Source organism: Hylobates moloch, unplaced genomic scaffold, assembly GCF_009828535.3.
Source record: "Hylobates moloch isolate HMO894 unplaced genomic scaffold, HMol_V3 SCAFFOLD_16, whole genome shotgun sequence".
Taxonomy (NCBI): domain Eukaryota; kingdom Metazoa; phylum Chordata; class Mammalia; order Primates; family Hylobatidae; genus Hylobates; species Hylobates moloch.
The window spans coordinates 12,346,760-12,629,553 of NW_026652291.1; the positions used below are offsets into that span (position 1 = coordinate 12,346,760).

The following is a 282,794-nucleotide window of genomic DNA, read 5'->3' on the forward strand; positions in this document are numbered from 1 at the left end:
ACTGCAACCCCCACCTCCCGGGTTCAAGCGATTCTCCTGCCTCTGCCTCCCAAGTAGCTGGGACTACAGGCGCGTGCCACCACACCTGGCTAATTTTTTGTATTTTTAGTAAAGATGGGGTTTCACCGTATTAGCCAGGATGGTCTCAATCTCCTGACCTCGTGATCTGCCCGCTTCGGCCTCCCAAAGTGTTGGGATTATAGGTGTGAGCCACTGTGCCCGGCCAACATATCTTTTTTTATGGGGGTCAAGGGATGACTTCCCTCGTCACCTCCTTCCTATACTTGAGGATCTGCCCACTGTATTCATTTCCCATGGCTGCTGTCACAAAGCGCCCTGAACTGGGTGGCGTGAAGAAATAGAATTCGGCTCTCTCACAGTTCTGGAGGCTAAAAGTCTCAACTCCAGGTGTCAGCAGGGCCATGCGCTCACTGAAGGCTGTAGGAAGGATCTGTCCCGCGCTTCTCCCCGCTTCTGGTGGGTGCCAGCAATCCTCGGCATCCCTCGGCTGGGAGACATCACTCTAGTCTCTGCCTCTGTGATCACATGGCCTTCTCCCTGTGTATCTCTCTGTGTCTCTGTTTTCTCTTCTTATAAGGACATCAGTTATTGGATTAGGGCCTACCCTAATTCAGTATGACCTCATTTTAACTTAACTAATTACATCTGCAAAGGCCCTGCTTCCAAATAAGGTCACATTCTGAGGTTCTGGGCAGACATGAATTCCTGGAGGACACCATTCAGCCCCGTCCACCCACCCCCTGAGTCTCACTGGGCCAGGGAGGGATGCAGCCCACCCCCTTCTACAGAAAATGAAAACACCCAATACACACTTTCTCAGTCTCCCTGGCAGGTGCTGCACAGATGCATGACCTGGGCTTGGCCAATGGGGTACAGCCACATAGGATTTTGCATCTGGAGCCAGGGATGCAAAGCAGCAGGAGTAGGAGAGATTCTTTTTTCTTTTTTTTTCTTCAAGATGGAGTCTTGCTCTGTCACCTATGCTGGAGTGCAGTGGCGCGATCTCGGCTTACTGCAACCTCCACCTCCCAGGTTCAAGCGATTCTCCTGCCTTGGCCTCCCGTGTAGCTGGGATTACAGGCGTGCACCACCACACCTGGCTAATTTTTTTTTTTTTTTTAGACAGAGTCTGGCTCTGTCGCCCAGGCTGGAGTGCAGTGGCACAATCTTGGCTCACTGCAAGCTCCGCCTCCCAGGTTCACGCCATTCTCCTGCCTCAGCCTCTCCGAGTAGCTGGGACTACAGGCGCTCGCCACTAGGCCCGGCTAATTTTTTTGTATTTTTAGTAGAGACGGGGTTTCACCGTGGTCTCGATCTCCTGACCTGGTGATCCGCCCGCCTCGGCCTCCCAAAGTGCTGGGATTACAAGCGTGAGCCACCACGCCCGGCCATACCTGGCTAATTTTTGTATTTATTTTTTATTTTTTTTTGGAGACGGAGTCTCGCACTATCCCCTAGGCTGGAGTGCAGTGACGCGATCTCGGCTCGCTACAACCTCCATCTGGGTTCAAGTGATTCTCCTGCCTCAGTCTTCTGAGTAGTTGGGATTACAGGTGTGTGCCACCATGCCTGGCTAATTTTGGCATTTTTATAGAGATGGGGTTTCACCATGTTGGCCAGGCTGGTCTTGAACTCCTGGGCTCAAGTGATCCACCCGTCTTGGCCTCCCAAAGTGCTGGGATTACAGGCACGAGACACCAAACCTGGCCTGGAGAAATTCTTAAAGCTGGTCACATGTATTTTTTGTACTTTCTGTCAGCTTTTGTTGTGATAACAAACACCCCCAATCTCAGGGGCTTCCAACAACAAGCATGCGTTTCTCACCGTTCTGGGCATCAGTTGTGGGTGGTCGGCTGATTGGTGGCTTCTGCTGGAATCTGATGGGCAGGGCTCCAGACTGTAGATTGGGTTCAGGTGTGATCCACGTGTCTTATTGCAGACCCCAGGCTGAAGGAGCAGCCAGCTACCTGGGGTATGCCCTTCTCATCCAAGACGGCAGGAGTGCAAGAGCAGGGGCAGGAACCCAGGATGCCTCCCGAGCTCTCTGCTCAGAACAGGCACGAGGTCACTTTGCCCATCCCCCATCAGTATGTGCAAGTCACACAGCCAACCCAAAGTCAGTGGGGGCAGGGCAATATACTCTGCCCACAGGGAAACACAAAGTGGGGCGAGAGAAGGAATACTTTCTGGAAAATAATAATAGAATCTACCACAGCATGGCAGCAACAGCTAGATGGCAGTGGTGTCCTTACTGGTCTGGATCTGGGCTGTGGTTCCCGCCCAGTTTATCTTATTTTTGTAGAAATAGGCGGTGCTGGGGCGGTGGGCAGCGGGGGGTGGAGGGGTGGTTCTTGTTATGTTGCCCAGGCTGGCCTTGAACTCCTAGCCTCAAGCAATCCTCCCATCTTGGCCTCCCATAGTATTGGGATTACAGGCAAGAGCCAGTGTGCCCAGCCATCTAATTTCTGATCTGGTTTCTTTTTTTTTTTTTTTTTTTTTTTGATACCTAGTCTTGTTCTGTCTGTCTCCCAGGCTGCCAGGCTGGAGTGGAGTGGTGTGATCTCGGCTCACTGCAACCTCCACCTCCCAGGTTCAAGTGATTCTCCTGCCTCGGCCTCCCAAGTAGCTGGGACTACAGGCATGTGCCACCAGTCCAGGCTAATATTTTATTTAATTTTATCTATTTATTTATTTATTTATTTATTTTAGATAGAGTCTGGCTCTGTCGCCCAGGCTGGAGTGCAGTGGCATTATCTCAGCTCACTGCAATCTCCACCTCCTGGGTTCAAGCAGTTCTCCTGCCTCAGCATCCCAAGTAGCTGGGATTACAGGCACCTGCCACCACACCCAGCTAAATATATATATACACATATATATACACATATATATACATATATATAAATATATATACACATATATATATATACACATATATATACATATGTATACATATATTTTTGAGACAGAGTCTCACTCTGTTGCCCAGGCTGGAGTGCAGTGGCACGATCTTGGCTCACTGCAACGTCTACCCGCCGGGTTCAAGCAATTCTTCTGCCTCAGCCTCCTGAGTAGCTGGGATTACAGGCAACTGCCACCACACCCGGCTAATTTTTGTATTTTCAGTAGAGACAGCGTTTCACCATCTTGGCCAGGCTGGTCTTGAACTTCTGACCTCATGATCCACCCGCCTTGGCCTCCCAAAGTGCTGGGATTACAGGCATGAGCCACCACGCCTGGTCATTTTCTTTTTTTTGAGATGGAGTTTCGCTCTTGTTGCCCAGGCTGGAGTGCAATGGCTTGATCTCGGCTCACCGCAACCTCCGCCCCCTGGGTTCAAGCGATTCTTCTGCCTCAGCCTCCGAAGTAGCTGGGATTACAGGCAAGGGCCACCATGCCCAGCTAATTTTGTATTTTTAGTAGAGATGAGGTTTCTCTATGTTGGTCAGGCTGGTCTTGAACTTCCGACCTCAAATGATCTGCCTGTCTTGGCCTCCCAAAGTGCTGGGATTACAGGCGTGAACCACCGCGCCCAGCACCCAGTCAATTTTTTATGTTTTTGGTAGAGATGGGGTTTCACCATGTTGGCCAGGCTGGTCTCCAACTCCTGATTTCAAGTGATCTGCTGACCGTGGTCTCCCAAAGTGCTGGGAATGCAAGTATGAGCCACTACACCCAGGAATTTTTGTATTTTTAGTAGAGATGTGGTTTCACCATGTTGACCAGGCTGGTCTTGAGCTCCTGACCTCAGGTTATCCACCTGCCTCGGCCTCCCAAAGTGCTGGGATTACAGGCATGAGCCACTGCACCCAGCCTCTGATCTGGGTTCTTAAACTAGTTCTGTGAGATGCCCGGTAGCCTTTGGTACATTGCTTTTCAGCTTCAATCAGCCAGAACTGGAGTAGCCAGATGGTCACTGACCTAGTGTCTGTCATCCCCAAGTCCACCTGTCCACTTGCTCTGGGGCTGGGACTCTGAAAACCACATTCCAGACTACTTGGCCTGCTGGCTTTCTGGCGGGGTCAGCCCATCTAGAGAAAGAGACTGGCAGGAGGAAGACAGAAGGGGCAGCCTCCCTGAGGCTCACATCCCTGTCCTGGCTTTCTTAGCAACAGCAGACAGTCCCGGCCTCCAGATCCCTTAGCACCTCACACCCTGCTCCATCACACACTATTCGTGGTTTTCCTGACGGGGTCCTCCCCATTCACTGTCCCAGACTGGGGGCCTCCAGATTGAGCATATCATCCCAGCTTGCAGGAGTGCAAGGGGCCTCCTCCTGTCCCCACCACTGGGTAACCAGACATACCCTCGGGGCTCTCAGGGGTCCTGGAGTATTTCAAACAATCGTCCACACTTTGGAGCCAGATGGGACAGGACAGTCTTGTGGCGTCACGGGCTGTTACCCCAGCTAGGCAGTCCCTGGTGAGAACCTGACTCCATCCTGTGTGCAGACCAACAGGTGCTGCTCCCAGGGTCTCCGGAAGCTGATGTGGCTCTCAACAGTGCCTCTTCCCCTCTTCCTCGCTTCACACAAAGGCCTGACTCTCTTTTCTTTCCTGGGAGATCCTGATGGCCCAATAAAACTGACCGCTAAGTCATCGCCCATTGGAAACTGGTTTCCCTTCCCCTAGGGCTGGAGGGACTAATTCTTCACATGCTACGGGAAAGGGAAGGGAACTGTTTACACCAGTGTGTGATTGGGAGGGGAGGCAGCGAGGGCGTGGGGGATTCCCTTCCCGGATCAGGCTGAATCCTACACCAAGGTAGTGAAGAGAAGGAAGAAAAATAAAACTTCCGTATTTTAAAAGTTCATATTCTGGCAAGGTGCGATGACTCACGCCTGTAATCCCAGCACTTTGGAAGGCCAAAGTAGGTGGATCACTTGAGCCCAGGAGTTCGAGACCAACCTGGCCAACATGGTGAAACACCATCTCTACTAAAAATACAAAAAGTTAGCCAGACGTGGTAGTGCGCACATGTAGCCCCAGCTACTTGTAAGGCTGAGGCACCTGGGAGGCAGAGGTTGCAGTGAACTGAGATCACATCACTGCACTCCAGCCTGGGCAACAGAGTGAGACTCTGTCTCAAAAAAAAAAATAAAAAAAAAGTTCATATTATGCCTCAGCTTTTTAAACTAGAATAAACTTAAAAATACAAACAAAAACTCATGAACTAAAGTTAACAACATTAAATCAACCTGATGGGTGGATGATGTTTTACTGAAACAGAATCAAAATGAATCACTGATGTGTGGTTTAATGGAAGAAAGATGTATTTTCAACTTGATTTTTCTCAGTTTTTTTTTTTTTTTTTTTGGATAATGGATCATTATTTGAGTCACTGACATATCACTATTGATTTTTTTTCTGGATGTGAACACTAAACTCTTTTTCAACCACCTATCTGTTATTTTAATGAGCCAATCAATTTAGTCATATACTCCCAAAATATAATACAGAAAATATTAAATGAAATTTCTTTACTGTTTATTTACTAACACATTGACTGTTAATGCGATTGTAATTTGGATGGGAAGAAGGTGGAAGTTGCAAAATTCATCTCACAGGACCACACAACTCTCTTGCCATTTTTTTTGCATTTGAATTCTGGTGAAATGTTTGCCTTTAGTGATACTGCACACTGACTCATCTGCCACAAACAGGATCCTAACCCAAATGGAAAAGCAGGTTTTAAAATCCTGAGCACTCATGGGAAGGATACAATAAAATAAAATAAAAATAAAATAAAATAAAATCATGCAGGCTGAGTGCAGTGGCTCACGCCTGTAATCCTGGCACTTTGGGAGGCTGAGGCAAGTGGATCACTTGAAGTGTGGAGTTCGAGACCAGCCTGGCTAACATGGTGAAACCCCGTCTCTACTAAAAATACCAAAATTAGCAGGGAGTGGTGGTGCGTGCCTGTAATCTCAGCTACTTAGGAGGCTGAGGCAGAAGAATTGCTTGAACCCAGGAGGCAAAGGTGGCAGTGAGCCGAGATCATGCCACTGCAATGCAGCCTGGGCAACAAAGGAAGAATAGGTCTCAAAAAACAAAAAAAAAAACCCCAAAAAAAAACCCCAAAACCGTGCAAGGCACAAGAGTTCTGGGGTAGTAACCCGGATAACCCCAAAATGAAAACACAACATTCAAAACTTCTGGCAGAGCTTATAGATCCCCAGGAATATGGCTGCTGATCCCAGTTGGAAAAGCACCACCCTGAGTTACTTGGGGAGGGGAATTAGGATGAAAAGAGATTGCTCAGGGGCCATGTGCACGGGCCTTGGAAGTACCCACTGCTGAGCTGCAGAAGCAGCTTGGGAAGACCCTAGTTGATGAAAGAAATTGGGGGTGAGTTTCCAAGGACAAGTGTAGGCCCCTCATTTACATGTGAGGAAGTGGCCTCCTCTAGGAAGCCTGGGGCAAACCTGGCCAGAGTGGGGCTCCTTCTGAAAGCAAACCCCATAAGATGTACGATTGCCTTTCTTTTTTAAAAAAGTTTCTATTTATTTTTGAGATGGAGTCTCGCTCTGTTGCCTAGGCTGGAGTGCAGGGGCACAATCTTGGCTTACTGCAGCCTTGAACTCCTGGGCTCAAGTGTTCCTCCCATTTTAGTGTCCTGAGTAGCTGGAACTACAGGTGTGCACCACCATACCTGGCTCCTTTTATAAAAAAATTTTTTTAATTTATTTTTTATTTATTTCATTATTATTTTTGAGACGGAGTCTCACTCTGTGGCCCAGGCTAGAGTGCAGTGGCACAGTCTAAGCTCACTGCAACCTCCACCTCCTGGGTTCAAGTGATTCTCCTGCCTCAGCCTCCCAAGTAGCTGGGATTACAGGCATGTGCCACCACACCTGGCTAATTTTATGTATTTAGGAGAGACGGGGTTTCACCATGTTTGTCAGCCTGGTCTCGAACTCCCGACCTCAGGTGATCCACCTGCACCGGCCTCCCAAAGTGCTGGGACTACAGGTGTGTGCCACCACACCCGGCATTCCTTTTTTTTTTTTTTAAAGTAAAGATTGGGTCCTGGTATGTTGCTCAGGCTGGTCTGGAACTCACGGGCTCAAGCGATTCTCCCGCCTCAGCCTCTCAAAGTGTTGGGATTACAGGAGTGAGCCACCACACCCGGCCTGTATGATTGCCTTTCCACTGCTCCTCCTTGAAGCATGAGCTGCAAACTTCTTTAAAAAGGCTAAAATGAGGCCGGGCATGGTGGCTCACGCCTGTAATCCCAGCAAATTGTGCAGTAGCACAATCTCAACTCACTGCCACCTCCGCCTTCTGGGTTCAAGCGATTCTTCTGCCTCAGCCTCCCAAGTAGCTGGGACCAGAGGTGTGCGCCACCACGCCCAGCTAATTTTTGTATTTTTAGTAGAGATAGGGTTTCACCATGTTGGCCAGGATGGTCTTGACATTGTGGTCCACCTGCCTCGGCCTCCCAAAGTGCTGGGATTACAGGTGTGAGCCACTGCGCCCGGCCTTCACTTTTTTTTTCTAGAAAGCATAACTCAGTGGCACTCCACTTCTTTTTTGAGGTATAAATTTCCTTTCCTTGGCTAGGCACAGTGACTCAGGCCTGTAATCCCAGCACTTTGGGAGGCCTAGGTGGGCGGATCACTTGAGATCAGGAGTTTGAGACCAGCCTGGCCAACATGGTGAAATCTTGTCTCTACTAAAAATACAAATATTAGCCAGGCATGGTGGCGCGCACCTGTAGTCCCAGCTACTTGGGAGGCTGAGGCAGGAGAATCACTTGAACCTGCGAAGCAGAGGTCGCAGTGAGCCATGATGGCACCATTGCACTCCAGCCTCGGTGACAAAAGCGAGACTCCATCTCAAAAAAGAAGAAGAAGAAGAAGAAGAAGAAGAAGAAAAAAAAAAAAGAATCCCTTCATTTCAAAACTGGTGGAACTCTGAATTGTACACTGTTTATGGTGGTCCCACGGGGTGGCACCACTCTAGCAGGTAAACAGAAATATACATCCTATCCCAAGTCAGCCACTGGGAACAGCAGCGTCCAGGTGTGCTGGGACTCAGGCATGCTGGAGCTTCACTGAGTGGTCCTGGACATGCTCCAGCTAACAAGTGCATCATCAGTGTTGTAATCACTTCTGCAGAACGGTTAGCTGAGATAAAGTGCTGCGAGGAAGTGCTCTGATCCCTGTGAGAGCACTTGTTGTAATTTATGTGTGAGCATTTTGCAAAATACTAGCAGTGATGCAGAGAGCAAAGTCTCAACGAAAGCACAATACTGCAATGGCTGTAGAATTTGTGTTCTGAGGATCATGCCCCCAACTTTAGAGTTATTCTTATGAGAAATTATTCCTGAGTTTTTGAGTTGTAAATGATAAAGTCTTCAGAAACCTGCCATTCTCATGAAATGTAATTGACTCAATCAAATTCTGATCCCTAGGAGATGACCTCGGCTGGAAAGGAAGTACTGCCCTCCCAGCCTTTCCCATATAATCTGGGACTCCAGGATACAGGAGAAGAAACTAACAAATTTTTAATGCTTACTCACCTTCTCAATTTTTTTTTGAGACGGAGTCTTGCTCTGTTGCCCAGGCTGGAGTAGCGTGGCAAGATCTTGGCTCACTACAACCTTTGCCTCCCGGGTTTAAGCGATTCTCCTGCTTCAGCCTCCCGAGTAGCTGGGATCACCAGCGTGCACCACCATGCCCCGCTAAGTTTTGTATTTTTAGTAGAGGCGGGGTTTCGCCATGTTGGCCAGGCTGGTCTTGAACTCCTGAGCTCAGGTGATCCGCCTGCCTCAGCCTCCCAAAGTGCTGGGATTGCAGGCATGAGCCACCACGCCCGGCCTCGCCTTCTCCCATCTAACCCTTGGAGCACTACCTGATTCCATCGTCTTCTCCACCTACCACTCATCCTTTGTCAAGTGTTTTGTTGTTTTTTTTTTTTTTCCCTCAACAGATGAGGAAACTGAAGCTCTGGTGGGTTAAGTTTTCCAAGACCACACAGCTGGCCATCAGTACAACTAGGATTTGAACCTAGGTCATCTTGACACCAAAGCACACCCTGTGTTGTCATTTCCACCATCAAAAACTTGGCAGGAGGGCCAAGCACGGTGGCTCATGCCTGTAATTCCAGCACTTTGGGAGGCTGGGGTGGGAGGATCACTCAAAGCCAGGAGTTGGAGACCAGTCTGGGCAACATAGCAAGACCTCATCTCTACAAAAAAAAAAAGGAGCTGGGAGTGGTGGTGCATGCCTGTAGTCCCAGCTACTTGGGAGGCTGAGATGGGAGGATCACTTGGGTCCAGGAGGTTGAGGTTGCAGTGAGCTGTGATTATACTACTACACTACAGCCCATGTAACAGAACAAGACCCTCTCTAAATCTAAAAAAACAAAACAAAACAAAACCAACAGGAATAAACAGGTGTCTGCCTGTGATGAGGGTAGAGGGAAGGTATTTCTCAATAAGATATCATTATTCTTTCATAAATTATTTGAACATTATGAAGCACCCTTGAATGGGATGATTTTGAAGATTGTATAGGTGGAAACCGTCATATATTCTCTCCAGACATAATGTCCCCATCATGTGGTTAACGTGGCAATGGTATGTATGTCAATCAGCAAACTCAATCAGTGATTCACTTGCAAGATTTTATTTTAGTGTGTCAGCAGACTTTTCATTTCATGGAGTCAAGGAGAGGTTGATGCAGGCAGGGCAGGAAATTGCAACACGGGCCAGGTGCGGTGGCTCATGCCTGTAATCCCACCACTTTGAAAGGCTGAGGCAGGCAGATCACTTGAGGACAGGGGTTCGAGACCAGCCTGGCCAACATGGTGAAACCCCGTCTCTACTAAAAATACAAAAATTAGCCAGGCATGATGTTGCACGCCTGTAATCCCAGCTATTTGGGAGGCTGAGACATGGGAATCGCTTGAACCCAGGAGGCGGAGGTTGTAGTGAGCCAAGATTGCGCCACTGCACCCCAGCCTGGGCGACAGCGTGAGACTCTGTCTCAGGGAAAAAAAAAAACGAAAATTGCAACACAGGCTGCAAGGGCAAACTGTCAAATGCTTCCTGATTCTCTGGGAAACTGCAAGGTTATTTATCTATCCACTCACCAAACACAAATGACGAAATAAAAGCATGAGACCCTGGATAATTTACCCATTGCCAGATGACAGGCCAGCACTACCTTATAAAACAGCGTCATTCTGAAAGTGAAGTGGCTGTGTTCTCGATTAAATTGAAAGTAGAAATCAATTGAATTGCATAAGCATAATTCTAGGGGACTTACATAACATTTTTCTTTTCGAAATCCTTTTACATTTGTTATCTTAATTTATCTCTGCACAACCTCCCTGCTTTGGACAAACTTTTATTATAGCACTTATCACCCTGTAGTTAATGTTTAGTGTACATGTCTGTCTCTCCCATTGGTTTATAACCTTCTTCAAGGCAGAGACCCTGCCGTATTTATGCATCTATAAAGCCCTAGCACTTGGTAAGGTATGAGTTAGGACTTGTTTTGTTAGGAAACTGACAGAAACCCACTGGATGCAGTTTAAGCAACAAGCAAGCTTTGTTTCAAGCAGCTCCAGGGCAGGGATGCAGCCATGTCTAGGATGACCGGGTACCAGGCTCTCTCACATTTCCTCATCTCCCTGCCTGCCTCATTAACACCTCTGCAGAAGTGTCTTTCATCGCTTCCTCGTCCACTGAAAATCTGGCTGCCAACATCTCCTGAGTTAACGTGCAACTTGCCCAGCCCTGCATTGACAGCCTCAATCACCCTCTGGGCCCCAACCTCCCCAATCTCCTCAGGCCTAGGCTCTGATTGTCCCACCTCGGTGAGGTGTTCACCTCTAGTCCAATCAACGGCCAGAGGGCTGTTCCTATGGTAACCATGTGCCCGGGCAGGAAGGAAGAAGGCACAGTTCCCAGAAAAAAAGGGAGAAGGGGCAGGGCAGCTCAAACAATAGGTGACTACGTCCGTGTGTATATACTTGATGCTCTATAAATGCTCACTGTGATCTGCCTTGCTCTGAATGCTGCTGCAACGCCGGCCTTCTTTTAGTTCCGCAAACACGCCGTGCTCTTTCTGGCCTCAAGGGTCGCCATGTGTGGGTTTCACTTCCCGATGGCTCTTCCCTGTCTGCACCCCTTGGCCTGGCTGACGCCTACTCTTCCTTTGGGTCAGCATCTGGACTCGCCACCTCTTTAGAAGGTGTTTCCTGACCCGCGCCCAGAATACCCTGAACTCGCTTTCTTTCTCTCTCTCTCTCCTTCCTTCCTTCCTTCTTTCTTTTTTTTTTTTTTTCAGTCTCACTTTGGCTTACTGTGATCTGCCTTGCTGGAGTGCAGTGGCACCATCTCAGCTCACTGCAACCTCCGTCTCCCGGGTTCAAGCGATTTCTCCTGCCTCAGCCTCCCAAGTAGCTGGGACTACAGGCATGCACCACCACGCCCAGCTAATTTTTTATATTTTTTAGTAGAGATGGGGTTTCACCTTGTTGGCGCACTACCACGCGCGGTTAATTTTTGTATTTTTAATAGAGACAGGGTTTTACCTTGTTGGCCAGGGCAGGTCTCGAACTTCTGACCTTAAATGATCTGCCTCCTTTGGCCTCCCAAAGTGCTAGGATTACAGGCATGAGCCAGTGCTTCTGGCCACCCTGTGCTATTTCTTCAAAACCCTCACCACTTTGCAGTTACTTGTTTAATTCCTGCCTGTCAGTTCCAGGGCTGCCAGCAGTCCCTGCAAAGGAATTAGCCGGCAACCTGCCAGGGTGAGGGTGGCGGGGAGTTAACGACCCACGAAGCAAACTTTTGACAGATGGAAGATGGGGAAAGTGGATACATTCTGGCCCTTTTCACCCTCAATGGACTTTCTTTTTTTTTTTTTTTTTTTGAGACGGAGTCTCGCTCTGTCACCCAGGCTGGAGTGCAGTGGCGCGATCTTGGCTCACTGCAAGCTCCGCCTCCCGGGTTCACGCCATTCTCCTGCCTCAGTCTCTCCGAGTAGCTGGGACTACAGGCGCCCGCCACCACGCCCGGCTAATTTTTTGTATTTTTAGTAGAGACGGGGTTTCACCGTGGTCTCGATCTCCTGACCTCGTGATCCACCCGCCTCGGCCTCCCAAAGTGCTGGGATTACAAGCGTGAGCCACCGCGCCCTGCCCTCAATGGACTTTCAAAAGGAGGAGCCTCATAGCCACTGTGGTTCCTTCTCTCCTCTCTCCCATGGTCTCTCCTCGGTGCTCTCTGCGATGGCCCTCACTTATAGAGTAGGAGCAAACAGGCCTTTACCTCAAGCTTTCTGGGAACCCAAGCCAAGTTACCAACTCTGGCTGGCGTTAAGTAGAAACTTCCGTGTATGAAGCACAGTGCTGAAGCAATGCGTGAGGAGGCCCCTCTGCCCACCTCTAGGCTTTGCTTTCCTCCACATTACGCAGCCTCTCCCTCCACGGAGGCAGTTTGCCACCAGCAGCTCCGGCTTGTTCCTAAGTGCAAAGAATGTTCCTTTCGCATAGTTTCAGCCTAAGTCCTGGGCTCTGCCTCACAGACTCTGATTGGTCAATAGAGGGACATGTGTTCTCCTTGGGCCCAATCGCTGTGGGGGGTGGACACCGACCTTGACCTCCAGGTATGCATTTTTCAAGTGTCAGGAGCAGTGGTACCAGGAATAGGGAGCAGATGAGGCCCAGGAATTGCAAACAGGGTGTGGTATGGGAGAAAGGACCAATACAGAAGGCAAGGATCCCTGGGGCCATCTTGGAGGCTGCCTCCCACAGCTCCCCGTGGAGTCCTCTGGGGATCAGCCCTATCTACATACTAACTGCAAAACTTTTTCCACGTTGTATTATGGATGCTTTGCCTTATTTCCAGATTGCAAACTCTTTGAAGGCAGCGACTAAATCTTATTCATCTTTCCCTTCGTTTTTAGCCCCAAGAATTTCTTTCTTTTTCTTTTTTTTTCTTTTTTTTTTTTTTTTAGATGGAGTCTCACTCTGGCTGGAGTGCAATGGCGCGATCTCGGCTCACTGCAACCTCCTCCTCCTGGGTTCAAGCGATTCTCCTGCCTCAGCCACCCGAGTAGCTGGGATTACAGGCATGCGCCACCACGCCTGGCTGATTTTTTTATTTTTAGTAGAGACAGGATTTCTCCATGTTGGTCAGTCTGGTCTCGAACTCCTGACCTCAGGTGATCCACCCGCCTTGGTCCCCCAAAGTGCTGGAATTACAGGCGTAAGCTACCATGCCCGGGCCAGAATTTCTTGTTTTGTTTGTTTGTTTGTTTGTTTGTTTTTGAGACGGAGTTTCACTCTTGTTGCCCAGGCTGGAGTGCAATGGCATGATCTCGGCTCACCACAACCTCCACCTCCTAGGTTGAAGCGATTCTCCTGCCTCAGCCTCCCTAGTAGCTGGGATTATAGGCATGTGCCACCACGCCTGGCTAATTTTTTATTTTTAGTAGAGACGGTGTTTCTCCATGTTGGTCAGGCTGGTCTCGAACTCCCGACCTCAGGCGATCCGCCCGCCTCGGCCTCCCAAAGTGCTGGGATTACAGGTGTGAGCCACCGCGCCCGGCCAGAATTTCTAATATAGAATATATATTCAATAAGTGTCAAAATAGGCTGGGTGCAGTGGCTCACGCCTGTAATCCCAGCACTTTGGGAGGCCGAGGTGGGAGGATCGCTTGAGTTGAGGAGTTTGAGACCAGCCTGGGCAACAAAGTGAGACCTTATCACCACAAAAGATTAAAAAATTAGCAGAGCATAGTAGTGTGTGCCTATGGTCCCAGCTACACAGGAGGCTGAGGCAGGAAGATCGCTTGAGCCCAGGAGGTTGAGGATGAGGCTGCCCTGAGCTATGCTCATGCCACTGCACTCCAGCCTGAGTGACAAAGTGAGACCCTGTCTCAAAAAAAAAAAAAAGGTTTAAAAATAATGTCAAATTAAGGCTGAATGCATTCTTTAATGAATATAAATGAATGAATTAGTGACTACCTGGATGGATAGTTCAAAAGACTGGAGGAGATACTGTGAAATATTATATGATTAATTTCCCCCATTTTCTGCAGGCCAGATCCCTAATGAGTTGGTTACTCAGATCTTGCTTCTTTTTTCTCTGATTACTTCCCACTTCCCTACCCCCGCACCCTGTGTTTATAGAATCCAAGGTCTTGGTCCCCACGTTGGAATAACATCCAGCCCCCTAGTCACAACTGGTTGGACACTTACCCCAGGAGGCACCAGTGGGCTCCTTCTTAGGGAGTTTGAAGTTGGGACTAAAAGAGGCCAAGCTTTGGTCTGGCTTCTTTTTTCTCAGGAGGGACGTGAAAACCTGGATAGTGTTAGCAATAGCAAGTCTTTGTTCTATGCACGGGGGAGCAGAGAAAGTCAATCTGCCAGAACAGGAGACAGAATGACCACAGAGGAATGCGAATAAAGAGAGAGAGAAGGATGGCCTAGGGCTACTGAAACACACCAGTTCCTGCTTCCAGTCCAATCCTGAGATCCCAGCGGCATCTCCAGTCTTGGTCCCTGTGAGACCGAGATTCTTCGTTTTTGTTTTTTGTTTATTTATTTATTTTTTTTCGAGATAGGGTCTCACTCTGTCACTCAGGCTAGAGTACAGTGGCATGATCATACCTCACTGCAACCTCCACCTCCCAGGCTCAAGTGATCGTCCCACCTCAGCCTCCTGAGTAGCTGGGACTACGGGCACATGCCACCACACCTGGCTAATTTTTTAAAAAAATTTTGTAGAGACAGTGATTTCACTATGTTGCCCAGGCTAGTCTCGAACTCCTAGGCTCAGGCAATCCTTCCGCCTCGACCTCCCAAGGTTTTGGGATTACAGGTGCTAGCCACCATGCCGGGCTGAGACCAAGATTCTTACAGTCAGTGGGACTGAAGTGGTGGTGTGCTAGAGCCACTCACCATGCCCATGTGAGCCAATTGGGCATACTTCTTCAGTGACATCACATTGGTAGCTTGAAATTGGCCATGGCGGGGACTGGGCACGGTGGCTCACACCTGTAATCCCAGAACTTCGGGAGGTGGGTGGATCATCTGAGGTCAGGAGTTAAGAGACCAGCCTGGCCAACATGGTGAAACCCCGTCTCTACTAAAAATACAAAAATTAGCCGGGCATGGTGGTGTGCACCTGTAACCCCAGCTACTCGGGAGGCTGAGGCAGGAGAATCACTTGAACTCAGAAGGCAGAGGCTGCAGTGAGCTGAGATCTCACCACTGCACTTCAGCCTGGGTGACAGAGCAAGACTCTCTCTCAATAGGAAAAAAAAAAAAAAAGAAATTGGCCATGGGGGCAGTATTTACACCACAGAAATTGGTAATTACTACCAATCAGGTATCCCTCCCTAAGAGCTGGTTATTAAACATTTACAGGCATGCCACTGGATTTAAGGCCATTCTGGGGAATTTCTGTAACTTACAGCTTAGAGTCTTTCTGATTAAAACATTTGCCGGGCAAATTCCTCTTCATGCTTCGAGACCCAGTAGATTGCCTGTGAGAAGGCTCCCCTGATGTTTGTAGGAAGCTTGTTCTCGGCTAGTCATTGTGTCCCTTAGACATGATGAGACTTACCAGAACTCTGAGGGTTACATGACACAGGCCATGAGTAAAACCGAGACCCACCTAGGCAATAACTGACTATTGCCCTAAGAGTGACGTCCGTGCTCCTCCGAGTGGTGGCCCTTGTCCTTCTTGTACGTCCAGACTCTTTCATGCCACCCCGTCCCCGTGCCCTGGACCCTTAGCCTTCTCAATCTCCGGCCCAGACTCTCTGCTTAATGAGCTGTCGATTGTTTGGAGAATCTGATAAAGATCATGGACTTTCTCCCGCAAGAAACACACAGACACAAAAACACATGCAGTTGTTTCAAGATATTCGTGGACCAAATATCTTCTTTACTCAGAAGTCTTTCCTGCATCCTGTGTGTCCCACTCTACCCCAAGCATGCTTCTATCTCAGGATTTAGCATTTTCAAATTTATGTTGATTTTCAAGTCCTTTGCTACACTGGAGCTTCTCAGGGGAAGCACCTATTGTGTTATTTATGAGTACAAGGATGACTGAGGTGTGACTGAGGTGTGTCCCAACACCCGATTTCTCATCATGAGCTCACGCTGGCTGGGCGCAGTGGTTCATGCCTGTAATCCCAGCACTTTCGGAGGCCGAGGCGGGAGGATCACTTGAGGTCAGGAGTTCGAGACCAGCCTGGCCAACATGGTGAAACCTCGTCTCTACTAAAAATACAAACATTAGCCGGAAATGGTGGCAGGTGCCTGTAGTCCCAGCTACTCAGGAAGCTGAGGCAGGAGAATGGCTTGAACCCGGGAGGTGGAGGTTGCAGTGAGCCGAGATCGCGCCATTGCACTCCAGCCTGGGTGACAGAGTGAGACTCCATCTCAAAGAAAAAAAAAAGAAAAAGAGAGATCACAGTGTAGCTACAGCCACAGCCCAGCTGTCTAAGCACAAAGGTGTGCCACTGAGGATGGCATTAGCATTGATAAGGGATGAAGATTCCAACCAAAGATAGGCCTGGCACGCGCAGAAGTGGGGGAGCAGGAGTCTCCATGGCCAGATATTCCCAGCAGCCATGGGATGAGGGGGCTCACAGTGTGGGGAAGTGCCTTGGGCAAAGGAGGAGGAGTACCTCAAATGTGGTACCAGGGGAAGAACCTGTACTTTGGGGTCTCAGAGATCTAGGTTCCCATTCTTGCTCCATCCCTTATGGCTTATAACTGTGAGCAAATCACTTTGTCTTTCTCAGATTTAGTTTTCCCACCTGTCAAAACATACTTTATTGCCAGGCGTGGTGACACACGCCTGTAGTACCAGCTACTTGGGAGGCTGAGGTGGGAAGATCTCTTGAGCCCAGGAGTTTGAGGCTGCAGAGGAATTTGAGGACCATGTTTGCTCAGTCCCCTGTATGAACCCATCCTCTGCCCACACAGGTCTCTTCCTCCCGCCTGACCCCCCAGATAAGTTGGCCGAGTCCTCAGACATGACCAGGGGAAAGGGGAAGAGACCAGAGTTGCAAGTTAAAATAGTATCAATCTGGCCAGGCGCCATAGTTCACGCCTATAATCCCAGCACTGTGGAAGGCCTAGGCGGAAGGATCGCTTGAGCCCAGGAATTTGAGACCAGCCTGGGCAACAACAAAGTGAGACCCATCTCTACAAAAAATAAAAAAAAATAGCTAGGCCTGATAGCATGTACCTGTGGTCCCAGCTACTCAGGAGGCTGAGGTGGATCACTTGAGACTGGGAGGTCGAGGCTGCATGAGCCATAATCGCGCCACTGCACTCCAGTCTGGGTCACAGAGTGAGACACTGTCTCAAAAAATTTTTAAATGAAATAGTCTCAACCCCTCTGCTCTCCCTGCCCATCAAATAGCCTCCTCCTTACAATATGGCTTCCCATTTAGCCTGCTTACAGGTGCAACATGAACTGACCTCCTGGAGAAAACACTGGGCCTCGGGAAAGATGGAATATTGAATTTGTGTCCTGCCTGTAGAAAGAAGGTAATGGAAGGGGCTGAACTGCCGTACACCTTCGAAGAAGGCTGAAGGTACGAAACCTGAAGCTTCTCCAACACCCCCAGGGTGGGGGTCCAACCACTTCTAGGGTGCCTGATGCTGAGGTAGCTGCTCTTCAAGAGCATCCAACCAACCCCCATCTTTTTGTTTTGTTTTGTTTGAGACAGAGTCTTGCTCTTGTCACCCAGGCTGGAGTGCAATGGCATGATCTCAGCTCACTGCAACCTCTGCCTCCTGGGTTCAAGTGATTCTCCTGCCTCAGCCTCCAGAGTAGTTGGGACTACAGGTGCCCCCACCACGACCGACTAATTTTTGTATTTTTAGTAGAGATGGGGTTTCACCATGTTGGCCAGGCAGGTCTTGAACTCCTGACCTCAGGTGATCCACCCGCCTCGGCCTCCCAAAGTGTTGGGATTACAGGTTCGAGCCACTGTGCCTGGCAACCCCCTTCTTTTAACTCTATCCTCAAGTACCACTGCAATGACTAAAGCAACATCTACCACGTTGTGTTAGCATGACTCGATGTGCCAGGCATTGTGTGAGAGGTTTTGTGTATATGATCTCTCTCTTTTTTTTTTTTTGAGGCAGGTTCTTACTCTGTCACCCAGGCTGGAGTGCAGTGGCATGGTCATGGTTCATTGCGGCCTCAGCCACCCAGGCTCAAGTGATTCCCCCCACCCCAGCCTCCCAAGTGGCTGGGACCACAGGTGTGTGCCACCACACCTGGTTAATTTTTGTATTTTTTGTAGAGGCGGAGTTTCACCATGTTACTCAGGCTAGTCTTGAATTCCTGGGCTCAAGTGATCCTCCCCCTTTAGCCCCTCTAGTAGTTGAGACCACAGGTGTGCATCACCATGCCTGGCTAATTTTGTTTATTTAACATAGAGACAAGGTCTCACTATGTTGCTCAGGCTGGAGTGCGATGGTGTAATCCCACAGCCTTGAACTCCTGGGTTCAAGGGACACTCCTGCCTCAGCCTCCCCAGTAGCTGGGACTACAGGCACGTACCACCATGCCCAGTTAATTTTAATATTTTTAGAAGAGATAGGGTTTTGCCATGTTGTCCGGGCTGGTCTTGAACTCCTGGGCTCAGCCAATCCTCCTGCCTCTGCCTCCCAAATTGCTGGGATTCCAGATGTAAGCCACCGTGCCCGGCCTGTTACCTCTTCTGAGTCCTCATAGCACTAGTAGGAGGAGGCACTATTATTGTCCCTGTTTTCTAGATGAGGATACTGAATCTAGAGAAGTAGAGGAACCTGCCCGAGGTCACACGGCAAACATTAATTTGGGAATTCTCCAAGTCCAGCACCACCGCCCTGTTCCCCACTGTGGTGCTCCTTTGACTTCCACCTGCCTGTCTGAGGCTGCCCATGCTCTGGCTAGTTCTGGCTTTGTCCAGGAAATAAAGCCCCAGGTTCACAAATGATGTCAGTGCCAAGCTTTTTCAAAAGGTATTATTATGTAATATTTAACACATACAAGAGAAAATACGTCACATATATGTAATTCAAAAAACATAACAATAAAACAATTCCTCTGCCCTCAAACCTACCTGCCAACTTAAAAATATACTAATAAGTTTTCAAAAAACCTTTCATCTTTTGTATTTTTAGAGATCTGTTGTGTTTTCACAATGTGAAATCTTTCTCAATATAACCTTCTAACTGGAAACCTGAATATCCCCTGTGGGTTAGCCAGCTGTCTCCCTCTACCATCTTTTCCTGGAGGGGCAGGCGCTTGACTACAGTATTTTTTTTTTAACTTTAAAATTTAATTTTTTTTAAAGAGATGAGGGTCTTACTAAACTTAATTGTTTTTTAAAGAGATGGGGGTCTTACTAAATTTAATTATTTTTTTAAAGAGATGGGGTCTTATTAATTTAATTATTTTTTTAAAGAGATGGGAGTCTTACTAAATTTAATTATTTTTTTAAAGAGATGGGGGTCTTACTGTGTTGTCCAAGCTAGTCTCAAGGTCCTGGGCTCAGGCCATCCTCCTGCCTCAGTCTTTCAAGTAGCTGGGACTATAGGCATGTGCCACCATGCATTTTTTTTTTTAATCACACTTCTGTTCAGCAAATTCTGTGGGTATGACCTTCAAAATATTTCACAAATCCAACCATCCCTTCTGCCCTGATCTAAGTCACAATATGTGGCCGGACTCCTGCAGTAATCTCCCAGGCACTCTCCATCGGGCAGCTATGGTGAGGTTTTTTGTTTTTGTTTTCGTTTTTAAAAAGGAAATTGGGCCAGGCGCAGTGGCTCACATCTGTAATCCCAGGACTTTGGGAGGCTGAGGTGGGTGGATCACCAGGTCAGGAGTTCAAGACCAGCCTGGCCAACATAGTGAAACCCCGTCTCTACTAAAAATATAAAAATTAGCTGGGTATGCTGGTGCACGCCTGTAGTCCCAGCTACTCAGGAGGCTGAGGCAGGAGAATCACTTGAACCCGGGAGGCGGAGGTTGTGGTGAGCTGAGATTGCACCACTGCACTCCAGCCTGAGCAACACAGTGAGACTCTGTCACAAAAAAGAAAAAAAAAAAAAAAAAGAAATGGGCCGGGTGCAGTGGCTCACACTTGTAATCCCAGCACTTTGGGAGGCTGAGGTGGGTGGATCACCCAAAGTCAGGAGTTTGAGACCAGCCTGGCCAACATGGTGAAACCGTGTCTCTACTAAAAATACAAAAAGGTGTCCAGGCGTCATCCCAGCTCCTCCGGAGGCTGAGGCAGAAGAATCACGTGAACCCAGGAGGTGGAGGTTGCGGTGAACCCAGATGGCGCCATTGTACTCCAGCCTGGGCAAGAGCAAAACTCTGTCTCAAAAGATAAAAAAATAAAAAAGGAAATCAAGGGCCGGGTGTGGCGGCTCACACCTGTAATTCAAGCACTTTGGGACGCCAAGGTGGGAGGATCGCTTGAGCCCGGGAGTTTGAGACCTACCTGGGCAGCACAGCGAGACTTCATCTTTGCCAAAAAAGTAAAATTAGCCAGGCATGGTGACAACTGCCTGTGGTTCCAGCTACTCAGGAGGCTGAGGTGGGAGAATTGCTTGAACACAGGAGATCGAGGCTGCAGTGAGCTGTGATTGCGCCACGGCACTCCAGCCAGGGCGACAGAGCGAGAGTCTGTTTCAAAAAAAAGGAAATCAGATGATGTTTCTCCCTACTTGGTCCTGACCCTGGGACATGCCTGTCCTGCTAGTTCAATCCTGAATCCTCAGCACTGACCAAGGAGATGGGAAGAGAGTTCCTGGTCTTGCCACAGTTGACAAGGCCTTATGGTGCTTCCCTCTTTCCCTGCAGGACAATGAGCTGACACTCACTGTTCCCTTTTTCCAGAAGACTTTCCCAGACATGCTCATGGCTCATGCCTTCCTCCATTTGCCTCTGCTCATTGGCACATCTGCCCTGACCTCTGACCTGCTCGACCCCTTTCCACTCCCCTGGTTCTCAGCCCACCACCAGTGAGATCAAATACGCCTTTTTTATAACACATTGTAATGTTCCCTCCCCTTTACAAGCATGAAATAAATTCACAGGCAATAAAAACTACCTAAGCATACACTTTAAAAAATCAAAAGGATGTAGTGTAATTTATGGAAGAAAGAAAAGGAAATTAACTTTTAAAATTTTATTTATTTGAGACAGTCTTGCTTTGTTGCGCAGGCTGGAGTGCAGTGGCACGATCTCAGCTCACTGCAACTTCCGCCTCCCCGGTTCAAGCAATTCTCCTGTCTCAGCCTCCCGAATAGCTGGGACAACAGACACACGTCACCATGCCCAGCTAATTTTTGTATTTTTAGTAGAGACGGGGGTTTCACCATATTGGTCAGGCTGGTCTCGAACTCCTGACCTCAGGTGATCCACCTGCCTCGGCCTCCCAAAGTGCTGGGATTACAGGCATGAGCCACCGAGCCCAGTCAGGAAATTAACTTTTTTTTTTTTTTTTTTTTGAGATGGAATCTCACTCTGTTGTCCAGGCTGGAGTGCAGTGGCACGATCTCAGCTCACTGCAACCTGTGCCTCCCAGGTTCAAGAAATTCTGCCTCAGCCTCCTGAGTAGCTGGAATTACAGGCATGCGCCACCCCACCCGGCTAATTTTTGTATTTTTAGTAGAGACAGGGTTTCGCCATGTTGGCCAGGCTGTTCTCAAACTCCTGACCTCAGGCAGTCTGCCTGCCTTGGCCTCCCGAAGTGCTGGGATTACAGATGTGGGCCACTGCGCCTGGCGGAAATTAACTTTTAATAATCGAATACATAACTTCAGTAAATAAATGCCCTCGTGGCTATCTGCAAATATACGTAGACTGATAGAGGTTGTGAGATGTTGACTTGAAATCGGCAGAGACGTGATTTCCTAAAACAGTAAACAACTCTTGGTGGAGTCCCAAACAAAACGAAGTACAACCTTCCCTCCGTGTACAAAGTTCTTGAATTCCTGGAAATTCACTGAGTGATAAATCTGTGTACAAAATACTTTGTGCTTGATTATAAAACCAAGTGAAGGGCCGGGCGCGGTGGCTCACGCCTGTAATCCCAGCACTTTGGGAGGCTGAGGCTGGCGGATTATGAGGTCAGGAGATCGAGACCATCCTGGCTAGCACGGTGAAACCCCGTCTCTACTAAAAATACAAAAAAGTAGCCGGGCGTGGTGGCGGGCGCCTGTAGTCCCAGCTACTCGGGAGGCTGAGGCAGGAGAATGGCGTGAACCCGGGAGGCGGAGCTTGCAGTGAGCCGAGATCGCGCCACTGCACTCCAGTCTGGGCGACAGCGAGACTCTGTCTCAAAAAAAAAAAAAAAACAAAAAAACACCAAGTGAGGTTCTAGGCTCAAATACTTATAAACAGAATTTTCACATGCATGGATGTCTGCCGCGACATTCTAAAGTCGCGGAGGAGATCAGTTTTCATCCCCTCACCTTTCCAACTATCTTGTGCGTCGCAGCATGTCTGGCTTGTCTGACTCCAGCCAGCTGAGCGCCTGCTGTGCCCCCAGTCAATGGGACAACTAGAAAAAAACCTATAGAAATTTCAAAAATGTACACTAGGCGGCGCTGCCACCCTGGGCGAGAACCATATCTAGGCCCTCGTTTTATTCTGTTTCTCCTCACCCACCACTGACCACGTGAGATTGCAGTCTGCATTTTTTGTTTGTGTATGGCTTGTTTCCACGACTAGAGTGTGGGCTGCAGGAGGGCAAGGTTTGTTTCTTTCTGTTTAAAAATGATGTGTGTGTATGTGTGTGTGTTTATATGTGTGTGTGTATATATATATATGTGTGTGTGTGTATATATATATATATGTATATTTTTGGTAAGATGGAGTCTCGCTTGTCGCCCAGGCTTGAGTGCAGTGGTGCCATCTCGGCTCACTGCAACCTCTGACTCCTGGGTTCAAGCGATTCTTCTGCCTCAGCCTCTCGAGTAGCTGGGATTACAGGCATGTGTCACCACGCCCAGCTAATTTTTTTTTGTATTTTTAGTGGACACGGGGTTTCACCATATTGGCCAGGTTGGTTTCGAACTCCTGACCTTGTGATCCGCCTGCCTCGGCCTTCCAAAGTGCTCGGATTACAGGCTTGAGCCACGGTGCCCAGACTGTATTTTTGTATTTTAAAAGCCAGATATATTTGTAAAAGATTATGCTTACAATAAGTAAATTACGTAGTAAAGAAACGTCAAAATAAAGTAGATGAATAAAAGGCACACTCAAAAAATCTGAGAGCAGAAAAGACAGTTCTTTTTGTTTTATTTCTAATGTCGGAAGAAAGAAAAAGAGATATATTAAAATTATTTTTTTCAAGAGAATATTTCTGTCAGTTGAAGTAATTAGCATTGGCTTCTTTTCTCCTGTGTCTAAAGCAGGATTTTCCTGCACTGGCTTCTGAGGAGGTTCAGCCTTCCACCATGTACTCCTTGATAGGCAACGGCCACTGCTGACATGGCAGGGATCACCCAGTTGGTCCACCAACTGGAGCTAGAATTAACAGCAGTGATGAGTTTCCGAAGCTTGTTTAACTTTGGTCTGTCGTCTGGATGGGGCTCCTCAGTGATATATGTTTGGACAATTCCACGGCATCTCAAAGATGCCCGACATCCTCAAAGTTCTCAGTAGCGTCACCTCCAGCTTGTTCCCTTAAGACTTCTTCCCCACCAGGATGCTCTTCCAGAAATTTGATCAAATCGTACACTTGTGGTGCAGAATCAGCCAGGTGCTCTTGCTGTCGTTGTGCTTCTGAATCTCCTCTAGGGTGTAGTACTTCACGGCCTCGTCTAACTGCTCGGCCATCTCGGTTGGCCACAAGCCAGGCCCAGCACACACAGCCGTGTCGGGTGGAGTAGAGCTTGCGACTCCGCCAGCTCCACCCGGGACATTCCCCGCGCCAGGCACCGCACCAGGGGCTGGGCAGCCGGCTCAGGGGCTGGGCGCCGTAGAAGCACATATGTATATATATATTTTAGAAACAGGGTCTTACTATGTTCCCAGGTTGGTCTTGAACTCCCGGGCTCCAGTGACCCTCCTGCCTTGGCCTCCCAAAGTCCTGGGATTACAGGCGTGAGCCACTGTGCCTGGCCAAGGTTTTGTTTCTTCTGCTGGTGTACTCCCAATGCCAACAAGAGTGCCTGGCAATGACTGGGCTCGCCAAGGGGGAGTGGATAAATGAGTGGTATCCAAGCCCTCCCTAGTTTCCATCCCTAGAACTCTAAGTTAAAGAGTGTTCAGAATCATTTCTTTTTCTTTTTTCCTTTTTTTTTTTTTTTTTGAGATGGAGTCTTGCTCTGTTGCCCAGGCTGGAGTGCAATGGCGCTATCTCGGCTCACTTGCAACCTCTGCCTCCTGGGTTCAAGTGATTCTCCTGCCTCAGCCTCCTGAGTAGCTGAGATTACTCAAAGTGACCTACCTTCAGTCGCTTTTAAATCCAACTCCTGATTTTGGACAACATAGAGATTTTTGAATCCCTTTCTTTGCTCACATTGTGTTTTTGTTTTGTTTTGTTTTGTTTGAGATGGAGTCTCACTCTGTTGTCCCACCATGATCTCGGCTCACTGCAACCTCCACCTCCCAGGTTCAAGCAATTCTCCTTCCTCAGCCTCTCAAGTAGCTGGGATTACAGGTGTGCACCACCATGCCTGGCTAATTTTTGTTATTTTTAGTAGAGACAGGGTGTTCACCATGTTGGCGAGGTTGGTCTCGAACTCCTGACCTCAAGTGATCTGCCCGCCTCACCCTCCCAAAGTGCTGAGAGTACAGGTGTGAGCCACTGTGCCTGGGCTCACATTGGTTCAATTTTACACTGACAATGGTTCCTGCCAGCCAGGCACTGCGCCAGTACTGCGTAAGCATCCTCTCATTCGATCCTCCAGGAACTCCCTTCGGTTAGGCACTGTCATTATCCTCACTTGACAAATAAGGAAACTGAGGCTCAATAGAGAGGCTGGGCAACTTTATCAATGTCACACCCACTGAGTGCAAGGCCTGGGTTTTGAATACCAGGCCCTTGCTGTCCATGCGCAGAACCACCGGGCTATATACCCCTCTGGACGCACTTCGGGCAGATCAGTGTGTTACAGTTGAGAGAAGTCTAGTCTAGGAGCCAGAAGACCTGGGTTCAAGGTATTAAGTCGGCCACTGGCTGGCTGTGTGACTTTGGGTGGCCCCTTAACCTCAGCTTCCTAGCTTCCTCATCAACCAAGTGAGTAAGAAAGAACCAGCCAAGGCTGGGCGCGGTGGCTCACGCCTGTAATTCCAGCACTTTGGGAGGCCAAGGCGGGCGGATCACCTGAGGTCAGGAGTTTGAGGCCAGCCTGGCCAACATGGTGAAACCCCATCTCTACTAAAAATACAAAAGTTAACGGGGCGTGATGGTGCATGCCTGTAATCCCAGCTACTCGGGAGGCCGAGGTGGGAGGATCTCTTGAACCCAGGAGGTGAAGGTTGCAATGAGCTGAGATCATGCCACTGCACTCTAGCCTGGGCGACAGAGCAAGACTCCATCTCAAAAAAAAAAAAAAAAAAAGGAAGAACCAGCCAACAAGACAAACTGGACCCAAGGCTGCATGGACTGCTGTCTACCTCCTCAGGAGGGAATTCAGCTCTGCTCTGAGCCAGCCAGGGGCCAGGCGTGCCCAGGATGTCCTGGAGAAGGCCCCGAGGACAACCTCCACATGGAGGAGGGGCTTCCACTGGAGGGACAGGGGGCTGTTCTGGCCTGGAGAGAGAGGACCAGCGGGTGGGTGGGTGAGAAGGACCTTCCAAGGGGGGAGAGTTCGCCGGTTTTCCACGTGTCCTGACTTGACCCGGCACTCCTGAACAACAGCCAGAGACAAGGATGGAGGTCAATGCTCACACTCCTCAGGGTGGCCTCCGTCTTAGGTTAGAAGATAAAAAGATCTGATGCCACCCTGAGGGAATCGAAGGCTAGGCACAAAGGGAGGAAGAACTTTCTGTAAGCCAGGGGAATGGATACAGAATGGGGGGCCGTGGTGGAGGAGAGAGTGCTGGGGTGAGTAGAGGCATGTCGGGAAAGTTGTCCAGAAGCTTCAAGCCAGGCTTTCCAACATGAAGATGCTATTTGCATATAACCTATGCCCCTTCCACATACACACACACAAAAGACCAAGATGCTTTTCCCTCCTTTTCCCACTAGACGTTAAAAATTCTTCGGGGGCTTTCCTAGGCATGACATGGAGGAAGCTGCTGTGATCTATTCCACCAACCCTGCTGGGGCTAGGCCTGCCTGGATATTTCTGGCTCTCTCAAAAGAAAACAAAACCTTTACCCACTAATGTAAGCAGGCAAAATCTTTACCCAACAAAACAAACAAACCAACTCCTGGAGGCCATGCCCAGCTTTCCTAATATGGCATCGGGTTGGTACCCTTGGCACCCAATCAACATGAATAGTCCCGCTCCCAGAAGAGAAGGAGAAACAGACTGCAGATGGAGATAAAAGTCTCATTCACATTGAGGTGGCTTCAAAGTTGGACAGTGCTCTTCATGGGTAGGGTTGCCAGATAAAATACAGAAGGCCCAGTTCAACTGTAATCTCCCTTAAAAAGTGACTATTTTTAAAAAATAGGCTAGGCGTGGTGGTGCACACCTGTAATCCAAGTACTTTGGGAGGCTGAGGTGGGAGGAACGTTTGAGCCTAAGAGTTTGAGACCAGCCTGGGCAACATGGCGAGACCTTGTCTCTACAAAAAATTTAAAAAGTTAGCCGAGCATGGTGGCACCTGCCTGTGGTCTCAGCCACTCAGGAGGCTGAGGTGGAAGAATCACTTGAGCCTGGATGGCTGGGGTGGCAGTGATGACCACACCACTGCACTCCAGCCTGAGTGACATTGCTAAAAAAAAGAAAAAGAAAAATAATAATTAAAAAAAGTATATCCCACAGCCCATTTGGGACATACTACAAAAATTATTCATTGTTGGCTGGGCACGGTGGATCATACCTCTCATCCCAGCACTTTGGGAGACTGAGACAGAGGGATCTCTTGAGGTCAGGAGTTCCAGACTAGTCTGAGCAGCAAAATAAGATCCTGTGTCTACAAAAACCACAAAAATTAATCGGATGAGGCTGAAGTGAGCTATGATGGCATCACTACACTCCAGTATGGGTGACAGAGGGAGACCCCATCTTAAAAAAAAAAAAAAGTAATTCATTGTTTATCAGAGATTCAAATTTAACCAGGCCTCTTGTATTTTTATTTGCAACCTTCTGGGTTGCATGTAAATATGGTAAACAGGCCAGATGTGGTGGCCTACATCTGTAATCCCATCACTTTGGGAGGCTGAGGTGGGAGGACCACTTGAGGTGAGGAGTTTGAGACCAGCCTGGCCAACATGGCGAAACCCCGTCTCTACTAAAAATACAAAATTACCTGGGCGTGGTGGTGCACACCTGTAATCCGTTACTTGGAAGGCTGAGGCAGAAGAATCGGTTGAACCTGGGAGGCAGAGGTTGAAGTGAGCCGAGATCATGCCACTGCACTCCAGCCTGGGCTACTGAGCGAGACCCTGTCTCAAAAATAAATACATAAATAAATATGGTAAACAACTCAGGCCAGGCTGATGGGGGTCCTTAAAGGGAGTACCTGTCATAGGGGGACTTCGTGCTTGTAATTCTGGGCTTTCGTTACATATAAAAACGCAGTTCCTTTTGCACTAAAGACAATCAAAGCTGAAATAGCTGCTGCTGAATGGGTATCACTGTTTTAAAAGCTACCCCAGAAGTTAAAGTCAGTTTCAGCCTTTAGGAAATACCTTCGACTTCTCGTTACTGAAGGAGTTTGGCCCGTTATTCACCTATGATTAATAGTTTCCAAGTACATACTCACAGGCAAGCTTTAGGGATAAAGTCATTCATCCAGGACTATCTACCGTCATCGTTAACACTTACCTGGCAGCGCTGTACTTGAGCAAATTGCTTAATCCTCAAAATAAGCCTAACATAACTCTGGTGCCCAATATCAGGGGACTAGTGAAGTGAGTTGATGGCTTAAGTAACCACTAGGCAGAATATGAGACAGTCATTAAAACTAATGCTTATGAAGGCTGGTATAACGGAGGATACTTAAGGTATGATGAGGAGAGAGGGGAAAGTATAGATATAACATTAAAAACATGTTGCCTATTTACAGAAAAGACACAGGAAAGAAGGGAAAGAAGTAAATGCTAACTGTGATTATGCTGGGTAATTTTTTCTTTCACAGTCTCTTTTTTTCCAAAAGTCCTTTAATGAGTGTATATTAATGTCATCATTGAAAAAAAAAAACCGAAAAGCCTTTAAGAATCATTCATTTCTGCTGGGCGCGGTGGCTCACGCCTGTAATCCCAGCACTTTGGGAGGCCGAGGCGGGCGGATCACAAGGTCAGGAGATCGAGACCATCCAGGCTAACATGGTGAAAACCTGTCTCTACTAAAAATACAAAAAATTAGCCGAGCATGGAGGCGGGCACCTGTAGTCCCAGCTACTCGGGAGGCTGAGGCAGGAGAATGATGTGAACCCGGGTGGCGGAGCTTGCAGTGAGCTGAGATCTCGCCACTGCACTCCAGCCTGGGCGACAGAGCAAGAGTCCATCTCAAAAAGAAAAATAATTCCTTTCTTTCCAGACAGCCAGGTGGAATCCAGAATATACCCCAAGTTGTCACACAGAGGCCTACCCTGCTATTTTCTCACCTTCCCTCCTCACTTTCCAATGAATTAAAAATAATATTTAACAAGTGCCTCTTAGCTACCAGTGCCTGCAACCAAGAGCAGTTGGGACATGGGGCTGAGAAACACACAAATCCTGTCTCCAAGGGTCTTATGGCTACAGCACTTTTCTTTTTCTTTTTTTTTTTTCCTTGAGACAGGGTCCCACTCTGTCACCCGGGCTAGAGTGCAGTGGCACAATCTTGGCTCACTGCAACCTTTGCCTCCCGGGCTCAAGCGATCCTCCCACCTCAGCCTCCTGAGTAGCCTGACCACAGGCAACAACACCTGGCTAATTTTTGTATATTTCATAGATATGGGTTTCACTGCATTGCCCAGGCTGGTCTCCAACTCCCGGACTCAAGCGATCCACCAGCTTCAACCTCCCAAAGTGCTGGGATTACAGGCGTGAACGACCATGACTGGTCTATTTTTTAATTTTAAAATTTTATTTAGAGATGGGCCTCACTATGTTGACCAGGCTGGTGTTGAACTCCTAGGCTCAAGTTATCCTCCTGCCTCGTCCTCCCAAAGTGCTGGGATTACGGGCATGAGCCATCATGCCCGGCCAGCACCTTTACATAACACCTGCTGATGCTTATTCGCTGTTCTAAACTCACCTCCCCCAGGATGTCTTCCAGGATGCCCTCTCCTCATGGTCCCGTGTGGCTGTAGACACACTTACCTGATTTTTCCACTAGTCCATGACTTTCTTGGGTCCAAACACTGTGCCTCTTTTCTCTTTAATTACATTAGAAAATTAAAACATGGCCAGGCGCGGTGGCTCACACCTGTAATCCCGGCACTTTGGGAGGCCGAGGTGGGTGGATCTTTTGAGATCAGGAGTTCAAGACCAGCTGGCCAACATGGTAAAACCCCGCCTCTACTAAAAATGCAAAAATTAGCCAGATGGTGGTGGTGCACACGTGTAATCCCAGCTACTCGGAAGGCTGGGGCAGGAGAATCGCTTGAACCCAGGAGAGATCACACCTTGATTCAGCCTGGAGACAGAGTGAGATTCCTCTAAAAAAAAAAAAAAAAAAATTAACACTCTTGCTCTGTCTTCCAGGCTAGAGTGTGGTGGCACGATCACAGCTCTCTGCAGCCTAGAACTCCTGGGCTCAAGCGATCCTCCTGCCTCAGCCTCTCAAGTAGCTGAGACTTCAGGTGTGAACCCACACACCTAGCTGCCTCTTTCCTCTCTGACTCTGCAGAGTGTGTAATTGGCCTCAACAGATGTTTGCTAAGTAAATGCTTAATCTATGCTACAAACGCATGGAATAACTTGGGGGAGGTGCTACCTCACGGTCTTCAGTTTGTCATTTTGATTTTCTTAGTTTGCCTTTTTCAGGCCTGGCCCAGACTCCAGGAAGGAAAACTAGCAGTCGTTACATTTGTGAGAAAACTAAGCCTCTAAGACCTCCTTCACTGTAAATGTCTTTATGGCTTCACACACACGAATCCTCAATAGGTTTGCATCCATAGATTTGAATCCATCTATCAGTACAAGAAATCTTGGACAAGCTTAACCAGGCGTGGTGGTGCACGCCTGTAATTGTAAACCCAGCTACTCGGGAGACTGAGGCAGGAGAATCACTTGAACCCAGGAGGTGGAGGTTGCAGTGAGCTGAGATTGTGCCACTTCACTGCAGCCTGGACAACAGAGTGAGACTTTGTATCAAACAAAACCAAACCAAAGTATCATTTAAAAAAAAAAAAAAAAAGTCGGCCAGGTGCGGTGGCTCAAGCCTGTAATCCCAGCACTTTGGGAGGCCGAGGCAGGTGGATCACGAGGTCAGGAGTTCGAGACTATCCTGGCCAACATGGTGAAACCCTGTCTCTACTAAAAATACAAAAAAATCAGCCGGGCATGGTGGTGGGTGCCTGTAGTCCCAGCTACTTGGGAGACTGAGGCAGGAGAATGGCATGAACCCGGGAGGCGGAGCTTGCAGTGAGCTGAGATCGCACCACTGCACTCCAGCCTGGGCGACAGAGTAAGACTCTGTATCAAAAAAAAAAAAAAAGAAAAGTCTTGACGAAGCAACCAACTGGTTTACGTTAACCGACCCTATAAAAGCAACTACATACATGTTCAAATTTAGCAGAGCGTTGGGGTAAGAAGAGTACTCATTTGAGTCTTAAAAAAAAGAAAAGTGGAGAATTTATAAACAGTGAAACCAATTCGAGCAGAGTTCAGCAAACCTTTTCTGGCAAGGGCCAGATGTAAGTATTTTGGGCTTTACAGGCCGCGCGGTCTCTGTCGCAACTATTCAGCTCTGCCTTTGCTGCAGGAAAGGAGCCACAGGCAAGATTTAAAGGAATGGGTGTGGCTATGTTCAAACACAACTTGATCCATGGATGTTGAAATCTGAATTTCCTATCATTTTCACTTGTCATGAACTATTATCTTCTTTTGGGACATTGTCTTGCTCTGTTGCCTGGGCTGGAGTGCAGTGGCACTATCTTGGCTCACTGCAACCTCTGCCTCCCAGGTTCAAGCAATTATCCTGCCTTAGCTTCCCAAATAGCTGGGATTACAGGCCCATGCCACCACACACAGCTAATTTTTGTATTTTATTTATTTTTTTGAGACAGAGCCTTGCTCTGTGACCCAAGCTGGAGTGCAGTGGCGTGATCTCGGCTCACTGCAACCTCCGTCCCCCGGGTTCAAGCGATTCTCCTGCCTCAGCCTCCTGAGTAGCTGGGATTACAGGTGCCTGCCACCACGCCTGGCTAATTTTTGTAGTTTTAGTAGAGACGGGGTTTCATCATCTTGGCCAGGCTTGTCCTAAACTCCTAACCTCATGATCTATACGCCTCGGCCTCCCAAAGTGCTGGCATTACAGGCGTGAGCCACTGCGCCTGGCCCAATTTTTGTATTTTCAGTAGAGATGAGGTTTTGCCATGTTGGCCAGGCTGGTCTTGAACTCCTGACCTCAAGTGATCCACCTGCCTCGAACTCTCGAAGTGCTGGGATCATAGGTGTGAGCCACCGCGCCAGGCCCTTTTGATTTTTTTTCCCCTAACTACTTAAAGATACTAAAACCATTCTTAGCTCAAGAGCTGTATAAAAATGGGTGGTTCCTTCTCTCTCTTCTTCCCCACCCAAGCCTCCATATCAAAAAAACAAACACATACCAAAAAACCAAAAGGGTGATGAGTAGGGTTTGGTCTGGCTGTGGGTTGTTGAACCCGTGGGCTCTGGTTTCAGCTGGCCCTGCGTTCAGCTCTGGCCTCAACATTCGCTGACTGTGACCTTGGAAGAGTGCCTTACCCTCTCAGCCCTTCAGTTTTCTCAGGTGGGAAGTGGTAGGAAATAACTGGCCGACAGATGGGGCTGTTATGAGGACTGTTTGTGATGCTGCCTGCACAATGTCGAAGCCTTATAAATGCATGCACCGTAGCTATTATTATTATTTTGAGACAGGTCTTGCTATGTTGCTCAGACTGGTCTTGAACTTGGCCTCAAGTGGTCCTCCTGCCTTGGTCTCCCAAAGTTCAATATTCTTTACAGTTAAAAAAATAATAGCTACCTGGCCGGGCGCGGTGGCTCACGCCAGTAATCCCAGCACTTTGGGAAGCCGAGGCAGGCGGATCACCTGAGGTCAGAAGTTCAAGACCAGCCTGGCCAACATGGTGAAACCCCTGCCTCTACAAAAATACAAGAATTAGCCTGGCGAGATGGTGCATTCCTGTAATCCCAGCTACTCAGGAGGCTGAGGCAGGAGAATTGCTTGAACCGGGGAGGCAGAGGTTGTAGTGAGTCGAGATCACACCACTGCATTCCAGCCTGGGCGGCAGAGACTCTGTCTCAAAATAAATAAGTAAATAAATAATAGCTACCTGTAATCTCAACTACTTGGGAAGCTGAGGCAGGAGGATCACTAGAGGCCAGGAGTTCAAGGAGTTGCCCTAACCAACCTGGGCGACATAGTGAGATTCTCTCTCTACAAAAATATTAAAAAATTAGCCGTGTAGTGGTGCACACCTGTAGTCCCAGCTACTTAGGAGGCTGAGGCGGGAGGATGGCTTGAGCCCAGGAGTTGAAAGCTGCAGTTAGCTATGATTGTGCCACTGCACTCTAGCCTGGACAATAGAGAGACACTGTCTCAAAACAAAACAAAACAAAACAAAAAAACAGACCGGGAGTGGTGGCTCACAGCTGTAATCTCAGTGCTGTGGGAGGCCAAGATGGAAGGATCGCTTGAGCCCAGGAGTTTGAGATCAGCCTGGGCAACATGGCAAGACCCCATCTCTACAAAAATAAAAAAAACAGCTGGGCGAGGTGGCTTATGCCTGTAATCCCAGCAATTTGGGAGGCTGAGGTGGGTGGGTCACCTGAGGTCAGGAGTTCAAGACTAGCCTGATCAACATGGTGAAACCACGTCTGTACTAAAAATACAAACAAAAAATTAGCTGGGCATGGTGGCAAGTGCCTGTAATCCCAGCTACTCTGGAGGCTGAGGCAGGAGAATTGCTTGAACCCAGGAGGCAGAGGTTACAGTGAGCCGAGATTGTGTCATTGCTCTCCAGCATGGGTGACAGAGCAAGACTCCATCTCAAAAAAAAAAAAAAAAAATTAGGCGGGCATGGTGGTGCACACCTGTGGTCTCAGCTACTCCAGAAGCTGAGGTGGGAGATGGGAGGCTCTTGTAAGTCTGGGAGGTTGAGGCTGCAGTGATTGCACCACTGCACTTCAGCCTGGGCAACAGAAAAAGACTCTGTCCCAGAAAAAAAAAAAAAAAAAAAAAATATATATATATATATATGGCTGGGTGCCAAGGCTCACACCTGTAATCCCAGCACTTTGGGAGGCTGAGGCAGGTGGATAACTTGAGGTCAGGAGTTTGAGACCAGCCCGACCAACATGGTGAAACCCCATCTCTACTAAAAATACAAAAATTAGTCAGGTGTGTTGGCAGGCGCCTGTAATCCCAGCTGCTTAGGTAGCTGAGGCAGGAGAATTGCTTGAATCCAGGCCACAGGGCAAGACTCTGTCTCAAAAAAAAAAAAACAACCATATATATATATATACAGAGAGAGAGAGAGAGAATATTGAGAACCTGATTATAAATGATGATGACAATTTTATGCTTTATTTCTCCCATATTTTGGTGTAGTGTAATAGTTCTCAATGTCCACGGGCATCTAAACGCCTTGGGGCAGACTTGTCTTTTGCATTTCTTGATGCTAATCTTGGATGCAGAGGATTTGCTTCATTTGACTGCACATCATTATCACTGGCACACGTGAGGTGCAGCTCTTGTGTATTTTGGGGGTCCAACTTTCCCTCCAAGCCCCTTCTTCCCTAAGAATTCCTTTTTTTTCTCTTTTTGAGACCAAGTCTTGCTCTGTCACCCAGTCTGGAATGCGGTGGTGCAATCTCAGCTCACTGCAACCTCTGCCTCTAGGGCTCAAGCAATTCTCCTGTTTCAGCCTCCTGCGTAGCTGGGACTACACTACCACGCCCGGCTAATTTTTGTATTTTTAGCAGAGACAGGGTTTCACCATATTGGTCAGGCTGGTCTCGAACTCCTGACCTCAGGCGATTCGCACCTCAGCCTCCCAAAGTCTTGGGATTACAGGTGTGAGCCCCTGTGCCCGGCCCTCCCCCAATAATTCTGATTCAGTTGGTCTGAGGTGGAATCCAGACAGAGGTATCTGTTTTTAAAGCTCCTCAGTGATTCTAATATGCAGCCAGGGAACCCTGGAACTTGTGTTTTGTTCTCTTTTTTAGTATCTTCTGCTCAGAGTGACCAGTGAACCCAAGGCATCAGCATCACCTGCTAGACACGCAGAGTCTCAGGCCCCGCCCCAGACCCACTGAATCAGAATATGCATGTTAACAAGATCCCCTGGCCAGGCACGGTGGCTCACCCTGTAATCTCAGCACTTTGGGAGGCAGAGGCAGGAGGAGTGCTTGAGCCCACAAGTTCAAGGCCAGCATGGGCAACATAGTGGACCCCGTCTGTACAAAAAAAAAAAAAAAGTAGCCGGGTATGGTCCCAGCTGCTTGGGAGGCTGAGGCAGGAGGATCACTTGAAGCGGGGAGGTTGGGGCTGCAGTAAGCCATGATCATGCCACTGCACTCCAGCCTGGGTGACAGAGAAAGACCCTATCTCAAAAATAAATAAATAAATAAATAAATAAATAAATAAATAAATAAATAAAATTCCCAGGTGATTCACGTGTTCACTGAAGTTGGAGAAGTGCAATTCTTGGTAGTGGGTGTGATGCTTCCCTTTCTACGATTGACAGGAGTTTGAAAGCAGTGTTTGAGACACAGGACTGTACATGGAATCCTGTTTTAGACCCAGGAGGGGGCTGGTGAAGCATTGACTGCTGAGACACATGTGCTGTGAACTTTCGGGGTGTGTGTGTGTGTGTGTGTGTGTGTGTGTGTGTGTGTGTTTAAATCTAGGGTTCTTGTAAAATGAGGTGCCGTTGCAGTAGTCTGTCTAGCAGAGCCCAGAGGGTGGGACTGTGCCAGGAAAAGCAATTTAGGACCCAAGAGGCCACCAGGGGCCTCCTTCCCCATGACCCTGGAGGGTGGACGTCACTGGGGCTTGAGGGGCTGGCCAAGGATGGGCTGTAGATGGCATTTCTTAATATAGTTACTCAATAGCTATGTTTTCTAAGTGCCACAGAGGACTAAAGGAATGTCGCTAAATGTTTGGCATGGAAGGAGCTAATGGCTTTGAGAGGAACATTTCCCAGGCCTTGGTAGGAGAACAGCTGTCATAGAAGGGGGGTGTCATGGAGACAAACCCTGCACATGGGCCTGGCCACTGCTTTTTCACCACTTTGGTTCTGGGCATGAAACAATGGTGTGGGCAGAGAGCCAGCATTGCCCAGGGAGGCTGTGATCTTGGGGCTTGGCCTTGCCCAGGCAGCAGGCAGGGCTGGCTGCTGCTGGCTTTCTCTGTCTGCCTCCATTTATCAGTCTGTACAAAGGGCATGTTGCTACAGCCAGCAGGATTTCAAAACTCCAGGGTACTGCCTTGCTCTCTGAGTATTTCTTTCCTTCTTTCCTCTGGAGGTCTTGAGAAGACTCCTGTCCTTGACCTCACAGTAAGAAGGATGGTGGGGAAAGCCCAATATGAAGGGGAAAGCCCCACCCTGCCATTGCTCTGTGACTTCCAGGGGGCACTTCACCCATCAGGACCCTCATTCCAGCAGATGGGGAGAGCATGCCCCTCTCTGCAGGGTGGCTATAGAAAGCCATGAAGCCAGGTATTTAAGAATTCTTTAGAAACCAGATTCAGGGTAGCTGTGTATACACTAAATGAGCACCTCTTGAATAGAATCACTTCCCTCCCACCAGACCTGCAAAGTCAATTTAAATCTCTCCTATCCCACTTTTTCAGGAATGACAGCTGACTTTAGTGTCTGATCAGTTTTGTCACCTCCAAGGAAATCATGGATTTATTTATTTATCTATTATTATTATTTTTTGAGATGGAGTCTCTCTTTGTCGCCAGGCTGGACTGCAGTGGTGTGATCTTGGCTCACTGCAACCTCTGCCTCTCGAGTTCAAGTGATTCTCCTGCCTCAGCCTCCCGAGTAGCTGGGACTACAGGCGTGTGCCACCACGCCCAGCTAATTTTTGTATTTTTAGTAGAGACGGGGTTTCAGCATGTTCTCGATCTCTTGACCTCGTGATCCGCCCGCCTCAGCCTCCCAAAGTGCTGGGATTATAGGCGTGAGCCACCGCGCCCGGCCAGAAATCATGGATTTAGGTAAGAGTATCAACTGGCGTTAAAACCATTAGGAGGTCTATCGGCAAGGGAAGGAACAACAAAACTGTGGCAGATTCATTCAAAGAAATCAGTCAGTAATGGGGGCCAAATGTGATACACACAAAATGTGGATGTATCTCATAGATAATGCTGACTGAAAGAGTTCATATTGTAAGATTCTGTCTGGATGAATTACAGAAACAGGCAAAACTCATCTGTGTGATAAAAGTCAGAATAGAAGTGACGTAGTCTGGATACTTGTCTCCGCCCAAATCTCATGTTGAAATGTAATCCCCAGTGTTGGAGGTGGGGGCCGGTGGAAGGTGTGTCTGGATCATGGGGACAGATCTCTCATGAATGGCTGGGGCTATCCACTTTTAAAGGACCAGATAAGTGAGTTCTCACTCTGATTTCATGAGAGATCTGGTCCTTTAAAAGTGCATGGTGGCCGAGTGCGGTGGCTCATGCCTATAATCCCAGCACTCTGGGAGGCCGAGGCAGGTGGATCACTTGAGGCCAGGAGTTCGAGCCTGGCCAACATGGTGAAACCCCATCTTTACTAAAAATACAAAAATTAGCTGGGCATGGTGGCACATGCCTGTAGTCCCAGCTACTCGGGAGGCTGAGGCAGGAGAATTGCTTGAACCTGGGAGGTGGAGGTTGCAGTGAGCCGAGATTGCGTAATAGGGTAAGACTGTGTCTCAAAAAAGAAGAAGTGCATGGCACCTCCACTCTACTCTCTACCTCTCTTGCGCCTGCTTTTGCCACGTGATGCCCAAGTTCCTGCTTTGCCTTTTGCCATGAGTATGAGCTCTCTGAGGCCTCCCCAGAAGGCCAGTGATGCCAGCACTATGCTTACTGCGGAGCCTGCATAACACTGAGCCAATTAAACCCCCCCTTTTTTTTTTTTTTTTTTTTTGAGACGGAGTCCAGCTCTGTCACCCAGGCTGGAGTGCGGTGGTGCCAACTCGGCTGACCACAACCTCCGACTCCCGGGTTCAGGCGATTCTCCTGCCCCAGCCTCCTGAGTAGCTGAGATTACAGGCTCCTGCCACCATGCCCAGCTAAGTTTTGTATTTTTAGTAGAGACGGGGTTTCACCAAGTTGGCCAGGCTGGTCTTTAACTCCTGACCTCAGGTGATTTGCCCGCCTTGGCCCCCCAAAGTGCTGGGATTACAAGCCTGAGCCACTGCGCCTTTGCATTGCTATAGTCATTGCATTGCATTGATATTATCAAGGAGAGGGCACCAGAGGTAGCTGGGGAGCTAGGAATGTTCTCTATATTGATTTGGGCTTTGGTTCCATGGGTGTGGACATATGTAAAAATCTTAGAACATACATAACACCATCTATAATGTATTTCAGCCCAAAGCTTTTAACTTGACTCTAATCAAGACTATAGATCTAATTTCTAGGCCAGGTGCAGTGGGTCACACCTGTTATCCTAGCACTTTAGGAGGCTGAGGCAGGTGGATCACTTGAGGTCAGGTGTTTGAGACCAGCTTAGCTGTTATGGTGAAACCTCATCTCTACTAAAAATACAAAAATTAGCCAGGCGTGGTGGCACATTCCTGTAGTTCCAGCTACTTGGGAGGCTGAGGCAGGAGAATCGCTTGAATCTAGGAGGCCGAGGTTGTGGTGAGTCGAGATCACACCATCGCACTCCAGCCCGGGCAACAAGAGCAAAACTCTGTCTCAAAAAAAAAAAAAAAAAGTTATTTTTAAAAGATGAATGGTTTCTTGTGCATCTTTTCAGATTGAGACGTTCTCCATTCACACAAACGCACCTATGTGCACGTGGTCCCTTACTTTCTTTACTTAGCAGCAGCCTACCATACACATTGCATTATACTTGGGGTTTTTTTTGTTTTGTTTTGTTTTTGAGACGGAGTTCTGCTCTTGTTGCCCAGGCTGGAATGCAATGGTGCGATCTTGGCTCACCGCAACCTCTGCCTTGGAGGTTCAAGCAATTCTCCTGCCTCCGCCTCCCAAGTAGCTGAGATTACAGACATGCACCACCACGCCTGGCTAATTTTTAGTAGAGATGGGGTTTCTCCATGGTGGTCAGGCTGGTCTCAAACTCCCGCCCTCAGATGATCTGCTTGCCTCAGCCTCCCAAAGTGCTGGGTGTGAGCCACCGAGCCCAGCCCCCTACGCTTGGGTTTTTAACCCAAGTGATATGGTTTGGTGGTGTTCCCTCCCAAATCTCAACTTGAATTGTATCTCCCAGAATTCCCACGTGTTGTGGGAGGGACCCAGGGGGAGATAATTGAATCACGGGGACAATTCTTTCCTGTGATATTCTCATGATAGTGAGTAAGTCTCACAACATTTGACGGGTTTCTCAGGGGTTTCCACTTTTGCTTCTTCCTCATTTTTCTCTTGCTGCCACCATGTAAGAAGTGCCTTTGCCCTCCTGCCATGATTCTGAGGCCTCCCCAGCCATGTGGAAGTGTAAGTCCAACTAAACCTCTTTTTGTTTCCAGTTTTGGTTATGTCTTTATCAGCAGTGTGAAAACGAACTAATATAGCAAGTTAAAAACACACCGCATATACACACTGCATTATACTACACAGTTACCAGTTACCACACACACCACATTACACCACCTGGCCAGGCATGATGGTGTATACTTGTGGTCCCAGCTACTTGGGACACTGAGGTGAAAGGATCGCTTGAGCCCAGGAGTTTTAGACCAGCCTGGGCAAAATAGCAGACCCCATCTCTAATAATAATAACAATAATACTAAGTAAATAAAAATAAAAATGTAGGCTGGGTGTGGTGGTTCATGCCTGTAATCCAATCACTTTCGGAGGCTGAGGCAGGAGAATCACTTGAGCCCAGAGGTTCAAGACCAACCTGGGCAGCATAATGAGACCTATCTGTATTACTTAAAGTAAAATTAATTAAAAAAAAAAAAAAAATGTGGCCAGGCACAATGGCTCATGCCTGTAATCCCAGCACTTTGGGAGGCTGAGGCAGCAGATCACCTGAGGTCAGGGATTCGAGACCAGCCTGATCAACACGGAGAAACCCTGTCTCTACTAAAAATACAACAATTAGCCAGGCGTGGTGGTGAGCATCTGTAATCCCAGCTACTTGGAGGGCTGAGGAAGGTGAATCACTTGAATCTGGGAGGTGGAGGTTGCAGTGAGCCAAGATCGTGCCACTGCACTCCAGCCTGGGTAGCAGAGCGCAACTCAGTTTCAAAAAAAATAATAATAAAATAGTCTGGGCACGGTGGCTCATGCCTGTAATCCCAGCACTTTGGGAGGTTGAGGAAGATGGATCACCTGAGGTCAGGAGTTTGAGACCAGCCTGGGCAACCCCATCTCTACTAAAATATGAAAATTAGCTGGGCATGGTGGCGTGCACCTGTAATCCCAGCTACTCCAGAGTCTGAGGCAGGAGAATTGCTTGAGCCTGGGAGGTGGAAGTTGCAGTGAGCTGAGATTGTGCCACTGCACTCCAGCATGGGTGACAGAGCGAGACTCCGTCTCCAAAATAAATAAACAAATAAATCAATAAATAATAAAAATGAAATAAAAAAATATATAAAAAAAGATGCAGGGCCAGGCATGGTGGCTCATATCTGTAATCCCAGCACTTTGGGCGTCTGAGACAGGAGGATCACTTGAAGCCCCAAGTTTGAGACCAAACTGGGCAACAAAGTAAGGCCTTGTCAGCCGGGCATGGTGGCTCACGCCTGTAATCCCAGCACTTTAAGAGGCTGAAGTGGGTGGATCTCTTGAGGTCAGGAGTTCAAGACCAGCCTGGCCACTTGGTGAAACCGTTTCTACTAAACACACAAAATTAGCCAGGCATGGTGGCGCACGCCTGTAATTCTAGTTACTCAGGAGGCTGAGGTAGGTTCCCTCCCCCACTCCCTCTCCCTTTCTCTCTCTCTTTCTTTCTTGACAGGGTTTCACTCTGTTGCCTAGCCTGGTCTTGAACTCCTGGCCTCAAGCAATCCTTCCACCTCAGACTCTCAAATTGTTGGGATTACAGGTGTGAACCACTGCACCCAGCCTTTTCTTTTTAAACATTTTATTAAAATTTGTTTTTCATTTAAACTTTTTAACAATCTTATAAACTAGGTCTGATGATCACTGCTATTTAATAAATGATAAGACTAAGGTTTGGACAGATTTACTAGCTTGCCACAGTCACACAGTTAATAAATCACAGATAATACATGGTCATGGCCAGGTGCAGTGGCTCATGCCTATAATCCCAGCACTTTGGGAGGCTGAGGCCTCCTGACCTCAGGTGATCTGCCCTCCTCCGCCTTCCAAAGTGCTGGGATTACAAGTGAGCCACCGTGCCCAGCCAAGTTTTTGTATTATTAGTAGAGACAGGTTTCGCCATGTTGGCCCGGTTGGTCTCGAACTCCTGACCTCAATTGATCTGCCCACATTGGCCTCCCAAAGTGCTGGGATTACAGGCATGAGCCACCACGCCCAGCCACTGTGTCTTGCACTAGCAAATTTAACTTTCATGTCAATCATTGTCCTTCTCCCCTGAGAGGTCTGAGACCACCTAGAGGATCTTACCTGGCTTGCATTCAGTTGGTATTTCCTGAGTACTCTTGCATGCAGAGGGCTCTTAGAGGCAGCTTGGCTTCATTTAGAATCCAGAGAGAACCCAGATTCTTAGCATCATCTAGTTTATTTTTATTTTTATTTATTTATTTTTTTTAAGACAGGGCCTTGCTCTGTAACCCAGGCTTGGAGTGTAGTATTGCGATCATGGCTCACCACAGCCTCAATCTCCTGGGCTCAAGTGATCCTCTCACCTCAGCCTACTGAGTTGCAGGGGCTACAGGCATGTGCTACCACACCTGGCTAATTAAAAAAAAAATTGGCAGGGCACAGTGGCTCATGCCTGTAATCCCAGCACTTTGGGAGGCCAAGGTGGGCAGATCACCTGAGGTCAGGAGTTTGAGACCAGCCTGGCCAACACGGTAAAACCCCGTCTCTACTAAAAATACAAAAAATTAGCCAGGTGTGGTGGCGGGTGCCTGTAATCCCAGCTACTTGGGAGGCTGAGGCAGGAGAATCACTTGAACCCGAGAGGCAGAGGTTGCAGTGAGCCGAGATCACGCCACTGCACTCCAGCCTGGGTGACAAGACCAAGCCTCCGTCTCAAAAAAAAAAAAAATTTTTTTTTTGGCCAGGCGCAGTAGCTCATGCTTGTAATCCCCCAGAACTTTGGGAGGCAGAGGTAGGCGGATCACTTGAGGCCAAGAGTTCCAGACCAGCCTAGCCAGCATGGCGAAAACTCATCTCTACTAAAAATACAAAAATTACCCAGGTGTGGTAGCGCACACCTATAGTCCCATGCAACTTGGAAGGCTGAGGCAGCAGAATTGCTTGAACCCGGGAGGCAGAGGTTGCAGCGAGCCAAGTTTGCACCACTGCACTCCGGCCTGGGTGACAGAATGAGACTTCATCTTAAATAAATAAATAAATAAATAAATTTTAGTAGAAATGGGTCTTGCTATATTGCCACTGCTGGTCTTGAGTTCCTGGGCTCAAGTGATCCTCCCACCTCAGCCTCTCAAAGTGCTGGGATTACAGGTGTGAGCCTACTTGTATGCTACAGGGCTGAGCAGAAAATAACCCAGCCCCTGCCCTCAAGGGGCTTACAGTCTAGTGGTAGGGACAAATATTAATCAAGCACTCAAGCAGTGTGAAAAGCCAAATGTAATTATCACTACCCCTGGAGTTACAGAGAGCTAGATGGCTGAAACAGCAGGGAAGGGACCCCTGAGCTGAGAACTGGTGAATGGGCTAACAAGCAAAGAGAGGGAAGAACATTCCAGAAAAAGGAATTGCATGTCTAAAGGCCCTAGGGAGCACAGGGACTAAAAGAGGCCAGCATGGCAGGCAGAGAGAGATGGGAATAGAGAGGGAGATGAAGCTAGGAGGCCTTGTCCTTGTCAAGGAGTTTTGGCTTTATTCCAAGTACAGTGGGAAGCCGTTTAAGCTGGGGGTGTAGACAGAGAGGGTAACTACAGCCTGATCAGATCCGATTTAGATAGTTCCAGCTCAGAACAGTCAAGTGGGGAAGAGTTGATGGGTTTCCTGGAAATGAAAGAAACTGACAAGTAATGAATCAGATAAATACTTGGCTCAAGGTCATGTCCATTCCTGGAATCAGCCCATATCCAAACACTGTTTGCTTGGGCAGGGGTGGGGCAGGCAAAAAGGCCCACTCCCTTAGTCAAGGCGGGATGTCTCTGAACGGTGGTCCTAGTCCTTGAGCTCCCTGTGGGATGACCAAGACCTTAAAACAAAGATAAACATGTAGAATGATAGGCCCAGGATTTCAGAGGAGTGGGGAGGACCCTGGTTCCACCTGAGCAGCGGGAAGATCCTGTTCCACCCAAGGCAGGGGTCCCAGTCCTGGAACCCGCCCCTTCCTTCCTCCTCCTGATCCCCAGAAGAACGGTGAGGTGTGTGTGTGTGTGTGTGTGTGTGTGTGTGTGTGTGTGTGTACACCTTTGGCTCTAGGATCCTGGCTCTTACTTTCTCACTACTTGTTCTGTGACTTTGAATAAATCCCCTTCTCTCTCTGGGCCCGTTTCTTTATTGGAAAAAGAGGAAGTTGAAGTAATCAGTGACTCAACTTTTGGGGTGGTTCACAGACCCTTTGAGAGTTTGTTGAAAGCTATGACCATTATGCACATAATTTCTGGCATTTGCAGGGGTTCTTGTAGCCCTGGGGTGGGGCTGGGTAGCAGGCTTTACCTGGGGCTCAGGTGAAAAATCCTTGGATGAGACATTAACAGGCACCTTTTCTGATGGCCTGCTAAGAACCAAGTCTCATACTCTGTTCTAGTCCTCACCTCAATCCTTTAACTTTTTTTTCTTTTTTGAGATGAAGTCTCACTCTTGTCCACCAGGCCGGAGTGCAATGGCACGACCTCGACTCACTGCAACCTCTGCCTCCCGGGTTCAAGCAATTCTCCTGCCTCAGCCTCCCGAGTAGCTGGGAGTACAGGTGCCTGCCACCATGCCTGGCTAATTTTTGTAGTTTTAGTAGAGACAGGGTTTCACCACATTGGCCAGGCTGGTCTCGAACTCCTGATCTCAGGTGATCCGCCTGCCTTGGCCTCCCAAAGTGCTGGGATTATAGGTGTAAGCCACTGCGCCCGGCCACCACAGTCCTTTAAGCATTACTTTTCCCACTTGGAGCTCGAAGACAGCACTTAAGTGACTTGCCCAAGCTGAGAAGAGCTGAAGTAGGACCCCCAAGCCAGGTCTTTGTGAAGCTAAAGACTGTTCTCCCTGTTCCAAAGGGAGACATCACTACTCTTACCCTTTCCCCATTCCGCCACTGCCCCCATAATACCACACATTTTAGACCTCATAGCCCCCTCTTTTTTGTATTTTTTTAACACCAAAGAAGGCAAACGAGGATTGCAGGTTTATTTATTTGTTTATTTATTTATTTACTTGAGATGTGGTCTCATAGTATTGCCCAGGATGGCCTGAAACTCCTGGGCTCAAGAAATCCTCCTGCTGCAGCCTCCTGAGTAGCTGGGACTACAGGTGTGCCGCCATTCCCAGCCTTTTAAATTTTTATTTATTAGACATGAGATCTCGCTACGTTGCCCAGGCTGGAGTGTGGAGGCTATTCATAGGTATGCTAATTGTGCACTACAGCCTCGAACTCCTGGGCTCAAGCGATCGTCCCATCTCAGCCTCCCAAGTAGTTGGTACTACAGGTGTGCGCCACCCCACCTGGCTGTATTTTCAACTCCTTTCATGGCGCAAGGTTTACCTTATGAGGTAGGATAGAGGATCTGAGGCCTCGATAGGCTAAGTGGCCTGCAAGGTCACATAGCAAGTGAGTGGTCGAGTTGAGAGCTAGAGACAGAGGACATTTGTGGTCACCAGTGAGGACGAGCCTTACCTAGCTCCAACTCAGAAGGCCAGAAGGAAGAAGGGTTTGGGGGAGGCTGTAATCAGGGGAAGGATGCAGGGCCCTGGGGTGGGCCTTAAATAAGGGGCTTCCTGTGAGCCTGAGGATGGCCAGGCCCTTGTATATACTTTGTCCTCCAGGCAAGTTCTCTGCTGGCCCTTTAAATCTTCTCAGCAGCTCTGGGTGGGGCATTTATCCCCACTTTACAGATGAAGATACCAAAAGAACTTCATCCGGGCGGCTCACGCCTGTAATCCCAGCAATTTGGGAGGTCGAGGCAGGCAGAGCACTTGAGGTCAGGAGTTTGAGACCAGCCTGGCTAACACGGTGAAACCCCGTCTCTACTAAAAATACAAAAAATTAGTCGGGCATGGTGGCGGGCGCCTGTAGTCCCAGCTACTCAGGAGGCTGAGGCAGGAGAATGGCATGAACCCGGGAGGTGGAGCTTTCAGTGAGCCCAGATTGCACCACTGCACTCCAGCCTGGGCAACAGAGCAAGACTCCGTCTCAAAAAACAAAACAAAACAAAACAAAAAAACAAAAATTAGCCGGGCGTGGTGACACGTGCCTATAGTCCCAGCTACTCGGGAGGCCAAGGCAGGAGAATTGCTTGAACCCGGGAGGCGCACTGGACTCCAGTCTGGACGACACAGCGAGACTCCATCTCAAAAAATAAAAATAAAATAAAAAAATGAAATAAGATGAAATAAAATAATATTAAGAAAAAAAAAAGAACTTCATCCAGCTCCTGTTCAGCAGTGACCACACACACACTGTCTTCAGCGTCCCTCCCAAGTTCCCCTGGTCCATTGCTCAGGCCTCATCTTCCTGCCCAGCTCCATCTTACCGTGCCCTTATTTACGGTGTTCTTGCCTTTTCACCCTCTGAAACTTCGCACCTGTTTTCCCCTTTGCCTGGAATGTTGCCCCCTTCCCCCACTGAACTCCTTCGTACTCATCCTTCAAGATCCAATGCCACAGTGTACCCAGTCATGCAGCAAAATGGGACAGATTGCCATCTTCCTTCCCATTTCCCTCTCAGCTCTCACCCTGCGTTTCTTTTTTTCTTTTTTGTTTTTGAGATGGAGTTTTGTCCTTGCTGCCTAGGCTGGAGTGCAATGGTGCGACCTCGGCTGACTGCAACCTCCGCCTCCCTGGTTCAAGCGATTCTCCTGTCTCAGCCTCCTGAGTAGCTGGGATTACAGGCATGCGCCACCATGCCCACCTAATTTTGTATTTTTAGTAGAGGCGGAGTTTCTCCACGTTGGTCAGGCTGGCCTCGAACTCCCGATCTCAGGTGATCCGCCTGCCTCAGCCTCCCAGCGCCCAGCCTCACCCCCTGTTTCTAATCAATGGCTTGTGTCCATTTTCCTCTGCCACACACCGGGCTCTCATGTGTTTGCCAAAGGAGTGAGGGAATTCCAGGAACCCTCCTGAACCACCCAGCCTCAACTGGTCTTTCAGTTCCTAAGAACAGCAGGACATTTAAAGTCGATGCCTGTAATCCCTACTGCTGACTTCAAGTATCAAGTTTATTGTTGCCGCCCCCATCCTCTTCGTTTTTACTCCCTTAGCCTTCTTCTTCTTCTTTTTTGTTTTTTTTTTTTGAGACGGAGTCTCGCTCTGTCACCCAGGCTGGAGTGCAGTGGCACAATCTCGGCTCACTGCCAGCTCTGCCTCCTGGGTTCATGCCATTCTCCTGCCTTAGCCTCCCGAGTAGCTGGGACTACAGGCGCCCGCCACCACGCCCGGCTAATTTTTTGTATTTTTAGTAGAGACGGGGTTTCACCGTGTTAGCCAGGATGATCTCAATCTCCTGACCTCGTGATCTGCCCACCCCGGCCTCCCAAAGTGCTGGGATTACAGGCACGAGCCACCGTGCGCAGCCTCCCTTAGCCTTCTTTTATCCATCTTGTGCCTCGGTCCTAGGGGTCCTTGCCATGATCTTCCCTTTATCCAGCTTTCCGTGTCCCCCCAGAAGCCAGACATTCTAAGCCACAGAGCTGACCCTGGAACCTGTCACCACTTACCTTCTAGGCTCCCATGGCCTAAGAAACTCGCAGTACCCTTGCCTAAGGCATGCAGTGCCCGTCCCTAGCTGGCCCCCTGGAGGAGTCCTGTTTCCCACCCATCGCCTTTTCCACTCTCCACCCATCCTTCTTCTCTACCTTGTTAAAGAAAAAAATTAATCAGATTCTCGTTAAAGATGGCAAGGAAGCCAGGCGGGGTGGCTCACGCCTGCAATCTCAGCACTTTGGGAAGCCCAGGTGGGAGGACAGCTTGAGCCCAGGAGTTCGAGACCTGCCTGGGCAACACAGTGTAGCTCCAGCTGCTCGGGAGGCTGAGGTGGGAGGATCAGTTTAGCAGGGGAGTTCGAGGCTGCAGTGAGCTATGACTGCACCATTGCACTCCATCCTGGGCAGCATAGAGAGATCCTTGTCTCCTTTTTTCTTTTCTTTTTTTTTTGAGACGGAGTTTCTTAATGTAGGCTGGCCAGGGTGATCACATACCAAGCGTGGAGATATTCTTGACAGCAGGATTCTGGCTAAAACTGGACTAAGAAGGCCAAGGACAGAGCCCAAGGTCGGGGCCTGGTCAGAAAGAGGTCTCGCAGGAGCCTGACTCAAGTGTGGTCAAGGGGAGTCTTTGTCACCCGCTGGCAACTTGGCTCTTTTGTGTCTCTTAGCCTCAATTCAAGCTCCTCCCCCTTCCCTGCTCCATCAAAATCTCCTTGATTTCCAAGGCCAGCTTCAGTGTCTCCTCTCAAACTTTCCTGAGCCTTCCCTCCTCGGGAATCCATTTTTCCTGCCTGGGCCTGGGGAGAGAAGTCCATTTCTCCTTCCCAAACCCAGAGACCATTGAGGCAGGAAAGCTCCTTGGCTGCCCCATAGGGCAGGGCAGGGTAGCCGGGGTTTAGTGACTCCCCAGCGCCGACGCTGACCCGCAACCCTGAGGAAGGGGTCTCTGGGGACGGCCGCTGTTGTGGCTGTCGTCTCCAGTCCCCGCCCCTTCCCCCCTCCGTGAAGGGGACCTAGAGTAAGAGCTGGTGGTCACGTCCTACGCCTAGGAGGGCCCCTGGGTGTTCACCCCCTCCCCGGGGGTCCCATCCTGGGCTGGGGTCCGCTTCCTCGAGGGAAGGGGCGAATTCCTGGAAGGTCTCCGTCCGGGCGCAGTTGCAATGGATTGCCCTGGGGGGGCTGAACCCTGCTGGGGGTACAGAGACGTTTCCGAAACTCAGCGGCTCGGTCGCCCCCAAAGGCCAGGCGGAACACGCCCACACCACGGCTCCCTTCCCGAAGTAAGACCGCCCGGCCACGGCTGCCCCCAGGCAGCCCCGCGCCCCGCACCCCGCACCCAGGGACACAAACAAGCGCCGGGTAGCCGCGAGGGCCGGCGCGGCGCCTTTAAGAGGCGGCGGGCGGCGCTGCCCCCTGGCGGCCGCCCCGCCGCTTCCTCGCCGCCGCGGGCTCAAGCGGGGCGGCCGGGCCAGCGCGGGGCGGCGGCGGGCAGGGGCGGCGAGTGCGCGGGCGCTCGCCGCCGCCCTTCTCGGCGGGCAGCGCGCGGGGACCAGGCCGAGGAGGCAGTGGCGGCGGCGGCGGCGGGTGAGGACCTCGGGCCAGGCCGGGTGGCCGCGTGCGCCCCGCCGGGGTCCGAGCGCGCCCGGGGGGTACGGCCCGGCTCGGAACGTCCGAGGGCGAGGACCCGGGCGGGAGGAGGAGAGAGGAAGGGCTTGGAGGCCGCGCTTCTGCCGCCGCCTGAGGGCGTGTGGCTCGGGCCCGCGCGGCGGGAGGGCGGGCAGGGCGGGGGCGGTGTCTGCGGAGGCCCGGCTTCCCCTCCTGCGGGCCCTGGCCCCAGCTCCGACTCAGACTCAGGCTCAGCCGTGCCCCAGCCCCAGCCGGCAGGCCGGGCGGCGCGGCGCTCGTGAGCCGGTGGGCGGACGGGTGAGCCCGCGGGCGGCGGGGGCGTGGGCGGTGGCAGCTTGGCCCAGCCAGTGGCCTTCCGCGCTGAGCGCCGCTCCCTCCTCCCGGCCGCCCGCCGCGCCCCGCCCCGCCCCGCCCCGCGCGGCAGGACTGCGCGCCCCAGCTCCGATCCCCGTTCCGCGTCCCCGCCGCCGGGAGGAGGTGCCCACTCGCTCGCGGCGCGCGCCGGCCGCCAGACTCGGCCTGTGGGCGATTTCCTCCGGACCCAGGCTCCCCGCCCGAGGAGGAAGATGCAGACCTTTCTGAAAGGGAAGAGAGTTGGCTACTGGCTGAGCGAGAAGAAAATCAAGAAGCTGAATTTCCAGGCCTTCGCCGAGCTGTGCAGGTAAGGAGGGACGCGGCGCTGGCGCCCGGGGACCCCTGGCTCGAGCCCGGTGACCCCTGGCCCGAGCCCGGTGCAGCCTCATTGGTTGTTTTGGGAGATCGGAGCCAAACGGGAAGAAGCGGCGCGCGGGGAGACTGAGTCCGAGCAGCCAGGTGGCGGTGGCGGCCGCCGGCCGCGTTCCAGGGAAGCGGTGGCCGGTGCGGGCGAGGTGGCACGGACCGGGGCGTTCAGGTGCACTGTGACCCGACTGGGGAGGCCCCCAGCAGCCCAGGGCGCGGTGGGAGTGGTACTGAGGGTTGCGGAGGGACCTGGGAAATCGGGGCATCCAAGCTGTGGGGTAAGGGCTTGAGGGTACTTTTGGGCTGGAGTGTTTTTCTTCCTTCGTCCCCTTCCCTTTCGTGAAGAAAGGGCACCCACGTTTGTGGACCACCTACTGTGTGCCCCGCGTGTGCTCGGCTCTTGAGGCTGTCATTGCATATCATGAGGTTAAGCCCAGTTGAAGCGAGTAGCAATTCTTGGCATGTATGTGGTGATTTGCTGTCTCATTAGAGCCTCGCAGCAGCCCTACAAATTGGCCAGGGTGGTGATTCTGGGCCACCTGTCTGAGAAGGGGGACCGATCGGCAGAGGAGCGGGGTACATCGCTTGGGGTCCCTCAGCTAGGGAGTGGCTGATGCGTAGGAAGTGCTGGGTAAATGCCCGTGGTGTGGAGTGGCCTTCTGCCATCTGGGCTGTGTGCCCCTGCTCCCACCATGCTGGTGCTCCTTGGCGGAGTCTCCGGTGTTTAACAGATCACGTTCTTAATAAATTACAGAACTACTGAGTCTTGGGTCAGGTAGGCCTTCCCTTGCTCCACAACTGTAGCTTTGCCTCTGAGAAGCAATTAAGCCCTTTTCTCAATGCAAGCCTAAGAGAATCCAGCTCTGAAAGCCTTTTGCAAACTCCAGGTGGAAACCTTTTGTGATGCAGCTTGTTAGATTGATTTTTGAAAATGGGCTCTACTTGCATTTTTGTCCCTGTGGGGGCCCCACACATCTTGGAGAATTGAACAGTTGGCTTTCCGTATCCCCTGGTGCTCCTGGGGCCGGTGGCTGGTCTGAGCTGGCGTGCGCAGGTGGGCCTGGCAGCACCTCTGTGTGCCTGATGCCTGTCCCAAGGGCCTGCTGCTCCTTTGCCCAGTGCAAGCCCCGCAGGCGCTCTTCCTGCAGCCAGAGGGGCACAGCTTGTACAGATAGTGCCTGGTTCTTTATCCCTTGGTCTGGGGATGGGGTTGGCTGCCTTCTCCCAGGCCGGTTTCCCTAGAAGACAGGCTCTTCATGATCAATAGGGCATGCAGAGTGGCCCCAGCAATTCATGAAGAAATCAGGAGGAGCTCGAAGCCGGAGCTTTGAAAATGAGTCTTAGGACCCTTGGAACATTACAAAACGGTACTTGAACATTGTACCGCGGATACACTCACTTGTGGGAAGGGCATTCTGAGACACTGAAGAAATTTGGAGCAGCCCCTTTGGCATGTTCTCGAAGTCCAGTTCTGATGTGAGGCAGCGGAGCTCCCCCTGCAGTCATATAAGACTTGGGAAATCCCAGCGAATATCTCGCACCCTTTGTACTGCTGTTTGTATTTATGTCATCTTGTGTCTGCAACTCAAGCTTGAGGCTTGTCATTGGGTTGGCTTGTTTTGCTTGGTAATTAGGAGGCTCTAGCAAAATATTCCTCGCCAAGACTCACAACTAGGTCCTCGTGCTGGACCTGCAGATTGGCTTGACCTTGTAGACATTCTTCCTTTAAAGGGGTGGGAGGTTCAGGGCAAGCTATGCTATCAACGTTCTGGGGAGTAGAGCATTAATTTCTCTGAAAGGGTTGTTGTCTTCAAAGTCTAGTTGCCTTCCTTTGGCCAAAATATTGGCTTCAAAGAAGGCAGAAGGCATCAGGGCCATTCTAGAACCCGAGGAAGCCCACTTTTTGTTTTCACTAGGGAAGCTTTAGATATTTTATCACTTAAGCCTAAGAAGGAAAAGAAAACACCAAAAAGAGTTTTTCCGTTTCTTCTTTATTACTTTCAGGGCAGTGCCCCCTGGTGGCCACATTTCTATACTGGCTGCAAAATGCTGCAACTGTTGAGCCAGTGACCAGGGAGCCCCGTGAGGTTGTTTTGTTTGGTGTGAGGGCCAATGAGACTTTAGTGGCTGAGAGGCAGTGCAAAGGACATTATCATGTTTTCCACATTCAGAATCTGGGGGCGCAGGGCTTCTGTATTGACGACGGGTGATGAATTGTCTGTGAATTCCCTAATGAAAAATTCTAAAGGTATTTGAAAATGGCCCTGCTCTGGGCCGGGTGCCGTGTATCCTGTCTGTAATCCCAGCACTTTGGGAGTCCAAGGTGGGTAGGTCACGAGGTCAGGAGATCGAGACCATCCTGGCTAACATGGTGAAACCCCATCTCTACTAAAAATACAAAAATTAGCCGAGCATGATGGCAGGCACCTGTAGTCCCAGCTACTCAGGAGGCTGAGGCAGGAGAATCACTTGAATCCGGGAGGCAGAGGTTGCAGTAAGTCGAGATCATGCCACTGCACTCCAGCCTGGGTGACAGAGCGAGACTCCATCTCAAAAAAAAAAAAAAAAATGGCCCTGCTCTTGATGTTTGGGCAAAGAATGACCCGAATGGTCCGGCCCAGGGTGGGTTGTTTAGCTGAATGTCCGGCCTTGTAAAAATCTGATCTCAGAGCAGGAAGAGATGTTGGCCATCATCTCATCTAGCCCCTTTGTCTTACAGATGGGGAAACCCATCAAGAGAGGGGGCAGGTTCCGGACTCTTGGTCTTTAACTTTAACTTCTAGAATGGGTCTAACCTGGCTACCTTGAGACTTGCCTTTCTGATTGGGCATCTCTGACAATAAGGCAGTCCCCCTCATTATCTTTCCACGGGTCTGGTGGGTGCTATTTAGCCCCCAGGACACATTCCTTGCAAAGCTGAGCCCCTCTGCAAGTGTAATCCTTGTCTTGGGGGGAGGGTTTGGGGGGTAGTGCACGTTGATGGCAACAGTGGGTGGTTAGAGCCACTTCATGGGAAGTGCCCCACCTGCCGTAGGTAGGGACAGGCGCCAGCCTTTTCACATGTGCACTCTGATAGGATGGGGCTCTGCTAGCCAGCAGATGGGCCTTTGAATCCGCTTGTTTGTCAGTGGTACTGTTTGTTCCTGTTGCCATCCTGTTTCTTCCCCTTTCTCCGGGGACACGGCTCTGGTTGTGTTCTCTTGTACCCCTCTCACCTGCCTTCCCTAGCCCAGGAGCAACCTTTTAGGTCTCCCACACCACCCCCTCTTTGTGGCTTTTTTTTTTTTTTTTTTGAGGTGGAGTCTCGCTTTGTCGCCCAGCCTGGAGTGTAGTGGCGCAATCTCGGCTCACTGCAACCTCTGCCTCCCAGGTTCAAGCTAGTCTCCTGCCTCAGCCTCCTGAGTAGCTGGGATTACAGGCACGCACCACCACGCCTGGCTAATTTTTGTATTTTTAGTAGAGATGGAGTTTTACCGTGTTGTCCAGGCTGGTCTCGAACTCCTGACCTCAGGTGATCCGCCTGCCTTGCCCTCCCAGAGTGCTGGGATTACAGGCGTTCCCGGCCTTTGTGGCTTTTTCTAGATGCTCAGAAGGGGCTTCAGAGGGGGAGTGAAGAAATTAAAGCTGTTAGTTGGAAATACTGGGTGATATTAATTTAAGTTTTAATTTTGTAGTTCTGTACAGTGCCTCGCTGGGGAATGCTGGCTGGCCCCAGTTTCCTCAGCTTGTGTTTTCTGTGCCTCCTCCTCTCCTCCAGCTCCTCCTCTCTGTTCCGTTCTTTCTGTGGCTGAACCTACGTTGCAGGAGGTGGGGGCGGAAGAGGCACATGACTTGGTGAAGCTTTCCATATAAAATCTGGGTGAACCTCATCTGTCTTTACTGTAATAATTGCTGATTTTTAATGAAGTGCTTCCCGGGACCTCATCTCATTTAATCCTTCTAGCAGCCCAGGGATGGAGGGATGAGGGATGGAGGGATGAGGACTGAGGGATGAGGACATCCCTCGTTAGGATGGAGGGATGAGGAAACAGAGGCTCTAGGAGTCTATAGGACCTGCACAGTCAGTTATAGGGCTTTCTTGAGTCCACTCCTGAGGCCTTTGCGCTGAGAATGTGGCTTCCCTTGTTTATTTGCCCAGGTTAGGCTGGGGCTTCCAGGAGGCTACAGAAGCACAAGAATGTCTGTGAGTTTCTCATCCTCCAGAGATTTGGGGGCCAGCTGGGCTGACTCGGCTTGCAAGAAACGTGTTTCTGGAGCAATCTCAGACCTTGGCATCCCACCAGGGACTCTTTTGTCCCAATACCTTAGAAGGGACTGAGGAGTTCATTAATGTTCACATTTATGAGCACCCTCGGTAGGTAGCCCAGGCCTGCGTCTGCTCTCACGGGTCTGGGAGTTTGGTGTCAACAGTAAACTGGCTTGGGAGGCGTGCCAGTGAGAGTGTATGATGCCACCGGGCCTGTCCCTTCCCCTTGGGCCCTACATTTGTTCCTTTAAAATAGGGCCATCTCCAAGGTCCTTTTCTGTGGGGATGGCTTAGCATTCTGGTCTGGAATTCTTTCGGGAGATTCTCTCGGGGGAGGAAAGAGGATCTTTTCCAGGATTAAGTGATGCTGGTCTGTGGGTGGGTATTTTTTTATTTGTTTTAATGTCTGGATTTGCCACCATTTCGGGGGTGCAGAGGTGGGAGGAGGTGCTGACTTAGGTTCCCTTTGCAGGAGTGCACAGGGAGTATTCATAACCCAGCCTTGCAAGTGAACACTTTTCTACCAGCCTCCTGGGGAGCAAACAGAACTTCACATGGGAGGAAGCGTCCGTGTGCACATGAGTTGTCTATTGAAGGGGCTGCCTCGGTTTCAGGCCTGGCTCCACGACTGACTGCCCATGTGCCCCGTGACCCTCGACACATTCCCTACCCCTCTGTGCCTCACTTTCCTCATCTGTGAGGGTAATAATTTAGCTTAGATTTGCGAGCATCAAATGAGGGAATTTGCTAAAGGGTCCAGGATAGTGCCTGGAGCTCTAAAGGGTCCAGGATCGTGCCTGGAGCTCTGTCAGTGGCGGCGGCCGCTGCTGTCGTCCTCCCTGTGGAGTGAGTGAGTGGGTCTCTGCCCACGGATGCCTCTCTATTCAGGGACCTTTGGCTTTTGTAGATTTAGTGTTCTTGGTTTTGGCAGTTTGCAAGTCACCCTGAAGGCCATGATGGCTGAACTGATCATCTTGCAGGGATGTGGGGTTTGTGGATTTGAAACTGTTCAGTGGGCATAGCTAAGGAGGGGGCCCAGGCTAGCCTGGTGGCCTTTCAGCATCAGAGCAGGGTTCTGTTCTCCTTCAGCACATGGCCCATCTGAATATCACAGTCCCCCTGTAGGCGGAGGTGCTGTCCCCACCTATTTTATGGATGGGGAAGCTGAGAAATTTATGTTAAGATGCTACTTGTATTTTTTTAAGTTTGGAGATTGAGAAGAGTTTGTTCTGGATTTCCTGAAAATGCCAAGTCTCCGCTAGTAATCTTGTTACTATTACTAGCTAACATTTATTGTTTTCTGTATCTTTTTGAATATTTAAGACATGCACATATTAAAAAAAATTCAGAGGACTCAAAGTATACAATGAAACGTCAGCCCTGTTCGCTTCTGCTGAGTTCCAGTTCCCTGGGGTAGTCTGTCTCTATAGGTGTTTATGCACACACAGGGGCGCGTGCACGTGTAGGTCTCTCCATATGTATTACTGTTGTGCTCTTGCACATTGCATGGGACTGTGTGTCTTGGAGAAAGTTTTGTATCATTGCCTCTTTTTTTTTAAACAGCTGTGTGGTCCAGTTCTTAAAAGGATGGAACATGTTTCTTCCCCTGGTGTTGGTTTCTGCTGGTATGGGCAGCATGACAATACCCCGTCCCCTTGCCTGGGTGTATATTGCTAGATGAGGAGGACTGGGTCAGAGGGCACAGGCATTTTACTTTTTCATACTTTTTGTATGTATGTGTGAGACAGAGTCTCCCTCTTGTTGCCCAGGCTGGAGTGCAGTGGCACGATCTTGGCTCACTGCAACCTCTGCCTCCTGGGTTCAAGTGATTCTCCTGTCTTAGCCTCCCGAGTAGCTGGAACTACAGTCATGCACCATCACGCCCGGCTAATTTTTGTATTTTTAGTAGAGACTGGGTTTTGCCATCTTGGCCAGGTTGGTTTCGAACTCCTGGCCTCAATTGATCTGCCCACCTTGGCCTCCCAAAGTGCTGGGGTTACAGGTGTGAGCCACTACGCCCAGCTTTTTCATACATATTCTGAAACTGTTCACAAAGAAATTTTACTATGTCAGTCCCAATGACAGTGAATGAGAGAGCCTGTGCTGCACACCCTCCTGCACTCAGGGCCGGGACAAATCTGTGGGTGAGAGATGGTCCTCTGGATTCGTATTTTGCTTAATGAGATAGTGAGATTGAGGAGTTTAGGTTGTTGGGGGCTGACTGCAGGCACCCAGAAGAGCTGGGTGCACCTGCGTGGCAGGCTGGGCGCCAGTGTTTCTAACCACTGGGCCATCCTGCCTTTACCGGTTATTTCTCCCACATGGTTTAGCAGGTTTGGGACATTCAGTAAATACTTAGTCAAGTGCCCCATGAGCACAGTTCCTGAAGAGTTGGATGTAAATAGGGTTTCGGTTCCCACTCATTTTGAATTCAACTGGAAAGCTACATTTGAGAGAATACTATGGCACTTCCCTTTTAAAGAGTAACATTCGGTTTAGGAAGCAAAGCATTCAGGAGCTGTGCACCTCCTTCTTTCCCTCGCAAAGTCACTGTCTTAAACACCTTCCCCATCCTGCATGAATTGGGCCCAGCCCAGCCTCTCCCACTCTGGTGGCCCTTGGGGAGCCGGCCTGGGTGTGTGTGGCCTTGCTCTGGAGAGGGTGTAGGACTCCTGAGAGCTGGCCCATGGTCACACAGTGGAAATGTGGGAGGGGAACTTGCCTCACTCCAAGCTGAGTGCTCCCCACTCACCACCGGCCAAAGCCTCCTTGTGAACAGGCCCTTCCTCCCGGCTGCGGCCCATGGTGTGTATTAGAGTGGCCAGGCCACACCTGTGGGGCCGTTTGAATCTTTCTGGGGCTTCGTCTTGCTGCTCTGAGCCTGCTCAGAAAGCAGCTGCCCTTGTGGCCTGCGTCTCCCCCAGCAGAGCCTCATGGGCTGGTTTCTATAGGCCCATCCTCCGGATGGCCCCTGGGAGTGCTCCCACAGCCATTTTTAGGGTTCGGTGGGGTGGATCTGAGATTCATGTCAGAGATCCCGTGGAGCCGTGGAGCGTCGAGAATCACTCTCACAAGGGAGCCCCGGTCTCTGGACCCCCCCCTGCATCCCCCCACCCCTCCAGGCCCTTGAGTGCTGGGTACCCCACCCTGTTAATTGCTCATGGTGTTCCAGGCGCACTTGTGGCAGAGGCCAGCTGCAGACTCAGCTGCCCCAGAGGGTGAATCGGGACCCACAGGCCAAAGGCCCTCCCAGACAGCTTTAGGGAGATGTCTTCATTCCGAACCTCCCGCACTGTCAGAATCTTCACTGAGACTTAGGCCCCCACCACTGGGCCTGTTCTTTCTCTCTGACTTGCTCATTGTCCTGCTTATTTTAAGTCTGTCTTGTTTTTAAGTAGTTGGTTCCATGAAGGTAGAGATTTTGGCAGCTTTATTTACTGCTGAAACCTGAGTGCCTATACCAGTGCACATAGGAGCTCAAAAAAGAATCTGTTAGTGGCTGGGTGTGATGGCTTACACCTGTAATCCCAGCACTTTGGGAGGCTGAGGCAGGCAGATTGCCTGAGGTCAGGAGTTCAAGACCAGCCTGGGCAACATGGTGAATACCCATCTCTACTAAAAATGCAAACATTAGCAGGGCATGGTGGCAGGTGCTTGTTATCCCAGCTACTTGGGAGGCTGAGGCAGGAGAATTGCTTGAGCTCCGGAGGTGGAGATTGCAGTGAGCCAAGATTGCACCATTGCACTCCAGCCTGGGTGACAGAGCTGGACTCTGTCTCAAAAAAAAAAAAAAAAAAAAAGTATGTTAGTGGATCAATAACTGCTTGGTGGTTTTTGGAAGCCTTTTTCATGTCCCTATGGCTCAGCCAAAGCCACCTGTGACTCTGGAATGCTCTGGGCCAGGAAGGAAACCCCAGGGGTGGGGGAGATGGGGAGAGAGTTAGGTGTTAAGTCCCAGGTTCCGGAGGGGCTTGTGGGCAAGTCCTGAGCATCTGCCCTGGCCAGGCCCGTGCTGGGTGCTGGTCCTTGCTGGCATATACACCTGTGGGAGGTGAAGGCAAACCAGCTCTCAGATGCATGGGAAATGCTGCAAGGTGTGACTAGAGCCAGGAAACCTGCAAACAGGAGAGAACTATGGCGCAGTGGCTGCAGCCACTTTAGCACTCTGTGGTCAGAGAAGGCCTCTCTGAGGAGGCGACGTTCAGCAAGAGGGGCCTAGAGCTCTCTCCAGGAGCTAAAGGACCCACAGGGTGGACGGTGTCCACTGTGTAGAGGCCACACACCCTGGCCTCTACCATAAGTCTTATAAGCCTCTGCCATAAGCCCTGGGTTCCATGTGGATTGGAGGGCAGGCAGTTCTGGGCAGAACTGAGGCCGGTTTCCACCTTAGACAGGGTGGTTGAAGGAGGCGTCGAGGTGTCCTTCTAGAGCCTTGTTTCCTGACAGTGTGACCTTCCTTCCATCCGAGGGAGGCTGCAGTTATGCCCTCGGGGCCAGGGATAGGAAGACAAAATGCTCCCTGTGGGTCTGGTTCAGTCCAGTCTTTGTGTTCAGGAAATGAGCTGCTCTGGGCTGTAGGGTGGTGGTGGATGGGGTGGTGGTGGGTGGGGTGGTAGTGGTGGGTCAGCTGACCTTTTTCAAGGATCAAGTTAAGCCTCAGGTGCCCAAGGGAGCAGAGGGAAGCCGCACCTGACCTGTGTGCTCTTTGGCAGTCATCGATCTTCCTCCAAGTTACTTGTTTGCCAAACTTGCCCAACAAAAGAGGCACCAGAGGATGGGCACGGTGGCTCACGCCTATAATCCCAGCACTTTGGGAGGCTGAGGTGGGCGGATCACCTGAGGTCAGGAGTTCAAGACCAGCTTGGCCAACATGGCGAAACCCCATCTCTACTAAAAATACAAAAAATCAGCTGGGTGTGGTGACTGGCACCTGTAATCCCAGCTGCTCGGGAGGCTGAGGCAGGAGAATCACTTGAACCTGGGAGGTGGATGTTGCAGGGAGCCGAGATCGTGCCACTGTACTCCAGCCTGGGCGACATGAGCGAAACTCTGTCTCAAAAAAAAAAAAAAAACCCCACAAAAATTAGCCGGGCGTGGTGGCGAATGCCTGTAATCCCAGCTACTACTCGGCAGGCTGAGGTGGGAGAATCGCTTGAACTCAGGAGGCGGAGGTTGTGGTGAGCCGAGATTGCGTCACTGCACTCCAGCCTGGTGACAGAGCAAGACTCCGTCTCCAAAAAAAAAACAAAAAAACAACAAACAAACAAACAAAAAAAGCTCCAGGGGCACTGGGGAGAAAGGAGAAGTACACATCCTGAAGTCTCCCTTCCCTGTGAGATGAAGATTCGCCTGGGAGAGGGGCTGGGGAGCTCCTTGTGAAGTACCCTGATGATTTTTTTTTTTTTTTTTTTGTCGTTTTTTTGTTTTTTTTTTGGAGACGGAGTCTTGCTCTGTCACCAGGCTGGAGTGCAGTGACGCAATCTCGGCTCACTACAAGCTCCGCCTCCCGGGTTCACGCCATTCTCCTGCCTCAGCCTCTCCGAGTAGCTGGGACTACAGGCGCCCGCCACCACGCCCGACTAATTTTTTGTATTTTTAGTAGAGACGGGGTTTCACTGTGGTCTCGGTCTCCTGACCTCGTGATCCGCCCGCCTCGGCCTCCCAAAGTGCTGGGATTACAAGCGTGAGCCACCGCGCCCGGCCCCTGATGATTTTTATGGGAAACTACTCACTGCCATTTCATGAAGTGCCTCACTAGACCTTACTCCAAAACTGTCAGGCGTGGGGAAGCACCGAGTTAGCCAAGGCTGAAGCAGTGTGTTTCAGACTTCTCAGGGACAAGGCCCCTCCAGGAGGTGTGCTGGAGCCAGAGGTTCCCAGGCTGCCTCCTGGGTCTCTGTACCCTGAGCTCACTGTGGGAATCTCCAGTCTAGCACCGTTCACCTGAGGCCTCACTGGAGCCCCCTAATGCAGGATGGAAACATGGCAGGGGCACCAGGTCGTCAGCCCAGGCCAGTTCTACCTGCTGTTGCTACCTTTTGCGAAATTCCTTCTCAAAAGAAGCCTTTTCAGATTTCTTGCCTCTGGCTCCTGGTTTGCCCGGAGGGTATAGAAAGGAGCTAGTTTTGCACAAGAGACATTCCTGGGACCGACCTGGCCAGATAGACACTTGTGGCGTTTTCCTCAGCAGTTTACGCTGCAAACCCATGGACTCCTCAGCAACCATTCTTATTGGCCTGGGGTCACTCTGGGCGCTCTTGGAGCGCAAGCCAGAAGCTGGGACTCTGGGCTTGTTCAGGTGGCCTGCTGTGCTTTGGCAGGGCTGTGTTGCTTCCTCTCTGCCCCCTTGTAGATTCATGGCTCTTGCCAGATCTCAGAGGATCCTGAGAACCTACCGTGGGGGTCAGGCACTATTGCAGATGGGATAACTACCCTCCAGGATGGGTGAGGGGTCTCCATTTGCTAGATGAGAACCCTGAGACTCAAGGAGAGGCCAGGTGCTGTGAGCGGCACAGCTTGGATTCACCCTCAGGGATGGGTGACTCCTGAAACCATGCTGTTTCCACTCCTCCAGGTTGTTGCCTTTGTCTTCAACACAGCATCCAGCTGCCATCGATCGGTGTGCTATCCAGTGTCAGGAAAATCAAGTTCTTTTTTTATTTTTATTTTATTTTTTTTTTGAGATGGAGTTTCTCTATTGTCACCCAGGCCAGAGTGGAAGGTGTGATCTTGGTTCACTTCAACCTCCACCTCAGCCTCCCCAGTAGCTGGGATTACAGGCACCCGCCATCACACCCAGTGAATTTTTGTATTTTTAGTTGAGACGGGGTTTCACCGTGTTGGCCAGGCTAGTCTCGAACTCCTGACCTCAGGTGATCTGCTCAACTTGGCCTCACAAAATGCTGGGATTACAAGTGTGAGCCACTGCGCCCAGCCTCAAGGGGTTCTTTTCTGAGCATCGTTTATGTGCAGTTGTTGGGCCCAGGAGGATAGTGCATGGTGGAGATGGCAGTGAAGTTGGAGCATGAGACTTGTCCTGAGCCTCTGCCCTCCCAACTGTAAAGTGGGTGTGGTGCACCCGTCCTAGGGCCAAATGATAGGATTCCCCCTCCACCCAAGAGGCCACCTCTTCTGCCCTCCTATCCGCCCAAGGCAGGGCCTGGGGCCTCTGACACATCTCTGCTGGGAGCTGCCACCCATCTTTTTCTGCGGGATCCTCCAGTGGTCAACTTGCTGCTTCCTGGGCAGGGCGGGGCATGGTAGGTGGGTTCAGAGAGAACGCTCCTGTGGCAGTTTCACTTTCATTTCTGCCTCACACTCTGTTTCCATCCAACAGTCAAGGGCTGGGCTGCGGAGGTGAGGAAACATCCGGTCTCCACCCTGGGGTACTTGTCCTAGTGCCGGTTCCCAGGCCTCCCCCTCCCCTGGAATGAATCTGGGGTGGGCCGTGGCATCTTCCTTTTAAAAAGCACCCCATTCATTCCTTTATGCACTTACATGCCACATACTTACTGAGTGCCTGCTGCATGCTGGACACTCCTGGGTTCTGGGGATTGATACAGCAGTGAGCACCACAGTCTCCTGGAGCCCCAGGGTCAGTCTTAGGGAGAGCTTCAGGGCAGTTGTCTCACCACTGAGAGCTCTTGCCCACAGTGTGCTGGGTCACGTACCTCTCAGGGTCCTGGGCTCGTGAGTTTCTTCTTCTTCTTTTTTTTTTTTTGAGATGGAGACGGAGTTTTGCTCTGTTGCCCGTCTGGAGTGCAGTGGCTCGATCTCACTGCAACCTCTGCCTCCCGGGTTCAAGCAATTCTCCTGCCTCAGCTTCTTGAGTAGCTGGGATTACAAGCGTGCGCCACCACGCTGGGCTAATTTTTGTATTTTTAGTAGAGATGGGGTTTCACTGTGTTGGTCAGGCTGGTCTTGAACTCATGATCTGCCCGCCTCAGCCTCCCAAAGTGCTGGGATTACAGGCGTGAGCCACCATGCCCGTCCCTATTTTTCTTTTTTCTTTTTTTTTTAAGAGACAGGGTCTTACTGTGTTGCCCAGGCTGGTCTCCAACTCCTGTGTTCAAGCGATCCTCCCCGCCTTGGCCTTTTGAATAGCTGGGACTATAGGTGGGCTACTGCACCCAGCTCATGGGTTTCTCTGTGAGGAATAGAGTGATGTGGAACTGTTGGCTTCTGTCTGGGTGAAATTTCCTCTTCACTCTGCACCCCTACCCATCTTACAGATATGGAAATGAAGGCCCAGAAAGAACACGCAGGTCAGGCGCGGTGGCTCATGCCTGTAATCCCAGCACTTTGGGAGGCCAAGGCAGGTGAATCACCTGAGGTCAGGAGTTCGAGATCAGCTTGGCCAACATGGTGAAACTCTGTCTTTACTAAAAATACAAAAAATTAACTGGGCATGGTGGCAGACACCTGTAATCCCAGCTACCCAGGAGGCTGAGGCAGGAGAGTTTTTTGAACTCAGGAGGCGGAGATTGCAGTGAGCCGAGATCACACCAGCCTGGGTGACAGAACAAGACTCTGTCTCAAAACAAAACAAAACAAAACAAAAACAACAACAAAAAAACGTGCAGAATTAGCCCCAAGTAGTTATAGAGCTAGCAGGTGGGGCAGCTTAGATTGGAACCTGGCCTGGCTGACATGAAAGCTTTTTTTTTCTGTCTTTTTTTTTTTTTTTTTTTGAGACAGAGTCTTGCTCTATTGCCAGGCTGGAGTACAGTGGCGTGATTTTGGCTCACTGCAACCTCTACTTCCCAGGTTCAAGCAATTCTTCTGCCTCAGCCTCCCGAGTAGCTGGGACTACGGACCTGTGCCACCACGCCCAGCTAATTTTTGTATTTTTAGTAGAGACGGGGTTTCGCCATGTTGGCCAGGATGGTCTCAATCTCTTGACCTCATGATCCGCCCTCCTCGGCCTCCCAAAGTGCTGGGATGACAGGCGTGAGCCACCACTCACGGCCTTCTTTCTTTTTTGCCGTTGTAGAGACAGGGTTTCACTATGTTGGCCAGGCTGGTCTGTAACTCCTGAGCTCGATCGATCGCCCGTCTCAGCCTCCCAAAGTGTTGGGATTATAGGCTTGAGCCACTGTACCTAGCCAGCCTATTTTCTTTTTCTTTTTTGTGAGTCTCACTCTGTCATCCAGGTTGGAGTGCGGTGGTGTGATCTTGGCTCACTGCAACTTCCACCTCCCAGGTTTAAGTGATTCTCGGACCTCAGCCTCCCAAGTAGCTGGGATTACAGGTATGTGTGCCACCACTCCCGGCTAATTTTTGTAGTTTTAGCAGAGACAGGGTTTCGCCATGTTGGCCAGGCTGTTCTTGAACTCCTGACCTCAGGTGATCCATCCACCTCAGCCTCCCAAAGAGTTGGGATTACAGGTATGAGCCACCACGCCCAGCCCAGCCTATTTTCTTTAAGATTTTGAAGTCCTAACATTCATCATGGGATCCTTGAAAAGAAAAGGAATTATGGCCTTGCCACCAGAGGCCTTTGCCACCTCCCTGCAGGAAGGTGTGTCCAGTGGCATTGGGATTGTGTTGGAGAAAGGTTTTGCTTCCTGCACAGTCAGCTCCCAAGCACCCTTTTTATCACCTTGACCTGGGCGCAGCCAAGCTGTGGCCTGTGCTTGCAGAGATTTGGGTGCCCCATCCCCTCGCTGTTCTGGGGATGCCTGAAGCTGTGGAGAGGTCAGTCCAGGCCCCAGCTTCTAACCTTTCTCTGCATAGCAGGAGGAGCCCTCCTGGTGAGGAATATGCCTTGTTCTTTTGGGGGAGCTGACAGAGGTGCCTGTAGTGTGGAGGGTTGGGGGCAGGGGAATCTTCCTCCAGAAATGCATAGTCACCCTGCCCTGCATTGTTAAGTGGTATAAGGACAGTTAGCTCCAGAAACAGCAGTGGCACCTGTCTCTGGAGCTCTAGCTTCCTGCCTGACATGGTGCTGAGCACTAACATGTGGCTCTTTGAAGCTGTCAGTCCGTATGTGGAGACCGAGGCTCAGAGAGGGTAAGTGACCTTCCCGGGGTTTCATAGCTGATCACCCTGGGGGTGGGGTTTAAACATCAGTTTGCACGGTGGCACGATCTCAGGTCACTGCAACCTCTGCCTCCTGGATTCAAGTGATTCTCCTGCCTCAGCCTTCCAAGTAGCTGCAATCACAAGCGCACGCCTCCACGCCCAGCTAATTTTTTGTATTTTTAGTAGAGATGGGGTTTTGCCACGTTGGCCAGGCTGGCCTCGAACTCCTGACCTCAAATGATCCACCTGGCTTGGCTTCCCAAAGTGCTGGGATTACAGGCGTGAACCACCGTGCCTGGCCTTGGCTTCTTACTAGGTGGATGACTGTGGGTGTGTTTCAGCTCCTCTCTGGGCCTTAATTTCCTTGTCAGTAAGAGGTGACCTTGTGCTCATGCATAGGAGGGGGTCAGCACATGCAAACTTCCCTTCTGTGCAGGGCAGAGGCCATCTCCGGAAGGAAGAAGGGGGAAAGTGACCCCTCACTCACCTGTGTCAGGTGGTGTCAGAGTAAACCTCCACAGAGTCCAGAAGTACAGAGATTCACGATCTTAGAGGAGTAATTTTTGAAAACCTTTGAGCCAGAAGAGGCCTTTGCATATAAGGGTTTGCAGCTCAGAGTGGCTGGCCTTGCAGGGTCACACATGTAGAGCTTTGGGCTGACAGCTTCGCAGCCCAGAAGTACACCTGTGGCCTCCAGGGAACCTCTAGGAGTGTGAAGAGGCGAGGGTGTGTTCTGTTCTGGGCCATCATTTTTGGACCCCATCCCTGGCCAGGATGAGTTATTTTTGTTGATGGGCCCTGTGGTCTCTCCTAACCTTGCTGGGAATGTGACAGGAACCAATTCTTTGGATTTGGGATGCTCTCCTGGGAAGGATGGGGGAGAGAGTGGGTGCCCCTTCCCTGACGCAGCCACCTGGGACGTGGGCAGTTCTGTGAGTGCTTCTGCATGTGCTTCAGGCTGGGACCCCCTGGACAGTGAGACCTGTGGACTGGGCCACATGGCTGCAAATCTGTTTCCATTGCTGTGTGCTCCAGTCCTCTCACTCTCAATTAACCAACAGACGTGGTGAGTCATTGGGGTCTCATCAGCTAATGATCTGAGCAGAAAGTCGATTGTATGGCTGATTGCTAGAGTCACAGGGATGAATGGGTTCTGACAGGAGTCTCAGTGCTGAGCGGATTCGGTAACAAAGGGGATATATTGGTTCCTGAGTCAAATCCTTGGGGCGTTCTGGCTTCAGGTGTAGGTAGACTCAGGCGACAGTCCAATAGGGCCTGGTCTGTCTGTCTGTCTCTCTCTCTCTCTGTCTCTCTCTCTCTCTCTCTCCCTCCTCTCTCCCCCCGGCCCCCTCCTTGCTTCCCTGGTCTCTTTTACGTTGGCTTCATTCTCAGGCCCATGTGGTGCAAGGCGAGTTCTCACCCTCAATCCTTATTCTCAGCCAGGCACCGTGGCGTTCCTTAGGTGTGTGATCTCATTCGATCCGCATTACAGCCCTGGGAGGGTGGTGGTTTTAGCATTCCTGTTTCTAACAGAAGGGCTAAGTAACTTGCCTGGGGTCACACAGCTGGTAGGGGCAGAGCTGGGATTGAGAGCTGGTTGGGTTGGCTCCAGGGTCCCCCATCCCTCATGCTCCAGGTCCACAGGGACGGGGATTCCTTCTGGTGGCCTCCGATTTGTCAGCCTGGGCCACACACCTGTCTCTGAGCCAGTCTCTGGGGCTGGGGAATGCAGTGCCTCATTTCCTTCTACATGGCCTGAGTGTGGGCAGGGTGGATCCCCAAAAGGATGCTGCGGGGGGACTGTTCCCCAGAGGCAGGGGAGGGATATTTGGCTGCTGAGGTGGAGGTGGACGTGCTCCCTGGTTCTGGGCTTCAGTGGCTGCAGAGTGAGGCTGGGGGCTGCTCTCCCTCAGCTTCCAGCTCTGGACCCGGCTTGCAAAGACCTGGATGGGGCCTGAGGGTTCGCACACAGAGTCCAGGACTAGGACGCTGTTCCCAAGAAGGGACTGGAGAGTACCTACCCCCACGAGTCTGAGCCCCAGGCTGGCCTACCCCCTGCTGGGCACCTCTGCTTGGGGTTCCAGAATTCTCGGAGGCGGCTGGGTGGGAGTGCTGGTGGGAAGCTCCGGAAGGGAGGCTGCTCGGGGCCTCCCTGTGGCTGTGGCTGCATGGGCAGCCCCGAAGCGGCTTCCTGGACCCCACCTTGTGCCTCAGTTAAACCTGAATCTGGCTTATTCCCACGGCCAGCCCGCCACAGGCGGATTCTGAGAGTCCTGACTGCACCCAGCAGCCAGCTGGGTGGGTGGACATACTGGAGGGCTGATGTCCTATTTGTGGGCTGGGGTTTTTTGGGGCCTTGGGAAATGCTGCCTGAGTTCCTGGAGAAGGACAACATCTTCCCTGCCCTACTGTCGCTGTTGCTGTGCAGAACCTTGGTGTTTTGACACTGAAGTGTTCTGGAGCTAAACAGTCTTGTGTTATGTAAACACCATTAGCCTGTTGCTGTTTGGCCCTGTCCTGCCTGGGGAGGGTTGAGAAGGTGTCTTTCTGCTGGATCCTGGGAATTCTGAGAGCCTGGAGCAGCTGTGAACTAGTGGCTGGGGGTTGTCGGCGCTGGAGGGGAGTGTTGGTCTGGGGAGGGCCACTCCTGTCCAGGACACTCGGCTCCGATGTACTAAGCTAGACCCTGGCCCCCCACAGCTGAGCAGGCCTGGTGGAACTGCGGGGAGGACATGCTGGACTATGTCCACCCTGAAGGGGAGAGGAAATGAACGGTGAGTGGCTGGTGGCCACAAACCGAGGATGTTCCATACATCAGGGCCCCAGTTCCGAGGGCCCCGGGCAAAGGGGCTGGGCTGGAGGTTGGGAGAAGTGCAGGGTGACAGGCCCTGGTTAGAGTATGGGTCCCTTATGGTTCCTTTCTGAAATGAATGGGGCAGGTGAGGGCAAGGCCTGCTCAGAGCCCCTTGCCCCGGGTCTGCTTACCTGCTGTGGGCGCATCTGCTTGGTGTTCCAGAATTCTCAGAAGCGGCTGCATGGGAGCGCTGGAGGGAAGCTCGGGAAGGGAAGCCGCTCTGCCCTGCCTTGGTTGTGGCCGTGTGGACAGCCCTAAAGTATCTTCATGGGCCTTTCGGTGCTGCACAAGGTGGCAGAAGCTGGGACCAGTGCTCAGACCCCTGCTCTGCCGCTGAGCTGTGTGGCCTTGCACCATGGTCTCTATTTGAGGGCCGCCAGCTCAAAGGCTCTGGGAAATGAGTTTGGGACTCATTGCTTCCGGTTTAGCTGGTGGGGCTGGTGGACCTGTCAGGTTGGACAATGAAAACCTCAGGGAAGCATTTCAGTTAGATCTGTTAGGTTACACTGTGAGGTGGGGTCGCTGCTGTTTATCCGCTGGTGGAAACAGAAACCAAGTTCAAGAAGTTGATGAGTTGACCCGTGAAATGCCATGCAGTCTCTTGAGGAAGGTCATAACTGACTTGTGAATAGCACTAAAAAAATTTTTGCTTAAAAGTACTACTGGCTGGATATGGTGGCTCACGCCTGTAATCCCAGCATTTGGGGAGGCCAAGGCAATAGGATCGCTTGCGCCTAGGAGTTCAAGACCAGTGTGGGCAACATGGTGATATCCAGGTCTCTTTTTCTTTTTTTTTGTTTTGAGATCTAGTCTCTCAAAAAAAAAAATTAGCAGGGTATGGTGATGCGTGCCTCTGGTCCCAGCTACATGGGAGGCTGAGGTAGAAGGATCAGTGGGAGGCTGCAGTGAGCAGTGATTGTGCCACTGTAATCCAGCCTGGACAGCAGAGTGAGGCCCTATCTCAAAAAAAAAAAAAAGTACTACTGTACATGATCGAAAATCACATTAAGTGTGGCATGCCTGTAGTCTCAGCTGCTTGGAAGGCTGAGACGGGAGGATTGCCTGAGCTCAGGAGTTTGAGGCCAGCCTAGGCAACATGGCGAAACTCTATGTTTAAAACAAAAAAAAATCCCCAAAACCAAATTATGTCAAGGGCATATAGTGCAAAGTGAGTCTCCATCACACTGAACTCCTAGTCCCCAGAGGCAGCTGTGTCGCCACCTTCTTGTGTGTTTTCTCAGACATGTGCTGTTTACAGGCAGACAGGTATGAAGACAGATGTGTGCAGGCACACACGTGACGGCCCTCCCACACTTCACTTATTTTCATTTTATAAAGTTTGTAGATGATTCTATACCTACTGTCAGTGTTCAGAAAATAATATGTGCATCTAACTTGACTTTTCTGTTCTAGTACAACCTGGCTCGAAAAAGAGCCCTTGTCAGTCATTTCTTGGAGTTCTTGGCCTGCCCAGGGCTTGTGCTTTCTCTCTCCTTCTCTGGGTCAGCTTGGGCTGCTGTAACAAATATCACACACTGCAGACATTTATTTCTCACAGGTCCGGAGGCTGGAAGTCCAAGATCAAGGTGCCAGTAGATTTGGCTTCTGGCGAGGGCTCTCTACTTGGCTTGCAAACAGCTGCCCTCTCACTGTGTTCACATGATGGGAGGAGAGACAGCATGCTCTGATCTCTTCCTGAGAGAGCACTAAATGCACCTTGGGTACCCCACCCTTGTGACTTATCTAACCCTAATTACCTCCCAGAGGCCCCAACTCCTAGTATCATCACATTGGGGATTAGGGTTTCAACCTCTGAATATTGTGAGGACACAAACGTTTAGTCCATGGCATCCCTCCTGGCAGTGCAGAGGTAGTGCGGCACAAGTCACCGTCCCCCCCAGGGCTAGGCTGGGAGGGGCTTCATTCAGCATGTGCCGGTCCCCTACCTCCTGCCCCCCGGGCATGTGGCCCCAGGACAGTTGCTGTCCAGGAAGGAGGCCATCAGGCGTGCTGGCCTGAGTCGTCTTCCAGGCTTCTGAGCCCAGCCTGGCACCCAGGGCAGGTGGCTGAGCTTGGGCAGGTGGGGACCTCCCTTTCCTCGTCTGAAAATGGAGGTATCTATGCCCAGTTTTGGGGGGGGTTAAGGGATCAGAAGGGATGCAGACTGAATTGGTAGAGATGGTTTCTAGCAGATAATGGCTAGTCTGATTACAATTTATGCTCTTTTCAAAAATTTTTTTTTCTGCCTAAAGATGTGTTTTAGAGGCGGTCCTCATCTCATTTCAAAACTGGTCTAAGAGAGGGGCTGCTGGTGTGGACTCTTACACTAGGGAGGACTGATCTTGGTTGATACCCTCTCACCTGGTACTCTTCCCTGCCTTGAGACCAGCTGGGGCAGTGAACTGGGGCCTGCTGCGGGCTGGTGAAGGTCCTCTCCGCAGCCCAGTCAAGTCTGGATTTCCTTAGCTACCTCCTGTGGCTTCTAGCAAAATCTACCCTCCCCAAGTCCCACATGCTTCTGGGAGGGGCCCCCCACCAGCCAGCCCTTGACTCACGTTGAGCCCCAGCTGAAGGAAATGAAAGGGTGTCATCTTTTTCCCGAATTTTTGGTTCTCTTTTTTGTTTTTTTTTTTGAGACAGGGTTTCACTCTGTCACCCAGGCTGGAGTGCAGTGGTGTGATCTCGGCTCACTGCAACCTCTGCCTTCCGGGGTCAAGCAATTCTCCTGCCTCAGCCTCCTGAGTAGCTGGGACTACAGGTGCATGCCACCACGCCTGGCTAATTTTTGTATTTTTATTAGAGACGGAGTTTTACCATATTGGCCAGGCTGGTCTCAAACTCCTGACCTTGTGATCCGCCCTCCTAGGCCTCCTTAAGTTCTAGGATTATAGGTGGGAGCCACCACGCCCAGCCTGGTCCTCTCTTAAGACAATTTAACATCATGAAATAAAAATTTCAAGAGACAAATCATCCCTCTACCCTCCATCCATTTCCTTTTTGTATATTATCTTCCCTTTTTGTATCTAACACTCACGGAGTTGAAATCCTTGTATATGGAGCATTTTGATTTCCTTCTGCACCCAGTGTTGTAGTGTAAACAAGTTCCATGTTTATACAGTCTTTAGACTGTTCCTTTTTAAATTTAATACTTTATTATGAAAATAATAAACATACATAAACATGCTTATAATAAAATAAGCATCTCCCTCCCCTTAATACCAAGTGTTAACCATTATTAACTTATGGCTGCTCTTGTTTTATTTATTTCCCCATTGTTATTATTATTATTATTTGAGACAGGGTCTTGCTCTGTCATCCAGGCTGGAGTGTAGTGGTGCAGTCACGGCTTACTCCTGGGCTTACTCCAGCCTCAGCCTCCTGGGCTCAATTGATCCTCCCACCTTAGCCTCCTGAGTAGCTGGGACTACAGGTGCACACCATGAGACTGGCTAATTTTTGTATTTTTTGTAAAGATGAGGTCTCACTGTGTTGTCTAGGCTGGTCTGGAACTCCTGGGCTCAAGTGATCCTCCCACTTCAGCCTCCCAAAATGCTGGGATTATCGGGGTGAGCCACCTTGCCAGGCCTGCCCCATTTTATTACTATTGTTTTTCAAGACAGGGTCTCATTCTCTTGCCCAAGCTGGAGTGCAGTGGAGTGATCATGGCTAACTGCAGCCTCGATCTTCTGGACTCAGACGATCCTCCTGCCTCGGCATCCCAAATATCTGGGACTACAGGCATGCACTACCATGCCCAGCTAATATTTGTAGATTTTATAGAGACTGGGTTTTGCCGTGTTGCCCGGGCTGGTCTTGAACTCCTAGGCTCAAGCTGTCTGCCCGCCTTGGCCTCCCAAAGTGCTGGGATTACAATTAAGCATGAGCCACCATGCCTGGACCCCATATGGTTTTAACGCAAGTCTCAAACAAATCTCAAACATATAATTTCATATAAAACAACTTTAGTGTGGGGGGCCAGGCATGGTGACTCATGCCTGTAATCCCAGCACTTTGGGAGGCTGAGGTGGGTAGATCACCTGAGGTCAGGAGTTCAAGACCAGCCTGGCCAATATGGTGAAACCCTGTCTCTACTAAAAATACAAAAATTATCTGGGCATGGTGGTATGCACCTGTAATCCCAGCTATTTGGGAGGCCGAGGCACGAGACTCGGTTGAACGCAGGAGGCAGAGGTTGCAGTGAGCCGAGATCGCACCATTGCACTCCAGCTTAGGCGACAGAGCAAAACTCTGTCTCAAAAAAAAAAAGAAATAACTTATGTGATCTTTAAAAGCTAAGGACTTAAAAAAAGTACAATAGACAGTGATCATTTTAAATTACTACAGAATAGATCTACTGAATGTCTATGCTTGTGATTTATTGCACTGTAATCTTTTATTTTTTTTGAGACAGGGTCTTGCTCTGTTACCCAGGCAGGAGTGCAGTGGTGCAGTCATAGCTTACTGCCCCCTTGAACTCCTGGGCTCAAGCAAGCCTCCTGTTTCAGCCTCCTGAGTAACAGGGACCTTAGGCATGTGCTATCACACTCGGCTAAATTTTTGTATTTTTAGTAGAGACCGGTTTTCACCATGCTGGCCAGGTTGGTCTCAAGCCCGACCTCATGATCTGCCCTCCTCGGCCTCCCAAAGTGCTGGGATTACAAGCGTGAGCCACTGCGCCTGGCACCCCGGGAGCCCAGGTGGTGGGGAGACAGAGACAGGAGGTGAAGGGTTCGATGAACCCTGCTCGAGGAACAGAGCAAGTTTCTCTATCTGGGAAGACGGAAGAAAGCTTTCCACAGGTGGTGACCCTTGAGAGGTATGTTTGAGGGTGCCGGGAGCTCGTTTGCAGACAGGTATGGATGGAAGGTAGTGGAGAAAGCAGGCAAGCCTGTGCCAAGGCGTGATGCTGTGGAGCCAGGAGTCCTTCAAACACGAACTCTGGGCATGTAGGGCCGGTGCAGGTGGGTGGCTGTGGGGAGCCCCTGGAAGCCTGGGCTGAGAGCCTCTAGGAAGCAATGGGCTGGCTGTGGGAGGAGCACCCCCTGCCTCTCCCTGTGCCTGCAGTAGGTCCTGTCCCCACACTCTGACTGGCAGGTGTGGACACACACTCGTCAACTGGTGAAGAACGTGGAGCAGGTGGGCTCACCGGCTCGGATACTGGCTGCCTCACTGGGAATGGGAAGCTTGGTGGCCCTGGGAGGTCATTGAGTGTCCCTAAGCTTCCGCCAGGGAGATGATCGTAGGGCCTGGGTGAGGGGAGATGAGGAGTCTGTGTCTAGCACCCAGCGCAGGGCATGCACTGATAACATGATGGCTTCACCCGGCTCCCAGGGGCCACGTCCAGCTGACAGCCCCTTGGTGACTTAGCTGTATGGGTGGCGTGCAGCTTGGCACTGCTTGCTGGTCTGGGGAGACATCCTAGGCTGGCCTGGGGAGGACGTCCCCTCTCAGCCTCCTCTGAGCCATGGGCGTAGGTGAGTTTTTGGAAAAGCCCATACCAACGGTGATTCAGCGCTGCTTCTTGCTTCCTTCTGTCTTATTCTTAAGTCACCCACAGGGCAGCCACCTGCCAGTGTCTGTCCTCCAATCCCCTGCCCCAAGGGACTGCTCTAGGCAGGGAAGAGAGAGGAGGAGGAGACCTCACATATCCTCGGGTAGAACGGAGGAGGAAACTGAGGCTCCTCACAGAGGTTAACTAACCTCTGCTGGACCACCCAGGTGTAAGAGCTGGGATGCCCCCAGACCCTCCCTTCTCCTGGGAGGGGTGGAGCCGAGGTGGTGGGGGCCTTGCTGGAGCGCACCAGGAGCTGAGAGAAGTTTAGTCTGCCTGGAGCTTGGCAATCAGGGTGAGGATCCCTTTGAGGCCGGGTTGCACAGGATCCTATAAGCCATCATTGTACACACTTGGGCTTTGCCTTGAAGGCTGGGGGAGCCATAACAGTTGTATGAGGTTGGCTGCTGGGTGGAGGCTGGGGGCTTGTGGTATTGGGCGGGGAGGGTGCTGCGATTGTCCAGGCAGTGGTGGTCTAGATAGTACAGTGGTGGTGGATATCAACTCTTCAGAGTCCATCCAGGTCTGAGGACTCATTAGCAACCTCGGCTATTCCTCGACTACTCAGGATGTTGTCTGTTTGGGGCCTGGCCTCAGCACTCCTGGTTCCTCAGCATCGCCAGGCACTCTGTATCCACGGACTCAGAATCTGTGTTTTAACAAGACCCCCAAGAGGTGCCAGTACACACAGCACATTCATGTTTGCAAACACTGGTTTAGGGAACCTGTTGACCTGGGTGCAGGGCTGAGAGGGGGAAGAAAGGACTGAGGTCAAGGCCTGACTTCATGAGGAAGGGGAGGTTGGGGAGCGAGGGAAGAGGAGATGATGTCGGAGCACTCAGCTTCTGGCTGGGAGGAGGGCCACATCACCCCACACCAGGGGCAGCTTGAGGACTAGCGCAGTTATAACACAAAGGGCCGAAACGGCCTGGCTGCTGGGGTAGGGCAGAGAGCTGGGCTGTGCAGGGCAGCCTGCACAGCCCAGCTCTGCCCTTGGAGGCCCTAGAACCGTGTGGACCCTGTCCTTTGTCCTTTCTGCCGTGTCCATGTAGGTGTGGGTCGTGTCTGCCCCACAGGTTGGGTATTTGCCGTTGTGCTGTCAGCAGATGGGTGTTGAGCCCATGCAGGCCTGGACGTGGTCACAGAACAGCATCCTGCTTGTTGAGCAGCCATCCTGGTCGTGAGGGGTCACGTGGTAATGAGCATATGGAGAGCTGGGGGCGTCATCGTGAAGACCAAGTGAAGCGGCAGTCGGATCTGGAACAGAGGTTCCTCTAGGGAAAGACCATTATGGTCTGGGGCACCCTGGAGGCACGCGCCCTGGCTGGAGGGTGGGTGAGTCTGTGGCTGGTGGGTTCGGCTGAGGCAGGGGAGCGCGCTCTTCAGCCCAGCCCCCTGGCCTGGGCCCTGCCATGCTGGAGCCTTCTGGTGCCTGGAGGCTGAGTCTAATGCAGTGGGGCTGGGCAGAGGGTGCCCTGGCTGTTGTGGGGTGGAAGCTTGGCTGACCCAGTGGGCATCAGCCAGGACCACATTAGGCCCAGCTTTGGCTGGGTTCCCCAAAGGCTCTGCCCATCAGCTGTGCCCAGCAGCATCCCTGGCTTCCACCCGCTGGATGCCAGTACTACTCTCATCTTCCAAGAATGTCTGCAGGTACTTCCAGATGTCCTCTGGGTTGGGGGTAAAATTGCTCCGTTGAGGACCAGTGCTGGCTGAGGGTTCTTCATCATTCCCTTCTGGTCCCAGCCTGGCTGCACTGCCACCTGGCGAGTTCTGTTTCCAGGCAGTGGGTCAGGCCTGCTTTGGGGGCTGGCGTGCTGTCCTCCCTCACTCATGTCAAGGCCTGCGTGGCCGTGTGCTCACGCATGCTTGATGTGACCTGGGAGTCAGAGCGCCTGGGTTCCTGCTCCAGGCTTCTGTGGTGCCGTAAGGACCTCAGGTCTAGGGGTCAGGAGGCCTGGATGGAAGATCCTGGCACTCTGGTCCTTGTAGGGGACCCTGAGCCTCGATTTTTGCATCTTTGGAATGGGGCTGTGGTAGCCTTTCCATGGGTGCTGGTGGAGGCTGGGAATGCCAGTGTGCCCACCCTCCCCATGCTGGGCTCAGCGTGGGTGCCTGGTGACAGTGTGTTAATCTCCCCCTGACTTCTCTGTGACCTCAGATAAGTCCCTCTCAGTTCTGGGCCTTGCTTATAAAAGGGTTCTTGGGCTCTCTTCTGTGTAAAAAGGGGGACCCTATGAGGTAGAGAGTCTGGGGGACAGGGGAGTCATGGGGTTGGACACCGTGCCAGAGCCTGTGGTGCTTTAAAATCAAGGCTCAAACCCAGGGTCCCGAAGAGGGCCGAGCAGCAGCTGAGGTCCGAGTGCACCTGGCCTGCCAGTGCTGCCCAGGAGTGGCGCCTCCCGTCATCCCTCAAGCCCAGCAAAGACCCAGTGTGACAAGAGCTTGGAGTCTGGACCTGGCAGAGCTGGGTTTGCCTCCTTGCTCTTCTTTGACTAGCTGCATGGCTCCTGGAGCCTTTCCGAGCTTCAGGTGCCACATCTGAAGACTGAGGTTAAATGGGAGGCAGGGAGGAGCTGGTGACACTGACTGGATGCCACTATGTGCTAGCCTCATTCATTCCACCCTCCAGCAGTGTCCCGAGTTACACGCCCGGCCGCCGCGCTATTTTCCAGGCAGGAAAACCGAGGTGTAGAGCCCAGCACTCGGCAGAGGAGGCACACAGCAAGTGAAGCCATCCTTGTTGATATGAGCTGGTTGCTCTTGGCATTTGAGTCTGAACATCAAAGGCCCTGAAGATTAAAAAGAGAGAATGAAGAATGATGTGCCTGGTGCCTTCCTGGGAAGAGCCCGAGACCAGCTGTGGAGGGGAGCAAGACTGGTTCTGGGCTGGGCTTCCTGGCCTGGTGCTTTCCTGGGCAGCTGGAAGTGCTTCTCTGGGAGCTGTCTGGCCTTGGCGCCGTTGTTGGCTTCGTTATTTTTTGCCTGCAGGGGCCTGAGCATTCTGTACTGACGGGAAAAACATTTGTTGGGCTGATGCTGTAATCGCACCGCAAGGGACACTTGAAATTATATCTGTATTTGGGAAGCTAATTTTAAAGAACTTTTTCTCTTCATAATTATTGCAATCAGCTAGCTAGTGTTATTGGGGATTCTCTTTTTCCCTCCTCAGCTGAGAGGCCATCTGCCTTCCTCTTCCTGCCTTTCCTTCCAGCACACGGTGAGCCATCTCCCTGGGAGAGGGACCACTGGCCCTTGGCTGTCTGCAAGCTGCAGGGAAACCTTTCCATGGTGATTGCGGAGGAAGGGATGAGGAAGAAGAGCAGGGGAGGATGATGGGGGCCTCTGGCTTGGCTACAGGATGGGTCCGTTTTCAAGATTGGAGGCGCAGGTTGGTGATGGAAATGATGGAATGTAACATTTCAATTTGGACATTGAAGCAGCCAGGGCTCTTGTGAATGCAAGTGACAGAAAATCCAGTTCAGATGAGTTTAAGCAAAAAGAAAAAGAAAACTGCATTTCTTGGCCCAGGTAACCAAACTGGCACAGGAATAGTCTTATCCTTCAGGTCCCCAGACATTCCTCCTGTCCCTGGAGTTTTATTCCTCATCAGGAGGAATTTAGTTCCAGAAAACGCTGGCCAAAAAAAGAAAAGAAAAGCCCCCATTGCCCACCCCCTACAAATGGGGCTTATTCCTGTCTATCTTGAGTTCTGATCCTGACAAGTAGGATTTCTCCAGGATGACTGCTAGCACACCAGTCAGGGATACGGGCTGGACGTTTAGGGTTGGCACAAAGTGGGCTCTGTGGATTGGTCTTCACAGGGGAGGCATTCAGGTCAGGAGGATACACCATGTGCTGGCCCTTCAGGTCTCAGTCTGACCACCCTTTCCAACACCCTGGGTTCCTCTATGTCCTTCCTCTTGGACCATCCTCTGAGAGGATGGTGCGAGGAAGAGGCTTCCGATGTTGTGCATGGCAGGCAGGGGTGGGGGAGTTCCAGGGGCAGACAGCATGGGCAGATGGTCAGAAGTGTGAAAGAACCGACCTGTGGGGCAGGGCAGGAAGCCCGGTGTGCTAGGAACAGATGGGGTGAGACTTGCTGGGCGAGGAGGTATGCACCTGCTGCAGAGGCCCAAGTGGTGGGGGTGAGGGAAGCCCAGGGGGTGAGTCTGGGCAGGGGCTGGGGGGTGATGAGCCATGTTTCAGATGCAGAAGGTGCAGAGTGTGTGTGCAGGGACAGCAGGGAGACCGCCCGGTGGCCTGCACCGCAGAGCTGTGTGTCTCAGGGAGTGGGAGGCTCTCCATGCTGGCCTCAGTTCTGCTCTTCTGGAATTCTGCATCCTTCTTTTGACATTTCTCTGTAATGCCCAAGGTCCTGGCTCTTGGCTTTGGCTTGGGGGAAGCTGTGACCTCCTGCATGGGGCTCTGAGGGATTATTCCAGCTGTTTGGGGACTGTAGCCATGGCTCCCAGCTGCAGAGCCTGACAGGCCTGGAGGCCGGCAGGAAGAAGATGGGGGGTGTGCCCGCCTGCCGAGAGCTGGCTCTGAGGCTGACTCTTGGCACTGGGGTCCTCTGAGGCCCCAGGCTCATTCTTACCTCCTCCAGAGGCCCAGCTGACCTACCATTCTCATGAACTGCAGTCCTGTGACCCAGCTGATTTCTATCTCATTGGTAGAACCCTTTAGAGGTGGGATAGGGCTCCTAAAACATTAGCCCTACTGCCTTCCCCACAGATTGGCCTCTCTCCCCTGCCTGTGGGCATCTGGCATCTGCTTGAATCCTTCTTATCACAGGGTGCTCATCACCTCTTGACTGCCTTCCTTTGGAAGCCAGCAACCTCTTCCTATGGTTGAGCTGAAATCTACTTCATAGGAAGGATTCCTTCTGCCTGGAAGGTTTGATATTGGACAGAAGGACTGTCAACCCTGTGGAGAGGGGAGGAACAGAGTGCTGGCTCCCCCGGCTTCTGGGCTGGATTGACCCAGGGCGTGTCTATTCCACAGTGTCCTGACATGCCAGAGGCTGGACCTTAGGAAGTGCCTTCCGGGCCCTTCACTGCAGGCCTGCTCAGGGGCTGCACCTCAGGTCTTGGGGCCCCTGGGGCAATGGCACCCATTCTTTTGGCCTCCTGGGGTCAAGGTTCTGAGGGAGGATTGGGGCAGCAGGTGGTTGGGTGGAGAGGCAGCTCTGTCCAGAACAACCCTCTTCCAGAAATCCCAGAAGCCTCATCCCCAACAGACCTGGTGGGCCCCCAACCATCACACAGATCCCCTTTCTCCCCAGGAAGTCACACAGTGCTGTGGGATGAGGAGGGTTTCCTGACAGATTTGGGGAGAGCAGGCCTGGGTGGGGAGTGAGGGAGCCTGGGAATTCTTGGTATTTGGATGGGTTTAGATTGTGGTTCTGCTTCTTACCTGCTGTGAATCTTTGGTCAGGATACTGAACTGCTCTGAATTTCCCCACTTGAAAAGAGATGACAGGCCAGGTGTGGTGGCTCACATCTGTAATCCTAGCACTCTGGGAGGCCAAGGCGGGAGGATTGCATGAGCCTGGGAGTTTGAGACCAGCGACCTACTGGGCAACATAGTGAGACCCTGTCTCTACAAAAAATAAAAAAAGAGGCCTGGCGCAGAGGCTCATGCCTGTAATCCTAGCACTTTGGGGGGCCAAGGCAGGCAGATCACTTGATGTCGGGAGTTCGAGACCAGCCCGGTCACCATGGCAAAACCCTGTCTCTCCTAAAAACACAGAAATTAACCGAGTATGGTGGTGCACGCCTGTAGTCCCAGCTACTTGGGTGGCTGAGGTGGGAAAATTGCTTGAACGCGGGAGAATTGCTTGAACCCGGGAGGTCGAGGCTGCAATGAGCCGAAATCGTGCCACTGCACTCTAGCCTGGGTGACAGAGGGAGACCCTGTCTCAAAAACAAAAAACAAAAAATAAAAAAATAAAAAAAAAAAAGAAAAGATGCAACCGTTGTACCCACCCAGTGGCTGCTGAGATCCAGTGTGAGGGGTACGAAGTGCCTGGCACTCACAAGTCCTGCCCCACCACCACCTTGTCTGTCCCTGTTTCTGCCTGGGGCAGGGAGAGCAGGCCTGGGTGGGGAACAAGAGAGCCTGGGGATTACTGGTGTTAGCCTCTCGTTTATTTGGGTCGTGCTCAGGCCCCTGGAATCCTCTCTGAAACTGGAGGGTCTCGGGTAGCTGGTGAAGCGCTGCCTGTCTTAGGGTCAGGTGACCGGGCACCTCTGATGGACCTCAGGATGAGCCCAAGTATCAGTAATTATCACCCAGCTCCCCAGTTTGCAGCCAAGGCTTCCAGGCCTTGAGCCTTTGGTCTTCGGCACCCAGTTCCCCCATGTCCCTTCCCTGGGCTTCTTTCCTGCCATTCCCATCAGAGACCCCTGTGGCCATGCTGGGCTGTACCCAGTGCCCCTTGGGAATCTGTGGGTACCGTGCGAAGCTGTGCTGTGCTCCTCCCCATCAACTCCTCATTGACTGTTGAAGGCCCCTACGAACTCCTGACAGGTCCTCATTCGTTCCTGCCTGACACGTGAATGCTTCCAGGCGGTATCTGAGAATCCTGCGATGGCAGAGCTGTGGGAGCCTTGGGGTTGTGGTGGACAAAGTAAGGCCCTTGCCACTCCCCACCAAAGACAGCAGGTCCTAATCCTCAGAGCCTGTGAATGTGCTGCCTTACATGGTAAAAGGGTATGACATGACTACAGATGGGATTTTTAAATTTTTATTTTTTAGAGATGGGGGTCTCACTGTGTCACCCAGGCTGGAGTACAGTGGCTATTCACAGGTGTGATCATAAGGCACTGAAGCATCAAACTCATGGCCTCAAGTGATCCTCTCGCCTTAGCCTCCCAAGTAGCTGGGATTATAGGCATGTGCCATACTCTTGGCTTACAGATGTGAACAAGTGAGGGATCTTGAGATAGAAAATGTTCCTGCATTACCTGGGCGGGCCTGGTGTAATCACAGGGAGGCAGGAGGGTCAGAGGAGATGTGACAGTGGAAGCAGAGGTTGGGGTGTTGTGGCCACAAGCCAAGGAATGTGGACAGCCTATAGAACTAGAGAAAGCGGAGGAATCGATTTATCCCTGGAGCCTCCAAAAAGAAGCCTGCCTTTGACCTGAGAACCCTAAGAGAATAATACATTTGTGTTGTTTTTAGCCACTACTCTTGTGATTTGTTACAGCAGCAATGGTAAGTGAATACAGTTTTCTCCTACCCTGCTCTTCTCAGGGCTTGCGGGTGAATCTGTGACTGAGAAGGGAGGGACTGGGTCAGGGTCAAGGTCAAGGCCAGAGCCCATGTGACCCGACACCTTGGGACTTTCCTTTGACCTGCCATCCTGAAAATATCTGAGGGGCCAGGGAGATATTCCAGTAAGGTGCCTTGTGGTTTAAGTTTCCTGAGATGGGGTCAGGGCTGACTCATGCTTGTGGCCGGGGTGCCAGGAAACCCCAGTGCCCATGACCTGGTCTTTGCCTTTGCTTCTCCTAGTGCTTAGCAGGCCTTCTCCAGCATGCCTTGGCAGCCTCCGTCTCCCTCTCTTCCAGGGCCTGGCTCACACAGCAGCTCTACTGAAACTTCCCTGTGCCTCCTGCTGTCCCCCAGGTGTTTGTCCTATTTAAGGGCATGTGGCACACTCGCCAGAGACCATGGCATGTAGCCCACTGGTCTGCCCTGTGGCAGCTAGCATCTCAGGGCAGGGTTTGTGGTTTGGGGTCCCCCTCTGGTTCCAGGCCAGCCCAGTGCGTGACAGAGAAGCCCAGCAAATGCTTGACCAAAATCAGACCAGGAAACTCTCCCTGCCTGTGGTTGGAGGTGCAGCAGCAGGGCAAAGACAACTAAACCTTAAGGGCTTGGGATCCAGGGACCAGGAGCTGCCCCCAGCCCTCAGGCCAGGTAAGGAGTGTTGGCAGCAGAATTTGGGTGAAATCTTCAGTCTCCTCTGGAACACAGCCTTTCAAAGAGTGTCAGCATCCAGAACACAGGCTGGGGACACACACACTTATGCTGCTATTTTAGGAGTGTGGGGTACCCTGAGGATAGGTGCTAGAACAATTCAGACTTTCCTGAGCAGGCTTCTCCCTCCCCCAGTGAGTCCAAGGGAGGGAAATGTCACGGGAATTTCTGCCTCCCTTCCTGCAGTAGCCTACCTCGCTCATTAGGCTGATACTAAATGACTTTGCATTCTTGGGATTAAGAAGCTGCTGTGAGAGAACCAACTGAATCATTAGCCCTGAGGCTGGCTGACTGACATGGGAGGGGGAGTGGGGGTGGCGGGGAGGGGAGGAGGTGCTAGAATCAAGCCTGCCAGCACCCCCCACCACCTCCCTCTCCCAGCAGCCCACTCCCCTGCTTCCCACAATTTAGGTCCCGCACCTGCAAAGGGATAGTAAAAGACTCAAAAACAATTTCAAGTCGAGAATTTCCACACTAAAAAGCGGGGATGTCGAGAGCCATAAAGGGAATAGACTTAATGTTTGTGATCAGCCAGCAATCAGGATGATTTCTGATCTGAAGTGGTGACCCCTTGGATGTGGCAGAACACTGCCTTTGCGTGATCTCCTGCCCTGGCCTCACTTCCTCCTTCCTGAAAATTGAGTTGAGGAGGGGAGTCTCAAAGGCACCTCAGTCCCTGTGCTGCTTTCAGCCCCTGCAGCTCCGATGACCTCTCCAGGAGGTGCCAAAGGTGGGTCACCCACTCTGTCTCTGTCTCGTGTCCTGTTCACTGGGAAGAGCTGCTTCCAGGCACCCCTGGATGCTGTTCTGGGTCTGAGGGAGTGCACTGGCTCAGGCTGCTGTGCCTGCACTGAGGGGCGCCTGGACTTTGAGGCTGGCCTGCTTCCCCCCGGGTGGGGCACCCAGTTGGAGGGAGGGTCTTCAGGTAAGGTGGTTGGTGACTCCCCAGTCAAAGGAAATATGCCCCCACTCAATAAAAAAGACACATGACAGCTTCCAGTTTATCTGGTTCTTCCCTAGAGCTGTCCAGACAATTCAAATGTTTGTACTGGCTTTAAAATTCTGTTCGTATGTTGTCTTTATATCGGGCCATTTCAGTTTCTGGCACTGTTAATAGGAGGAAAATCCAAATTACCAAACAATCAGCAAGTGAACCAAGATGCCACGGGGCAGGCGAGCAGGGGCGACACGGGGCTGGAGCCTGGCCCAGGAACCCGGCAGCACTCTGGGAGTGTTTGCAGAGAGCCTGCCAGGTCCAGGGTCTGCAGGGGGCACAGGGATGCTGAAATAAAGAGCCATCTTTGGCCTCGAGGGGGGCTCATGGTCTGATGCTGAGCACGGAGCAGGCTTCAGTGGAAGCTGTGATTCCTGCCTCTTGATGAGGAGGGCGCTTGAGCTGCTCTTGGTGTGTAGGCAGGAGTTTGCCAGCTGAGGATGGGCGCCTGGCAGGGGGATCAGTTTGTGCAAAGGCAGACTTGGGTCAAGCCTTGGTGTTTGGAGATTGGGTCCCTTCTGGGAGGGTTTGAGAGGCTGCTGCTGCCTCCCCCTGGTGTCTTCCGAGCTACACCTCCAAATGACCATGTGGCAGGTGTTTTGCTAAGAATTTGGGGCTGTAGACACAGGGCACAAACTGTGTCCCTGAAAGAGTGCTTGTTAGTCAAGATAGGCCAGGTTAGGTTGCAGTGGCAAATAGTGTCAAGAGGCCGGCAGAAACAGGTTTACTCACAACTCGTTCAGCACGCACTCTGGATCCAGAGACTCTTGGGGGCTGTGATCTGCCCTGCAGTGGCTCAGTGTGTATCCCACTTCTTAAGTTCAGTACTGTGCACCTTTTGTGCTGGATAATTCTTTGTTTTAGGGGGCTGTCCTGTGCATTACAGGGGCCCTTTCCTCACTGGATTCTAGTAGCACTTTCCTTGGTGTGACAATCAAAAAGCTCTTCAGGTGTTGCCAAATCTCCTTGTGGGGGACACACAGTTGCCCATAGTTGGGAACCAGTGCTGGCTGGAGGTCCTCTTCATCAGTTGTTTCTTTCTGGTTCCCAGCCTGGCTTCGTCGCCACTCAGCCCGCGTTGTTTCCAGGTGGCGGGTCTGGCTGCCTCTGCTGGTGGGTGGCAGCCTCATGTGCTTCCTTGTTTCTGAGGTCAGGGAGGCCTCGGTGCTGGCAGTGGAATGCTTCTTCCAGGAGGGGACATGGTCACCTCTGTTCACATCTCATTGCCCAAGACAAGTCATGTGGCCATGCCTAACTGGGGGCAGGGACAACATAGTGGCACTGAGTGTCCAGGAGGGAAATTGCCAGCTTTGGTGGCCACCATTGATGTTCACCACCGAGCATTAGCCTGGTGGGGTCAGTGCAATGGAGTCCAGCAGCCTTTCTGTCTGCCCAGTGCTGGGTGTGGGCAGCTTGGGGCAGTGGGGCCTGAGGAGGGTGGGAGCCAAGGCAGGTTTCTCCAGAGGAGCTGACCTGGGGGGTCAGGTGGTGATGTGGGGATGGCATTTGAGGAAGGGAACAGTGTGGCCATCAACACACATGGGTGACAGGGGCCCAGACATCTGTTTAGGAGCCCCAAGTCCTGGGGAGACTTCCTGGGCTTCTGTGGGGTATGGTGTGGGCCCTGCCCTCTGTAGGCAGGGAAAGGGGGACCATAACTTGGGGCTTTTTCCCCAGCGCCTGGTACCTGGAGGTGCCAAAGGGTCTTGTTATTTGGAGTGCCTGAAATCAGTAGTTACTGAACTGTGCCACACGTTGCTTGGATGAGGATGTGCCTGGCTTCCCACTTCCCTGAGTGGTTCTCCGTAGAACCCTCCTCCCTTACGTCTTCACCATTTCATGTACTTCACTTGCTGCAGCCCTCAGGTCCCCATACCTGCCCTGGGGAGGGCCTCTTGGGTGGGAAAGGTCATATCCTTTTAACAGACATGAAAGCTGAGACCCTAGGTGGCTCAGCGGCACATCCCATGCCTGCTGCTGGTCATGGTCCCTGAGCCTTTTGTGCCCTGCTCTGCTGTGTGGCAGGCCTGCTGCTGGATGGGGTCTGTCATCCCAGAGTGTCTTGTGTTAACCTCCTGACACCACACCTGGTACTGTGCTGCAGTGGCCTGGTGGTAGCGTGGATGCCGTGGACGTGTCTCTGCTCCGCATCACTCTTTTCTACTTCTGCTCTGATCTTCTTTATTGTTTTCCCTTATCATCCCCTGTCCCTCAGTGCTGGGTCATCCAGAGTAATTTTCATCATCTTCAGAAGTGGTAACCACTGTCACTCACAGGGCCCCTGCTGCTCAGCGGCCAGTGACAGAAAGCTTTAGCTGGCTCGAGGAGAAATCTGCAGCTGAAGGTCCAGAGAGGACAAGCCCCACCGCGGCCGGGTCTGGCCAGGGAATCTGCCCTCCTGGAGCCCTCTTGGCCCTTTCTCCTGGTTGGCCTCGGGCTCATCTGGATTCTCGCCACATAGAAGCGATGGTGTCCTCCAGCATTTCCAGGCAGTGCCATTTGTACTGCAGACAGTCCCCCAGGACCCGTCCGGTAAAGGACCAGGACCGGCCTGGCTTGGGTCTTGCTCCCATGCTGCCGCTAAGTGAGGTAACAGGTCATGTGCCCACCGCTGGAGTGGGCGTGCTGCCCCCAGTCACGTGGACTGGAGGAGGCGCAGTTCTAGAAGGGCAGGAAGGCAGGGTGGCAGGTCACAAGGTCACAGGTCACAAGACCCCCATCCCTGGTGTGAGCCAGGTACTGTGCCAGGCCTGGACTCTGTTTCCCTTAAAGCCTGTGTGGGATGAGTTCTAGGATTCTCGCATTTTACAGATAAGAAAACAGAGGCACAAGGTACAGTGGGGTCTGGTTCTGCTCTCAGGGGCTCACCCACCTCTTCCACTCCCGCCTACCCCCCCGAATAGTGTTCATCTAAGCCTCTGAATGCTGCGAAGCTCAGTCCTGGGCTTCTAACCACTTCCTGGCACCACCACGGTTGAAAAGTGGACTGCTGCTGCCTTCTTGCGATGTTCTCTCCTCTCCTGCTCGTCTGCTCCTTCCAGACTGTGAGCGTCACAACTATTTCTGGTTCTTAGGTTTCCTTTACTCTTTTCCCAAGACCTGCAAGGGCTGCCCCCCACCCCACCCCTGCTGTGTCCTCCCCTAGCAAATCAGATCCTGCTTCCACTGGTCACAGAGAAGCACATGGAGTCGCACTTGTGGACAAGCAGCTGTCCCCATACCCAGCTGCTCCTGAGCAGCATCCGGAGTTCGATGAACCCTGAATCCTTCCCAGGCCCTGCCCCAGGCCTCCTGGATCAGAGGCCTTAGGGTGGGCCTCGAATGAGGATTTTTGACACGCTTCATTGGTGGTTCTCAGGCTATCTGCCCTGGCATCTGGGACCCACTGGCCTATGGGTAAAGCCTGGGCCACAGGGTGACATCCTGGGCCTCTGAAGCGTGCCCTGCCTTTATCCTCTGTCCCGCGTCTCAGCCCCCGCCCCCTGAGAGGGCTTTATGCTTCCAGAGCCCCAGACACCCTTTGGGGAGGGCGCAGGACTCCCCGTACTCCTCTATAAGTACTCTTCCCAGCACCTGTCTGTAGTTACCCTTCAGTTGCTCTGCCAAATGGCAAATGCTGCCTCCTCCTTGAAGCCTTCTTTTATTGCCAGCCCCCTCCTCTGAAAGGATCAAATCAGTTTGTGAGTATTTTAACTTCCTTAAAAGTTCGTGCTCCTTGGACTTCTGGGGAGAGGCTTCCTTGTGCAAAGTGGATCCTCCCTTTGTTAATAATCCAGCTTTTGGAAAAGCATGTTTATACTTAGCTATTCCTATTTTATTAATATTCATATTAATATATTGTATTTATATATTAGTGTAATATTTATCAATAAAATGACAGTTTAGAGCCTATAAAATTATTCACAGGTGCAGGTTTTGTTTTTTTTTGAGACGGAATCTCGCTCTGTTGCCCAGGCTGGAGTGCAGTGGCACGGTCTTGGCTCACTGCAACCCCTGCCTCCTGGGTTAAAGCAATTCTCCTGCCTCAGCCTCCCAAGTAGCTGGGATTACAGGCACCCGCTGTTATGCCCAGCTAATTTTTATATTCTTATAGAGACGAGGTTTTACCATGTTGGCCAGGCTGGTCTCGAACTCCTGACCTCAGGTGATTTGGGAGGCCCACCTCGGCCTCCCAGAGTGCTGGGATTACAGGCGTGAGCCACCATGCCCGGCTGCAGGTTTTTAATGAAACTTAAAAATTATTAAATTGTAGGCCGGGTGCAGTGGCTCACGCCTGTAATCCCAGCACTTTGGGAGGCTGAGCTTGGTGGATCACTTGAGGTCAGGAGTTCGAGACCAGCCTGGCCAACATGGTGAAACCCTGTCTCTACTAAAAATACAAAAATTGGCAGGCATCTTGGCGAATGCATGTAGTCCCAGCTACTCGGGAGGCTGAAGCAGGAGAATTGCTTGAACCCAGGAGGCGGAGGTTGTAGTGAGCTGAGATCATGCCACTGCACTCCAGCCTGGGCGATAGAGCCAGAGTCTGTCTCGAAAAAAAAAAAAAAAGTAGCTTTTATTGTTACTTTCCCTACAGTTTTGAGGGTAGCGTATATGTTCATTTGTAGAAAATCTCGAAAACACAGGGAAGTATGAAGGAAAAACCACAGCACTTTGTTGGCATCACCCAGCCCCGTGGCTACAGTTAACACTGCAGCACATGCCCCTCAGTCTGTTTTCTAGGTACCGGAATGTTTCCATGGGCTTAGAACCCGTAGCGAGTGCTGCAGCCTGGTGGTCCCCACTGCAGGCCTCATTTCAGCTCCTCTTTGGACAGCACTTGGAAGCTTTTCATGATACCTCCTGAGCTCTGCTGTCTTGTGTCCTCCATTGATTGATTGCTTCATGCTTTTATCAAGCATCTATTTAAGAAACAATTAAAAAATATATTTTCCAGTTTTTGATAACATGTTATAGGCACATGGCACAACATTGAAGCGATGTATGAGGGGGCACAGTGAAAAGGAAGTCCCTCGGCCACCCCAGCTGCCCTTGCCCTTGACCAGGGGCCCTGCCATGATCGTTTTCTGTAGCACCCTCAGGTTCACTCCGTGTGTACCCAAGCACACATGCTTGTCCTGGATGTTGTTCTTAACACAGATAATTATTTACAGCATACAGGGTTTTGCATCTTACGTTTTTTCACACAGCAACGTCTTGGGGATAATTCCTCATGGGTGCATGGAGGCCTTCTGTGTTCTTTTTTACTGCTGCATACTATTCCTTTGACTGTGTGTGGTTTGTTAATGTCCCTTCTTGGGGGAAATTTAGTTTGCTGCTAGTGTTTTGCTATCACATACAGTTTGGTAATTAACAGGGCAGAGCCGGAAACATTGCACACTTGAGCCTGTCTGTGGGGTGATGAGGTGGGATCGTGGAGCCGGGGTTTTCAGGAGGAACAGTCACTTGACAACCAATGCTCTGGTTTCTCTTCCCTCCCCCTGTCTCCCATGTCCCTTCCTTCTCCCTCTTCCCCTTTGGCTTCATCATTCAATTTCTGAACTTTCTGGTTATGGCGGGACTTTAGGAACGTGCTTCTTGGGGAATCGAGGTTGTTGGTGCCTTTTGCAGAAGTTTCCCAATGAAAAATGAGCCCCGACAGGTTGTTTTATTTTCCTGAGAGGCTGTGGTGGTGCATGTGGGATTCCACCACCAGAGGGGATGCAGTTTTCCGCTGCCACCTCCTGATCCTTCCATTGCACTGAGGCCCTGGAGGCTGGAGACCAGGCCTCCCTGCTTGGTGCCACCCTTGCCCACGGTGGTGCACCTGGTGGTGAACACCTGGGTGTGGGGAGAGCCCTGCTCCGGGCCAGCTCCTGCACTTCCTGAGTCTCCCAGGCCTCGGCCTGCTCTGCAGGTAATGGGGTAACCACTGTCCCACCCTCATGAGGCTGCAGACGGTATTGGTGAGTGGTGAGCTTCAAGGGGTGTGTAGCATATGTGGGTGGCCCCCTCTTTTCTGCCACGGTTGCAGTTTATCCTTTTTTTGGAGCTCTGAGCGACAGAGGAACTGCTGTGGCTCCTGGGAGATCAACCCCACTTAAGATTGCAGCCGATCTTTTCTCTAGATTACTTTTTTGTTGCTTTCTTATTTTATGTGTTCCATCTGTTTTCAGTGAGAGACTGTTTTTTTAGGACTAAGGAAGGGAGAGCTGCCTGGGATGATGTAAAATGTGGACTGATTGGAACTGACCTCAGTAAAGAAACGAGAGTCACACACTGGGATAACCCGGATGCCAGCAGGGTTGACTCAGGGAAACCGAGGCCCTGGCCCAGAGGCCAGTGGAAGTCTGCGCTTCTGTGTCCCCGGCCGTTCGCACTGTGCGGTTCACACTCTCGGTGATTTGGGGCTTGAGTTTTCTGTCCTGGAGCAGGGTCGCTGGAGTTTGGGCTGGCTCCTCAAGGTCCTCTGCTGTGTGTCCTGGGGCAGGTTCCCGTCAGTGACGCTTCCTGCAGCTTTCTCGTCCCTCCAGTGGGGGCCAGGATGATTGGGAGTGAGGCAGGGGCTGAGGTGTCCACAGGTGCTCAGAAACGGTGCAGGTTGTGAGCTAGTGGTTGGGCGTAGCACAGGTTCCTCATGATGCTGTCTGTCACTGTGCTGTGGGCTGTGGTGGCCCAGGGCTATGCTGTTGTGTGTCTCCCCTGTCCCTCATGAAATCGTGGAAGCAGGTGGATATTGGCCACCATTCCTACAGAAACTGCAGAGAAGCTAAGAGACACTGAGGGTCCCTGAATGCCTCAACCACGGTGGTTCTCAAACTGGATTCCTTGGGGCCCAGGTTTCTGTTGAGGTGTCGGGGGTTTGAGGGCAGGTGGACTGGGTGCTTCCCACAGTGGGACCTGGTCAGCTCTCCTTGGCCTCTGTCTTCCTGTCTCATGGAGTGGCTCCTTTGTGAGGTTCCGCTCAGTGCCTTGATATCAGAAGCTGTTAAGGAAGCCCTCGCTGAATGAGCTGACAAACAGATGTAGGAATTAGTAGGCGGCACCTCAGCTGTGCCGTGAAACAAGGGAGCAGGGGTGCCCAAATGTTCCTGTGGGGCTTGTGCCTGTCTCCTCCCTAAGACCTTGAGCCTCTCAAGGGCCCAGACTGTGGAGGTTGCATTTGTTGTACCCTCCGAGTGCTGGGCCCAGGAGCTGAGCTAAATTGTTACACATTTACATCTTCATCTGCCAGCAGCCTTTGAGGAGTGTCTGTGTGCCAGGTGAGCATCATAACTGGGCACGGGCACACATAGCTTTAAAGTTTGGCATGGTCCCTGCTCCAATGAGCTTGGGTGAGTAAACCACACATTCCTGACCTTGCCTGGCTGCAGCCATCTCTGAGCATCTGCTGGAGGCCTTTCTTCCCAGCACAATGTGCACAGTATGCTATCTTGGGCGCCTCGGTCCCTGCAGGTCCTGGTGGCCCTACACCAGTGCTCGTCTCTGGCTCATAGCAATCAATACCCCAAAACAAAGGGCCGAGACAGTGGTAGCCTTAAGTTCTTTCAGGTTGGGAGGCGTCCTGGAGAGGCTATGCTGAGCCGAATCCTCAAGGCTGGGGTGGGAGGTGGGCATCAGGGCCGGGGAGGAGAAAGCCCTGTGTGCCAGAGCTGCACAGGTGGGCACTTCCTGGGCCCACAGTAAGAAATGTAGGGTGGGGGAGGCTGGACGTGGTGGCTCACGCCTGTAATCCCAACACTTTGGGAGGCTGAGGCAGGTGGATCACCTGAGGTCAGGAGTTTGAGACCAGCCTGGCCAACATGGTGAAACCCTGTCTCTACTAAAAATACAAAAATTAGCTGGGCCTGGTGGTGGGTGCCTGTAGTCCCAGCTACTCGGGAGGCTGAGGCAGGAGAATCGCTTGAACCTGGGAGGCGGAGGTTGTAGTGAGCTGAGATTGTACCATTCCACTCCAGCCTGGGCAACAGAGCAAGACTCTGTCTCAAAAAAAAGAGAAATGGGTCAGGGAGAGAAGGGTGGGAGTCAACAGAAAGCCTTTGTGTGTTCTGGGCAAACCCTGACCCAGGCCATGAGGCTCTTAAAATTGAGTGGCAAGAGTCAGGTTACATGGTGGCCATGGGACTGCATGTGAGCAGGGAGGATGTGGAGGACATGAGTGCAGCTTCGAGGCTGTTGGCGAGGCCGGGACAGGCGTCAGTGGGGCGTTGGGAAGGCAGCGGGCAGGACTGTGTGGGGCTCCCATGTGTGGCAGTGGATGGGTTGGAGCATGACTGGCTGTGGCAGGTCCTGGGGCCAGACCTGATGGGGAGGACATGGGGAGCTATGGGGGTTGAGCTAGGCAGGGATGGCAGGGGCCTTGGGACGACCCAAGCTGGAGCTCGGCCGACAGAGGCCCGGCCCAGGAGTGGAGGGAGGTGGCTGGCGTGGGGCCTCCGGAGGACTCCAGCAAGTCCCTCTGCGGAGCCAGCCCTCTCGGCGGCAAGGTGGTTTGAGGAGTGGCTGGGAGTGGAAGGCATGGCCGTTCTGGGACAGTGGCAGGAGAGGCGCAGCTGCCGGCTCCCTCCTGAAACCCCTTCATGGTCCTGCCCTCAGGGGGCTGTTGGGAACCTTTGGAAAGAACGTGTCCAGCCTGCTGGAGTAACACTTGTTTTCTTTGTTTTTCTTCACAGGAAGCGAGGGATGGAAGTTGTGCAGGTGAGTACAGACCGCGTCCCCGTGGTTCTTTGGGTAGTGGGGCCCTTGGTGCCAACCTCTGTGTCTCTCCTCCTCTCCTCCAGCGTCGGGCACGGCTTTCTCTCTTCTTCACGTGCAGCTTGTTTTTAGCTCCCCTGTGGATTTGATGTGGTTTCTGCCCTGGGCTGGGCAGACTCTGATTGGGGCTTCTTGGGTTTGGAGGGTTGCTGTGGCTTTGTCAGTGGGGAGAGGGTTGGTTTGAGAGTCCTGAGGGGGGTGTGCATGGCAGTGGTCAGGTTAGGGTGGGTGTGGGAAGGGTGAGGGGGCAGTAGGCACCCAGCTAGACGTCCAGTTGTCTTGTGCTTTGTGTAGCCTCACCCTGGGTGGACTTGGGTCAGGTGCACATTAACTAGAAAAAGAAGTATGGATGGAAGAAGAAGGAAGAATGGATGGAGGGGGAGGGAAGGATCTTGGAGGGAGGGGAAAGGTGGAAAGATGGAGGGAGAAGGAAGGATGGATGGAGGGGGAGGAAGGATAGAAGGATGGATGGAGAGAAGAGGGAAGGATGGATGGAGGGGGAGGAAGAAAACATCAAAATACTCTCAGACTCTATGTGAGGGGCAGGCTGTGTTATTTGCACTAAAGGCTGTACCTGGCGCATAATGGCTACTTGGTAAACCTGATGGTGGCCTGGCCATGTCCTCTGTTCCCCTTGCTGTCCCCATTGAGGGTGACTCTGTGGTCTGTGCAGCTGGGCCAGCATCCCATCTCCTTGCCTTACGGATCTCATCTGCCTGTAGCTGTAGAGAGGGGAACCCAAGCTGGGGACTAGATCAGGGCAGAGGAGGTGCTGGCCCCTGCTAGAATATCTAAGGGGCTTTCAAAAAGCCTGCTGGGGAGCTCTTCCAGCCCACCCCCGTTAACTTCAGCTCCAGGGCTTCCCTCAGCGGCCATAGGAGAGCAGCGTCCCCATTCCTGCAGGTTCAGCATCGCAGGCCCCAGGTTTCCCCTGCTCCTGTGACGAGACTGGGGCTGGTCGATGGGTGGGGCTGGTAAAAGATCCTCCTGACCTCCCTCCTGGTAGTTTGTGGGTTGAACTTGTCACTAGAAGGCTGAGATTTGTTTTGGGGTAAGGAGGTAGTTTCTGGAAGCCTCTCAGCAGCTCTAGGTTTTTGTCCAGGCTCTTCTTGGCTCTGCAGAATTGCATGATCTGCACTAAATTTTTCTTTTTTCTTTATTTTTTTGAGAAGGAGTCTCACTCTGGAGTGGAGGCTGGAATGCAGTGGAGCTATCTCAGCTCACTGCAACCTCTGCCTCCTGGGTTCAAGCGATTCTTGTGCCTCAGCCTCCTGAGTAGCTGGGATTACAGGCACATGCCACCACACCCAGCTAGTTTTTGTATTTTTAGTAGAGATGGGGTTTCACCATGTTCCTCAGGCTGACGAACTCCCTACCTCAGGTGATCCACCTACCTCGGCCTTCCAAAAGTGCTAGGATTACAGGTGTGAACCACCACGCCCAACCTGCACTGAATTTTTCTGTGGGCTTTAATTTCTCCATCATCAAGTGGGGGATATTGGAATTCAGGAATGGCTTGGGGTGTGTGTTCAGGGACCATTTCTGATCGATTGGTTTTGGCGGCCTGGAGGATCCTAAATCTGTGAGTGGGTGGGAACAGGTTCATCTGTAGTGCCTGCCAGGGGTACAGGCGTGGAAAGAAGAGGTGTGGTTATTCGTCTCATCACGGGTTTAGATGGTCTCTAACCATTGCAGCTCTAGGATGCAGTGGCTTCTATTTCCCTTTTAGTCCTCTATGATGGTTCACTGGGAAATCCACAGATCCTTTACAGAGGCTGCTTTACCCACAATAAGCCTGAGACTGACAGCTGGGGCTCACTGTGCTCAGGAAGGCCCCGGGTTGCCCTGTGGTTCCACCCAGTCACTTGGGAGGGTCCATGGGGGAACTGCTGTGGGAGCCATTTTCAGAGGAAGTGAGTTCAGGCGCTCCCCGGCAAACACACTGCCTGAGAGGGCAAGACAGCCTTCCCCCATGCCTGATCCTGTCCACATGCGACCTCAAACTGTCACACGGTGGGTGTCACCCCCACCGCCCGAGGAGAGGATGAGAGATGGACAGGGTCAGCGGGTTTCATTTATATGGCGTTCTGGGGAGATTTAGACTAAAATCTTTAATCCGCTCGGTCTGTGGGAGGAACAGGAGACTGGAGCCACTGTGTCAGAATGTCCGGGGCAGAAGAAGCATTGCGAAATCTTTCTAGACATGTATGCTGTTCATTTCAGTGGTGGCTTGGGGGAGGAAGTGGTGGCTGGGGACCAGAGCGAAGCCAAACTGGACACTTTCCACTCCAGCATCTAAAAATAAAACCTACCACGATACCTCTCTGTTCACCCCCTCCTGGCATCCCTGCGTTTGGAGAACTTTTAGATTTTAAGACATTGAGAAAGACTGCAAAAATGGGAAGCCAAGCCACTTGGCTGGCGTTTCAAAATCAGCTGGGCTTCTGTGCACAGGATCTCCAGGCTGCTGGGCCCTGGGAGCTGGGGGTGTTTTCCATCCTCTGGGTTCAGGTGCTGGTGACTGAAGAGGACGCGCGTCCCCTTGCTGCCAGCCATCTTCCTGTGTTTCCTGTGTCTGGTCCCTGAGGGGCGTTTTCCGTTCTCTGCAGCCACCCAGGGATGGTGTGGTGTTAAGTACCCTTTAGAGGTGGGGAAACTGAGGCTCACAATGCTGTGCTTTCTCTTGGGGATTTCAGCTGGCAGTGGTGGAGTTGGGATTTGAGTGCAGATCTGTCTGTCTCAAAAGCCTGTGGCCCGTGGTTTTCTGCTGAACGGTCTCCTCTGCATGTTCATATGTTCTCCATTTACTAAATGCTTCCATTCCTCTTATTACCTAGATTTTGGCTGCTATCTAAAAAAAAGGATGTTGGGGCCAAGGGTCAGGACTCAAGACTGCAAAACGCTGGTGACCGGAGGTCGGTTGGTCATGGGAGTTGTTTCTCTTCCTGTTATTTAATGGCAACAGTAACAGTCCTTTTATGGAGGACTCCAGTGTACCAGGCATCGTGGGTTTACTTTAAGGAAGCATTTGTGTGTAACCTTCCCGAGGTAGGTGTGGGAGCATATTTAAGAAAGTGGATTTTGCAGATCTCAGTGTCCTCATGTGCCTGTGCCGGAGGCTGAGGAGCTCGGGAGCTCTTCTTCCCTGCTACCCCTGTGCCTCTTCACCTCGTTCCTCCTCCCACCTCTGCAGAGGATTGTGCACGCTGTGGGGCGCAGGGCCGCCTGGGGTCAGGTTCCTGTCTGTGTGACCTTGGGCCAGTTGCCTAACGACACTGTGTCTTTCTGCTCATCTGTCAAATGGGGATAATCATGGTGCTGGTCGCCTGGCACCATTGTGAGGACTGAGTTACTTTGGGTGAAGTAATTGGCACTGGGCCTGGCACACTGGAAGCTGGTTGTCTGCAGGAGAACTGTACACTCTATCCACAGGCAGACCTGACTGAGTGAGAGACCTCAGGGCATAAAACCCTCCCGGTGGTCAAGTACAGTGGCCAGTCATTGTCATCCTGGGGCCAGGGAGGTACTTCCAGTTCCTTGCTTGCAGCAAAATTCAGAGTACCTGATGGTGTTGTCAGCTGATAGCACATTAAGAATGACTTTTGTTTTGGGTGGCTGAGGTGGGTGGATTGCTTGAGCTCAAGAGTTTGAGACCTGCCTGGGCAACATGGCAAAACCTCATCTGAGGGTTCCCCCCCAACCACAAATACAAAAAATTAGTTGGGTGTGGTGGTGTATGCCTGTCATCCCAGCCGCTTGGGGGCTGAGATGGGAGGATCACTTGAACGCAGGAGGTTGAGGCTGCAGTGAGCTGAGATCGTGCCGCTGTACTTCAGCCTGGGTGACAAAGTAAGACACTGTCTCAAAAAAAAAAAAAAGAATGATTTTTGATAAGAGATTACTAGATTACTGTAATTCTTGGCATATAATTATAAAGGAATCCAAAGAATTTGCTATGGTAAATCTCTTTCCATTCCATTTTTTAAAAATTTGAATAAGTGGTTTCTGCTCTGATATCTGTAAAAGTTAAAAAATGGAGATGAAATTGATAAACCCTGTCTTATTCTAGCAATAGGCAATATTCATCTGAGGATTCATGAAATAATTTTTCAAAAAATTCCCATTCATTGTATAGATATATTTTTAATAAGATTTATTAAATTTTATTTATTTATTTATTATTATTATTTTTTTTGAGATGGAGTCTCACTCTTGTCACCCAGGCTGGAGTGCAGAGGCATGATCTTGGCTCACTGCAACCTCCGCCTCCCAGGTTCAAGCGATTCTCCTGCCTCAGCCTCCCAGGTAGCTGAGGTTACAGGCGCCTGCCACCATGCCTGGCTAATTTTTTTTTTTTTTTTTTTTAAGTAGAGATGGGGTTTCACCATGTTGACCAGGCTGGTCTTGCACTGCTGACCTCAGGTGATCCACCCACCTCGGCCTCCCAAAGTGCTGGGATTACAGCATGAACCACCATGCCTGGCCTAATAAGGCTTATTTTTAACGATTAGTTCTTATACAATTTTGCAATGTATTTCTGTCTTATTGATCAATTGTATACTTATAGTAATTATTATAATAATTCAGTCCAGGAGAAAACTTTTGACAGAGCTTTATCATCACAGGAAATTAAAAAAAATTAAAACATTGATTTTTGTATTTTTGGGCCCTGTATTATAATAGGATAATCAGTATAAGGCTTTCAAGCATAAAATACACTGTGATAGTATAAACATCTCTGAGGGAGATCAGAGTTTGTGGAGGAAAAGGGACACTGTTAAATTTCCAACGGTTAAAGAAGAGCTTGATTATGTAATTTAAAAATGGATTATGGTGAATCTCAAATCGCCATGGTATTTAGATACCATTGGATCCATTTAAAAGAGAAACATTAACAGTTTTATTTTTAAATGTTAATATTTACAGTATGTTGGAAATTACATCCTCTACAAGTATTTAGACATGATGAGAAATTTTTCATATCAACTTAAAAATGTGCAAATATATATGTAGTTTTAAACATTTATTTTGTGGGGGTTTGGTTTGAAGTCCACTGCTTCAGAACATTACCCTGTTTACTTCTCAGAACCAGGCCTGAGGCAAGTCCTTCCTCAGAGAGGGACAGCACGAGGCCTTGCTCTCAGGCCGTCCAGAGGCCCTAATGGGGCTGGGCTGGACTGGGCTGACTCTGGGGCCCAGAACCGCGCGTCGAGACTTGCTTGGCAGTGGACTTGTCTGCTGACCTGGTCTGTTAGGCCACGTGATGATGATCATGAAAGACACAGCACTGTCTGCTCAGGGCTGCTCAGGCAGGAAAGGAAGTCGCAGGGGAGCCAGGACCCAGGCAGCTCAGAGGAAGAAGATGTCCTACTTTGTGTTTAGAGCAGGGAGTCGGGCTGCAGGACAAGGGAAGAGTGTAGTAAGGGTCGTGGGACCAGATGCTCTCTACCTCCTGTCTTGAGAGGCTACTTGTCATGACGGTGATGGTGGCAAGTACCTGTTTCCTCAGCCCCCTGCTCTGTAGTGTGGTAATGGGAATGCTGGACGCATGGGCCACCCTGACTCCACCATTTCAGTGTCGAGTTGGTCTCACTGAGTGCTGAGCTGAGGGCCCCTCGTAGCCAGGCCGTGCAGATGGGACGCAGTAACATGCAGCAGTTTCCCCGACACCTGCTGTGAATAGGCCCCAGGTGCTGGGGGCTCACACAGGCCCAAGCCAGGCCCCTTCAACTCTCTGTGATGTCTGCGGACAGTGGCCAAGGTAGGCAGGGACACCAGACAGGCAGAGAGGAGGGCCCTCACGCAGCCTGGTAAATCAGGAAGGCTCCCTGGAAGAGGAGTCTGGTTAGTGGCAATGAGCCCATCTACCCAACACATCCTATCTGAGAGGCAAGGCCTGACGGGGCTCGACCCACTTCCTTGGTCCTTGTGCTTCCTTCTAAAACACCTAGTTGCTAAAATGACCAAGTGCCAAGCACAGCACTGTGATTACTTCCCCTGTACACAGTGAGCCTGTGTCGGAGAAAATATCCGCTGGGTCGTCTGTGGTCTGGGGAGTGGGGCTGGGGCTCTCCTGTGGGCTGGGCAGAAGGCCTGCATCAGCCTTGCTAGGTGCTGTCACCTCGGGGCATCTTCCGCTCCGATCCAACCTGTGGGGAAGGCTCAGGAGGAGCGGTCTCCCCACCCAGGGACTCACTGCCTCTTTCTGGAATAGTCCTGAATTTGGTGGAGGAAGACCCTGAAAGAAAGACCCACCTGCTGCCGGGCCCCCTCCAGCCTGGGCGTCCTTAGGAAAGTATGTTTTGCAGCCTGACCTCTGCCCTGGCCTGTTCTCCGGGCTGCCTTTCCCCAGTTATTGTAAAAGATCAGGGGAGAAGGTGCCTATTGGCATGAGAGGGCTCGGGGTTTGACTTTAAAATGCGAATGAGCAAGCTGTAAGTGTGAGAAGTGCAGTAGCCGGTTATAGTTTCACTGTCCTCCACCCAAATTCCTTGAGAATTCAGACACTATGAAACCCAGTCTCTGGTGCAGCGGCTGTTTCTCAAGCAGGCAAGGAAGTAAGTAAGTTCTCCCAGCTTGCAAATGAGTGAATGGTGGACATACGTCTTTCTGTCCCTGTTTTCTCCAGAGCTGGTGCTGGCTGGCATGCTGGCGACCTTTGTGTATGTGTTTTTACCCCTTCCTGCACCAGACTTTCAGGGAAGGAGGTTGGGTGGGTGACCATCAAACCAGCAAGAAAAGGCAAGTCTGAGAAAGAGACACTAAGACCCCAAGAGAAGGTCCATGTGCCTGGGACCGAGGCAGAACTGGGTGCTGGGCCTCTGGAGGCGAAGGAACTGTGGGGATGCCCACTGGCAGGGAAACCGTGGGGATGCCCAAGCCCAGGGGCAGGGCAGGCCTGTCTGAGCTGTGGGGGAGTGGTGAGGACGCAAGGCTGGGCATGGAAGGAGGAGTGGGCCATCAGGGGATGGAGGCCATACCTCCTGACATGGGGTAAACCAGGCGTAGGGGCTGGCAGGAGGCGAGGTGTTAGAATGGCCTTACAGACAAGAAGCATGGCCAGGGCCACACACAGCAGCTGGGGAAGGGGGTCCTTTGGCCTCCAATGGCTTGGAAAGGCTACAGCCCCTGGCTTGAGGGGGCTAGTGAGAGACCAGGCTGGAGAGAGTAGCAGTGCCAGGTGAGTTGTTCATGGGGTGCTGTGTCGGGGGCATGGAGGGGCTTCTGCAGGCGAAAACTGGGTGCTCCAACCCAAGGCTATGGGGGAAGAGCCGTGGGGAGGATACATGGAGGGTGATTAGACAGGGCTGCACTGGAAAGCAGAGAGCAGGATTTTCTGAGAGGGGCTGTGGCTGCAGCCTAGTGAGGGGTGATGTGCTTTCCTGGGGCTCCTGCAGTGACAGAGGGCAGCAGGAGACAGATGGCAGGGCGTGGTACCTGGGTAGATGTGGGAGGTGAGAGGGGGAGGATTAGTCCCCAGACTCTTCCCTTGTTTCTGGCCGGAGTGCCTGGGCATGGGGGTGCAGTAGGAGCAGCCGCCAGGGAGGGAAAGCCCCCACCAGCACCGGCGCTTTCCGATAGGTGTGCTGAGTGCAGGCAGCAGAGGCCTGTGTTGGTAGCTGCTCTCCGAATTCAGAGCCAGAGGGGACTCATGTGGTTGCATAGTATGCATCTCTGGAAGGCTTATAGGTGCCAAATTCTCCATCTCAGCATTAAAAATGTACTTGTTACTTAGGTTATATTTTCACATGGTACCAACATTTTTTTAAAAGGTTTGCAGAACACAGTGTCAAATGATCAATCCACAGCGGGGTTGCCTCCGCCACCCATACTCTCCAGGGTACCCCAGCTGGCTGGCCCTGGTGCTCTGGATGGATTTTGTTTCCAGGTCTCTGGGGCATAGGTAGGGGTGGACACCTGTGAACATCCTTCCTTCTGTCGGTTTTCTCTGCCGTGTGCTCTGGAGCCAAGCGTAAAGGGCTTTGGGAATAACGATCGCTGTGGCGTTTGTTGGGGGTTCTGACATCTTTGGAGCTGGGATAGCCATGGCAGACATGCAGTCCACCTCCATCCTGGGCAGTGGCTTTCTAAAGTTCACGTGAGCCAGACTGTGACCTCTCCCCAGACTCCATCACCTCCAAGGAGGACTGCCACAGGCTTGGGGGGCTGGCTCTGCACACAGTGTTTCCATGTGGTCATTTGAGGCCAGTAATAGACACAGATTGCTCTTGGCTGTGCCTCACCTCCCTGTGGGGTCCAGAGACCTGGGTTTGAGTTTCTGAGTCTGTTTCCTGGCTGTGGATCTTTTTCTTCCCCTTTAAAGGGATGACAGCGCACAAGATTGAAGACACCTAAGAGATGCTGAAGGAATATTAATTGATTTTTACTCATCTGTTGTTATGAATAATGGTGGCATTTGAGTGGGGAAAATACAGCTACAGATGAAACTGGGCTGTTGAGAAAGATACATTGTTTCAGTGTGGAGAATACAGTATTTTTTTTTTTTTTTGCCTCTCCTCTGTATCACTTTTGGGTTTCTAATTATTGTGGATTCCAGCTTACTCATTCCTTTTTTAAAAGATAGATTTTATGGTTTTTTAAAAAATTTGAAATGCAGGTATTTTTCTTTTTTTTCCCTAAACATTGAAAATTATTTTCATTCTCCACCATTTACTATTTGCTTAGGCTATGTAGATAACAAATAAGACAAAGTTATGTGAAAGCATGATCCCCATAGTGTTTTTTAATAATGATGATACATGAGGTGCCGGGAAGGGTTATATAAATCAGGATCTGCTCATAGCAGTTCTCCAACGTGGCCATTAAAAAAAAATCACATTTTGGAAGACAGTGTGGGGATATGCTCGTGAGTTGCTTTGAGTACTGTCGACATACTCTGAGTGGTTTCGTTTCTATCCGTTTTATTTTGGTTCCTGAGCTTTTTAGGTTTGCTGTTAGAAATAGAAGCTGTCACCGTGTTGCAGTCCTGTGTAGCTTCCGAAGGCTGTGGCACTCAGTTCTAGGGTGGTTCTTTCTCCAGCCTTTGATGCACTGAGTCAACTTGAGCAAATCCTTTAAAAAAAAAAAGTTCCCACATCCCATGTCAAGACAACAGAGCTCTGCCAGGGCAAGTGGGGCTCCCTGTGCTCCAGGGTGCCTGGGTGCCTTCTTGCAGGCAGGCTTCCAGAACCCCAGGCCCTCCTCACCACACCACGCAGGGTTGGGACTGGATCTCCCTGGTACCTTCCACCCTTTCTTGGCTGTCAAATGTCAAGAATTCCGTGGCCTCAGTGGAGCATGCCAGGTAAGCATTTTACGTAAAAGCAAATAAAAGATTTGGAATGAAGAACACAGGGGAAATAGGAAGGGATGGAACGGGGGTTAGAAAGGGCCAGAAGCAAGATTCTGCTCTTAAAGTAGCTGACTGTCCTGGCATTCTGGGGTGAAGGTATCCATAGCGTTGCTACTCAGAGTGTGATTCTAGGGAATCTGGGTGCAGATGGAGAAACTCGGATGCAAACACTGGATTCCTCAGCAGTCAGTTCCCGTTCGGCCTGGTGCAGGGCTGAGACTCTGAGGAGGAGGCCTCTTGACCTGAGGGCCCTGGACTGTGCTCCATGCCCAGCTGGGCGCAGCACCATCGTAGTCAAAGCCAGGAATGGAGATGCATTGCCTCAGCTCAGTTCCAAAGACCAGGAAGCGTCCCTGAGTATTTCAGTTGAGTAAGGAGCTGGCATCTCCCTCTTCAGCCCCTTCCCTGCTCTCATATTTCTAATGCTTTTAGAACTACTAAACTTCGGCCAGGTGTGGTGGTTCATGCCTGTAATCCCAGCACTTTGGGAGGCTGAGGCGGGTGGATCACGAGGTCAGGAGATCGAGACCATCCTGGCTAACATGGTGAAACCCTGTCTCTACTAAAAATACAAAAAATTAGCTGTGTGTGGTGGCAGGCACCTGTAGTCCCAGCTACTCAGGAGGCTGAGGCAGGAGAATGGCATGAACCCGGGAGGCAGAGCTTGCAGTGAGCCGAGATTGCGCCACTGCACTCCAGCCTGGGTGACAAAGCAAGACTCCGTCTCAAAAAAAAAAAAAAAAAAAAAAAAGAAGAACTGCTAAATGTCACCTTGGCAGTGACACCTCTCCTGCTTTCCCAGCAGACACCTCTGCCCCCCTCTACACACACACGCGCACACACACACACACACACACATGCACATGCACACACACATGCACACCAAGCTGAGCTGCCTGTTGGTGTGTCCTCCTGAGGCTGGGACTTACTGGTCTCCGAGGAGTGCATGGTCTGGCCCTGATGTGTGCTGTGTCTACTGGGTGAGTGAATTAAGGACTGAGTTGTTGTGCTACACAGAATGCGGCAGGCCTTGAGGGTCTGTGTTTGCTAAAAATAACTAGATTATTCTTTTGCTCATTAAGTAATACGTACTTGTGGAAATCTTGGGAAGTCAAAATAGGCTTACAAATGAAAACCCAGAGATAATTATTGAAGCAATTTTTACATAAAATATGCCCTTTTTTCTATACGATGTGCATTCAGGTTGGGCTTTTCTGTGTCCCTAGTTTTGCCACTTGCATTTGGGGGAACAGTTGAGCATTTGCCTGTGCCATTTAAATACCTTGGAAATTGCTGTTAAAGTGGCTCCACCAGCTTCCCACCATCCCTATGTCCCAGCATCTAGAACCATTTCTCTGCTCCAGAGTCTCAAGTTCTAGGTTATTTCTGGTTTGCTGTTACTAACAGTCCTGCTCTGGGTGTCTCTGGACCTAAATCTTTGGGGGCCTAAGTCACATCTCAGGCTGTTTCATTGGGTTGCGGTCTAGAAGTGACTTCGGGATTTTGTTGCTAAAGAAGAAGGGGAGAATGGGGGATAGGTTGGGCTGCAGCTAGTCAGCTGTGTCCAGCACACTCGGGCCCTGGACTTAGAACTGGACAGGTTACTTGCCCCCTCTAAGCCTCAGTTTATTCATCTGTAAAATGGAAATAATAATGGACCCAGTCTCATAGAGTTCCAGGAGTGAATGAATAAGGAATAAGGAACAGCACAGAACCTGTTTACCTAGTTTGTCCTCAGAAGGAGCTGTTTGTGATTATTTACTGGTGCCACCTCCACCACCATCATTGTCATCATCAGTGGCCCAGGGAAGCGTGAATCTGAATGAGGTGTGTTGTGTAGTTAAATGATGCGATGGGTAGATGAGCCAAAATGAAAGGATCTCTTCTGTCTGATTTATTATCATGAGTAAAAAAGCCAGAAATGCCTGTAGCATAAGTTATGTCTGTTTGGTTTGGCTGAGGCAGGGCTGACCAGGGATGATTCTCCTGCTGTGAGTGAGTGAGGTCCCAGCTTGCCCTCTGGGGTTAGAGCGGATTTTGCTCTGGCTGGGGTGCATTTGGGGGCATGGGCTGATTTACGTTTTCCTTTTTTCTGGATCTCCCCGGGTCTAGCCATGACAGAGTGAAGGCATCACCCCCAGGGAGTGCTGACCCCTGACCCTAGCCCCATGACCCCCTCCCGTGCTAGCTCATTATTGGCAGGGGAGGTCCCAGGGAATCCCCGCACACCCATCGTGACTTTTCCAAAAGCTGTGTAAATCCAGAGTTGTAACTTGGCTCTGTCTTTCTCCTTCCCCTTGATCCACCCCCGACTCAAGAACTCCCCTGGGAAGCACAGTGGCTCCCGTCTTTGCCTCAAGTTCTCTGATGTTCTGCACAAATGGTGGGCAGAGACAGCCCTTTCAGGGACCTGATTGCCCTGGTGTCTAGTTCTCCTTTCACAGGCCTGTTTTCCAGCTCGACTGTCAATCTGAGTCTTTCTCTTTTTGAGCTTTATGCAATGGCCTTAGAGTATACCCTATAAGGAGATCCCGGCTTGCTAGTGCCCGGCCCTGCAGCTGTGTCCCAGAAACTTGGAGGTGGTGTGCATGGGGCTCACTCAGCACTTCTACAGAAGCCGCCTGGGGAGGCTCCCAGGGTTCCGATGGGAATGGGGTACAGAGGCCTGAGAGAGGGCTTTGATCAGGTGTCCAGAGGGAACATTTAGAGCTCCTGGATTCTCTGCAGGAAGGCCACCAGCAGCCAGGCGTGATGGCCTGTGTCTGTAATCCCAACACTTTAAGAGGCCAAGGCAGGAGAATTGCTTAAAGCCTGGAGTTCAAGACCAGCCTGGGCAACATAGTGAGACCCTATCTCTACAAAAATTTTAATTTTCCTTTTTTTTTTTGAGACGGAGTCTCGCTCTGTCGCCCAGGCTGGAGTGCAGTGGCCCAATCTCTGCTCACTGCAAGCTCCGCCTCCCGGGTTCATACCATTCTTCTGCCTCAGCCTCCTGAGTAGCTGGGACTACAGGCGCCTGCCACCATGCCTGGCTAATTTTTTGTATTTTTAGTAGAGACAGGGTTTCACCATGTTAGCCAGGATGGTCTCAATCTCCTGACCTCGTGATCCACCCACCTCGGCCTCCCAAAGTGCTGGGATTACAGGCGTGAGCCACCGTGCCCGGCCAATTTTCTTTTTTAAAGGTCACCAGCCCTGGTGTCTGGGCAGTAAGCACCTAGTAGTATTGCTTCAGAGCTCTAGAATGCGCACGTAAAAATTCCAAAGTGCGTTTGGTGTCTGGGCTGGGCTTCTATGAGCAGCCCAGGCAGCAGCAGTGAGAACTCCTGTGTGTGCCTCGCCTACTGAGTGTCAGGGTTAGTGCCCCACTTGCCAGGTGAGAGGACTGAGGCTCACACAGGTGGGCTGGTTACTGCCTAGCATGTGAGCTGTGGAGCTGGGATTGGATTCTAGAGGTGTGGTAGCATAGCCAGTGCCTCTTCTGCTCTGAAGACTGCCTGCCTGGTGAGAGTCCAGTGACTCCTCCCTAGTTCCAGCTCCATCCCTCCATAGCTGTGCAGCCCTGGGTAGTGGCATAACCTCTCTGAGGCCCATCTACCAGATGGTGACGAGAGGGATGATTGAGATGAAGGGAGGGCAGGTGAGAAGGCCTTCTAAAATTCAGGCCCTCCTAGGGGAAGCGTGGGTAGCCTGAGGTCAGGGACAGGGCTTAGTGTGCTGTGTGGGGCTGTGGGGAGTGGGAAGCTCACTGGTTTTCTTGCTCCTGAGATGACTCGAGGGGTCTTGTGAAGCTCACACCCCTGTCTCACTGGGCAGGAGTTTGGCTTCCACTGTGTGTCTCTGCCATCTCAGGTGGGTGGGGGACCAGGGGTCCCTGGGCAGGAGGGTGTGGGTTTCCTGGCTTGGAGGCAGACCTTGGCTCACTCCCTTCCCTGCCCAGGCAGTATTTTTGCCGCAGGCCCTGCCAAGTAGAAATAAGTTATTTACAGTGTTTTGACAGGATCATCGGCAGTCGGGATGGGCAAGGATGCCTTTGGGACTGAGCTAATGGCCAAGGAGTGGGGCTTGGAGAAGGGTCTGGTGTGGGAGAGAGATGGGAGATGGGGGTGGGGTGGGGGCGCACATTTATTGAACTTAATAAATCTTGACAAATGCCAGGCTTGGCCCTCCCTTAAGCCAGGGCTTTGGGGCCTGGCAAGGGCAGGACTTGATGAGTTTGCCTGTCGACCGAATATTCCGCCGGATCGCTCAGGACCCTCGGTTATTTTGCCATCTGAGCCCTCAGTGCCTTCCTTTGTCCATCAGGGACAAGGACCCCTGCCTACCCAGTATATCTTCTTGGGGAGAAGATGAAATGCCTTGGTGTATGATAGGTCAGGCCCTGGCCTTGACTGTGAGCCAGGCAGCCCCTCACACTGGGCCACCATTGACCTGTTTTACGACTTCAAATAGCATAGACCTGCTGCGGGACCAGGGCCTCCTGCTAGTGCCTGACCTCTGTCCTGCACGATGTTCTGACCCTCCAGAAGCAGGTTTGAAAGTGCCTTTCAGGAAGGTCTGGAGAGCCTCCTGTGTAGCTTGTGGGAACAAAATGTGTTACCCCCTAGCCCAAGGATAACCACCACACTAAAATGTGAATAAAGTGTGACTTTATTCATGTCCTTTGAACATAAAAATGGCACACACACTGATGCATTAAAAAAACTTTTTTTTTAATTAAACTTTTTGTAGAGATGGGGTTTTCCTCTGTCACTCAGGCTGGAGTGTAGTGGCGCGATCATAGCTTGCTGCAGCTTTGAACTCCTGGGCTCAAGCAGTCCTCCCACCTCAGCTTTCTGAGTAGCTGGGACCACAGTGTGCACCAACATCTTTGATGCAGTTTTTTTTTTTTTTTTTGAGCTGGAGTCTCGCTCTGTCGCCCAGGCTGGAGTGCAATGGCTCGATCTTGGCTCACTGCAACCTCCGCCTCCCAGGTTCAAGTGATTTTCCCGTCTCAGACTCCAGAGTAACTGGGATTACAGGCACGTGCCACCATGCCTGGCTAATTTTTGTATTTTTAGTAGTGATGGGGTTTCACCGTGTTGGCCAGGGTGGTCTTGAACTCCTGACCTCAAGTAATCTGCCCGCCTCGGCTTCTAAAAGTGTTGGGATTACAGGCGCGAGCCACCAGCCTTGACATAGTTGTAAACAAAGTTGTGGTTCTGTGGTAATCTGTCCCCACAAACACACTTAGCATTCTCTTAGTGCTTCCCCCTTTGTTAAATGTGTACTTAGGCTTGCTTTTTAAATGACTGCATAATATTATCTGATTGCAACTGAAGTTCTTTGATTCCCTTGGTTGATGCTGGCCATGGTTCTGGTCTGTCACCTTTATAAATAGTATTGTGATAAACACCCACTTTTGATACTGTTTGGGCAAGCCCGTGATGATTATTTCTTTGGGTTACATAAGTAAGTTGTATATATTGTTTTTGTAGTCTGTAGGAGGAATATATACTTCTTGGTGAAATAAACAAACCCATACATTTTGGGGAATTACAGAAAGGGAAGGTCTTGTGGGAGTTTGTGCTTCTAGATTTGAATGCTGTGTTATCACCTGTGCACCAGGCACGCATACAGCACTCATTTCTCTCTCATGTGCCCTCCCTCTCCTCCTTTCTCACTCCTGCCCCAGACCCGCTCTCTCTGCCCATGAGGCTGGGGGCTGTAGCCTAGCCGCAGCTGTGCCCATGGACTTCCCCTTGCGATTGTTCCTTATCCAGGGAGAGAGGCAAGGAGTAGTGGGCTCTGGAGGAGGTGAGTGGTCTACAGGTGGCCTCTGGTCTTGCTTCTTCCCAGCACTGAGGGTGCTTCAGCCTCCTTACCTGGAAAAAGGGGTTGTCGTAACACTAACCTCTAAGGTTAAGAAAGGTAATTGAGATACAGTGTCAAAGTACTTACCACACAGCCTGGCCCCAGATCTGTGTTGAGGAATCTGCAGCTAGTGGTGGAGGGTTAGGAGTTATTTGGGGAATTGCAGTCTGGAAAGTTAATTTCTGAAGAGTATTAAACACCAGCTTGCATGTTGTCTTTTGGAGTGATCCCTCCAGTGATTCCCTAGTGGTATGGAGCCAGTCCAGATTTGGAGTGGAACTTTTGTTGTGGGTATGGGTCACTGTTCCAGGGAACCCCAGCTGCCTGACCTTGAACCAAAATCCTTGTCATTGTGGAGCCTGTGTCCCCCTTTGCCTTGGACTTTTTTACATTTATCTTCCTAGTTCTCAGAATAGCTCTGTGAGATGGGATCTATTTATTATTCTCCCCATTTTGCAGATGAGGAAACTGAGGCTCAGATCTGTCACTTGCTTCTGTGATATTTCTACAGCCACAGAGCTCCAAGCACCAATCACTGTGGGTCTTTGAACTCAGATCTGCTGTTGCCTATGGCCTAGGCTCTTTCTACTCTGACCCTTCCATCCCCGCCCCTGCCCCAGTGCTAACCAGACCTCTCTGGTTCCTCATAAAAACCTCCCATGGCCTTCCTGAATTTTCCAAGGCTACCACACAATCAGCCCCCCAATACCTTGCAAGCATGGGCCTTTTGCAGCAGAGCAGGGTCCCCTCCATTCCTGAGCTTGTTTCACTGTCCCCATGCTGACACTCGCCTATTCCAGACTGTGTTACCTCAGCCTGGCCTCTCTCCTGGTCAGGATCCATGCCCGGCCCATGCAGCCTGGTGGTTCTGTGCTCTTCTCTGTGGCTCAAGTTTGCTCCCCGTCTTCTGACCCTATATGTGTGGTGACGCAGAATGTGTTCCTCTTCATATCAGCCAGGGAGCTGGCAGGAAGCAGAACTCACCCTCAGTGGTTCAAAGAGAGCCTTGAAAGCAGGGGCTGTTTGTTGAGCTGTGGGCAGGGTTAAGGGAGCAGCAGGGGCTGGTGAGGCACCTAGAGCCTGGCAGCAGAGAGGAGCTGTTCCTGCTCCTTGGGCTGCAGGTAAGGTGAAGAAAGTGTCACAGAAGCTCTGTGATGGCAATCATAGCAAGCCACAGCCACTGCCCAGGCATGTCACTGAAGCAGGGAGAGAGAGGGGACTAAATACCCCGCCCCCCTCCTCCTGCCCTCTGGTCTCCTGCCAGTGACCCCTCTTGGCCAAGTGCAACTGGAAGCCCTGGATCTTGAATGCAGCGTTCTATGGCAGTCAGCCTCCCAGGCTCAGAGCCGGGCAGTGTGGATCGGGATGAGCAGGCAGTGACCAGCACCCCCGACCCCTGCCTCATGACCTGCGCCCCCTCCACCCCACCTCGTGACCCGCACCCCCTCCACCCCGCCTCGTGACCCGCACCCCTTCCACCCCTGTCTTATGACCCTGTGGACCTCAAGGCAGAGCAGCAGTGTGTCCTGTGGCCTCTGTGAGAGGGGACCCAGTTCTTCTTTCCCTACCCAGAGTCCAGCATGGCCACTGTGGCTTCAACCTTCTAGACTGGCCCTCCCAGATGCCCCTGCGGCCATCATCCCATGGGCTCATTTCTGTCATCAATTTATGATTGATCCTTTGAGGGAGCTGATGGGCTTGCAGGCCCAGGGCCCTAACAGGGGCTCAGCTCTTCGTTCCTTCTGTTGCTGGGCGCTCACCCAGGCCCCAGTGGCAGGTCCCCTGCTGCCCTCTAGGGACTCTAAGATGACCAGGTCTTTGACCTCTTCTGCGTCAGTAGCTCAGGGAGACAGACAGCCATGGGGCTGCCTGGGAAGATCAGGGGCAGGGAGCTGGGGAGGGCTCTCACCGAGCTGATGGGTTTCTCCCACCTGTCAGTAGGTAGCCCCTTGAGAGACAGCATGTGGTGATGCCAGAATCGTGGGTCATGATCCTTTTTCTCTCCATCAAGGTGCCTGGTGCCACCAAGCATGGTGAGAATGACCAGGAGGGCGCCTGGTGGGTGAGCCCTGAGTCGTGTGGCCCCCGTGGGAGAGCATGAAGCCACAGCTGCCTGTGCTGCAGGCCGGGGCCACAGGAGACTGGGTTCCCTGCTGGTTCTGCCTCTCATCCCTGCCTCTGCCTCTCATCCCTGCATGGCCTCGGCCGGGCTCTACTCCTTTCTCTGTCTGACAGCTGATGGATCTCATGGGTCCTGTTTCACTCTCACCTTCTGTAAATCCCTGATTCTTCAGAAAACGGGGCTAGAAAATCTCCCAGGTGTACTCGCATGTCTGTTTCCTTTCTTAGCCTTTCATCTTGAAGTCAGCTTGGTGAGTTTGCCCTCTTCATACTGCAGAATCCAGGGATCTGAGGCCTCCCACCCCCTGGGCAGCAAGTGAGTAGGAGTGAGCAAGTGTGTGTGAGTGAGTGAATGTGTGAGCGAGTGTGCGTGTGGGAGAATTTGTCGATCTGCTTGAAGCAGGCTCTTTGGGTGCTGTTTCAGCAGGACAGATTTCCAGAGAACCCAGCCAGCTCTCCACGTCGGACCTCGCCTGGGTGCAGTGTTTCTGTGTATAGCAAATGCACATGTGGCTGCCTGTGTATGCACGGTGGATTTGGAGTCTGATGATGGGTTTGCACGCTGCCTCTGACCTTGACCAGCCTTGTGACCTTGGGGAGTCACTGTGCTCTAGGCAAGTCGCCTGTGAGGCTCATAATCCTGACAGCATTACTCATCCTTGGCCTATGGTCTCCTGGGTTGCATTTGGGAGCACCCAGAGGGTGAGCCAGGCGCTTTCTAAGCTGTAAAAGTGCCCTGTGATGTGAGCGGATACGTGATGTGCTCTCCCAGCAGCACCCAGTTTTGGAGGCTCAGGAAGCATTCCCAGCAGGGCCTGTTTTTAGCCTTGAAACATCATGCTTGAAAAATGCTTGCATGCGGTTTATTTAACTTTAAGTGGGGCAAATTCTGAAATGGGTTGTTTATTGTCCAAGTTGAATTTTTAATTTCTCATAAATTCCCCACAAATTGCTATAGTACATCTTTATTTGTTGAATCTGTCAGAGTTGTTTATGGCACTGAAGCCTGGGCTCCCCCTGTTTGTGGGCTGTTGCCATGGCAACACCAGGCTCTGGAGGAGGGGCACTGCTCCGAGGTGGTATGGAAGGTTCTGGAATGGGCTGGCGGTGTGAAGTAGAGCTGTGGCTGCTTCACTGAGACCCAGCCGTGGGTGGACTGAGCTGCTTAAGACCCTGGTTCCTCTTCGACATCGCTGCACCCCTCTTGGTCCCTCTTCCCTTGGGGGTGCACTGCTGAGGTCTCCTAATTCTGCTTCCCTAAGCCCTTGCTGCTCCCAGTATGGTCTGGGAACCAGTGGCAGCTGCACTGATGGGGCACCCATGAAAAATGCAGACTCCTGGGCCCCCAGACCTGCTGAGTCAGTCTGCAGTTCACCAAGCTTGCAGGCGCCTTCTCAGCATGGGTAAGCTGCGGAAGCCCTCACGTGCCACACTGCCCTTGGGTGACCCCAGAGGCCTTGGCCTGGAGGTTCTTGGTGTTTGCCACCATCCTCCCCTGTGATCTTTCTGACTCCTTCCCCGACAGTTCCCTCTGCTTGGCCAGGAGTGGGCTTTGCCCCTCAACCCTGCTGCACCCAGGCCACTCTCCTGCTTCGCACACACCAGTCTCTACTCACACCGTCACCCCAGCCTTCTCTATCTGGGGAACTCTGGGCATCTGGGAAGAGGCAACTCTTGAGACACCTCCTGTGTGAAGCCCTCCCTCCTTTCCCCAGACCGGGTGAGGTTCAGCTTCACTGGAGCTCTCCTGTAGCCTAAACACCTCACCTGCCCCAGCCTCATCAGGCTGCCTGATTCACCTCCCTAGCTGTGACCTCACTGGGTGCCCCAGCTGCTCCTCCCGTCTGCTGGGTGCTCAGACCCCAGCCAGCGCTCAGGAAGGTCTGTGGAGTCATTGCCACTCCAGTCAGCCAGCTTCACAAGGCTGAGACTTGAGTCTGGACTTCTCCCAAGAGCCTGTACTCTCTGCCTGGGGAATGGTAGGGACTGCTGGGCACCTTCAGTTTCTATCTGAGGCCTGACTGGCAGTTGGGGCTAGGACCGGATGAGGATGGGTCCTTGGACTTTGGAAAGGCGCTGTGGGAGGGAGGCATGGGAGGGGACAGCTGAGAGGAGTCCTGAGCTCATGTGCAGGTGAGTGCAGAAGTTCAGGTGGCATTTGTATGTCCCTTGAGTATCTGCTCTGGGCGAGGCAGTGCTGAGGCTCAGGAGAGTCCCAGTAAATAAACCCCAAATCCCTGCCTTCATGGAGCACTTGTGTCTGGGTTGAGAGACTGAAAACAGAAAGAAGCGTAGGTGGCGAGTGAGGTGGGGGAGGGGGATGGCGAGAAAAATGAAGCAGAGTAAGGGACTGAGGGTTGGTGTGGGATTTGGGAACATGGCTTGGTTAAAGCTGAGGAGATGCTGACCCTTTGGCCCTGCAAATCCTCCACGGCACGTACCCAAGAGAAGGAGGGCTGTGTCCACCAAAAGACACGTGTAGGATGAATGTTCCCAGCAGCAGCATTCCTGACGGCCTCAAAGAGGAGACAGCATGCATGCCCACTGGCTGTAGAATGGGTACGTACATGACCTGTGTTATCATCTGGCCATGGAGTTGTATTGAATACAGCAGTGAGAATGAACCATGGATGAGTCCCATAGGCATGAAACGTGGTCAAAGATGCCAGGTGCAGAGGTGTATTCAGTGTCTGATTCCATTTACGTGAAGATCTTGACCAGGCCAAGCTACTCTCTGGGGACAGGAGGCAGGCTGGCGGTCACCTCTGGGGACAGGGTGCCGGGTGGGAATGTGAGGAGCCTGCTGGTGTCTTGCAACTGTCCTCTCCTCAGTCTTCCTCTTGGGTGCCAGTTTGTAAATATTCAAGTTGTTCACTTATGGCATGTCCTTCCTTTCTTATGTTATACTTCAGTGAAAGGCTTATAAAAGAAACAAAAGGGGAAAAAAGCCATGAGAAGCAGAGAGAGTGCTGTTTTCTGTAATATATGCCCTTAGATTCTCTAGAACATTGGTTCTCAAGCCACCGTGCATATCAGGACATGGGCGCCGCCCCTCCTGAAGCTCCCCTTGCCAGGGGTGATGCACGCTCCGAGGATGGGCCACCTGGTGAGAAGCCAGTAGCCCCAGCGGCATCTTTCTTGCTCTTCACTGGACTGGAGCCTCTCTGTAATCAAGGGAGTATGTGTTCTGCACTCCCAGCCCTGGCCCAGTGTCCAGTTAGAAGAGACAGTGAGCATTTACAGATTGAACGTTTTTTTGTTTTTGTTTTTGTTTTTTCCCAATGGTTTTAGCTTATCTTTGGGAATATAGGGTCTGTTTCTGGGCATGGAGATACAGGGTTCCCTCCTGTGCTTTAAGTCTAACCTCCAAGCCAGAGAGGTGGTACTGGCAGGAGATAAGACCGCCCGTTGTCTGGATGCTGTTTTCCATGCGGCAGATGTGGGCTCCAGTTTCCGTCAATCAGTTTATTAAAACCTGCGTTTATTACTTGTTTGCCCTGTGCCAGGCACTGGGCTGTGTCTTAGTCCAGCACCAGAGTATGCTGTTTACAGATGAGGTCAAAGCAGCTACACATGGGTGACTGGCTTGGTTCACTCTCTAGAAGTGGGGACTCTGCCTCTAAGTGGGATGAATCACAGGCCAGCACTTGACCCACTGACAGGGTGGAGGGGATGTGGGGAAGGAAGATGTTCAGTCAGGGCTGGATGCATGAAGTGCTGGGTGGGCTGCACGGAAGTGCTTCTAAGCCTTTGCTCTTTGCTTTCTTCCCCCACCCCATCTCTCCCTACTTCAGTCTGACTTCCCTCCATCTAGAATCTTCCCGGATGACTCCACAACCAGGTGGTTTTACTTGCTGTTTCTGAAGCCTGGCTGTCCCATCTACCTCCCAAGCATCAGCCCAGGCTCCAGAGACCACTGGAATCACAGTCACCTGGGATATTGATTTTTAATAGACTCTATTTTAGAGCAGTTTTGGGTTCACAGCAAAATTGAGAGGAAGGTGCAGAGATTTCCCGTATCTGCCCTACCCTGACACTCATGCAGCTCCCCTTACTGTCAACATCCCACACTAGCCTGGAACATTTGCTACAATCAGTGAACCTCCCTGGATGCATCAGGATCACCTGAAGTCCCCAGTGTGCATAGGGCTCACTCGTGGTGTTGCACATTCTGTGGGTCTGAACACATGCATAGTGACCTACATCTACCATTACCATACCATACAGAGCAGCTTCACTACCGTGAAAGTCCTCTGCACCCCCTATTCTTTTTAAAGCACTTCTAAAAAGAAGTGCTGATGGGGTGGCATCAATTACATCCAGATCTCTGGGGCAGCTCTTGAGCATTGGCTGTCATGAGGCCCCCATGACAACAGGCAGCCGGGAGAGGGGCGGGTGGGGAACCACTGGATTGAAGTAATGGTTCTCAAACTTAAGTGTGCACTAGAACCCCCAGGGAGCACGTCTTCAAACAGGTGGTTGGCCCCATTCCCAGGGTCTCTGAACCAGTAGGTCTGTGGGGGCTGAGAATCCACATCTGTAACAGGGTGATGTTGACCCTGCTGGTGAGCCCCTCTGTCTGAGAACCACTGGTTTTAAACAGTGGTGACAAAAGGTGTGGTTGGGCCAGATGTGCCTGCTCAGAAAGCCACCAGAGTGCTTTCCAAGTCTTTGGGGCATCTGGGAGATTGTGTCTGGCCCCTTTCCCAGTTCCGAGTGAGGGACTGAACCGTGGGATGGGAGTTGTAGGGTTGTTTCCTGTACCACCGGCCCCTTGTGGACCTGGGTTTGGAGGGAAGGTGGTGGTGCGGGCAGGTATTGTATTGAATATAGAGTGAGCCAGAAGGCCAGTGACGCTTGGGGGCAAACTTCCAGCCTACTGAGTCACTCTCAGGCAGTCTCTGGACCCACTGAAGGATCTCCCCTCCCCCTACCCCACTGGGGGTTCCTTTGGCCCTCACAGCAGGACAAATAAGGCCCCCAGGGTAAGAACAACCCAGACCAGGCCTCCCTGGGTCAGAGTGTCAGCCAGGGCCTGGTATTGAGACTTAGACCTTGTAGAGCCTGGGATTTTGGGAGAATCAGGCTGTTCTTCAGACAACAGGCTGCCCTAGATGCCTGGCGTCTGTTGTAATAAAAGACCTTTAGTAGAAACTAAGTCTGCTGCCTTTGGCCTCCTAGGAGCCCAGCAATAAAATCAGTGTAAATAGAGCTAACATTTGGGAGTGGTTTATAAAGCACTTGAAAAAAATCCCTCATATAAACCCAAAGGCAGTCCTACAAGCTGCAGGGACGATTAATTATCCTACCTTTTGGATATGGAAACTGAAGTTGAGAAAGGTTAAATAACTTGCCCATGGTCACAGATCTTTTAAATGGCAGAGCTGGGATTTGGCCTGGGGACTTTGCCACCCAAATCTCTGTGCTTTCTGCCGTCTTATTCCCCTTCTGCCATGTGGCCCCTCCAGGCAGAGATGAAGGCTCTCCCCTGGTGCAAGTTCCAGCTACAAAAGGGTGAAGATGCTGGTGCTCTCAGAGTGGAATGTGCTGGAATTTCTCACAACAGAGTTGTTCTTGAAATAGGTAGTTATTCTTGGCGTTTCTTAGGCAAAAACTGCAGAGGTCAGTACCCCATAGCCGTAACAGTGGCAGGGATTAGGGAGTGAGTTAGCTTTCCAATGGAAGGGCTTCCACCCAATCTGCTGTCTTCCATTTCCCACGCTGAGACATTTGGAGGCACAGGGTGGTTTCCGGTCTCATTGAATTAGCTTTCAAGCTTGGCTATGAGGCACCCCTAGGGGTTCCTTGGCTATGAGGCACCCCTAGGGGTACCTGCTTTTCAAGGGGGATGTGTTGCTCATCACTCCCTTCACCTGAGCAGCTCTTTCTTTTTTTTTTCTTTTGAGACAGAATTTCACTCCGTCACCCAGGCTGGAGTGCAGTGGCATGATCTGGACTCACTGCAATCTCCGCCTCCTGGGCTCAAGCGATTCCCCTGCCTCAGCCACCTGAATAGCTGGGATTACAGGCATGCGCCACCAAGCCTGGCTGATTTTTGTATTTTTAGGAGAGACAAGGTTTCACTATGTTGCCCAGGCTGGTCTCGAACTCCTGAGTTCAAGCGATCTGCCCGCCTTGGCCTTCCAAAGTGCAGGGATTACAGGTGTGAGCCACCTTACCCAGCCACTCTCTCTTGATCTGTGTTTGATCTGGGGTCTGCATGTTAGATTTCATTTCAGGAAAGACATTTGAGGTCAGAGAGAGTTTGAAAACTGTGGTGTCTGGGGCAGAATCCTGGGACATTCAGCTCCCCCATGCCTGGGAAATTGAGGCATGTGTATGTGCAGAGAGCTGTAGGCCTGCCAGGTGCGTGGTGACTGTTGGCTGTCAGGTCCTGGGGGTGGAGTGTGGCCATCACCGTTTGATTGGTTCCTTGTCCGTCAGGCGTCCTTCTGAGTGCCTAGGCAGGCCGGGCCCCGTGCTGAGCACTGGGCGTATAGCTGAGAGCAAAACTGCCACGTCCTGGTCCTTAAGGAGCTTCCAGTTTAGTGGGAAGACAGAATCTGTCTTGGATGGACTTTGTATCTCTTCCGGCACTGCAAGGCACGTTTATTAAAGAGCTGGGCATTGGACTTGCCTGCACAGGTACCTCTGCCAGCTCTGCTTGCTGATGGGCCGGTGACACTCACTTCCTCCCCCAAACATGTGGGCCTACCCGATGCTGGCGACTGGAGGTCTCGGTAGGTCGGCCATGGGGTCACTGAGGACCCGTGACTCGGCTCCCTGGGTCTCTAACCATTCCTCACCTGCCCCCATCTCTCCAGAATTACTCTTGCGAACCCCCCTCACATCCAGGGCTTGGATTTGTCACCTTTCTGGGTGGAGGGAATAAAGGGAGGAAACACGACCTGAGGTGGGGTGCAGGAGCCAAGGCAGGCCCTCAAAGTGTGCATCGATGCCTTCCAAAGCCAGCTGCAGTATTTGGCCACCTGCGACCCCTGGGTGCCCGCCATCAGCCCTTGCTCGTCTCTCTTGCCTTGGATAGGACAGAAGTTGCCACTTGGGGGCTCTTGGAGAACCATCTGGAGCATGTGGTACTCAAGAGCAAATCACTTATATTCTGCTGTGTGGCAGCAGGGCCTCCCTAGACAGGACATATTCGGGGGCTTGCAGCCAGGTAGGGGAGTGGAAGTGGCTCCTCCCACCCCACACACAGGAATTGGAGATGAGGCAGCTGATCGTGCCTGCTTGAGTCCCAGCTGTTATTTTCCAGGCTGGCAGCACTAGCAGGAGAACCTGTGTGTCCGCCGGGCTTTCTTTAAAATGCACCGAGTGCAACCCGGTCCTCCTTGTGTAAACTTTCTCCAACTGGCCAGATGGTTTGCTTCTATTTAAGGCAGTGAGAGTATTTCCTCCGGCCTGCTGCCCCCTGGCCTTTGTTTTGTCCCGGGAAGGCCATTCCTCGAAAGGGAAGCTGAGCAGGAGTTGCACTTCCCAGCAGCAGGGATTGTTGGCGCCCACCCCCATGGCAGGCCTAGAACCTTTGCCAAGCGCCTCTCTGCCCGGAGGGACCATGTTTGTAACTTGACTCCCTCTGTCCCCTCCAAACCTGCTTGTGCTGTGTTTTCTTAGATGGTCATGAAGGTTTCCCCCCATCTCCCACCTGAGCTGCCAGCCCGGTGCCTCTGTCCCTCCACATCCACATCTTTTCCATTTCCAGGTTCTGTTGATTTTTCCCTCTGAATATTTCCTTACCCATCCCCCACCCCCGTCCTTCTGTTCTGTGACCCCGGTCAGTCTCCCAGTCCCCTTTACCCATTATTGCCAAGCCTCTGGCTGGCATCCCCAGCTCTGGGCTCTCGCTCCCTCAGCCCAGCCCCCACCTTGCAGAATGGTCTTTCATCGAGAATATCTGAGTCACTCCACTGATCTAACCTTTCTTGGCCTTTCATTGTCTTTAGGTTAAAGTCTAAGCCCTGGAGAATGGTTTACGAGGCCCTTCCCAGTTTGGTCCTGCCAGCCGGGCAGCCTTACCCCCTGCCACTCCCAACTCAGACACCAGCAACACCTGTGCACTCTCTCCCTGCCTCTGCACGTGCTGGTCCGACCTACTCCAGCCAGATGTCACTTGCTGGCAGAAGCATTCCTGGCTTCCGCTCTGTCCCCTCACCTCCTCCGAGCCGACTGTGTTTACCTGTGGGCTCCTCGTGGGCACTCACCTCGGTACCTAGCACAGAGCCCTGCATGCAGGAGGCCTTCCACACACAGTTCTTGTGTATTGCTGACTTTCCCCCCAGAGTCTACCTAGAAGCCACAGAAGGGGTTTTGTAAGGCTTTTAAAGGACAAATGGAATCTGTTATTCTTTAGTATCATTAATATCTGCAAAGTTTCCTTCTCAGCAGATCTTCACTTCTCATTGTCTACACTGTCCCTTTTCCTCTGGGTGGCAGTGATGATTGGCCTGAGCCTGTTATGAGATGCTTCATTCCCAGCCTCCCTTGCAGTGGGGGTGCCCACGTTATGTACACTTCTAACCAGTGAGACGTGACTGGAGAGAATGTTTCTTTATTTTGAGACAGCGTCTTGCCCTGTTGCCCAGGCTGGAGTGCAGTGGTGTGATCTCGGCTCACTGCAACCTCCGCCTCCTAGGTTCAAGCAGTTCTTGTGCCTCAGCCTCCTGAGTAGCTGGGATTACAGGTGTGTGCCACCATATCTGGGTAACTTTTGTATTTTTAGTAGAGATGGAGTTTCACAGTGTTGGCCAGGCTGGTCTTGAACTCCTGAGCTTAAGCAATCCACCCACCTTGGCCTCCCAAAGTGCTAGGATTACAGGCGTGAGCCACCATGCCCAGCTGGGAAGGAGTGTTTCTTCTCTTTCAAAGGGTTGGCTGTTTCGCCTTGGCCCCTTCTTCCCCACTTGCAGATATTTTGTGGGAGTATCAGGAGCTGTCTTGTGAGTGTGAGGCGACAGGCATGTGGACAAAGGTCTACCATGGCGAGCATGGCAGAATAGAAACTTAAAAGGAGTGTGGGTTCTTGCTGATGTCAAGCTGTTGAAATACCCTAGAGACTCCACTCCCTCCTAACGTTCCATCCTTATGATTAAAGCCATTTTTAGTCAGCACTTAAAACCAGACACATCTTCACTCATGATTCTGAGCTTGTCGGAATTGTTTTTTGTTATACGAAAACCAAATGCACCCTTGACGTAAAGACTGGCCATCATTGAAACAAAGCTTTGAAGGCCAAAGGCGCTTGCCAAAGAGAAGGATGCCAGTGCTTTGAGTGTTACTACCGTCGATGTCAGAAATGTAGGTGCCCAAGAGGATGACCATCGGGCACCCTGTTCATTTGGACATTTTATGTCAGAAAACAAATCACACCATGTTATGAGAAAATGTAAAGCCTTTTCAGGTTGTAAGTAGCAGCTGTCAGTATGAAAGAAAAATCTTAAGGAAATGTCGGTAAATAGAATTTATTGGCCCGAGTGTCTCAGAAGGTCCAGAGATAGGTCTGGCAGGTTTCAGGCCATTAAGGACTCACATGTATTGTCATCAGAAATATTTCTTTACTTTTCATGCTCCTTGTGAAAGTCATTTTGGGTGGGCTTGTGCCAAGTCATGTGAAACTGGTTGCCTGCAGCTTCATCCCCTTGGCTTAACAGCCCTGCAGGAAGCAGATGTTGGGCTGGCTGGTGCTGGTTGGCTCTGGTTGGCCTGGCTTGGGTCACATACATATCATATTTGCCTGCTAGGAATGCCATAACAGGTCACTGCAAACTACATGGCTTAAGAGAACAGAAATTCATTCTCAGTTCTGGAGGCTAGGAGTTGGACTTAGGGTGTCAGCAGGGCACTGCTCCCTCTGAAGCCCCGAAGGGAGGAGTCTTCCTTACCTCTGCCAGCTTCTCATAGTCCCAGGCGCGCCTTGGCTTGTGGGAGCATCGCTGCAGTCTCTGCCTCCATCCCCACTTGGCCATCCTGCCTGGGTGTCTGTGTCTTCACCTGGCTTTCTACTTTTCCTACAAGGACACTAGTCATATTGAAAAGTCATACTGCTTTTCCTACAAGGACACTAGTCACATTGCATTTCTTACAAGGACACTAGTCAATTGAACCCTAATGACCTCATCTTAATTTGATTATATCTGCAAAGACCCTGTTTTCAAATAAGATCATGTTCGTAGGTACCAGAGGTTAGGACTTCAGCTTGTCTTGTTGGGGGACAAAGTTCAACCCATAACACCTGTCCTTGAGCCAGTCTTGGGCTGGATGACATGATACTCTAGCTGGCCAGGACTGTATCACATGCCCACCCCGAAGTGAGTGTGGGTCAACCCCCTGGAGTTACGTGGCTTAAACATCAGGGAGGAAGGTTCTCCAAGGCAACTAGGTTGAGGGCAGGCCACAGGTAGAAACTTGGCAAAAGCAGTGGTGGTAATGGTTCACCAGCAGCCCGGCTTGGCCTGAGGGCCCCAGCTTTCCAGTCCGGAGTGGTCCTTTGGTCTGATTCTTCTCTCCCAGTTCAGTCCCCTCTTTCCTGACTTCCATTCTTTGACTCTGCGGGAGGGGGTGCTTAGTTTAGTTGGAGGTGGATGGAGAGGGAAAGGAGACCCAAAGCAGGGAGGCCCTTTTGATTTCCCTACCAGCCGCTTGCTCTGGGCTGGAACATGGGCCTCAGATAGCCTAGGTGCTGGGCTGCATGTGCGGCCTTGTGGGGGTTCCACTGAGCAGAGCTTCTGATGGAGGTTCACAGCCTGGGCGGGCCAGCTAGTGACCGAGCTTTGATGATAATGAACCATCGTTTGCTGCTTTTATTCATTCACTAGTTTTTCATCTGCTGTGGGAGAAGGCTGTGGGAGTGTGCAGTCCACAAGAAATGGAAAAACACCAATCTCCTGTTTCTGCCCCGTGCTTTCCAGTTGACCACTCATTTGGAGATGTTTCTGTTTGTGTGTGTTTTTTTTTTCCTCCAGGCTGCTGGGCCATCCCTGCTTACCTAGCCTTTTTCTGAAGGTCCCAAAGCCCAGAGCACTTAGGAAAGTCTGAGCACTAAATTGCGTCCTGCCCAGTCATCATATCCTGTGTGTCTGTCTTATCTCCTTTATGACAGGGACATGGTTCATAGTTGCCTTTATCTGGAGCACATGGGGCCATGTGGGAAAGGAAGCTTGAGCCAGGCCAACCGTGTGCAGACCCTGCTGTCCCCACCGTGGGGTCCCGGGCTAGCACTGTGTCTCTGAGCCTCAGTTTCCTCCTCCTCAGAATAGAAAAAATGGGAGTAGCGCTAATGGTTGAGATTTCTCTCAGCCAAATGCCTGTGAGTGGGTTTGTGCATGCCTGGGACCTGAGCAATGGCCACAAGAAAGTCCCGTTTGGAGCTTGTGGTCAGCCTGGGAGATGAGGTCAAGATGCCCTGAGAGTCAGGATGGAGGGGTGTGGCTTGACTGCCCCAGACCACACTGGGAGGTTTGCAGAAGAAAAGAGCGTGGGGTGGGGATGGGGTCAAAGAGGACTCTGTGTGTGCCTCTTGAGGGCTTGAGGCCCAGCTCACAGACCACGGGTGGACCCGTCCCACCAGAGCAGTGAGCCGCTTGGAAGGCAGTGAGCTGTGAGTGTGGAAGTCGGAGGCAACGTGGGTCCTCATTTGGGGGCATTGGGGAGCGATTGAAGGTTTTTAGGTAGTTGCAGAGAACAGTTTCAGGGAAGGTATTCTGGCAGTTCTGGCCCAGGGTGGATTGGGTTGTGTCCAGGCTAGAAACTGGATCCTGAAATTAGTTCTGAAACAATAAAAAAAAAAGTCTGAATTAGAGAGTATAGCTTAATTTTAATTACTGGTCCTTGTTAATTAGTTCTCTGATTGCATGTAAGCCAAGGTCTCTAATTGGATTTTCTTAGATAGGGTTTCGCTGTGTTGCCCAGGGTAGAGTACAGTGGCTATTTCACAGATGCAATCATAGCGCACTTCAGCCTTGAACTTCTGGGCTCGAGTGATCCTCCTCTCACCTCCTTCTCCTGAGTAGCTGGGACTACAGGCACGCGCCATCACGCCCAGCCTCCAATTGGTTTTTAAGTGCTATCGTACGTTTCAGGGAGACTCTCCACCCACTTTGCAGTAATCTTCCCCCATCCTGGTGATTTGCTGCAGAGTCTTTGTTATGGGGCAGGGGCAGCATAGCCTACTTCCAGCCTCTCAGTCTGCGGCAGTGCTCTTCAGGGTCACCAGGGGAGTTGAATTAAAAGGCCACTCTGACCTGGCCTCTGCGGTTTCCTGGCTGGCTGCATGGACCAGCCCTCAGGCGCTGCGGGAGGCAGAGCTGCTGACTGGCAGGGACAGGGGCCTGAGGGCTTGCCCAGAGGGTAACTGGCCTCTGCTTATTTGTGAGAGGTGAGGCTTGGAGGTTTGGTTTGATCTTGATGCCCTGTGCCTGCAAGGGCAAGGAACCAGTGCCTGGTGACTTGGAACTAAGGCACAGACTTCCATTTCAGGCTCAAAGGCAGCATAGCACTGGGCTGCAAAGTCAGGGATCTGGTTCTTTAAGGTAGATCTTACAGGAGGGAGACCTTAAATGCCCCATTCTTCCTGATCTGACAGATCCTAGAGCCCTGGGGCCTGCCCTGGCCAGGATTCCTGGTGCTAAACCCTGTCAGGTTGGTGGGGAAAGGGCATTTAAGGCCCTTACCCTGTTAAGATGTATCCTAAAGAACCACAACCCTGACTTGCGGCCCATGCTAGTCCGTCACGGTGTTGGGTTTTTCTTGCTTCTTCCTCTTCCTCCTTTGCTAGCCTTGGTGCTTGCGGTGGCCCTTCTGGCCAGGCCATAGACAGAGGCCACACCCTTCTTCCCTCTCTGCTGTGTTGCTGTGCCCTGGGCCACTGTCCCACCTCCTCTGAGATCTACAGCCCCACAGGGTTGGGTGATGGTTGTTGCCGCATTGGTCAGTTCTGCATCTGGGTCAGTCCCAGGGGCTTGCATGGCCGGCTCTCAGTCCTTTACCTGGGGGGCCCTGTGGCTCATCCGTGGCCCTCGAGTTCCAGAGTTTCCATCTGCTGCCAGGCCGAGTGCAGCATCCTCACCAGGTTCACAGCCAAGCAGAGGGATGCCAGTGTTCGGCCTAGGCTTTGGTTTAATTTTTATGCTGGACTTTCTCAGTAATCGCCAGCACAAACTTATTCATGGTCCCTTCCTTGTGTCTGGATTTCAGCTTTCCTATCTCTGCGGAGGGGGTTGGACTAGATTACACACGGGTGACTCAAATATACCTGGGCCTGCATGCAATCTGTTTGGCCCACACAGGAATTTTACATTCTTTCCTTTGAATTTGTTGCCAGTGTTTAAGCTGGTTGCCCTTAGGCCCCACCATTCTCTGTTGTCCCACACCACCAGCCTCATGGTTTACATTTGCCCCATGGGCTCTTCAGTTTGTGACCCTCCATTTGCTCCTAGGACCCCCTCCTCACCTCCCGCCCACCCCTCCCACCCGAATTCCTCAGTACCCTCTGGCTCTGTCTTCCCAGGGTGATGGGACAGAAGAGGAGGGAGGCTAGAGCCTAGCCAGCCACAAGCCGGGTTCCAGAATGGTTGGATTTGAGGAATCTGGTGAAGGGGAAAAGATTTTTCATTTGCCCAGAACTCAGGGTAGTGGACTTGGGGCAGTAAAGGTCTCAGGAACAGAGTTGAAGCCAGAACTGTAGGAAGATGCATATTGGGGCCTTCAGGTGGGTGGCGGGAGAGGAAGGGTGGGGCTGTGGTCTGGGAAGGGCCTCCTGCAGGATGCCAGCCTGCCACTGATGAGGGCAAGGAGAATGGTGGCTTGGGCATGACGTGCGCCTGGAACAGGTTCCTGGTGACAACACCCCCAGCCTTGGGGCTTAAAGATTGTGGTGTAATCCAAGCTTGTTTTAATCAAGCCACAGATAAGAATGAGCCTCCTCCTGGCCAGGCTGAAGCTGGCTACGGCCTGAGTGCACATTCCTGCCTGGTGCACTTTGTTCTTCATGTAGGTGGGGCTGGGCGGGGCAGGGAGGCTGCCCTGCTGCCTTGGACCCAGGATGGCATTTCCCCTGCTTGACAGGGACACTTGGAATTTCCTGTTGGAAATAGCCCCAAAGGAAAGAGTGCCTGATGCGTTGAGCCTTGAATGTGTTCAGTGCTTTCTGCAGTGATTCCACAGAGCACTGGGCTTTTGCAGTCTCTACCGTGCTGTCTTCGGCTTTCCCACTGGTATTTCCTGCCCTCAGAAATCCACCTGCCCCACATCTCTTTTCTCCCCTTCTGTCTGTGCACATAAATTGGGGTGGATTTCAGTCTGATCTCCTTAGCTGTGTGATCTTGGGCAAGTTATTTTGCTTCTCTGAGCCCCAGCTTTTGGTTCTATGTGTGCTGTGAAACCACCTGGGGCCCACGTGGCCAATCCTGGGTCAATATTTTTTTACCAATGACAAGACGTTTCTAAGGGTTTTCCCTAAAGTGTGGGCCTCGGTGGGGAGCTGGCAGTAGCTGGATAAGAAAGAGTTTGGACTTCAAGTCAATTTGTAGAGTTAAGATTGAAACTTTTTTTTTTTTTTTTTTTTTTTGAGACAGTCTCGCTCTGTCACCCAGGCTGGGATGCAGTGGTGTGATCTTGGCTCACTACAACCTCTGCCTTCTGGGTTCAAGCGATTCTCTTGCCTCAGCCTCCTGAGTAGCTGCGATTGCAGGTGCACGCCACCACGCCTGGGTAATTCTTGAATTTTTAATAGAGACGGGGTTTCACCATGTTGCTCAGGTTGGTCTTGAACTCCTGACCTCAAGTGATCTGCCCACCTTGGCCTCCCAAAGTGCTGGGATTACAGGTGTGAGCCACTGCAGCCGGCCAAGATTGAAACTTTAATTTCCTTCTCCTTGTCTGAGGCCCTTCTCCCTTTCTTTGCCCACCAGTTCCTCCCTCTGAGCGCTGCAGCCACCCCATGAGCCCCATTGCCCTGTCAGGCCCAGCAGGACATGCAGGTGGGGCACTGGCCTGAGTTTTGGATCTTTGCTTCAAAGCCGTGTTAAGTCCAGCTCTACCTTGTCCCAGTTCCCAGCCCTGTCCCTGTTAGGGGTATCTGATCAGCACCCTCAAAACTAGAGAGATCGCAGCCTCAAACAAATCATTTTGGCAAATGGCTGAATGTTAGGAGGGTTTTGGTGACCCAAACATGTGCCAGGCATGTTCCAAAACTCCCAGCATCAAGGCCCACTCAGGGATTAGGGTTGAAGCTGCTTGGCTGGGGAGAGAGGGACGGTTTTTGTTCTTAGCCACTTTCTGTTCACATATGGCTATCATTCACTGAATGAATGTTTACTAGAACAGCAGGGTGGCGGACTAGAGAAAACGTGTTTCCAGTTTGCTCTACCTGTGTCAGAATCTTGGATTTGTTACTGTGAGATTCAGGGCACTTGAGTCATTTGTTGTCTAGAATGTTAATTTCCTTAACTTATAAAATAACTTGATTTGTACCTCCTGCAGTGGATGTTGTGAGGAGCGGGTGAGAGGAAGTCTGTGAGGACCCAGCATGACACCTGCACATGGCAGCTGTGTGGTAGGCGGTCATTGCTGTTGTCATTTAGTAGGTGGCCCTTAGGATTAGACACCGCGGGGGACACAGGCTGGGTGAGATAGGGGTCCTTGCTACCAGGAGCATATGGTTAACAGGGGGGCTGCAGGATAGATTTGCTGTGTTTTGGGAGTTCCTAGCATCTGAACCCCCTCTCAGTTTACATCTGAGGATTCTCTTCCATATGTATCTTGGAGGCCACACAGGAAGGGCCAGGAACTCTCGTCACCTGTAGTGCTGGGTGCGGGCACAGGACTGGGGCCTGCCAGCCAGACCCACCCCCTGGTGCTTGGATTCAGGAAGCAGGACAGGGGGCATTGGTCATGGTGGCTCAGTGGCAGAGACAGGTGCCAGATGGGATGCTGAGCCCTGTGTGCCCGGGTGTGGGCTGGGCGGGGGTCCTTGCCTGCCTGCCTGCCACAGGGCCCACTTGCACTGTGATTCTCTGGGTGAACAGCCTCCCTGGCAGGGGCCTGGTTTCTGAGCGTGGCTCTCCCAGCTTCCTGTGTTTTCTGACCTGCACAGTGGCCTTTTAGTGAGGTCCCTTGCTGCTCAGGTCAGCCCCAGGAAGGTTCTGGTGCTCACATCCCAGAACTTGCTGGTCTCTGGGCCTCAGAGTAACTCATACTGAGAGGAGGGAAGGATGCCCAGGCAATACTGTGCAGAGAGAGTAGGGTCGCCACTTCTGGTGGCAGGGAGGAGTCAGAGAAGACTTCTTGGAGGAGGGGGCATTTGAAAGGTACTTTGTAGGACAGAGGGCCTGGAGGGAGGTTCAGATCCTGGCAGGGCAGTGGCAGCCTGGCCCTCACCTTATAGCCTCTTTGAAATGTAAATGATGCTAGTGCCTGTGGGATAGGGCCTTTGTGAGGAGTAAACGTTTGAGGACAGCTCCTGGCTAATCGCGGATCAAAATAGCCCCCTCCTGCCAGAGGATTAGGTTCATGGCAGTTGTATATACAAGACCAGCCATCTCCCCCCACACTCTGTACTGATGGGGAGTGGTAGAGTTATACTGGGGGGCTTCTGCTCTGAGCTCAGTGCATAGACATCCTATCTTGTTGAATGTGCACGACACCTCGAGACGTAGGCAGGATTCTTCCTTTTTTACAAGGGAGAAGTCGGAGCCTTGGTGAGGTGAAGTAGTTCCCAGGGCTTTCCATCTAGGTGATGGGGCCAGGACCTTGCTTCTAGTTCTCCTGCCTCCCAAGCTTGGCTGTTTCCTACAGCTGCATACGGCCCCACCCAGAGGGAGGCAGTCACCGGAGAAAGAGAATGGCAGTGACCCAGAGGGGGCACAGAGCTACTTCCTGCTCAGGGAGTGCTGGGCAGCCTCCTGCGGGGGGAGAGGGGGGCATTGAATGGCCCCTTCAGAGAAGACTGGGAGCTCACCAGGTCCTGAGGAAGAGGAGGGACTGCATGCAGGAAGCCTCAAGGCACGAGCCAGCTTAGCATTTGGGGGACCTCCAAGTTTTTGGTGTGTACAGTGTCTGCGGGGTGCCTGGGCAGGGGTGTTGGGCCGAGCGGTGTGGCAGGGGACCATGTGTGCTCTGGCCAGGGGCCTGGACCTCATTCTGTTGGTGGTGAGGGCCCGTGCAGGTGGGGAGTGGCAAGGTGGACCAAGACCGCCTCTCCTCCACTTTCTCCTCTCCCCTCCCCACCCCTGCTCTGTCCTTGTACCCCAGGCCACAGTGAAGGACATTGGGCCGAGGCCCTGCTTTCACAGGAGGAAGCAAAGCCCTGCTTCATGTAGCTGAAGCCCAGGCTCCCCATTGTCCACCCTGACATAGACCCTCTGAGTCCTCAGTTATCTGGTCTGTAAGTGGCTATGAAGTCTGTCTTGCTTCTCCTCCCAGAGAAATCATGAGCATAAAGAGCCTGCCAGACGTGTGGATATGCGGTTTTAAAGATTAAGGCAGTTTAACCAAAAAGAACAAAACATTGGCTGAATTAATAGAAGTGGCACTGGGCGTTCTTCCCGTCAGCCTGAGTTGGAGGTGGGGTGCCTCCCAGCAGGGGCTGGCAGGAGCACCCGCGTGCGCTCTGACCTCATCCAGAGAGTTTCTGGGTACGCTGCACAGCGGGACACCCTCTGGAGGAGGCCCTGTGGGGAGGGCGGAGGGCCAGTAAGAACACTCAGTGGCCTTGGAGAAGCGAAGGTGCCATTCGTCCCCTCCCAACCACCCTGTACTTCGTGTACTGAAACTGACAGCAAGGGAGACTTGGCAGGGAGAACTCCCAGTTCAGCTCCTCAAGTGTTGTTGAGGCTGAATACCAGCCTGACAGCTTGCTGGCCTGCTAGAGGGTATGGGGCCGAGACGGCCTCAGCGACTTATCACAGCAACCCTGTGAGGTGTAGGTGCGTCCTGGTCCCCCATTCAGTGGTCACAGAAGCACAATGGGGTTTAAGTGACCACCCTGGTCTGCGAGCAGCAGATTCAAGATTCCAGAGTCTGGGGGTCTGACAGCAGGCACCTTTGGTTTGTAAAGATACAAAGTCTCCAGCAGGCACAGGGTGGAAGAGGAGGTTTCTGTTTTTAATTTTTTTGTAGACAAGGGGTCTTGCTGTGTTGCCCAGGCTGGTCTTGAACTCCTAGGCTCAAGTGATCCTCCTGCCTTGGCCTGCCAAAGTGCTGAGATTACAGGTGTGAGTCACCATGCCCAGCGAAAAAAGAGGAGGCGTCTTGTTGACATGGATTGGGAGAAGGTTGAGTAGCTGAGAAGGAGAGAGAACAGCCTCTGTAGAACAAGGAGGTGGGGGATGTTTCTGGGTATCGTGAGCGTGGAGCAAAGGGGAGAGGGAGCCCAAAGCATGCTGGGGCCAGAGCCTGCCCAAAAGGTCTGTGCCCAGAACTCTGGGGAAAGGGGAAGTCAGTGGTGGGCTCTTGAGTTTGGCAGCACCCCCCGTGAGAGCTGGGTGTATGCAGGCGGACGCTGTAGCCATGGCAGCAGGATCGGCGGTGGTAGCAAAGGGAACTTAACTCCCAACTTGAACATCTTTTGGGGCTCAGTTCAGAGAAAAACTGAGCAAGAAATAGGTCACAGGTTTTAGGAACAGTATTAGAGTATCTTATTTTCTGGCATGTCCAGGAAATGCCATTTTCCACTGGATGCATTTTTTAGATAGTTGCTTGGCGCTTATGTCTTTGTCTTCAGAAGAATGGTTTTCCAGTTTTAAACACATACCTGGCCGGGCGCGGTGGCTCATGCCTGTAATCCCAGCTCTTTGGGAGGCCGAAGCGGGTGGATCACTTGAGGTCAGGCGTTCCAGACCAGCCTGGCTAACATGGTGAAACCCATCTCTACTAAAAATACAAAAATTAGCCGGGTGTGGTGGCACACGCCTGTAATCCCAGCTACAAGGGAGGCTGAGGCAGGAGAATCGCTTGAACCCAAGAGGTGGAGGTTGCAGTGAGCCGAGATTGCACCATTGCACTCCAGCTTGGGCGACAAAGCGAGACTCTGTCTCAAAAAACAAACAAACAAACCCCCACATATATCCCACTTTTCTTTCCCTTCCAAAAGAGAGTATATGGATATAATTTAATCATTTTTCCTGTGTTATTTATAATTGTACAATTAGAAGCAACCAAACATTAAAAGGTAGGGAATTGATTAAATAAATTATGCTTGATTTACCTTTTAATGATAATGCTTTAGAAGAATATGCAATGTTGGCTGGACGTGGTGGCTCACACCTGTAATCCCAGTACTTTGGGAGGCTGAGGTGGGCAGATCACCTGAGATCAAGAGTTTGAGACCAGCCTGGCCAACATGGCAAAACCACGTCTCTACAAAAAAATACAAAAATTAGCTGGGTGCAGTGGCGCACGCCTGTAGTCCCAGCTACTTGGGAGGCTGAACCTGGGAGGCAGAGGTTGCAGTGAGCTGAGACTGTGCCATTGCACTCCATCCTGGGCAACAGAGCAAGGCTCCATCTCAAAAAAAAAAAAGAATATGTCATGTCACAGGAATATGTTCCTTATAGTTTGTTAATTAAAAAGTAGGATCTAGATGTTTGTGTAGTATAATTTCAGTTTTAGCAAAGATAAATATCAAAAACTTGGAGGAGTATGTTATGTAATACAAATGTTACAGGCTACCTCTGAGATTAAGTTAAAATTTTTCGATCCCTGAGTAAACAACTGGAGATATAAACATCTCTTACAATGGACATTAATTTGATCGGAGAAAAAAGACAGTTTTTTGAAAGGCTGTATTACTTTATAGACACAGCTGGTATCTTTATTCTGCCTGAGTCTCACCATCTCCACTGCAGGAGGCAGCTGGGTCACGTTAAGGGTTCCTAGGGTCCCAGTTGGCACTCTTCTGTCTTCCTTGTCTTTGGCATCCAGACCACACCTTGTCGGGAAGCCGAGTTTGAATCTCAGCCCCGGGCTCGCCAGTAGGAGTTCTTGAGTCCTGGGCCTGGCCTTGGACTCCCGTTGTGAAGTGGGAGCCAGCCTTACAGGTGGCTGCTCAGGTGAGCATGTAAGGTGCGTCTAGGCAGCTTGGGCCTGGGGCTATATCTTGAAGCTTACCTGGGCCTTCAGCCAGTGGCTGCTGTTTATTCCAGCAGTGAAACCCAACCGTCACATTCCTTGAAATACCTTTAATAACTCTTACCAAATTTTGAATATTCAGTGAGTTTGACCTTGACCATCTGTTTGAAAGAAAGGCAGACACACACCCATGGTGAAATGCAGGCTGAGAAGTGCTGGTCTCCTCTTTTCCTATCAACACTGCCCTGTTGACAATGCAAGGGGCATGGAGATGCCATTGTCCCGGGGTCAGAGGGTTGGCAGGGAGGTTTGCTGTGGCTCAGGGGCTTCCTGTGTAGGCCCCAGGGATTGGGACTGGCCTGACTCAGAGCAGGAGCCACCCAGGGAGCAGGGGAACAGCCTTCCAGGGCTTCCCTGGTCCAGCTGCCTGGCCCTGCGGGCTCTTCCGAGGACAGAGCCCTGACAAGTGAGGGTCAGTGCCCAAGAAAAAAGGAGCATTGTTAGGGTGTGGGGGCCGGGGGAACAGCCAGGGCATTGTCGCCCAGCCGGGAGGCTCTGTGTGTTCTGTGGCTTTCCCAGCTCTCTGACAGTCATAAGCACTGAGGTTTGGGGCTTCCACCCCTTGACAGCAGGTAGATCCGTTTTTGGCAGCTGTCAGCATCTCTCAGCCCTTCCCTGCTCTGCTCTGGGGGGATTTTTCTTGGCATTTCCAAGTTCTGGGGGCTGCATCCTCCCCTGCCCTCCCCTGCGGTATTGAGATGAGTAGGAGAGAATGCGGTGCGGGTTGTTGGTAACGATCCCAGAGCCCAGAGAATAGGGGCAGTGTTCCTGGGGGAGAGCCCTCGCCCGGCCCCTGGGGTGCTGAGCCTGGTGAGTCATGAGGGGTGCGGGCCTCAGAATGCGGGGGAGAGTGGCTGGGGGTTAGGGGGTGTGGAGAGGCTGCCACCAGCAAACAGCAAGAGCCGCGGGGGTCAAATGGGGCACGTGCTCCCACCAGCCTCTCGGAGGAGATCACGTGTTTGTCATTGTTGGCTGTGTCTGACGTGCGGGAAAGCAGCCGTGAATACTGAGGAGCCTGTCACATTTGTTCTCTCAGCATCTTTGGTTTATCTTAAACCTCAGTGAGATGTTTGCAGTTCTTCTCACGCTGTCACAGAGCGTGACCTTGTGGCCTCAAACCGCATGCCCTTTAGACATTGCAATCCACTGCACCATGTGGACCTCCTGGGGCAGGGCTGGCTGCTACAGGAGCGGCCCCTCCCATCAGGATGGGGACAGTGTCCCTCCAGTTGTGGCCTCTGCTCCCCGCAGCTCTTGAAGTTACTGACCCTGGGCTCCTGGGGAGGGGCAGGTCTCACTGATGCCACCATTGCTTTTGTAGCCCTTTCTTGGAAAGGGTGGCCTTGGGCTTGGTGAGTGCTCCTCCCACCTGTTTCCAAACTCTGAGGATGCTCCTCAGGAATGAGAAAAATTCAAATTAGTCATCAAGTGCTGGAGTCAGGCTGGGAAGAGGCAGCCACTTGGCACCACATACATCCACCTGGGCCTGCCACCCTTAGCCCAGGCCTTGGACCTCTCTGGGCTCCTGGCTAGGCCCTGGGCCCAGCTGGTTTCTGGTGGGAAGTGACAGGCCCAGTAACTGAAGCAGGAGGCTCTGGTCCAGACCGACCTGGGTGGGTTGAAACCTGCCTCTGCCATCTTCTGGTACCCAGGAGGGTGAGGCAGCTGTTCACGGTGCTGTCGGGCACCAGGCCCTGAGCAGCCATGGTTGTTCCCATTCTGGGCCTTGTGCAGCGCCTGGTAGACCACTGCCTCCCACTCACCAGTGTCGCAGCAGCCAGACGGGTTTCTGAGGCCTGAGCCCCCTCCCTCCCTCCCTCCCATCCTGTTTCCTAGGCAACGTGGCCTCTTTGGCCATTTGTTGACCTCCCATTCCCCTTGGCTTCTAAGTGCAGAATTTCCATAGCACATCAGTCTGCACTGGTGATTTGGGGCTCTCTGGTGTACATGTGCAGATATACACTCCCATGGGAGATGAGGCAGGCATTCCACTGTCCTTCAAGGCTCAGCTTATCTGCCACCTCCTTTGAGTCGGCTTTTGACTGCCCAGCATGAATACCTGTGCCTGCCTTTGTGTGCTCACTGCACTCTTTTGGGTCATTCTGGAAGAGTCTCCATTTTATTTTGCCTCACTGGCCGAACTGTCAACCATGTCTGCCCTTGAGGCCATCCCTGCTGCCCTGATACAGCATTAAGTCCACAGAGAGTGCCTGGTCTCTATTTGTTGAATGAGTATCTGCAACGTAATGTGACCAGGGTCCCACAGATCAGCATCCTAGTGAGCTGAGAGCTCAGATGAGCTCAACTGTGTGTTTCAGAGGGGGTGGTGGGCAGAGGACAGCAGGCTGTTGTCCTGAAGCATCTAGAACCTAGCGGAGAAGAGGCAGGACCCAAAAGAAAGTGTGTTCACCCTGTAGGACTTGCTTTGTAGGTGCAGGTGCCCAGAGGCCAGGCTTGTCAGTGCTACCTGGGGTGGGGCTGGAGAAGGGAAGGCCTGCCAGGCCCCATAGGTGATGGGAGGGCCAGGACCTCAGGTTGGAGGGAACCACTGACCCCTCGGCCCTGTGGTGCAGGCCCACACGGGGCATAGCCCCTGGGCACTGGCACTGCCCACTGCCCATGTGTGCTGGGGCCATGTCAGCCTTCTCCGCTGCTAACCTGGCTTCTTCACCCTCCCTCCGTGGGCGCAGCTGCCGCTTCCATCTCAGTGTCTGCTTCTCCCTTGCTTGGTGGGTCATTATGTGCCCACTTAGCCATAGGCTTTCACTGAGTCCCCACCTTCACGCAGGATGTGGGAGGTCCCAGGGGCCCCCAGGCAGCTCAGGCTGGCCTGCCCTCTAGTGGAGAGCAGAGCAGACATCTCCCAGCCCAGGGGGGCCAGCCGTGGTGGAGCCCGCCTCCCCATTCTATTCTTGGAGAGGAAAAGCACGGAAATACAGGAGTGAAGGCACAGACTGGGCAGAGGGGCCAGAGTCGCCCTCTGAGGGGGCCTGTAGGGCCCCCAGAAGAGTTTTCTGGGTCAGAATCAAGAGACTCGGGAGACTTTTTGCATTCTGTGAGCCCAGTCACTTTGCCTCTGGTTGGGGTAGGTTTTCCAGAGCATCTTCCTGCTCCAACAGGGGGTGGGGGAGTGGGGGGACTGGTTTGCCATGGGAACCCCTGGCTGCTGCAGGTGCTGTGTGGCTGAAGCCGCCTCCCCATTCAGTTTGCTGGGGGCAGGATGTGGGGGAGGGCACCTGGGAGGAAGGTGTCGGGGCAGGGCTTACCACAGACCCATGGGGAAGTATTAGACGGCTTTGGGGCTACACTTTGGATAGGGGGCTGGGGGCTCCCAGCATCAGAGCCCACTCTTTCTCCCCCATTACTGAGTTTGGAGGAAGGCTGCCAGCTGGTGCCTCACCCCTAACCCTCACCAGAAGAGGTCCTGTGCATGCCCCCTGCCCCATCCTCAGTCTCCAGTCCCACAGCTGCTGTGCAGTCCTGCCTCTCTTTCTGCCTCCTCCCCTGCATCATTCCTGCCCTAGCTGTAGACCTCTCCACCTAGCTACCCCTGTGCTGCCCGAGAGCCCTCCTGTGCCCCACCACACAGCCACACGCACAGGCACGCACATTCACACATGCCGTTCTCTTCCAGGACAAACCCTCCCTGGTTCCTGAGGCCCTGGGGACCAGTGGGTATGTGTCTGTCTCTCTCTAGCACCTCTTTCTCCTCTCTGCCTTTCCTTAGACACGTACCTCTTACCTCCTGTCTGGCCTGGCTTCCTCCATGAAGTGCTATTTGGTTTTCTCAGCAGGAGCCTCCCAGCCCCAAGGCTCCCACTGTTCCTCTACCAGTCGTGTGCTGGGGCCCTCACTCCTGGGTGGTCACTGTTGACTGATTACTCATCAGTGTTCCCTCTCTAGACCCTGGTTCTGATGTCTGTGCCCAGCAGGGCCGGCCCAGAGGAGGTGGTGGGGAATGTTGGGGAGCATCGGCCGCTGTGGGGCTTTGAGGAAGTCTCCTTCCTTCTCCGGTTAGGAAGTTATTGCAGCAGATCCAGCTTTTCTTATTCTCCTTTTCACAAGGCTCACAGGTCACATGGCTGCTGCCTCAGAGTCACTGAGGCACTGCTGTGCCAATGCACAGTTGGTTTATCTTAACATCACCCACCCCAGGAAACCTCCCTTGACCCCGTCCTTGGGCCTGGCTGAGATGACCTTTGGTCCGACTCTAACCTGTAGGATTGCAGGAATAACAAATGACACTTAATCACAGGCCTCTGAGCAAAAACTGGGACCCAACAAATTTAAGTGTGCTGATTTCATTTGTAGACCCTGGGAAAACCGATGCTTGTACCTTTCCCAAGCCCTGGCAGGGCATTGGCACAGATCTGCTTTCGGCGAGTCTGTCTAGGTGTCTCTGTGTCCATGCCTTCTCAGCAGCTCACAACTGCTGCCCAGGGAGATGAAGCCTACCAGCTCCTTTGCCAAAGGGCTCACCCCCTAGAGAAAAGGGCTGGCTTTGCAGGGTGCACGATCCGATCCGTGCTGGCCTTTGTCACCCATTTCCCTGAGCAGCTTCTCAGAGCTGTGGAGTATGCTGCAGTCTGCAGAGTGCGATGGCCCCTTCATGAGTCCCAGCGACTCACCAGGGTCACAGCCAGAGCTGGGTGGACATATGCCCTCTAGATGAGGCTAATCGGAAGATATTCAAGGGCATCAAGCTGCCCCGCCCAGCATGGTGTGTACATGGTCCCTGGGGGATTTCCTCCCATCGAGGGTGGGGCAGGTCAGATGTGGGTCAGTAAATTTCCGTGACCTGGCAGCATTCTCTGGAATTCTCCCAAGTGAGTATGCAAGGGTTTCAGCGTCAGCTTCTTCCTCTCTGCAAATCTCTGTGCAAGTGAACATATTTAAAGTATCTGGGAAGTCCTGCAGCAAAGCTTCTGCTGCTGCTTAGCTTGACGCAACCAAGTCTTTGCAAATGATTTTGAGTACTGAACTTCCCCTTTTCACGCAATGTTTAAAAGAATGTTAATGCTGCTTTATTATTATTATTTTTTGTGACGGAGTCTCGCTCTGTCGCCCAGCCTGGAGTGCAGTGGCATAATCTCGGCTCACTGCAACCTCCGCCTCCTGGGTTCAACTGATTCTCCTGCCTCAGCCTTCCAAGTAGCTGGGATTACAGGCATGCACCACCATGCTCAGCTAATTTTTGCATTTTTAGTAGAGATGGGGTTTCACCGTGTTGCCCGGGCTGGTTGCAAACTCCTGACCTCAAGTGATCTGCCCACCCCAGTCTCCCAAAGTGCTGGGATGACAGGCATGAGCCACTGCACTTGGCTGCTTTATTACTATTATATCAAATACCAGTTTGGAAAACTGCCTCAAGGAATGCTGTCTTCAGATTGGAAAGCAATGAATATAGGAAGAGTACAGCTTCAGGGCTTAAATAATAATCTATGCAGGCTTTGTAGGAATTTGAGTCCGAGTTTCCCCTCCTTATTGTTAAAAAGGATGCATAGAAAATATTTTTGGCTTGGAGAATTCTTTGCCACTTGTGGCCGGGGCTGCCAGTTGCCACTCTAGGGGGAACATGGAGATAAAGCAAACATTGAAATATGTTTTTTGTTGTCAGCAAAAGTAAACATCCCAGGCCGGAAGCCAGGGCATGGAAGGGAGAAGTTTGGGGACATGAAGTTGGAATCCCACTTGGGGATGGGCACTTATTTTCATACCACCACCTCTTGGAGCCAGACCAGAAGGCCTTAGGGGGGTCTGTGGCCCTCGTTAAAGCCCAGGCCCCCAGGTTCCAGACAAGGGAAATGATGGCTCGAGGTCCCACAGCAAGTCAGTGCCAGACTCCTGACCACTGGCCCGCTGCTATCTTCGAAGCATCATGGTTTCTGAAAATCTTACCTGAGTCCCTTGTTCCATGAGGCCATGAAAATGGCAACTGCCATGTATGAAGCGCTTACAGCCTGTAGCAGGCAAGGTGCTGACGCCTCACCTGTGTTAACTTCCACAGCGGTCTCTCCAAAGGGACTGAGGCATCTAACTGTCTCACTCATGGCCTTTCGCCAGCTTCCCCCACTCTGAGGACACTGACTCCTAATCATGCCCCCACCTCTTTGTCCCCCATCCCCTGCACCCACGCTGGCCTTCTCTGCTCGGGACCCCTGCACTTGCCTTCTTCTTAGTTCAGAACATTATCCCCCAGGTCTCTCCTGGTCCTTCTTCTTGCCCAGGCCTTCCTTAGAGAGGACTTGGATTCGTTTGCCAGTGCTGCTGTCACAAAGGGCCACAAACCGGGCAGCTTAAATAGCAGAAATGCACCCCTCCCAGTTCTGGAGGCGAGAAGCCTGAGATCCCAAGCAGGGCTCCTTCCGAGGCAGTGGGGCCTGTTCCAGCCGTCTCTCCCTGCTGGGGGTGGATTGCTGGCCGTCTTTGGCGTTTCCGGGAATGTAGAAGTATCGCCCTCATCTCTGCCTTCGTCTCTTCACGATGTTCCTCCTTTGTGCGAGTCTGTGTCTAAATTTCCCCTTCTTATAGGAGCACCAGTCATCGTGGACTAGGGACCTACATGTGCTCTGGAAACCTCATCTTAACAAAGGTCATCTGCAAAGACCCCATTTCCTAACAAGGTCACGTTCTGAGGTACTAGGGGTTAGGACTTCAACATACCGTTTTTTGGGGGCACAGTTTAGCCTGTACCAGGCCTTCTCTGATGAGTGCCCCCTTTCCCATCATGCCCTCTGCACTTCATTGATATTGCAGCCTTTGGTGGCGCCTGCAGTCACTTCATTTACTTGTTTGTTGTCTGTCTCCCATACTAGGGTGTGAGTATGAGCACTGAGGGCAGAGACCTGGTGGTCGTCTTCACGTCGTATCTTCAGAGCTTGAGCAGTGCTAGGCACAAAGTTACTCTGTTCACTTAATTACTCAATGAATGAGTGCATGAATGAATGAATGAATGAATGGAAGAAAACAAGTCCTGTTGTCTTTCTCATGCATCACTCACACAAACTGAGGCTTTGAGAAAACCGGAGCAGAATAAAGAACAGGCTTTTGTGTGTGATTCATGAAGCAGTAACGGTTTCTCTTTTATTTACATCTTGGATAAAGGGCAGAAGCAAGAAGGGTGGCTGTGACTGCATTCTTGATGTTTTCAGCATTTGTCAAGTGGGACATGTCACCTCATTTTATTTTTGCACATTCCCCAGTCAGCTCTACCGAGTGTAAATGCGGGGTGTCACTCTCACACCCTCAGTTCTCACGTTGGCAGTTGGAAGGGAGTGCAGCATGCATTGCGCGCTAACTTTGTGCTTGCTTACCATCTGGGAGGGAAGTTGGGATCCAGGTGGTTCAGTCCTGGATCTGAAATCCTCTGTGGGAAGTGTAGAGAGACAGGGTAGCTGGGTGTCTGGAAGGGGGTAGCAGCCTTTGAATTCATCTGGCCAAGGGCTCAGATAGAAATCCATCCCTCGCCACAGCACGTGTTCAGCTTTGGGACAGTCAGATGTGGTGCACCGAAGATAATCTGCTGGGGACTGTCAGTGGCTTCCTTTGTTACCCTTGTCTTGTCCACTCTCTTGGGCCTGGGAGGGTCAGTGTCTCTGACTGTTCGATGCTTACTATGCTTGGCTTTAGAGGAAGGGGCCTGCAAGATGCTCGTGGCCTGCTTGGGAGGACAAGAGTCATGCCCAGGAAGCTGTGCTGGTGACCAAGGGTGGTGGCTCATCTCCTGCCTTGTGTGTGCTTGTTGTCAGAGCTGTGGCATCTTCAGCCCTCAAAGATTGTGGCCTGCCAGCGTGGCTAAAAGCACAGCTGCCTGGAGCCTCTGTGCCTTTTGGGCTTCCTGTGGCCTATGTCTCCTCTCTGCAAGGTGCACCCTGGGGCTGAAGCTCGAGTGGCTCGGGTGTCCTTGCCTGCTCTGTTGCCCAGAGACGGCTTGATTTTTCTTACCCTGCTAGGCCCAGGGCATGTGTGGCTTATTCCTGGGGCTGCTTGGGACATCGTGGAATTCTGTAACCGGAAGATTCTCACCTCCCCCACCATAGCCTCCAGAGTCCAACACAGACATAACTAAGCTCAGGGTCTCCAGGGGTCCAGGCCCCAGGTGGAGGTGAGGGGCGGGCAGTGTGAGGTGTTGGCTGTAGGGAAGGGAGTGGTAAGAAAACATGGGTCTGCCGCTTATTCTCAGTGACCTTCCATGAGTTCCCTCATCTCACCGTGTCCTCTTTTTTCAGTGCAAAGCAGGGATAACATGTATGGAAATGCCCAATACATACTGTATGGATAGGTGAATGGCATGAATCTCTCCAGCTTTGGAGAATCAATTCAGTCCATGTTTGCTGGTTTCTAGAGTAATTGGGCACGGTGCCAGGCCACACAGGGACCACGGGGAGGAATAGGACATAGTCCCTGTCCTCAGAGAGGGGGCACAGGCTAAGGAGAACTCTCTGCAACTCATCAGCCGTGTAAGCTCAGTCAGCTTGAGCCTCTCTGTTCTCCCTGAGTAGGCACCACTGTGAGGAGGCAGTGAAGTGTTCTCAATGGGAGGGAGGAGCCACAGGCCCACCATCGTGCCTGGGACGCTGAGGCTTAGAAATGCCGAAGCTGAACCTGAAGGCGGTTACTGTTTGGCGTTGGAGGTGGGAGATCCAATGGGAACTGTGATTGATGAGGTTCCGGAGGGTCTGAGAGCTGACACCCACTTGGGGAGGTGCCTGCAGGGGGCCTGCTCTGGGCCAGGCTTGGTGCTAAGGCTTCACCAACACTGTCTCGTGGAATGCTGGTGGCAGCTGTCATCGGCTGTATTGTACCAGTGAGGAAACAGTGTCTCAAGGGGGTTGAAGATCATTGACTGAAGGCCCAGGTCTGCCCACAGCTGCCTCCGCCCCTCCATTGCTTCCAGTACCTGGGACTTGAGTTCCAAAGCCATCCTTGGCATAGGCACACAGTGAGCAGTGCCTGGGGAGAGATTGTCCTGGCTGGAGAGCTCGTCAACAGACTGAGCGAAGGTGTTAGAACAGGCTGCCCTGTACCTCTGGGGGTTGGTTTCCTGCTCATGTCACAGTCCAGTGGAGACCAGTGGCCTCTCCAAGCAGTGACTCAAGAATCTGGATTCACTCCATCAGGTTATTCTGTCATCCAAGTCTTTTTCGTCAGCCACATGAATGGGGTCTAGGGAAGGCACGCCGTTCATCATACACTTAAACTAGCTTGGCCTGGAAGCACCCACTATGTCTGCTCCCATTCTGTTGGCCAGGACGCGTCCTGTGGCTCCTGTGCATGTGCAAGGAAACCACGGCATGTTGAGCGTGTGGCTGTGGGAGAGCAGCCTCCGGGTTTCTGGCTGGAGCCAGCAGGTGCATGGACCCACAACGCCAGTTTCCCACTGAGGTCCTCTCAGTGCAGAAAGCCAAGGACCAGCCCCCTTTTTTTCCCACTGCTCTCTAGGTGACTTGGAAAGTACTGAAGCCTCAGGCCAGAGGTTGGAGAGAGGAGAGCCAGGATTCCTTGGGCACTGAGAGCAGGGAGCGGTTTCAGTGAGCCCCTTGTGCTCAGCCAAAGCAGCTGGTCAGGTGGCCCAGGGTGAGACTGAGGTTGTCACATGTGCCATTTGGTGGGAATGGGGGCACCAGTTGGACAGCAGCGGAAATCATTTCCGTTTTCTGTTGATGACTCTCTTGCTTACTCAGTGACTAGTGCACGGGCTCTGAGATCTGCAGAGGGGTCCTGAGGCACATGTACACGGTTGTCCATGCGCGTGCATATGTTGTAGACGTGTCCCTGTGTTGGAACATCTGGAGCGTGGTTCTCCAGTTGTCTAGCCCAGAGTCTGCCTCCCTGGCCCCCTCCCAGCTCCTTCATCATTAGCTGTGTGGATGAAGGCGAGTTGCTTGGTGTCTCCATCTGTACAATGGGAATAATAATCAGCTCTGCCTCATGGGGTCATTGAGATGATTAAGTGAGATAGTTCATGTGAAGTGCTTAGAGTTGGGCTGGGTGTACAGAGGTGCTCGATGGCTGTTAGTCATTGGCTGGATTTGAATCTAAGCCTGTCTGACTCTCAGACTCCAAACGTATGTTCTTCCTAGAGACTGCTCAGTTGGTAATTTACAAACATTCAGTAAGTAAATAAGACATTTCACTGGTTTTAAATTTCTGGGAGCACACGATGAGAAGTCTCCCTTTCACCCTGATCCCACAAGCCCCCTGGTCCTCTCCCCCGTGGTGGCTGCCACTCTGACCAGTTTCTTGTGCACATCCCAAGATACTCTGTGCATATCCAGTAAGATCTCACTTAACGTCTTCGATAGGTTCTTGAGGACTGTGACTTTAAATGAAATATATAATGAAACCAATTTTTTTCTCACTGTTATAAAAAAGTGACGTTGAAGGAATTGATGTTATTTGAGGACCTGCTGTACAATTCAGCTGATACCACACTTTCCAGGAACCTATCCCCAGTGTTCAGCGAAGACTTACTATACAAGCAAATGTTGATTTTGTATAACCCTTTCTTTCCCTCCCCATCCATATTCTAGCATGCTATACTCAGTGATCGGCCCCCTCTTGGAGATCTTTCCATGTCACTACAGAAAGCACTCCCCGTTCTCTTCTGTGGCAGCATGGTCTTCCACCATATGGATCTTCATAAGTGATTCAGTCCCTTCTTGTTGGACTTTTATTTAGTTACTAATTTTTGGCGATTACAAACAGTGCAGCAATGTGTGTGAGTGCATTTGTGGGTGAGTTCACCCTGTGAGATCAGCTCCTGGAAGTGAGACTCCTGGACGAGAAAGGTTATGCATTTAAATCGTGACGGATATTACCAACTTGCCGCCATTGAGATGGTTGAATTTGCATCCCCCCAGCCCTGGCTGATACAGTGTGTTATCTGTCTCTCTGACTTTCACCAATCTGGTACATAAAAAATGGTTATTGTAATGTAGTTGTAATTTGCATTTGTTGTATGAATGAGGTTGAGTATTTTCTAATATTTATGTGTTGGGAGCCTTTTGTAGTTAATTTTCTGTACTTACATTCAAACATATCTTTGTTCATGTTTTCTATTGTGTTAGGTTGTCTTTTTAAAAAAATCAGTTTGTAGGATCTTAATATATTTGAGAGAGATCAGTCATTTGTGATATAAGCTGCGAATATAACATGTGGTGTTCCTGGTTAAGAGGACTCATGATCAAACCATGGGTTTTCCTTAAATTGATACATAAATATAACTAATTCTCCGTCCAAGTGCTATTCTTTTTTTCTTTTTTTTTAGACAGGGCCTCACTCTGTCACCCAGGCTGGAGTGCAGTGGTGCAATCTGTGCTTAAATCACCCTCTTGCCTCAACCTCCTGAGTAGCTGGGATGACAGGCGTGGGTGTGGTGTGCACCACCAGCCCGGCTAATTTTTTATTTTTTTAGAGATGGGGTCTCACTCTGTCATCCAGGCTGGTCTCAAACTCCTGGACTCAGGCGATCCACCTGTCTCAACCTTCCAACAGTCTCATGCTGGGATTACAGGCATGAGCCACCACACCCAGCTCCAAGTCCTGTTCTTAAGGATGTGTAGGAAAAATAAATGAGCATGACTGGTCAGGAAAATTGTGAAAAAGGGAAGAGACCTAGCTCTTATTGGTATTAAACTATATTGTGAAGCTATTGTAATTAAAACAATGTGGAAAAAAGAAAACCAAACCAAATCATTGTGATATTGGTGAAAGACAAATTAATGGAGAATCCAAAAAATGTGAGAATTATGAAAATATTGACATTTGAAAACAGTGGGTAAAAGATGGGTAAGTAAATGTTGTTGAGACACTTGAGTGCCCATCCGGAAGAAAATGTACACAGATGCATACCTCAGTCTTCCACTGAAACAACTCCCGGTGGATTTAAGATTTAATGATAAAAACTTAAAATGTAAGAATAGTTGAGAAAACCGTGGGCTGATTTAAAAAACAGTCTAGGGAGCAAAGATCAAAAGATGAAAATATTTATACATTTGAATTACAGAAAAGTCAAGATTTTCTGCCTGGCAAAACCACCACAACTAAAGTAGAAAGACAGCAACGTGGGCGGTGCTAGGCAGGCCTTATCACTGCCTGCTTGCCCCCACAGACTCCATTCCTGCTCTTGTTTTCCGGGTTGGGGTGCCAGTGCCAGGCCCTTCAGCTTGGAGAACTCTGCGAAGCTGACTGTGGTGTGCTGTGTCGGTGGCCGGCAGGATGGAAAGACCCTGATTCCAGCCCTGGACAGGCTCTCGCTTCCTGACCCAGGTGGCTCTCAGGAGATGGCGTTGTGGTTGAAAACTTGAGGCCTGCCAGCTAGGATTTCAGAATTGTCCTGTTCTCCTGGAACTGGGGCAAGTCTGGGTTGTTGACGCTGTGCTTGTGGGTGCTTCCCTGCCTCTGGCCCCCTCAGATTGTATCTCAGACCACATGATAGCTCCCCCCAGCCTCAATCCCTGCACGTCAGGAAAGGACGTCTAGCCAGCTGTGTTGTCAGCCCACTCCCCTTCCTGATGAAGGCAGAAGCCTCAGGAGCCCGTGTCCTGGAGCCACAGGGAGCTGGGGGTGTTGGGGGAGATTTGCTGTTTATACAGCCTCAGTTCGGTTGTTTTGCCTCTTGACTTCCTTGCTTCATGTGTAAAATGGCGACAGTGGCCTCTGCCTCCTAAGGACATGGAGATTACGTGCTAAGGAGATTAGGTCTGTCATTTGCTCAGGCAGCACCTGGAATATGATAAGGGTCCCAGTAGTTCTGGTGGAGGTGATTATCAGAATCATGCTTGTGGAAAGCCAAAGAAGGCCAGAAAGGCCTCCGCTGAGGCCAGAGAACATCCAGCCTCATGTGAGGAAGAAAGTCCTGTTTGCTGACACCGGTGCAGCATGGTCAGCTCTAGTCACAGAGGGAGGTAATCGATGGCTGGCCCTGGCTGTGCGCGCATCGCGACTATAGGAAGGATATTTCTTTACCCTCACTCCACAGGCGAGGAAGCAGGCTTGGGGAGGGGAGGGATGTGCCCTTCCCCAGGCTGCACAGCTGGAGGCTCAGCCCCTGCCCTCTGACCCCTGGGCATCCTTCTGCCTGGGGAGGGAGCACCTCTGTGCTTGAGATGGCTTGGGAAGAAGAGCATTGGCCAGCCATGGAGGAGTGCTGTGGGCAAGAGGATTCTGCGAGTTCCTTCCTCCAGGCCTGGCAACAGGAGGTTCATGTGTGGGATCCTCTCCGCTAACCCCGCAACACACACACAGTGCGGTCAGGCTTTGTTACGTGGCCTCTGACTCCCCACCTTGTGGGTCCAGACCTGCCAGCCCTTCCATGCCTCCTTTTTTTCTTTTTCTGCCAGCCTGTGATTCATACTTTCCCCCCAGGACAGGACTAGACTGGTGCCTGGCAACAGAGGGGAGGAGTTAGCTCCTATCAGCTCTGACTCTGGCCTCTCAGGTACCACTGTGAACAGTAACACAGATGAAGCAGCCCCTTGGCCAAGACGCACGGGATCGAGGGACTCATCTGGCAGATGGAGGGGACTGCTAGGGGTGAGCTTTCCTAGGATGCTGGGGAATAGCCATGTCTGTGATGTGGCTCTATCAAGGCTCCTGCCTTCTGCTCCTAAGGGCTCTGACAAGTTATCTTCCCCTTACAGGATAAATCCCCATTCCTCTCTCATCCAAATACTAAACTACAATGTGAAAAAAATCACAGCTAAATCCTATTCTCAACCTTGCAGTTACCTGTCGGGGCCTGTTTGCCTTAATCTGTTTTTCTCCCCTTCCCTTTCCCTTCACTTCCATCCTTCCTTTGTTTCAACAAACGAAAAAGAAAAGCTTGGGGTAGGGGGACCAGCTCTTTTATGAGGACAGATTGGGTTGTGCTCTATTAACCAACAGCCTCAGAATCTTAGCTGAAAACACTCATGCCACATGTCCACAGGGCCAGCTGGGGGCTCTGTCCATCTTATTCACTCAGAGATCTAAAACTGAGCAGCCCCATCTGGAAGGTCGCTGGTCCTGCACCAGAGGGGAGAGAGGGCTCTGGAGACCTCACTCCTGCAGTTACATGCTCTGCCCAGGAAACGGCATGTTCTATTTTCACTCACAGCTCATTGGCCAGAACGAGTCACATGATCACCCATTTACCAGGGAATCAGGAAGTGCACTCCTGCCTTGTGTCCAGAAAAGGGGCTGATAGGCCGAGTGTGGTGGTTCACACCTGTAATCCCAGCATTTTGGGAGGCCAAGGCAGGCGGATCACGTGAGATCAGGAGTTCGAGACCAGCCTGGCCAAACATGGTGAAACCCAGCACATCTCTACAAACAAACAAAAACAGAAAAGGGGCTGCTATACCCACAGTCCTTTTATTTTCATATTCTGGGTTTTCTTATCAGCCTTTTCCACAGTAAATACTGGTTCATGTGGTTATAATTCAAGCACCTACCCTTATCTCTATCAATACCTCTTCATTGTCATCTCAGTGACTGCTTTTTTTGTTTGTTTTTGTTTTTCATTGTTGTTGTTTTTTAAGAGATATGGCCAGGCACAGTGGCTCACGCCTATAATCCCAGCACTTTGGGAGGCTGAGGCAGGAGAATCACTTGAGTTTAGGAGTTCAAGACCAACCTGGCCAACATCTGTTAGAGATGAGTAGTGAAATCCATCTCTACTAAAAATACAAAAATTAGCTGGGTGTGGTGGTGCACACTTATAATCCCAGCTACTTGGGAAGCTAGGCAGGAGAATCACTTGGACCTGGGAGGCAGAGGTTGCACTGAGTGGAGATCATGCCACTGTACTCCAGCCTCAATGGTAGACCGAGACTGTCTCAAAAAAAAAAAAAGAAAGATGCGGTCTTGTCATGTTGGCCAGGGTGGATTCAAACTCCTGGGCTCAAATGATCCTCCCACCTCAGCCTCATGAGTAGCTGGGATTACAAGTGTGCCCCACCGTGCCCAGCCACACCATCTCAGTGGCTCTTGACTAGCCCTTTGTGGTGGCATGCCCAGCATTAGCCAGCACCCCATTTTCGCACCTGCACTCTGTGTCTTTTCTCTTGTCAATATGTTGTTAGTGACTCTCCCTAGGCCAGAAGTGGCCTTCACCTGTTGATCATTTCCTTAGGCCAGCATCCTGGGAGTGGGTGTGCTTATCCTTTGCCTGCTCTTGGACCTGGCCCTCCAGCACCCAGTGTTGAGAACGCAGACTGGCCCATCCTGAGAACTCAGGGTCAGTCCTATTCTTAAGGAGCTGTGCTTGCTGAATGGGTGTAACTTTCCTGGGTCTAACATCAACTCGTAAATTCCCAGAACTTTGGCTCTACAAGGTAGCACCATCCTCAGGCCATTTAGTTGTCTTGACCCTTTATCTTCTAGGGAGAAAAGTTACCCACTCTTATGCCTTCACGAGTTTGCCATTTCTTCCCATTGCCCGAGTAATTGGAAACCAGTTACTCAGAAATCAGGGAATTGGGTCAGAGAGCATTTTCAACAGCTTTCCTCCCCAGCCTGGGGCAGAGGCTGCTAGGGTGACCACTACCGTCCTTGTGCCAGCCTGCTGGTCTTGGTGGCAGCCCCAAATGACTCCAGAGCTCTTGACCTCTCTGGAGCTGCTTTGAGAGTGAGAGTTGGTCTTGCCAGGGAAAAGCCTCCATCTCCTCTTCTCCAGTCTTCCTTTGGAATCAAACCCATTGAAAACACACCACTGGCATGGAGTCCTCTGAGGCCAAGATCTTTTTTTTTTTTTTTTTTTGAGACAGGGTCTCATTCTGTCACCCAAGCTGGAGTGCAGTGGCGTCATCTTGGCTCACTGCAACCTCCGCCTCCCGGGTTCAAGCAATTCTCCCACCTCAGCCTCCCAAGTAGCTGGGACTACAGGTGCACATCATCACACCTGACTAATTTTTGTATTGTTTGGTAGAGACGGGGTTTCACCATGTTGGCCAGGCTGGTCTCAAACTCCTGACCTCAAGTGATCACCCACCTGGCCTCTCAAAGTGCTGGGATTACAGGCACGAGCCACTAGGTCTGCCCGCAACGTCATTTTTGAAGTCTGTCCGTGAGGTTCCCAGATCTGACTTTTCCTTCTGGAGAGACCTGCTTCTGCTTGGCAAGGCCTTTGAACTTTGGCGATGGCAGTTCTGTCCCAGATTCTCAGATCCATGGAGAGGGCAGAGGAATAAGTCAGACTTCGGCCCTCTCACACTTTATTGGGGCCATTTTGTCTCAAGCTTGGTTGGGACAAAACTTTTGGGAAGTTTCCACTGGTCAGTAATAATAAGAATAGTAAGTATAGGGAAATACAATAGCTGACATTTATTGAGTGTCACTGGCTAGGTACTGCTAAGAGTGGGTGTGAAGTTGTGAGACCATGACATGTTATTTAACCACCCTGTGCCTCTCAAGAGTCCCCATCTCAGACCACTGTGAGAATCGAGCAACTCAGTGCATGTGAAGTGCTTAGAGCAGAGCCTGGTGGGTGCTAGTGCTGGGGTCGTGAGCCTTCTCGCTTTAAAGACAAGGAAACTGAGGTTCCTAGAGGGCGGTGGCCACACAGCCCTCCCCATTACCTGAGTAATTGGAAACCAGTTACTGAGAAATTGAGGAGTTGGGTCAGAAAGATTATATGATACCATGGAGGAAGAGCAGCCCCCAGTGCAGGAGCAGGAGACAGTGGATTAAAGAATCAGCATCATAACTGGGGTTACGGTGCAATCCTGGAGCAACGTGCAAAGGGTTCTGGGGCTGTGGGCAACACAAGGGAGCCACTAGCCTTGTTTGGGCTGAGGTGAGTTGAGAAATGTGAAAGAGGATTGAACTTTTGCTCTGGGGACTCATAACAGTCCTGTGAGGTGCAGGGAAGGGCGAGTAGCATCCTCATTTTATGACTGGGGAAACTGAGGTACCGCACAGCTCAGTGACCAGCTGTTGTTCAGAAGCAGTGGATTGGAGATGGGTTTCTAGGCCTGTCTGCCTGGCCCACCCCTCCCCCGTTCCAGATCTTGGGAGATATAGGGATAGTGTCAGGGCCTAGCTCAGCTTGGTTACCAGGCTGGGTACGATTGGGTTAATCATTTTGGAAGTCAAAGAGGACTCTGGGGGCCACTGGGGTTTGCAGGCCTTTGTCCCGTCTCCCAGCCCTGCCCCCACCTCTAGTAAGTCTCTGCCTTGGTCCCTGAGGGAAACAGTGGCCCCTTGTTTTCTCTGAGTTCTGAACTCCAAGCGTGGCACAGAGCAGGATCCAGCATGGGCCCTGCGAGATGGCGTGACTTGGAAACGGAGTGCCCACAGACCTCAGGCCCCGGCGGGCAGCCTTTCATTGAGACACCCTTGCTCCTGCTGAGAGGGACAAACCAGACCCCGTCCTCTGAGGAGAACAAGACGTCCCTGGGAATGTTCTCTTTTCTGGGGGCAGAGTGTGATCAGAAAAGCAGAATGACAACCTTGAAATGAGTTCCTGTCCCCATGGCATCTGCGAGACCCGCCTCTGTGTGTCCTTTCCACTCAGGCATCCCCCTGCACAATGTCCTTTCCTCTGTGGCCTCCCCAGTCTCAGGAGCTGGGCCCTGTCTCCTGTGGGGGCCGCATCCAAGGGCCCATCTCTTTTCTAGCTAGTGGAGGGAGACCGCAGCCTGTTTGCAGTGTATTCAGGGGGCAGACCCCTTCAGGGCGGTTGTGGCATGTCAGGCACCTGAGGAAGAGCCACTAGAGCTGCCAGCAGCCCTGCTGGTACCCAGCACAGATGCCACAGCGAGAGGCGGCCGCACCCGAGAGCGGCCCAGGCCTGATGTGTGTCCCAAGCTGCTGTTCTCACAAAAGGGTTTTACTGGCATGAAAATGCTTGGAAAATACACAAAGGAGGGTGGCCTGTTTCCAGAGCTCAGCTGTTTACCTTCAGTGGAGCGCTGGGGATGCGGAGAGCTTATTTTCCAAACAGCTGCGGTTGTCAGGTCTACGGGCCTCAGGCTGATGCCAGGTGAGGACACCAGGGGTGTCCCCTCTCCTCGCCTCCTTCCCCAGCGCCAAGGGAACCCCACAGTTTCTCCCAGGCAGGGAAACCTGGAGGGCTGTCTGGAGATGTGGATGCTGGTGGGTATGGGGGTTCTGTGGGCCCGGATGCGTCGTTCCTGTGGCCCGGCTCCCTCTGCGCTCGTAGCTGCCTTGGCCTCTCGTTTGTGGTGCCTGTCCCACTGAAGCCACAGGCTGTAGTGGTAACGGGTTGGTGTTTGGCTCTGTCTGAGAGCCTAGTGTTCTCTGCCCATGGCCTCTCTACCTTCCTTCAGAGTCTGCTTTTTCTGGGAAGAGGTGTTGGGTGGAGTGTAATTTGGAATCTGTGAAGAGAGCCAGCAAAGCTCTTGCAGTTTCTTGTTTCTATCAAAGGGGAAATGAGGCCCCAGGGGATGGCGAGCCCAGGTCAGCGGGCTGCTTGGAGGCTGACACATGGGCATTGCTGCACAGCCTCTATCCTGGCCGCTCCACCCGCGTGGCCTTGCTTGGTCATTTTCCTTCCTGGGCCGTGGGTGTCCTGGTCTTTGCGTAAGGGAGCGTCTTCCCTGGACCGTGGGCTTGCGGTGAGGATGAGCCGGCGCCGAGTCTCAGGAGATACTCGGAAGTGTCTTTCCCTTCCCCTTCTTCACCCAAGAGCCCCAGAGATGGGCAGCTTCTCAGCTGGCCTGGTTTTGGTTTTATTTTGTGTTGTTTTGTACACAGGCCTGTCACCATGGGGAGGGAACAGCATTCCTTAGTAGTTTCTTATTGTGAGGTCTAAAGGATTTTTTTTTCTATGTAGGGGAAATCCCTTAATAACTTTCCTGGCAAACAGTAAGAAAGAGGAGTTAAAGACACCAGCAGACAAGAGCTGCTGCGTTCCGGTGGTACAACGGAGAAGAGTTTAGTAAGGGACCATCACAGGGTTTTGGCCTGCCAGAGAGCCAGCACGGGACAAAGTTCCCTGGTGCTAACAAGCCCTGGGAGCCGTCACCACCCCTAGGCCTGAGGGGACTAGGGGACCAAAAATGTACCTGGAGCCATAGGGAAGGCAGTAGGGTTGAGAGAGGGGCTGCCCTGCTCCATGGGGGCTGTGACTGCTGCCAGAAATATGGCGGGGGTGGGGGCTTGAGGATGCTGCAAATACATCCCCTCCCTCTCTCCTTCTTGCCCATCTTCTGCTGTGCCTCCAGTTGGCCCAACTTGGCCAGAGAACAATGCAGCCAGGTGATTGTGGCCTTACAGGACAGCTGCCTAGGGCACAGAGCAGGCGTGGGGAGCAGGGTTTCGGGGTCAGGCAGCGGGGAATGGAGTGAGAAGCGCAGCCTTAGATCTGAGTTTGTGTCCCCGCTTCACTGCCTTCCTGCTGTGAGACCCTAGGCAGGTTTTAAGTCTCCGTCCTCCACTTTCCTCATTTGTAAAATCACTTCTCATAGTGGTTGTTAAATACAATGAAAGAAATGCACGCAAGCTTTGAGCGTGGTGCCCACTGCCAGTGACCATTTGTAGTTGTCATTATGATGTCTTTAGTAACATTTTTAAAACAGTCAGCCTTGAATCCTGGAGGGAAACCCACTTGGGGGTGGGGATGAGAGCAGGGGTGGGGCTTGTGGCCTTCTCTGGCCTCTGCTAAGGCCAAATTGGGGGTCAGCCAGGTGCCAGGCTGGCGCCGCTGCCTCCGAGGCACTGGCCTTGCAGGTGGTGGTGGCCGCATGCCGGGAGGGAGACATGTGGCGGGTCAGGAAGCGGGTGTCAGGCTGCCCCGGCTTTTGGCAGGTGCTCATGTCTTGGGGTCAGGTGACGCTGACTGTCTGTTGGCCAGAGGCTCTGGCTCCCTTGGAGCCTGATCTTCCCAACCTTAGGCACTTGCAAAAATAAACACCTTCCCTGGCATAGCAGGGGAGCAGTATGGAACAGATTGCAGGCAGCCCTGCGCGTGTTCACTTTTCCCGATGAGCCCAGATTTCAGTGTGAAGTGCAAGTGGCTGGTTGCTGAAAACAGCAACTTCTAGATTCCTGAGGACCACAGCTTTGCTAAGACTTTTTATAGGTTAGCAGAAGCAGTATCCACTTAGATCTAAGTTATGATCTGGCTGTGTGATGTTAGTCATTTACGTAACCCCTTGGAACCGTAGTTTTCCTAGGTGGTTGGGCAGATGGGATGTGTTCAGAAAAGCCTTTCTCTGCAAAGCCATTTCTCAGCATCACTTGCCTGGTCTGTTGACACTATCGCCTTGATTCCTCTTATGTGTCTTCTGCGTCCTGGGTAGCATGGGGCTTGGGGAACAGAAGTTACAAACGTGGGGTGTGCCCTTGAGGAGTTAGCAAGAGAGAAGAGTTGTGGGGTCTTGGAGGGTTTGTCCTGCTTGTCCTGTCTGTGTTTTCCATGTCCTCCTCTTGCCCCATCTCCAGAGTGCTACAGGGAGGCTGGAGGGTCCTCTGGTGATATGCCCCGGGGTGGACAAGAGGATGGGGGCAGTGGACTCAGGTGCTGAAGTTGTTGCTTTTGTCTGTGTTCCCTGCCTCACAGCTGAACCTTAGCCGGCCGATCGAGGAGCAGGGCCCCCTGGACGTCATCATCCACAAGCTGACCGACGTCATCCTTGAAGCCGACCAGAATGATAGCCAGTCCCTGGAGCTGGTGCACAGGTTCCAGGTGAGTGAGGACCATGCAGCCCTTGGCTGCGGCATTTTCAGGAGGAGGAGGGGAGGCCCTGGAGTGGCTGTGTGTGTGTTTAGGGCGGTAGCAGCTCTCTGGAGGTATAGTCTGGAGAAATGGCTCTGCCACTGGCAAGACATGGGCTCGTGGGCAGGTATTTCTGTGCGGCCTCAGTTTCCTCGGGTGTAGCATGGGGACTGAACCAGGGCATGGTCGGGCCGTCTCCACCCCCTGGCTCTGTAGACACGGTTTACTGATGAGGCATCGCTGAGTTCCAGTGTGGCCTCCACGTCCTCAGCACAGGCACGCGCAGCCCTTTCCCCGGCTCAGGTAGGCACAAGGAATGGAACCCTTTTGCTACACTTGGTAAAGGGGACCCCTGAGGGCCTTTGAACTGAGTCCTGCCTTGGTGGAGAACCCTGCCTCTGCCCATTACTTTGACCTGGGTACTCACCTTTGAGCACGGCCTGAGGTATCTTGCTGAGTCCCTTGGCTGCTTCCCACTCCCCACACCACTTCCCCAGCGGCCTCCCAGGTCCTGGTCGCACAGTGACCTGCCCACCGCCTTGGGGTTCTCATGCCGGCTACTGACTTGTCCTGTGTTCTTTGTGTTGTGGACAAGAATGTGATTCTGTCCTCTAGAAAGCGGCTCAGAGGTCATGAAAAACAAAGTTGTATTGTCAGTGAAAATGCAGTCAAGATGGTAGCTGTTTTCAGGCGTGCCTGGTGGGATGGGGATGCCTGAGTTGGGGTTTCTAGCGTGTGACAGGTGCAGATTTGGTGCCCTGCTTTTCTTCATCAGGACAAAGGGAATCTCACCCGCCTCCTAGTCACCTGGTGCTGCCGTCCTGCCGACACTGCTCTCTCCCCGCGTGTTCGCGGTCAGCCTCCTTGGCCCCCTTTGCTTTGCTGGGGCTCTCACCCCGTTCCTTGGCCAGCTCCCTGCTGCACATTCCCGCTTCCCACCAGGAAGTGGCCCCAGACACAGATGCAGCCTGCTCCTGGCCTCCCCTGCTTGGGGGCAGGGCATGTCCCACATCGTGCCCTCCAGGGCGTCTGCCCCGCCAGTGGCCCCAAGTCCATTCCACTTGCTGAACACTGTCTCCTTCATCGGACTGGAGACGGTGGGAAAAACGTGGTCGGGCTCCTCTGTGACCTCGTGGAGCCTCAGTTTCCTTATTTGTAAAATGGGTGCTAGGAATAAGAAAAGCTCAGACCACGTTGGGAGGAGTGTGCTGGGGTTCGAGGGGAATAAGACAGAGGAGATGTGCCCTGGTGATGTGCTGCTTCCTGAGCCCCTGCCCTGTGCCAGGGCTGGGCTGATCAGCACTCACCCATGTGCTACATTTGATCCCTACAGCCCTCAGTGCAGACTCACCAGCCTTGTTGATAAGCAGGAAGTGGAGGCGTGGAAGCATGTGCAGCTTGTCCACAGGGACCCAGCAGAGCCGGGGGTCAGTCTTGACTTTCTCAGGTGAGCCACTGCTCGTCCTGAGGGCTTGCTCTTCTGTTCCTCTCTGCCTCCAGCCTACACAACTGTCCTGGGGTGTGGTCCCAGCTGATCCCAAGTCATACAGCGACTTTCCTCTCCCCTGAGCCATTTGCTCCTGCCTCACCCCCGGAGTCTCCTTCGGAAGGCCCCCGACTGCCCAGTTCATGTGCCTGTGGTGCCCTTGGGGCTCATTCTCTGGAGGAGCACAGCCATGCCTGGGCTGCCACGCAGACCTTTGGGGCAGGGATGGCGCATCTCTTGCTGAGTCCATCTCGGGGACGATGGCCTTCCAGACGCCTGATTACTGTTACCTCAGAAAGCACTGCAGAGCAGTTACCGCATACCAGGCCCTGCTCGAAAGCGCTTCATGGCGGTTGACCCACTTGCTCCCATGAGCTGTAAGGTTTGATGATTCCCCTCCTGTGGATGAGGAAGCAGGTACAGGACAACTAGAAAGTGGTCCAGGTGGGATTTGAGCCTGCGCTAGCTTGCTGTCCTCACCTGCTGTGTGGCCTCTCCAGAGATGGATGAGGTGGAGGACATGGGAGTCAAACTGTCTTCAAGGCAGATCCTTGCTCCAAAACTTAGGAGCCACACGCCTCCCCACAGCCTCAGTTCCTTCCTCCTTGGGTGGGCAGGTTGCTGGGAGGAGTAAACGCCTGTGGGTGTAAAGTGCCCATTGTAGCTGAGTGCCACTTCATCACACCCACACGGTTGCTCTTCCTAGAGAGAGCGCCACAGCTCCCAGCTAGCCTGGGCCTGGAGTTCTGGAACATCTGCTCCCAAGCTCTTATCCCTCTTGCCCACTCCCCAAACACACACACAGCCCACAGCCCAGGAAGGTGATGTCCCAACAGTGAATGAGATTGCCCACTGTGTTCTTTTTCTGGGCAGAAAAGAATATTAACAGGGAGCATGTGTGGAGGGCAGCGTAGGGCCTTGCGGCTTAAGGCTGTCAGGCAGTCACAGGTGCGTTTCCCAGGCAGTGTCTTGTCTGGGTCTCGGGGGATGGTTGCCGTGACCTCACCATAACCTCCCAGCACTGGTATTTCTGGGATGAATTTTCATCACCGTCTGTGCTTCAGTAAGAGGCCGGATATCTGATAAGGTGGGAAGTTTCCTCTTTTGTGAGGAGAACAATCCTTTGGGGAAAAGGGTGCGGGGCTGCGCTTTCCAGAGGCCCCAGGAGAGAGGAGGCAGGCGGGGTTGGCACAGAGAATGACTGAGAGGCACTGGGATGGGGGCTGGGGAAGAGGCTTCCTTCTACCACCGGTCACCAGGCTGTCAGCATTGATCGTCCCCCTCCCTCTGCCATAAGATGCAAGTTCAGAGCCAGACCACATAGACCCAGGGAGGCGGACACTTGACCTCAGTCGTGCCCTTTGTTTTCAGATTTTTGTTTTAAATTTTATTCTCCAGACATTAACAAGGAGGCATGAGTGTGGTTTGAGGACTGGGAGGGATAGGGATGCTATAGGCAGAGGCAGGGGAAGCAGCACCCAGAGCTGGGGTCCTCCCATTTTGCTGTGAGCAGGGAAACTGAGGCAAGATGCTTTGCCCCAGCAGGGGCTCAGCTTGAAGGGCCTTCTCCACAGGCCATACTCAGGTCCTGGGAGGGAGGAGGAAGTGGTCTGGGGCTGTGTGGGTGGAGAAAAATGAATTTCTGAGATGTTCCTCAGGGCCCCAGAGCACTGCACTGAGCTGCCTCTGTGAAAGCTCTGGTGCCCAGGGAGGGAAGAAATTCCCAGAGCCAGGAGGCTGTGCCTGCTTCTGGCTGCTCTGGTGGGCAGGTGGAGGGTGTGGGCCAGAGGCTTACTGCAGAACATTAAAGCTGCTTGTCACAGAACCTTCATCACTGCCCCAGGGTTTTGGATTTTTTTTGTTTTTGTTTGTTTGTTTTTTGTGTGTTTTTGATTGGCTTCTAAATGGCTTGGCTTGGAGACTCAACTGGGATGATTCAGTTGTTTTTCTGCTCCAAGGTTCATGTGGAGCCAGCAGCCTGGTGCCCCCGAGGCTCTGCCTGAGGTTTGGTTTTCAGTGCGCAGACCCAGGCAGGGGCCCCCAGGGCCTGCCCACGTGGGCAAGTGGGGCCTGCGTGCCGAGAGGGTCCCTGCCCCAGGCTTGGGGACACTAGGGGCCTCCTGGCCTGGTGAGTGGCTTTCCCGGCGGGGGGCAACATGAGCCTTCTCCTCGCTGTGGCGCCCAGAGCCACCTGACAGGTGTGGGCACGGGGTGGGAGGGGAGGGGGCCACCCTCCTCTTCTGCTGCCCCTTCTAGCCCTGGAATTGCCCCTGAAGGGGTGCTGTGATTGTGATCCATGGGCCATGTGGGGCTGCCTCAGGGGACCTTCCTGGGGTTCTCCTGAATAAGCTTAGAACTAAGAAGGAGGTTTCAGTCTCAACTGCTGCCTTTTGCCTGTCTTTTATCAGCTGGAAGGACGGTAATTGTCCCTCAGATGTTCCCTGAATTCCCGGTCTGCACACAGACTGCAAGGAGAGTGTCCTCTGCGGCAGCACTGCTGAGTGCCCCGCCCGCGAGCTCCTGGCCAGGAGGGGAGGCCAGCGGGCAGACCCAGAACTGACCTCACAGCCCCTAAAGTGATGAGTTAGGAAAAACACAGGTCTGATCACAGCACGGCTTGGCTTAAAACATCCCATGCTTTCTTATTGCTGTGATACTGAAGGCCGTGATTGCCAGCTTGACCCATGGGGCCTCGGTGATCTGCCCCATCCGCTCCTTCCCTGGCCCCCTCAGCAGCTGCTCAGGCTCTGATGCGTGTCCACCTCAGCGCCTTTGCACAAACTGTTCCGTCAGCTCAGTGCCCCTTCCCGAGAAACGTCCTCCCTCGTGAGCTGACGAATGACACATCTCTTGTCCCAGGCCCTGCCAACTTTGCACTTTTCCTTCATGCCCTTCAGAAATTCGTAATTCTTTATCAGTGGCTATTGTCTGTCCCTTCACTGGGGCAGGGATTGTGTCTGTTCCCAGCAGCTGGTGTTTCCATTGCCACCTGCAGTGCCTAAGTGTTTGGGTGGCGGCACATGCCCAGTGCTGGTCATGTGCTGGGGCAGCCTTTCATGGGGTGCCCTGATGGCCTTGCGGAGGGAGGACGTGGCTCTGCTGGGCTGCTTGGAGCAGGGAGGGAGGAGGCCAGGAGGGTTAATGAGGCAGATGGTGCTGCCTGATGGGCATGTGCGGCGATGTCTCCAGGTGTCAACGAGGTTGGAGAGGGAGCAGCAAGGCCGGAGCTTCAGGGCTTTTTCATGCCAGGCTGTGCAGCTTGGACTCTATCCTGCAGGGAGGGTGGGTCAGGGATGGCGGTGATATGATCAGATATAATTGGCAAGAGAGAGGCCCTGCTTCGAAGGGGAGATTGCCAGTGCAAGATGAACTCTGAGCAGCTGAGGACACTGTTTACTCCTTTGAGCCTGGGTGCTTCCAAGGTGAAGAAGGAGCTCATGGCCCCAGGCTCAGTGTTGTGCCCATCCTTAGCCCCAGGTGCCCCTGCATGTCATCCTGAGCGTCCCCTCCCTCCGCTGCCATGAAGGCCGGCCTCTGAGCAGCCTGAGCCTTGCCCAGCCTACACAGGACAAAGTTGCACTCACCTCCAGGCTCCTCTCAGTGTGTAATGATCTAAAGTGGATCTGGTAAGGAAGCTCCTGCCCCAAAGGATGCCGGAAGAGAATGCACACTTGGCCACACTGGTTCTTCTCATGTTGTCCCTGGAAGGAAACCATGTTCAGCCTTCAATAGTGCCCCCCCCGACCCCACCACCCTCCTGAGGGGACAGGAAGTGAGTGGCGCTGGGAGCTGATGGGAGGGGGTGACGTTTGGGGCCCTCCCTGCTAGTCCGCCAAGCGAGGCCAGGCTTTGCCTCAGGGATAGACAGCTCCCCTCACCCAGCGCAGGCCTAGCTTGGCTTGCACCACGTGGTCACGGAGGGTTAGCTACAGCTTTGCAGCCTGAAATGACAGCTGTCACAGCAGAGGGATGAGAAGGCAGTGAGGCTTATGCTGGCTCTCAGTGTCTGCCCTGTGGTGACACGGACTCATCCATCTCACTGGACCTCCCTACAGGCAAGGGAACCCAATACGGCATAGTTCCTTTTTCTTCTTAAAAACAATTAAAATACCTTGTAGGGTTGTTGTTAGCATTAAACTAATTAAAACCTGCGATTCCCGTAGTGCCTGGCATGGTGTGAGTGCTGCACGTGTGTGTAAGGGTCAGCCACGCTTACTGTGAGTGCCTGGGGTGTGATGATGCGTGCGAGCCGCTCAGTACAGGCCTGGCGCCTAGTGAACCATCAGTCACCGTGACTTATGTCAATATTATTATTACAGTGACAGTAGGACTACTCTGTCAGCCTTATCTGTGGCCCCGGCTGACTTGAGAGCTCTCAGTCCTAATTGGAGTCAGTGAGGCAGTGATTATGAAAGTGTCCCCAAACGAGAGATGCATTCTGTGCTAGAGCAGCAGAAATGCCTAAAAGGCAGGGCCAGGTGGGGGTCAGAGGGACTCAAGTGCTGTTCCTGGCCCTACCCTTTACCTGCTGGCCCACCTGGGCCTCGGTCCCCTTGCCTACCGCACAGGGAAGGTGCCGGATGGCACAGAAGACCTTCAGAGCTGTTGCGTCCACCTCCAAAGGACTACCCAAGGCCGCGGCTCACGTTTGCCCCAAATGTGATTTCACAACTGCATTGAATCAAACCCTGTCGGCCCCTGATGTTTATTGAGCAGTCGCCAGCACAAGGATGCAGAGGAAGTAGAAGAAACAAAAGTTTTTGTTGTTCTAGGTGTTCGAATCCGACTTGGAAGATAACATCTAAGCCGATCAGAGGATAAATAACACCGTAGAATCTAAGTGGGCTTGTGTCGGCTTTGCCTTTGTGCCTGCTGACTGGTGGGGTCAGAGTAAGAACCATGGGCCCCGGGAAGGGGTTTGTGTTGTCACCAGGGAGCCATGGGAGGGCTCCCTATTTGCCAAGCATGAACCACGTGTCCCATTCTGCCATGGGCCGTTCTCATCTCTTATGTCTTTGGTCCTCATCTCAGTCCCTGAGATAATGGAATTCTTTCCCCATTTTTCAGGGGGAGACAACTTTGGCCCAGGGAAGTTAAGTCACTTGCCCAGGGTCAGGTAGAAAGTGGCAAGGTCAGGATCATAGCTCGGAGGGGCTTTGGTGACAGCTGTTGGCGCTGTGGGTGGTGTGAGGGTTGGTGATTTCAGGGCCACCTTGGCAGCAGGTCATCATCTGGGATTGCCTCTGACACAGCTGGTGCCATGTGATGATGAGACTGCTGGCCAGCAAATGCCACGGGAGGCAGAGTTGGACGCATCTGGTGGCCCTGGTCCCAGAGAAACAGATTATGTCCTGTTCTGGGGTGGCTGTGAGGTCAGCCTCTCGATGACTGCTGCCCTGGGTCATAGGCGACTCCTCCCGTGGTGGAGACAGCCACACAATCTGTCCATTGTGCACCAATGCCAGGCCAGGAATCGCCCTTTCTGCTTCGGGGAGGGTGGGACCATTCTGTGCCGTTAGCCCGTTGCAGTTACTTCCCCTTGTGGAAAGCAAGCCTGGTCCCCGGGAAGACATGTGGCCCTCTTACCAACCAGGAACAGAGCTAGACTTTGTGTAGCCTAGTTGGGACAGGGGCAGGAGAGGGCACCGCAAAGCCTGCGCTCTGAGCCAGCATGTAGCCTGCAGCCCCTCTGCTTGTGTGTGGACGGTCAGGGTTTTTCAGCTCAGGGTCTGGGGGCATGTTGAGTTTTAGAAATATCATTGTTTATCAATAATAGATTTTCCCCAAAGTTTTAGAAAGAACTTTTATGCACACTATTTCTGGGTTTCTTAACCTCAACATGATTGACATCTTGGGCTGGATAATTCTGCGCTGCTAGGGGCTATCCCAGGCAATACGGGGTGCTTAGTTGCCTTCCCGGCTGCTCATTACCAGATGCCAACAGCACTCCCCACCCTGCCCCTCATGACAACCAAAAATGTCTCCAGATGTTCCCTGGTGGAGGGAGCCCATGCCACCCCTGGTTGAGCATCACCGCGTTTTGTAAGAGATGGGTCCAGCAGCTCTGAGAGCTCAGGTGGGCCAGTCAAGTTGTTTCTGATTTTTGTGTGGACACTGAGGCCCCATTGAGTACAGTTTCTGGGTTTTAGTGTTTGGAATCACACACCAAGAGGACTAACATCTTGTCACTTCTTTTCTTCAGTAATATTAGTACCTGCGGCAGAAAGGACACCCTGTTTTCTGTTTCCTCCTGGTTTGTGTGGGTGGCATGACTTCCCAACGTGTTTCTGTGCTGCCTGTGCAGGCTGTGTGCCCGTGATAAAGCCTACTGTGTCTGCCTTTGTCTTCATGTAATAAATCCCATTGCCACCTCACCAGCCAAGAGCACAGCCGGCCGGGTAAACCACGCGCTGGGCCTCTGCTGACCTCGGCCCTCTGGGATGGACAGAGTGAGGCATGAGGAAATCCTCTGAGCCCCTGTCTGTAGGTCCCTGCCCCAGGCCTCCCATGCCTCCTGGCAGCCAGCCCTGGATCTGACCCTGGCCCCTACCCGTTTGTCTCTCCACTGATCTGTGAGATCATTCATCAATAACTATTATGTTCATTCAGCAAGTCTTAGTTGAGAACTTACGGTCTGCCAGAGTTCCTAAAAGACATTACAGATGCAACAATGAATAAGACCTGGTGGATGCAGCCCCTGCCCTGCTGGAGCTGTATCCGAGTGTGAGTGCATCGGATGATGGCAACAAAACATAGGTAAATAGAGGACAAGGTAACACAGCCCCAGTGGCGGCGAGTACTAGGAAGAAACACACCGAGGCCTGGGAGAACAGGGGGGTCGTTACTGATCCTCTGAAGAGTTGACACTGAGCTGAGGCCTAAAGGGAAGAACAGTCAGGAGGGGAGCAGGCAAGGGAGCAGCACCCGGCCAGGCCCTTCAGTGAGACAGGACGGAGGCGCACGGACCCGGAGTAGCTGGGTGCAGCTGGAGCACGGTGGCTAGGGCTGTCTGCAGTGGGCTGGCAGGAGCCAGGCTGAGCCTGGGCCTGGTGGCCTCCTGGGAGTGCTGGGTAGCTCTTTGAGGACACAAAATATCGTGCCAGCTCCCTTCTTTGATGGCCCCAAGTTGAGCCACAGACAATGTGCCATTTTCTAGTCCCCAAGCTCTCTGAGGAGGAAGGGGCCCTGCCCATTGCAGCAGTCAGAGGTCAGGGAGGAGCTCCCGGGGCGGCAGGACGACTCCCACTTCTGAGCATGCCCGCAGCCACTGAAGAGGATGGCTGACATGGAACAGAGGCCAGTGTCATCCACGGGGTAGATGTCGTAGCCAGGTCACCCCTGGCAGCAGGAGCTGTCTCTCTTATTGTGCACCTAGAGCCTGTACCAGAAACTAGAAGACTTGGGTGGCTGGATGCAGAGGTGAGGAGCCGAGGGGTCCTCTGGCCTCAGTGACCCAGTTGGCCTAGGTCAGCAGCACCGCCGCAAACTGTGTGCTGATTCTGGATGACTGTTCTCTCCCTGCAGACACTAGTTTGTAAGCCCTGCTTGCTGTGAGTCACGTTTGCAAACCCAGCAATGCATCACATGGACAAGGCAGGGGAGTCCATGGGCTGCCAGGAGGCATTGGCTTATTCTGGGAACTGCAAGTCAGACTCAGCTGGGCAACTGTGGGCCAGGGTGGGGTGGGTGGGGCTCCAGCAGTCATGTCACCTTTGGCCTTGATGTAGGGAAGCTACTCTCCTGTGTATTATTGTACACAGGGGAGGGGCAGCTGCACAGGCCCACCTGAGCAGGTGCGTGGGAATGCGTGTAGGGGTTCAGACAGGTGCTTAGGGGGCGCGGGGCTGCTGCTGAGGTGAGTGGAAGCCAGCTCCTTGTGACCTTGGGCAGGCAGGCCCTTTCTTGTCCTCCTCTTGTTCAGCTGGTAGCTGTGACAGTGGGCCAGATGACTGACCCCTTCCAGCTCCGTCTGCGTGGAAATCCCAGCTGTCCCTTCATCCTGCGGGATCCTTCCCTGGTCGCCTAGGGGACCTGACTAGTGCGATGGTGCTGTGACAGAGCATGTGACATTTGTCAGGGGAATAGCTCTGGCTGGGCACCTTGCCTGCCTCCCGCTGACAGAAGGTGGAGAAAGCTCATAAAAGTTTGGTGTGAAATCTGGGGACAGAGGGGAGGTATTGTTTTCAGTGGCAGGCCTGGAAAAAGGGGGAGTTTGCTGTCTCCAAATAATAGTGTTCTGTTTCCTTCCAGCCCTCTCCTCTGTAGCAGTCAGGGTTATTTTTTGGCCTGAACACCATTGTTTTGCATGGGTCTTTCTGCTGGCTCTTGAACAACAGTTTCTCCCCCAGAGAGCCTGTGGTTTCTCCCAGCCGTGGCTCACACCACATGCCAGGTGGCTAAGTGAGGAGCATGACACTGTAATGCCTCAGTAGCCCCCGTGGGAGGATGACCTGAAGTGACCACTGTGGGTGGCACCCACCTTCAGGATGGGGGTGCCTGTGACCTGCAGGCCACAGGAAATACAGTGGGGTCTGCATGCAGAATCACGTTCCAGGTGCCCCGTTTGTCTGCGTGCTCGGGCCCCTGCCCTGCTCCACCCCACACAGCCCCTTTTAATGCCTTCCCTCAATCTGGAATGGAGAATCATGTACAGTTCATTCACTCTGGAGGCTGGAGCCTGGTTGCTTTGAATCCCTTATTCTATATTCATTCTGTTCACCAGGGAGGGGATGGGTCGTTGTTGGCGTCTGCTCCAGGGAAGCTTCCCCAGCCCTTCCCAGGGCTCCAGCGTTTCCCCCACCCCTTGTTGGGCCTGGGACACCGAGTTTGGCCAGCTTGCACATGGACTGTGAGTCTGATGGATCCTAAGTGTGGCTTGCCCTGTGCACCACTGCTGGGCTCTCAGCAGTCCTGAACGAGCTGGCACGTGCATTTGGAACAAGTTTGTGAACAGAGTCCCTCTGCTGCCCAGCCAGCCGCTTCCCGTCTTGGGGGGCAGCCATCAGTTCCAGTGGCCTGGAGTCTTTCCAGGGGGTTCTGTGGGACTGAACACAGACAGTCTTCCTCACTACACAGCCCCTGTGCAATGGGGCTGTACGGTATGCCCTGGAAGTGATCTCACCTTAGTCTTTTGCAGGCAGCCTCATTCTAATGGCTGCATGTTAAATGGCCTCCCTGTCCTTTACCAAGCCAGCTCTCTACTGGTGTATACTTAGGCCATTTCTGATCATGTTTTAGAAACATGCTGTAGTGAATAGCCTAGTACATGTATTTTTGGGTACACAGGTGAGGAATTCTGTAGGATAAACACCTAGGAATCGGGATGCTGAGTTTGCACATTCTGAATTTTGGCTGTTGTCTGGTTTCTCTCTGCAGAAGCAGTGCCAGTTACACTGCCACCAACCAAGGACTGGTCCCTTTCCACCACCTTAGGAAGCGTCTCTAATCAGTTTACCTTAGCATGGAGTCACAAAACGTTAGAGGGTGCCAGGATCCTGGCAGTCTCCTCCTCTTGCCTGTTGGTTTTGCTGCTGGGAGCTCCAGGCCCTGGGAAGGGTGGTGTCATGCTGCCTCACTTGGTTTGCCTGGACCCTGAATCTGGGCCATCTTGCCCCTGTCTGGTGCTGTGTTCTCATGCTTCACTTTTCTCTTCCGCACTCCGTGTCTGACCACCCCAGCCTGAGCTCATGGGTTTAAATATTGGCTCGCAGGAGCTAATAGGCCTAGAGGCAGATTGCATCAGAGTTTTCTTTTTGCCAGCTCTACCAAATCACAGAGATCACTGTATAAAAGATGAAGGCAGCCCATCAGTTCTTCCTGAACAGTGAGGTCCAGCACACATACCCCTAAGGCCAGCACCACATCTGACACACCACCAAGACCGCATCCATCCCCAGCTCCATCCTGTGGCCTTGCAGGCTGCTGGACTGGTCACTCCATAACCCATAGCTGTCCTTGTCACTTCCCAGCTCAGGACCCTGTTGCTTTAGGGTCAAGTCCAAACTCCTCAGGTGGTCCGTCTCCTGCTCTCTACCTTGTCCTCCCTTTTCATGTTGAGACTGCCGTCCGCCCCAGCCCCGCCAGGCCCCCAGCAGGCCCGTGAATGTGCTGGGCTCCCTCACCCCAGACTTCGGCTTTTGCTGTCCCCTCTGCTTGGAGTGTCCTTTCTCCCCTGGCCCATGCCTGTGACCCTTTGTGGTTGACATCACCAACCTCAGCAGGCTCCTCCCCAGCCCCCAACCCTGTACCCCCTGCACCCACACTTCCCTGCTCCTTTATTGCTGGTCAGCCCCACGCCTCTCCTTTGCTCAGCCACACGGCCGCCACTTAGGAGCCTCTGGGAGGGTGGGGAGAATGTGGCTGCTCTATAGCTGAATAGGTGACATCCATCACCACACACGCGCGCACACACACACATGCTCTCACACTCATTCTTACACACACACGCACTCACAAGCTCTCACACGTGCTTCTCAGAGGCTGCCACTCTTTCTGCTCTTGTACTGTCTGGAGGCCTCAGGCTGAGTGCTCAGACGTGGGAGATTTCTCTGGAATACAAATGAGGGTTGCTTAAGACCCAAGTGTCTGCTGATGGGGGAGCTCAACTCTCCCAAGGAGCCAGTTTAGAAAAGTTAGGAAAGAAGGAGTGAGGAAATGCCCTCAACACACTAGGACTGAGTCCAGGCAAAACAGAGACCGCAGGGAACTGCAGCCTTAGAGGACAGCTTTGCTTGGGCTGGTGGTCGGTGCCTGTTGCCAACGCACAGCTGTCCACTGCCCGTCAGGGTGTGCCTCCTGCTGGCCTCCCTCCCTCACCTGTGGTGGGCATGGATCTCACTGGCTTGCAGGCGACTGGGATGCATGCAGTGACCGTGCCGTGGGTGTGCTCTGAGGACAGCAGGCCCTGACTCCTGTGTTTGAATGTCTCTTGGCTCCGTTCCGGGGCCTAACAGCTCTGTTTTTGGTTTGTTCATCACATCACAAAATCAAATAATCTAGAACTTAAGAGGCAGAACGGATGTTATAAATGAGTTATTCTAGCCCACACATCTTACAGATGGGAAACTGAGATACAAATAACTTAAGTGACTTTCAGAAACACACGTAAAGGGAATGGCAGTTCTAGGACTTGTAACCCAAGTTTCTTGACTCCGTGTTTGTTTCAACTTGCACAGTGCCCCAGGACCCATGCGTTGGGGTTAAGTTAGCCAGGTGTAGCTGGGCTGCAAAAGATTATCTGACAGTGATGGGCAGGCAGAAGCCTTGGCTGACTGTCAGGGACTGTTACATAGGTTGCACGCTGCCCAGCCCAGTGGTAGGCTTTGTGAATGACATCTTGGGTAGCTAGGCTTGGTGGTCCTGTCCCAGCATACAGTGGATGTTGCTGCAACCTTCTTTTGGCTCTTGAGAGCCCACCTCCAAGGTTCACCTGCATGCATCTCCAACTCCAACCCTATGCCAGCCTGGCCGCCTGGCACATTCTGTTGCACCCAGGCCTAGTGTCAATTTCCCAGGACTGTCTGTGGCATGTGGTTTTCTGTAAGCTGTAATCAACAGGCAGGTATTCTGGGAGGTGCCAGGAAGGCTTTGCCTGGGGGATGTTCGGCTGGCCTTGGTTGATGACAAGTTAATCAACGGGTTGGTTTCACGGTTGCAGTGGTCTGCCAAGAGAGTTCATTACTTGTCCTTCACAGAAAGCATTGCTTGGCCTGGCCCCACCCCCATCCCCATGTGACCTGACCTCCCAGGGAGAGGCTTTGCTTTCTGCTGAACCACACTTTCTGCCTTCGAAAGTACAACTGCTCTTGACACTGTTGTGTCTGTTAGTCCTCCCCCTGCAGGGGCCACTCCTTCATTCACAGCTTCCCTGGGAGCCCTCTTGTGCATAAGCGCAGTGCTGGCCCTGACACGCTCTTCCCCCTGCGCCACGCGGACCCTCCTCACAGAGGCCCTGTGGACTGTGGCCTTCAGTTATGTCATGTATTTACTGTCCTAAGGGGTGTGTGTCTTCCATTCGCTTTCATCCGTCTTGCTCCAGGGCTGGGAAGAGATGCAGAGCCTCTGGTCCAGCTGTGGCTTTGAGAGAACAAAGAACCAGTGAGGACCATGGGTTGGGAGGAACAGTGGAAATGGAGCTGCAGTCTCAGCTCTGCTACTCTCCCTTGCGACCCTGGCCTCGCTACCACTTCCTTTCCCCTTTCCGAAAAGATGGGGGCTGGACGAAGGGTCCATCTGGGTTTTGCTAGTTCTGACCATCTGTGCCTTTCCTTCTGGGAAAGGAAATTGCAAACTGGATCCAGTATTTTTTTTCTTGGATGCTTTACCTCATGCTGACCCCAAATGGAACACACCCGGCCTCCCTGGACTGCCAGGCTGGTGGCCTCGCCTTTGGGTAATGAACATGAGAAAAGCTTCCCTTTTTCTTGAAATGCCACAGAGCAACCCTGGCCCTAGTTAGAGCTGAGATGCTTTTCATTTCACCAGGCCTTCCATGCCTTGGGTCTTTGACTGGAGGGCTCTGGAGCCAGAGGCCCTGGGTTCAGACCCCATCTTGGCCAACGCTGGCAGGGAGAGCCCTGGCCACGTACTAGGTGCTTTGAGCCCTACTTTGTTTTCTTTTTTATTTTTATTTTATTTTGAGACAGGGTCTCACTGTAATGCCCCGGCTGAGTGCAATGTCGTGATTACGGCTCACTGGAGCCCCGACCTTCCCAGCTCAAGTGATTCTCCCACCTCAGCCTCCTGAGTAGGTGTGCACCACCATGCCTGGCTAATTTTTAATTTTTTGTAGAGACAGGGTCTCGCTATGTTGCCCAGGCTGGTCTTGAACTCTCAGACTCAAGCAGTCCACTTGCCTTGGCCTCACGGAATGCTGGAATTACAGGCGCGAGCCACCACACCTGGCCAGGCCTAGTTTCTTTGTGAAATGGGGCTGCTAATGGGATCTACATAGGGTTGTTTTAAGGGGGAAATGTGTCCATTCCTGCAAGGTGTATAGGTCTGTGACCTGTGCGTGGTGAGCATGCTTATAACTCACCCTGGAATCTTGGCAGGACCTCGTCAAGATGCCAAGGCTTCAGGAACCAGAGACTTCCAGAGTTTCACCCGGCACTGGGTGCGGAGGAGCTGGTGGAAAGGCCAGGCCTTGTGGCCCTCAGCTGGGCTTGGCTGTGCTCTCAGGAGGAGCCAGGGGAGTGAAATTGTGCTGAGTGAGCCCAGGGTCGCTTCCTTTCCCATGAAAGCCCCTGTGAGTACTTTTAACAGCCATAAGGAAGTAATTTCAGTTCTTCTGTCAAGGGTAGAATCACTGGTGTTAATGGGGTAGCCTAGTGTTAACTGAACACACAGGCCCTGATGCAGTGGATCCTAGAGTCGGCTGGGAAGTTTCCTCTGGGCGTGGTACGCTGGATTCGCCTTGGTGCCGCCACCTATCTCCTTCTGGAGCCAGGTGGTGGTCAGGATTCTTGAATCCTGTTGGGTTCAGTACAGGAGGCTGTTGTCATCCCCAGCCGATGCTGCTGTGGCCATGGGGGAGGTGACGGAATTGAGCCCCCTCTGATGCTTGATCTATTTCACATGGAAAGCTGGAGTACCGAGAAGCAAACTCCAGGCAGGCCCACACTGGCTTTCAGGCCTGTGCTTGCCGGTTTTTTTTTTTTTTTTTTTTTCCTGAGACAGATTCTTGCTCTGTCACCCAGGCTGGAGTGCAGTGGCACGATCTCAGCTCATGCAACCTCTGCCTCCCGGGTACAAGTGATTCTCCTGTCTCAGCCTCTTGATGTAGGTGGGATTACAGGCGCCCACCACCATGCCTGGCTAATTTTTGTATTTTTAGTAGAGACGGGGTTTCACCATGTTGGCCAGGCTGGTCTCTAACTGGCTGGTTTTGAACTCCTGACCTTGTGATACTCCCTCTTCAGCCTCCCAAAGTGGTGGGATTACAGGCGTGAGCCACTGTGCCCAGCCCTTTTTTTTTTTTTTTTTTTTTTTGGTTGGAGTCTCACTTTATCGTTCAGGCTGGAGTGGAGTGGTGCAATCTCAGCTCACTGCAACCTCTGCCTCCCATGTTCAAGCAATTCTCCTGCCTCAGCCTCCTGAGTAGCTGGGATTATAGGCGTGCACCACCACGCCCGGCCATTTTTGTATTTTTGTGGGGGGTTTTGCTATGTTGACCAGGTAGGTTTCAAACTCCTGACCTCAGGTGATCCACCTGCCTCAGCCTTCCAAAGTGCTGGGATTACAGGCACGAGACACCGCGAGCCACTGTGATATGTCAGGTTCACTAGCGTTTAGCTTTCAGGTGCTCCCTAGCCTTTCTGGGGATTCACAGCAGTTCAGTCACAGAGCCTGTGTTTCTTTTTTTTTCTTTTTGAGACGGAGTCTTGCTCTGTTGCTCAGGCTGGAGTGCAGTGGCACAATCTTGGCTCACTGCAAGCTCCACCTCCTGGGTTCACGCCATTCTCCTGCCTCAGCCTCCCGAGTAGCTGGGACTACAGGCGCCCGCCACTATGCCCGGCTAATTTTTCGTATTTTTAGTAGAGACTGGGTTTCACTCTGTTAGCCAGGATGGTCTCGATCTCCTGACATTGTGATCCGCCCGTCTCTGCCTCGCAAAGTGCTGGGATTACAGGCGTGAGCCACCGCGCCCGGCCTGAGCCTGTTTCTGTAGGTGACCAGGTGCACTGTAGTGGCCTGGGGTTTGACACTGGAATGGCTGATTTTGAATCCTGGCAAAGCCCCCCAGCTGGTTGTGTTTGACCTTGAGCCAGTCACATTGCCTTTCAGAAACTTGGTTTCTTTATTTATAAAATGGGAATAAAAACAGAGGCATTTGCTCTACAAACCGTGGGGCTGCTCTGAGAATCAAATGCAGTATTTTGTGTCACTGCCCTTGTTGAACCAGAAAAGTGCTACACTTGTATACTATGGTGGATCATTATGACTATGATTTAAAACATCCATGCCTGACGAGCCAAATCTTGGGGTCTTTTATATTTTCATTTCAATTTATACACCCAAGAGAAGTGAAAATGTATGTTTACACAAAAATTTATACACGTATATGTTCACAGCGGCATTGTTCCTAACAGCCAAAAAATGGAAACAACCCAAATTCCATCCAATGATGAATGGATAAACAAAATATGCTACACCATACCGTGAAGTACTATTTGGTCTTGAAGAAGAATGAAGCACTGCTGCATGCTACGACATGGATGCATTTTAAACCACGATGTGAGCAAAAGGAGCCAGTCATGAAGGACGACATATCACATGGCTTCGCTTGAAGGAAATGCCCAGAATAGGCAGATCTACCCAGACAGAAAGTAGATGTGTGGTTACCAGAGGCTAGACTTGGGGCTGAGAGTGAAAGGGAATGGGATTTCCTTCTGACGGGATGAAAATGTTCTAAAATCGAGCTGATCGTTGCACAACCCTGTTAATATTCCAACAGCCCTTGCTTTGGGGTAAATTGTGTAGTATGTGAATGATACCTCAATCAGGCTGTTTTTAATAAAAATCCTATGAGGTAAGGACAAGTACAATCTGCATTTACAGGTGAGGCCCAGGCTCACAATGAGGAAGGCCCAGTTAACTGGGCCTGGCGGCCTCCAGCTTCCTGGCATGCAGCCCCTTCATGCCATCAGCCCTCACTCTACAGAGAAGGGAGCTGAGGCCCAGCAAGGAGGAAGGGTTTCTAGGCTCTGTGTGGAGTCTTTTCCTCCCTTCCAGCCTCCCCGCCCACTGGAGGAGAGATTTCCTAAGCAGCGTGTGGAGCAGGACCTTCCCAGCCCTGCCATAGTACCCGCTCGGCGCTCAGGCCATGCAGCCCAGTGGGCAGAATTTCAGCCCCTGGGTCCTGAGTGAAGGAAGGAGCAAGCTGTTAGGATGGGCAGGGCCAGAGCCCGGGACTTTGTCTCTGACCAAAACCTCTCAGAGTCTCAGCGTCCTGAGAAAAATGGGGAGAAGCCCTGCCACCCTCACTGTGCTGTGGGGACCCACAAATACGGGAAGGTGCTGCGAGACCTGCCAGGACTTGCCTTGCGCACAGCCATCCCTGCTGGCTTAGGGGTCAGTCCGGGCCCCTGGGCCTCTGCCAGGCGGGTCACGCACAGGCTCTCCTCAGAGCACAGGCCTAGGGCAGATGGGGGCTGGAACTCACAGAGGTTTCCAGTTTCCATGATGTCCACTTCATCTGTTTCTTTTTCTGTCTTGTGCTTTTGGGGTCGCATTTAAGAAACTGTTGTTTAATCCAAGGTCATGAAGATTTATGACCGTGTTTTCTTCTAAAAGTTTTATAGTTTGGGCTTTTACCCAATAGCGTTTTTATATTGAAAGAAGCAGTGTTTGAAAACCCTTTTGTCCAGCAATGTGCATATAGCAAGTCCCAGGTAAGTGGCCACTGCCTTTATTTTTAAATGATTACTGATTATGATCATTATTATTATTATTTATTATCCTTACTATAATTAATCTCTCGTTGTCTTTCCCATCTGGGTAGCTGGCTCTTATTTCTTCTTGAAAGATAGTGTTGGTGTTTGAATCCGTTTCTGGCACACCTAGGGGTGCAGGGTTGAAGGGGAAGATCTGGTTACCTGCCTCCCATTTCCCCCCAAACTTTGTGTTATGGGAAATTGAAAATATTTGAGAAGAGAGAATGCCACAACGTGCTCCCAGGTACTACCTCCCAGCCTCATGCATCAGCAGCTGCAGCCACTCTCATTTCATCCATCCCTCACCTACTTCTGTCCCTGCCCCCGACCCGGATTGTTTTGAAACACATCCCAGATTCCTATTTAATCTGTAAGTCCTTTTTGAGTTGCATCTCTGAAAAATGAATCCCCTGGAAGGTCGCTGCCTGGAGCCTGGGCTGCTGGTGGGGTTGGGAGGTTGTGTTGCACCCCAGGCATCAGCAGGAGGGTGGGCATGGGCCAGAACCACAGCCCCCTTCCATAGGCACAGCTGGCTTCTCTGGGGTCGGCTGCACAGGGCAAGGCAGGATGAGCCCAGAGACCTTGCGTCAGGTTTGGCCCTAGGAGCCCAGGTGTTGCAGGGTAATGAGAATCCTTTCATTTTTGTGTCTACAAACTCCTTTCGCATCCATGATCTCCATGATGCCCACAGCAGCTGCCTCGCGTAGGCTTTATTCAGAATGGACCTTACCCAGAGTGAGTCTCAGAGGGTTAACTCCAGACACAGAATCAACGTCAGAGGCAGAATCTGAACTCAGGACTCTGACAGCATTTTCCATTAGAAGGAGCAAATCCCTGTGTCTCACTCCCTGCTCATTTCCTGCCTGTGAGGTTCGAGGAGGAAAGAGTATCTCTGACGTTCATCTCTTTCTGCTCAGATTCTCAGTGGTAGCTTAGCAAAGGGCCAGTTGTCTCTGTTGGCATCATTCCATGGGCTTGGGGCCTCTAAAAACCCTGAGAGAGCTTGTGCTGTAGGCGGGCACCGTGACACTCTACCCCAGGTGTGTTCCAGCCCTCATCCTGGCAGGGGCTGAATGTTTCTGCCTAGAGTCAGGCTGCCCTTGTTAGCTCCAGGATCCCACTCTTGGTGTCCTTTAGCTGGCAGGCCCTGTGAGGGAACATGTGCTTACCATTTGCCATGGAGACGGCGGTGCCTTTCTTCTTCTGAGTGGTGATAAAATGGTACGGGGTGCTCACCCGCCCAGCAGATTGGTAATTCTAAGAGACTTGTGAAAAATGCACGAGGCCCTCAGTATAATAGATAAGCTGGAAAGCTTGGCACAAAGTCCGCTTGTGGATAGTGAGGTGACTGGAAAAATTCTTTGCCCTCTCTGTTCCCATCCCAGAAGAGATCGTGTTTAGGAAGAATTCTTCTGTTAATGCTGATGCTTTCATCCCCACTCAAAAGCTTGTTGGTGCCTGCTTCTCAGATGTTTTCCCCTTTGGTTTCATGTAGCCTCTTTCCCTCATGAGTTTGGCTTAACTTCATGTCTTAATGAATCTGAGTTCTCTCTTTAAAGGTCACTGTCCTAACGCATAAACATGGAATCAGAATCGCCCTCATTTATTCAGAGCTGAGCGGAGACTCTTCTTGGGACTTCGAGGGGAGAAAGGAGCACGTCTGTGTTCTAAGCGGCCTCAGTTGCTGAGGGAGAATTGGGTCATCCCATCCACATGCTCGGCTGTTGGCCCCCTTTTGGAAGGAAGGCAGCGAATGCGTGGGTGGCCCTCCCGTTACCTGGAATGCCTCTAGCTGGTGGTCCATCCCGTTCTAGAACAGCTCCCCTGTGAAGCCTTCAAGTTTACCTTTACAAATACACTCTTCATTTTCTCAGTCTGTTTACACCCTTGGAACTAGAGGCCATCTTTACAGAGACCCTAAGGGCATCTGCAGTACTCTTCACGTCACAGATGAGGAGACTGAGACCCTGAGAAGCCAAGTGACTTGCCCAAAGGTGACTCTGAGAGGTGATGACACCAAGCGCCTGGGTTTCTTGACTCTTGGTCACATAGCCCTCCCACTACACCAGGCTGCTTCCTGGTGTGTTTAGGGGAGGGGAGTGAGGGCAGCCAAGTGCCTTTAGCTCATAACCGAGGACACGAACTTGCTGGCCAGGACTATAGATCTGGCGGGGTAAAGCAGAGAAGGCTTTTGATCATCCGAGTATCTGCTGTACCCCACATAATGCCCTGAGCACTGTCAGTGATGTGCAGTCTTTTGAGTGGATGACCTTTTTTTTTTTTTATTTAAGTTCTAGGGTACATGTGCACAACGTGCAGGTTTGTTACATATGTATACATGTGCCATGTTGGTGTGCTGCACCCGTTAACTCGTCATTTACATTAGGTATATCTCCTAATGCTATCCCTCCCCCCTCCTCCCACCCCACGACAGGTCCCGGTGTGTGATGTTCCCCACCCTATGTCCATGTGTTCTCATTGTTAATTCCCACCTATGAGTGAGAACATGCGGTGTTTGGTTTTCTGTCGTTGCGATAGTTTGCTCAGAATGATGGTTTCTAGCTGAGTGGATGATCTTTTAATGTTGATATTTATTTTTCTTTCTTTATTTTTTTTGGAGACAGGGTCTCACTCTATTGCCGAGGCTGGAGTGCAGTGGCACTATTGTGCATTGCTGCAGCCTCAATCTCCTGGGCCTGAGTGATCCTCCCACCTCAGCCTCCCAAGTAGCTGGGACTAGGGGCTTGTGCCACTGCACCCAGCTATTAATGTTGGGCTGTGAATATGATTTCATATATGTGTGTGAGTCTCAGTGGGGAGGGCCTCATGAATGACCTGCTCTCGTGGAAGCGTGGACTGCATTTAAAAGAACAAGCTCTGATGACAGAATGGTGCCGAGAGGGGTAGTTGCCCATGGAGAGCCCCCAAATGAGATGAGGGATCAGGTGCAGGCGCTTGGGTGAGGCTGAGACTGTCAGGAGAGAGGCACTGAGCATGGCCGCTGGGCCCCAGGGCAGCTCTAGATAAAACCTTCCTTAAGGAGACTCCTCGGCTAGTCCCCACGCTCCGTGTGGGCGGCAGACGTGGGCTCTCCCGCATCAGTGCCTGCTTCACTGTCTACAGGCAGTAGGTTGGTGGCCAAATGGCTTGCTGACGGCCGGAGGGTTCTGCCCCACATCTAGGTCCTCGCACTTGTGTGCAGGGAGAGGATGGCTAAGGGGTGAGGAGAGTCACAGGCGTGAGGACTGGAATGCGAGGCCTCCCCTAGGTTATGCCGGCCACCACTGAGGCCAGAGGAAGTCTTTAAACATTCAGACAGAAAGACAGAAAGGAGCTCAGGGCCAGATACTCTGCTGCGAAATCCAAGGAGAGACCGATTTCAGAGCAGAAGTAGGAATATGAGTCTCTGGTTTTTGTGTTAAAAGTGGCTTTTGGCTTAACAAGTGGTCACTAGGACCAAAATAAGTTCACTGAAGAAAAATAATTCCAAATGGTCTTTCTTTCTGTCCATAAGGTTCACTAGGAAGGCAGCACTGGGATGTGTTTCCCCGGGCTGTGCGGGCCTCACTGACAGGCTGTGGAGTGGGTGAGCGGAGGGCAGGGGGGCTGGCTGGGCGGAGGAATCACGCTGGCATGTCTGTTTCCTCCGGCTGTCATAACCAAGTATCACAAACAGGGAGGCTTTTAACGCTACAGAAATCTCCCAGCCCTGGGGGCCAACAGCTCCAGTCAGGGCGTCAGCAGTGGCTCCCTCCAGAGGCCCTGAGGACGAAGCTTCCCTGCCCCTTTCCCGGCTCCCGGTGGTGGTGGGCACCTTTCGACCTCCTTGGCTTGTAGGCACGTCACTGCAGCTGTCTGTCTCCACGTGGCCTCCTCCCTGCGTCTGTGTTCAGATTTCTCTCCTAAGAAATCCAGCCAGGGGATTCGGGCCCACCCATATGGTGTGGTCCATCCATATGGAGTCCTAACTCCATTCCATCCACAAAGACCCTGTTTCCTTATAAATAAGGCCACGTTCACAAGTGCTGAAGGGTTAGGACTTGAGCGTGTATTTAGAGGACAAATTCAACCTGCAGCAGCTGGTTGAGGCCTTCTTGAGGCCAGCTTTTTCCCCGAGACCCCCCTCTCATCACACCAGCATTCCAGTTTTGTCCTTAGAATCATGGAGGTTGAGAGCAAGGGTGGGCTCCTTTGCTATGTCAGCTCGGGTTGGTCTGGCCCACCAGGGTGGCGTGGGGTTCTGCCCATTATTTTATTGAGTTCTGTTGTGGACAGCAGTGTCTTCCCCCTATGTAAGTTAGGGTTATTCCCCTAAGAAGATAGTAAGTTCCTTAGAGACTGGTTTTTGTCACGGTTTCTTTTGCATTTCCTTCGTGCCTACCCCAAAGCTAGTAGGTACGGAAGTGAGGTACTTGAGGAGTGTTGGGTGGCTGGTGCCCACCCTGTGGCGTGTTTCTCTCCGCCACACCTTCCCGCAGACCCTCTGGTGACTCCTGGCCTCATCCCACTCTCCCGGCCCTGCCTCAGAGTCCTTATCCGCGCGGGGCATGGGGCCACCACTCCCAGAGGAGCCAGCGCCTGGAGTGGATCTGCTTCCGGGTGAGGTTTTGTCTGGAGTCAGGCGGCCTACCCTGAGGCTGGTTGCAGTTTCCTCGCTGTCTTCCGCGTGGTGCTCTATTTCTGAGTTTGGCCTAGTCAAGCCTCTCTCTCAGATCTCCAGGTGACTGCTCGCAATGCCCCGGTGCTGGAATGCGCCACCCTCCACCAAAGCCAGGGCTGGAGGGTAGGACAGGAACGGATGGATGTGCAGAGGGCGCGAGGGGTGAGTTGCTACCTGGCCCTACCCCCAGTCTAACCAGAGCAGTGTGCTTCCCTTTCAGGAGTACATCGACGCCCACCCTGAGACCATCATCCTGGACCCGCTCCCTGCCATCAGAACCCTGCTTGACCGCTCCAAGTCCTACGAGCTCATCCGGAAGATTGAGGCCTACATGGAAGGTAGGGACACATGTGGTACTGCATCCGTGGCAGGCAGCCACCTTTGTGGTCACAGAGTGGCCATGGCCTGAGGTGTGGAGACAGAGGGGTCTTGTCTTTTTAAGCACTTTGGGGCAGGAAGCGTTTGAATTCCATGGGGCAGTCATTCTGGGGAGGTCCTTTCATTCTCCTATGACCAGCAGTGAGGAAACAAAAGCCTCAGGGTGCTCTTGTGGAAGGGGGCTCTGAGGGTTTTGTTTTGCTATGTTGAACCCATGGGTGACATTGAAGTGTCCTGGTAACACAGTGGCTGGAGAGCAGGAGTGTGTGTAGACAGCTCAGCGGCAGGCAGGCAAGCAGAGTTACGTAACTGGGCAGAGGACACAGAAACTGAAGGCCTTTAATCAAACACGTGGAGATGTAATGTTGCTGCTGGACCTCACGGGTCCACTCTGTTCTGGAGGGCAGGGGCCTCCCTCTTCACTGCGGTGCCTTCCCTGCCAGCTGCAGGCTGCTGTCCCTGAGGGCTCACCCCGACCCCTCCCCACCCCTTGGGCAGGCAGAGCCAGAGAACTCAAGGCCGCATTCTCAAGGTGTTTATGTGAGAAAGACTTTGTGGAGAGATTCATGTTAACGGTCACCTCTTAGTTCACTGCTTGGTCCAGCTGTGCCCTGCTGAGAGCTCTTGTTTAATTTTAAGGAAAAGTGCTCGGCCTGGGCCCTCAGGCTTTGTGAGGATTTATCCTGGGGTCAAGGAGGCAGCCCCTGCTCCCTGCCCTGCAGCCCATGACTGAGGCCTAACCTGGCTGCCTTGAAGCCTGACCTGGATGGTGACTTGGCCTCGGGCATAGTTTCCTGTGATGGTGACTGGTGGGACCAGTGGGTACCATTTGGCTCACAGCTCCAGAGGCAGATCATCTGCATGGGAGTCTGAGACCACCATTTATTGGGTATGTGTTGTGCTCCTGCCTTTGGGTTAGGCCTTCTCCTTGTATTCTCCCTTTTGGTACTCTTAGAAGTGGGCATGATAAGCCTTCCCATTTTACAGATAAATCCCAGAGGCTCTGAGAGGTTAGCAGACGTGCCACGTCACGCAGCATTCAGGTGGCTGGGCCAGCATCCAGCCAGGTCTCTCTGACTCAGGCTCCCCGGCCCCTACTCCTGAGCTTGACTTTCATGTCCATGGCCAGGGGGTCCTGGATCTAGAAGAACCAGGAACTGAGGACCCTGGCCTGGAGAGTGGGTGAGTCCTCAGTTCCCTCTCCAAGGAATGTGCCCTGCAGAAGAGCTGGCTGCTGGATTTGGCTGTCCTGGAAGGGCTCCTGAGGCCTCTTTCCCTGAATGCCTGACACACTGGTGGGTGCAGAGAATGGGGGTGTGGTCCTGGTGCCCCATGTAGGCAGGCTTTCTTAGCACCCGCCAGCAGCCTTTATTTGCCAGGCCTGGAGTGATTGGCCTCTGCTGTGCACTTCACCTCCCTTTGCACTGTCTTCCTGGATCCATCCAGAATCTCAGATGGGAAGAAAGAGCTGTATATTCCCTCCTGGGGTCACCTTCATCTCAGTCTGCCATGGGTGAAGATTTGGTCAAATGTTGGGAAAGGGAGTCAGCCTTTTTCCAGAAGGTGTGCTTGTTGGACACTGCCTGTGTGAAGAGCAGGAGGCTGTATTAGAACATGAGAAGGCCTAGTTAGTGGAAGAAGGTGGCAGACCAGCAGCCACATCTCCTGTCCCAGACAAATCCATTTGAAGAGTGACGGGTTTGGGTGGGATTTGAGAAGGTGCCGCTGAAGGGCCTTTTGGAGCCAAAAGCACAGGCTCTGGCATATGGGTCCCAGTCTGGGCTGTTAGCCACGTGGTCTCGGACAAATCAATCATTTGAGTTCTGCTGGTGTTCTGGAAGATGTGGGTGATACCTGGTTCAGCCACGGGGTCAGGGATCAGGATACCTGAGCACTTAGCATGGGACCAGTCCACTGGGTCACCCGGGAACAGCAGCTGCTCCAGCTGCTTCCACCATGATGGCAGGACCCCAGCATCCTAATTGAGTCTTCACATCCGTCTTAGATTTTTAGGAGTAGAAGAGCAGGGCTGGGAATCAAGGGTGAGCCTGGGCTCAGGGTGTGAGTGTGCACAGTGTGTTCAGGGAGGAGGAACCCAGTGATGAGGTGGACCATAGGAAGTCACACGCTGAGAGGCAGGCCCAGGAGGTACCTCTGTTGCCCACTTGCCTGGCTTGGAATTGGGCCTCTCCTGGAGGCAGTTAGGAATCAGGTCAGGAATTTTAAGCAGGGTGTGTCCTAGTTCATTAGGAGATTAGAAAGTTCAGGAGCTGCCCATAAGGGGAGAGCTGTGGGTGTTCCAGGAGAGGGCCCAGTCCTCAACAGGTCCAGAGAGAGAGCTGTTGACCAAACGCTAATGCATGCTTGGTTCTAGATCAGCAGGAAGTGTAGGGTGGGTGGGCCATGAATGTTGCACCCTGGGTTTTCCTTATCGTGCATGCCAAGCCTGGGCTTGTATTCTTCCAGGAGGGCGGTCAGAGGCTGGGACTTCCTGGAGCCCTTTCCTGACCCCCAGTGGCTGTCCATTCACCAGCACCGCTGAGTGGGTCCCTGCTGCATGCCCCCACCAGCTGCAGAGGCAGAGAGCCTTCCTGGGAAGCACACCCTGGGCACCCCTCCTCCACTCCCTGCTGTTCCTGGAGGCACTCAGCCCTTTCAGGCGTTCTGTAAATGGCCATAATTACCCTTGAAGTTCCCTCAGATAATCACGGCAATCCAGTGACACACTTTTGTGTTGGGAGAAGGGGCTTGGCGAGACTTCCTCCAGTTGTCACCCCCCCTGGCACTAAGGCTGCTCTCTCTGTTTTCAGAGAATCTGGACAGCTGCAGGGAAAACAGAGCAGGTGGGGGACAGGTGGGCGCTTCAGGATTGCTAGGATCCTCATTGATGAGCAGGGGGAGGGAGACGACCAGAGCCCCTGCTTTGTGGTGGGGGTGGGCAGCTGGGCCATGGCACAAGGGGAGGCTCTCCCAGGAATAGCAGGCAGAGCCCTTGGATAAGGGTCTGTGCTCAGGTGGGCTGTCTGCCTCCCTGCAGAGCATCAGCCGTGGAGGGCCTCTCCCACCCCAGCTCTGCCTCCAGGAGACAGATGAGGCCTGCTGCTGGGAGCTCCCAGTGTCGCTGTCTCCGGGCAGCCTGTGTGAGGTCACTGCCTTCTCAGTTCCACATTCCCAGAGCTCATCCTTGTCTCATTCAGAGCCTGGAGGGGAAGCAGGGTCATTTCTCTGCCTGGGCTCTGGCAGCTTCAAACCCACCCACTTAGTATCAGTTAGCATTCAAGTTGCTTTAACAGCAGACCTAAAATAACGGTGGCTTAAATGTGACAGAACTTCCTTTCTCTCTGATGTAAAAGCCCAGAGGAAGGCCATCCAGCATGGGCACAGGGGCTGGGACCCTGGCTCCTTCTAGCTCCTTATTCTTCTGTAGTCCGCCCATCTGGTCCTGGGTGATGGCTGTATTTCCAGCCCTCTCATCCAAGATCTAGACATTAGGATGGAGAGGACGACTAAGAAAAGGGAAGCAAATGAGAAGAAGGCCTAGTTCTCTTTTAAGGAGGGGTTCTGGAAGCTACAGGACCAACATTGGCCAGAATTAATCACATCCTAAGCTGCAAGGGAGTCGGGAAATTGAGTCCTTGTTCTGAGCAGCCACATGCCCAGCTAGAATTCGGGTTTTATCACCATGGAAGAAGGGCTAGAATGAATTTTAGGGGAGCACTAGCAGTCTTCCAAGACATGAGTCCCTGCCTGGACCCACCTTACCCATGGTTGAACGACCTTGGAATTTCTCCTCTGGCTGGGGGTTTGGCCTCAGCCTGTGACCTCAGCAGCAGTCCCCTCCCTGTAGCAACCAGCATCCTGGAGGCTTGCAGAATGACCCACCCCAGCATGCCAGGGCCCCAACTTTCCCTCATAGGTGACTGCTTCTGGGAGGCAGCCATGCCTATACCCATACCCATGTCCCTCCCCACACCCGCACCCCCTAGGCACTGGCACAGGCAGCATTCAGTCTGGATTCAATTCAAACCAAGCACTTAATTCTTCCTAGAAATTAAGCATTCCCTGGTGCAGGCCTGGAGGAGGGAGGGAGGAGGCTGCAGTGACAAACATTGAATTTGTAGGCTCTTTCTCCTATCAGCAGCCCACCCTGCCACCTAGAGCCAGGGTCCAGAGATGGAAGCCCCAAAGCCAAGGCGTGGCTGTGCCACCCCAGGGTGAGCGATTCTGGGCAAGGCTCTAGCTGGCTCCCGAACTGACTGAGAAGGCACCATGTGTGAGAAGGCACCTGGGCCGTAATTGCATGGCATGGGTTTGTGTCCCTGTCTGCAGGGACAGCAGGTCTCAGACCACTGGGCAACAGGCTGGAGAGGTCCTTGAAAGCCCTGACTGCTTTGGGGTGATGGGTGGCTCTCCTGTTCTTCTTCTCTTAGAAGTTCTCACGTATCTGCTCTGGGGGTGACAGATGGCCTGTTTGGGATCCCAGGCCTCCCTGGGGATGGGGGATGCATACCACAGATTGAATCCTTCTGCGTGTAGTTTTATGGGAATTTAATCAGGGCTCATCTTAGAGGCCGTTTGAAAGCTGGATTGAAATTGAGTAATCTAGATACCAAGCAAAGAGAAAGTAACATTTCTTAGAGCCTGGAGAAATAATTCCCCAAAAAGCTTCTGCCTTGGGGGTGGGTGTTTGTGATTTGTGGGGAGCTGCTCCCAGAGGCAGGAACTGGCTCTCAACCCTCAGGGAGCTGCAGAGGGGTAGGGGCTTGGAGTCAAGGCCTCAGACCCTGCCCATTGCCACCGCCACCCCTCCACCCCTCCCCCAATTGTGTGGCCTCTCTGAGCTGTGCGTCTGTCAGCGCTTAGGCAGGTGCTTAGCATGCCAGGCACTGGGTTAAATACTTTACAGATAGTAGCTAATTTAATCCACTTAATGACCCTATGAGGAAGGTTCTGATATCACCTCCGATTTAGAGGTGAGGATACTGAGGGGCTTTGAGCTTAAGTTACTTGAGGTCACAGAGCTACTGGGGCAGATTTGGGATCAGAACCCACACACCCACACATTGTGGGTCTGCTCTTAGCCAGTGGTTCCCAAGCCCAGCCCCTCACCCCTGTGTGTACCACGCCCCCAGTTCCATGCCGCCAGTTCCCCTGTGGCTGATGGAGAGGGACTGAGGCGAAGATAGGTAGGGTTGGGGCTCTGTGCCTGCGGGTGAGTCCTGCCCAGGCTCTCCTGGTGCTGGTGGCATGGCCATCGTCCCTGGGGGTGCCGTCTGGGGTCCAGGAAATGATACTTGAGGGCAGCCACATATCATGGCAGGAAAGAAGGACCTTGTCGCTGACAAGGCTTCCAATCTTAGCCCCTCAGGGGGCTGGGCCAGTCACTCTCCCTTGAGTTGTTCGCTCATCTGGGAAGTGGGTCACCAGTGCCTCGGACGTGCTGAGTGGGTGTCTCAGCTGGTGGCCCCACTCCAGATCGGGCAGAGCGACCCCTTGGTGTGCACCTGCCCATGCCTCCCCCAGTGTCAGCCTGCCCAGACCACAGGGCTGAGGTGAGGGGACATCGTGCCCCATCGAGGGGTCTGGAATGAGGGAGGACAGGGTGCCAGGCGGTAGGGTCCTCTCAGGGAAGGTGCTTGACTCGTGGTTCCCTTTCCTGGACTTCAGGGATGTGTGGGAGCACCACTGTTTTTGTTTTCACATCGGCTGTTGTCCGCCACCCAGGCTGAGACCCACCCTTTCGGTGCAGGGGAGGCTCCGCAGAGCAGGATTGTGCTTGTGGCTCCCCTGCCCTGGGGCGGCTGAGCGCCAGCTGCAGACCAGGCCGGGTAGGTGCCTTGCCAGCATGAGGCAGCAGCTGGGACCAAGGCCAGCCCTGGTCCGAGTCTGCATGAGCCTCCTTCCTGGCACCTGCCGTGTGGAAGCCAGTGCCCTTCCCCAGTCCGGGAGTCATGGGGTGAGGAGGAAATGGTGCCCCACAACATGTGGGACCAGGTCTGGCCTGCGAGGGTGGCTCCTCCTGTCCTTGAAGCTGCTCCTTCCCTCAGCTGCAGGGTTCCCCCTTTACAGATGGGGGGTGTGGAATCTTAGAGAGGTTATGGTAACTTAGTTGAGGTTTCAGAGCTGGTGCCCCTTCAAGCTGAGCTCCATGTTGATGCCAAAGCTCACAAACATCTACAACAAACATCTATTTTACAGCTGATTCTCAGAATCCCTCCCATCTCCCTGCCCTTGGCTGACCCTTCCGTGGGTCCTGCTCCTGTCCTCTGGAGCCAGGGGCCACCTGTGCAGCCATCCAGGCATTCGCATTCTAAGACAAGGCCCTGTCAGCCCCGAGGACCTGGGAATCTTGGAAGCATCAGTCCTGCTGGCTGGGCTCTCAGTTGAGGCAGCAGAGGCCAGGGATGCTCAGGGCAGGACAGGGCCTCAGGGAGCACGCCCCCGGGTTCACACTGCCCTGTCTCCTTTCCTGCGCCCCCACAGCCAAAGCCAGCTCCACATCAAGCCCACAGGCCTACTTGCAGCCCTTTCCGTGCCATCTCCTCTTCCCTGGCCTAGCTGCAGCAGGGGTCCCTGGAGAGTAATGAGAGCTTCCCCACCCTCCCTCCAGCAGCCTCACCCCTTTGTCCCACCAGGGCGGGGGTTTGTGCCTGGAGGACAGTGGCCCGGGAGCCTGGATCAGCTTTTCCTGGAGAGGTTGTCAGGTCCAGGCCTCCTAAGGGCACTGGCAGAGATGAAACAGATGCTGGATTCTCTGCCGAGCTCCTTATTTCCACAGCTGTGGGCACTGTGGACAGGGCAGCAGCCCCTGGCACCCTGATGGTAGGCTTGCAGTGACCCCCATGAGACCATACCCTGCCAGGCATTTGCTACCCTCTGTCCATCCTGCCCAGGGCACTGGTCTGGAGGCTCCCAGGAGAGACTCAAAGGAGTGAACTGAGCTCTCATGGCGACTGGCTGGCACCCTGCAGGAGAGATGCATCTTCATCTAGGGAAGAATGTTCCTGTCTGTTCATTCAGAGCTTAACCTTGCTGGGCCTTTAAGACCATGGCAGGGACCCGCTCCCCAGCAAAACAAGAAGGCCCCTCCACCTGTAGCCCACCAACCCCTCCAGCACCATCCAGCTCAGTGGCTTCTGGACGAGATACCCCACTTGGTCCAGGTGGGCCTGCCCCGGGCCTTCCTGCAGAGCTTTCTGAAAACCTCTGTCCCCTCTCGACCCACAGGCACCCCTCCTCTAGGAGGTACTCCCCCAATGACATCAGCTGGCTCCAGTCACTCTACTAGGGCACTGCTGCTGATCCTAGGCCAGTTGGTGAAGGGACTGTTTGTCTTCGGGACTCTGGCTGTCACCCAAAATTCCTTTCCCCTGGCTGTGTTGACTAACTCCCTCCAGACTCCACTCCCAGGAACCTTCTTCCCCCTCCTCACACTGAGTCTCCTGGCTCCCCTGGGATGTAAGCAGGGTACATGGGTACTCAAAACCTCCTTGTTGGTCAGATTGGTCAGAAAGTATCCAACAGCAGCCATTTACACTTTAGTGTGAATTTATGGCTCACTTAGTGTTTTTCCAGCTGAAAGAGATCTTGAGTTCTGGAAGCCCTACAAAAACTGCTCTTCTCCACATCGTCAACAATGAGAATAGAGGCCAGAGTGGTTCCGACTCTCAGTCCAGTGCTGTCTCCATGGGACCCACATCTCTGCAGGGGTCTTTTCAGAAGCAGTGCCATAGTGAATCTGAAGTCAGACTGCCTGGGTTCAGAGCCTCTCCTGAATACCCAGCTGTGTGCATTTAGGCAGGCTATTTGACTGCATTGAGCCCCAGCTTTCCTATCTGTAAAATGGGGAGGGAGGTAATGTTGGTGGCACCTTCCTCCTAAGTTGTTGTAAGGATTCCTCAATAGATGGGAGCTCTCCTGGCGGACAGTGCATTGTGAGTTTCAGACCACACCCTGTGTGCTGTGACCCTGTGAGTCCTGTGTTTCTCAACTTGCATTTAGTGCTAAAGGCAGCAGCCCCTGGCGCCCTGATGGTAGGCTTGCAGTTACCCCCATGAGACCAGACCCTGCCAGGCATTTGCTCCCCTCTGTCCATTCTGCCCAAACGCCCAGCCCCGTGTTCGCAAATGTGTAGCCTGGGTTTATTTCCCCAAACAAGAATGTCTTCAGGGTGAGCCATCATGTAACACAAGTGGGCTTTTAAAAATCTCTTTATTGGCTACTAGATGATGTATTGTAGATTTATTATAATAAAGTTCATATTGCACAGGTTTGTTTAGTGTAATTTTTATTTTTAAGAAATTTTGACAGAGTTGCAAAGATAGTACACAAAGTTCCCATATACCCTTTGCACAGCTTCTTCTAGTGTTAACATCCTATCTAACCATAATTATCTAAACCAGGAAGTTCACATTGATAACTATTCAATAATTGAAAGGCCTAAATGAATTCGAATTTCCCCAGTTGTCCCACTAATACCCATTTTTTGTCCAGGATCCAATCTGGTTGTCGCTCTCTGTGGTCTCCTGCCATCTGGGATGGAGCCTCAGGTTTTGACCTTGACGCTTTGGAAGAACCTCGACTGTTTATTTTGTGGAGTGTCTCTCAATTCGGGTTTATCTGGTGTTTTCGTGACTAGGTCAAGGTCATACATTTTCAGCAGGAACACCACCCAGCAGTGCCAGTCCCTCCCTGGTGCGTCGTATCAGGAGGTGCATGAGGACAATGATGTCTTCTGTCTGCTCCGCAGCAGTTATTTGGTTAAAATCCACCAGACTTTTCCACTCTAAATTTCTATTTTTTCCTTTGTAGTTGGCAAGAACCTTCTAAGAGGATTCTTTGCAGACTGTCTCTCATACGTTTGCCCTTCTCTTGTAGCACCCGTGGATGGGTCTTGCCATTGTTACTGTGGTATTTACCGAACAGTCATCATACAGAATTGTAAGAACTGTGTCCCAGCCACCCCGGTTGCCCTAGAAAGTGACAGGATCCCCTTGCAGATTTGCAGACATCCACAGGGCACCAGGTGGCACCTTGTGGAGTGTCAGCATAATCTCATGTGTGAACAAAGGGAAAGGCAAAATAAGGAAAAGAGAAAAGTGTCAGATATGTTGGAGAGTCAGGATTACATGTTTCTTTGCTGCAGGACTTCTCAGAGCCTTAGTAATGTGTTAATATGAGTCTTTAGTCTGGGGGCAGTGTATTGAATTTCATCACCGATTATAAGATGCACTGATGCTTCATATTCTATAAAAAAGAAAAAATCCTAAGTAAGTTGTGAAATATCGATTATGAGACACATCTCAATTTCAGAGATGGAAAATATGAAAAACATGCCATAGAATCAGTGAAATTCTGCAGAATTTAGCCTTTTCCATCCAATTAACTATAGAGCCCCCTCCTCTCTTTGGGGCTTCTCTTGAGAGACTGTTACACTCAGCACACTCAGGAATTCCCTGACTGGGTGCCTCCTGGCCGCCCTCACTTCCGGCCCTGCACAGGTCTGTTCTTGAGCTCCCTGTATTAGTGCGTGGGGCCCTCATTGCTGGTGCTTCTCGAATCTGTTTAACTCCAGCCTCACTTCCCCGAGGTAGCTGCTGTTCAGAGTTTGGAACTTATCTTTCTAGACCCTTCTTGTTCATACATGTAGAGATATATGTGCACTTTTAGTTTTATTTTTTCATTACAGTAGGCTCTGGTGCAATGTGTACATTTTAGAAACAGGGTCATTTTACACGTGTCCTGATACAGTTCTTTGTCCCCACTGAACATGTGTCTTGCTTTGCTTCTTTCCATGTCAGCCCATGAAGATGAGGGGGATCAGGTCTGCCCCTTTTGCTGGCAGCATAATATTTCCACACATGAATGAATGAATCCTAATTTATGTTGGGCCCATAAGGTCATTCCAGTCTTGTTTGGATTTTTTTTTTTTAAACAAACTGGGCTGCAGTAAACAGCTCCCTGCATATTTCTGCATAATTAATCCCTAGAAGTGGGATTTCTCAGCCAAAGATTATAAACATTTCTCACTTTGGCAGATCTCACTGGGTTGCCCTTCAAAAAGTTTGAGCAAATTTCACTCCTGATGGTGCCAGTCTGCCTGGGGAAACCGTACCAGCTCGATTGATGTGCGTTTGTCATTATTGGCACAATTGAGTGTCCCGTCGTGGATTCACTGGCTCCATTTGCATGTCTTCTATGAATGAATCTTTGCCTGTTGTTTGCCCATTTTTTAGTTGAGTTGTTGGTCTTGTTGATTAATTAGAGCCCTTTTTGTATGAAGAAAATCGTCCCATTGTTAAAAATTGTGGATGGGTTCATGAATATAAGCATCATCTTTGCTCTAGGGCCAAGCTAAGATGTTTTGCTTTTAGAATAGGTACTACCAGAAAGAGCCCTCCAAACATTTTTAAAATGTCTTGAAAGTAAAAAGGCTGCCATGTTTTGGGAGCGGGAGCTGGAGCTGAGCGGGGACAGTGAGCGTCTGCCTGGGTCCAGAAGGGGCTGTAAATCAGTGGGAGCAGCTGCCATAGAGTTTACCCATGTTTCCAGCTACTGCCGCCAGACTCAGACATCGGGCGCAGAAATGTCTGTCTCTGTCTGAGCCGGTGTCTGGCTCCTCTTCTCCTGGGCTTTGGACATTCTGGTTGCAAACGGCTCTCTGGTCACATAAGATGAAACAAGTCACTAGCTAAGTCAGGTGGGAGGAAACCTGCTCTTCCCCTGCCTGTGGCTTGCTGTATTGGACTGTAACTTTGCACCTGTGGCATTTGTTGTTTTTTTCTTCTCCTCCTCCAGTGTTTTCTCTCCACAGCTCGCCTGTCACCAGGTAGCTAAGTGAGGATCTAGCTGCTAGCAGGGAGGTTGCACCTGTGGCAAGGCCATAGGGTCTCTTAGATGCCTTCAAGGAGCAGGGTAGGGGGCTGTGGCCACTGGCGAAATGCCCCCTCCTTCTCCCCAGTGACTCCAAATATCACAATTGCGTTTCCCCCTTGAAAGCTCATAGTAGCTGAATGTGTTAATTTCCTATTGCTGCGTGACAGATGACAGCAGACTGAGTGGCTTCTGACAGTACCCATTTATTATCTCACGGGTGGGTGGGTCAGAAGCCTGCATGGTGTGGTTGGGCTCTTGGCCCAGGGTGTCACAGGCTGAAATCAAGGTGTCCGCAGGGGCAGGTGATCTTCTGGAGACCCTGAGGAAAAATCCACCTCCAAGCTAACTTTCATTGGCAGAATCCAGTTCCTGGTGGCTGTAGGACTGAGGTCCCCGCCCTTGCTGGCCAGCAGCTCCTACAGGTCTGCGTTTCTTCTCACAGTGCCCCTCTACTTGCAAGGTGGCTACAGCTGGCCAGTCTCTTTGTGCTTTGAATCTCCAGCTTCCTCTTCAGAGAAGAAGCTCTGTGTATGATGGCCTAAGAGTCACCCAGACCATCTCCCTGCTTTGAGGGCAGCAATGCAACATAACCGACTCACAGAGGAGAACCCATCCATCATGCACGCAGTTCTGGCGATCATGCAGGGTGTCGCCCGGCCACAGGGATCTTGGGGTTGCCTTAGATTCTGCCTGCCACACTGAGTAAATACAATGGTTTTTCCTTGCGTACTTCTAAGTTCGGTGGAATTTAATTGCTATCATTGCATCTCTCCAGGCCCCGTCACCTGTGCTGGGCGTCTTGGGGCATGTCGCCCCTGCCCACTCCCTCTCCTGGGCGGCGTCTCTTGCCATACTGCCCCTGCACTCCACACTGCAGCCAAGCCGAACCCCAGGGGCACCCCTCTTGACCCTTGGCCTTTGTCCATGGTGTTCTGCCTGTCTGGAATACTCTTGGTCCCCACGACTAACTCCAACTTTGGGGTTTGGCTCAGGCCACTTCCTCCCACAAGCCCTCTGTGCTGCACACTCCCTTCCCTGCGTGGGTCTCAGTGCCTTCCTGCCTACTCACAGACCCTTTGCTGCCCTCATTGCACATTCACTCCACTGTTTGGTCATTGTCTGCTGGCCGCTGTCTTCCCCACCTGACCGTGACAGCCTTGAGGACAGGGGCGAGTGTGTCTTTGGGGACCATGAATCCCCAGGTCAGGGCCTGGAACATAGTACCTGCTCAATAAGTGTGCAAAGGAGGGAAGAATGTTTTCAAGAATCAGATACTTAAGAAGCAAATGCACTGGGGGAGGCTCTGAGCAGAAATCCCGCTCCCATGGGAGACAGGCCTGGGGCAGGTGGGGTCATGGGCTCAGGGCCACAGGAAGGGGTGGTCCTGGTTGTCTGTGGGGCTCTTGCGGAGGTGGTATTTGGAGCGGCTCTGAAATACTGGGCTCGATTAGAGGAAGGTGAGAGCCATTCCAGGGAGAGGGAGCAGGATGTTCAGGAGAAATGGGGGCTATTGGTGCTGCAGGAGAGAGCCTCATGCCGAGGCCCAGAGGGCCTCCAGGGCCAGTTTCTGCTTAGCCTGTGTGGGGAGACAGGGAGGCCATTGGGAGGCTGCCGTGGCTTCAGGAAAAGATGCTGAGGGTGCAATGAGGGTGCGATGAGGGTGGCAACTCTGGTCAGGAAGAAATGGGGTGGAGGCCAGAAATTGAGGGGGAACATTGGCAGGCATCAGGGCAGGCATTATTATCTGGGGTGAGTTAAGGAGAAGGAAACACAGGACAAGCCATAACCACAATCTGTGTGCCAGCTTCACAGGGCAGGACAGTGCTGGGGGGCTCCACGGGTGGGCCAGGTGTCTCCACGGCGGCCAAGAAAAACTACAGGAGAGGCCGGGTGCGGTGGCTCATGCCTGTAATCCCAGCATTTTGGGAGTACAAGGTGGGTGGATCACCTGAGGTCAAGAGTTCAAGACCAGCCTGACAAATACGGTGAAACCCTGTCTCTACTAAAAATATAAAAATTAGCTGGGCATGGTGGCACATGCCTGTGGTCCCAGCTACTCGGGAGGCTGAAGCAGGAGAATTGCTTGAACCTGGGAGGCGGAGGTTACAGTGAACCAAGATCGCACCACTGCACTCTAGCCTGGGCAACAGAGTGAGACTCCATCTCAAAACAAACAAATAAACAAACAAACTATGAGAGAGGGACCCCTTGTAGGCCCCCAATAGTAATAAGTCCCCAGCCTGGGCCAAATCCCAGGGCTTCAGTGATAAAGATTCCATTTCAACAGGCAGAGATGAGAAGGGAAGGCGTTCCAGTGGCAGATACAGCACAGACAAAGGCCAGGCAGGTAAGAAAGGCCAGGTTATCACCAGGAATAGAGATGGTCCCTCTTGGTGAGAGTCTTTCTTGTTTTGGGGCATGGGGTGGTACAGGCCCCCTCCACCTGGCTTGGAGTAGACTTATTGGCCTTGTCATGGGCCAGAGCCCTCCACCTTTCTCCCCTCCCCTCAAGCCTTCAGAGAAGTTTCTGTCATGGAGTTCACTCGGCTGCCTCAGGGGCTCTGGCTCAGCCAAGAACACTGTCAGGGCTGGGTGGTGTTCCCTTTGTGTTTTCTCTGGACTTGTTCTGGCAACTGTCAGCCCCAGATCCAGCCTTGTATTCTAAACACGAGGATCCTGCATCGAAGCTGTGTGTTCTGCCCAAAGATGATCCAGGCCTCAGTGCTCCTCTGCGGCTAGTGTATAGTCTGTTCTCACACTGCTATAAAGAACTACCTGAGGCCTGTCATGGTGGCTCACACCTGTAAACCCAGCACTTTGAGAGGCCAAGGCAGGTGGATCGTTTGAGGTCAGGAGTTCCAGACCAGCCTGGCCAACATGGGAAAACCCTGTCTCTACTAAAAATACAAAAATTAGCCAGGTGCGGTGATGTGCGCCTGTAATCCAAGCTACTTAGGAGGCTGAGGCATGAGAATCACTTGAATCAGAGAAGCGGAGGCTGCAGTGAGCTGAGATCGCACACTGCATACCAGCCTGAGTGACAGAGTGAGACTCTGTCTCCAAAAAAAAAAAAAAAAGATAAAAAAATTCTACCTGAGAGTGGGTAATTTATGAAGAAATTATGAAGAGGTTTAATTGACTCACAGTTCTGCAGGCTGCACAAAAAATATGGCCAGGGAGGCCTCAGGAAACTTACAATCATGGCAGAAGGCGAAGGGGAAGTAGGCATGTCTTTACGTGGCAGCAGGAGAGAGAAACAGAGCAAAAGGGGAAGTGCTACATGCTAGATTTCATGAGAACTTACTATCACACAAACAGCTAGAGAGAAATCTGTTTCCATGATCCAATCACCTCCCACCAGGTCTCTCCCCCAAATTGGGAATTACAATTTGACATGAAATTTGGGTGGGGATACAGAGCCAAACCATGTCATTCCACCCTGGCCCCTCCCAAACCTCATGTCCTTCTCACATTTCAAAACACAATCATGCCTTCCCAACAGCCCCCCAAAGTCTTCACTCATTCCAGCATTAACTCAAAAGTCCAAGTCCAAAGTCTCATCTGAGACAAGGCAAGTCCCTTCTGCCTATAAGCCTGTAAAATAAAAAACAAGTTAGTTACTTCCAAGATACAATGAGGGTACAGGCATTGGTTAAATAGACCCAATTCCAAGGGGAGAAATTAGCCCAAACAAGAACTACAGGGACTACAGTCCCCATGCAAGTCCAAAACCCAGCAGGGCAGTCATTAAATCTTAAAGCTCCAAAATAATCTCCTTTGACTCCATGTCTCACATCCAGGCCACACTGATGCAAGGGGTGGGTTCACAAGACTTGGGCAGCTCCACCCCTGTGGCTCTGCAGGGTACAGCCCTCACAGCTGCTTTCGTGGGCTGACACTGAGTACCTACAGCTTTTCCAGGGTCACAGTACAAGCTCTTGGTGGATCTTTCATTCTGGGATCTGGAGGATGTTGGCTATCTTCTCACAGCTCCCCTAGGCAGTGCCCCTGTGGGGTCTCTAACATCACATTTACTCTCTGCACTGTCCTAGCAGAGGTTTTCCATGAGGGCTCCACCCTTGCAACAGACTTCTGCCTGGACATCCAGGTGTTTCCATACATCCTCTGAAATCTAGGCAGAGGCTAAACTCTTGCCTTCAGCACACCTGCAGGCCCAACACCATGTGGAAGCCGCCAAGGCTTGGGGATTGCACCCTCTGAAGCAATAGCTTGAGCTGTACCTTGGCCCCTTTCAGCCACTGCTGGAGCTGGAGCAGCTGGGATGCAGGATGCCATGTCCTGAGGCTACACAGAGCAGCAGGGCCCTGAGCCCAGCCCACAAAACAATTTTTCCCTTCTAGACCTCCAGGTCTGTGATGGGAGGGACCACTGTGAAGGTCTCTAAAATGCCCTGGAGGCATTTTCCCCTATTGTCTTGGCTATTAGCCTTCAGGGCTTCCTTACTTATGCAAATTTCTGCAGCTTTGAGTTCCTCCTCAGAAAATGGGTTTTTCTTTTCTACCACATGGTCAGCTTCCACATTTTCCAAACTTTTATGCTCTGCTTCCCTTTTAAATGTAAGTTCTAGTTTCTGGTCATTTCTTTGTTTTTTAAAATGAGCATAGGCTTTTAGAAGCAGCCAGCCCATATCTTGAATGCTTTGCTACTTAGAAATTTCTTCCACCAGATACACTAAACCATCTCTCTCAAGTTCAAAGTTCTACAGATCTCTAGAGCAGGGACACAATGTGCCAGTCTCTTTGCTAAAGCATAACAAGAGTGACATTTACTCCAGTTTCCAGTAAGTTCCTCATCTCCATCTGAGACCTACTCAGCCTGGACTTCACTGTTCATAGCACTATCAGCATTTTGGTCACAACCATTCCACAAGTCTTTGGGAAGTTCCAAACTTTCCCTCACCTTCCTGTCTTCTTCCGAGCCCTCCAAACTGTTCCAAACTCTGCCTGTTTTCTAGTTTCAAAGTTGCTTCCACATTTTCAGGTATCCTTATAGCAGTGCCCCACTTCTCTGGTACCATTTTTCTGTATTAGTTTGTTCTTACATTGCTATCAAGAACTACCTGTGACTGGGTAATTTATGAAGAAAAGAGGTTTAATTGACTCCCGGTTCCACAGGCTGTACAGAAGCCATGGCTGGTGAGGCCTCAGGAAACTTACAATGATGATGGAAGGTGAAAGGGAAGCAGGCACACCTTCACATGGTGACAGGAGAGAGAGAAAGAAGGGTGAAGTGCTACACCCTTTTAAGCAACCAGATCTTGAGAGAACTCACTCATGTCATGAGAACAGCAAGGGGGAAATCCACCCCCATGATCGAGTCACCTTTCACCAGGTCCTCCCCCAATGCTGGGAATTACAACTCAACATGAGATTTGGGTGCAGACAGAGAGCCAAACCATGTCGGCTGGCTTAGAAGTTTGCTGCTGGTCTGAGTTCGAGTTCTGTCATGGTAGATAGATGGACAAGAAGGCTCCACCTTCCTTAATGCCTGAGGGTCAAGAGTTCCATCTTTGGGCAGGAGGAAGCAAGTATGTCACTCCTCCAGTATTCTCTACTCTTCTTTCTCCCCTGCCTCCCCCAGGGCCATGTCAGGCTGCAGAGCAGTGATAGGCTCTGTAAGGTGATCTTGGATGGTTTTAAATGGCAGACCTTCAAATAGTAATACCAGTGATGATGATGACGATGATGATGGACAGGATGTTGGGATCTGACACTTGATGTCTTCTGCATGCTGGTTTCTGTTTTAGGTGCTTTGTGTGTTAACCTGTTTGATCCTTACAGCAATCCTATGAGCAGGACCGCTCTTATTGCCATTTTACAGATCAGGAAATGAAGGCACCAAAAGGTGAAGTAACCATCTCAAGTTCACACAGTATGGAGTGTTCAGCCAGGCAGCTCCTGGGACTGGCTACAGTGTTTGGGAAGCACAGCTGGCCCAGTGCCTCTGTTTCCTTGTCCCTGAAGTGGGAAAGGAGCCTTCCTTAATTCTTTCCAGACTTGGTGTTCTTAAGTGGGAATGATGAGACTGGAGACCAGTGACAAAGGCTATCATGCAGTGGTTTGCCCAGCGGTTAAGGGTATCCTTGCCCGCCACATGCTGGCTTTGATCTTGAATGTGCAACCACTCAGGGCCTCTGCTTCTCACATGCAAAATGGAGTGGTGATAGTGTTCCATGCTATGGCATTGCTATAAAGATGACATGAGTTGATGCCTGCAAGTGCTTGTTGATGGTGCAGAGCGCACTGCATTGCTTGTCTGGTTATTGTTGACATTAAGCCCTGCATGTGCTGTGTTATGTGCCCAACACATGTCATTTCCATGAACTTTCATTTTGGTTGTCTGTTAGATGGAAGTCCAAAATGATAATGGTGTTTCTTTTGCTCATGAATCTGCAGCTTGACTGGGTTCAGCTGGGTGGTTCTCCCATGCAGTCTTTCATGGCAATTTAGCATGATGGTGACAGAGTAGCCAGACTACTGACTTGGCAGCTCAGGGACCCAGGGGTGTGTCCAGAGAAAGAGAGCCTCCTCTGGCCTTGCTTCCAGAGTCCATATTCTATTTATCTGTGAGGCTCTAGGGCCAGTTCACATTCAAGAGGACAGCATTTAGGGTCTACTTCATAATGGAAAGAAGCACGTAAGAAATAGAGACTGAGAAGTCCCACAATCTGCTATCTGCTAACTGGAGACTTGAGACCTAGGATTGCTGGTGGTGTAAGTTATAGTCTGTATTAGTTCGTTCTCACACTGCTATGAGGACATACCCAAGACTGTGTCATTTATAAAGAAAAGAGGTTTAATTGACTCACAGTTTGCAGGGCCAGGGAGGCCTTAGGAAACTTACAATCATGGCGGAAGGGGAAGCAAACATGCCCTTCTTCACATGGCGGCAGCAAGGAGAAGTGTAGAGTGAAGCAGGGGAGCATGGGGGGAGCCCCTTATAAAGCCATCAGATCTCGTGGGAACTCACTATCATGAGAACAGCATGGAAGTAACCACCCCCATGATTCAATTACCTCCCATTAGGTCCCTCCCATGACATGGGGATGATGAGATTTGGGTGGGGACACAGCCAAACCATATCACAGTCCAAGTCCAAAGGCCTGAAGACCAGGAGAGCTGATGCTATAATTTATGGTTCGACTGCAGGAGACTGATGTCCCAGCTTGAACAGTGAGGCCAAGTGAGTGAATTCTTTCTTACCCTTCCTTTTGTTCTATTCAGGCCTTTGACTGATTGGACAAGGTCCACCTACGTTGTGGGGGAAAGTAGTCTGCTTGACTCCGTTTACCAATTCAAATGCTAATCTCATTCAGGTACACGCAGAACAATGTTAACCAAATATGTGGGAACCCTGTGGCCCAGTCAAGCTGACAAGAAGTAACCGTCCCACCATGGCAGGCCTGCTGTGTTCTAGGCTCTAGGGCAGGTCCCAGGCACACAGAGGTGAGCAAGGCAGGCATAGTCCCTGCTCCTACCAAGCCTCCCACCCCATCTGCCTCCATCAGGGAGGCAGACACCCAGCAACCCTTAATGTCAGAGGAACTGGGTACTGGGGCAGGGGCACTGCCTGGGGCACTGAGCCTGTACCCTGTGGCGGAGCTTGATTGAGAAACTGAGCAAGGCTCATTTTGCCCACAACTTGGGAGGAGGGAGGAGCTGGAGGCATAGGCAGGCCCTTGGCCATGGAGGACTTCAAGGCTGGCAAGGAGCCTGGACCTGATTCCAAAGGCCGTGGGAGCCATGGGGGAGCATGGAGCAGCGGCTCAGCCTTAGGCTGGGCTTCACAGGTCACACCTCCCGAGTTCTCCCTTGCCCCCTCCCAACAGCATGAGGCATGCCAACACTCAGGAGATGCCACTTCCCTACCCTCTCCTCATGGTGGGTCCAAGGGAGGAGACACAGTCCTGCCGTAGCCCCTGTGCCCTCAGGCTGTGAAGTCACTGCTTAGTCCATGTGGCGAGGGCCTGGCCTTCCCTCACACCCCCGCTCCTCCTGTGACCACAGTCCTCATGTGACCTTTCCTTTCCTCAGTGAACCGGACGGCTGGGCAGCACCCAGTCTTGCTGGGGAAGCCTCGCTCCAGGCTGCCTTTCAGTGACCCAGGCCCCGTGGGCCTTTTGCCATTGGCCTTGAGTGCCCTCAGCTCTGAGTTCCTCAGTGCCTAAGCAGCACGGGAAGTGCCTTCTCTCCTCCCTTGTCCCACGGGGGCACCTGAGAGGGCCACTGTGTCCTTACGCCTGATGCCCATGAGAGATGCTAGCTCCTGGGGAGCTCCTGAGACTGTGCACCTTGGATTGGAACCTGGGCTCGTAGCTCTGTGTCCTACGTGTATGCACCACTGCACATGCCTGGCCTGCCCAAGGCCCTTGGGGTTGCTGCATTAGCTACAAGGGGCTGCAAGGCTGAGGGTCCACTGCTCCTAGGAGCCAGGCAGGGCTGTCACAGATTTTCAGGTGGCTTCCAGGAGCCAGGCACTTTGTCCTACATCTCCAGGGCATGCCCGCTTCAGGATCTGGAACTTTTAATGTCTTCACAAACAAAACGCAACATGTCATTCCAGTTTTATCTCATCCAGGACTGTTCATAGACCTTTAACACACGATGATGTCACTGCCATCCAATTGTTTCCATCCTTTCTGAAGCCCCCAAATCCCCTACAAATCCAGCCCTGCTCAGTGCCAGCCCCTGCAGGGGCCCAACTTCCAGGGGCCCCCAACTTCAGGGAGAGATGAGTCACTCATCCTAAGTGAGAGGGACAGTTCGGAGGTGTTAGGGATGTGCCCTGGAGGCACAGGGCAAGGGCATCTCCTCAGAGTAGCCGGAGGGATCTGGTGCTCTGCCAGTCTGCAGGAGGGCAGGGTGGGGGTCTGGGCAGTCAGGCACCCCAGAGGGGCATGGAGGGGCCCTGCCTGCGGGCAAGGCACATGGCTTTCTAGGATGGGATGCCTGGAGCCCTCCACCCGGGCCACATGGACAGGACCTTGTGCTCTGGTGGTGAGGGTGCACCCAGCCCCTCTCATCTGGCTCTAAGTCCCTTCAGATCGGGACCACTTCTGTCTCTCTGTCGCTGTCATCCTGGGGCCTCTCACCCGGGCGCTTCCTGGCATCCCCCTCCTGGCTCAGGCCTGTGCTGCCCTCCCACCCGCATGCCTGTGAGTTGACTGTGGGTGTTACTGGGTGGCTGCCATCATCATTGCTGGCCAATAAGCCATTTGAGTTGTTTTCAGAGCTGCTGTCAGGCTGGAACTTGGCTCACCCGGATGCACAGAACATCTTCCCTGTCTAGAATTCAAGAGCATGTGGCTCCCACCTCCTAACTGCATAACCACAGAGGGAAGGTGACTTTGGACGATGAGTCCAGGGCCTCGATGAGTCCATGGCCTCAATGAGTCCGGCGCACTTGAACTTACAGATGGGCCGGCCAGGCTCTTTCCAGTTCTGCCACAGCCATCTTAAAGGCTGTTCCAGACCCACAGCGCCACAGGATGGCCAGGCGGGAGATTGCAGGCCCCTCCTCCTTCCTTCGCAGGCTGTGCCAACACTGGGCTTCCCTCCTCCTTTTGTTTCCAGCGCTTACGGCTCACTTATCCCATCCATCAACTTATCGTCACACATGCACACGTGCCAGAGAGATGGTTCTTACTGAGGCCTGCCTTCTCCTGTCCCCAAGGAACATACTGCCTAGTTACTGAATCAGAACCCATATGTGAAAATTTAATAGGGTACAAGAGGTAAACAACAAAACTCGGTAGCAGTGCCAGAAAAGGTACTAGAAAGACGTGACTGTGGGTAGGAGTTGCAGGGTGAATGCCGCTCGAGGCAGCAGCATGGGACAGCGTGTTCTTGGGGGCTCTGGAGAAGAGCTGGGATTCTGTGATGCTTGGAAGAGCAGGTGTTGCAAAGTGAGGCATGGACTGGGGGCCATCCCAGAGATACAATGGGGACAGTATATCCACATGGCGCAAGAGTTTGGCTGGGAACGCTCTTGGGTTGTGCAGTCAGAGAAGAGTTGGGCAGGGTAGCTCATGCCTGTAATCCCAACACTTTGGGAGGCCGAGGCAGGCAGATCACTTGAGGTCTGGAGTTCAATACCAGCCTGGCCAACATGGCAAAACCCTGTCTCTACTAAAGACAAAAAAATTAGCCAGGCATGGTGGCATATTCCTGTAATCCCAGCTACTTGGGAGGCTGAGGCAGGAGAATTGCTTGAACCGGGAGGGGGAGGTTGCAGTGAGCTGAGATCACGATGCCTCTGTACTCCAGCCTGGGTGACAGAGTGAGACTCTGTCTCAGAAAAACAAACAAACAAACAAACAAACAAACAAACAAACAAACAAACAAACAAACAAAAGAGTTGGGAAGTATATTCATTTGCTTGGGCTGCATGACAGTGCTGCATTTAAACAACAGCAATGTACTGCCTCCCAGTTCTGGAGGCAGAAGTTTCAGATCTGAGTGTTGGCAGAGTTAGCTTCTTCTGAGGCCTCCCACCTTGGCCCGCGGATGGCTGTCATCTCCCCACGTCTGCACATGGTCTTCCTCTGTGTGTGTCTGTGTCCTAATCTCCTTATAAGGACACCAGTCCTATTGGATTAGGACCCACTCTACGGACTTCATTTTACCTCTATAAAGACCCTATCTCCCAGTGCAGTCCCGTTCTCAGGCATGGGGATTGGGGCTTCAATATGATCTTGGAAACAGCACTCAGCCCATCACAGGAAGGTACAGAGTCAGGCTGCGGAGGCCTGGAAAGGCTGTGGGCTTCACTGGCGGGGCGTGGATGCCTTGCTGGGAGCTGTCTCAGTACAGGTGAGAGCTGTAGGACGGTGGTTTGTGGGCAGAGGAGTGTGTGTGCGGAGATGATTATGGAGTGAGAGGACCAACAAGGGGCTTCCTGGATTAACAGACTTCAGGAACATTGATTCCAGGAGCTGGGAAGAGGTCCTGGTGCTGGGCCACAGCCCTTGTTCCATCAGTGTCCCAGGAGGGCAGGCCAGAGCAGGCTGGGGGCGCCGTGCTGGTGGGTACCAGGCACCCCGAGGAGGGTGGGCATTCATGGAAACAGGGCTGGGCAATACGATTCTCAGTCATTCCGAATGCCCCTCATGGGTGTGGCCTCACCGCGTCCCTGCAACCACCCCGGGAGGTGGGCAGCATCACTGGCCTAGTTCACAGATATCAGATCAGAGCATTGGCGGTCCCAGTCATAGCAACTGGGCTGGCCCTCCTTTTGCTTCCTGGGCTTTCCCTGCCATGACAGCTTCCTCCCTGCAGTGTCCCTGGCTTCCCTGGCCCTGGGCATTGTGGCATCAGTGCTGGGTACCCCGTTCCTTGGCGTGTTACTGACATTTGACCTACTTCCTGGACCCTCCCCAGCAGACCTTGCGTATGACGGTCCAGGTGATGACAATGGTACAGCGAGTTTTTCATGCACACCTGCTAGTGCCAGGGTTTAAACATGAGGCCCATCCTCAGCATCTGCTGGATGCTGGCCACCTCTGAGTGAGGGCAGTGGGACCATGACGATGAGTGGGGGGAGGGGTAACAGCCCTCTGAACCAGATGCTGTTCTAGTCCTCATTTTACAGCGAGGAAACTGAGGCACAACAAGGCAAAGTTTCTTGGCCAGGGTCATACGGCTGATATGAGATGGAGCCAGGATTCAAACCCAGACAGCCCAGGTCCTCTGTGGATCCTGCAGGGTGCCCAGTCGGGTGGGGGAGGTGGATGCATCATTAGTTGGCCAAGATGAGCAGCACGGGGCCCTTGGGCGGCACAGCAAGGGGGCTGCTCCCAGGTGAGCAGGAAGAGGGTGCCTGACCCATGTTGGAGGATGAGCAGGAATCTCCCAGGCCATGGGTTGGTGCCGGGAGGGGAAAGAAAGGGCGTATGGGGCTGAGCTAGCTGCCCGTGCAGGGGCTCCAGGGCCTGAGAAGTCTGGGGGTGGGTTTCGCTCCGACCCCCACTTTCAAAAGATGCTGTAAGGCTGGCGCGGTGGCTCACACCTGTAATCCCAGCACTTTGGGAGGCCGAGGCGGGCGGATCACGAGGTCAGGGGATCAAGACCATCCTGGCTAACACGGTGAAACCCCGTCTGTACTAAAAAAATATGAAAAAATTAGTCAGACATGGTAGTGGGTGCCTGTAGTCCCAGCTACTCGGGAGGCTGAGGCAGGAGAATGTTGTGAACCCAGGAGGCAGAGCTTGCAGTGAGCGGAGTTTGCGCCACTGCACTCCAGCCCGGGCGACAGAGCAAGACTCCATCTCAAAAAAAAAAAAAAGATGCTGCGAGAACTTAGATCCTGCTGACCCTGTCCCCAGTGCCCTGCTCTATCAGCAACACAATGGGACCCCTCTTGCCCCAGTTTCCTGCCGTACAATATGGGCCTCTACGAACCGGGAGTGGCCCAGGAAGCAGGACTGAGCCCAGCTCTAAGAGCCAGTGTCGGAGGCACACATAGCTGGGGTCTCCCACGTTCAGGGGCGCCCTGGGATGTGGACCAGTAGCCGCTGTTTGACACCTGCCTGCTCCCCTGAGGGCATACCCCTCTGGGTGCCTGTCATGTGCCAGGCCTCCCAGTAGCTCTCTAGGGAAGCAACACTCCCATTTTACAGAGAGGAAAGCAAGGCTCAGCAGAGTTAAGTCGTGCGCCCAAGGTTTCAGCTAGTGGAAGTTTGCCCCAGGTCCAGTGTCAGGCCGGCTGGCTTCAAAGCTGCCCCTTTAGGTGCTCATTTCCTCCTCCCTCCACCCCTGTTGTCCTCTCAAGTCCACCTATTTGTCACTGAACTTTTGTTTTCTTGTAAGTTCTGTAGCTGCTACCAGTCGGATGAGGGAAAGGTCACCTGGTGGAGTGGATGGGTAATAAGGCGTGATGTGGGAGGCCAGCCTTTTCCTGGCTCTGCTGGTAACTTGTGTGGCCTTGAACTATTTCCCTCCCCTTTCTGGACTTGTGGAAGCCTGTGGCTGGGACTTGCCCATCTCCGCGTGCCCTCCCGCTTCATGGTGTCTGATTTGGAGGGGCAGAGAGGGAAGACGGGAACATTTCCGTTTCCCAGGGGCTGATATTCGCTCTCAAAAGAACACAACCCACCATCCAACCAAAGAAAGCCTCATTCCACCTCCCATCCAAAAATAAGGATGATAGAGAAATAAGCAACAGTCGCCTTTTTCAGGGAACCAGAAATAGCCTCCCGGGCTCCCCGCTCTGACTTCCCGAGTCTTCATTCTGTCTCTATTCTGGGAGAAGAGCTGCTGGCGCCGCCACTGCGAGCTTCTCGTGATCGAGAGGGAGGGACCCCTGCTGTCGCTGTCCCTCAGGCAGGCAGAAGGGGCTTGTCTGCTGGTACTGAGATGGTGGGGGTGCACCTGGGCGCCACCTGCCAGTGAAGACAGCCAGGCCTGGTTCCTTCCCAGCCTCCCGCTCAGCCGGAGCGTTCTCAGGTTGGGTCCAGTTCGTACATCCTAAGAGCAGCAGGTTGGGCCTTTGCACCGGCTGTTCCCTGTGCCTGGTCGGCGCCTCCCCAAGATGTGCAGCCCCCCTCACCTCCCCACCCACCCCGGTCTTTGGAAGGTGGCCCTCACCATGTTGTTCAAATGGCATACCCCACCTCTGCTGGCACCCCCATTTTGTTGTTAATGTTTCCCTGCCAGCTCCGGCCAGCTATACATTTCACTTATCTCTCTGGATTTTTGTCTGGGTCCCTTCCACTAGAATGTAAGCTCCTCGAGGACAGGGATGCCTCTGTTTTATTTATTACTATATTGTCAGCTCCTGGAATCTAGTAGAGGCTCAACATGTTTTTGTGTTGGTGAATGGTTATTGGAACAGTAGTACTCTACGTTTCTTATTTACTCCCACTTCACGGGTGTGTCGGGATGCTTTTGGCTACCAGAAACTGACTCAAGCAGTGCAGACATTGCAGCCTGTCATGCCCAGCAACCCGAGCAGGGGCAGCTCGGGATGCAAAACAGTCTGTGGCCACTGAGAGATGGGGTCCTTCCCAGCATGTGCTCTGTGGGCTCAAGACTGCCTTCAGCGAAGGCTGGTGCCTGAGCTTGGAATACGAGCTCATCTCAGTTGAGTCCCCACCCCACGCCAGAGCAGGAGTGGTCCAGGCAGCCGGTGTGTCTGCTGCTCAGAGTGTGGTCAGCAAGCTCCAGCCTGGGACGAATGAACAAGAATGACTGCAGACCTCCCTGCTTTCCTGGCCACCCAATTCCTGCTCCCAACTAGGCTGCTGTCTTTACAGAGTCTGGGATTTCAGAAGGGTGGGGGTGTCTGGCCTGATGCTGGATGTGGTCCATTCTTTGGAAATGTCTTGTTCTTGCATTTCATCTGGACTCCAGACATCTCTGGAGGAAGATGGACTCCCCTTGTTCCTTCTCTGACTTCACCTTGGACCCAGTGGGGATGGGGAACAAGACTCAATGCGTGTGTAGGGAGGACTGGAGGAGACCATGGTTGTGAAGCATTTACTTAGCCCAGTGCCCTGCAGAGGGCAAGCACGCTGGATGACAGCTACTGCTACTGAGAGGTGACAGAGTGCTGGCAGTCCTCACAGCCCTCGCTTGCTCTGGGCGCCTCCTCTGCCTGGGCTCCCACTTTGGCGGCACTTGAGCCCTTCAGCCCACCACTGCACTGTGGGAGCCCCTTTCTGGGCTGGCCAAGGAGGGAGCTGGCTCCCTCAGCTTGCAGGGAGATGTGGAGGGAGAGGCGCGAGCGGGAACAGGGGCTGCGTGCAGCGCTTGCGGGCCAGCTGGAGTTCCGGGTGGGCGTGGACTTGGCGGGCCCCTCACTCAGAGCAGCCGGCAGGCCCTGCTGGCCCCGGGCAATGAGGGGCTTAGCACCCGGGCCAGTGGCTGCGGAGGGTGTACTGGGTCCCGAGCAGTGCCAGCCCACCGGCGCTGTGCTCTATTTCTCACTGGGCCTTAGCTGCCTTCCCACCGGGCAGGGCTCGGGACCTGCAGCCCGCCATGCCTGAGCCTCCCACCCCCTCCATGGGCTCCTGTGCGGCCCGAGCCTCCCCAATGAGTGCCACCCCCTGCTCCAGGGTGCCCAGTCCCATCGACCACCCAAGGGCTGAGGAGTGCGAGCGCACGGCGCAGGACTGGCAGGCAGCTCCACCTGCAGCTCCCATGCAGGATCCACTGGGTAAAGCCAGCTGGGCTCCTGAGTCTGGTGGAGATGTGGAGAACCTCTATGTCTAGCTCAGGGATTGTAAACACACCAATCAGCACCCTGTGTGTAGCTCAGGGTCTGTGAATGCACCAATCGACACTCTTCTGTATCTAGCTGCTCTGGTGGGGCCTTGGAGAACCTTTATGTCTAGCTCAAGGATTGTAAATACACCAATGCGCACTCTGTATCTAGCTCAAGGTTTGCAAACACACCAATCAGCACCCTGTGTCTAGCTCAGGGTTTGTGAGTGCACCAGTCGACACTCTGTATCTAGCTGCTCTGGTGGGGCCTTGGAGAACCTTTGTGTCGATACTCTGTGTCTAACTGATCTGATGGGGACGTGGAGAACTTTTATGTCTAGCTCAGGGATGGTAAACGCACCAATCAGTGCCCTGTCAGAACAGACCACTCAGCTCTACCAATCAGCAGGACGTGGGTGGGGCCAGATAAGAGAATAAAAGCAGGCTGCCCGAGCTAGCAGCGGCAACCTGCTCGGGTCCCCTTCCACACTGTGGAAGCTTTGTTCTTTCGCTCTTTGCAATAAATCTTGCTACTGCTCACTCTTTGGGTCCACACTGCTTTTATGAGCCGTAACACTCACTGCAAAGGTCTGCAGCTTCACTCCTGAAGCCAGCGAGACCACGAACCCACCAGAAGGAAGAAACTCCGAACACATCCGAACATCAGAAGGAACAAACTCCAGATGCACCACCTTAAGAGCTGTAACACTCACCGCGAGGGTCCGTGGCTTCATTCTTGAAGTCAGTGAGACCAAGAACCCACCAATTCCGGACACACTACTAGGTTTTTTTTCCCCTTAATGTGTTGATATAATTAATGTATCATACATTTACCTTTCTTTTTTTTTTTTTTTCTGAGTCGGAGTCTCGCTCTGTTACCAGGCTGGAGTGCAGTGACACAATCTTGGCTCACTGCAACCTCCGCCTCCCAGGTTCAAAGGATTCTCCTTCCTCAGCCTCCCTGAGTAGCTGGGATTACAGACATGCGCCACCACACCCAGCTAATTCTTATATTTTTAGTAGAGACGGGGTTTCACCATGTTGGCCAGGCTGATCTCAAACTCCTGACTTCAGGTGATCGGCCCACCTCGGCCTCCCAAAGTGCTGGGATTACAGATGTGAGCCACCATGCCCAGCCAAATTTACCTTTTTTAAGTGTACATCTAGTTCTGTAGTTTTGATTATATTCACAAAATTATGCAGTCATCACTATTAATTCTAAAACATTTTCATCTCCCCCAAAGGAATGTACCCGTTTGCAGTCCCTCCCAGTTCCTTCCTTCCCCAACTCCTGTCAACCATTAATCTCTTTTTTGTCTCCATGGATTTGCCCGTTCTGGACATTTCAGATAAATGGAATCTTACAGTATGTGGTCTTCTGTGTCTGGCTTCTTCCACTTAGCCCAGTGTTTTCACGTTTCTTCCATGTTGTAGCATGTCTCAATACTTTGTTCCTTTTCATGGCTGAGTAATATTCCATTGTATGGGTAGACCAAGTTTTGTTTATTCCTTCTGCACTTGATGGGCTTCTGGATTGTTGCCCCATTTGGACTATGATGAGTAATGCTGCTGTGAACCATTTTTAGGATTTTGTGCGGACATATGTTTCCATTCTCTTGGGTATAAGAAGTGGAATTGCTGGATCATATGGTCACTCTGTTTAACTGTTTGAAAAACTGCCAGACTGTTTCCCAAGCTTTTGTACCATTTCTCTATTCCCACCAGCAATGTTTGAGGGTTGGAATTTTTTCCATACCCTCAGCAACACTTGTTATTGTTGGTCTCTTTTATTATAGTCATCCTGGTAGTGGTAAAGTGGTGTCTCGTTGTGGTTTTGATTTGCATTTCCCTGATGGCTAATAAGGTGCTTACTGGCCATTTATATGTCTTATTTTGAGAACTTTCTATTCAAATCCTTTGCCCATTTTTAAATAGAGATATCTTTTTAATTGTTCAGTTGTTGATAGTGTTTTATATATTTCAGATACTAGACCCTTCTCATGATTTGCAAATATTTCCCCCCATTCTGTGGGTTGTCTTTACGTTTTCTTTATAATGCTCTTTGAAGCAAAACATTTTAAATTTTGATGATGCCCAATTCTATTTTTCCTTGGGTTACTTTTGCTTTTAGTGTCCTATCTAAGAAGCCATTGCTTAATGCATGGTCATGAAGGTTCACATCTATGTTTTCTTTAAAAGTTTTGTAGTCTTAGCTGTTATAATGAGATCATGATCAGTTTTGAATTAATTTTGTATATGATGTGAAGTAGGGTTCCATCTTCATTCTTTTGCATGTGAATATCCAGTTGTCCGAGCACCATTTGTTGAAACGAATATTCTTTCTGCCCCTTGAATTGTCTTGGCACCCTTGTAGAAAATCAGTTGAGCATAGATGCACAAGTTTATTTCCAGATTCTCTGTTCTATTCCATTGATCTTTATGTCTGTCCTTAGGCTGGTACCACGTTGCCTCAATTACTCTAGCTTTGTAGTAAGTTTTGTAATGAGGAAGTGTGAGTCCTCCAACTTTGTTTTTCTTTTTCCAGATATTTTAGTGGTCCTGAGTCTCTTGCATTTTCACAGGAATTTTAGGATCAGCTTGTCATTTCCTGCAAAGAAAAAGCTGTAGTTTTGATGGCTATCATATTGAGTCTATAGATCAATTTGGGAGTATTGCCCACTTAACAATATTAAATCTCCTATTAATGAGCCTTGTGTGTCTTTCCATTTATTGAAGTCTTCTTTAATTTCTTTCAATGGTATTTTGCAGTTTTCAGTGTTTAAATTTATTTTTTTAAATTTATTTCTTTTTGATGCTTTTATAAATGGAATTGTTTTCTTAATTTCATGTTTGGATTGTTCATTGCTGGGGTATAGAAATACAGTTGAGGCCAGGCATGGTAGCTCACACCTGTAATCCTAGCACTTTGGGAGGCTGAGGCAGGAAGATCACTTAAGCCAAGGAGTTTGAGACAAGTCTGGGCAACATAGTGAGACCCCATCTCTACCAATTAGTTGGGTATGGTGGTGCAGTCACTCAGAAGGCTGAGCGGGGAAGATCCCTGGAGCCTGGGAGTTTGATGCTGCAGTGAGCTGTGATTGTGCCACTGCACTCTAGCTTGGGCAACTGAGTGAGACCCTGTCTAAAATACATATATATAATTTTCTCTTTTTTTGAGATGGAGTTTCACTCTTGTTGCCCAGGCTGGAGTGCAATGGCACAATCTCGGCTCACACCAACCTCCCTCCCACGTTCAAGCAATTCTCCTGCCTCAGCCTCCCGAGTAGCTGGGATTATAGGTGTGCACCACCATGCCTGGCTAATTTTGTATTTTTAGTAGAGACAGGTTTTCTCCATGTTGATCAGGCTGGTCTTGAACTCCTGACCTCAGGTGATCCCCCCGCCTTGGCCTCCCAAAGTGCTTGGATTACAGGCATGAGCCACCACGCCGGACCCATAAATATAATTTTTAAAAATTAAAAAAGTACAGTTGCTTTTCATATATTGATCTTATACCCTGCAACCTTGCTAAACTCATTTATTAGCTCTAATAGTTTTGGAGGTTTCTTAAATATGTGCATTCCTTGGGATTTTCTATGTACAAGATCCTATTATCTGCAAGTAGAGATGGTTTCACTTCTTCCCTTCCACTCTGTATGCTGTTTCATTTTTCTTGCCTAATGGCCACGGCTAGAACCTCCAGTACAGTGTTAAATAGAAGTGGCAAGAGCAGACCTCCTTATCTTGTTCCTGGTCTTAGGGGAAGTGTCTAGTCTTTCACTGGGGAGTCTGGGTTTTTCTAGAAGGTTGAAGAAGCTCCCTTATTTTCCTAGTTTGTGGAGTGTTCTTGCCATGAAAGGGTGTTAGATTTTTTCAAATGCTTTTTCTGCATCCATTGAGATGATTGTGTGGTTTTTGTCCTTTATTAATACGGTGTATTGCCTTGGTGGATTCTGTGTGTTGACACTGTTATCGTTATGAGGTTTGCCACAGAGCAGAGTAGCACACTGTCAGGAACCCCTTGAGCCAGGGAGCTCCATGGGCACTTTTTCTGCGAGGGAGGCTGTAGTCAACAGCAGGGGCCTGGGAGTCAGATGGTCTGGGTGTGACCTCCTGGCTGTACCACTGGCTCACCGTGGAACTCTATGCAGGGAAGTGCCACCTCTGTGCCCTAGTTTCCTCATCTGTAAAATTCTCAGGGGACAGGAGTGCTTCCTTGTGGGGCTCTTATGAGGGTAAATGAGTTACTGTGTAACTACGTGGAACAGTTTCTGGCGTGGAACACATGCAGTGTTTTGAGACATTGGCTACTGGCCACTAGTGATATTATGTAAAAACTTGGATGGGCCAGGGTGGGGAGGGACAGTTGAGGAGGGCATTGAAATCTGAAAGCCAAGCTGATTCACCTTTTCTAAAAACTCTGGGAGTTTTAAAAACCACAGGGAGTCTAAAAACCACAGGGAGTCTGGAAGCTCTTATGGGAGGTGGCCTGTTTGACCCCAGCAGCCTCCAAATCTTCCTGTGGGAGGAGGGGCCAAGGGTGGAGCCCAGGCTGGTGAGCACCCATCTGAAGCCTGCCTACAGCAGAACCCTCCAGTTTATTCAGGCCTGAGCACCATATCCTTTGAGGCTGGGTTGCAGGGGCTGTGTGTTTGCAGCGAGGAGGCTTTTGCACAGACTGCTTCCTCACTTGACAGCCATGGAGGGCCTGCCAGCCCTCACAGTGTTCCCACCCTGCCTGGGGCCTTGTTTGGAAAATGGCTTTCAGCTGAGCACAAGCTCCCCTCCCTCCCCACCCTGACTTTCCTGACTTCCCCTCTCCTGTGCTGCCAGGTGAGCCTGGCTCCTTGTCCTGGCTCTGCCGTTGACCGCTGTATGACCTTGGGGCCTGTTTCTGGACACTGTCAGGGACCGCTGGGGATTGAACAGGACTCTGTGCAGAGGGCCTGCAACACTGTCTGCCAGGGGCTCGGGAAACACTGGCTCCAGACCACCCTCCCAGTGCCCCAGAGAAACTGCAACCCCCCAAATCTTTCTGTTTGGAGTTTAGACTGTGAGGGTAGGAGTGGGAGAACAGGGGAATGAGGATGAGGAGGGAGATAAAAGCACTTTTATATGCCCTGTGTAATTCTTGGCATTTGTTTTTATGAGATAAATGAGGCTGGATCTACCTTGATTTAATGTCCTGACCTCCTAGCCAGCCAAGTAGCTAGCAGCTCGAGACAGTCCGCTTCGCTCTGTTTACTTTTGGTTTGGTTTCCAAGCCTGTGGGTGGCAGACTGCCCCCGCCCCGCTCACGCTCAGCCTTTCCTGGCCCCTGTGCCCTAAAGTACAGGGTGGTCCCACCTCTGTGGTCTTATCAGGGAAGGGGGACAATGACAAGAAGCAATAATAACAAACCAGTAATTTCATCATCAGCAGAGAGATTCCAAATACGTTTTGTTATCCCACAAAAAATCAGTTTACCCCTGCTCGGTGCCAGGCACGAGTCAGGATGAACAGAACAGGTCAGCTTTTGAGGGTTTTAGAAAGTTGGGCTCACCCTTAGAATCCACTGGGTGGGCCTGGAGAGGGGCCCAGGAACGCCAAGCTGTGAAGGGTGAGGAGGCATTGGCAGGGGGACCAGGCGCGGCCTGGGCTGGAGCATGCAGCAGAGATGCAGTGAGCGTGCTGGGGAGGCCACCTCTGGAGCTCCATGCAATGCCCTCAATTATGTTAAGTAGTCGGCAGGTGAGGGGTCAGGCAGTGTCCATGTGGAAACAGCTGTGTCACTACCAGCTAGTTCTTTAATCTCTCTGACCCCAGTTTCCTCCTCATGGGATTATTTTGCAAACTGTAGAGGTGATGCCGGCAAAGCCCTCGGTACAGCGCTAGACACATGCTAAGAGCTGTATTGTCACTGCGATTATTATTAAGCCAGTGTATCACACGGCGGGAAAGTCTTTATTGAACCAGAAAAATAGTCACGGCTTATTAAGTTAGGATTCAGGTTACAAAACAGTATCCTGTTTGTACAGCTCTCTGTGTGTAAATGTACGCGTGGCTAAAAGGCCACAGTGGTGGGGTAGTAGTTGTAATGTCTGTGAATATGTACATTTTTTACTTTTCTGTACTCTTCGGATTTTACACAGTGATCACACACGAGTTTTGTAATTACAGAAATGTTATTAGACAATGTAATGGCAGGGCTGTGGTTATTGCTCACACACACAAGCACATGGGACTGCAGAGTTTGGGGACGGTCAGATCCAGGAGCGTGGGGGCACTGAAGGCCCCTGGGGTGGGGCGGGCTGTCGCAGGATGTGCGCCTGGGGCAGCTGCCCAGGAGCTGTGCTGACCAGGCCTCCCTTCTGCCCTAGATGACAGGATCTGCTCACCACCCTTCATGGAGCTCACGAGCCTGTGCGGGGATGACACCATGCGGCTGCTGGAGAAGAACGGCCTGGCTTTCCCGTTCAGTGCGTACCATCCCAGCTCCACCTGGGGGCAGGCGCTGCAGACCACAGGCCAGCATGGGGGACGGGCTGGGTTTATAGTCCCCTCTGGATTTAAGCTCACCCGAGGATGGACGGGCACATGGCCCTGGGTCCCACTTCCACCCACACCATAGAAACGGGTCCTGGTAGGGGGCACAGGGCAACGTGCTCTCCTGCCTGGCCTGGGGGTGTCTACCCACACGTCACCCTCGGTGCAGATACCAGGTGTCCAGAGTCTGTGTCTCAGCTAGAGTTCCTTTCTAGACATGCCAAGTACCCCTGCCTCGTGGGTGAATGGCCTCACTAATTTCTCTCTGCTTCTCTCTCCCCAACCCATAGTTTGCAAAACCAGAGTGGCTCATGGCACCAACTCTCACGAGGTGAGTGGAAGAATATGTGACTGTCTGTTGCCCCTGACCCCCATCCTTTCCACTCGTCGTGTCTCACTGCTACCCTGCCGGCTTCCTCACTGCCACTGCTCCTGCCCTGCTGTTAGTCCTGGCTCTTTGGTAGATCGCCTCCTTCTCTTCCCTGGACTCCAGAAGAATAGAGCAGGAGTGCTGTGGCTTCAAACACTGTCTGCAACCTCACCCCAATGCCTGTCCTGTCCCTAAGGCAGGAGGATGTGCTGGGGACCCATCTGTCCTCTGTGGAGCCTGTCTTAGCTCTGGCAGCCATAACAAACCCCAGGCACTGGGTGGCTTTGCCACATTTATTTTCTCACAGCCCTGGAGGCCAAAAGTCCCAGGTCAAGGTGCCAGCAGGGTCAGTTTCTGGTGAGGGCTCTCCTCCTACCTCGCAAATGGCCACCTTCTCTCTGTGTCCTCACACGGCCTCTTGTGTGTGTGAATGGGGAGGGGCAGAAAGTAAGAGCAAGCTCTCTGATTTCTTCTGATAGGGGCACTAATCCCATCTTGAGGGCCCCGCCCTCAAGACCTCCCAAAGGCCCCACCTCCAGATACCACCACAGTGGGGCACGGGCTTCAGTGTAGGAATTCTGGGGCACACGTTCAGTCCATAGGGGAGCTTGTGCGAGTGATGCCCTGCAGGTCTGTCTGTCCTTTGGGCCATCAGTGTCATCTCCTTGAGGGCCTGTTTTGTGGCAGGCACCGGGCTGGGCCCACATGAGGGCTGTTAGCTCTGAGAAGGCTCTGACACTGCCACAGGGGTCTGCCATGCTGCTGAATCGAGACGGGCCAGGGAGGAAAGGAGGCCACTTAGAATCAACGCCGTGGAATGCTTTGATTCACGAGTCACCCACCTGCCCATTCATTCTTTTATTCACTCTATGATGTTCCCGGCCACCTTGAGGACCACAGGGACCAGGGGACGGATGCATAGTATGTGAGTCCTCTCCCTAGAGAGAGCCAAGGAGCCTGTGAGCATTCCGGGGGCTAGAGGAGTGGATGGTCATGCAGGGGCTTCGCTGGGGCCAGGGCCCGCACCACCCACAGGAGCCACACCTGGGGCCTTGTCTTTGCCCTGGACACAGCCCTGCCTGGGGTCTCCCCACTGGGCACATGTGGGGGTGCGCTGGGCAACAGGCATCTGACCAGAGTGGGCTCTCTGGGGAAGGCCTGTCCTTGGAAAGCCCCACCAACAGAAATCCTCCCCAGAGCTCACGACTAAAAGGGGAAGATTCAGCAGCATGGGCCTTTCCTGGGTTATGTACTGCTCTTTATCCCTGGCCTGCACTTCCGGGGAAGTGTCAGCAGACAGTGTCGGCGTAGCGTGGCACATGCTGTGATGGGAAGGAGTGTGGAGACAGCCTGCTGTCCTGTTGTCAGTTGTCTGAAATCGGGAGCCCTCATGTAGTCTTCCTGTGGGTGCTGGCCCTCCTGCCGCAGCCTACCTGGGCTCTGTGCCCGGTGCTGGCAGCACCCTCCGGGATGTGCCAGGCCAGGGAGGGAGCAGGAAGGCTCGAGAGCAGCAGTGTCGGTCCCCAGGCCCCACTCAGCCCCAGTACCTGCCTGCCCGCCTTCCACCAGCCCCTTTAACCACCCAGTGGTTCCTCTGTGTGTGAGTTGCTCGGGTGTTCCCAGACGGAAGCACAAGCACAGTCATTAGTGTGATTAGATCGGCCTAACTCAGAACCGGGCAGCCTGGGAGGAGGGAGCCACTTCTGCGAGTCACTCGAGGCCTGAGGGCCGGGGCTGTGGAATCCCACAGACCTGGGACCGATTCTGGTGCCGTGTGTTGCCATTTGTGCGACTTTGGCAAATTACCCAGCCACCCAGAGTATCACATTTGTGATTGGAGACATTAGCGGCTTCTGTGAAGGATGAGGGGTTACTGCCAGGGTTGCCTGGGTGGACTGTTGGATGAGCTGTCGGAACCAGCTGCCCTAGAGCCTGCCAGGTACTTGCTGAAGGGGATGGGGGTTCTGGATCCAGGTGTACCCCTCTCAGGATGCCTCTGATGGGCCTCGGGACTCTCAGCCCTCAAGTTTGGGGTCAGCACGCTCAGGGGAAGCTATAAATCACCCCTCATTCTAGCCATCTGGCTCAGGATATTTGTACGGGCGCCCCTCCCTCTACTCCCCAGCAGGCTGTCTGGGTCCACTGCCGGCAAGGTGTGCCACCACGTCCCATGTACTCAGAGACCCCAGTGGACTCGTGTGCAGACAGGGCGTGTTAGCATTACAGGGACTTGCCCTCTGGGGTGGACACTGTCCAACCAGATAGGCAGAGGTTGGGGGACAAGCTTCTCACAGATTCCAGGGGTACCCGGGGAAGCCAAGTACAGCAGGGGTAGAAAATAGCACTGTGCATGGCTGGCTTTAGATAGGGCAGCAGGTGCTTCTGACTCCGGGCAGCAGGTGCTTCTGATCGGGAGTCCTCATCTGCATCCCAGCCCACCCACTCACTGCCTCTGAATCTCCCAGCCCCAGACTCAACCAAAACCAAGACCATTTCTGCTAAACCACTCTGTCTTCATTTTATGTTCATAGAACTATTTGGGTTTTTGTTTTGTTTTCGAGCCAGTGTGAGGGTACTCATTTGCTCCACAGTGGAATCTGTCTTTTTTTTTTTTTTTAAGCTGTAACTTAGCCAAAAGCTCAAAGCACCCCTGAAGCCACCCATGATTTTGCAGAGGAAGACAGTAGCGCTTAAGCAGGGTGGGGGCCCAGCCTCGGCTCACACAGAAGTGCTGAGCAGGCACTCCAGCCCCTGCCTGACTCCAGAGCTGCTCGTGTTTTTCCTGTCCTTTATTCTTGTCAGAAGGCTGAGGAGATGTTCACTGCCCCCCAGTGCTCCCAGCACAGACACACACTTTTTGTTTTTCCCATGTGGCCTGGATTTCCACGTCTGTCCTGCCCAGCTGAGCTCCAGGCACGTAGGGCCGGCGCTCCGTGACAGCTGACACAAGGGGTGGCAGCTGGGGAGGCAGCCAGCTGTCCAGGGCCCATTTTCCCTGCTCAGCAGCCCCAGCCGTCTGGTGGCTCCTTCCTGGGGCCCTGCGGGCTGAGGGATTAGCCATGACCCTGGCACCAGCAGCTGGATCGACTAGGCCTAGGGCCCACCCCTCTGTCCTTAGAGCAGACCCTGTGCAGAGCCTGTGCTGGCCGGGGCTGAGAGGGTTTTGGCAGCTGCCCCCCTGCACTCCCTACCCCAGCCCCTAGCAGATCCTCCTGTCAGGGACCTTTTTCCCCAGAGGAGTCGGGGACCAGGAGCACAAAGGCCTGTTGTTTGCAGAGTGTCACGTGGCTCCGTGTGTAGGGGCGCGACTGGGTGCTCTGCAGACCCAGTTCCATCCCGGGCTCGCTCACTGTCCGGCAGTCACTGAACCTATCAGCGCCTCATTGTCCTCATCTGTGAAAGGTTGTATGCTCACCTCAGATGCGCATTGTGAGGGAGACACTAGGTAACTGGTGTACGTGCTCAGAACAGGGCCTGGCTTGTCACAACTGCTTGACAAGAGGCAGCCGTTGTCATCATACAGGCTTTGACCCAAGGCCTCCTGACTCCTGCGCCTGAGTCATCTGCTTCCTTCCTCCTCCTCCCGGGTCTTTGTGGAGGATCCTTTAGGATGTCAGAGGGTTGAGTGGCACAGAACCTCAGGGGTCCCCTTCCCTGGACCACAGTGCGACGAGTGGCTCCACACTCTCAGAAGTTGTGCAGTGCACAGCCAGCTTGATCTCACATGGCAGGCCCGGTGGAGGGAGGATCTCCAACCCTGCGGCAGAAGGGATGCATCCCCAGGTGTTCTTCACAAGTCCCACTCCACTCACCCTAGCTCGAGGCTCCTCTCGGGGAGTCCTCGTGCCACGGGACCAGGGATGGGCCTTGGTGGAGGTGCTCTGGACAGGTGACACACCTGTGTGTTGGAGGCTGAGAGGGTGGTGGATTCTGACAGAGCCTTTGACCCCTCGTCTTCCCAGATGGCTATCGTGTTCAACCAGGAGGGCCTGAACGCCATCCAGCCACCCTGCGTGGTCCAGAATTTCATCAACCACAACGCCGTCCTGTACAAGGTGTTCGTGGTTGGCGAGTCCTACACCGTGGTCCAGAGGCCCTCACTCAAGAACTTCTCTGCAGGCACATCAGGTAACCGCTCCTCTCGCCATCTGGGGCTGAGCGAGACTCAGGGGCCCAGCTGGGATGTGGCAGCAGCTCTCTGTCCTTCAGCACTGCCCCCGCCACCCTGTGTTCTTGGTGGGATGGAGAGGTGCTCTAAAGGTGGAAAGAGTTGTGTACGGTGGATAAAGAGGTCTTGGGGAACTAGTAAAATGTCCCTGTTCGCTGGGTCATTGTAGGGGGCCCCCCCACCTGAACCTCCGTAGACTCCAGGACGCATCCAGAAGTGTTCTGTCCCCAGGACGCTTCCTGGGGACCCACACAATAATGATATTCACGGAGGAACACACTGGGACAGGTGTGGCCAGCATGGTGTGGATTGGCCTTCCAGGGAAGCGAGGGCAGGTGCTGCCTGCTGTCTCCCGCTGAGCCGTCTTTACCTTGGGTCTCATTTTCCCTGGGGGAGCCTGAGACAGAGTTACAGCGTAGCTGCCAGAGTGAATCAGGCTCTGTGAGAAGCAGCAGCTGCCAGGTTACAGGTCTTCTTAGGTGCAGGACTCCTACCATGCCAGTGAGCGGGTTTTGAGTCAGTGGACGGTGGTCTAGGGATCCCGCGGGTGTCACGTAGGGTGTTCTCTGCATGGTGCTGTTGTTGCTGGGCCCGAGAAGCAGCCTCCCAGGGAGCAGCCTGTGGACCCCGCTGTGCTGAGGGGCCTTCCTTCCGCCAGCTGCTCACCGCCCTCTCCAGCCTCAGCCATTTTAAAAACAGACACGGAGTTAAAGATTTGCTGGCAGTGGAGCTGCTCGAAAGAATGTTCTAGTGGCTTCTGAAGGCATCTCTAAGGCATGTTCTGGAAACCTTTGGAACAGTGGCAGTGTCTTGGGATAAGTAGCTTTCCAGGAGGACCCTTTGGAGAACACTCACTGCCCCGCTGTGGCTTGTTCAAATCAGCCGCACATTTCTTTCAGCAAGGGGAACCCACGTCATCAGAAGCATTCAGACGCTGGCTGTTTTACCTCCACCTGAGCAAACAGATGTGTCCTCTTGGCATCCCTCCTCCGGGGACTGCCTGTGGCCATCCACACCTCCTGGCTGGTGTGCCGCCCGGCATGGAGGGGCTGCAGTGGTGCGGTCGCCCTCTCAGCCCTTCTTCCCGTAGATGCCTCTTCTCTTTCCATGGACACATATACAGAGCATGGATACTTTGGAAACGTGCAGGTGTTCATTTTCCTCCTGAGGGCAGGCGGCCTTCCTAGCTGGGCATGTGGCTCCCAGACTCAAGGCTGTATTTTTAGGGTTTGGGACATCCTGGTCCCAGCCCCTGTCCACTGGGTGGGAGCCAAATGCTGGAAGCATACTTTTATATGTGGCTATATACCACCAAGTGATATTCCTCAAAGTTATGGGCTGGAAGAGGCTGACATTTTTTAAAATGCTGTTTATTCCCTAATTTAAGAAAATAATAATGTTTAAGACTATGGAAAATATGTTAACAGGAGTTATATTTTATATCAACTCCTTTCTATTTTTACCCAAGTCACCCCATCTCTAAAAGAAATTTACTGTCAGATCTCCTTTCTTATCCACACAGAAGTGTGGTTGGGTTTTTCTGGGTTTTTTTTGTTGTTGTTGTTGTTTTCTCCTTTTTCCTCCTGTTTGCAAAATGCTGGGCCAGTTTCCATCTTGATGCTAGGAACCATTAACAGCAGAGTGCGGGCTCCTGTCCTGTATCTGTGAGGACGAGGACTCCTTGCCTGTGCGTCTTCTTGTGTGACCATTTCTAGGTTGCCAGTTTGCCATAAAATGCAGACCAGGAGACCAGACGTGGTGGCTCATGCCTGTAGTCCCAGTTCTTTGAAGAGACCAAGGTGGGAAGATTGTTTGAGGCCGGGAATTTGAGACCAGCCTGGGCAACATAGTGAAACTCCATCTCTACAAAAAAAAAAAAAAATTAAAAAATTACCTGGGCCTGGTGGTGTGCACCTACAGTCCCAGCTACTAAGGAGGCTGAGGCAGGAGGATCGCTTGGTCCCAGGAGTTTAAGGTTGCAGTGAGCTGTGGTCGTGCCACTGCACTCCAGCCTGGGTGACAGTAAGACCTTGTCTCTTTAAAAAAAAAAAAAGCAGATGAAGCCCAAATAGTAGAGAAACACACAGAGCTAAAAAGGAGAAATGTTTATTCTGTTCACATGAACTAAGTAACTGTTAGTGTGTCTCTCCATCCCCAAAGCTGATTCTGTGTCCCCATCTCTAGGGCACTATGCCAGGGAGCTGTGTCCCCATCTCTAGGGCACTGTGCCAGGGAGCTAACGTGGGTTCTGTGGTTTCTGCGTGTATGTTCTCTTTCTGGATAAGAAGTGTAATGCAACAGCAGCCTTTTAAGCTGGACCGGTTGGAAAGGGGGTTTGGGACTCTGGCCTCTTTCCGCCCCCCACCCCAGCTTTCCAGTTTCCTTTGCCCAGTGACAGGTCCCCCAGCTTCCCATGGCCACGCAGGGATGGAGGCTCCTTGAGTGGGATTTTTCTGGACCTGGGATAGAGACAAGGACACAAGTCTTCACTTGACAACTGCCAGTCTCCTTTGCCTGTCAGCTGCACTTTTGTTTTTTACGTGTTGACATCTCAAATCAAGTGTGCCTTATAGCCAGTGGCATCCGTGCAGAGGCTTTTGCTGAAGCTGAAGTCAGGTTGTGGCTTGTGCCATCCACCAGGAACATTTTGTGTTCTCTGCCCGTGGTTCACATTCACGGAGAGATTGTTTCCCTCCCTCCACCCTGTGCCAGGGTAGAGATGAGCAGCTTCCTTTGCTCTCCCTTGCTATAGAGTGGGTTTATTTCTTGCTCATCTTTATTTACCCTGAGGACACGGCGCAGGCTCCCAGCTTTATGCAGGTTCCCTCCATTATTCTCTCCAGCTTGAGCCTTGTTTCTTAGGCATGTATGAGTGGAGTGGGAGGCAGCAAACTTTTTTTTGCAAAAGGCTAAATTATGAACATTTCCAGCTATATGCGATTCCATCCCAATTATTTAATGCTGCCGTTGTAGTGCAAAAGCAGCTGTAGATATGTAAATGAGTGGCACGGCTGTGTTCCAGTGAAACTTTATTTACAAGTGCAGGTGGCCGGGCTTACAGTCTATAGTCTGCTGAGCTCCTCTCCAGAGCCTCTCAATAGTCAGTGATACAGCGTTTATCAAACCTACCATGTGCCCAGCCCTGCGTGAGCTGCTGGGGATCCAGTCAGGGGCTAGACAGGCACCCAGCTTCCTGCCCTCATGAGCTTGTATTCTGGTGGGAGAAACTGCACACAAGGAGAGAAATAATAAAAGGGTCAACTGTGGCCTGAGATGAGGGGTTCTTAGGGGAAGAGAATGTGTCCTGGGATACCACTGGGTGAGGGGAGCCACTTGGAAAGGGCAGCTCAGGTGGTCCCTCCGCAGAGACGATACTCATGGTAACTGGAAGATGACTTGGGTCACCATCTGTAGCACTGGGACACATTCTCCCCATCTCCTTCGCCTCCCGAGAGAGAAGAGATGAAGCAAATAAGGCTAAAAGCAGTGTGGTCCAGCTCATGGCTATACTGCTGAGTTGCTGGGATGTTTGGGGGCTAATCTTATCATTTATTGTTCTTTTAAACCTATTTTTTAAATCCATAAGTTGAGAAGAAAACACACACATTCTTCCTTTCATTGCCCTCCCTCCCTGTAGAACATTGGTGGTAGTTGTCCACCGGTGCTGTTGGGCTAGTCCAGGAATAGACTGCACGGGGCACCCAGAATCCAGGGTGCGCTCGTGAGTGAGGGCTTGCCGCTACATGCTGGGAGCACCGCCCTGGTCTGGTGTGTTGGAGGAACCGACAGTCTTGGAGCTGGCCACCAGGTCTCTTTCCCTGATGCCTTCTCACTTGCCTCAGCTTTCCATCGTCTCTTGGGTGACTGGCAGCCATGGGAGGCTGCTCCCATTCCCTCCGACCCCTGCTCAGACCGCACGTAGAGAGGAACTGAGCCCAAACCGTCTCTCACTGCCCTGCCAAATGGTCTTATGGCCAGAGCTCCCAGGTCAGAATTAGCCAGAAGGGCCAGGTGCGGTGGCTCATGCCTATATCCCCAGCACTTTGGGAGGCTGAGGCAGGTAGATCACCTGAGGTCAGGAGTTCAAGACCAGCCTGACCAACATGGCAAAACCCTGTCTCTACTGAAAATACAAAAAATTAGCCAGGCATGGTGGCGGGTGCCTGTAATCCCAGCTACTCAGGAGGCTGAGGCAGGATAATCGCTTGAACATAGGAGGCAGAGGTTGCAGTCAGCCGAGATCGGGCCACAGCACTCCAGCCTGGGCGACAGAGTGAGACTCCGTCTCAAAAAAATAAAAAGAAAAACAGAATTAGCCAGGAGGAGAAAAGAGCCCCTTTTGAAATGTCCTGTACTCCAGCTCTTCCTGCCAGAGAAGCTGTTGAGTTGCATGATCTGTCCAGGTGAGCAGACACTGGCCGGCCCCTCTGAGCACCCAGCTCTGGCCCTTCCTGGCACCCACTCAGCACCCACGTATTCTCCTTGCGGCTCCTGCAGACTTCCCAGCCTCCCTGATCTTTGCTGTGTCTACCTGTGCTTGGTGGCCCTTCCTGCCCCTGGGCCTTCTCCGCCACTCAGCAACTGCTATTCAGGATCTACAGGGAAATAGGTGGGAAGGTGCCCTGAGCTCAGGGGGCGGAGCCAGGCTGGGCTACAGGATGAGAAGGTGGGCAGTGTTCCCCTCCCAGTTGCTCGAGCCTGCTCCAGCCTCAAGCCCATGGGGCTTATGCCATCCCCACAGACTCCCTCTTCTTGGCTGTCGGTGCCTTGGGAGTAGAGATCCTGGGGGCCACATGACACATGTCCTGCGGGGTGTTTATTTTCCCCAGGCTCCTCCCCAGGACCATCTTTCATGCCCCCCGTCTGGACTGGCTCTGGTCAGAGCGGCAGGAGAACTGTCGGGCACATCAGGGCGGCCAGGGGCCTCTGTGCCCCACTAGCGGGAAGGACGCCAGGTACATCTCAGCGCCTGCCTGCTTGGCTTCCACCTGAATCACTCCCTCATGCATGATTGTTGCGGCGCTGTAGAGTCCTGGAGCTGATGGGGTCGTTGGCAGCCACAGCAGGTGCCCCATTGGCATGGCCCCTGGCATGCAGTGGCCCTCAGCCAGTGCCCTCCTGTCCTCGCACATAGGTGCCTGGATGCCAGGGGTGTGCATTGCATCCTGGGGGTGGGAGCCACAATGCCTCACCCTGCAAGGACTCAAGGAGGGGCTGCTGGGGCTGGCGGCCCAGGACGGTCCCGTGCCAGCCTTGGGGGAAGTCGTGGGATGGTGACAGACAGCCTTTTCCAGAACTCGGCCTGAGGCTCATGGTTCTGCAATTCTTGCATTCACGTGCCAATGCTTCCCAGTGCCTACGAGCGTGTTTCTGACCAACCGACCTGACATTTCCCCCAAGTGACTTTGGCTTACTCCCCAAAGACATTTCTACTGTGGGATCTACTTGCACTTTCAGTATTCTTTGGATTGGTCTGCCTCTGCGGGTCCCCAGTGGGCCTGTGCGGGCCGGGTGTTGTGGGAGGCAGGCGGGAGCCAGACGTGTGGGGTGAGGGTATTTCAGACTCTCTGTGCCAGCTTCCAGTGCCAAAGAGAAATTGTGCTGTGTGCTTTCTTGGATGGATCCTGTGGAAGCCTACATTCTCTGATTTCCTATTTTTTTCCCTAAGTCACTAAGAACCACCAGAACCCTTTGTATTTTAAGTGCTCACGTGCCAGTGCCAGCCTGTCCCTATGTCTCTAGCATGTTCCCCAAAAGAGAGTCCCGTGGGCTGGGGAGTGGGCTGGGAGCACTGGCCTAAATAATACCAAGAGACTGCTTTACCGTGGGCCATCTCTGGCCGTGATATTCAGGTGTTTAGCTGTCCCACCCAGCCCTTTTCCCCCAGTTCCCTGTATAGTGACAGGGCACTTTGGGAACAGGGCCTCAGGGAAAACCAGATGTGATGCTGTGAGACGGTAGCAGAGGTTGGCTCATTACATCGGTCACTTTTATGTGGGAGGAGAAGGTGAACCGGAGGCCCTGATGGGGCACACGTCCATGCCCAGGGCTGGTGCCCAGCTCGCTGGAGCCCAGGGCTCTGTAGAGCCCTGGGCCGCGTGTTGTGTGCCCGGGGTGGTGCTGCCCCCTGGTGTCGAGTGGCGGCAGTGCGGTCCCTGCATTGAGGGTCTAACGCCGGCTCCTTCCTGTCGCTTTTTCAGACCGTGAGTCCATCTTCTTCAACAGCCACAACGTGTCAAAGCCGGAGTCGTCATCAGTCCTCACGGAGGTGGGTCCCTCCGCTGGGTTGGCCTGGCCTGAAACTGCCCTCCCCTGGGCCTAGGTGTGGGCTGCTGTGGCCATGGGGTCCTTGGCCGAGCTCTCCAGCAGGGTAGGGTGGGAAGGACCTTTGCCTCTGTGCCAGGGGCCCCAGGAGGTTCCAGAGACCCCTGTTCCTCTGCTTGCTTCGAGCCTTCGTGCTAGCAGCCATTGCAGCCCGGCCCAGCACAGGGAGAGGTGAGGGGCACACTGGGGTGCGGGGACAGACCACTCACTGCAAGTTGCCCACACAGAAGGTGTGCTGACCCTTCTCCCAGCATGAGGAATTGGAAGAACTGCTCTCTAATCTGCCTTGCTCCTGATTTTTAAAAAGGCTGTGAAGGCAGCACCATCTCAGTCCTTTGTCCTGCAGTGGTCCTGAGGCTGGCAGGAGTGTCACCCCTGCCCCCAGCACTGTGGGTAATGGGCATCCTGGCTGTTCAGTGAGTGTCGCTGTGGCCAGTGTCAGCCCAGGTGCCCTGCAGTCCAGGTTGCAGTCAGGTCTCATGGCATCAGAGAGGCTCAGTGACCTTTTCACGTTCACAAAGCTGTTCACACGGTGCAAGGCTGGGGTTTGACCCCAGATCTGTCTGACTCCAAAGTTGGATCTTCCAGGAATTTAGGACTTCTGACCTCACCAGTGATTCCTGAGCACCTGACCCCAAAGAATTTAGGAAAGGCTACCCTCTGCTGTTTGCCCGAAGTCCAGAGAGCCAGTGGCCACTTCCCTAAACTCAGAGCCCTCTGCCAGGGAGCCCGCTGTTCTGAGGATGCATGTGTCCTGCTCTTCCTGGGGGGCTTTGCTGGTGTCCTCCTTCCTGTCCTGGGCTGGCCTCTCCAACGAACCAGCCTCCACTCCAGTGGCAGTGCTCGCGTCCCCGGGGGGGCTGCCCCAGAACCCAGATGGCCTGTCTGTCTTTTGTGTCAGGGTCCTCTGAGGAGCCAGCAGTGTGCCGAGGATTAGACAGAGCACAGGCGTGGGCAGGACCTGGAGGGAACATCGCCATCCTTCAGGGTGTTGACACATGTCCCCTGGGAACATGTCAGGCTTTGGGGACAGATTTAAACAGAGCCTCAGTGCCTGGCTGAGAATATTATATGTTCTGTGCAAGAGACGGCTTTCTTCTAAGCTTCAGAATCCCAGGGCTTCTTCCCTGCATGGCTTTGCTCTGGGGGCCTCGGCAGCCCATGTGATGGAGGGGAGTTGACGTTTGCAGACTGAATGTCCTCTCATGGGCAGGGCCAGCAGCCATGATGGCAGAGGGACCCACCAGAAGTCACTGTCTTGGATTACCACTTGTTGACCCCAGCCTCAATCTCCTCATCTGTAAAACGGGAAGGGGTCGGCCTAGAGACACTGCAGGGCCTTTCCCTTCACCTCTGAGGTCTGCAGTCACCTCCTCCTTCCCTCAGCGCATGGCTGCTAGTCAGGAATCTGCCAGGACTGACGACTTCCAAAAATAGAAAAGGGAAATGCGGTCAGCACCATCTTTTCCACTGGGGAATCAGCCCCTCCTAGACGCCCGTGGGCTGGCCTCACACAGCCAGCTCTGTTCCCAGGTGCAGAAACACGCTCGCTGCTCATCCACCTGCCCTTGCCCACCTGGGGCTCCTCCAGTCCTGCCTTGGCCTCCCTGGGAGTCTGGCGCAGGAAGCCCTCCTCTGGCCTTAAAGCACTCCCTCTCTTCCCTGTGGGATGCCCCTAGGATGGGCCCAGCCCCACCTAACTTGCAGGGCCCCACACACCTTTTGCTTTTCGAAATTCAGTCTAGGGTATTAGTTAAGAGCACAGACTCTGACGGGACTGCCTGGGGTCCAGTCCAAGCTAAGGCGAGTCGTGTCACCTCTCCGAGCCTTGGTTTCTTCTTCCTGCCCCGGAAGGGTTCTGGAGTCCAGGGAGTTCCTGGGTGAGAAGCACCCACCACAGTTGCCAGGTGTGCAGTATGGGCACGGTCTCGGCGGCCGGGTGCCGAGGCCCACTGGAGACCCATGAACGCCTTCCTAGTTCCTCTGTCACCTCCTTGCTTTCCAGAACGTCATCGGATCACTTGCGTTGAGGGCCCCAGGCATCTTGTCCTAGGATGGCTATTTGGTTTTGGATAACCAGACAACTTCGGAAGGATTTCTGAGATTCCACAACCAAGCCAAGAGCACTTTTGTAAATGGCGTGCCATGGGGCATGTGGCAGTGCAGCAGCCAAGCTCCCTTGTTGCCGGGCCTGTGCTGTGAGCCTGAGGGCTCAGCCTCCTGTGGGCACCACAATCTCACAGCGAGATGTTTTTATTACGCCATTTACTGGGGCAAGAAAACAAGGCCCAGAGGGTTCTGTTATGGCTTAGGGTACACAGTGGAGAGTGGGCAGCTCCAAGGTGTCCACCAGGGTCTCTCTGACTCAGTGAGGGCCTTGGGCTGCCGGGCGAGTGGCTGAGCTGCCCCACTAGGCTTAGCCTCTGGCCCCCACTGGCAAGAGTGACCCAGGAGGCTCAGAAAAGCTAAGTGGCTGGGTGTGGTGGCTCATGCCTTTAATCCCAACACTTTGCGAGGCTGAGGTGGGCAGATCGCTTGAGCCCAGGAGTTTGAGACCAGTCTGGGAAACGTGGTGAGACCTTTAATCCCTACCAAAACAAAATACAAAAATTAGCAGGGCCTAGTGTTGCTTGCCTGTAGTTTCAGCTACTTGGGAGGCTGAGGTGGGAGGATCATTTGAGCCTGGAAGGTCGAGGCTGCGGTGAGTTGTGATCTCGCCATTGCACTGTAGCCTGGGCAACAGAGCAAGGCCCTGTCTCAAAAGACAAAAAAAAAAAGAAAAGTGCTAAGGGATGAGTGTCTCTTACAGCCAGGCCACTCCTGCCCCCTAGAAAGTATTTCTTCCAGATAAGACACCAAGGCCTTGAGGTTGTGAGCAGGGGGGCCCTGCGTGTCCTGCAAAGCCGGGGTGGGAGATGTGCTGGTGTAGGCCTCAGAGCGTAGGTGATACCCGGGCGTGGCATGGGCAGTGCCCGGGCGTGGGTCTGTCGGAGCATGGGTGGCGCCCGGGCGTGGGTCCCTTGGAGCGTAGGTGATACCCAGGCGTGGCATGGGCAGCCCCTGGGTGTGGGTCCCTTGGAGTGTGGGCAGCGCCCGGGCGTGGGTCCCTCGGAGTGTGGGTGGTGCCCGGGCGTGGGTCCCTTGGAGCGTGGGTGGCGCCCGGGCCTGGGTCCGTCGGAGCGTGGGCGGCACCCGGGTGTGGGTTCCTGCTCAGCACTTCCCTCCCTGGAAGTTCCCAGTGGTTACTTCAGCCTCTTGTGCTTGGGTAAGGGCCATTTTTCTTGGTGACCAGGGCTCTGTCCCCAGCCCTGTCGATTTGCTTTCACTTTTTTTTTTAATTCAGGTGCACCTGGCACAGTGGCTCACACGTGTAATCCCAGCATTTTGGGAGGCCAAGGAGGAGGATTACTTGAGGCCAGGAGTTTGAGGCCAGCCTGGGCAAGATAGTGAGACCCTGTCCTTACAAAAAACAAAATTAGCCAGGCATGGTGGCACATGCCTGTAGTCCCAGCTCCTCCAGAGGCTGAGGCCCAGGAGTTCGAGGCTGCAGTGAGCCGTGATTGCACCACTACACTCCAGCCTGGGTGACAGAGTGAAACATTGTCTCTAAATAAAATAAAATTGAGGTAAATTCACATACATAAGATTAACCATTTTAAAGCGAATAATTCAGTGGCAATTAGTACATTCACAGTGTTGTCCAATCACCACCTCTATCTGGTTCCAAAACATTTTCATCACTGAGAAGAAAACCTTGGGCCCACCAGCACTCACTCCCCATTTCCCCCACCTCTTGTTACTGGCAGCCACTGAGCTCGTTGCAGTCTCTGTGGCGTTGCCTGTTCTAGATGTTCCACAGAAATGGAATCACACAGTATATGAGCTTTTGTGTCAGGTTCCTGCACTCAGCATGATGTGTTAGGGTTCCTCCACGTTGTGGCATATGTCAGAAGTTCATTCCTTTTTATGGCTGTACAGTATTCCGTCGTATGGATAGACCAGTTTTTGTAGCCGTTCATCTGTGGATGCACGCTGGGGTAGAATAACACCACGATGAGCGTGGGTGGACAGCATCCGTTTGAGTACACGTTCTCAGCTCTGGGGTGTGTACCCCAGAGCAGAACTGCCAGGTCAGATGGTTATTCCATGTCCAGCTTTTGAACCCAGCTTCACTTTTGTCTTTCATGGATCAGCCACTCCCTTCCCTTTTGGCCCCTAAGCCCACAACCCCCAAAACTTCAGTATTTATTGAGCACCTAGTGTGAGCCCTCCCTTGGCTGATTTAGAGGAGACAGGATGCAGTTCCTGCCCTGGAATTCAGATGAATCTCCTCCCAGCTGGGCACATACTGTCCCCACCTTATCAAAATAAGTCTGAGATGGAGGCCTTGTTGCTTCCTTTTACAGAAGAGCAAACTTGAGACAGAGAGGCCAAGTACTGTTTCCTAAGTCCACAGAGCTAGGAGTTCACTGTCAGGTTTGGAACCCACGTCTCTCTGACTCCAGAATCCTTCCCAATGCAGTGCCCCACTTCCTTGGAGGCCCTGGCTGGGGGCAGGCTGAGCCCATGACAGTGTGTGCCTGTCCCAGGCCAGCTGTGACAAGCACAGGACATGAGTGGCAGAGGGGAGTACCGGGCTGGGAGGGAGAACAGAGCAGGGTGGCCTGACCAGCACATGGAAGCTTTGAGAAAAGCTGAGCTTGGACCCCAGGAGGCAGGCAGGAGCAGCAGAGCAGCCTCTCTGGGGAGCCTGCATTGTTTGGGGTGTGAGTTCATTTGGAAACAGCATTTTTTGGGAAGGAAGACTGGCCTGCTGGGCCCCAGGGCCCTCGCCCTCGCCCTCACCTCCTTGGTGGTCTCTGTGATGGTGGGCAAGTGGGGGTCTGGTCAGAACTCCTCACTTCTGCCCGGCTCTGTGCCCCAGCTGCTCCTAGCCATGTCCTGCAGCTGCTGGCCTCTGCACCTTTGCCTCCCCTGTGTCCTCTCGGGGGCCTCTCTCCTTCTCCCACCCCTCCCAGGGGCCCACATCCTCCTGCCTTCAAGTTCCGGCTTTGGTGCTGGGCACCATAATGTCTTCCTGGGTCCCTGACACACTCTCCATCTCCTTCCTCCCCGTTAAAAGGCTTTGGTTTTAGAGGCTAAAAAATATGGATCGAAATTCTGCCCTGTGCTTTTGAGCTGTGTGACTTTGGACCAGCCCCAACCCTCTCTGAGCTCCAGTTTCCCTGTGTGTAACGTGCAGTGCTGGCATTGGCCTTCCAGGCTGTGATGAGCCCACAGGAGGTAATGAGCCTCACACACCTGGTGCCTGGCGGCCCTCTGAGGGCAGGACCTGGCCAGTGACCACCCCGTGCTCACCACAGTAGGTCTGTCTGGTTTCCTGGCCCGAAGCATGCCAGGGCCTCGTGGCAGCTGGTGTGGGGGTCTGTCTGTGTGGTGCGGCATCGCAGCTCCTTGGCCCATGGCCTGACTTCCTTGTGTATGTCGGCAGCTGGACAAGATCGAGGGCGTGTTTGAGCGGCCGAGCGACGAGGTCATCCGGGAGCTCTCCCGGGCCCTGCGGCAGGCACTGGGCGTGTCACTCTTCGGCATCGACATCATCATCAACAACCAGACAGGGCAGCACGCTGTCATTGACATCAATGCCTTCCCAGGTGAGTGGCGGCCAGGCCACCTCCACTGACCGGCCTCCAGAGACTGTCCTCAGGTGACCAGGCAGACAAGGCAGGGTGACCAAGGCTGGAAAGCCAGCTTTCTCCCTCACCATGGGGTCTGGGGAGGTGCAGCCCCGAGAAGCCTCAGCCTCACCCAAGCGATGGGCTTACGGGGTGTGCGAGGAGGGAGGGAGAGCCGCACGTCCACCTGGGGAACATCAGGCACAGTGGCTGCAGCACGCATGTCCCTCACCTCCTCTCTCCACGTGCGTCATTGGTGGATCAGGCCCTCCTCGATTTAAGGAGCAGGAAGGACCTTGAAGGGATTACAGCCCCCTGCAGTTTACATGTTGGGAAACTGAGGCCCTAGAGAGGAGGAAACTGTTCAGGCCCCACAGCACATTGGTGGCAGGCCAGAGACTCCCCGGCTCACGTTGCCTCCGCCACCCTGAACTGCAGCGCCGGGCACAGGCCTGGGGAGGAGCCCTGGGCTATGGGGTCTGTTCTCTGCTGCCAGCTGGGCCCTAGGAACCCACTGGCATTGAGCCAGGCTCTGCCATGTGCCCCTCAGCTCTCAGGGAGGGGCCCTATGGGGACCGCAGGAGCAGAGCCCCAGCACAGGGCATGAGGAACGATGGCGTGACATCACAGCACACAGTCACCAGGCTGCATGCCTCGCCCCGGGGACACCGAGGCTCAGTGGCTTGTTCACCTCCCGCAGCAGCTCAGAGACAGAGCCGCACTTCTGTGCCCGCCATTCCCCAGATGGGGGTCCCCCGTTCCTTTCTCCATCCTGACCCTTGTAAAGCACCTGCTGTGGAGGTGAAGCCAGCCTTGCTAGCTGCTGAGGTGCAAAAACGTTCAGGAAATGCTTCCCGCCTTCAGAGACTGTGCCTGGCAGGTGGGGACTCGGGGGTGTTTATCATGGGGGTGAGGCAGGACCTTGGCCCTACGCACTGGCTGGGTACTTTCTGTGTGTGTCACCTCTGCTCATCTGAGAGCATGCGCAGACGCAGTCAGCAGCACAGGCCCCAGCAAGGAAGCCAAGGCTCAGAGGAGTGTGCTGGCTCCTGTCATTCAGTTGGTGTTTACCCAGGGCTGCTGTCGCCCAGGGCTGCTGTCGCCCAGGGCTGCTGTGTGTCCCAGCTGGTCCAGATGCTGATGCAGCGTGAGCTCCACTGCCACGCCCTGCCTAGGGAGAGCTCACCCCTGTCTGGAGGAGGCAGAGGACAGAGCGGGAGGTTGGGGGGCTCCTCTGTGAGGTGGTGACACTGGAGCAGAGGGGCAGGTCCCAGGAGAGGCACCGTGGAGCCCTGTGGCTACAGCAGGTGCGGCTGCGGGGCAGGAAGGGTGAAGGACAGAGTCAGGGGAGCCGCGTGTGGTGAGCTGAGGACGTTGGAGCTCACCCTGGGAGTTGGGGAGCAGCGACCATGAGATCTTGCTTGTGAACTGAAGGGCAGACCCGTGGGATGATCATGTTTTTCTCCATTGCCTCTGGGTGCAGTGGGGAGGAAACCATGGGTTTAGCTGGAGCTGAGGTTTCATGGGGTTTTGCTTTGCAGGTGTGAGGGAACTAGGGCGCAAGGGACATTCAGGATAATGCAAGGGATGTTCAGGATAAGAAAGCGTGGGATCTAAACCATGGAGCATGTTTTGAGTGGCAGAATGAAAAGGGGACAATATCAGTGGCTGGAGGGCCAGGGGGGCACAGGGAGGCCTGTTAGAAGAGAAGTTCTAGAAGCAGGGAGGAGACAGGAGAGGGTGGGAAGCTTTGCACCTGAGCAAGGCCAGTGCCTCCCAACACAAAATGTGTGGATGGTTGCGATCTGTGGGTGCAGACAAGGGATGGCCTTGTGAGCCAGTGTGGGGCACTGTGAGCCAGTGTGGACAGGGAGGGTTCTTCCAGAGAAGCCAAGAGAAGGGCTACCCAGATGGGGTGGGACTATGGCTGAGCCTGGCAGAGACTGGTGAAGGGAGCCTGGTACTGAGGAGAGGCCCAGGGCTCTGGCAGGGCAGAGCTGGTTCGCCGGGAGATAGCTCAGTGTGCCCACCTTACCATAGAGCACGCTTTTGGGGCCAAGCAGAGCGGCAGGCCTGTGCACCCACAGGAGGCACCTTGGGCCATAGGTGTCCAGCAGCACGTGGGTGGGAGAGGCCTGGGAGAGGGGCCAGCACACCGGCTCTGGAGAAATAACCGCAACAGCCGCATGTGCTGATGACACCGTGAGCCAGGCCTGCCCCGACGCCTCACTTCGTCCTCACGAGGCGATGTGCAAAGGGCCGCTGGGATCTCTGTGTTGCTGTTAAGAATGTGAGGCTGGGGGTTGAGTGGCTTGTCCAAAGTCACGTGGTGAAGCCGGATGGGGCCCAGACCATCAGCCCCAGCCTTTCCACCTCTCAGCTCCAGCCATGAGTTCAAACCTTGCCTCTGCCTTTACAGTCTGTGATGGCACAAGCCACCTAACGTTTCAGTCTCAGTGTTCACTGCAGTGGGAACCAGTTTCCCGTCTTGAAGACAGAGGAGATGGCTTTTGCACAGTGCTGGTATGGAGCCGGTACCCTAACCTGCGGGTTCATGCCTCAGTCCGCTCCCCGAGCTCCTGTTTATCCTCAGGCCTCCGTGGAGGCAGCTGTCTCTGTACCACCACAGAAAGCGGCTTCCCTGCCTGGGCCCCTGGGCCTTGTCTGGGGATGATGGAGGAGGTTGCTGGGGAACGGCTCCCTGTTCCCTGGCACTGACCTGATGGTGGAGCTCCTCCATTGCATCTCTCCCTAGGCACCCAACAGCCATGCCCGTGCCCGGGACACCTACCCTGCCCTCCAGCCCTAGCCCAGGGCCGACGGACACCCCGGGTCCTATGGCGGGGGACCTGGCACCATGTGGTATTCAAGGCACACACAGGGCCAAGGGCGTCCTTCAGATCCCATTCTCCCTCTTAGGAGCCGCCCTGAACCTCAGTGTCCTCATCTGTAAAACGGGCTGCAGGGATGCAGTGAGCGGAGGACTGTGGCACCCACAGCCCAGTGGCTGCTACTTCCCGAGTGCTGTGAACGCCATGGATGTCATCACTGCCCTCCCCGTGGTGGTTAACGGTCACGCCTCCTCATCTGTAAAATGGGGACAGCATTATGAAGATTAGGCAAGAGGATGTTGCGGGACGCTCGCACAGTGCCAGCTCGGGAGGCACTGCTTGCCAGCCAGAATAGCCATCTTTATGTCCACCGCGGGCACCCCTGCATCCCCTCTCAGACTTGGGCTTCCTCAAACCACAGCAGTTGTTTGCCGAATAAATAAGGGCATGGGCAGATTTAGCAGTCTCATCTTCCAGGCCCCTGGGCACTGTAAGAGGTGGCACAGGGTGCCCCCATCTGAACCTTCATTCTCACCCTGGTGGGGCTGATGGTTGTAAATGTTGTCCCAGAGGACAGCCCAGGGTTTTTGAAAACTCCCGCCCCTCCAAGTTGGCTCAGGCAGGCGGGGCGCTCGCCCTGTGTGAGTGTCTTTTGGAGCAGTTTGCTGGGAGCCAGCAGAATCCTCCCCTGAGATCCGAAACCTGCTTGGTGGCTCCCAAGGGCTCTGCCAATGTTCGCAACTGTGTTAGGAAGCACTTGCCCCGGGCAGGTACCGCGGTTTCTGATCTCTTCCCCTCTGTTAAGGGGAGCATGTGATGCTGCACCGTGGAGCTTGTCTCAGGCCTGGGTCTTGCTAGTGATGCCCAGCGTTTCTGTCCCTTGGCTGCGATCCTCAGAGAATGGGACACGGGGCCTCTCTGCAGGTATTTTGTGGTGAGAAGGAAGCAGACTCAGTTGGGGCGGCAGCTGCTTTGTGAAGCAGACACCACTCACATCCCAGCCTCTCTCAGTGGTGCCACAGCAGCCTCCACCTGGGCGGCAGGCGTTCTCTTCTCAGTTTGCAGACAGGGAAGCTGAGGCTCAGGGTGGACACGGTCTCCAGGACTCAGCCTGAGGCCAGACTCAGCTGGGCCTCACAGGAGGGGTGTTTATTACTCCAAGTGTGTGGAGCTGGCTTTGGTGCTGCTACCTCTAGCCACGCCAACATCCCCAGCACACGTACTGGCTTTTACCATGCAAGGGGGTGGGTGGGTGAGACAGTGGAGCTGTGCCCGAGATGAACAGGCACAAGCAAGTTTCCTCCTCAGCTCAGCTTCTTCAGCTTCTCATACCCTGGCACCAGCTGAAGGTTGAGGAGCTTGCACCTGGTTGGGCGTCCAAGCTCGGTGACTCCCCTCAGCCCCCCCTTATCTGCTGAGCCGCACGTTTTCTCTGTAGATGGGACGCTGATAGCACACCCTGCCTCATCCTGGGAGCCCATGGGTTCTGCCGCCTCCTCCTCCTCCTCCTCTCTGCATGATGCATGCCCCTGGCTCATGCCCCTTGTGCTCTCTCTCTCCCACCCCCAGGCTACGAGGGCGTGAGCGAGTTCTTCACAGACCTCCTGAACCACATCGCCACTGTCCTGCAGGGCCAGAGCACAGCCACAGCAGCCACAGGGGACGTGGCCCCGCTGAGGCACAGCAAGCTTCTGGCCGAGCCGGCGGGCGGCCTGGTGGGTGAGCGGACATGCAGCGCCAGCCCTGGCTGCTGCGGCAGCATGATGGGCCAGGACGCGCCCTGGAAGGCCGAGGCCGACACTGGCGGCACCGCCAAGCTGCCGCACCAGAGACTTGGCTGCAACGCCGGCGTGTCACCCAGCTTCCAGCAGCACTGCGTGGCCTCCCTGGCCACCAAGGCCTCCTCCCAGTAGCCACGGAGCCAGGACCCAGAGGGGCGGCGCGGGGCGCAGAGCACACCCGCTGGGCCAGCAGCTCCCAACGGCGATGCTACTACTAAGAATCCCCAGTGATCTGATTCTTCTGCTTTTTAATTTTTAACCTGATTTTCTGATGTCATGATCTAAATGAGGGGTGGGGGGGATGGAAGAGAGTACCAGGTGGTCCAGCATTGGGGAGCGGAGCCGTCCGCCTGCTCTCTACAGTGCAGACCTCCTCACTGAGTTTACACACGCTTGTGTTTGCAACACTAGGTCTGGATGGGAGGTGGGGGGTGTGCGTGTGGCTGCCATGCCAGTGTCTGTGCACATCCCCATCTGTTGGTCTCCGTGGCCGCTGTGGACCAGGCCCCTGGGGACCCTGGGGGGAAGCCTGCCCATGTCGGGCTGTGGGTGGCTGATCAGGGCCGTGGGAGGCTGATCAGGGCTGTGGGAGGCTGATCAGGGCTGTGGGAGGCTGATCAGTGCGTGTGAGAGTGGCTTCCCTTCTCCCTGACTCCCCACTCCCTGACCTACCCCTTCCTTGTTTTTCCTCCTACTGGTCTCCACCAAGGCTTTGTAAGCCCCAACCCTGCCTGATGTGCAGCTAACCCCTCCCTCCCCACAGCCAGAGGAGGCCACAGACCCCTCAGGGGAGTTCCGCGCTGGGGTCTGGGCTGTGCTCCCTCACTAAAGGGAAGGAAAGGAAGCTGGGCGTCCTCCAGGTCCCCCAACACACGTCCCACTTAGACCTGCACAGCGGTCTCCTTCCCCCAAGCCAGCACTGCCGCTCCCTGGAGCCCGGGAAGGAGGCTGCCTGGCTAGAGCCCCAAGCTGATGGTGCCTGTGCTGAAGATTTGTGCTGTGATTTGGGCAAATCATTCCAGGTCTTTGGGCCTCCACCCCCTCGTCTCTAGTGGACATTTGAGACCAGAGAGCACCACAGGGCTGGCTTTGTGCCCTAACCCCCGGGATGCAGCCTGCCTTTCCATAAAGTCACCTAGGTGAGGACACACGGAGGAGCCTCGGCATGACACCGTGGAGATTGGGGCCCTCTTCCCAGTGGGTTCGCTCCTTTTCACACCTGCTGGGTCCCTCCTCACCCAGCAGGCCCGGTCCACCTCTCATCGCAAGCCCCAAGCACTGAGCCAGCAGGTGCCAGGGAGCCACCCGCCCCCCCCATTGCTTCTGCACACCTCAGACTCACCCCATCACCTTGGCAGCGAAGCACTGGCTCGCCGGTCTGACCCCTGACCAGGCAGCCCCCTCTACAGAGAAAAGAGTTAGGGAGAAGCCTCCGCAGTCCCTGGAAGATGTGGAGCGCTGGGTGAGAGGCATCAGCCCCCCAGGTATGTTTTTGTGTCTTAAGATACCAGTTTACTTTGAAAAAGTGAAAAAGGCTTCCGGGCTGTCCTCTGCCCAGTGAGACGGAGGACACTAGAGAAAGTGCTGAGTGTCCCGAGAGAAGCCCCCGAGCCGGTGCATGGAGGTCCTTCGACCTGGCTCAGCTGGGCTGCGGGGTGCCCCCTTTGAGGAGGGAGGCACAGGGCTTGGGCGAGGGGCAGAAGCCATCAGAACTGCCCAGCTTTTTTGGAAACCGAGGACCCAACAACTAACCACGTTTACACGACTTGAGTGTTGAACCCCAATTAATGTCTGTACGTCACCTTTCCTAGTTCTGACCCTGAGCCCCGGGGAAGCAGGAAAGCGTGGCCGGCCTCTTGCACTGCTTTGTCTCCAAAATAAACTACTGAAATCAAACCGCATTTCACACATGTTTACACATGTTGCTCAAGTTTGTTGTCATACTCCCAGTCCTTAAAAGACGTTTAATAAAACAGCTTTACCTTTTAAAAATAAAATTTCAATCCCAGTCTGCCTCAGGTACGGGTGGGGGTGAGCAGCGTGACTCCCGGCTGTGTTCCTGTACCGTTTGTGGCCTCCGGGGTCATGCGCATCCAGGGCCCAGATACCGAGTAACTGCTGTGTGCTGTCATGGCGGCGTCCGTAGGCCTCCCTGGCGGGGCGGGGGCGGGGCTGTGGGTGTGCAGGGCAGCTGCATTTTCCAAGAGTGGAAATGGAGGATGGAGACTTGCTTCCTAAATGCCTGGGAGCTACATAGGAGGTAGGGAGGGGCCAGCCGCACCCGGGGCTGGGGGGCCGGTGGACTCCGTCCAGTGAAGCCAAGGGAGTGTCGGCAAGGAGAGGCCTGGACAGCAACGCGGGACCGCACCTGGGAGCGGCGGAGATGGAGCCCAGTTCGCTAAACGTTCACTAGGTGCACGCTGACCGTCTTTGGTCCCAGGACAGTGTCCATAGAGTGGTCTCCCCTTCGGTCGCGTTGTCCCTGGCCTTGGAGTTTCTGCCTCAGGGAAAGACCCACTAAAACCACCTGGGCCCTGGCGGCCTCCTCTTCTCCAGAGCATGGCGGCGCTGCCTCCTGAGCAGAGTCACTGAGAGTGTCTGGGTCCAAGGAAGGGACCCGCTTAGCAAAGGTGGTTGTGGGGTGCTGTGCAGGCACGGCGCCTGCAGTTGGCCCCGCCAGCATCGGGGTGGCTTGGGGCTCTGGTTCCTAAGTTTCTGCTTCTGAGTTGATCAGCACGTTGGCTCTGCAGCCCTGCAGCGCCTGTCTTGATGGTGGTCCACGGATGTGCTGAAGGGCTCCAGGAGCAAGGGGCCGGACCACACTTTGGCTGAGTCCTTGGGTAGTTTCAGAGGGTCACCTGCACAGTCTGCATTGAGCACCCTGGGGCTGAGGCCTTGGGTCAAGTTCTGCCTGACAGTGCTTTGATTATATGGTGATGTGATTCTGCAAACATAACCCCCCAACGGAGTGCCAGCTGCTGGGTGTCCCCACCCCAAGAGCCAAGGGGAGGCCACCCTGGAACTGGTGCTTTGCTCTTGGTGTCATGGAGGTGTCTGGGTCCACACGTGGTGGGTGGGCTGGGCCTGCAGTCACCCAGCATGGCCGGCGGGATTGGACCCAGCTGCAACCTGGCAGGTTCCATGGGGCTTCCTGTGCCTGGGCCTGCCTATGTCTCATGCTTGTCAATAAAGGAGAAAGCATCCTGGGAAAAACATTCCTCTCTGTACCCAGGGGACTGCCAAGTGTGCTTTATAGAAGGCTGGAAGACCGACCCAAGTAGGAAACTGTCACATGTTTGAGCCAACTGAGCAAAGCAGCTGTTGCCTGCCAGACAGCCACCCCAAGACCAAGGGAGCCAGACTGTCGTTTGTCCTTCTAGCCTGGAAGACCAGTTCTTGGCTCTTGGGCACTCACATTGGCCGCTAGCCGCAACCACCGAATGGCTTCACTGATGTCCCTGGGATCTGTATCTGCCCCCTTCTATTCCCTAGAAACTCTGGCAGGGCATGGTGGCTCACGCCTGTCATCCCAGCACTTAGGGAGGGCGAGGCAGGTGGATCACAAGGTCAAGAGATCGACACCATCCTGGCCAACATGGTGAAACCCCATCTCTACTAAAAATACAAAAATTAGCTGGACATGGTGGTGGGCGCCTGTAGTCCCAGCTACTTGGGAGGCTGAGGCAGGAGAATTGCTTGAACTCGGGAGGCATAGGTTGCAGTGAGCCGAGATCGTGCCACTGCACTCCAGCCTGGCAACAGAGCAACACTTCTCCAAAAAAAAAAAAAAAAAAAAAAAACAACTCTGATCATTCACCCGGTGGGATCCCCGGCAGCTCCTTCTCCCTCCCAAGCTGTGGCTCATGGGCCATTGGATTCAGAGACCTTGAGCTGGGTGCTGGCTGCCCTAAAGGAGCACGACCCCTCCAGCCTGGTGACTGGGAGGCAGAGAGGTGCAGCCGTCCTTGACAAAGGCCCAGCCTCTGCTGCCTCAGGCCAGCCTGGCCACACCCCAATGCCACAATCATCTGTCCCGCCCAGGCATAAGCCTGACTCAGGTGATACAGGCAAGGCTTCTCCCATGGGTCTTCCCTTTGTGAGAAAGGGTCTGTGCTGTGTCCCTTCTCTCTGCATAGCCATTGTCAGCGTGGTTTGGAGTGAGTGAGCCTCCCACACTGCTGAGGGGAGAGCTGGTGAGCATGACCCCATGGCCCCCTGCTGGTTGGGGTCTTCTTCCTTCTGATTCTCACTGGCAGGAGCACCCAGACCCCCCCGCCCTTTTCAGAAATGATTGCATTTTCCCTTCAAGAGTCATCTGTGACCTGGCGGTGTGGAGGGACTGTCCCCTCCCACAGCCTGGCCGACCCCCTTCCTCCAGGGCTGTGTGGAATCACCTCTTGGAAGCTCACTCTGAAAAGCCACTCACAGGGATTTCACCAGGATGTTGCTGTTCGTGCCGACACCTGGGCTTTGTGACAAATGCTGTTTGCTTCAAGCTGTTCACAAGCAACTTCACCAGAATCCCAAGCTGGTTCGTACTTAATTTGTGTACATACATATGCATAATATACATGACCACGTATGAGATACAGACACCATGGCTTCTGTCCATTGGCTCATTCGCCTGGTCGCATGTTCACTCCATGAGGTTATGACACTGCGGGTGGCTTTGGGATGGGTGGTTTCAGGGACAAGGTGTCCCTGTGATCTCTGTATTTGCTAACTAGTCTTGTTTTGATTTCTAATGGTCTAGTGGAGTACAGTTAATGTTGTGTTTATTTCTGTAACTGTAGGGGTGGAGTGTAAACCTAACTTTTGGAAACGTGAGGAAATAATAGCTCCAGCCATTCGGAGGGTGTCCTTCTGTGCTTTGCAGGGAGCAAGGGCCGTGCATCAGCCGCCATGAGCAGCCCGTCCTCATCAGAGAAACCCAGACTTGCCAAGACCCCTCAAATGACTCAACACCATCGCAGTGGTTTTCTGGGCCATGCTGTGTGGGCTCCCGATCCTCACTGTAATCTGGTAAGGAGATAGTAAGTATCATCTCCATTTTATAGATGAGGAAGCTGAGGCCCTGAGAGGGCCAGGAGTGCCTGCCCAAAGACTCCTGCTCGTTAATGGCTGGGCTGGGGAGTTCAACTCCAGTCTTAGGTCCAAGTCTGAGTTCCCACCATGGAACCTTGCCTGCTCAGACTCACCAGGCAGAGCCTCAGGGACTTGGTTCCCAAATCCCAACTGGCCCCTGGACTTGGCTCTGCCTGGGCCCCTGGAGGGTGGCAGCAATGCCTCTGAGCCTCACCCACCCACAATGCCCATGTCTTTCCCATTCCTACCTGGAAGACACCATGTGGGCAGCCTGTGAAGGCCGAGTCCCCTCCCTGCACCCTCTCCACCGCTGCCTGGGATCATCACCCTCCCCGGCTTGCTCGTGTTTGAACTGCAAAGGCCAAGGACGTTAGCCCCAGAACTGCCACCTGAACAGGTGAAGTGACTGGCCAAGGCTAACCGGCCAGTCCAGCAGAACCTGGCTCGAACCCAACCTCCTCTTCCTCCTTCCCCTGGCCTGCAAGGGGCGACCTCCAGCGTGGTCGTGTGCTCCTCCTGCTGAGCGCACTTTTGTCCCCATGAGTTGCTTTGGCTGTTGAAGGGTGCAGCTGTCCCCGCTGGGCAGTGAGCTTCTTAAAGCCAGGGCTTGTCTCAGCCATGCTCAGACCTACCAGGTCCGTAGCAGCCATCCACAAATGTTTGACGAGTGACTGAATGATGGGCCCTCATATTCAGCCAGTACACACGGGTCCTGACTGTGTAATCCTCACAGTCCCCATGCTTCAGTGTTCTGAGCATCATCCCCGCCTGTGACTTGGGTGAGTCATTTCACCTTCTCTGCCTCAGTTTCCTCATTCACAAAACTGGGACTAAGAGCAGCCCGTGCTCTAGTGAAGCATTACATACATGAGACCTTCAGACGCCCCACATTCCTATGCCTTCTTCCTAGGCCAGAAGTCATAGCAGGGCCTAATAAGTGGTTATGCCAAGGGGGCCCTGCAGCTCAGAGGCTCAAGTCTGATGCCTGTGTCCTGCGACAGGCACTAGACTGGGGCTGTCAGGGCCTCCACCCAGCACCACAGGTGACTGGACGGCAGGGACCATCAGGGAGGGGCGACCTGGGCTCAGGAAGCAGAGCCCGTGTCCCCACCTGGCGCTGCCTCTGCATGGCCCAGCTCAGGTGTGGCTGGGGACGGGGAGGGGAAGGACCTGGAGGCCCTCAGCAAGTGTGCTTTAATCCCTACACACACTCTGTGAGGCAGTTCAGCATTCCCGTTTTACAGATGAGGAAACTGAGGCTCAGAGATAACAAAATCACTTGCTCAAGATCCTGCAGCCAGGAAGTGGCCCAGAAAGGAGGTCCCCAGGAGGACTGAATCTCCCTTTGTCCCTTCGCCCAAATCCAGTGCATCCCACTCCACTCTAAGTTGAGAGGGGAAAAAATTCAGAGGAAAGAGCCCAGAACAGATTTATTTTTCTTTAGATAAATCTCATACAGAATATGTTACAGTCAGGAGTTCTCAGCTTTCACCAAAAGGTCAGAAGTTATTGCAGTTGTGCCCAGTGGATAGGATGGAGGAAAGGAAACTTCTAGAAAGCTGCCTGTGTTCAGAGAAGGAATCGTCAATGTTTAAAGTTGTGGGGCTGCCCTGCAGAGGGCGTTCCAGGGCAGGTAGGAGTCAGGAGTAAGAGACAAGGCGCACGGGGGGCGACAGGGTGGCCTGGGCTTGGGCAGGCTGGAGACTGCCTCTCTACTGGAAGCAGCATCCGGGCTGTCTGGCCAGGACCTACCAAGGGGACAGCAGAGCGAGGACCATAGGGTGCCCTGGGGCCAGCCCTGCCAGACGGTGTCTCAGCCCCGCCGCAGCGCCTGCAGCTGGTGGGCCACTTTCTCCAGCTCCGCCTCGATGGCCGACAGGCTCTCCAGCTCCTGGTCCTAGGAGAGACATTGGGGGTCACTCGGGCCAGCCTGGCCAGTGGCACGGAAGGCACGGTAAGCCAGAAAGGCACTGGGTTAGCTGTGTGGCCTCGGACAGGTGGCTTTGTCTCTCTCAGACTCAGGGGCCTCATCCATCATGGAGACAGTGATAATGAGCCTACTGTACTGCTCTCGGGATCATTATGCGCAAGAAGGTGGCTGATGCCGGGGGCCCTGTCCCCACACTGCTCTTGGTGGCCTCTTATCCAGGCCCCACTTCCTCTCAAATGGTTCCAGACAGGTGGGCGTCTGTTCAGGGCACATGGAAAACAAAGCTTACAGTGCCCTGAAGAGCCCCCTTCCCTCGGCCTAGCCCATGGGTGCCAGGACCCAGGGTGAGGCCAGCCTGGGGCTTCCGGGTCTGTCTTCTGCAGCCTTCCCACCTGAGGGGAATGTGGGGCCTGAGGCAGGGCCACATGCTGGGGGAGCTGCCCCACGTCGGCCTGCCTAGGGCTGGGCTTTGATCCCTGGTACTGATTGTGAGAGGATCCCGCGCTCTGGCTGCCCAAGTTTAGGGAAGCAGGGACCCCTCCTCTGAGCCCTGTTCTGTGCCCCAGTCTCCAGAAGCTTCCAGGCCTCAGAACTTGGACACTCACAAGAGCATACCCTCAAGACTGGGAGCAGGAGCGCAGGGAAGGCTGCCTCCTTTGACCTGGGAGGGGTCATTTTCCAGGGGTCACTGCCAGATTTGAGGCTGCCGAGGGCATCCTGGCCCAGGGGCCCCGACATTGCAGGCTGTGGAAATAGACTCTACAGCCCCTTAGTCTTGGAGCGGGCCCTGGGGCAGGTGTTCTGCGAGGCTGGGGTTTCTAAGACCCTTGGGCTGTGTTGAGGAGGCCCCCACCCCATCCTCTCCATATGCTTCAGGGGTCCAATTTCTCTGCCCTGCGGTCCAGAGCTCCCTCTGCTTGTGGAGAAAGGAAGCTGGTGGCACCTCTGGGCCCCCATTCTCTCCAGCTTTGTCCTCAGCCCCTCGCCCTGGGCTCCCAGGCACGTGGGCAGATACCCTCTCCCGCTACAGCTGCCAACATGGAGCCTTCTTCCTCTCAGACTGCCAGGCCCAGAGAGGGGGTCGGGGGCCCAAAGAAGGGGCCACACCCTCTTCTAGGTGGGCAGAGAAGAGCCTTGGGGTCAGGGCTGCGGACAGGTGTCAGCCTTCCCACAGAGCCTGGGTTCCCACCTGGACACTAGGCTTGAACCAGGTATCCCAGCCACCTACCTGCCAGGAACCCCAACTCCCACCCTGCTCTTGTGGGCTGTGTCCCCACGCCCCATTCATCTTCCCCAGGGGCCCTGGTTTTCAAAGCCCTTGTGTGTTCCAATCATGGTAATTACGTGGACAGAGGAGACTCCTTACCCCTGCTTCATAAATGGGGGAACCGATGAGGCTCAGAGGAGGGGAGTGACCCGCCCGAGTCCATGCAGCTAGGAGGAGGCAGAGCCCAGGTCTTCTGGCTCACATCTGTGTGGCTCCCACCCGCTCCCCACAGGCAAGAGGTCCTCTGGCCCTGCCCCTGCCCTGCCCTGTTACTCTCATGGGCCAGATGCAGGGCCTGAGCCTGGGAGGAGGCTGTGCCTGGGCTGCCTGGGGGCCAGGAGGGGACATGGTCAGACCCACCGCATGGTTTTTCCAGGGCACGACCTGCAAGGCTCACTACTGCCTTCGGGACAACGTCCCCACTCAGCGCCTCCCCCGCTGCCACAGGCTGACCTGAGCTGCTCCTGTCTCCCAGCCAGCTTTGCTGGGTGCCCCCTGTGAGCTGGGGTGTTCTCCTGCCCTGAGAGCCCCCGGTCTGAGCATCTCTCCATCCCCAGACTCCGGCGGGTGGTGGGGGGGGCGTGTCCCCTCAGTGGGGCAGGGGCAGTGTGTCTGAGTGCGGCTGCCCCTACTGGGCCCACTCTCCGCGGCCCAGCACAGAGCTGGCTGCTGCCCCATACCAACCTCTGGTCTGCGGTTTGCGCTGCCCTCCTCCTCTTTCTTCTCCTCGGGGTAGCCTCGGACCTGGAGGGGCAGGCCAGCCTCAAGGCTGTCCTCCCGGGAGGATGGCCTCCAGCCTCGTCGCAGCTGTGGCCCAGGGCCCCTGAAGCCGTAGGCCCGGGCCCGGAAGGAGAGCTTCATGGAACTGTCCGGGTTCTCCTCCTCCTCCTCCTGCCCCTCCAGCCGCTTCTCAGCCGTCAGCTCCTTGGCCAGCTGGTCCATCTTGCTCCAGCGTTTGGAGTCCTCCCACTCCTTGGAGAGCCGCTCCTCCTCCTGCTCCAGCTCCCCGCTCTTCCCACCCTGGAAGAGGCCTTGTGGGGCCACCGCCATCTCCTCCTCCTCCTCTTTCTGCCGGGAGTGCTGCTGCTCTCCCTTCCCTTCAGGGGCCTGAGCCTCCTCAGCCCCAGGCTTCCCAGCTCCATCCACAGCCAGAGCCTCCGACCGACCTGGAGCAGGTGGTGGGCAAGAGCAGGAGAATGGGTGGGGGACCACCGTTTTCCCAGTCTCTGCCACTCCCCGGGGGCCTCTGCTTCGGCCACAGACCTCGGCTCTCAGCGCCCAGCCCAGCCTCTCCACAGTGATGACACTTAGCGGGAAAAACCTTCTTCATGCCAGGTTTTGCAAGACCCTCTCAGCTCAGAGGGGTGGGTTAGCTGGAGCCTGCCTTTTCCCCTCATCCTCACCCCAGAAGCCCAGCAGCTGGAGAGTGAGGAAAGACCCTGACAGGCCTGCAACAGGAGCCAGGGCCTCTCCTAAACCCTAGTTGAAGTTGACACTGTTTCCAGATCAGCCTGCGCCCTCCTGCCATGGTCTCTGTTCCCAAAGCCAGCCCACCCACCTCCCACCCCTAGCTTCTGGGGTTGGTGGGGGCAGGCTATGTGGAATAGTGGGAAATGCATGGTTTTGGAGTCAGATAAATCTGGGGTAGAACCTCAGCTTTTACTACAAATTAGCTGTGTGACCTTGGGCAAATTACTTAACCTCTCTGAGCCTCATTTGTCCATCTGGGAAATGGAGCTAATACCTACCTTTCAGGGTTGTTATGGGAAATGAGGTTATGGAGAAGGCTCTCCTCCCACCCGTCCCCCTCTCCCAGACGCGTTGGTTGAGGTCTCCGCCATCATACGTACTCTTGCCTTTCCGGATCTCCTTGTAGCCAAGGCTCGGGTGGGGGTTCGGCGCTACAGTGGGGCCTTCTTCCTCGGGGACAGCCTCCTCTCCAGCCTCCGCCTCCTCCTCCTCCTCCTCTTCCTCTTCTCTCTTTGCCTGCCACCCTGGCTCTGCACTCAAGCCCTTCTGTCTGTCCACCAGACCCTGAGAGAGGCCCTCACTGTCCCCCTTGGCCTGTGGGCCTGGGTATTTCTGGCTGGGGAGGCTGGCTGGAGGGTGGGTGTTGGTGGCCTCATCCTCCTCCTCCTCCTCTTCCTCCCCGGGGGCCTGATTGTTCCCCTCAGTCTTGGACTCCTGCCTGGGCTCCGGGAGGGCCTGGGGCCTGGCTCCGTCTGTGGCTTCACCACTTTTCTCTGCCTCCTTGGAATCCTCTCTTTTCTCCATAGCATCCTTGGAGGATGGCTCTTCCATCGCCTCTGCAGACACAGCACAGCCAAGTCAGGCCCTGAGGACTGGGCCACATGTGGGGCCTCCCCACAGGCTAATTTCAGATCTTACTCATTATGTTTCTTGGCTTCCAGCGAGCCCAGCCCAAGACAACGATTAGGGTTACCCCTCTGTCCATGTCCACGTTTGATCTGAGCACAGCTGGATTTGCTTCTTTCCTTTTAATCCTGACTTTTAAAACAGGTTATTATTCAAAGAACAAAAAACCAAAAACCAGACTTTAAGAATTAATCCAGGAGATAAAGCCTGAACTGAAAATTAATATGTCAGCTGTGTGATCTTGGGCAAGTTGCTTAACCTCTCTGTGTAAGAGGCACCATGACTGCAACTTCATTCTCCCCTCCATGTGGGGCTTCTCTGTCTTCAGTGTCCTGTGAAAGGGCTCAATTCTGCAATATTTTAGGGTTTCATTAAAAGGTATTTTATTGTGGCTGCCTTAAAGACAGCCTTTGAACAAGTAAAAATTCCTCCTGTTATTAGAATGATGACCACTGAACAAAGTGCTCCCGAGTACATTCCACCATCTGAGCTTCACCAGGATTCTGGTGAAAGGTGCTCCCATGCCTATTTCACAGAAACCCAAAATGATCTGCAGAAAGGTAAGATGACCTGTCCATCTCATGCAGTTTGCGGGCAGCAGAGCTAAGCCTGGAACCCAAGCCTCCAAATGCCAAGTTTGGAATCTCTGCACTGACACATGGCTACCTGCCTCATTAAAGCTTCAACCAAAGTGAGGGCACCTGGGCTTCACTTGAGGGCTTTCCCTCTCAGCCCCAGATGGGAGACACCAGGATCCAGCTCCTGGACACCGGCCTTACCAGCCAATCTTCTACATGGAGAGCAGAAGCGCCACGAGGCCAGTTTGTGGCTCTCCCCGGGAAGGGAGGATGGCTCAGAGTGTCACACTGACCTAAGGCATGACCTCTTCGACTCCTAGAAGCTCTTTGGTTTCAAGAAAGATGATCTGGGTTCATTTCACGTTTCACACCTACTCTGTCTGTGGTCCTCCTGCATCCTGGCTATTCTGAGGCCCCACCGCATCCCAGGAGGACAGGCACTGGGGGCGGGGGCTCTGCTACAGTGGCCACTGGGTAGACCCAGAGTTGAAGCTGTCCACCTGCCATGCCAGAGACCTCCTGCCCTAGAGTGTCAGCCCCTCTTCTGGGCAGACGGGACTGAGCAAGGGCTTTGGTGTGAGGCAGGACCAGATTGAAACCCCTGGTCATGCCACTCACCTTGGGCAAGGGACCTAGTCTCTCTGGGCAGCAGTTTCCCCATTTGTAGAGAGAGGGAAATAAGGGATTATGGGTGGGGCTCCTGACTCATTGGAACCCTGGGTCCATCATAGCCACTGTTCCCATTGCCACCCTCCCTTCCCCACCTCTGGCCAGACTGGCTGGGACAGACCTTTCAGCTCGGCCTGGCTGCTCTGGTTCTCAAGAACCTCCGAGAGTTCATCTTCAAAACTGCTGTGTTTCTTCTGCTGATGTGCCCTCTCCTTGGCACCTGGTATGAGAAAAGGAGGGAAAAGTCCCATTGGGTCCAGCCCTGGCATATTTGTCTATGAGAGTGAAGACCTCCATTTCCCCATCTGTAAGCTGGGCACCTCATGTTCAGGGCCTGCCCAGTGAGCCACTGATGGGGCGTGAGCTTGGGGAGCGGCGAAGCATTGGCGTCCCTCACCTCTCTCAGCTGGGCCCTCAGGCAGCCACACTGCCTCGCCAGATTCAGCTTCTCCCTGGGAGGCCAGAACAAGCATGCTGTGGCCTCACACAGCAAGAAAGCCTCAAATGTAGCAAGGATCCCAGGGGCAGGAGTTGTTGGGGGTGGGGAACCCCTCAGGACCTGGCTGGGCAGGAGTTGGGGGTGGGGAACGCCTCAGGACCTGGCTGGTAGCTCCAGGAACCCTGCGGCAGGTGGTAATGGTGACAGCTCTTGATTCAGGCAAGCTCTGCTACCCTTGGACGCTGTGAGTCCAGGCTGGGGACAAGGCCAAGCCCTGTGCCTGCATCTGAGCCCAGGGTTGGCGCCTGCTGCCGTGACCCAGAGACCCCTCTCCCCCGCCGCTGCTGCCTCCTCTGACTGTCCCCACACCTGTGCCTTATTCCTGATGTTGGCCCCTCAGCTAGCCCAGCCCATTTCTTCCCGCAATGGGCTTTCCGGGGCAGCTGTGGGCCAGGGAGCATGCCCAGCCCTGGCCTCAGGCAACGTGGGTTCCAGTCCCCTTCTGGCTATTTCCTAGCTCCTTGGGCAACTTGGGCTCTCCCAGAGTTGGGTGCTTGTCTAGAAAACAGGGTTGCTGTGTGGTAAATGCTAAGACAGAGGCACACAGAAGATGTTATGGGAGCCCAGGAGGGAGTGGACGGATAGATGGATGGACAGAAATACATCCGGGACTCTGTTAATGGAAAACAGTCATATATACGTATATTGACTGCTTATACGGGATATACACGTGTATGAATACAGATGTTTCAGGACACATTCCCCTATAATAGTCTCTGTTGACAGTCTATTTAATTATTTAAATGTAATCAGTTAGTCATTCAATATTTAATTTTAAAGTTATATTGTAATAAAATATTTAATGCTTAGTTAAAAAAAAAAGACACTAGTCCAAGGTCACTGATGATGACATAACTATCCAGGTAATAATAGTCCCAGCCGTGCCCGGCACTCCCTGCCCCTCCAGCAACAGTAGGAGGTGGGTTCTGGGTGCTTGCCGCCCAGGCTGGCTCATGAGTGGGAGGAAGAACAGTGTGTTAGCTTGGAAAGGGCCATAGGAATCCTATTGATGTGGCTGTGTTTACACGCCTCCTCCCCAAAGCCCTCTCTGTTCTCACACATGGCCTGGTCTGCCCCAAAGGCCTCAGAGTGGGGCCCATCCTGGAGCCAGAGCGGCCTTCATACCCCCACCCTACCCCAGACACAAGCCCAGCCCTTAAAAACACTCTCGCTTCGTTGGGAAGCAGATGCGGGATTCATGCTATAATGCCCTGTTCTCATGGAGAGACACAACACCACCAGTGGTCCTGCCCTGGTGGAAACGGCCACTTCTCACAAGGAGTCAGCCGGGGCAGGTGCAGGGCCAAACTCAGGTTTCCTGATTTGCAAGGCTAGGGCCATGCTTTGCATCAAGCCTGGAAGGAGCTGGGGGGCTGGGCATAGAGGCTAACTGTGGGATGATAGCAGCTTAACCTTCCACCCCAGTATCCTGTCCAGGTTTGGCTTGAATATCATCAGTGACGAGTGGCTCACTACTTCACAAAGTTATTTCCTAAAATGACTGAACTGCAGAGGCCGTGGGTTTTGGGGAAGCTGCACCTGGCATGTCTCTATTCACTGTGTGACCTTGGACAAGTCACTCAACCTCTCTGGGCCTTGATTTCTTTAACAATATCAATAACAGATTGAGCCAGGTGGCACGGCAGATGCTGCTTTTCCGCTTTATAATTAAAAGGAAATGACAGTCCCAGAGAGGAACTTGCTGAACCTTCCACCAGATTTTCTGACTCTCAGTTACTGGAATTTACCCAGAGTCATGTGCAGTGGCTGGAAAATACCTTGGAGAGCGAGGTCTTGGAGCTCCTTCAGTAAATTCTGATGTCTCAGAATGGAAAGGATCCGTTCATCTGCAGTGAAGAAGAGTCATCATGGGTGGTTTCCAGAGAACAGCCGAGAAAGAGATTACCATCAATATTTTCAGCTGAGCACAAGGAATTTACTCTGGAAACTCAAAACCAGGGTGGTGGCAGGAAGATTGGGTCTTCAGATAACACTTTTGAAATTACCTCCTTTCCAAGGTGTGTGTCAGTTTCCTACTACATCAAAGAAGTCAGCCACTGCCCCAGCACCCAGACCTCAGCCAAAGGGTGGCAACCCCTGAGGATGAGTGGGGTCTCTTTAAATACAACAGCTTTCCATCTCCATGCCTGCGCTCACACTGTCTACCACACCTGGACAACCCTGTCTTCATTTTTCCACCCATCGGTTTCCAATGTTTCTTTTAAAGCCCAACTGAAATGCTGCTGGCTCTATCCAGCAGTTAGTAAAAACTTGACTGAGGCTGGGCACGGTGGCTCACGCCTGTAATCCCAGCACTTTGGGAGGCCAAGGCAGGCAGATCACAAGGTCAGGAGATCGAGACCATCCTGGCGAACGCGGTGAAACCCCGTCTCTACTAAAAATACAAAAAATTAGCTGGGCATGGTGCGGGTGCCTGTAGTCCCAGCTACTCGGGAGGCTGAGGCAAGAGGATGGCGTGAACCCGGGAGGCAGAGCTTGCAGCGAGCCAGGATCGAGCCACTGCACTCCAGCCTGGGCAACAGAGTGAGACTCCGTCTCAAAAACAAACAAACAAACAAACAAACAACAAAAACAAAAAGCAAAACAAAAAAAAAACTTGACTGGTTTCCTGGAAAGATTTCATCCTTCTCCTGTCCACCCATTACATTCCTTTATTCATCACACATCTAGAGGGTGTCTGCAGAGGCCAGAGGCTGTTCTAGGCACTGGGATACAACACACAAAATCTTTGTCCATAGGGAGCTCACAGTCTGGGGGCTTGCTGTTCCAGCCCTGGTTTTATTTTGCCCAGAGTTCTAGTTAACTGTGTTCATATGCATCTCCTCTGACAGTCTATAATGACCTGGGCTACAACCCCTTCAACTGTCTATACACCTTGGACCCCAGTGCAGTGCCTGGACGTGACGGGCACTCAGTCAGTGACTGTTGAGTTAAATCATTAATTCCACCAAAAGCCACACACCCATGTCCTAGCCTCCCAGCCCAGCAGGCAGCAACCCTCACCCCTAGCCTCCAGCTCATACCTCCTCGGAGTGTCTCAAAACATTCCTGGCTGACAGGCATGGGGCTGGGCTTGGAAAGTGTGTCGGAGATGACCTCAACGATGCATTTCATCACCTGGGAACACAGTGCAGGGGCAGGTTGGGGCTGGTTTGAGCATGGGGCTCAGTCCCTGGAGGCTCTAGGGTGAATTTCTAGTGAGGACAGAGAGTATTTGCCTTTGTCTTTGGGAGTCCAGGATCCCTGGCTCAGAGAAACAGCTCTGCTTTCTTAGCCAGACAGTAATAGCAATGACAATAGAAAACCCTTATACAGTGCTTACCATGTGTCAGCCACTCCAACCACGTGGCCAGGAGGTTCCCCTCCAAAGTGGATCATGGTGAGAATGGGGTGTAGGGAATGGTACCTGGTACCTTCTCATCCCCAAGTGCTATTTCTCTAAACATGAGAAAACTGCTTCTGGGCACTAAAATGATGTCTTACAAAAGTGCTCTGATCGTGAAGATGCCCAAAGGTCAGCTCCTCCAGGAAGTCCTTCTGGACTGCCCAGAGGAGACAAAGACCTTCCCTGGCTCTACCCTGTTTGGAAATAGGATGTAGGTTACTGTCTTCCCACACCCATGGTGTTGTCGCATGCAAGGAGTCACAGCTTCATATTCTCACTCCATGTTCACCATGGGATGGATGAATCCCTGGGCAGCATGTGAGCACACATTGACTACACCTGGGAGCATATCCCAGGTCACCCACAGCCACGCCTCTGAAAGTCTTATCCTGTGCCCGCAAAGGTGTTGTGGATAATTAGGCATATGATAAATGAATGATCTTTGATGATGGTGCCCACTGTAATGTGGTATCCTGGCTGTGTGATCTTGGAGAAGTGACTTAACCTCTCTGAGCCTCAGTGTCCTCATTTGTAAAATGGGAGTGAGAATACCTTCCCAACTGCTCTCCCAGGGTAATGAGGTACAGATGGAAAAACACTCTCTCAAGCATGGAGTGTCAGCATGCCCAGGGAGCGGTTCACAACTCCAGCCCTGCTTCCACAGCCTAGAGCTGAGTAGAGAGCAGGAGGTGTCAGACAGGCATCAGGCAACACCGGCAGGGAGTGAGGGGGTGGGAGGCTGTGTCTACGGGATGCCAAGGCAACCGGTCCAAGGATCCAAGATGGCAAACTGGCAAGTGCTCTCTATAATGCGTGTAGTCACAACAATCTCATATAGAACCTTCAGGTCTTAACCAACTGCTTTGGTGCCCCTGACCACAGGCTGCTGGATATAATATGGTGACCAGGGTGTCTCCCATAAGGGATCTAGCAAGGAGAGCCCAGCAGCCTGTACCCTGTATCTCCCTGCAACCCCGGACCTTGCATTGGGAATCTCAGATAACTACCTGTTCGCGAGGGCATTTTCTGGGAGGCAGGAATTGGGGAGAGGGTCTGGAGAGGGATGGGGAGATCAAGAAGGCAGCTCTAGAAATAACAGTGCCCATTTACTGAGGACCTATTATGTGCTAGGCAATTCACATCCATGATTCCTACTCTTTACACCTCCCCTCAAGGAAAAAGAGAAAAAGGCAGAGCTCAGAGAAGTTAAGGAATTTTCCCAAGGTCACACAGCTAGAATGAGTGGTAGAGGTTTAAATTCTGTCCTATCTGCAACTAAAACATAGGAAATATAATTGAGCAAACTGAGGTTGGAATCTCTTGGATGGTTTGGATTTTAACTGTGGTGTCTAGTGGAAGAAAATAGTTTCTGGGAAGGTGGGGAGTAGAAATTTCTCTGACCCTCAAGTCAGAGATTTGGATGAGCACTAGAGCCTGGAAAAAACAGCCCCAGCTCAGCCATGAATGAATTCCAAGTACACACCCAGCGTGGCGTGTCTCTTGCTGCCAGAGAAACCCCTACCAGTGTCTCCTAAGGCCCTTTCCTGGGTGACCTCCACGACTAGCCCCTATTGGTGGGACTGTGGGTGCAGGAGCCATGATCAAGATGTTTTCCTTGTGTTCCTTTGGGACAGCCAGGGCTGGAGAGTCTGCTGGGTGTGGGTTGTTGCTGGCAGAGCCTTTCAGGGGGAAAGAAAGAGCAAAGGGGGGAGGCCAGAGCCAGGCAGGCAAAGGTCTGTGGACAACCACAACTACAGAGAAGCCACCCCCCACCAGCCCCTGGGGGGCCTACTGGATTCAGAGTGTTCAAGACAGCCTGAGGCCAGGCACCTCGGCCCAGCAGGTAAGATGCAGGCCTCTTCCACTGCACATGCAGCTCAGAGGAAGCTGGGGAAGTCCCCACAGCAGGACAGCAGGGAAAGCAAGCAATCTTTGATATCTTCTTTTGCAAGCTGTCCCCAGGCTCAGCAGCCGCAGTGCTGGCTCTTGGCTTTATGCCGAACTTACTCCTGCAGCTGCCCAAGAACTGGCTGTGAAGTGTCCACTGGAACCTCCTACCCCTCATCCCCAGCACCCCTTCTTACCTCGGTGTCCCCTTTATTCATAGGGCTGTTCACAGGGAGCGCAGTGACTGGGAAGAAGAAGAGAGTGCTGGGGTCACTCCTCTGCTCCAAGTGGATGCCAGTCCTTCCTGACCGGGCTCACGGGGGCCCGTTCACCCAATGCGACCCCTCAAAACTGCCCCCACCAAAATCAGCTAGGGCTGATTTTGTTTCCTTTCCCCGGTTGCTGCCCACAGTGGGGTGGTCCCCAGGGGCTGCACTGAGAGGTCCTCCCCCTCCCCCTTGGGAAACTCTTGCTCTGGAGCGGGTGTGCTTTGGAGCGGGGAGCGCCATCAAAACAAGGCCAAGGGCTGCACAGTGGGACAGAGGTGGGACACAGATGAGGGGGAGAGAGAGACCCCAGAGGCGCGGGGGAAGAGATGGAGGAGGGGGATTGTGAGGGATGATATGGAGAAGTAGAAGTCAAGGGCAGAAAGGCGGGGAGAGTGAGATGAAAGGGGAAGGGGGTGGAGGGGTGCGAGCAGCCATGCTCCCACCTCCCCGCAGTGACCTTGGCCGGCCACCGCGCAACCGGCACTGGCCCTGATGCAACCGAGGCGCCAAGCCCAGACAAGGGGTGGGCACAAGGGGGACTTGCCCCTCGGGGTTGGGAGTCAGGCCCAAGTGTCTTGTGGGTCCCAGGCGGAGGCCACACTGCAGGGTCAGGCGGGAGGCGGAGGCGCTGACCGCGGTGCTGAAAACTCCCCGCGCCCGAAGGGAGGTGTGGAGGGGTGCGGGGCGCCGCGCGGTGCCCGGACCTCAAGGTGGGAAGGGGCGCCCGGAACCCTCTCCCGCGAGCTCCCCGCGCTCGCTCACCTTGCCCGGCGCAGAGCAGAAGCGCCAGGACAGCGGCGGAGCGCATGGCGGACCCGGGCGCTGAGCAGCTGGCGGTGTGGGGCCGGGCACCTAGGCACCGGGCGAGGGGCGGCTGGACCGGCGGCCGGGGTCGGGCTGCGGTGGCACCGGCGCGGGGCTGGGGGCGCAGTGCCTCGGCGTGCGTCCGTCTGTCGGTCGATCCTCCCGCAAGCTCCCCTGCACGGGGCTCGAGCACTGCAGTGGCAGGAGAGGCGGCAGCAGCAGCGCCCTGGCGCCCCGTTTATATACCCCGACCCCGGAAATGACGTCAGCGGTGCCTCCCCCTCCCCCTTTCCCCACTCCCCAGGGGTCCAGTCCCCGCTCGCCCCACCGCTAACCTCACCCCTCGCTACCTCTGGCCTCCGCCTCTCGGAGCTGGTGGATCTTGGCCACGAAGTGGGTATCTGGTTTCCAAGAGGTGGAATGGGAGGCAGGGGGGCTGTGGCTGATCCTCCACCCCTCGACGATTCCACCGATTTGCCGTGTGTCCCTGGGCAAGTCACTCCGATCTCTGGACCTTGCCTTCTTCCATGTGTACTGAGGTCCCTGGCAGCCCCAGCACCCCGTGCTATTTTCCCGAAGTGCCCCCTGCCTGGGGTGTGCTCCCCCGGTCTCACAGGCTGGAGGCATGCCCATCACTCATGGCTCTCTCCAATATCTAGGAGGCTCTAGAGGGGCTTCCGATGCCCTGTCTGAGTGAGGCTTCTCTCTCTCTGGCAAGCTGGTTGTGTGCCTTCACACTTTGTTGTTGAATGTGTATTTATTTGAATAATGTTTAGTCATCATTACTTTCACAGTGCTGAGCGCCACACAATCCGGCACAGAGGAAACACACTTGACAGGTAACTGTTGAATGTATCGATTGAAGGTTCAAGCCATGGGTGAGTGAATCCTGGGCTCTGCATGCACACGGGAACCAGGGGCTCACTTTCACCAGGAAGCTTAAGCCGCTGTTGGACACCTCTTGTTAGGTAGTGAGGGAGGAGTGGGGGCCAGTTCTTATTACATCCGCCAAAATAGGAGTCCTTGCAACACCTACCCATTAGCGCTAGTGCAACCCCTTAGCATCACCTTCTTGCCACTGGCAGCCCATCTGAATTTGAGAACAGCTCTCACCTCTTCCTGAGCATTCTTAAAACGTGGATATTTTGTGTAAAAGGTCAGTTTCCTGGTTGGCTTCCCTTATTTCTGGGGCCCTTGATGCTCCAGCCACGTTGCTACTCTCACCCTGAGGGCCATGTTGGAAGTTCTTTGCCACCTGAACCCACTGTCACAGGGAACCTGGGATCTGGGTGACGGTTTGTCATTGGCTGACATCGTCCAGAGCCCCTCCTTCCTGCCCACCCCTCTCCATCTGCTGCTGCTGTTTTCTACTAATACTTCCTGTCCCACACCTGTGCTCACACCTGTCCCTAAATGAGAACATGGTGGGAGCTCAAAGGAGACTGAAATGGCCACATTCATGCATTTACATATTTGCTTTGTTAAGCACCTACTATGTGCTTAGAACATCCTAGAACAGTACACAGTTGAGGGTACAGCATTAAACAGAACAGACAGAAGCCCTACATTCTAGAGGGTGAAGACAGACAATGAATAAGAAGTAACATCCACAATTTGTCAGCAGGGAAGGGGACGGGTGTGCTGAGAGAGGGTGGGGTTATACTTAAATAGGATGGATCAGCCAGGCACGGTGGTTCACGCCTGTAATCTCAACAGTTTGGGAGGCTGAGGCGGGCAGATCACCTGAGGTCAGGAGTTCGAGACCAACCTGACCAACATGGTGAAACCCCATCTCTACTAAAAATACACAATTAGCCGGGCATGGTGGCGCATGCCTATAATCCCAGCTACTTGGAAGGCTGAGGCAGGAGAATCGCTTGAACCCAAGAGGTGGAGGCCGAGTGTAGCGAGCCGAGATCACACCACTGCACTCCAGCCTGGGCAACAAGAGTGAAACTCTGTCTCAAACAAACAAACAACAACAACAAAAACGGGAAATAGAATGCTGGTTGCCAGGGGCTGAGGGGGAGGAGGAAACAGAGAGTTAGTGTTTCATGGGTACGGAGTTTGGGAAGATGAAAAAGTTCTGGAGATGGATAGTGGCGATGGCTGCACAGCAACATAACTGGACGTAATGCCACTGAATTGTGCCCCGAAAAATGGTTAAGATGGTAAGTGTTATGTTAGGGATATTCTATCACAATAAAAAAAATCACTCTCAATATCTTGTGGGGACGTTGACTGCAAGAAGGTGGCTGGTTCTAGCCTGGAGGATGGAAAGCAGGGGCAGAGCTGGTGTCCTGGCCTCCCTGGAGGACAGAAGCTGTCCAGCCAGCATCTCTGGGAGCACCACAGGCACTGGACCTAGTGAACAGAAGGGGAGGGGCACCAGGGAGGATTCTCACAGATGTTCTCCTCTCCAGAACGCTGATTTCGAGAGAGGCCCCCAAAATAGCCCTCTCTCTCCCCCATGGGGAGATGTAGGCTCAGAGCTGGCTAGGACCTCTTGCTGCTCCCCACAAGCCAGGCGTGAGTCTAACTCTAACAGTGCAGTCAGAGCCCTGCCCATGTCTCTTGGTGCTTTGAGGGCCCTGACGAACCTCCCACTGCTGGGATCTACCCTTCTGTGCCCACAGGCTCTATTTTTTTTTTTTTTTTTTTGAGACAGAGTCTTGCTCTGTCATCCAGGCTGGAGTCCAGTGGCACGATCTCGGCTCACTGCAACCTAGAAACCCAGAAGGCTGCAGAAAGCTGCAAGTTCGGGGAGTTGCCCCCAGGAGCAGCCCTCAGCCAGTGATATCAGGCTTTTACTTGTAAATACCCCTGGGTGGGATAATTCGCAGGAGGATTTTTTGGTACCATTTCCCAGCAGTGACGTCTGGCTTGATAGTGCACACTTTATTGACAGCGCACACTTTATATAGACAGCCCACACTTTATTGACAGCACACACTTTATTGACAGTGCACACTTTATCGACAGCACGCACTTTATTAACAGTGCACATTTTATTGACAGCACACACTTCGACAGCACACACTTCACTGACAGAGCACACTTTATTGACAGCGTGCACTTTATTGACAGCTTGCATTTTATTGACAGCACACACTTTATTGACAGTGCGCACTTTATTGACGGCGCACACTTTATTAATAGCGCACACTTTATTGACAGTGAGCACTTTATTGATAACGCACACTTTATTGACAGCGCACACTTCTTTGGCTTCCTTTCCCTTCCCGACCCATTCACTCTCCAGCCCCATTTTCCCTTCTTGATCTTCTACCAGGGATTCCTTGTCAGCCACGTGCACTCAAATCCTTGTGTCAGGGAACCCAAGCCCAAGCTAAGATGCTGACCAGCACCGGCTCTGTGTCTGAGGTGTGGGTGGTCTGTTTTCCCATTCCTCCAATGGTCCTTGGTACTGTGGCCACATGGAACTCAGTGCCCTTCAAGCCTCGTCCCTTCTCGGGCCCTGGCAGCTTTCTCCTCTGTCCCTGGCTCCGGGGCTTGGTTGGTGTTAGTGTGGAGGGTGGCTCTTTAAACACCTGTCCTACCTAGGAGGTGTCTTGTCAACTCCAGGTCATTGCAACGCCTCCGATGAAGGTTGTGGCCCAAATGGTGAGGGTGGGCCAAGGCCAGAATGCACTTGGTTGGGAAAGTGAACAAGGCCTTCCATGAGCCAAGGTGCAGTGACAGAATGAAGGGGTGGGCAGAGCCCTGGGCTCTAGGGTCAGCCTGACACACAGCCTACCCTGGGGCTGCTGTCAACTCCCTGAGCGGCCCATGCCAGCCACTTTCCCATGATTTCCCGTGAGGAGGAGGATGATCGAATTGCTCACAGGTGTGTGAAGAGTGCAGCAGTCCATGCAGGTGAAAGGCTCACATACTTGTGATGCAGTCACTATCATTATCCTCACCTGTAGATTAGGAGCTAGCGGGTCAGAGAGGTTGCCTAAATTGCCTAATAGCACACAGCTAGCAAGTAGCAGAGGAAGGATTTAACCTCAGGCTGTGGGTCCCCAACACAGTCACGTGGATGTTTATTGGTTTTAGATAAATGTGGAAGTTTATTGCTTTTAGGTAGATGCTAATTTTGTCTGACAAAAGGGGGAATTGAGTCTCAGAGACAGATAGTGTCTTGTCCCAGGTCACACAGCAAATCCAAATCAGTAGCAGGGCTGGGTTAAGAGCTAAGCTCCCCTGGGTCCCAGCCTTGGGTTTACCTTCCTGGAAAAGGTTGCTTTCCCTTGAACGTCCCATGTGATGGTGCTGTGGGGGAATGGGCTTCCCCCAGGTATTGCCCAGGGTTGCTCAGCTGCCTTGGAGATGAGCAGTCCAGGCCCTGCCACACTCCAGCCTCTCTGGACCCACCCTCTTTTTCACCAGTTCTACCAAAGCTGTTTGGGGTCTGGGAAGGGGAGACATTCAACTAACATGTCTTGAGCACCTGCTGTGTTCCTGTCTCTGTTCTGGATTCTTGAAATATGCTGCTAAAGAGAAGAGGCAAGGCCCCTGCCTTGTTGGGGCCTGTGTCCTAGGCTGAGACAGACATCAACAGCAAACCATAATAAATACATGCAGTCTAGAGTGGGGTAGAAGGTGGTGATGGCTGTAAAATACCAGGATGGGAGGGTATGGGCCTCACTAAATAAGTGGCCAAGGTAGGCCTCATTAAGACAGTAACTTGAGTGAGGACTTGAAGGGGTTCAGGGAGCAGACCACGTAGGTGTATGGAGGAAGAACTTTCCAGGCAGAGTGAACAGCCAGTGCAAAGGCCCTGGGGCAGGGTCATGCCTGGCAGGCTTGGGAAAGAGCAAAAAGGCCGAGGTGGCTGGGAGAGAGTGAGGCCAGGGTGGTAGGAGATGCTGTGGTGTGGGCTCGCATTAGGCAGGGCTTCATGGGCTTTGGCAGTGTCTTTGATTTTTACTCTGAGAAGGGCAGGAGTCACTGGGAGAAGATGGGTGGGGAGGGTGTGAGGCATTGGGGTCTGCAATACATCCTACGGATGGGCCCTCTGATCTAGCAAGCTCCCAGCAGCCCCAGCACCCAACTCCATCCCAGGAGGCCTGAACCAGAGTCCAGGAGAGGAAAAGAGAAAGCCATTGCCACCATCGGCCCCTGGTAGCCAGAAGTGTCCCCTTTGATGAGCACTAGATCCCAGGGGGTGAGTGGCTGCTCCCCTGGCTGAGGCTCAGGACTTCTCCATGTGAGTGGTTCCTGCCAGGGGGTCCTGCCTGTGCCCCAGGGAAAGTGGCAGCTGCTTATCTGATGTTGGGGCCCAGGCCATGAAACAGCAGAGTCAATACACCCTCGTCCCACTTACAAAATCATATTTTCCAAACACACAGCTCCCCCAAGCCCCTTATCAGGCCTCCAGGTGGAAAAGCCCTGTTGCCTGGCAATGTTGCCTTATCTGTGAGGTCTGCGTGGAGGCCAGAGCGAGGTGATTTCATTATATCCTCTCCCATCTGTCTCTGCAAACATCCCTGGGGGCTTCCAATTAAGGTTTTGCTTTCCTTCTTCAGCAGATGTTTGCTTTAATCTAATAAAACAGTTTGCAGACCTCCTCAGTGGGTGTAGGAGGACTTCGGTAGGCTTCCGCCAAGGAGGGTGTTGGGAGAGGTGGGGGGAGGGTGCCAGGCACACCAAGCCCTGGACACCGAGGCTGGCTGAGGCACGAGGCACAGCAGGCTGGGAAGAAGGAGCGGGCCTGGCCCACACTGAGAGGTGAGAGACGTCTGCCCTGTGCCCTACCTCCTCTCCTTCCCAGGGCCATATTCCCCAGGGGTCCAGCGGCATGCTGATCCCTCTTGAACATGACGTCTTCTAGGGTGACACCGCTGGGTCAGAGCTTCTGCTTCCAAGGGGAGATCACCTGAGAGATGGGACTGCAGAGGCTCCATAAAGAAGGTGCTACTGGGGAATTGCTTAGTGATGTGCAAACTTCAAACTCACACCCGGCAAACCAGAACATAGGAAGCTGCAGGTTAGGTCCACGGTGGAAGATAGTGGGAGGCACTGGCCTGGCCGCTTAGAGAAGTCATTGTGGTGGAGAGGGAGGTCAAAGCAGAAGTGTTTCTAAGATGGGCCCAGCGTCTAAGTCTCTGAACCAGAGAGGACCCCCTGCCCAGGCTCCGACCCCTCAACTTTGTGGGTTCCGAAATGGTTGACCTATAGGGCCTCCTAGGGAGGAAACTTCCAGTGACTTAAGGGTGGTTTTTGTCCCAAGAGGTCTTTGCTGGGTGGCAGAAGCATCTAAGAATGGTGGGAACAGCTGCACTTTGGAGCCAGAGAGACCTGGGTTAAACCCTGGCTCTTCCTATACTCGTTGTGTGGCCTCGCAAACATTAAGTCACTTTTCTGAGCCTCTGCTTCCTCTTTTACAAAATGACCCAAATAATCCCTTGTGTGATTTCTATGAATTTCACTAACAGGGTTCAGTCTCACCAACATTTATCAGTGGCTACTATGTCGGGGCCGGCTCAGCGGTGTTGGCAATGGGAGGGGAAGTCCCAGCACAGTTCCTGGCCCTTGAGGGTGCTCAGCACCTGTGACTCTCCCCAGGTGGATGTCATAGCTCTTCCCTTCCCTCTCTCCCCCAGGCTCTGTCCTCGGCTGCAGCCCTGGGTTCACCTGGCTCCATTTGCAGCTGACTAAGTCAGCCATGCCCTGCAAGCCTCAGCATCAGCAGCACTTGGCAGCTCAGCTTCTGAGAGAGCTTCTGTTTTCTCATCAGGAAAATAGGGCTGTTGATATCAGTACCCACCTCCTAGAGCTCTTGTGAGGCCTCGTGGAGTTAATGTGCATCAGGTGCATCACACAGGGCTTGGCTTGGATGAGTGTGGACTCAGTGGCAGTGCCTGCCTGTTCTTCTCGTAGCTTTGGGATGTGGTTTTTCAGGTGGCCGAGGATCTCTGATGTTCAGGATTGTTGAGCTACCCATGGCTGTGTCTAGTGCCCCCTGAAGGAGAGCCCGGAAAGGAGATGGGGGCCCCTGGTGAACTGAGGGGTGCTGCTCCTTCTCTCCACTGAGGAGCAGAGGGTGAACTCATGGCCCCAGCCCTCAGAACCTGCCTTTCCAGAGCCAGCCCAGTTGGGGGTCAGAGGCACAGACAGAAAGGTCTTTGGGGAGCTGTGGCCTGGAGAGAGGATGCACAGTGCACTCCCTAATGGTGGGGCCTACAAGGCAGAGCTGAGGCCCCTTGTCTTCTGCCAAATGATGTTTCAGAATCAGTTAGCTGAGCAGCTTCCCCACTAAAGGACAGGCTCTTCTTCTGCCCTGCCCCCATCCCCATAGCTTAGAGAATGAGCAGTCTGGTTACCCGTTTCTCCTCATGCCTCCCCAACTTGCAAAGGGCCAGCAGAGAAGCCAGGACCAGATGGGCCTTAATCATGGATCTTTCTCCTTACCTGGACCCAGTTCAGTCCAGGCACTGACCTGGTGTCTTCCTCTTCATCCACCTGCCCAAGAAGACTTCTCTTTCTTCTGTGTCTGAATTCCATGATGAGGACTTCATCCCTGTGGTCAAAGCTCAGCAGCCCCACCCCAACTCACTCCCAACAGGAGATGCCACATGTCAAGCATTCTCCGTCATTTTCTCTGCTGTATGGGGGGATCCATGCAGGTGGGGCAATGGCACCAAACCACTTTTATTTTCCAGAAAAACTAAAAATTTACACCCTCAGAATGATCCTGTCATATTTCTTTGGCTTTCTCTCTTGTTATCCCACTCTCATCCCCTCATCAGTAATGCGGCCTCAGCTGCACCAGTCTAGGGGAGTCCCACCTCCCCTGTGGCATATGCATGTCCCATGCATGTTTCTGCTTCCATCCCTTTCCACATGTGCCCTGGCCAGGAATACCTTCTTCTCTTGTTTATTAGTCTTCCCCAAACATTAAGGCTCAGCTCAATTCCACTCCATGCCTTCCACCTCAGGAGATCACTGTCTGCTGAGATCTTTTAGCACTTACCATCCTCAACACCACTACTTGGCTCTTGCCAAATACCGTTTTGCTCTTTGTGTAGATTACTTTGTATGCAAATCTTTCTTTTTTTTTTTTTTTTTTTGAGACAGAGTCTGGCTCTGTCACCCAGGCTGGAGTGCAGTGGCATGATCTCGGCCCACTGCAACCTCCGCCTTCTGGGCTCAAGCAATCCTCCCATATCAGCCTCCGGAGTAGCTGGGACTACAGGTGTGCACCACCACACCCGGCTTATTTTTTGTATTTTTTCGTAGAGGCAGGGTTTCTTCATGTTGCCCAGCCTGGTCACAAATTCCTAGGCTCAAGTAATTTGCCTGTCTTGGCCTCCCAAATTGTTGGGATTACAGGCATGAGCCACCGCGCCTGGCTCTTATACAGATCTTTTATCTGCCCAACTAGATTTCAAGCCTTTTCAGGGGAAGGACATTGCTTCAAACCATCCCAGACCCTACATCCATGGGAATATGACCTATTTTTTTTTCATGGAGGTGAAAAATAGCTTAACCCAAATATGAGGACAATGGGATTTTTCACAAAGTAGGAGACTGGTTGGGAGGTGTTTGATGGGGATGACGGGGGGTCCTTTCTGGATCCCCTGCCTGTGTGTCACCCTGTGAATAGTACTCACACTGGCTCTTCATGTAAAGATGAGTAGGTCAAGCGATGCTCTGTGGGTTTGCTCCAGTGTGGGCGAAATGCAGTGCTCAAGTTTCACAGGCTGCTGTCCGTGGTCCTGAACTACCGCCTTCTGCGGGGGAAACCTGGGTACTGGTTTTGGTGACTCTTATCTAACAACTCCCAGGGGTTATAGTTTTAACGTCTTTTTCTTTCTAGCTGTTTAAACTTTTGAAAATTTCAGATAATGACAGATTAATCAGAATCATGGCTTTGTTTCTCAAAAATTCATGGAGACTTTTCATATTTCCAATAGTCAGACATTTTTCACCTCTGAGAAACTGGAGGTGAAGTCACGTGTCTCCTCCATCATGTCCCTCACAATATTTTTATGATTTTAAGACCCAATTTGCTCCATGAAGGAGTGCATTCTCACCTTTTACATCACTTTATAGACATCATATTAGCTTTACCTCTTACTGACTGGGTGAACTTGGACAGGCCAATTCACCTATATTGGCCTCAATTTTCTCTTTTTAAAATTATGGCAGTGACTAGGCACAGTGACTCATGCCTGTAATTCCAGCACTTTGGGAGGCCAACACAGAGGATCCCTTGAGCCCGGGAGCTCAAGACCAGCCTGGGCAACATAGTGAGATTCCCATCTCTACAAAAAAAATAGAAAAAAATAGCTAGGCATGATGGCACAGGCCTGTAGCCCCAGCTACTCAGGAGGCTGAAGGAGGAGGATCAATTAATCCCAGGAAGTGGAGACTGCAGTGAGCTGTGATCTCACCACTGTACTCTAGCCTGGGTGACAGAACAAGACTCTATCTCAATAATAATAATAATAATAAAGTAAAATGGTGGGAGTGATGGTGCAGAAGATTTGGACTTCATTATCTCAGAGATCCCTTTCTTTGCTGAAATGGTGGCTGCTGATTCAATGCCCTGTCTCCCACATCTCTGCCTTTCCTCCCAAGCTCTTTAAAATAAACAAGAAAATTGGCCGGGCGCAGTGGCTCACGCTTGTAATCCCAGCACTTTGGGAGGCCGAGGCGGGCGGATCACGAGGTCAGGAGATCGAGACCACGGTGAAACCCCGTCTCTACTAAAAATACAAAAAATTAGCCGGGTGTGGTGGCGGGCACCTGTAGTCCCAGCTACTCGGAGAGGCTGAGGCAGGAGAATGGCGTGAACCCGGAAGGCGGAGTTTGCAGTGAGCCGAGATTGCGCCACTGCACTCCAGCCTGGGTGACAGAGCGAGACTCCGTCTCAAAAAAAGTAAATAAATAAAATAAAATAAAATAAACAAGAAAATCTAGGTCATTCCCTGCATCAAGCTCAAAGGCAATTTCTCACGAATGGCCTTACTTCAATTGCTAGTAATAAGGGGAGGGCTTCTGCGTGTGAGACCCACTCCCATCACAGAAGGACATCCACAAACACCCGTTCCTCTTCTCTCATGCAGCAGTGGCCTTACCCATATCCCAGCTTTCCTGGTGGAAGTCACATGGTAAAAAGCACTTGGTCCCAAATGTAAGCAGTGGGGTGGTGTCTACACATTCCGGAGTAGGTCTTGCCTGAACAGGAGGATTTGAGGACAGCAAAGGCTACTGAATTGGCCTCAGAAGCAGGGAGCCTTCCCAGCGTGGAGGATCTCAGAGGCCTCCAGCTGCTGTCATATCCCTGATGAAGGGGCTCAGAAGAATCCACAGCTTCCCTCTCCCATCAGCTCCCTTGGCTCCCAGCTCCAGGATAAGTGGTTCAGGGCCAGTGGGTAGATAAAGCCCTAGCTTAAGCCTGGGCCTCCCTAGGTGTTGCAACCACCTCATCCTGAGATCCCAGTGAGAGATCTGATTCCTGAGGCATTGAGTGCTAATAAATAATAAATGCCAGCGTAGGCACAGAAAAATGATACTGAGAGGCCAGAGAATTTTTACAAAAGCAGGGAGCTGACCCTCAAGTGCATTTGTCCCAGAATCACAGGGCCAGAAAGGTCCTCAGGAGGTCACCTTGTGTCCCTCATAGCCTTGCTGATAGCAGAAAGGAAGAACAAAAGATGCATACAGAAAACTCCTGGTGGGGGTGGGTGGGTGTGGTGGCTTACACCTATAATCCCAGCATTTTGGGAGGCCGAGGTGGGCAGATCATTTGAGGTCAGGAGTTCGAGACCAGCCTGGCCAACATGGTGAAGCTCCCTCTCTACTAAAAAATACAAAAATTGGTTGGGTGTCGTCGTGCACGACTGTAGTTCCCCAGCTACTCAGGAGGCTGAGGCAGGAGAATCTTTTGAACCTGGGAGGTGGAGGTTGCAGTGAGCCGAGGTTGCATCACTGCACTCCAGCCTGGGTAACAGAGCAAGACTTTGTCTCAAACAAACAAACACTCCAAGAACCTCCAAGCCCAACCTCACCTCCTAACTAAGAAAGAAAACCTGGTCCTGGGAAAGGGGCCTGGGGACCCAGGTGCTTCTCTGAGGAGAGCTCACTGTGCAACCTTGAGCACAGTTCTTAAACCTTTTGGGCCTCAGTTTTATCATCTGCCAGTTGGAACCGGGTGCAGAGGAGCAAGTGTTTGGGATGTCCTTCTGCAATAAGAGTGGGCCTCACAGGGAGAAGCCCCCCCATTACTAACTTGGGACAATAGTTCAGTTCAATGACCATTTAATATTGCACTCATTCATGTATTAATTCAACAACTATTTGAGCACTCACTATGTGCCAGGCCCAGTGTTTGGTGTTGGAGATACAGCGACAAACAACACAGGCAGGGCCCCTCTTCTCACAAGGCTTGCTCTCTAGTGCCTGGGGAGACTTCAGAGGGCTCTGAGCCAGCTGGTGAGTTTGCTTCAGAGGAAGGCAGGGTCTGTCTTGGCTAGGGCCTTGGAGGAAGAGGAAAGGAGGAAGATGAAAAGGATGGTAATGATGATATGGAAGTTTGATTGACTGACTGAATGAATGAAAAGTTTTGGCTTCTTCATGTGATGTAAGAAAGAGAGGGGGGTGGTTAATGTGTTGATATCACTAATCCAGGCCAAAACACTCAGATTTTAAAAGTGACCAAAATGTGTTGGCAATATAAATTTAGAAGTCTTAAAATGTGCATGCTCTCTAACCCAACATTCGTCAAGGATGAAAATACGGGTATATAAAGATGTTCAGACTGGGCGTGCTGGCTCATGCCTGTAATCCTAGCACTTCAGGAGGTACTAGGGAGGCTGAGGTGGGTGGATTGCCCGAGCTCAGGAGTTGGAGACCAGCCTGGACAACATGGCAAAACCCCATCTCTACTAAAAATACAAAAAAATTAGCTGGGTGTGGTGGCACACACCTGTGGTCTCAGCTACTTGGGAGGCTGAGGCATGAGAATCACTTGAATCCAGGAGGCAGAGGTTGCAGTGAGCCGAGATCATGCCACTGCACTCCAGCCTGGGGTGACAGAGACTCTGTCTCCAAAATAATACAATAAAATGAAAAATAAAATAAAAGTTTCTTGTGGCAATGTTTATGAAAGCCCCCAAATGGAAAACATCCAGATATCCATCTACTGGGGATCAACTAATTCACATACACAATGGAGTATTATACAGCCATTTGGACTGATGCTTTAGAAATGTAGCAACATGGTTGGACGCAATGGCTCATGTCTGTAATCCCAGCACTTTGGGAGGCCAAGGCAGGTGGATATCCTGAAGTCAGGAATTCAAGACCAGCCTGGCTAACATGGTGAAATCCTGTCTCTACTAAAAATACAAAAAATTAGCCAGGCGTGGCGGCACGCAACTGTAATCCCAGCTACTTGGGAGGCTGAGACAGGAGAATCACTTGAACCCGGGAGACAGAGGTTGCAGTGAGCCGAGATCACACCACTACACTCCAGCTTGGGTGACAGCGAGACTCCACCTCAAAAAGCAAAAAGAAATGTAACAATATGGTAAAATATTCATGATACATAAATGGAGAAGACATGTATGGTACAACTTCCTATGTACATTATACATGAAAAATGTCTGAAGACATACATCATGTTAATAATTGTTTAAGCTGGTGGGTTTATGGGTGTTAAACATTTTTTTATTTATGCCTACTGGTATTTTCTTTTCTATTTTAATTTATGTTTTTATTTTTTTTTAGAGATGAGGTCTCTCTATGTTGCCCATGTTGGTCTCCAACTCCTGGGCTCAAGAAATCCTCCTGCCTCAGCCTCCCAAAGCACTGGGGTTACAGGCATGAGCCACCATGCCCAGCCCCAGTGGTATTTTCTTTTTCTTTTCTTTTCTTGCTTTCTTTTTTTTTTTTTTTTTTTTTTGAGACAGAGTTTTGCTCTTGTTGCCCAAGCTGGAATGCAATGGTGCAATCTCAGCTCACTGGAACCTCCACCTCCCAGATTCAAGTGATTCTCCTGCCTCAGCCTCCTGAGTAGCTGGAATTACAGGTGCGTGCCACCACTCCCGGTTAATTTTTTGTATTTTTAGTATAAATGGGGTTTCACCATGTTAGGCTGGTCTCGAACTCCTGACCTCAGGTGATCCACCCACCTTGGCCTCCCAAAGTGCTCAGACTACAAGCATGTGCCCCCATGCCAGGCAGAACTCTCATACACTGCTGGTGGGAATGTGAAATGCTACAATCACTTTGGAAAGCAATTTGTCAGTTTCTTTAAAAATGAAACATATACCTCCTAAATGACTCAGCCATTCCACTCCTAGGTACTTACCCAAGAGAAATAAAAGCATTTGGATACTTGTACATGAATATTCATGGAAACTTTATTTGTAATACCACCAAAATGGAAACAACCCAAATATCTATCAATAGATAAATGAATAAACAAGTTGTGGTATATCCACATAATGGGATACTACTTAGCAATAAAAATAAATGAACTATTAATATATGCAACGACGTGGATGCATGTCAAAATAGAAGCCAGACAAAAAGAATACATTCTGGATAATTCCATTTATATAAAATTCTAGGACATGCAAATGAATCTGCAGTGACTGAAAGTAGGTTCATGGTTGCCTGGGGATGGAGAGGGAGGAACGTGGAGAGAGGGAGCAATTGCAAAGGTGCAAGAGGAAGTTTTGGGAGGTGAGGGGTGTGTGTTCACCGTTTTGATTGTGGTGATGACTTCACAGGTGTATACATATGTCAAAACTTACCAAATTGCACAAGGCTCAAGGCCATATGTACATGAACAAATGTATGTCAATAAAGCTGTTTTTAAAACAGAGGCTGTCACGAACATAGAGGCAAAACAGTCGATGCCTCCCAGTTTCAAGCTGGTTTGGTCATCATGGGAGAGCATTGCTGTCCTCATCTCACCCACACAGAACCCGGAACCCAGAGGGGTTAAGTGCTAGTCCGGGCAGATCCCATGGCCTGATTCTTTCTTCTCTGGATCCAGCGCTTTCTTTGCAAAGCCCTGAGTGTGCTTCCAGGAGCCTCCCAGAACCTATCAGCATGCCCTGAGCTGAGGGACAGGGTGTCCCTGCCACCTGAAGGTATAATCTCCGCTTCAGTTCACACTCCTCCCCCAGTTGTGGTCCCTCAGCCTGTGTTTGCAGCCAGGAGGCTGGCTTCATTTGCAGAGAGGCTGTGGTTGCAGCATCTCCCCAGGGAAGTAATAAAGAGTGGGAGTGAGATAAGGGACAAAGGCAATTATCTAACAACCTGCTGTCGGTGGCAGAGAAGGACTCAGGCCAAGCTGGGGATTCCTGCCCCGTCCCAGTGTCCTTGAGAGGCTGGCAGGGCCACTCTGCCCAGAAGGGTTCTCCTGGGCAAGAGGTCATAGTGGGGGGTAGAGGGGAAGGAGGTGGTAGGAGGTAGGGGTGGGTAGGGGTGGGGGTGCCAGGCTGGGCCCCAGAAACACTTGGTTTCTGTCCATGCATTCCTCTCCAGCTCTGGGGCCCTCCACAGCATTTTGAGTCAGAGCTGGCATGGGATCCTGGAAAAGCTGAATGAATGCAGGCTTTGTGTGTGGACAGACCTGGGTGTGCATCCTGGCACCAGTGGGGTCTCAGTGACCACCACTGTGAAATGGGGTAACAACGGTCCCTGCCCCATGCGACCCTGCCATGTAAGCTTCAGTCAACCCCACTTGCCCTCCCCTTGCTTGTCCTTCTAGTTTATGTTCTCCTTAGACTCTGCAAACCAGAGAAGGGACGAGCTGAGGCAGGAGGCCTTGCGCCTTGAGAGTGGATGGGAGAAGGAGAATGTGGAGAAATGGGGCAGCCGTGTTTGCTGAGCACTTCCTGTAGCCTAGTGCTGGTCAGAACACTTTACACACTCTATCCCCTTTAATTCCCACAACAGCCTGTGAAGTATTCACTGTCCTCCCAGCTTCCCCAAGAGGAACATTGAGGCCTCCCAAGAGCAAGTCACTCATCCAAGGTCACAGAAAGTAGACAGGGGCAAAGATAGGCCTTGAACCCAGGTAGCCTGACTCCCAAGTCCCTGTCTTGTGGCTAAATTCCCCACCAGTTTTCTGGGGTCTTTGCATTTCTGAGTCCCATCCCCACTAGTTGGGATGCTTTCCCCAGCAGGGATTCAAATTCAGATTCTCTCTGCAACTCCTTGTTACTCAAGCCGCCCTATGATCCCCCACGTGCACAGAGCGCTCTACAGTTTACAAAGAACTCTTTCATTACTACTTATGCCATGGGTGGTTCCGAATCCCTTGAAACAAGAGAGGACTGTTGTTATCCCGGTGTCTACCATGAAGATGGTATGGATCCCTTCCTAGGGAGAAATGGACATTGACGCACACTGGACCATTTTATCTGCACAAGTAAACATTATTAGGCCCAGTTTATAGATGTTAAAACTGAGGCCTGGAAGAATTAAACAGCTTGTCTAAGTTCACGAAGCTAGGGAGTGGCTGAGCCAGTATTTCCTCCCAGATTTGATTGGCCCCAAAGCCCAGGCTCTTCACCACTTAATCCACTGCAAGAAGTAATCACTGTCTGCCTTCCCCAGCCTCTCCCTAAAGAAGGCTCTGAGGTCCTTTATCTGAAGGCTCAGTCCTGCCATTTCCTGAGGCAATCAGACAACATTCATGCATTTGTTCACTTGTTCAACAAATAGGAATGAGCACTCGCTGTGTACCAACACTCAGACACTTGGTTTCTGAATGCTCATTAGCCACAGGCCCTGCTCTCGAAGAATTCACTGGTGGACAGAGATGAACGAGGTGGTTCATCCCGGGATACAAAGTGCAGAGACCACACATGTACCTTGGCTCATTCTGTGCAGAGAAAAGCTGTCTATTTTCAGTCTCAATATTTAGCAGTTTCCATAGATACCAGATCATAACTAATTAGACCAAAGCAAGTGTTTATTTCAATCTTTGATGTCATCTACTTCAAACATTTTATCCAGTTACATTTATTTCAATCATTCATTCAGCACTGAGCACCTACAAGGCCTTGTACTTGAATGAAAAAATTAATAGTAATAATCATAACAATAACCAAAAAATTACATAGATTGATAATTTCTTTTTTTCTTTTTTTTGTGACGGAGTCTCGCTCTGTCACCCAGGCTGGAGTGCAGCGGCACAATCTCTGCTCACTACAACCCCCGCCTCCCGGGTTCAAGTGATTCTCCTGCCTTAGCCTCCCAAGCAGCTGGGACTACAGGTGCCCACCACCACACCCGGCTAATTTTTGTATTTTTAGTAGAGATGGAGTTTCGCTATGTTGGGCAGGTTGGTCTCAAACTCCTGACCTCAAGTGATCTGCCCACCTCGGCCTCCCAAACTGCTGCAATTATAGGCGTGAGCCACTGCACCCAGCCTGATGACTGAGAATTTCTTATGTGCCAGGCACTATTCTGAGTGCTGCACAGGTATTAATTCATTTACTGCGCAACAGCCCTTTGGGGGAGGCACTATTATTATCCCCTGTACAGGACGAGGAAACTGAGGTGGAGAAAGGTTAAAGATTTTGCCCACTCAAAAATAATATTGGAGAGATATCTGTCACCATCTGATTTCTGGTGATCCAAATATAGCTGGATCTGAGAGTTAAGACTTCCCTCCCCAGGTTCCCAAGCCCCGTCGTCTTCTCGCTGGTCTCCGATTCTAGCATTAATCTTTTACATCCTTGTGCTTTTTATATAAGGCTGCCATGAAAATAAGCACACGCCCACTGGCCCAGGCCGACAAGCTGGCTCCAAGACAAGGCCTACCTAGACTAAATGCTCAGAATTGGGAGTTGGGGAGCATTTCCAGCAACCCTGACACACCCAGTGGCCTCAGGACAGGAGGAGGTCTCAGAGAAATGTTGTGGGGGAACATATGACTCCCCTTCCCCTCTGGCCTCTTCCCACACCTCAACACACCCGAGCCCTCATACATGATGAAGTGAAAGTCAGGCCCTGAGTCCAGTGAGAATGTCGTGGGGATTTGAGCCAGACAGAGTGCAATGAAAGCCCACTTCTCATCCAGAGGTCCTGGGAGTTAGAGAACAAGCCAGAGGGTCCTCAGTGCTGAAATCCAGGGGGTCTGTACTCATTTGTTACAGTGTCACTAGAGCCCTGGGGACAGGGTTGCTTTCCCTTCCCCCTCCCCACTGCCTCCAGAGGCCAGCTCCCAGGGAGGCCTTGCTGCCCCTCCAGCCCTTGCGGACCTCTCAGAGCTTGTGGTCGTCAGGTCATTGACCCTGAAGGCACTCTACCAATCACCTTGATGAGAAAACCAAGACCAGCCTGAAGGCGAGTGGAATTTGGACTAGAGTCCAGAGCCCACGACTCCCGTGCCCTGGTCCTCACTCCCTGCCTCCTTCCGATACCCTAGAAGGGTATCTTCGCACCTGCCAGAAATGCACCCCAGTCGCATGGTCGCCCCCCTTCCTGTGTGTCCTGCCCCCTCACCTGCTCAGGAAGTCAGAGCGGGAGTGCACAGGTCTTCCTGTGGGTATCTCCACCCAGAAAGCTGCCTTTGGGTTTATTCCAGAAACACGAGATCAGAGGACCTTTGAGCTGAGACTCAAAGAGGCCTGGTTCAAGTCTGAGGTCTGATGGTTTGGGAGGCAAGACCTGGGGCAGGTGAGTCACCTTCTGACCTCAGGTGCCTCATCTGCATCGTGGGACATGGAGGCTGGCGATGGCTTGTGAAGGTCAGATGACGAGCATCATCACTGCGCCTTCCAGCTGTGAGCTTCACACACAATATTCTGTGTGGTTAGTGGCATCAAGACTTGAACCTGAGATCTCTGCTTCCAAGGCTGGGACTCTTCTGCCTGCAGCACTCTGCCTCTTGCTGTGGAAAAGGTTCTCAGAGAGGCAGGGGCGGTGTCCTCTATCTCTTGGGATTCCTAGCATGCGGATCACAGAAGGTGTCCTAATAGACATATTTCTGTGTCCTTGAATGTCCCATTTACATTTTCCCGACTTCTGAACAGCCTATGCCTGAACTGGCAAGAAGCCTCCCTCTCGGGCACCTGTGGCTGCCTGCCATCCCGTTCCCACGCCTGAATCAATTGGTCCCCAAGTTCTGTTGTTTTCTCTTACTGTTTTCATGCGGAGGAGTTATCTCCTTCCAAATTGGGAAAGGAGGTTGGAAGAAAATAGCGTGACGGCTGTCCTGAGTCGCATGCCGCCCTTGATTGGCCAGTGCCAGGTTTGGGCCGGGTTTCCACGTGACTTCCTGACAGGCGTCGCTTCTCCCTTGGCATCTGTAGTAAATGCTGTTGCTCTGAGCCTAGTCCCCTCAGCCCCACGCTGACATCAGCTGTGTCCCTGGTGGTTTGTCCTCATGCTTGATGGTGGCTTCCCAACTCAGAGCTTTACTGTGTCTCTCAGCTTCTGTACTTCAGATTTTTTCCCAGCAAAGCATGGGGATTGGGGGACAGTGTTCCGTGGGTACACACCCCAGCCTCATCATCATTCAAGACAATCCTGGGGTGCATTTTACACCATTCCTCACAGGGTCCCCAGTGGAATCAAGCCCCAGTTACCCACATCAGCAGCCAGCTCAGCAATGCACACTGAGTGGTTTTCTCTCCTGCCGGATCTCACTCTCCTACGCCCTCAGTTTGGTTTCCTGGCACGGATTCCATGTCAGCTCCCTGCACCTGAGTCCTTGTCTCAGGCTCCGCTTTAGGAAGAGCTCAAGCTAAGACCAAAATGTGAGCCAGGCTTGCGGAAGGCAGGAGGGGGAGGGGGAGGGGGAGGGGGGGGGGGAGGGGGGGAGGGGGGGGGGGAGGGGGAGGGGGGGGGAGGAGGATAGTGATGCCCTGGCTGAGGAGTCAGGAGACCTGAGTTCCAAACCTACAGCACCTTACACCCTCAAAATTCATGGGTTGAATGCATAAATGAATGAGTAAAGAAATTAAGCCAGGCGTGATGGCTCACATGTGTAATCCCAGCACTTTGGGTGGCTGAGGCAGATGGATCACCTGAAGTCAGGAGTTTGAGACCAGCCTGGCCAACATGGTGAAACCCGGTCTCTATTAAAAATACAAAAATTAGTCTGGGCGTGGTGGCTCACGCCTGTAATCCCAGCACTTTGGGAGGCCGAGGCGGGCGGATCACGAGGTCAGGAGATCAAGACCATCCTGGCTAACACGGTGAAACCCCCTATCTACTGAAAATACAAAAAATTAGCCAGGCATGTTGGCGGGCGCCTGTAGTCCCAGTTACTCCGGAAGCTGAGGCAGGAGAATGGTGTGAACCCGGGAGGCGGAGCTTGCAGTGAGCCGAGATTATGCCACTGCACTCCAGCCTGGGCAACAGAGCAAGACTCTGTCTCAAAAAAAAAAAAATTAAATTAAAAAAATACAAAAATTAACAGGGCATGGTGGCACATGCCTGTAGTCCCAGCTACTCAGAAGACTGAGGCAGGAGAATTGCTCGCACCTGGGAGGCAGAGGTTGTAGTGAATAAGTCTCATGAGATCTGGTGGTTTTATAAGGAGAAACCCCTTTCTCTTGGCTCTCCTTCTCACTTGCCTGCTACCATGTAAGATGTGTCTTTCGCCTTCTGCCATGATGATGAGGCCTGCCCAGCCATGTGGAACTGTGAGTCCATGAAATCTCTTTTTCTTTATAAATTACCCAGTCTCAGGTATGTCTTTATCAGCAGCATGAAAACAGATGAATACACCTATGTTTAGAAGTGAAGACCGGGCACGGTGGCTCACGCTTGTAATCCCAGCACTTTGGGAGGCCGAGGCGGGCGGATCACGAGGTCAGGAGATCGAGACCACGGTGAAACCCCGTCTCTACTAAAAATACAAAAAAAAAATTAGCCAGGCGTGGTGGCGGGCGCCTGTAGTCCCAGCTACTCAGAGAGGCCGAGGCAGGAGAATGGCGTGAACCTGGGAGGCGGAGCTTGCAGTGAGCTGAGATTGCGCAACTGCACTCCAGCCTGGGCGACAGAGCGAGACTCTGTCTCAAAAAAAAAAAAAAAAGTGAAGCAGTGTGGCCAACAGGGTGGCCATTCCCACTGTGTCCTGCTTAGCCAACAGCTCCTCTCTTGTCCGCTTTTTGCTGGGGACTCCCGCCCGGAAGAGGATGTATTGGGAGGAGCTGGATAAGGGTTGGACTGGATGATCGGTGACTCCAAGATGAGAACATTTTACCTCCAGACTCCTGTGCAGTTGAATTCCTCTATTCCCAGCCAACTCTGTCCAAATGTGAAATTGCAGGGGCCCTCATCCCTGACTCCAGCCACCCCACGAATGCTCACATCCTGAGTGGTAGGAGTAGGAAGAGGACACATATTCTGTGGACGTGGCCTGTGTGTCCAGAGTGTGTGAGCCACCAGCTCCCTGCATGGCTCTTCATGGGCCAACCAGAGGCGCAGCTTCCCCTTGGCCTCCTGATCTCATGCCCTCCCAGAACAGGAAAGCAGCCCCCAGGAGAACGAGGAATGTGGCACCAGGGCCTGCTCTCTAACCCCTGCTCCATCTTTCTCTTCCCGTGTGCTTCGGTTTCCTTTTCTGTAGAATAACAACACCAAACATCTGCGGGCAGACCAGTGCTGTGCTCAGCAGGCGACATGCCATAATAAAGGACCTGCCATATGAGGAGTGGGTAGGGGAGGCAGGGGGCTTTTGCCCGCAGGAGAAAAATCAGATGGGGGCGTGAGAGGTGGCTTTAAACCTCCAGGAGGCTCTGACAGGGAGGGTGGCTTAGATACCATCTTTCATCATAGCAATTATCACTAACTAGCAGAGTATTTTCTATTTGTCTAGAACATCAGCCCCATGAAGACAGGATGAGGACCTTGTCTGTCTTGTCTATTACTGGCATGCCAAAAATCGGGGTATGTGTACAGTAGGTGCTCACTTAATGCTTATTGAATGTCTGAACTCATCCTCTGTGGCTTCCAAAGGATGAAAGTTCCAGGGAGGTCATTGAATTTTCTCTGTGCCCCCCAACAACTCTGTTCATCCCTCCCCTCTCTGCCCCGTCCCGGAGTCAGCCACTTCCTCTGCTAATTGGAGTCGGAGTCAGACTTCCTGCTGCTCAGGGTGGTGGCTCAGGTGAATCGCATCAGGGCTGACAGAAAGTGAGTGATGAATTAGCTGGGGAGGCTGGAGGTGGGTGGTTGCTGAGCCAAGCTGAGCAACAGACGGAAGTTATCCCCACAAAGGGAAAAGGGTCCCCACCCCACCATACACCCATCATCTAGCACCAGGAGCTGTGAGCTATTGAGCTGTGGAAATCCTTATGTTGACCCAGCAGGGGCGGGGCGTGAATTGAGACTCACTGCAATTGAAAGTTAATTTTAAGTATGATACAGAAGGTGGGCTGGCACTGGGCTGTCCTGCTCTGGCCTACAGGTGAGCCAGGATTGGATTAGGAAGATGAAACCCCAAAGCCAGGGTCATCTCAGGTTGCATTACTAGAAGTCTATCCCCCAACACAAGGGAGGGGAAAGTCTACCATGGACCAGGCTAATTAAGTCCTCATTTTGCTCCCCTCCAGTGGACTGAAGACCTGGTCCTGAGCCCAAGACCCTCCAGCTGAGCCTGCAGGGACTCAGTGTGCCAGAGCTGAGAGGCTGCGGAGTCTGGCAGAAATGGGGCTCAGATTCTGCCTCCATCCTACACAGCTGTGTGACACTGGGTGAGTCACATCACCTTCCTGAGCTTTCACTTTCTACATGTGTAAAAATGTGGCCAATAATACTTTCTGGAGTTGTTACAAAGATTAAATGAGGTAATACAGATAAAGAGCCCAGTGCCTGGAACATGTCAGGGCTCCACAAATGTGAGTTTCCTCTCCTAACTTCCTCTCCTCCGTGGCAGCCCCACTCCCCACCCACAGCCTGCCTGCACCCTTCCTGGTTGACTGAGGCTGTGTCTGCCTCGCCCACCTGACTGCAGGGCATACCTGCAGGGTCCAAGAGGACCCAGGCTGCTAGAGTCTGAATCCTATCTCTACCTTAGATTGGCTGTGTGACCCTGGTCAAGTCACTTTACCTCTCTGTGCCTCAGCTTCCTTGTTGTAAAGTGAGGACAACAACAGCACCTACTACATAGGATTGTGCCCTGCTCCCCTACATTTGGAGAATTTTTTTTTTTTTTTTTTTTTGAGACGGATTTCACTCTTGTTGCTCAGGCTGGAGTGCAATGGCGCAATCTTGGCTCACCACAACCTCTGCCACCCAGGTTCAAGCGATCCTCCTGCCTCAGCTTCCCGAGTAGCTGGGATTACAGGCATGCACCACCATGCCCAGCCAATTTTGTATTTTTAGTAGAGATGGGGTTTCTCCATTTTGGTCAGGCTGATCTCGAACTCCCCACCTCAGGTGATCCGCCCGCCTTGGCCTCCCAAAGTGCTGGGATTACAGAGAATGTATTTTAAAATCATGAAATAGTTCCTAAATACAGAAAAGAATCCAGGTTTCACATTTTCACGTTTGCTATTTGCTTCAGACCTTTTTTGTTTACGAAGAAATAAACTGTCGATGATTTGGCTCCATCCTGCCCCCTGGCACCCTAGTTCCTTGCACAAAGCCAGAGCCTGCAGCCTAAGGCAGGATCGTCTTGAGGTTTAGAGCATGCAGCTCATGAAGGAGCTGCCGGCAGTCTTGGGAGCTCAGGGTGGTGAGCAGGGTTAGTATCCCAGAGACGTCTGTTTTAGGCAGATGACTTGAGCAAATGTTGCAGGTGCGGATAGAAAAGGGGAAGGTAAAACAGGCAGCAGGGAGACCAATTGAGGATGATTTCTGTCATCCAGGGGAGAGGGTAACGGTTGGGAGCAGGGTGGAGGTTGTGGGAATGCAGATTTGGGGGTTTGTTAGTGGGTGGCTTGGCGAGGGGGGAAGGGGTGAAGACTGGATTCAGGCTCAGGTGGTAAAGTGGATGGCACTGCCTGTGGCTGCAGTCCTGAAGGGCAGTGCCAGGCCTGGAGCAGATGGAAGCAGTATTGGCCGTGGTGAGGGTCAGGGCCCAGGACCAGGAGCAAGGGAGAGGTGACCAGAGTGCAGGAGCACAGGCATTGATGTGAAATGGGGAGGGTGGGCTGGGGAGAGTGGAGGGAACAGAACAGAAGCTCGAGGGCACTGGGATTTAAGGGACCCACGGAGGACCAGCCCACAAGTATGTTGGCACCTTCTGCCTCCTGGCCCCGAGATGTGTTTCTGATGCCCATGTTCCTATTCCCAGTCCTGAGTCTGCTGGAGGCTCGTGCTCTGCTGACCCAGCCCCTTTCCCAGGTCCGCGTCCCTCGCTCATGTCCTTGCACTCCAGGGAGCCTGAAATTGGGTAAACCCAAAACCCACCTTGCCTAATGGCAACTCCACCCCTCCTTCCAAGTCACATCATCTAGTTATAGGATAAGACCTCCCTTACATTTAAAAAAATGTGTTTAAGCTCATTTAAGTTTCCATCCTTTGTAAATGAAAGAACTCTAACACGTGTCCCAAGGCTAATGTCTCTTGGATGTCACTCTTGAGTCCTAATGTGAAAACTTTGTTTTAAAGATTTTTCCAGACAGGCATGGTGGTTCTCGCCTGTAATCCCAGTACTTTGGAAAGCCTAGGTGGTGTTATTGCTTGAGCTCAGGAGTTCAAGGCCAGCCTGGACAACACAACAAGACCCCGTCTCTACAAAATAAAAAAATTAGCTGGGCGTAATGGTGCACACCCAGCTACTCAGAACACTGAGGTGGGAAGATCAGTTGAGCCCAGGAGTTTGAGGCTGCAGTGACCTATGATTGCACCACTGCACTTCAGCCCGAATGACAGAAAGAGACTATCCATCTATCTATCTATCTATCTATCTATCTATCTATCTATCTATCTATCTCTATCTATCTATCTATCTATCTATCTATCTATCTATCTATCTATCTGTCTATCTATCATCTATCTATCTATTATCTATCTATCATCTATCTATCTATCTATCTATCATCTATCATCTATCTGTCTATGTATCTATTCTATTTCCAGTATCACCCAGACGCTTACAGTGCTCAAGCTCTGCCAGTTTCTCTGCGTATATCCTGTTAGTATTAGTCATCTATTATTGTGTAACTAATTACAGCAGTGCCCCCTTATCCATGAGAGATATGTGTCAAGACCCTCCCCTGCCCTGTGAATGCCTAAAACTGCAGATAGTACCAAACCCTATATATACCATGTTTTTCAACCTGATAACCAAGATGGCTATCAAGTGACTGATGGGTGGATATGCTGGACAAAGGTATGATTCGCATCCCAGGTAGGATGAAATGACACGGTTTTATCATGCTACTCAGAATGGCAAATAATTTAAAACACACATTAATGTATAACATTTTCAACTTAATATTTTCAGACTGCAGTTGACCAAAAGTAACTAAAACCACAGTAAGTGAAACCTCTGATAATGGGGGAGAACTGTACCTCAAAACAAAGTGGCTTAAAACAACTCTCAATGTTTATTATCACACAGTTTCTGAGGGTTAGGAGTCCAGAAGTGGCTTTGCTGGGCGGTTCTGGCTCAGAATCATGAGGCTGTGGTCAAGTGGTTGTAGTTGTGAAAGTGTAAGAATCAAAATGGAGTCACTAATGCTAAGAAAACCCTGACAAATAGAGCCAGGGAAGGCCATGAATAGAGGCTTCTCACGCTTGTATGCCTGGTAATGAAAAAGACTACAAAAACCACAACCTTGCACAGAGGCCATTACAACCTTACACAAAAAATACATCTGCAAGGACACCTGCCCAGCAAATGCGTCTCCAACCTTGAACTGCCATCACCCTTGTTACTGATTTTTGTAGCCAGGGATAATTATTTCGAGACAATTATGTAATCCTCCTCATTTTTCCTTTAAAAACTTTTGTCTTCCTTTACCTCCCTGAATATGCACATGATTTACTATGGCACACGTATTCCCATTGCAATGCTCTGGTCCCAGATAAACATCTTTTCTTTTAGAGAGCCTTTCTATATTTGTTATTTAGGTTAACACAGTCAAGTTGTGGGCCAGGGTTGCAGTCATCTGAAGGTTCAACTGGGGCTGCAGGACCTACTTGCAAGGTGGCTCACGTACGCAAATGAAAAATTGATGCTCCAGCCTAGGCAACATAGGGAGACCCTGTCTGTATAAATAAAAAAGTTTTAAAAAATCAGCTGGGCATGGTGGCTCCTACTTAGGAGGCTGAAGAGGAAGGATCTCTTGAGCCTGGGAGGTTGAGGATGCAGTGAGCCATGACTGCACCACTGCACTCTGTCTGGGAGACAAATTGGGATCCTGTCTCCAAAAAATAATTTATGCTGGCTGTTGGTAGGAGGCTTCAGTCCCCTACTTTATGGGTGTCTCCATGGGCTGCTTGAGCATCCTGCTGACATGGTGGTTGGCTTTCCCCAGAGAGAATGATCCAAAAGAGTGCCAGCTGGAAAGGGTAATGTCTTTTACGACCTGGCCTCAGAAGTGATTTACCATTATTTCCATAATATCCTATTGGTCACACAGGTCAGCTCTATTCAGTGTGGGTGAGGACTGAACCATGGCATGAATACCAGGAGGTGAGGATGACTGGGGACATCTTGGGGGATGCAGACTCTAGGCTACCTGGTGGTAGTGACTTGGGCACCCTCCTAATAACCCTGACATCCTGGAGAGAAAGGCCTACCCACCCCTGCCTGCATGAGCCAGCCCCATCTGGCTGTCTCTCCCACCCCTGTGAGTAGCTGCACCAACTCTTCCCCCAGAGCTGTGGGGCTGGTAGGACCCTGAGAACAGCCTCCAGCCCACCAGTCTAAGCTGGACACCATGGCAATGGACTGTTGTCCACTTCTCTCGTTGGCCATCTAGGGGGTATTACTGTAACTTTGGTGGACTCTTTGATTTCCTTCGCTGACAGAGTGACAGGCTGTGGGCCGGAGAGCCAGGGCTGAAGTCATATGTGGCAGGACATGGGCCAAAGCTCCTCTTCCTAACACAACTACTCCCAACAGCAAGTATACAGGAACTAGGACAATTTTTTAAAATCTCATCTTTAGAAAGTGTTGTAGGAAAGAGCACAGACACTGGACCAGATGGCCTCAAATCTTCAGGCCAATATTTGCTATTTTTCCTTGGCTAAGACAACAAAATATCCTGATTCTCAGTTTCCATATCTGTAAAATAGGGGCGATAATAGTTGTGTTAGTCCATTTTGTGTTGCTATAAAGGAATACCTGAGGCTGGGTAATTTCTAAAGAAAAGAGATTTATTTGGCTCATCATTCTGCAGACTGTACGAGCATGGCACTAGAAGCATGATGCCAGCATCTGCCTCTGGTGAGGGCTTCAGGAAGCATCTAATCATGGCAGAAGGGGAAGGGAGCCAGCGTGTCACATAGTGAGAGAGAGAGCAAGAGAGATGCCGGGCCTCTTCTAAACAACCAACTCTTGCATGAATAATAGAGTGGGAACGACTCATTCCTGTGAGGGAAGGCACCAAGCCATTCATGAGGGATCTGCTCCTATGACCCATACCACTCCTACTTCACCCCAACTTCAACACTGGGGATTGCATTTCAATATGAGATTTGGAGGGGACAAACATCCAAACCATATCAATAGTGCTGTCAAAAGATAAAATTACAGCAAACTTAGTTATATATCTAATTGTCTTTTATTCATAATTCATGAATCATGGCTGCCTCTACTCTACACAATAGAATGAGTTCTCTCACTAGGCCAAGCAGAGCAGTGAGCTTTGTAAGGTGGGAGTAAGGAAACAGAATAGTAGAAGAGAAGCTGATTCATTAATATCAGGTTACTTCAGGTTACTTTCTCATAAAGGTCAAAGAAGAGGCAACTTTCTTACTAGGTTGACTCTGGTAGACTGAAATTTTCTGTTTTCAGGAAAAAAAGGTCTGTTTTAGGATTTATCAGCTTCCTTAGAGTTTCAGTTTGATTATATGACATTTAGCATGAGTGACTCCATTTTGATTTTGTCTGTTCTGTTGGGGCCTAGTGCAGGGGCTTAGTCCACTGTTTTGTTTAACAATGCCTATCTCTAGTGTTTTAACCACCCGACAGGTTCTTCTTGCCTACTGCACAGATAGAGCTAATTTACTGAGACAGTGGCATGGCAGTAGAGAAAGAGTTTAATAAATACAGAACCAGCTAAGTGGAAGACAGGAGTGTATTAAATAAATAAATAAAGCTTAGAGCTAAGATTTTTAAAGAATTGTTTGGTGGACAGGGGCTAGAGAATGGAGAATGCTGATTGGTTGGAGATGAAATCCTAGGGGTGCGGAAAATGGTCCTTATGCTCTGAGTCAGCTTCTGGGTGGACATGTTGAGTCATGAATCATGGGTCCAGGTGGAGTCTGTAGGTTACCACAATACAAATTTCTGAAAAACATCTCAAAAGACCAATCCTAGGTTCTACAATAGTGATGTTGAGCAATGACTGGTTATCATCTAACTATGCCTACATTTTAGCAGAATTCAGGCCCTTCCCACATTTCTAATCCAGTAGGCTTTCATTAGTTTTACAAAGGTGGTTTCAGGGGTTAGTTTTAGGGAGGGACTATTATCATCCTTGCTTCAAAGTTGAACTATCAACTAAGTTCCTCCCCAGGTTTGCTTGGCCTGCGTTCAGGAAAGAGTGAGGAGAGCCAACCTGTGGGGCTGGAAACAAGATGAAGTCAGCCATGCTGGACTCTCTCACTGTCATCATCTTTGCAAAGGTGGTTTCAATGTTAAATGAGAAAATGTGTAAAGTCCCAGCTCACACCTGAGAATGAGGATGACTTTGTGTGATTATGATTGTTAAGCTTTAGGGCAGGGAGGGATGTAATAGCTGAGGCAGGATTGGAACCTGGCTCTGATAACTGGCTTCCTTCCCTTGGGGCTGCAGGAGCATCCTTGTCCCCTCCCTCAGTGTCTCCCCTTTCATTGGGTGCTGTCCACTACCCCAGGGAGCCTCTTGGTTCTCTCTGCTCTTTCCCACGCAATGCCTAGAGCTCATGCAGGTCATAGGGTTTCTTTTCCTGACGGAAACTAGGGCACCTCCCCTGCCAATCAATCACCTATCAATCCTTCCACTGTGTGGAGGGAGAAGTGCTGAACTATAGATTTACCTCCACTCCTCCTCTCCTGAAAATCCTTCCATGGCTCCTTCTGGTCTAAGGCGAGACCTGAAGGCACAGCCCTCCCCCAGGGTGCCAGGAGTCCCAGACTGTGGGGACAGGGAAGGGGCTTTTATCAAACACCTGCCCTTTCAGAGATCCTGATCTTCCTATCCACCCCCACACCTGCCCTTTTGATGTTCTGTTAGTGATGGGAGTGGGTCCTGCCCATCAGGGTAACCTGAGGCAGAAAGAGAAACAGTAAATACATTGAAAACTGCTGATTTACACTACAGATGCTACAGGATATCATCCCCAGTTCCTAACCTTCCAGTGCCTGAGATTCAGGGCTGACCCAGATGCGGACTATGATGTGCAGCTCCACAGCCTCACCCTGCTCCAGCCAGGCACATAGGAGGTTCTCAACAAACATTTGCTGAGCCACTGAACTTGCTTCAGAAGGGCTGCCTTGGACTGCTGAGTCCTTGACTTCCATTTCTCTGAGTGGTGGGTGCAGGAGTTTGGGCTGGAGGAAGCTGGGGCGGTTCTGTCCAGTGGAGCTGTGGTGGGAGGTTCATTACCTAGAAGCACAAGGTTCCTGGGGTGGCGGGTGGAGGCTGCTGTTTGCTTTAGTCTCTACTCAATCCCTGCTCACAGGTTGCCTGGCAACCATTGTTCATTTACTCACCATTGACTTTGAAAATAAAAATCAATTTCCTTTATGACGTGAGCCAGAGGGCCACATTAACCCCCAAGTTTAAGCAGTCCAATTTTATGCTCAAAGATTTATGAGCAAGGGTGTATACAGAGCACTATTTATAATAGGAAAGGTTTTTGGGAGGGGTGCTGAACCACAATATCTATCAGAGGGGTGTGATTAAAGGAAGGCCCTTTCTTACAACAGAATATTCTGCAGCTGATAAAATAATGGTAGAGATCTGAGTGTACTGACAGGGGAACATTCTCATAATGTAAGTGAAAGACACAAGCAGGTTACAGAACAGCATGCAGAGTGTGTTGCTGTTTTCATTTAACAAAATGTGCATGTACATGAGTGTGCCTGTTACTTAAAAACATTCTGCAAGGGTACACATAGCAAATAGAAACAGTGATTTTCACTCTGGAAGGGGATTGCAAATTTCAGTTATCTTTCTATCTTTCTCTACTATTTAATTTTTAAAATAACGCAAGCACGTGTTAATTTTTCAATCTGCAAAAACAATAATGTCATTTCTTTTTCAAATGGAGAATTCCAACTCTGAGGACCAGGGGAACCGCCTCTCCAGGGCCCACTGGGAGTTGAGACTGCATAGATAGTGCCTTAGTCCATTTGGGCTGATATAACAGAATGCCTTAGACTGGGTGGCATAAACAACTCACATTTACTTCTCATGGTTCTGGGGGCTGGGAAGTCCAAGATCAAGGTGCCAGTGGATCCAATGTCTGGTGAGGGCCTGCTTTTGGTTCATAGATGGCCATATTCTCACAGTGTCCTCACGTGGTGGAAGGGGCAAGGCAGCTCTCTGGGGTCTCTCTTATAAGTGCACTAATCCTGTGCCCCTATGACCTAATTACCCCCCAATGGCCCTACCTCCTAATACCACCACACCGATGATTAGGTTTCAACATATTATTTTTCGGGTCATATGTTGAAACCATCACAGGCAGCCAGGGCCAGGCTGGGGTTGAGCAGAGGAGTAGGAGGATGAAGGGAGGCCAAGACTTCCCCTGAAGGGCAACCAGAACGCTTCCAACTAGGGAGTTCTTCTCTCCAGTCCCTGGGAGTGTCCAGGCTGAAGCTGGGTGCTGAGGAGGGATGTCCTACAGTGATGGAGGCTGGGCCAGATGCCTCCTAGAACCCCAGGAAGTGTGAAGGTTGAGCCAGTTCACTGAGATACAGGGAGGGCAGGGCACGGACCAGAGTTAGAGGCAGTGGAGGGGCCCACCTCTTTTGACTGCTCCTCTCTTCACCCTCTCTTTCCAGGCTGGTGTCCCCTCAGGCTCCCTCTTGGCCTCACATTCTACACCTTCCTTCTGGGTGTTCTCATTCATGCTCATGACTTCAGCTACCACCTAGATCCTGACCATGCCCTCCTTTCCACACCTGAGCCCATCCTCCAGGATGGCCCCTGTTCCTAAAAGTCATGCTTGGTTATATTACTCTCTTGCCTGAGATCTTCCATGGGCTTCCTTCTGTCTGCAGGAAGGAGTAGAAGGCCTTCTGAACCTGGCTCCAAGCTAAGCCTTCCCCAGTTCCATGCATCTTTTCTTTTGCATAAGCATTTATCTCTCCATAATGCCACCCCTCTCTTGTCTACAAAACAAACTCTTCTTTTTTTTAAGACCCTAAGATCAACCTCCATGGTGAAGCCTTCTTAGTTTCTCCAGGCACCCTATACTCTGTGCTCCCATAATCCTTTGCACACCCCTTGACTACAGGACTCATCACACTTTGCCATTAATAGTATTGATTTGTCTTTGTCTCACTCTCAGTTTGTGAGTTCTGTGAGGCAGATGGCTTATTCACCCCAGCTCCAAGCTCAGGGCCTGCACATAGGGGTGCCCAGAAAGTGCTGGTAGGATGGATAGATGAATGGTTGAGTGAATGGATGGGTGGATAGGTGGATGAATGGATGAACGGTTGGATGGATGGACAGATGAAAGGATGGATGGATGCTTGGATGGATGGATGGATGGATGGATGGATGGATGGATGGATGGATGAATGCATGGATGGATTCCATTGTTCCCTTCAATATATGAACATGTAATTTCTCCCATCTGAAAAAACAAAGCAAGAAACTCCCTTGATTCTACTTCACCTCCCTTTCTTTATAACAAAGGCTCCCACAAGAGTGATCCACTATACCAGTCTGTTTCCTCTTCTCCCACGCTCTCTCGCACCACCTCCAATCAGGCTTTCACTACTCCACCAACACTGTGCTGAAGGAAGTTGCCAGTGACCTCTACATTGCTAAATCTAGTGGCCAGTGTCAGTCATCAGCTTACTTGAACTTGACAACATTTGACACATGCACTTTTTTTGGAAACACATTCTTCTCCTGGCTTCCAGGAACCTTACTCCCTTGGCTTTCCTTCTACCCCAGTGATGGCTCCTTCTCACTCTACATAGCTGGCTACTCCAGATCTCCCCAACCTCAGACCTAGGACTCCTCATCTATTATAACTCCCTTAATGATCCCATTCATTTCATGGCAAATGCCTTACCTCCCCTCAAAATGTGATCCTTGCAGCTCTCCCCATCTGAAGAATCAGCAACTCCATCCTTCCAGGCACTCAGGCCAAAGATCATGGAGCCATCCTTGACTTCTTTCTCTCTCTTACCCACATCCAGCTCCTCAGTATCCCCATGGCTCTACCTTCAAAATGTATTCAGAATCCACCCACTTTTCTCCACCTCCATGGCTACCACTCTGATTCAAGCCACCTGGCTCTTGCCTGCTAACAGTTCACTCCACTGTTGTCCTTCACCCCTACTGTCTCTTCTCAACCCAACCGCCAGTGGTCCTTTTAAAACTTTATTCAGATCGTGTCACTTCTCTGTGCAAAACCTTCCCATGGCTTCTTATCTCACTCACTGTGGAACCTGAGGGCCTCACAGTGACCCTGAAGGCCATACATGATCTCCACCCCCTGCTGCTGTTACCTGTCTGACATCATCTCCAATCTTCTTCCCCTACTGCATCCACACCACTCCTCAATCACACCAGCTCCGCTTCTGTATCACAGAATTGGCATTTATCATGCCTTCTGCCTGGAATGCAACATCCTAGATACACACCTGGCTCATTCCTTCATCTCCTTCAGGTCTGGACTCGAATGTCACCTTCCAGGTAAGGCCCTCTCTGCCTCATCGTTCTCTAGAACACATCACCAGCTGTCACTCTTTAGAGCTTCCCACCTATTTATACATCATTGTCTTCCTCCATTAGACTATTAGCTCTATGAGGGTAGGGGTTATGAGTTTTTCTTCCTGCTGCACCTCTGGTGCCTAGAACAGTGCACATCATGTGGTAGGCTCCTATGTGGATGAGTGAATGAATGATCTTATGAACCCTCACATAGCCCTCATGCAAGTATTGCTCTACTCATGTTTTGGATGAGGAAGCAGAAGCACAGAGAGGTTTAGGGAGCTTCTCAGTGGCACTTGGCTCCAGCGTACATGTTCTAAATACCACGCAATACTATCTGTGGAATGGGGACGATAATAAAATCGCTGCCCTGCAATTCTCATGAGGTTGTTTGGGGCTCACATGAAATGATGCTCATGTATATTCTTTCAAACCATAAAACTGGATACAATGATAACCATTATCATTCTCCCTCCAATGAGAATTAATGTCTTACTGGGGAAGAACTGATATGAAGACCTTATAGATCACCTAGTCTAACCCATGATTGTAAGATGGGCATGAGAGAGACTTAAGTTCAGGACAACTGGGTCACTTCCAGGCATGTGCTGGATGGCTTTAGACAAAAAAGGCTGGGCCGACCTCTCAGACCACTACCTCTGTGTGAGGAGCAGAATCTGTAGGTATTCATCTTTTCACTCATCCATCCATCCTTTCATCCTTCCTTCCATCCATCCATCCAAACATCATTCATCCTTCTATGCATCTATCTACCCTTCCTTCCATCCATCTACTTACCCATTCATCCATCCTTTTATTCTTCCTGCCCTCCATCTTTCCATCTTTCATCCTTCTGTCCATGAGCCATCCATCCTTTCTTCTGTCAGTTCATCTATGCGTCCATCACTTCACTCATCCTTCCACTCATCTATTAATCCTCCCTTTCTTCATTTATCCATTTTTTTCCACCTAATCATTTTCCCAACTGTTCATTTTCCCATGTACCCATCATTTTGCACAGCTCATTTCCTAAGAGCCTGCTGTGTGCCAGGCCCTAAACTCAGAGCTGGTGACACAATAAGACATCCACTCTCCCAGAGCTGAGGGGAGCTTGAACAAGTGCAGAGATAACGTGGGAAAGTACCTAGCGAGGCTCTTGGTGTGCACAAGTGCTTAGGTCCTGGAGCTCTGTTTGTGACTAAGTTGCTTTCCTGAGGCCCCATGCTAGTAAGGACTAGGACTAACTGGAGTGGGAGCTGGCCCCAGAGCCCAAGCTTTGAGTGATAATTCTTCTCGCTCCACCATGCTATCTTTTTCCTGAGAGAATCGCCTGACCACTGTCAGCTGTGGGGAGAAAATGCTAACGAGGGGGAAATGCCAGGGCTGCGTGCAACGAGGGACCCACGCTGGCCATCCTCCTGGTGCCATGATCTCCATGACACGAGTGCTCTCGGCCCAGGGAATAGGCAGGCAGGAGAGGGGATCAGCGAGCCAGCTGGGTGCCAGCAGGCAGGAGGCTGCGTGGGGAAGGGAACAGTTAATTCATTAGTCCTGAGGCCAGCCATGCTTTTCACATTAAGCCCCTTTATCTCCTTGCAATTGCATCTGATCAAGGCAATAGAAAGCAATTTGGTTAAGTGGTTAATTTAATCACGCTGCAGCCGTTCAGAAACCACTTAACGCTTCTGACTGCGATTGGCTCCGCCGTTCTCTGCTTACCTGGAAAGCACGCTTCTTCTAAACACAAGGCTTTCGGGCCCCCAGCAACTCGGTTTGCAGAATGATAAAAATGACAGCACGCCTTCCTAGCTCAGCCCTTTCAGCTTAAAGGTCTGAGAGAGAGGGAACGTGATGAATTCTATGTTCCCCATTTTTTTCCTCCCAACAATTGTATGGGTGTAGGCACACCTTCAGCTCACAGGTGCTGGAACTGCCTCTCAGAGAGATGGACTTCCTTGCCATTCCAAGAATGTCTTATTCCTAAGCCTTCGCCTTCGAGTCAACTGTATCATTTTTAATTACCTCATTTTCGCATATTACTTTTGTAATTAAAATTCTTTCCATTATACTCCCCAGCCCCCTGAGTTTTCCATTTTATTTCATAATTACTCAGCAATTTGCTACCCTCTCCACCCACGGCCACCAAGGTCAGGCCCATATGACTTTGTGCCAGACGACTGCCACCCCTATCCTGCCCCTACCGTCTCGCTGTCCCTATCTTGATGTCCTCTACCTGTTTGCTGTATTACTGCCTGCAGGTCTTTCTAAAAAGCTGATCTGGCCAAGGCTTTCCCCTGCTGAAAACCCCAGTGGCTCCCATCACCCACAAGGGCACCAGAGCCCCCAAGGGATGGTGAAGTGACCAGGGAGGCTCCAGGGCTGCCTTTCTGTGAGATTTACTCTGAACTTAGCTCCCTGGGTGCACAGTACAGGACACCATCATTGCCACTGCTGTGTTCTGTTTCTCCTTGGCTCAGAATCTGCCCACAGCTTCCCACTACCTACAGGATAAAGTCTAAGCACGTTGGGGTTGCATTCAAAGCCCTTCACACTTCAACCCTCACCTGCCTTCCCTCCCACTCAAAAGGCCCTCACCATTTCCAAAACAAAACATGCACTTTCAGCCTCAAACTTAGCAATCTCCTTCCTACCACAGGGCCTTTGCACATGCCCTTTCTTCTGTCCAGATCCCCATTCCTCACACTCTTCCCTGGAATTCAGCTCCCCAGCCTGCCCGTCAGTGGCTCTCCCCATGACTGGCCACTTCTCACACTTTAGGTCTCGGTTTCAGACTCATCTCCTCACAAAGTTTGTCTTAGGTCAGGGTCACTTACACTAAACCCTGACCTGGTGATTCTCGGGTGAGTGATTTATTAAGAAGTGCTATGTGGTGGAGATGTTGGGAAGGGGCTGGGGAAAACAGGACAGGCAAAGGGGAGAAGCCGAGCAAGCGTGGGATCTCAGCCCAAGTCCCAGACTCAGCCTGACCCCATGGAAAGCTCTGGGGAGGAAATTAGATCTCAGGTTTTGTTTTGTTTTCCTGGAGACAAGAGTCTCACTCTGTCACTGGGGCTGGAGTACAGTGGTGTGATCACGGCTCACTGCAGCCTCCACCTCTGGGCTCATTCTATCCTCCCACCTCAGCCTTCTGAGTGGCTGGGACTACAGGCACATGCCACTACACTCAGCTAATTTTTTAAATTTTTTGTAGTGATGGGTTTTGATCATGTTGCCCAGGCTGGTCTCAAACTCCTGGGCTCAAGCAATCTGCCTGCCTCGGCCTCCTGAAGTGCTGGGATTACAGGCGTGAGCCACTGCACCTGGTTCGTATTTTTTCTGGACTCCAGGCAAGGGACCTATTGGGCATTCATATTCCTGTAGCAGTCAGTCAGCAGCCTCCCTGGAGAAGACGTGCAAAGAGTGCTGAGCTGCAGTGTACTCAGCTGAAAACTGGGGCTCTGTAATTAAATAAGAAAGGGAGATGGATGTTAGGTTAGGCAGTTCATAGGGTCTGCCACAGTCACGATCATTAGATAGTGTTTTGGAGGTTCTGGTCACTAAGCAGACATAAAACAATCGTAAAAGTTACAGCTCTCAGAAAGGAATAGACACAGTAACCTTACCTGAAGGTAGTGTAACTTACGTGTCCAGTGAATCTCTGAGGGGAGCGGCCTCTTCAAAAAGATATTGTAGAATCTCTGGGGAACGGATGATTGGAAAATGCTGACTGAAGGAGGTAAGAGAAAATGTGAATACTGAACAAATGAAATAGCAGTAAAGTTCTGTGTTTTAAAATTTAAAATGTTTACCTTTATTTAAATTTTATCTTTTAAATAAAGATAAAAATACAGTTTTTAAAAGTTGGAAAAACCGGGCATGGTGGTGCATTCCTGTAGTTCCAGCTACTCGGGAGGCTGATGCAGGAGGATCGTTTCAGCTCAGGAGTTTGAGGCTGCAGGGAGCCGTGATTGCCCCACTGCACTCCAGCCTGGGGGACAGAGTGAGACCCTGTCTCTTAAAAAAATGTTGAAAAAAAGAAATGAGCATAACCTAATATGAAAATATAAAAAGACAATAATTAAGATGATGTAGCAGTGGTGTGTGGGATTAAACAGATAAATGGCCACAGTGGCATCACTGAGGCAGACTCTAATGGATGGTTTGCAGCTGTAAGGGACCCTACAGAGACACTTGAAGAGAGGCAAAGCAAAAAAAAAAAAAAAAAAAAAAAGCACAGGTGTAGGGCTTTCAAGAACACTACTTGGAGTCAGGAGACCTGGGCTGAAATCCTGGGGACCAGCTGCGGACCCTGAGATGTCATGTACATGACATGTACATTACATCATGGGCATGACATGATGTATCTAAGCCTTGATTTTCCCCTCCATATAATAGGGACACTCATATCTGACTGTTGGAAGATGATGAAAGAACTTTTGATGGTAAAAAAGAAAAAATTATACTCATGACAAATGACAAGTATTTTGGCGTAAGGGTCTGAATTTGCGAGGTTAAGAAAAGCCAAACTTCCTATTACCAGCAGACAGTAGACTTTTCATTCATTCATTCTTTTTTTTGGTGGGGCACAGGGTCTTGCTCTGTCACCCAGACTGGAGGCTGTGACACAACCATGTCTCACTGCAGCTTTGACCTCCTGAGCCGAAGCAATCCTCCCCACTCAGCGTTCCAAGTAGCTGGGACTACAGGTGGGAACCACCACGCTAGGCTAATTTTTAAATGTTTTGTAGAGACAAGGTCTTGCTATGCTGCCCAGTCTGGTCTTGAATTCCTGGCCTCAAGCAGTCCTCCAGCCTCAGCTTCCCAAAGTGCCGGGATTATATGTGTAAGCCACCATGCCTGGCCGACAGTAGACTTTTCTGAAACTCAATCTGAAAATCCGTATCTTTTAAATTTCGTACATAGTTCATTTACCTTTATTGTGATTAGTCATAGTTTGGATTTGTATTTAACTCTTTATTTTAGGTTTTCCATTTACCTGGCTATTTCGTCTTTTTCCTTCTTTAATGTTGTATATTGGATTGATCAGGTTTTCTTAATTCCTCTTTTTTTCCTCTACCAGTATAAAGTTATGCATTCTGATTTTCTTTGTTAGTGGTTACTCTTAAAATTTTAACACATTTGATTTAATAAACCCTAAGGTTAACCAAGATTTCTCTTTCATCCCAAATAATAAAAAGGCCTTAAAGTGTTTGCCTTCAGTATCTACCCTCTTGTCTTACATGTTATTGTCAACCAGAGTTTTTATGCTTAAACTTCTTCAAATTAATCATATTTATGATTGTGGTTCCCCATAGTGAATATTTATTTAAATTTATCCATGTTTACCAATTTATTTGATCAAGATTTCTTTGAATAACTAATTCCTTCCTTAAGATTGGGTTTTCTTTTTTTCTCTAGCTCGTTCTTTAGTAGTGCTTAACATGGATTAGTGATGGTGACTCTCTCAGCCTTTATATCACCCTCTTTTTTTTTTTTTTTTTTTTTTTTTTGGGATGGTTGGTGCTTGCCAACTGGAAACAGTGATGTGACTCAATCACTGCAACTCATTTTGCCTCAGCCTCCCAAGTAGCTAGGATTACAGGTGCCTGCCACCACGCCTGGCTAATTTTTATATTTTTAGTGGAGACAGGGTTTTACCATGTTGGCCAGGCTGGTCTCAAACTCCTGACCTCAGGTGATCCACCCACCTCGGCCTCCCAAAGTTACCCTCATTTTTGAATTCATGCATATGCTGGCTGGTAGTTATGTCCTCCAGCACTTCAAAATCTGATTAGCATATTACTCCATTATCCTCTGGATTCCATTGCTGTGATTGAGAGTTTGTTGTTCCTTTGTAGACAATTTGTCTTTTCTGAGTCTTTAAGATCTCTTCTACTTTAGGGATGTAAAGTTTCTCTAAACTATATCTAATTGTGGAATCATTTATTTTTATCCTGTTCAAGACTCATTGTGCTTCTTCAACTCCAGGTTTTATATCCTTCCTCTATAAGTAATGGCTGGGAATTTTCCCCAGTACAAGGAAAATTCCCAGCCATGACTTCTTCCAATATTACCTTACCCCTGTTCCTGTATTTTATCCTTCTCTTTTTATCCCCCAGGCCTCTGAATTTTTCCTTCATATTCTCCATGTCTTTAACTTGTTCATGTTTTAGCTTCTCTTTATGTCAAGTTTCTTTTCCTATTGTACAGAGATGAGCACCCTCCGTGCCCACCAACTGCTTTTCTGAGTCACCCCTGACGCAGGGCGAGGATCTCCCAAGCCCAGCCCCAGAAGGGACCAGTGGCTCCTGAGGCCCCGGATGCTGGTGTTGAGCTGCTCGGGGAGTGGAAGACTCGGAAGCAGGAGGTGAGTGCTCCTTTTTCCAGGCTGCCTCAACCCTGGGCCTACAGGCATGAGCAGAGGGCCCAGCAGGTTCCAGCCACATCGGAGACCTGAAGGGAGGAGATGCTTCCCTGGAGCCTTGACAGAGGCCACCTGGGTCCCCTTCCCTCCTGCACCAGGGAAAGCTCCAGAGCCCCTTTGCCATGGCCCAGAGTGAAGCACAGACCATGACCACACATCCTAGTTCCCCTCTGCTGGCTCCAAAGTCAGGGCCAGGCTCCAGGCGTGTTTGCCTCTCCGCTGTTCTTCTCTACCTCCCTGTGCTTGCCCCACCCTTTATCTTAAAATAAGGCTGACCTTATCTCAGTCATCACGGTATGATGGAGTGTTTTACTGTGCTCTGGGCTCTGTGCAAAGAGTGAGGTGGGGGCTGTCTGCCTTACTTTACTTATAGGAAGACTCAGAGAGGTTGGGTTATTTGCCCATGTTTACACAGCAGACAAGTGGCAGGGTTGGGATTTAGAACCACACACCCAACCACTGGACAAATGGTCCCTGAGGACACCAGGCCAGAGGCGGAAAGGAGCCTCCCGCAGCTGGTGAGGGCAGAGAAAGAACTCGAATCCAGTCTCCCAACCCCAGTATTTGTGTGTTGCGGGTAATCGAGCCAATTCAATGGAGGCGGACCCTGCTTTATGCAACTCTGCTGTGACCCAATCCTTCCCCATGGGGCAAAACCAGAAGGTGGCTGGCTCTTCAAGCTGCTGAAGCGTCCTGCAGGTTTTGTTAAATAGCAGCTCCCCCTAGTGCACTGAAAAATGACAGAATTGATTATCCAAGAGGGGAAAAGAGCGGAGAGAGAAGGGGAGATGTGAGGGGAGAGAAGGAATGAAGAAAAGGAAAGGAAAGAGAAGGGAAAAAAAGCTGTGAATTGTTCTCAGGGAGCTCTGCTGCTGCCCTCTCTGGAGTTATTGAAGAAGAGAACCAGCATTCACTGGGGCCTTAGGAACAAATGTTCCAGTCAATGTGACCAGGAGGCAGGTGGATCTAAACCTTATGGGGAAATCTGCAACCCAGGTGGGCTTCCCAAGCTCCATTCCTGAGTGCCCGGTTAAGGGTCCAACAGTGGTTGTGCAGGGAGCTGGGGCCTCCTTGTACTGGGTAGACCCATTGTCTTCGGTTATTGAGTTGGAGAGGCTGGGCTGAGTTTATTGCTGCTAAGCAGAGATGTCCCTGGAGGCCGTATTAGTCACTGATTCCAGAAAGCAGCCCCACAGAAGAGCTTTGAGACCTCATGGTTCATCTCCCTTACTCCCTTCCCCATGTAACAGACAAAAACACTGTGTTCAGGCCAGGTGCAGTGGCTCACACCTTAATCCCAGCACTTTGGGAGGCCAAGGTGGGTGGATCACCTGAGGTCAGGAGTTCGAGACCAGCCTGGCCAACATGGTGAAACCTCGTCTCTACTAAAAATATTTTTTAAAATGGATGTGGTTGTGGGCATCTGTAATCCCAGCTACTCGGGCAGGAGAATTGCTTGAACCTGGGAGGCTGAGGTTGCACCGAGCTGAGATTGCACCATTGCACTCCAGCCTGGGTGATGAGAGTGAAACTCCATCTCAAAAAACAAAACAAAACAGACAAAAAAAACCCCACTGTTC

The 282,794-nt window shown here is 52.2% G+C and overlaps 2 protein-coding genes, 1 long non-coding RNA gene and 1 pseudogene across 8 annotated transcripts; 1 reads left to right on the forward strand and 3 right to left on the reverse strand.

The window, feature by feature from the left end:
• Positions 1-23,420: 23,420 nt before the first annotated feature.
• On the reverse strand, positions 23,421-23,853 carry LOC116456231 (cytochrome b5-like; annotated as a pseudogene).
• A 24,022-nt stretch (positions 23,854-47,875) lies between these two features.
• ITPK1 (inositol-tetrakisphosphate 1-kinase) lies at positions 47,876-228,878 on the forward strand. 6 transcript variants are annotated; one of them, XM_032135071.2, is made up of 11 exons: positions 47,876-48,029; positions 48,496-48,732; positions 89,094-89,118; positions 147,147-147,272; positions 170,102-170,219; positions 202,715-202,813; positions 203,171-203,211; positions 207,213-207,378; positions 213,619-213,686; positions 219,234-219,396; positions 227,262-228,878. In XM_032135071.2, exons 2-11 carry the CDS (start codon positions 48,638-48,640, stop codon positions 227,327-227,329), a joined length of 969 nt encoding a protein of 322 aa, XP_031990962.1. In that variant the 5' UTR covers positions 47,876-48,029; positions 48,496-48,637; the 3' UTR covers positions 227,330-228,878. The 6 variants fall into 6 exon arrangements, with proteins under 6 accessions (XP_031990962.1, XP_058285625.1, XP_031990961.1 ...); XM_058429642.1 differs by lacking the exons at positions 47,876-48,029; positions 227,262-228,878 and adding exons at positions 223,818-223,912; positions 224,992-225,930 and having other exon boundaries at positions 48,081-48,732; XM_032135070.2 differs by lacking the exons at positions 47,876-48,029; positions 227,262-228,878 and adding an exon at positions 223,818-225,930 and having other exon boundaries at positions 48,085-48,732.
• Positions 228,879-230,529: 1,651 nt separating this feature from the next.
• Positions 230,530-243,046, reverse strand: CHGA (chromogranin A). Its single transcript, XM_032135072.2, has 8 exons — positions 242,758-243,046; positions 241,924-241,970; positions 239,478-239,571; positions 238,212-238,280; positions 236,056-236,154; positions 234,162-234,617; positions 232,996-233,477; positions 230,530-231,011 (listed from the first exon to the last, which is right to left on the reverse strand). The coding sequence occupies exons 1-8, from the start codon at positions 242,801-242,803 to the stop codon at positions 230,928-230,930; spliced, it is 1,377 nt and encodes a 458-aa protein (XP_031990963.2). The 5' UTR covers positions 242,804-243,046; the 3' UTR covers positions 230,530-230,927.
• A 26,927-nt stretch (positions 243,047-269,973) lies between these two features.
• Positions 269,974-271,537, reverse strand: LOC131381597 (uncharacterized). Its single transcript, XR_009210442.1, has 2 exons — positions 271,246-271,537; positions 269,974-270,174 (listed from the first exon to the last, which is right to left on the reverse strand). It is a non-coding gene; the product is annotated as an uncharacterized LOC131381597 (long non-coding RNA).
• Between the last annotated feature and the right edge of the window lie 11,257 nt (positions 271,538-282,794).

What these genes read in the sequence shown, in the direction of transcription:
- ITPK1 (XM_032135070.2), top strand. Translation starts at nt 48,638, where the DNA reads ATGCAGACCTTTCTGAAAGGGAAGAGAGTTGGCTACTGGCTGAGCGAG. An exon ending in GAGGGATGGAAGTTGTGCAG is followed by an intron (nt 89,119 to 147,146) that starts GTGAGTACAGAC and finishes CCTGCCTCACAG; the next exon opens with CTGAACCTTAGCCGGCCGAT. An exon ending in TGACATCAATGCCTTCCCAG is followed by an intron (nt 219,397 to 223,817) that starts GTGAGTGGCGGC and finishes TCCCACCCCCAG; the next exon opens with GCTACGAGGGCGTGAGCGAG.
- CHGA (XM_032135072.2), bottom strand. Translation starts at nt 242,803, where the DNA reads ATGCGCTCCGCCGCTGTCCTGGCGCTTCTGCTCTGCGCCGGGCAAG. An exon ending in CCAAGACCTCGCTCTCCAAG is followed by an intron (nt 236,155 to 238,211) that starts GTATTTTCCAGC and finishes TTCTCATACCAG; the next exon opens with GTGCCAAGGAGAGGGCACAT. An exon ending in CAGCCAGGCCGAGCTGAAAG is followed by an intron (nt 234,618 to 236,055) that starts GTCTGTCCCAGC and finishes CTGTGTCTGCAG; the next exon opens with AGGCGATGGAAGAGCCATCC.